Here is a 282,519-nt window from a genome sequence, read left to right as displayed (position 1 = left end):
AACATATAAAAATGAATTGAAAAAAAATGCACGTGCTCTACCACATAAAACATGGCTTGCAATAAGGGCCATTTTGAACACACCTTTGCTGGTTTGTGTACTATGAAGGAAAAATAATGTGCATTACTTGGGCTCCTGTTAGGGTTGCCACCACTAAGGTATAAAAAAGCGGGACCTCCTAATGGAAGGGGGGTGTTAAAAGTTTAAACCCTCTTTAGAAATCTTACATACATCCACAGGGTAACAGTCATAATATTACTACTATAGGTCTGACAACCAATTAATAGTGTGGGTCTAGTGCAGTAATATTGTATCTTTATCTAACCTGTGCTCAATGTACGGTGTTGTCATTGTGGTGTCGCTGTAGTAATCTACCTGGATGTGGAAGCATAAGATTAAAAACCATGATCTTTTAGTGTCCTGGGAAGGCATATTGAAATCCCTGGACATCTTTATCAAAACCGTGACGATCCAGGGAAAACAGGGACAAGTGGCAAGCCTAGTTCATTTGTGAGCCAGTCCAAGACGGTGGACGGGCCTAGCTGTGATAGTGGGATCACAACCGACAGACGTAAGTTTAGTAAAAGTAAATTTAAGCTTGTATTTATTCAACGTAAGCTACAGCACAAGCAAAACTGATAAGTTTTGTGACAAGCAACAATAATAGGGCACATGCATGCCCATAAAAAAAAACAAAAAACACACATGGGAAAATACAGCTGCAGACTACCATTGTAGCCAAGTAAACCATATACAGTAATGGACATGTCACACCCTCTTTTCTATTAACAGTCTTTGAGATGTCCACACCAATGTGAGAGAACATGCCTAGTATTATGCCACCCTGTTCACACAGCTCCTGGGTGCCATATTTGCACATTTGTAGTTTATTCTTTTGTGTGTGTTCGCATTGCAGCTCCAACTCAATTATATGCCCATATCTGTGGCTATGCGTGCTGCTCTAGTAGCACACTTTCTCAATGGAACCCCTTTGCCAACATTATGAAATGGAAATGCATGTGACGATGCTACCAGTCATTGGGTGATGTACAGGTTAATGGAGGACAGTTCCTGACCCAGCATATCTTATTTGAAATATAATGTTTCTTTGTTGTCCGTAATTCCATTTTATAAGGACATTGTACTTTACTTAGATTGCGCCAGTAAAAACCCAACTGTATGGGTTCTGTATGTAAAAATAATGTGTAAAAAAGAACTTGTAACAATTGTAAGTCGCCCTGGATAAGGGCGTCTGCTAATAAATAAATATTAATAATAACAATAATAGGGCACATGCATGCCCCCATAAAAAATACTGTTGCACCGTCCAAAACAACAAAAACAATTATATCACAACCTCTTTGTAAGCGATTTTTTTTTTAATTGCTCTGGTGAAACATATATGACTCACAGGTTTTAAATGTTTTCTTTTTTTCTCACACTGCCCAACGCTGGCAGCATTATAGAGCAATTTGATATGCTGTTTTCTATGGTACGTACTGTAAATCTATACTGCCACCTATAGGTTGTTCCTGTAAACAAGATCATATGATTTCTTCACTAACCTGCATATCTTTAAATAAAAATAAATAAGGCGATCATATGGCTCCGTGTTCAGCGGGACAGTTTGGGATAATTTAGGCTTTTCAACTCACAACCCAGTGCAAAATAATTCGGCTGCTCGAAAAAGACGGAAGTAAGGGCTCCTTTCAGGGTTGTCTCATCTCTTGTATTAACAAGCCCATCCCCACTACAGTCATATTTAGACAAAGAAAGTCTGTCTGTATTTGTAGCTTTTATTTTCACAAACGTTAACAACTTACCCACAATACATTGCGCGGACTACACACCCCTTCTTGTAGTAAATGCAGCCACTGGAATGAAAGTTTGCTTTCAAGTCTTCTGCATAAAGTCGTTTATAATAAGGACAAGGGCACAGCAGAGTGCAGTGAAGTAAATGAAATGTAATGTCAAGTTTTAAATGACGGTAAGCCTCTCCAAGTTACATTTTTTTTTGCCATATAGTGTTGATAGTCTTTTCGTTAGCTAATCACTGCCAGAATGTCAGATGACGGTCATAAAATGATACAGCCATGTGCCTCAGTGAAGTAGCATGATAATCAAATTAGCCATGTGCAAATTTCAGACTGTCCCAAGCGCACTCGGGCAAGGACAACAGCTGAGATATCGACGCTAATCACTGAGAAAAAGGTTGGAGAATTCAACGACGAGAAGACCATAGCAGAAGAAGGTGTAAGGGAACCTATTACATTTTGACCTTAGTTATCCCAGTTGCATAACAAACAAGAAAGATAGCACAAAGGTTCTTTACCTTTTGGTAAATGTTGCTGCCAGTACGAAGTGCAACAAGTAGAACTCTCTTCAAAAGTACTGTAAAATGGCAAGGTATCTGAGCAAGTGAGCCCATGTTGAAAATATTTATAGGTGTGTTATCAGTATATCCGCATTTAATCATCTGTCCCAAAAATTGTTTATCAAGATGATACTCAGAAATTAAACAACTGCAAAATAAACAAGTATATAAATAAAGGTTTTAAAATGGTAGTAAAGTTTCAAATGCTTCTACAAATATATATTCATATAACCTTTTGATGTCAGACAAACTTGTTTTAGACCAATAACTTGATTTCCCATAGTTTACCATAGTACATTTGCACAGTCATTTTGAAGTTTAAACCATCCCTATGTATTTTCCATGTTTAATCGTGGTTTTTACCATGTGTGTCTGTTCTCTTACACGTTGCTGTGTAAGGGTTAAAAGTTATTTAACCTGGCAAACCAGTTTTCTGAAACCAAGCCCCATTTAATGTAAACCAGGTCATGTGACCAATCCCAGCGAAGCAGAGCTAATCTCATATCAGGTTAATCTGTCAGTCTGGAGCTTTATCACGGAAGGCACAGTTTACAAGTGGAGTGAAGAAAGGGTACACGTCACTTTGACACTAATTTTACATTCGTTTTTAAAGTGGAAACTGTTTTCATGAGTGTGACCCGCCTGTGCCATATTAAGGACCATCTTCAGTCAGAAAAAAAGGTACACATTTTTAATTCAGTCCTGTGATGTTAAAAATGTCCATTGTGATTTAAAAAAAAAAAAAAAACTACAATACTGGTTTCCTGTAAATTAAGCTCTTTTAATTTGGTCTGATTATTTGGTTATGGTTGCAGTGCCAGTTGATATATTTTCATCAACCCATGTTTCTTATTAAAGATCTTTTTACCTTTATTAAGTCTCGTTTTTGTTATACCGTAGCTGGAAACTATGACACAAGTACACAGAAGTCCCTTGACGACCCATGTGTTAAACACGGCCCGGGGAGCCCCTGCAGCTAACCTTGCCCTGAGTCTATACAGACTAGAGGGGCCTCCCAATCTACAGGAGTGGAGACCGCTGACCTGTGGGTAGGTCATTCACCTGCTGAATAGTAATCTTCAAAACATTGCAGTTCAACAGCTATTTCCAACCTATTTTTACTTTGAATTTGGTGACTGTATTGATTGATTTGTCTTAAATGACAAATAATAATACAGGAAACAGAGAAAATGACCATAGATTATTAATTTTTTTTTTTTTTCCTCTGCTAATTCCTGATATGGCAATGGAGATATGGAATGTGGACTATATTTTTATTTTAAAGAAAATATCATATATGCCTGCATACTTGAATGTTTGAATTTGTGTATTATCTGAGTTTATTGTTGTGTGCAATAGACAGAACTTCAACCCAGCAGTGACGCACTAAAGCAGGACTTTCGCATTTCTAATTCAGGGTCACCAATTCTGATGGCAGATGTCCAGATCTTGTTAGTCCTGAAACTTTCACCGCTGGGATGTATAAGATGCGATTTGAAACTGGAGATTACTGGAATAAACTTGGAGAGACTAGCTTCTACCCGTATGTAGAGGTAAACTCATTTTATTTTTTATTTTAATAGGCAAAACTGTGATGTTGTGTTTTGATTAAACACTACCAATGTACACTACCTTCTGTCATGTACTGTGACAGTTGAAAAAGGCAGAACTATTGGAGGTTCTTATTGTGTGACTGAAAATACTGGTACCATATTTAATGCATGATCCCTGAACTTGATAGCTTTTAATTGAAGGTGAGGTTATTAGGTACTGTATTGAAGTATGACATGTTCATACACAATGTTTAAAACTAGGCTGATGGTTAGGAAGACACCTTTTATAACATTGTTGTGTCTGTTTGTTGCAGATTGCTTTTAATATAATAGACCCCTCTCAGAAGTACCACATCCCTCTGCTCCTCAGCCAGTTCTCCTACAGCACATACAGAGGCAGTTAGTGCTAAACCCTGGACCTTGGGGTAACACATATCACAGGTGCTGGAGCAGAACTCGACCAGGGCAGAGGCCCTCTGAATTCAGACAGTATGGAATCTGCTGACTGACTAAGCTTTGCAGTCCGATTGGAAGATCTACTATTGGAACAGTGCTGCATTTCTGGCATTCTACTACAGTACAGTACACATTCATTACCTGACAGATTTTAATTGTAATAAAAATGCATGTGTTTGGCCCTGATCATTTATGTGGTCATTCTGAGTGTGTTTGTGTTTATTCAACTATTTTCTTTTATTTTTTTTGTAATTCATATTCATATGGCCCGTGAGGTGCTTCAGTAGCTCCACCATTTATTGCTCCTGTGTATTGCCAACAGTAGAAACAAATGTTATTGACACTTATTACCAGCAGGTGTCACCGCTCATTAACCTATTTTGAAAGTGCAAAGTCACATTTAGAAAGGAATAACATGCACTACTCCGAAAAAAAAGAAATTCAACAATGTTTAATCCTTTGAGGTACAAGGGACATATGTGTCCCACAAATAATTTAGTCTGGTGATCCAAATTGTCAGTTTCTTGTGATATATGAGACACTCTCAAATGTATTTTAAGAAGAACCTGTTTGAACAACAAGCGCTCAATTCCTTGTGTACCTGAAGGGGTTGCTGTTAGGGTTTTTTTTTATATATATATCCATTGAAAGGAATGATAACTTTAATTTTTTGTAGCTTTTAGTCTTTATATTATATACATTTGCATAACTCATATATACATCCGAAGCAGTGATACATAAAGTTATTAAACTTGTGTTGACAAAAAGGGCTTGAGATCATATAGATTGGTTTCGATTGGTTTTCCCTTGACTCCCTGCTTCAAGTTACCAGTATATTTCGGAAATCAATTAACTACGCCTAGAGGTGGGCCCTTCTGCTTCAATCTCAGTGTATTTGACGTTTCGCGTTAAAGAACTTCAAGTTTGATTTGTCTGTTTGTTGAGATACAACAATGGCTGATGAAGAATTGGAGATACTCAGGCGGCAACGACTGTCCGAGCTACAAGCTAAACATGGGGTAAGAAAAATAAAATACGCACCCATTTTTCCTTATATGGACACATTGAATCAATTCATACAACACTGAGTGGTGTGCACGGGGGCCTAAGGCAGCTAAACCACGCGTCATCATACACAGAACAGATATGTTATATATAATAAAACATTTCTTAGGCGATATTCTCATATATGTAATTAGGGGCATTTTATAGCACTTAATAATCACCTACGTTCCCTATTTATACCAATTACCAGGGACCGAAGAACCATTACATTAGATTACATGGAGGAACATAGAATGAATTACACGCTTGTGTCGGCTCGTTTACTGTTTTCAGTATGAAAATACACGTGTATATTACCGCACATAAAGTACACATGCATTTTATGTTTTGACACTGGAAAACAACTCAGTTTTCACAGACGTGTGCAAATAACGAGTCGTAGAGATGATAGTAGGCGACTGATGTGTATCTATTTGCTTACGTTTATCCCTCGAAACAAATAGGTTTTGTTAAATTTGACAGACCTTGTCTGTTTCAACACTGACACTTTAAGGCTGAAACGTACAGGATAAAAACTAGAAAAAAAAACAACACTCGGGGGGGATAACAAGCTTAGCAAGCTAAGCAACCTCTTCGGGATGTTATTGTCTCTGTTACAGCATCGTACAGCTGGATAAAGTGGGTAGGGCGGTGGGACAGCCAGCAAACCTCAGAACCTGTGTATTCACCATAGACACATGATGCCAAATGCACTGATTTCCATGGACATCCCTATATGATAGCATTATGTAAATTATGTACATTGGCCATATTATATCTTCATTTAACATATGTATGGGATTCCGGATGTTGGAACATAAGAAAGTTTACAAACGAGAGGAGGCCATTTGGCCCATCTTGCTTGTTTGGTTGTTAGTAGCTTATTGATCACAGAATCTCATCAAGCAGCTTCTTGAAGGAGCCCAGGGTGTCGGCTTCTACAACATTATTGGGGAATTGGTTCCAGACCCTCACAATTATCTGTGTAAAAAAAAAAAAAAAAGTGCCTCCTGTTTTCTGTTCTGAATGCCCCATTTTCTAATCGCCGTTTGTGACCCCTGGTCTTTGTTTCTTTTTTCAGGTAGATAAAGTCCCTTGGGTCGACTTGGTCAATACCTTTTAGAATTCTGAATGCTTGAATCAGATCACCTCGTAGTCTTCTTTGTTCAAGACGGAATAGATTCAATTCTTTAAGCCTGTCTGCATATGACATGCCTATTAAACCCGGAATAATTCTGGTCACTCTTCTTTGCACTCTTTCTAGAGCAGCAATATCCTTTTTGTAGCGAGGTGACCAGAACTGAACACAGCATTCTAGATGAGGTCTTACTAATACATTGTAAACCTTTAACATTACTTCCCTTGATTTAAATTCAACACTTTTCACTATATATCCAAGCATCTTGTTGGCCTTTTTTATAGCTTCCCCACATTGTCTAGATTAAGACACTTCATCTAGTCAACATAAACTCCTAGGTCTTTCATAGATTCCTTCTTCACTAGCTCCCATATGATATTTATAATGCACATTTGTATTGCCTGCGTGCAGTACCTTACACTTTTCTCTTAAATGTAATTTGCCATGCGTCTGCCCAGTTCTGAATGCTGTCTAGATCATTATTTTGAATGACCTTTGCTGCTGCAACAGTGTTTGCCACTCCTCCTATTTTTGTGTCCTCTGCAAATTTAACAAGTTTGCTTACTATACCAGAATCTAAGTCATTAATGTCGATTAGGAATAGCAGAGGACCTAATACTGATCCCTGTGGTACACCACTGGTTACCTCGCTCCATTTTGAGGTTTCTCTTCTAATCTTTTTTCTACATGTTAACCACTCCCTAATCCATGTGCATGCATTTCCTTGAATCCCTACTGCGTTCAGTTTGAGAATTAATCTTTTATGCAGGACTTTGTCAAAAGCTTTCTGGAAATCTAAATAAACCATGTCATATGCTTTGCAGTTATCCATTGTCGATGTTGCATCCTCAGAAAAATCAAGCAGGTTAGTTAGACATGATGTCCCTTTCCTAAAACAGTTACCATATAGGGCATTTTCCATTTTGGATCTTATTATAGTTTCCATAAGTTTACATATAATAGAAGTCAGGCTTATTGGTCTGTAGTTACCTGGTTTGCTTTTGTCTCCCTGTTTGTGGATCGGTATTACATTTGCAATTCTCCATTCTGTTGGTACACCCCCTGTGTCAAGAGACTGTTGCATGATCTTGGTTAGCGGTTTATAAATAACTTCTTTAATTTCTTTGAGTACTATTGGGAGGATCTCATCCGCCCCAGGGAATTTGTTTATTTTAAGAGCTCCTAGTCCCTTTAACACTTCTGCCTCTGTCATGCTAAAGTTATTTAAAACTGGATAGAAACAGGTCGACATGTGGGGCATGTTGTCCATATCCTCCTTTGTAAAAACTTGTGAAAAGTAATCATTTAATATATTTGCTATTTTTTTTTCTTCATCTATGATTTTGCCATTTGTATCTCTTAGACATTTAACCTCCTCTTTGAATGTTCTTGCTGTTTATAATATTGGAAAAACATTTTGGAATTGGTTTTAGCCCCCTTAGCAATGTTCATTTCTATCGCTCTCTCTTGGCCTTTCTAACTTCCTTTCTGACTTGCGTTTGAAGTTCCAAGTACTCTTTCTGTGTACTTTGTTTTTGGTACCTTTTAAATGCTCTGTAAAGTGTCTTTTTTCTGTGAATATTTTTTTTTTATTGATCTATTAAACCATTTTGGCAATTTTGTTTTAGATTTTGATTTGTCTACTTTTGGGATGTAATTGTTTTGCACCTCTAGTAACATTTAAAAAAAAAAAAAAAAAAAAAACAGCCATCCTTTTTCCATGGGTGTTTTCTCTATTTTACTCCAATCTACTTCTGTTAGTCACTGTTTCATACCTTTAATAGTTTGCTTTTCTAAAATTTGTAAACCTTAGCTTTAGTCATTACTTTTTGGGTTTTAAAAAGCACTTCAAATGAGGCCATGTTGTGGTCTGAGTTTGCCAGAGATTTTTGAGAGATATGTTTATAGTGTTATTACTATGCAGGGGTGGACAAATCACTACTGTGTGGTAGACCGATGGGCTACCAAAAGGTAAACTATGGTAGCCCACCACAAATTTTGGTAGCCCACATTTTTCAGTAGATAAACATTTCCATTTAATGCAACACACCATTAAAAAAATACAATACAATTGTAAGATGGTAAGGTTCAGAAAAGAAATCTGACATCACTTCTGAGATCCACTAATAAAACATGTTTTTTTTTTTTACCTTATATAACCAGATACTGCCAGAGTTTGCTAACAACCTAGTTTCTGTTAATATTTCAGCCAAACAATAACAAGCTAATAATAGTTTCCTTTATATAAAATGTAGGGAATTATGTTTGACCGCATCATTTGCATTATGTTCCCAGACTGTATCAGTCCTGGAGACTCCCAGTCTGGGTTTTTGATCCAACCAATATCTCATCATTAGTTTTAAAATTATTATGCACTTGTAGTAGTAGTGTTGTTTTTATTTTTCCTCATCTGTGCCATTTATAGAACCTGGCCCCACCTTTCACCATTAGCTAAACAATTTCGTACCGTTTACTGTTTACGAAAAATATCTATAAAACACATAAATATAAAAAGGATTCATTTCTTTTCTTTACCCTGTGCACTCACACTCACAGTATCCACTGTGCATTATCAGTAACTAAACTCTGCAAGTGTTACATCTTGAAAACAAATGCATTATTATTATACAATCAATATACAGTAGTACCATACAAATAAACTTGGTGGCCTAAACGTGTACACAGAGTATAAACATGAGCACGGCTTTCTGCTGACTTAAAACAACAATAGCGTCAGGGTATACATTTAAAATAGACAAATGCATTGCACACTTTATTGAGACATTACCAGCTAATTGTTCAGTTGGAAATAAAAAAAATAAAATAACGCATTTATTAACTTTCTACCTTGCTCAAGCTGCAGTGTCCCTGCTCCTCGGTGATAGCCACTGATTGGTTTATCTGTCATGTCACTGATCTTGCAAGCAACTAATGCGATTTAAAAAAAAAAAAAAATGGAATGGCATGAACCAATCACGATTGGATTCGCTAGTTACTATAGCTACCGCTTCACCTGAGTAGGCGTGTACTAAACGGGAAGTAAACTGAGCTGGTTTATCAGTCTGTCTGTACAAAGTAACCAAAGATCTTCGGTATAGAAGACCTTTGAAGTAACTGCTTAAGAAAAAAAAAAAAAATTTAGAAGCCCCACAGGCTTTGGAACATTACAGTTCGGTAGTCCGGAACCAGTTTTTGGTAGTCCTGGGCTCCCGGACTATCAATTTGTCCGCCATTGCTATGCAGGGGTGGCCAATTTCTAAAAAATACTTGTTGTCCAAGGGACAAAATGCTAGAAAAATCTACTTGTCCTTCTTAAAAATCTACTTGTCTTTCTTAAAAATACTTGCCCCCCTCCCTGTTGCACAAAACACACACAAAAAAGTAGACTATAACTTGTAGGATTTTGGTTTAATTTAACAGTGAACACAATCAATCAATTAGTGATTAACAGGGGCAGTTTGGAACACATTTGCTAGCACAGTTAAGTAACACACTGAGAGTACAACTATGAGCAATACTTGGGAGTTATTCAAATGTAAAAATAGCTTGTGCCTGTTTTTTTCACTCCTTTCTTTCTGTCTTTCTTTCTAAGCTGAATTCAACTTCTGTACAGGTGTTTTACTTTGTTGCATCACACAAAATGCACGCAATGTTTACAGTAGGCTCCATCAAATACTACAGACATAAAATATGTTTTTTTCTTTTGTTTATTTCTGATATTTATTTTACTTATAATTATAAAACAGATTGTTAGAATGCTGCATGCTGATTGATCCAAGCCATTACTCTATCAAGCACAATGTCACGATTAGGAACTACTTAGGAACAAAGGCAAATCACTGCATCTGTGCTAACCACGTATCACTGCGCCACCAAAATCAAAGAAAACACCTGTCAAAATACCTGATGTCATGGAAGATACTGAAGACAGCAAGGTGTCTTGTCAGTTTATATTAATTTGCACTACAAACCAGTTTTGCTATTTTAATCAAGATGCTGTTTTGGCATTTTATTTGCAGTACATACCAGTCATTTTCTGTAACTTCGGTTGAATATTGCTACACGCGATGTCTTAACCACCTGACTCGGCTTTCTTCACTCTCTCTTCTTACTACCGTGCACTCATCTTTACAGGTACAAAAAAAAATTAAATTAATACCACACAAATTGGGCTGTTAAATGCTTAAATGACTGGCTTTAAAAAAAAAATACAATTTGACTTAATTACCTAATAATTAATAATCTTTATCCCAACAAGGCATCTTAAACTTGTGCTGTTAGAGCCAATGGGAGTGAATTACCTAGCAAGTGTTACGTAGAATATGCAGGAAAGCAGCACCTCACAGATACACAACTAAGCAAGTTTTATTGATAGTTATTTAAAGTCAGAAAAATTAATTGAAACAGATATAGCAAGGTTTTTATAGTTATTTAAAGTCTTTATTAAAAAAATTTTACTTGACAACAACGCACCAAGAAGTGACACTATCCAGCACAACCCATGCATGCCCTCTCATGCCTTATTTGCTTAAGCATTTCATTTCTATTATTAAACATATTTGTCAATCTTTTAATGTTTTAAGTTTCACAAATCGATGGATTGTGCGTGTCCAATAAATAACTAATAGAGTAATATATTTATTTAATATAGCTTTTAAATATAAAAAATATATACATGTAAATATGCCAATCAGAAGTAATAGGGGTGGGATGTAAACACTTTTTTAAAATCTTTGTGTACTTCCGCAATTCAGTTTTCGGAAACTTGCATGGCTCTCTATAAATATACCCGGAGTGCCTTTCTAGCAACAGAGTGAACATAGGAAAAATAAATAAATAAAAACTACTTGTCTGATGGGCAAAGTATAATGGCAAAACTTGTTGTCCCAGGCGTCGGGCGATAAGAATTGGCCACCCCTGCTGTGGCCTAAAACATGTGTACATACCATCCCGTACTATTACTCACTCTTATAGAAGGCCCTTCATGTTCTAGTTTTTGTTCACACCAGGGCACAGAATGGCTCAAACTGTCCTGTTTCAGCTAATGTTCCAAATGGACAAGGTTTGAAATAGTGGATTGGGTTTTTGAATGATCCTTGAAAAGCTTTAGCATGTACAGTGAAATTATAGGTGAACTGTCAGCTTGGCTGCTACATGTGGCTTTGAAGTATAACACAGTTAAGCTATGTCAAAAGTGTACTATAAGATTTCAGGTAACACACCTACAACTGGGGCTGCAACAAAGGGTACATTTTGACCTTCGAAGGTTCGGAACACATTACAGAAGGAAGGTTCGAACTAAATTCTACCATAGCACTTCTCTTACACTGTTGTGCAGTAGATATTCAGTACATATTTTACTGAAGCACTACAACCGCTATAGGTACCCCCCAGTGCTTTGGATAATATGCCCTGCTATAGAGTTGCTACGTATAACAATTTGGTTGGATTTTAATACAACAACTTTTGTAATATGCATTATACAAATAAAAACATTGGAATTGTGCATGTGAGTGACATTTAATGTGTGATTTATGGTATTCACACACTGTCAAACGATTTCTGTTAACAGAAAAAAAAAAACACACACTGACTTGCTTTCATAGGTTTTGGATCACACCTTTATCAGTTATAGCTTTACCCTGTAGGTGGATTCCTGAAGGTGTGTACGTAGTGGCTATTTAAGGTCCAGATATGCTTATGAAAGTGCTGATTTCTGCTCCCTTGCTCTGTATTGCTGTAATCATGTATTGCTGTAAGACTGCAGAGTTATTTTGGCTGTTGATTAAGCCTCTATGTAAATGATTAGAGGTATACTGCAGTGATGCCTGCACCAGCATCAGCTAAGTTAACCTAAGAAAGTCCTAACTCTCTTCTTTCTTTTATGTAGGATTCACCGCGGGATCAGCAGTCTCAACAAGAGGCAAAACAGAGGTAATAGTATTGTTTTTAGTGTTTTTTTTTCAATCTATTTTTCAATCTGCTAATTCAATACAATGCACATGGGAAGTTCGGTATAATATTTACTGACACCTAGTGACAGCTTCCAGGTGCGTAAATTCCATGCTTGCACCTATAGTCAGTCATATCAGTGCTGATGTCACTGTAAACATCTGGAAAACAACTGTGCCGGTCTAACTAAGACTCATTGTGAGGGAAGCAGCTGCACTTGCTGACAGGAGTCAATTGAAGGTGTGCTAATTTACTATAGCAAGCCTGCTATTCTTGCTTACATCAGCATGAGAATTAATTAATTACTATTCAATCAGTTGTACACAGTATTTAATTTATTCTGTGGGTAGAAAATAGAACATAGTTTGTAGCTGACACATTTTATTTACAGAGATGCTGACATGAGAAACAATATTCTGGCTCAAGTTCTTGATCAGTCTGCCCGTGGTAGATGTAAGTATACTGTTTAATTGTTGTCTTTCTAGACATTTACAGTGCAAGCTACAGTTTTTCATTCCTTACCTTCAATATTACCACTACCACTGTGTTTTAAAGCAAAAAGTATTATCCCAGAAGTTATGTTCTAAAGGAATATAGCATCAAAAGCAGTTTTAATACCCCCTTCCTTTTTGGATGTTTATTGAGTAGTTCTGAGTACTGTTTGTCTTTCATTCTGTGTAACTCACCGCCATGTTGCTTGCAGTTTTTGTTCTGCCATGTGATATTGGAACTCTTCAACTCTGCTGGCTCCACCTGCTCTGTGCTGTAGCCAGTAGAGCTGGTCGAGTTCAAAGGTCACAAGACAAGAAGACTCAAACACACGTTTGTAACCCAGAGAGATGTGACTTGTCTTCACTCTTTATTTCAAATGTTTGTTTTTTTTCGGATTCCCTTCTAGTGAGTAACTTGGCACTGGTGAAGCCAGATAAAGCCAAAGCTGTGGAGAATTACCTCATACAGATGGCAAGAAGCGGACAGCTTGGAGGAAAAGTAAGGACCTGTCTTGCTTTGAACTTTACTTGCCATTCCACCCATTTACACCACTTCAGGGTGTATTCAATAAAGAAGAAGAAAGACTGCACCACCTATTTCCTAGTTTTGTGCCACTATTCAGCCAAACTTAAACTTTCATGCAGGAAAGCTAGTTTTGGACACATAATAAATTACTTTATATGGGGAAATAATTGCATCTTCATATGAGGTCGTCATGCATTTGAGTCTTCCATACGTCCCTGTGGCAAAGTGGGTTATAGTGCGCAGGTGTAAAGGTGATGCAGTGCTCCAAACAATGACAAACACAGTTCTGGTGATATGATGTGTTTTTTTATTTTTAATTTTTATTTTAATGGTCGAAACTGACCAACAGAAACTATAAAGAAGTACAGGTAGTATCCAATGCTTGGTACTGCTCTGTATAAATAATGCACGGGGCAGTCCCAAATAATAACACACAAAAATAGACACACACAGACAAAACATACACAGTCACCAGTCCTATAGTGAGTGCAGTATTGCCTGTGATGAATATACAATACAGTGTGATTTAGTGCAGTGTTGTTCCAGGTGGGTGCTGGCCTCTGGAGACAGCTCCAGAACGTGTTTAGCTGTCTAACAAACAAACAAGCAACAGTTTAGACAAACAAAACAAAACATTCCCGATACGATAATACGGGTCCTTCCAGTCTCAATACACATACCCAAAACAAAGTAACAGATTACGATTCTACGTCCCCTTTTATGCTGTCACACATGACCCCTTGGTAAACGAGTGCAACCGCCTCTCCAATCTGTGGCAGCCACATCGTTTCCCTTCCGGGTCAATGTGTTATTGCAGTGGAGTCTTGCCCCCTTCCTGGCTGGCCGACTTCCCTTGAACCCTGGGAAAGAACCCTGTCAGACCAGTCCATCCAGAGAACTGTTCTCGCTGCTTAGCGCCTTCACAGGTTGGGAGGGAGATTTACAACCAAGAATCATTGTATTTCTGTCACAGTCCCCTTAAGACGAAGTTATTATTTTTATTTTTATTTTAATCCATCCCAATATGAGGTTGCCATGCACGAAAGGGTTAAACATGGAACACTCCTGGAATGGGGAAAAAATGTACTATTATTATTTTTTTTTTTAAGATTTCAGAATCAGGGTTGATAGAAATCCTTGAAAAGGTCAGCCAGCAGACAGAGAAGAAGATGACAGTCAAGGTAAGAGTGAATGAAGTGCTCACTCAACACTTCCAGTGTCATGGAGATATTAATGGGGTTGATTTGCCAAACAAAAAAAAACAAGTACAATCGGAAATGGGTTCAAACAATACTTCACTTCAAATTTTACCTATCTGGACAATCAGTTCTCCAATTGTCATGCATCTTGATATTTTAGTAATGGAATATCAGATTGTGGCGATTTATAGGGGATTCTGTCCATACATCTGGCCATTTGTGTGTCACACTTAGATTGTTCATATATATGGAGAACTGCTACATCATTTGTCATGAAACTTGGTGATAGCATTATTTAGTTTTTATGGTTGAGAGAGTACGATTCTGGCGATTTTTATATGCAGTGTCTGTCCTTGCATCCTTATTAATTCTAATTCTGTACATACTGTTATATGTCCTAGTCAACAATTTGTTCAGGCGGGGGATGTATGTTACTGTATGTTGTTGAAAAAAGCATCAGTTTCAAATCATATGCAAAAGTCTAATGCATTAGCACATTTTAAACTACACTATTAGTGTAAGCATTTTATATATTGCAGCTTGCAGATCTCAATCTGATTTCTTTTGAAGTGAATTCCCAAGGCTACAACTGGTGCTACAGTAATAAGTGTTTTGATTTCGTTTTTCTCTTTTCAGTTTAACAGACGAAGAGTTCTGGATTCTGACGAGGAGGGTGATGATTAAAGTTACGTTTGGTAACTGGTCAGGCAGACAGTTGAAAGATGTAAGAGAAGGCTGGTGGATGACTGAAGCGCTTGTATTCTGTTGACAATTCTGCATGCGGAGTGTACTCCAGGGGACAGTGGCCCTGTCCTTTTCCTCGGATTTGGAACTCTGTTAATTTTCCTTTTCATGATGATTGATCTTTTGCCATAAATAAAATGCAATATTTGTTGATGCTGCAGCTACGTTTTTAGAGACTGCTAAATAAATATTGCAGCCAATTTTATAAGTCCCTTTGTTGTTTTTATACTGAATTACAATGAAGGATGCACTGCACTGGATTCTTCAACCCAAGCTGACTGCAAGATATCAGGTGTGTGTGTTTATGAACAGTTATCTGAATATTCAGGTGATTTTTGCCTTAAACTGGGAAATACAAAAGGGGGTTATACAGTACTTCCTAGGGTGAGAAAACAGCATTACAGAATGTGTTCTTGGGCTACTGGACAGGTTGCAGAGGCTGTAGTGTACACATGACAATACTCACTTGACAACACTAAACAACCTGATAGAACTACAGCAACCGAACTTAGAACATATACCTAGAGGACTTCAAATCAATTGTGAATAAACTTTAGGACATTCCTTAATGTGAGTAGCAGAATCTGGGGATACGAAAAAGGTGCTTGTCAGTCTTTTCCCATGTAGACGTACATTTTTACTTGTATCTGCAGCTATACTTGCCACAAGCCATTGAGAGTCTAGGGATAAATGGGTGAGAAGAAAAATTAGGGCCGCCAGTGGATTTTCTTTTTTTAAACCTCTGCTCTAAATCGTTTGCTTCCCCCCCACCACCACTCTTAAAAACACTCCCAACACACTTTGAACGAGAGATGGAATAACATGGATGTTCTAGTCAGGATTGAGGGGTGGCTGTCCTGGCATTAAGTGCCATTGTCCCTCACCTATCATGAGCATCGGCTTTCAAACTGGGAGCATGTGCAGATATGTGGACACAAGATGGCGCTCAAGGGCTGATGTTGGGATATTAAATTGCTGTCGATATTCAAGTTCTGGGCAGGAGGCTTTGTGTCTTTATCCTTGTGACTAGCAATAGTTTTGTGTCACTAGCAGCTAATGAAACTGATCTGTCCTATTGCTGGTTTCATTAACAGCAGTAACAAACAGTTTCATAAATAGCAAAGTTTATTTTATTTATAAAACAGACTTTGAAACAACTAATGAGCTAATGCTTTGTGAATGGAGCCCAAAGTATTCAGGTGGTTGTTCTAATTGGTTAGTTTATCTGTTTGTTTATCAGTATTGAGTTTTTTTTTCCGAAGGGAGCTAGGGCATGTTAAATTTGTTGAAGCTGAAAAATGTTTCATCCTACAATTTTCAAAACAGATTAGTGCTTTGGTCAGCATGATACATATACTGTACAGATGCTGGTGCTGGAGTGTGCAAAACTATCAGGGTATCACATGGATGGTTTAAATAGCACATTAATCCAGGAGTTATGTACTGAAATAATACCAGGTGTTTCATATTGCTATTTGGTTACGTGGCCTTGCAGCATTCACTGATTTGCATTCTAAAGCACCAAATTAAGACCACAATTATATACAGTACAGTACAACTATGTAAAAAAGTGCTTCCTATAGTACCTTCTGTTCTAAACATACTCCTGCTTCAATATGGCCCCCTCATCCTACTCTACTTCTTCACAGCCATGGTTACAGTTTTAAACAATTGCAAAAGGATACAAAAGTGAAATGATCATTGTTACATTTTCATTTAATTTAATTATATCAATTTTAATACATTTGGTACAAATGAAATAAGGCACATTCACTGCATTAGAAGAATTTGTTTCCCCCAAAAGAAAAAAAAGACAAATAATAAAACGCAGAAGTGTAATAAAAAATAAGTGCGTTAATATAAATCTACTTTTTATTATTTCTTTTTTATAGAGAGAATCAAATTAAGCTGATGGTAAGTATTTTTCATAATGAATGGGTGGGGACACTAAAAACAAAATCAAACTGCAGCTTTTAATACAGTAATCCAAATCTATAATTTGCTGAATACTGAAATGCAGTATGATTTTTGTTTTTAACTATTTTATACTCCTGATTCTATGCGACATATGCATCCACAATGTTCTAGAATTCACATCCTAGCCTTGTATTTAATGTATTGTTTGCAGTTGAATGGTTTGTTATAGACCAGTTTGATTAATTACATTTGCAGGTCATAAAACTTGAGAGTAAGAGCTTTTTTTATTTTTAATTTTTTAAAAATAATTTCTCTTTATTTTTAATCTGTGCGATTCCACAGAGTAGCCTCTAAAACTGGAGATGCAACAAAATAGATTGGGTGATTATGTTAATGCTTATAGATGAACATTTTTTAATATGCCACATGAAAAGAAACAGGAATTTCTATAATGTGCTTTTGTTTAAGGATAAGATAGAATTGTAATAATTGGGAGGAAAAAAAGGAAAACTGCTTTGTATTTTCTACTTGAACCTACATTTTAGCTCAATAAATTCAACAAATGGCTTTCTTTTTTTTCTCTTTTACATAGTGGTACCAAATCCTATTGCTGGTACGGGAAGCAATGGCCAGAAGATGATCATGATCCCACACTAGGAATATGCACGTCCCATTTCTGAGGCTTCATATTCAGACGAAAAAGAGCTTGGAGTTGTACACAATTTATATTTCACCAGTTTCTATAAAAATGCTATTTAAATATATTTTTATTATTCCAGAACTTGTTTAGCCAAACAACTTCTTTATACACATACAGCCATACTGACTATATGAGTTGTTTTTGATAAATGAAATACAATGTAGCATTCATCCTAACCTTTTCAAGACTGTTTTTAAATTAATATCAAACTTTAGTAATGCTACACATCAGTCATTAGGGCAAGCACCTGGTTGGTTAATGACAGGAATAAAGTATTTAAAAGAGGTGGGGATACGCGCCAGGTGAAACGACCAAGGATGTGAAAGACTAGCTGAAAAGGCCTCCCTTTAACCTAGTATATATTGCCAGATATTTTTTTTAATGAAAATACATGCTTCCAGAACACAAGTTTCTTTCACAACTGATGCGACGTGGAGAACTGTATTGTACAACATTCATTTATGGAATTATTGTGTTGGCTACAGCCACTTTAAGCATTGTGATTAGGCCCATGAAATGGATACTAAATTACCTATTGAAAATGCACTCTCTAGACCTTGACTTTAAAAGGTAGTTTGCTTGCTGGGTCAAATGCAGTGGAGTTCCTGTTGTTTAGTGGCCTGTCCCTTGGAGATCTACTGCCTGCTCTGTATTACAGTCTTGCTGAGAGGCAAGGCTCGTAAGGGACGAGAAGGATTGCTCCTCACTAGAGTCTTCTTCAGAAAAGCTCCCTGGCTCGCTTTTCAGAGTTAGTTCTTTCATTTCCCGTGGCATTATTTCAGCACAGTTCATTCTCTGGTTTGTATTGTGTGTGCGGTCGCATGTGCTTGCGTGCCCGTTGACTTTATTTGGAGAGTCAAAGAAGTCTTCTGGCTCCACACAGTATGCCCCTGCGCTGTCAGGCATGTGCTCCTCGGTGGCTGTGTGGCTGCGACTCCGAGCGCTGACAACCTTAGTGTTTCGTGTCGCTTCCCCTTCGGTTTCAGTGGTTGCTGTAAAAAGTCGATCTATAGTCTCGGCATGTCTCAGCTTCGTTTTGTCAGACTTCTTTATTGCTAACTATAACAGAAAAAGTAGCCATGGTGAATGCAAAGACATACAATGAACATAAAATGAAACAATCATCATTTTTTACTTAGATTCCCATTGCATAGCAGCTTGACCATTCCTGGTTTTACTGTAAGCTGGATGACTCAGTCTGTGACTAAACTGATCATAAAGCCTAGTAGAACATGACACTATACTTGTCTAAAATAGGCGTCAAGGAGATTAATGAATTGTAAAAAGTACATTTGATGCAAAATAAGTATGGTCGGCAACATACATATTCACTGCATCTTTACATACAAAAATAAAATTCAAGCTATCAGTATGATGAAAAGGTATATTACTGTGATCTATGTCCACAGTATGTACATGTGGAAAACGTGCTGTATGTGTCTCCCTATAAAAGATTCTTATGCTGTGAATAACTAGTGCTAACAAGTTTCCCCACAATATAGTTGCAAATCAATATGTAAGTGTGACTTTGTGGTGCTTCCACTCAGTTCCACCTAGTCAACCTATATTGGTGGTAAACTGATAATATTTGGGGCAAAATTGCACTTGTTGGCTGGTTTGCTCATTACAATACTGTACTTTGAACATATTTTAATATGGGACGGTTTGAGTGTGTTCAGTTCAGTCAGGTGTCTACTGTTAAAAAGTACATTTGGAACATGTGGAATAGGTTAATAAAACATCTAAATACTGCTAGTGTTAATGGAGATAATTAAAATAGGACACCTCTATGTATCATTATATGGGTTATTAAAATTATATGGGTTATTAAAAAGGAATCTCAAATGTATTCTTGTCTCCAATAATCTGTAAAATACCAGGATGGCTACTATTGTAAGGATTCCCACAACACTGGTATTCAGATCTGCCACCGTATGTCAGTTGAACTAGATTTCTCCCAATTGGATGAGCGGTTCTCATTATCCAAAAGCATGACAAAATGTAAGCATGCCTCTATTGTTTTGAGGTAGTTATGAATCCCAGTGAGGAATATGAATTTGGAGGACAACCCCGAACTGGCTTAAATACAAGACAAATCCACCCTACCTGATGAAGCAGAGCGTTGTCAAAGCTGGGAACACGTTTGTCACGTGGTTTCCTTAAATGGTGTGTTCTGAAATGAAAGGAGGTAATATGATCAAAATCAGTAAGAAACACACACTCACAGCTGCAGGTAGCTGGTGTCAAACTGTAAATACGTTCTGTATACTAAGCCGTGTACATGACTATACATCCCATTTGGTTTTAAAACAAAGCACGCCACAACACACTTTGAAGCCATAATGTACTGTATAACCATCTACTGTGTAAGTAGCAGGTTTCAAGGGAGAAAGACAGCTAGAGTTAAAACTATTAAGAAATACTTAAAGCTACTCAATTGAAGACAATGAGAAAGACTTCTAATCGAAATGTTTGTCATTGAATTTAATGTGTTTCTTTGAGCACTACTGTGTCTTTAATTATGGGTGATAAAACTGTTAAGACAAATACTTCTAAACAGTTTAACCTCAATATATACTGATGCACAAAAGAAATGCTCAGGTCTAATGGATTTCATCAAATATCAAACAAAATCACAGAAAATGTGAACAAAAATACAGATTAAAGAATCATGACAGGTTTTCAGCATGAAACATGACACACTGTCAAAATGAAATCATTACAAAGTTAGTATCGGGTATGACCTCCCCGAGCATTAACACAATTCTGGCAGCGTTGACCTATAGACCAGATCAGCCTCTGGATAGACTGCTGTGGGATGTTCTGACACTGTTCCTGTGCAGCTGCTGCCAGCTGGTGAAGTTTGGTTGGTTGCGGTGCTCCTGTAGACGGCTCTGGTGATTTGGTCACACAGATGCCGATAGCAACCAGACGATCTTCATTACTCAAGCAGGACATGGTTGTATCTTTCGCTGTTCTTGCATTAATTAAAATCATGTCTCTTCGAACGGCTATTTATACAGATTCTTAAATAAACTAATTTTTACAATTTTAACTCAACTCAAAATACCAAACACTGGGCATGTGGCGTTTTTATGAAATCACATGACTTAAGCTCAGTATTTTGTTATCCCAAGGAACAATACTACTCAAACAATCAACAAACCGATCTGCTCACTATTTAAAATGTATATAACATTATATATGTGCCCAATGAGCTATTGGTACCTTTTGGGCATGTACACAAACTGAGGCAAAGACTGACTGGTTTCTAATACAGTAGAAAGCAAAGCAGACTGAGCTGTGGTAACCAAGGAGGCTGTGTGGTCCAATGGTTAAAGAAACAGGCTTTTAACTAGGAGGTCCCCACCTCAGCCACTGACTCATTGTGTGACCCTGAGCAAGTCACTTAACCTCCATGTGCTCCGTCTTTCGGGTGAGACGTAGTTGTAAGTGACTCTGCAGCTGATGCATAGTTCACACACCCTAGTCTCTGTAAATTGCCTTGGATAAAGGCGTCTGCTAAATAAACAAATAATAATTATAATAATAACCAAGAAACTGGACCGTAGTATTAAATTGAACTTCATTGTGGCATATGTTACCACTCTTTACAACGTCTTCTTTTTCCCTATATCTTGAATGTTGTGACCGCAGTTCCTCATTTTGGGTGGCACTACAGAATTTAAGAACTATAATCTACAAACTGTAGCAAGTCTATATGAAATGTCTGTTAAATGTATCACATACGCATTGATCTGTAAATACTGTAGATTACCCATTAATTGTCTGGACAAGTCTTCTGCTGGGGTCGTCAAGTGTTTTAAGTTGCTTCCCAGAAGCTGGAGCTGAAACATACAAAGGAACTTGAATACATGAGATTTGCACTGTGAAAAATATGTTCTAACCCAACAGTGTTCAGCTATTATATTGAGTCTACAGTTAAAGTAATTGTAGCAACAATTTGATTTCACGACCATTATTTAAATCGGTCTCAAATGTGCAGTTTTGAAAGAAACACGTGTTGTAGCAAATTTTCATTTTAAAAAGGATATTTGGTACTATTTTGCTTAAAGACACATCTCAGTTTCTAGCCTTATTCTTGGGTTATCTGTGTGCACATGTGCTTCCTGGGTCACTTCAGCTCAGTAGTGTCTTTTGGGTGAAAGCATGTTGCTGGCTGAAAGCATGCCAGTCAATATGGGAAGCAGATGATTGGCAAATGACAATAAAGAAGCTATGAAGAGCTGGGAACAATTTCACCCTCCAGGTGAAATGACAGAGCAAGTGCAATTTTGTTTACGACTGTAAGCCGCCCTGGATAAGGGAGTCTGCTAAGAAATAAATAATAATAATAATAATAATAATAATAATAATAATAATAATAATAATAATAACTGAAAGCATGGCTTGCAAACAGAGATAGTACCATATATCATAGTACAGTGGCTCTCAAAAGTATTCACCCCCCTTGGACTTTTCCACATTTTATTGGAATCAAAATGGATTTAATTAGGAGTTTTTGCCGCTGATCAACACAAAAAAGTCCATTATGTCAAAGTGAAAAATAAAATCTACAAATTGTTCTGAATTAATTACAAATATAAAACAGAAAATAATTGATTGCATAAGTATTCACCCCCTTTGCTATGACACACCTAAATAAGCTCTGGTGCAACCAATTGTCTTTAGAAGTCACATAATAAGTTGAATGGAGTCCACCTGTGTGCAATTAAGGTGTTTCACATGATTTCAGGTTAAATACACCAGTCTCTGGGAGGTCTGGGAGGTAGTTTGTAATAATATACTATAATGTACCTTGTTATTAATCCACTATATTATTGTTTGATGATGGTAGATGGAGTCATTATAATCTAGTTCTTTGATAGAAACTGCTGCCCATCATTGTGGGGGCCTCTTTTCTCATCAAGATTTAAGGGCTATGAAAGAAAGGAGGGGGCCTTCTTGCATTCCACTCTAGTACAGCTGCAAGTCTTATGGATTTGGAATTTAAGGTTTATGGAATTAATGGTTTAGCACAGATTAAAATATATATCTTGAAATAATGTGCAAAAATTATGGCATAACAGACATTGATAGGTCATATATCTGAAAAAAGTGTTAGTAATAATGTTTCACATTAATCACAGGCACTAGCCTTGGAAAGAAACAAGGGACTGTGGAAAAACTGCTTGCAGAATCAGACTTTCAGAGTCAGATACAGGTCAGAGCCTGGTATAGGGCGTCTGCTAAGAAATAAATAATTGTAATGAAAATTATTACCACTTAAACTTGATGAAACTAATTAACTTGAATATTGTATGAGGCAATCTTTTGCCAAATACTCTGTTAGACATTAGTATATAGAATCAAAACTGACTCATTAAAAACATCTTGAAACACAATATGAGGTTAAGAGAAACACATACTTTTAATTTAGCAAAATATAATCAATTAGAGATGATGTCACATATTAAAAACATCTCTCATATATAACACATATAAAAAATAGAGTTTGCATGCACATATAACAGTAGTGTTTTTTATATTACATTATAAACCAAGATCTTGTGAACCTTAATTCACCTAACTTTTCAGATAAAGGAGGGGCTCGGAGGAAGCAAGGGATGAGATCACAGGTTCGGAGTTGAACAAATATGAAGTCTTGAATTTATTGGTACATGACTCCACTTAATTCGGAAAAGTTGGCCAGATCTTTTGAAAACTATTATTTGTAAAAAAAAAAAAAAAAAGAACTGTCTAAACAGATTAATGATTGGATTTAATTGAGGCTTCACATGCATTTCAATGAGGAGAAAAACCTATATAACTCCTAAGTAATCATAATGGAGTACCGCACTCACACCTGGCAGGGTAAGGTGGTCCATCCTCTGCAGACACAATTAAGCTGATTGAACTTTGTTTCATTTGCTTGGTGAAGACAGTTCTTTTCTTTTACGCTTCACTTCTCTTGTATTGGAGGGTAAGCATTTTTTTTCAAATTATTTTGATCTCACATGTATTGAATGCATTTCTATAAGGGATTTACACTATGTTTTAGAATTAAGAGAGTATTCTGTTGAATGTGCTGAAATATAGCATTGGGTGCTTTAGGTGATGTGTTCTTGGCCTGCCTGCAGGCCTTGCAAATACATATAAATGTATTGATGTGTTAACGTTGATATCTGTTAAGACACTGAACTGCCCAGTGTCTATCAGCTGGGGATTTGATGTAGACTGTAACTATTCAATCCAATATTTAACCGTTAATAAACCGAATGAGTACTAATTATACTCTGATTCGTAAAACTTTAAATACATGAGTCTGTGTGAATTTCTTGATTACTAAAAGTCATCTGGATATATTGCGGGTCCAGTGCATGAACAAAAACCACTAGGAGTAATAACATCTCTGTCCTCCCAACGTCTCCCCTGAGTTAAGAGTGTGTGCTGAGCAAATAAAAAGAGTATGTATGAAATCAGAATTCTGACACCGGAATAAGGTTCTTCAAAAGCACCGATCAGGGGTAGGATATAAGAACATTTCCAAGGCATTGAATATCCCCCGAGGCACAGTAAAGTTCATTATTAAGAAATGGAGAGAATATGGCACAACTGTGAATCTGTCTAGAACAGGCCATCCTCAAAAACTGAGTATCCGGGCGAGAAGGGCACTAGTCAGGGAGGCCACCAAGAGGCCTATGGCAACTCTAAAGGAGTTACAGTCTTCCTCGGCTGAGCTGGGAGACACTGTGCATACGGCAACAATAGACCAGGTGCTTCACAAAACTGGCCTTTATGGGAGAGTGGCAAAAAGAAAACCATTGTTGAAAAAAACTTACATCAAATCTCGGCTAGAGTTTGCCAGAAGGCATGTGGGAGACTCTGAGACCAAGTGGAAGAAGATTCTATGGTCTGATGAGACCAAAACAGAGCTTTTTGGCCTCAACACTAAGCGCTATGTTTGGCGCAAGCCTAATACCGCACATCATCCTGAGAACACCATCCCTACCGTGAAGCATGGTGGTGGCAGCATCATGCTATGGGGATGCTTCTCTGCATCAGGGCATGGAAAGCTTGTGAAGATAGAGGGCAAAATGGATGCAGCAAAGTGCAGAGAAATCCTGGAGGAAAACCTGCTGAAGTCTGCAAGAGACCTGGGACTTGGGAGAAGATTTGAATTTGGATTGTGCAATGATGCAGGAAACACTGCATTGTTTGTAATCAAATGTGACTGCGCCACTGCATTGTGCAGGTATGTTTTTTTTGTGTTCTCGGTTAGTGAAAATGTGTTTCAATAAAGTAATGCACATTCATTAAATACATACTGAGTAGTACAGCAGTGTTATTGTGCGATATGCCTGTAGAGGGAGTGGGATTCCAGCACGGGGAGGAGGAGATGGAGGAGAGGAGGGGGGGGGGGGGGGGGGGTTGCAGAGCTTTGCATCTCCACTTAATGAAAAACTGTGAGATTTGCATTGCAACAGAAAATAAGTAAGCCACAAATGCTTAAATGCAGTAGTAGTCCTGACAGTAAAATACTGTACTGTAATGTCATTTTAATTCAAAGGCCATTACAAGTAACACTGCATGGCAGTTAAACTAGGCACCCTCACAAGACAATCGCTTCTCAAGTATACTGTAGTAAAATAGGATTCTGTAGCCTTGAGTAAACATAATCGTGATCATATAACAAGTTGCTTACCCACTAGTACTTGTTTTGATGTATTGTCTGCAGTGATTGAGCACTATTGACATTTGTATACTGTATTTAAACTGCTGACGCGCAGAGGCACTTTTGCTAACTGTAAAGTGACGGGCCGAGGGCCGTGTAAATGATCAGGCTGGAGTCTTGAGTTACAGTTTTCTTACAGTGCAGTGGGGAAACAACTGCTAATAAATCAAACAAACAAAATAAACCTAGTTTTCAGTTTGAGCACTAAACAATACTTTGTGTGGTCCCTGCATACATGCGGGAACTCATGACATCTAGTGGTCAACCCATTATACTGCAGGGAACAAAGCTTTCATTCTCAAACTGCAGCACTTCACAGTAATCGTATCGGTCTGCTTTTAAGAATCAACCGCTTATAAGAAGCAAATCATCCGGGACGGCTGTGATTCTTATAAACGGAGTGTACTGTATCATAGTACCATATATCATTGTGTGTATATATATATATATTTTTTTTTTTTAAATACATGTTTCGTTCAAAACTGGACATTTGAGAATGATGTAATGAATAGAAGTAAACAACATGTAAGTTATTAATTATTTTGTTATCAACAGTCACTTAAGGTTTGTCAAGCAGCTCCACAGAAGAGATTTAAAATCTGTGTTTTATGTCCATTTTTTAAACAAAACATGAAGAGTAATAATACCCCCTGTTAAATTATTTCAAAGTGTGTTGTTTTTGCATAATGTCATTCCCTGAATGCTACGGATTAACATGACTGAGAAATAAAAACATTACAGACATAGACACTGTAGGAGAGAACATTTCACAATACAGACTCCTTTTTAGATTCCTTACATTTTTTACTTGTGCACATTGTTTTGAAGTTGTAAACACAAAGAATGACACACAACCCTTGGAAAAAAACAGCCAGATTGTTCATGATCCAAAATAAACTGCACCCGTAAACACTACGCTACATTTTCTTATCCACAATTAACCCGATAAGTGCTGTAGTCAATAAAGTAAAAAGAAGCACCCCTTGAAAATTAGGCTTCTGTCTCAATGGTTTAAATACATCATAAAGAAATCATCATGAGGGAACAGCCATCACTTACATTTCCGTAGTTCTCCAGATATTTCTTTTGCAGGTGTTTTGAGTGTCGGTGTGCCAACAGCTCCTGTGCACCGCGGGGCTTTCTGCAGAATCCTCAGAATCTCAGTGTTCTACAGGGAATACAAAGCAACAATGAGAAAAGCAATAAAAAAACTGTCAAAATGTAGAGCTACATAAATTTTAACTGTATATTGTAAATGTAATACTATGGACGAAATAACAAAACAATGCAATTTTATTTTAAAAAGAAATACATTCATTTAATTAAAATTAGCTTCACAATTAATATATGGAATTATCAAGCAGTTTTCTGGTTCCTGAGGGAATATTTACACACAGCCAGCATTAGTAAACCCCAAGGTCATTATTCCTGAGGATACCAGGGGATGCTGCTTGTTTATTTAATGAATGCAACACTTTGGATATCCAGGTTTAAAGTTCCTTTTATCTGTGCGGTTGTAAAAGGACACATGTTGAAGGAGGTGGGTATGTGCTTGAACTGAATCATGGCACATAACTGGTGTCTAATTCAGCTGTGATGGAAGTTGCATCCAGGACAGTAGTTTCACCAGTTTCCAGTCAATTCTGCAGCCATCTTGGACCTCCAGTCGTTACCCACTGAACACAGGAGCCTCTTTACATGCAGTACAAAGTGCTGCTTCTCGTGTGAAGCCTGTCATTGTCACTTAAGGGCTGCCGCTAGACAGGTCATTTACAGTTCCTGTGTGCAGTTTTAGAAAGGACAGGCCCTGCTCAGTCATGTAAGCAAAACCCTGCCTAAAGCAGCCAGAAATGTTCAGTCCAATGCTATACATACAGTTTTATATACAAAAAAAAAACGATCTGTGATATAATTTATAGTGTCATGGAGAACCTTCACCTCAGAAAGCATGCAGCTCAACAGTTGCAATTCCCCTACAAGAACAATGTCATTACTTTATGGAAAGAATAAAGAAAGCCCCCTCATGTCACTTCATTTTGTCAGCTCCCCCACCCTCCCCACACACAATTCCTACCACATATTACAAAACAGTGGCCCTGGCAACCACCCACACACAAGCTCAAAGAAAAGTAAAGCAGCAAACTGAATATTAAGAGACCCACTCCTCTTGCAATCAAGCCCATGCTAAACATTCTTCATGCTGGTTCATTTAAATAAAAAACCTACAGACTTGTGTGAGACCAATTACTGGTTGATTAACTCCTGTAATAAAATCTGAGCACTTCTGAGAAGATATAGCACAGGGCTGATGACTCCTATTGTTACACCTTAACAAGTTAGTTCTATAAAGAAGTCACCAAACACACACACAGGGGTGAGTGCAGGCCAAGTGGATTAGCCCACCTCTGTATTAAGATGTTACAAAACGCTTTAATTAAACCACTGTTTTCTGTGTCCTCAAATAGGATTATCTAGCCTTCTAATACATTAGTCCTGCCTTTAATCTGGATAAAAGCTGTGAAGAACTTTATTCCTTTAATGGCTGAAGCAACAGTCGCCTGTTCTTCATATAGTATAGCATCTATACTTTATGGAATGTAAACAAACTGAACTGTCAACAAGATCTGCTTTCTAATAAAGTAACTGCTAAAGTACAGAAGAATCAGACACCAAATAATCATAAAACACAAAGGTGGGTCACTGCAGAAATACAGTTCAGTATTCCCCGCACAAGAACACATTGTGATTAACAACAGAAGGCTAGAATTTGGAGATTTCAAGCGAGTGATTATTCCTGCTAGGATCTGAAACAGCCTACATGCACAGGAATGTCTTTAAGAAGGATCTCACCATTTGATCAGGGGGAAGAGCCTCCAAAAACTTTACCTCGACTGCTCTCCTGCTAAACACTGTCGAGAAACCCTGGGAATGAGACTTGCTGGATGTTATTCATCAGAACCATGGGTGTGAAGAAACAGGACAGAGCCCACATGTTCAGCTGTGCTGAGTGAAATACCTTTTTAATAAAGTCTTGTAAAGTATTATGAGTAGAAGAAACTTTGTTTTTCCTTCCTGGTCTATAACAGTTTGAAATGGACAGATGTAGAGAGGCACACACTCCCCCGTATATATCTCCAGGATCTGATATTCTCACAGTAACTTAAACTAAATAATGTTACTACCAAGTTTCATGACAATTGGGTAAGTTGTTATCCAGATATATGCAACAATGTCTGAAGTGTGACACGCATACATATGACCGCCTCCACTATATCCCCTTCACAGGGGATTTCATCCCGGCCGGGGAGACTAAAATCAAGTTAGTAAAGAAAGGGGCATCTTTAAAAATGATATTATGGTGTTAGGAGGATGTGTTTGAGGATGTAGGCAAGTCCCATGCCAAAAAAGATTTTCTTATTTATACATAAATAAATAAATAAATAAATAAATAAATAAATAAATAAATACATACATAATAATAATAATAATAATACAAAGAATATTAAAACAAAGACTTTTTTTTTTTTTTTAACCTGGCTCTTGATGGCCAATGCACCAGCACACAACAAACCATTTCACCCCCAGTAGATTCAAGCTTGGTGTTAGGTGCTTCATACACACACACCTGGCTGAATGGCTTGTATAGTGTTAAAGGCTTACCCTGCCACACATCTCCTCGGCGCAGTCTAGTGGAGTGCGCAGCCGCTTGTTCCTCACCTGCAGCGACGCCCCGCACTGCAGCAGCAGCTCCACCAGGGGGCGGTGGCTTCCCTTCACTGCCTCGTGCAGAGCTGTGTTCCCCTGATTGTTGGCAACATTCAGCGATGCTCCACTCTGAGGAGAACATAGCCCAATCAAACAGAGAGGACGAGATCCAAAACGATTGGAGAATAATCTCAATGCAATACATTTAGATATTGCACAGCTCTCAGATCCCCTAAATAGACGTTTTCTAATGAGAGAGCATTCCTAATGTGGCGAAGGAGGGAGATGCACAGACTTGGGGCATACAGACTGAATTTTAGGGGATGTTCAGATATGAAGCTGTAAAGGTGAAGCTCTAATGGTGTCAAAAACACAAGAAGAACACTACCTCCAGCAACACCATGGCTGTCTCCAGATGTCCCCTCAGGCATGTATAAATCAAGGGTGTATTTCCAAAGTGATCCTTCTTGTTTAATTTAGCATTGCATTCAAGTAAGGATGTCACCACCTATTGAAAAACAAACCTGTGATTATTTATTGGAATAGTTGTATAAGAAATACCTTGTAATAGGATCAGCCCTGGCATGGGGCTAGTTCTGCACCAAGGTTGCAACAATACAAAATATACACAATATAGCTTAATGAAACAAGCATTTATCTAAATGGAGCACACCATATTGTTAAGATTGGATAGCCTACGTGAAACAAGGCAGTTAAAATGAAACAGCTTTGTTTAATAAGTAAATACTACAGACTGTTTTTATAATAGAGTACATGGGGTTTATTCTTTACCAAGCCTTTAGTACAGTAATAATAAAAATAAAAAATAAAGTGTATGCTTTTTTGTTTTTATGGAATTGTTGTTTCGGTGATTGGACACTAAATGAGTGTTTATTTTATTATTTTTATTAAGTATCAAACAAAATATACACAATATAGCTTAATGAAACAAGCATTTATCTAAATGGAGCACACCATATTGTTAAGATTGGATAGCCTACGTGAAACAAGGCAGTTAAAATGAAACAGCTTTGTTTAATAAGTAAATACTACAGACTGTTTTTATAATAGAGTACATGGGGTTTATTCTTTACCAAGCCTTTAAATATTGTTTAGAATATTATTAAAACTCTCACCACTAGGTAAAGTAGTACATTATCTGTTAGTTATGCTGCTTAAATTTACAAGATTAAAAAACATTTTTTAATGTGTATCAAACTTAGTGAGGCTATGAAACACCCAAAATAATTTGCAGGCCAGACACGAACCCCTAAATGGCTTTTTTTTTTTTTTTTTTTTTTTTTTTTTTACATTTTTAAAGTTTTTATTTCTATAACTCCATGAATTTGTGCCCTTTTTTTTATGACAGGCCAAAACAGAGATGTAAACATTTGCAGGCTTCTAAATCCATCCAAGCTGTTTCTTAAGGCTTGATAACTTTAAAAAAGGTTTATGCATCTTTCAGAATACAAACATTTTGCAAGGCCCTCATCAGCAGCTGTGTCAGTATGGAGGTATGGCGGTCTGTGTTTTCCAGGCTGTACTGCTGGGAATACACCCACCTGCAGGTGGCTGTTCTGGCAGGCCAGGTGCAGTGGCGTGGCGCTCTGAGTGTTCTGAGCGTTGATGTTGGCTCCGTTCCCAATGAGCAAGGAGACCAAGGAAGCGTGTCCATGAAGAGCAGCCACATGCAGGGGAGTGAAGCCGTCCTGGTTACTGATGTTCACACCCAGACCGCTCACCCGCACACTGGCCAGCTTCTGGACAAACACGGGAGGACAGGAACTTACACCACAGTGGCACCAACGATTATTAACATGACAAGTATCCTATGTTAATAGTCACAGTTTTATATGACCTAGATAATTGAAATTGTGTAAAAGTTTTAGCTAAGCTACTTTTGGGGTTCTCCAAGACAGTTGTCCAGTGTTATACCGCCCCCCTTCATAATGCCACCCTCGCATACGCCAGCTATTCTCTCTGAACAAATGTCACCAATATAAAAACAGTGCTATTTTACTGCTTAAAAAAGAATGCTGTTGAGCTTAAATTGCTTTGTGAAATAAATAGACGGCATCGTTCAATGGGGGATAGTATTCAGCAGGCTTACAGTCATGCCACAAACAGTGAAGTTCAAATGACCAGTACAGTAATAATAAAAATAAAAAATAAAGTGTATGCTTTTTTGTTTTTATGGAATTGTTGTTTCGGTGATTGGACACTAAATGAGTGTTTATTTTATTATTTTTATTAAGTATCAACAGCTCCTCAAAAGTAACCATGTATGTTTCATACAGATGGGAAAAGATGATAAAACGTGACTAGTAGACCTACTGTTGTGTTAAGAACTAGTACTGTAGTTTAAAAAAAAAGATGAATGTTTTATTAAAATGGCCTGGAGATTTGTATAACTAAAAAAATAAAACGTTTGAATGTATTGCAAACATAGAAGGTTGTGTGTGTGTGTTTTTTTTGGCCCTCACTATAACGCCACCCTCACTTATTGCCCTTTTTGCCAATGGCCTTTACCTGGCGGTATAAAGAGGGTTGACTGTACCATAAGAGACAGGGTCAACTGTACATATTAACTTATTATAAATCATGTTTTAACACAATACAGTCAATTCTGTTATCCATGTCTTTAGCTTTTTTTTTTGTCAGAGTCTACCCTGCAAGATTTATGGCAACATAAAGTTCTGAAATCTGGAATTTCAATTTGCTATGATAAGCTTTATGGTGGTTTATAATATGGGAAAGTAATACAGCATCTACTGTTATGCATGGTACTCTTGCACTATAGTTGAAAGAGAACCTAAAATAAACGCCCACCTTCTGTGCGGGTTCACACTCTGGGCACTGGCACAACGGGTGACAGAACTCGGTCTTCAGCCCCGGGCTGGCCTCCTCCGCCTCCTCTACCACCTCCGCAACCTCCTCAGGATAATGATCCAGCCATTCCAACAGGTAACGCACCTGCAGGTAAAACAAACATACAAATGTTACCCCTTTTTATACCCAGTCTGAAATTACCAAATTTGTCTCCTCACCACTGCGATATACATACAGACACACTTAGATGAGCCACTGGGGACCTCTAAAGGGATTGTAGCTAACAAAATAATTCCAGAACTCTTATAGGCTGTGTATGTCTCAAATGTCCAGTTTTGGAAGAAACACATACAGTCAAAATGTAATTGAAAATATAATATATGGTATTACACTTGGTACCATATATCACTTGCTTGGTCATTTCACCTAAAGGGTGAAATTGTCCTCATCCCTTCACCAGTTCTTTACATTTGTAATCAGCCAGCTGCTTCCCCTACTGACTGACAAGCTTTCAGCCAGTAGCATTCTTTGACCCAGAAGACACTTCTGAAGTGAAACGACCAGGAAGTGCAAGTGCAATCAGATAACCTGAGAATAAGGCATAGAAACCAAGATATTTCTTTGCCGTAGTACCAGATTTTATGTTTAAATGAAAATAAATGTTATAACGTGTTTCTTTCAAAACTACACATTTGAGACCTATTTAGCTAATAGCAGTGCGAATCAGGTAAAAGTTATGAAATGATTTTGTTAGCTACAATTATTTTAAACAGCACACAACTAAGAATCACAGCGTAATACTGATACTACCAAAATATAGTACTGAAGAGGATCAATGAGCAAATAAATAATTGCAGGTGCTACAATGGTGTTGTCTGTATAAGGTAATGGTAACTGCAAAAAATGCAGACTGGCAATTATTTATTTCTTAGCAGACGCCCTTATCCAGGGCGACTTACAATTGTTACAAGATATCACATTATTTTTACATACAATTACATTATTTTTTACCATTATTTTTACATACAATTACCCATTTATACAGTTTTTTTTTTTTTTACTGGAGCAATCTAGGTAAAGTACCTTGCTCAAGGGTACAGCAGCAGTGTCCCCCACCTGGGATTGAACCCACAACCCTCTGGTCAAGAGTCCACAACCCTAACCACTACTCCACACTGCTGCCCAATTGTGCTGTATCTATGGCACAGACATCAATGCAGTTTTTTTTTTAATATATGTATTTGTGCTGTAATCACTGAGCAAACAGGGCATGTTTTGGAGTTCAAGTCTTTTTTCTTGGTGCCCATTCCAAGTGAGAAAGTGAGAAACTGCAGCCCCCTCTGGAGATGGACCAAAGACTCAGCACCTGAACCGGTAGCCCCAGCTGAGCTGCCCCTCACCGCTCCCCATCCTCTCACTTCAAAACTTCCCGGATCTTCACCTTTAATGTTTGATAAAGCTCTTCCTACAGCAACACTGTCACCTAAAACACACAAGCAGCCACCCAGCTGCCAAGCTTCTTTCATTTAAGTCCAATTAAAAAGGAGGTCCTGCTGTCCAATGCCCAGCCAAGTCGCTACAATGAATGACAATACGGTAAATTATAAATGACTTCCCGCAGTCCAATTAGAGCACACTCCTCCCTCTCTCCTTCGCAAAACCCTCCACAATCCTTTTAGCAGGGATTGTCTGAGATTATGGAAAGCCTGGGGCTTTGCCAGCTACTGTTGAGGGGACAGGAGAGGGAAACCTTTTGGACTTTCCTGCAAAGCATTTATTTTAAAGACAAAGATTTAATCAAGGCCCCAGCATATTCTACAGTACATGAGCACATTTCCAGCCTGCACCCGATTGGACTACTGTACTTGACAGGGGTCTGTCTTAATGAGATCATGGTTGAAGCTCTTCTGCCCTGCAGATTCTTGTGGCTGGTTTACAAGAGTGCTGGCACCAAGAAGATGCACAGCCCCTTAGTGCCCCAATTTAATGGTTTCCACTTTAACCTCTGTCTACTTATCAATATTGTAAAATCAATGGTTCTTAACTCCAGTTCCTGGTACCAGTGACTTGTGGTTTTTCTTATTCATTTCAGTGTAATGGTTACACTGTGGTGTACCAGCTGTTTAGAGAGAGGATGTGCGTGAGAGAGCTAATCAAGAATGCTTAAAATTCTTAAGCTTCAAGAAGTCTGCAGGATACGTTGCTCTTTAAGAGCCCTGTTTTGAAGTAAAAAAAATAATAATAATGACGTTTGAAAAACCAGTTGATAAATCATTTATGTATTAATTTCAATCTCACTTGGATTGTATCAGCCTGTGAAGACCTGATCAGGTGGCCAGAGCCTTACAAACAAGAACCTGGATTACAGGTTCCTTCCAGTCCAGTCAGACTCTACACTGTCCTCAACTGCTCGTGGATCGAGGTGCCATAGGATTATTGCTAAACTCAGCAAAGCAGATGCCATGACTCTTTAGATTATCTCAGTTTAGCGTTGAGAGCACATAACTTCCCTATATGTGGCCTGGCAAAGAGTGATTGCCACTGTTCAATGTAAAAATAAGATCCTCTAATATAAAGGCTAACATAATATATTTTAGTATTGGAAATCACAATCGTCTGCTACACTGACAGGATATGATATGCCACCTCAACAGTCAACATAGAGAATTTGATTACACATAACAGGGTAAAAACAGAATTCCAGCAGGTAAAAAAAAGACTCTCATTAACAACTACAAAGATTAGAATAGAAACAACTAGCATAGGCATGATGCATGATTTGGAAACAAATCAATAACAACAAATACAACTATATATTTTTAGGAATAAACATTGTGTTAGCTTGAACAAAAAACAAGTGAGACTTGACTCATGTTAGCCTTGCATTTTTTAGTCTAATTTGCCTTGAATTGAAACAATAGAACCCTCTTTACCCAATCAAGAGAAATGTCCGTCAGCATCATAAACTCACTTTGTCTTAACGCTTGTTTCTACAAAGATTTTCTATGTCTTGGAGTCCCCAGTGTCTCCCTTAGAAAAAGCACTACTGTAGAGACTGGAGGGCGAGTCATACAAGCGCGGTTTGAATGCTGTTAACGTCAAGTTGCCGATATTGACTAACGGCGCTACATTGGCCCAGTGGAAGAAAGGTTCTGGAAGAAAACTCGCTGTACACAGTTCAACGCTGGGTTGCAAGGGAAATGAGACATTCAAATTTGGCATTTCAAATTGTGTAGAAAACTAAAAGTAAAAATGTGTCAAAAATACAACCCTCCCTGGAGCATTTTGTGCTCTTTCAATGTAGCAGGCAGTGATCACACTAAAACTACATCAGGAGACAACAACCCGAGTGAAGGGAATGGATTTTATTGGTAAGAATCTGCATTTGTTATTATACAGTTATTTTTTACCACAAACCACCTTAGCTGAGGGATGATTGCCTGACCATTTGGACCTCCCTCCCCACGTTAGAACAAAGGTAAGCCAAGTGGGGTGGCCACAAGGGGGGTGATGCTAAATCCAACAACAGAAGGGAGGAGGTCTGGATATTTTTATATCAAGCTGGTTAATTAGGTAAGTAAGTTTTATATCATTAACAAGGAGAATAATTTCGGTGGGCGATTCATATATAGGGTTTGATTTTATTTCATCTGCACAACTGAAAACGTGGGTTGGTGACTGATAACAGATTCAGTGCAATACCAGTCACCTTTGGAAGAAATGGAAGGAATCCATTTTAGGTAAAATGGAAAACTAATGTCCAACCTAGTTTTTTCTGCAATGGCAATAAAATGCTAATACTGGGTGTCTCACTTCACCTGTGGAACAGATGCATTTACCATACCTCTTGGCTTTAAACTGTTGACTTAGGCTTTGTTACACTTTGCTACGTTTTTACTATGGTAAACTTGGCTGTCCACCACTGTTTAGATTGGTAAAAATCGGGATCCTTGACTTTTGTTAATAAATGGGCAGGTCTTTCTTACCATCTCCACATCTCCGTCAGCGATAGCCCTCAGCAGCTTCTCTACCTGATAAAAACACAAAAGCTTCTGTAAAACTGGAATTAAAATCCAACACCACCCTCGTCCGGCACCCTTTATTGACCTGATAATCTCTTTCTCCAGGATTATAGACAACTGAATCATCCAAGTAGAGTCATTAAGGAATTACTGCTGTAGTGTGTTTTATAGCAGAACTCCACTGGATCAGCTGCTAAAGACCGAGCTTTACAAAACATGTGTCTGTGTGGCTGCTGACTTTTCAAGCATGTTTGTAAAACACAGCTCTTAAAGTGTTTATTTTCATAGTGTGGATCAGGGATGGAAATAACACTCCTATTGCACTGCAGTTTCACCCATTCCAGGTTTTACTACAAGCTTGATTAGCCACAGGGTATAGATTGAAAACCGGGGAGTCTTATTTCCGTCCCTGGATACAAATCATCACTGAATTTCTGTGGTGTAGTGTTAAACATATATCTTTAATGAGCACCTAAAACACAACAGAACAGCAAACTGTAGCGCTTATAAGCCACCCTTTAGTAAAGTAACTTTTTATAGGCACATCAAACCTATTATAGAGCATGCAATCACATTGGTTTTCCCTTTGTCATGTTTTTGACAAATTTCTTTTTTTCTGTCAATTAAAAAAAAAAAACTAGTTTATAAATGATTAAGTGCTTAGACGCTGCAGCTCATCAAACATTACAGGGGGAAAAACCACAGAGTGCTCTGAAACGGAGACTGTGCAGAAGGTAAAGGCCACAGTCTGACTCACAGGTTGTCAAAGCTTCAGTTCAATTGCTACACAGAAACCTCACAGAACTATTCGAAATGAGTAAAGGGATGAAACCGGAGTAGCTCGATTCCACTGGTTCACACGGAGCGGCTGACAGGTAACTCGTTACCTCCTTGTGTTTTCCTTTCTCGTTTTCGTGTATGTCTGTGGACAGTGAGGAGGACACACTTGATGTGGATGACCTCCGGCTGCATGTATCTGTGGAGGGCTGAGGAGATCTTCCAGGAGACTGCCAGGAAGCAAAAAATAACGATCATCAATTACTGCTGTATGTGGCACATCTATTATTATTATTACTATTATTATTCATTTTTAATCAATTGTGCCCATTATTTCATACCATTTTGAATGTCAACTCACTGCTGCAACCCACCTCAGATTAGGAAGACTCAAGCCAATCCTCTTTTCACTTGCTAAATTTAAATCCACAGATTATACCAAGCTACTGAACCTTGGAGACAAGGTCCATCCTGGGTAATCACCAGGACCTGTGGGCCAATCTAGACCCATTCTATTAGGCTAGCCACCGGCACTTTGGCAAGTGGGATTTGAACCACACTCGCGTGACTCGTCCTGCAATTAAAAAAAACCAGGGTTTCACTAGGTGCGCCACTGGGCCCCTGCCTGTAAGTGTCAAACTTTTATATCTTTTAAGGAGTCTTAATCAAGATTTAAAATCAATTTTATTAAATTGTATTAGCACTACATTAGTCGCTCCTGGTATAAACAATAACTATTTCTGTCCAATGATCTACTTGCAATCTGACCATGTAACCTACAGCACAGATATTATGAAAAGAACAAGAAGACCATGGCTGTTCACACCAATAACAAAAATGGGAAAATTGATCTGAATGCTCTTTTTAATGCAAGACAGCACATGCCAACAGAAATAAGGGATTTACCTCACTAGCATTCTGTCTAAATCCACTGTTGGTCAATTCCAGTAATGCTAAAATCTGCAAGGGACAAAAAAAAAATCTCAGAAAGATATTAAAAAAAAAACACCCACACACCATGTACAGTTCATTTATTTGGGCCAAGCAGAAGGTTTAACCATCAGAGGACAGGAGCAATAATTGAAGAGAAATGGCATCTCATCATAACTATTAAACACTCAATAGTGATGGATTTAGAAATACAGTGCTTAAAAGGAACCTACTGTATAGATAACAAACCGTTAAACTTTTTCACTGTCCTCAAATGTTGGAATGGTTTGAGATTCCCTTCATTTGCCATGTTGGGAGTGCGAACTCCACTCCCAGTTGATAAAGTTTGAATGGTCAAATTAAGAGGAATGGGTTTCCTTGAATGGAACAATAATCTTGCAGAGCTCTGAGAGGCTAGTTAGTCACATGGGCAACAATGGAAACAGGAGGAAAAGAAGAACAATAAAAAAAGGATGCGAGAATTAGAGAGTTGGTACAAGAGAGAAATAAATAAACAAATAATAAAAAGATGAGAAGATGGGGTCGTAGATAGTGTGAGGTCTTAAGTGGGAAATATTGTCTGGTGTGGTGCTATTATTTTGTTAATTCCGAATGGGCTATCAGTTATTGCTTGTTGCTCGGTCTTTTTTTATGGAGTGTTATGGTTGCATATAAAACTGATATGCATAAACGCAGGTTGAAATCGTGGTGGTGTTGGCTGAAGTGTGACAAGACTGGAGTGGGGAATGGTGTCTCTGATAGAATAGTTTGTAAACATGAAGTAAAATTGATTTGTGAAACTGAGCTGTGTCATTGACGTGGCCAGTGGTAAAAGAATCACAAAAAACAGCTGTGTACCAACAGTAAGGACACTGAGGTCTATCTATTTAATTGATCAAAACAGCAGAAGATCTAAAAAAAACACAATATTAAAGGTTAAACCAATGTGGTATTAAAACGGTTAATGTTTACTGGACAACAACAGTGACAGAATTGAGAAAAATCTGAATTCAGCAGTGTACCAAATATTAGAGAATAACTTTAACCGTTCTATCTTGTTGTAAGTCACATTACCTTAATATGGTGGCTTTATTAAGTCCCCACGATTGTAACCCAAAGACACGGTATCTTTCAAACAAAATATTTTGTTATGTGCAGTTCAGAATATAATTTAAAAATAGCTATTTACAGTAGGGACCCTGCAAAAGAAGCACATTCTAAAGAAGCGCTTTATGTCCAGACAGCAGTACCTTGGAGTTAAGCGCACACTGAAATGGAGTCTCCTTTGCCTTGTTGGGAATATCAGTACTGGCTCCATTCTCCAGCAGCACCTCAATGACTCCTTCATAGCCCCAGCGAGCTGCAATGTGGAGGGGAGTGTCTCCTTTATCATTCTGAATGTCCAGTCTGCAGGAGTGTGCATCATAGTACACCAGTGCCTTCACGCACTGCAGAACAACAGAAACACTGAAGTGATTGCAGCAAACAGAACAAATACTTCTGACTGCTGTGCACCTTCATTTGTTATATATAAACATGGATATTTATAAATCAGTCTTCTATAAAAGCAAAGGAAACACAGGTTTAAATTTCTCTTCTTGGCGTGAGCAACTTACATCTTCATGCCCGTACATGCAGGCCAAATGGAGCGGAGTGCTGCCATTGATATCCTGCACGTTGGTGCTGGCTTTGTAGTGTAACAGCAGCAACTGGGGAAACAAAAGTAACAAAGCAACAATGTGAGCTAAATATAACCAAAACCACATCTCAGAACAGAGTGCACTGAGCAGACCAATATCTCAAGACACTGCACCTCGCCTCTTCCACCAATTGATTTCTAATACACAATGAGACAGGTTGATTCAGATTGTACACTGCAGATGCCATTTAGATCTGGACCATATCTAAATCAACCCAAGCCCCCTAAACTCTACTCTGATAGCACCTGCTTTAACATTATATAAAACAAAGCATCTCTGTTTTGGTAGGATGGAGCCCATACAAATGGTTGCCATGGAGACTGTGCAGTTTTCCCATGCATAACCACAGTGCTCCCCTTTCATAAGGCAGCACTTTATAACCTAGAATCAGCTATAAGACAGAATAATCCTGGCTCCCATTTGCATCATAATAGAATTCCACTAGCATTTTAATTCTAAGGTGGAACACTAATGGCACTCGTAACTATGGCTATATACTAGGAATTAAGTATCCTTTACTGTGTTTGTACAACATGTCTCCATACCTTACTGTGTTTTTCCATGCTTGAGCAGGCTTAACGAAATTTCCACTATGCTATGCTTTCCTCATTGTAAACTCTTTGAAGGAAAACAATTAAACTTCAGGGCTGGGTCACTTACTGTCCCGCTTTGGTACCCTTTTTGGCAGGACAGGTGCAGTGGAGTTAAAGCATGATAGTCTGTTGCGTTCACAACAGCTCCCTTTGAAACCAGCAGATCTATTAATGATGACTGACCTTCAGAGAGAGAGAGAGAGAGAAAGAAAAAACATGTTCAAAAAAGGAAAACATTGTATTTTAAAGATCTTTAAGTAGAATCAGTTTAAAAAGGTTCCCACCACAGATAGCAGCAATATGGAGTGGCGTGTACCCTCGATCATCTCTAGAGAATGGAGTGACAATGGACGGGTCATTCAGTCTGCTACAAAAAAGGAAAAAAGCAAGCCGTTCAAAACAGCAAACAACATTATCAAGTAACAATGAAAAAGAGGTACTTTACACAGGACTGCACACAATCCAAACCTTCAAATCTTAAATTCTGTCCAATTTGGTTTTAAAAATAGTTTTTTACATCTGTACGGTAAACATTTTGTTGCCTCTGTAAAAGAACAATATTCCTCCTGCTGAGCCACATTGTTCTATTGAAATGTTTTAAAAAATGTAAAGCTGAATAACATTAAAATACAGCTATAAACCAAAAGAAAATCTCAAAAGATTACAAATATATAACATTATTATTCCAAAATATGTAGCATTTAAGTACCAGGATTATTTTTTCTTGATTGCACACTGCTGTAATCAAAATCACAGGTGTTTTAGTATTCTGAACTTGTATAACCTCCCACTGCTGAAAGTAATATCGGCAGCAGCCCTCTTTAGTGCACAGTGTGAAGCAGTGGCATGCAGGTTTCAAAGGAAGAAGCAGCTTGCGTCACTACAGCTAAAAATACCTTTGGGACATGTACAGTAAACAACATCACTTTTCTGATAAAGTGTTAACAGAAGGCTAAACTTTAGGATGATGCATCAAAGCAGACACATTCAATTTAGTGCACACATTTCAGATTTCTATGGGGCACTGCGAATTGCATTTCTGGAACTCAATTGGATAAAATAATTGCTAAAAGGTTAATACAATGTAACTTTCTTTTACAACACCAATGCTGTTTACATGATCAAATGTCTCTACAGTTTAGCATTTTTAAAAGGTTTTTACATAAACAAAATATATAGAAATAGACCATTAAATAAATTAAAAAAATTAAAAATAGAACCAACAATAAAAATGAAACCTTCTCTACTGCTTGTTAACAACCCATATTGTTTAATAGGGCAGATCACAAGGTTCAGTTTATATCTGCATTTCAAACAAATATTGTTGGATTTAGATACAAAGCCAACTTATTCATATTGAAAAAAAGAAAGAATTGGAAATAAAACGATTTACTACCAGCAAGCTCTTATGAAAATCTGGGCACTATACATCTGGGAAAAGGGTTTTACTGCAGCACAGATACACAAACAAAAAAGTAGAAAGAAATGTGAATAACATTATTATTTCACAGAAAAGACCACACACGCACGAGTCTATCCCTGGAGTTCACACTCCGAAGCAAGCATCTACTTGTGAGACACATCATTTACATCAGTCAATCAGAATGCGTGCCGGAACCAATTAGCATACTAGCGCAAACTATTGTGAAAATGCACCCTGCACAACTCAGGTACACTTTTGGTAGTGCTAATATCCAGCCTGTAACTGTGTAAGATCTGCCCTGTAAAAACGGTCCGCTTTCATTTCAGTGTTGGTTTACTCACAGATCCAGTTCAGTGCTGTAGTGTAGGTGTCGGATTAAAACAGCCTCACTGAAGGAGGATTAATACCAAGCACAGTTCCTTTCATAACACTTTAAGCTTCCGTAATCTGTTCATTAGCACAAAAGCTATTAAAATCCCCACCTACATTTTCCTACAAATGAACATTGTGCACAATTATTATCAGCTGCCTGTGTAGTAGCAATCTTTTAATCCGGTTCAATAAGCAGGTAAGACCAACAGGGCAGCAGTGTGGAGTAGTGGTTAGGGCTCTGGACTCTTGACCGGAGGGTCGTGGGTTCGATTCCAGGTGGGGGACACTGCTGCTGTACCCTTGAGCAAGGTACTTTACCTAGATTGCTCTAGTAAAAACCCAACTGTATAAATGGGTAATTGTATGTAAAAATAATGTGATATCTTGTAACAATTGTAAATCGCCCTGGATAAGGGCGTCTGCTAAGACAGGAGTCAAGCCTACTGGGAAGGGGCTTGACTCCAGTTAGGGGAATGTATCCACAACTTTAAACACTTAGATAGTACTCAAAAGAAAGTTAGACACAAATTTTAGACAATTGAAGTCTTTATCAATGGAGCGGATTTTAATTTTTTTTTTTTTTTAAAGGAGGAAAATACCTGTTAAAAAGTGTAAAATTGAAAATAAACACAGTAGTATTTAATGTATGTAAGTTTAAGTAAGTTAGATTGCATATGTCCTTTATATGTAACTTTAAACAGGCTTTTTTTTTACCTATTGAAATGGATTAACTAACACTATGGAATAAAAAGCTTAAAAAATTGTGTTAGGGGTTAGGGATAAGCAGTGGTTCTCAAAGTGCACTAACAGTCTGTATTTTTTTTGTTTCCAGTATGTATTACAGTCTAACATATGTATATACTTCCAGGCTATTTAAAGACCATATCAAGCAGTCTGTGAGGGTGGGTTTTTTGTGTCACCGTTACTGGTCTCAGAGGACTAGAGTTAAGAAACCACAGCACTAGAGCACCTGTTTTTCCTCTTAAGTCCCTCATTCTGGTCCTGAGAAGGCCCAAACTTTCCAGGACGGCTTACCCAGATAATTGGTTCTCGCAGCTGTCACAGGAGCACAGGGGATGGCACATTGGAATACTTTCCTCTTCGTTTTCTCCCTCACTCAACAGCTTTTCCACTTCGCTCTCATTACCACTGGCGATGTGCTGCACGAAACAGAAAAGACTTCAATTTGTTGGGTTTCAAATGCCTTTGGGGAGATTTTTAATGATACCTGAATGCTGGTTTCTTTGTATTCTCTCTCTCTCGATCTATGTAACACAGATACCGTGTTATAGACTGTTCTTTATAAAAGGAAAACATTGGGACTGTATTCATAAAGCGTGTAATTTTTCTTTGCCTCAGTTAAAACTTGTTGGGGGGGGGGGGGGGGGTAATTTACATGTGTCTAACCAAAATAAAATAGTTTGTTAAAACAAGAGTAGGGCTTGTATGATATGCCTTGATGTTTTCTTTTCAGGTCACATGTGTTTAGTAAACTGCATGCATACTTGTAAGGAAATGGTGCAACCTGCTACAAGGACAAAGGATGTCAACGCAGCCTTTTTCTAGCCCACGACTGGGTTGATAAATGAATAAGATGACAAAAAATTTATGGAGGACCAATCTCAGCTTATACAGTTGTGACATACAGAAACAAGGCTACATTTCAAATAGAAAACATCTATTGATAAGTAGCATTGTTTTTCAATGAAGGACAGAATTGTAAGCTGTCAATTGAAATACATGTTACTCAAGCCAGGAATGGGTGAAAACATGTCTTACTGTCACTACAGATTGTGAAATTCCTCTATTATGCTGGAAAAAAAAAAAAAAACGTAATAAAACGCTCTTCACAGAGAGCTGGTAGAGGGAGATGTTCAGCACTTGCTTTTGTCACAGCCCCTCACCAACTTACAGCAAAAGCAATTTCAGTAAAATAATGCATTGAATCCAGTTCCTAGCCCAGGGCATTGACAAGAATAGCTCTGTAATATTACTGTACAGATAAAGAATATTAAATTTACTCCAGCAGTTTCATTGAATTTAAAAAGCAATAAAATAAAGACACATTCATATACGCAGAGTTGCATACCTCAAACAGACAGTCAATCGCGGTTGCAGCATTCTGAGACAGCAGATTCATTTTCTGTCTGAAGAACAAGTTATTTACATTTCCTGACACCTGCCAGAGAAATTAAAAGAAGTGAAACAGTGAAGCGCTAGACTGTTACAACATTCTACAGACGGATTGTTACCATCTCCTGTGTACTAGTTTTTTTTGTTTTTTTCTTTAACCAGAGACTGACAATTGTGCCAATTAAAAAAAAAAAAAAATCAATTTCACTTGACCCAGATTTGAACCTGTCTGAAAGGCTATAAGGCTAGGTGGTAATTAGTCCACTACACCACTAGCCCTCCACTTTCCTTTCAAAGAGCAATTTGGTATTTGTATAAAATATCACATTTATATTGACTAATCTACAAAGGAGAATAAGGGATAACTTGATTGAAGTCTTTAAAATAAGATTTACTGGAATTATTTTGTAAGCAATATGTACTTTAAAAGGAGTTGACAGTTAACCCTAACACAATACACCAGCAGACACAATTGAAATACAACAGTGTTGCAGGGAGACAGGCTAATGATTTGACACTGGGGTACCAACTGTACTTAGAAGAGCTCTATAGACTGAAACAGAAAATGGTATACAAAGCAATTTCAAATTAACTATGATATCTCATACCCGTACCAAGTTGCTCTGGATTGTTTTGATATTTTTATTTGAACATAGTACAGATTTGTATTCATTACATTTAATAGTAACCATGTAAAAAAAAAAAAAAAAAACTGCAATCATCTCTTTTTAAGATGATTAATCCAATACTTTGTTGATGCCTAATACCAAACTTTATTTTTACAAGTCGCTAGAAACCAACGTGTTCATCCATTTATCAAAACAGTCTTTAATAACTCATGTATAAATGTTTTGTGAAATAAATGTATTTATTGCAGTTAAGGCCAAGAACCTGAACCTGCATTTTTTCAGGAACTTGTCAAGAATGCGGTACATACACTGATGGCTTCAATTATACAATACTTTTCCCTGTCGTTTTCCATTTTAGAATCTTGCAAACACATGCTGATGTGAAAACGGGCTGTAAATTATTCATGTGGTGAACAGATGGTTGCCTAGCATGGGCAGGGTATTACACTACTCTGAAATGAGCTCCAAGGATGTCAGAGGTGTATCACAATGTGATCGGGATTAAAAACAGCCTTCAGCAGGAAAGCAGTCTTATTTAAATGGGAATAAACATTAAATAGGAAAAGTTGTTTCCTGAATAACTGCATTTTTCCACGGATTAATTCCTGGGGAATGTGCCACATTTATTACATGCACTTGTGCTGATGTATTATTCATGAGCCCCCCTTTTCTTTTATAGATGTTCAGCTGTCATTAAGTTTGATGGAGAAGACGATTAACAAGCAAGGGTGGCATTATGCCAAATAATAAAAAGCCACTGCAGACGCTTGCCTTTGATTGTCTGGGAGTTTAGATGCAGGGTGAAAGGAACGGATACAGCCCAGTTAGCAGATAGGGAATATAGTGCACATTAGATCAGCCTTAATAATTCATAGCCGGAGATTTCAAAAAACATTGAATGGCAACAACACGCAGTTTGGCCTCGTGGTTAGAGGACTGAGGAGATCACGGAATAAAATTCCAACTCAGTTACTGACATTGTGTGACCGTGGAAAAGCAACCTGACCTTCTTAATCTATAGTCCTCCAAATGACATATAGTGAGGAAATGAGATACTGAATAGAAGCTGGGCTTTCCTGGTGAAAATCACTATGTGAGTGGCATTCATCCACTGCCATGACTGTAAATCAGAGCTCTTCAATTCGTTTTTTAAGGGGGCCAGATTGGAAGAAGTATTTTATTCTGCACATTTATAAGCAATATAATAGATTTATATAACAATGATAGTATGATGAACAAGACTTACAAATGTTACCATATGAATAGTACTTTAATAATAGAACAATGTGAACATTTAACAGAGTATCATTACAAACATTTTAAAATGTGACATATTAATAGTAAACTTATACTATAATATATACTAGAATTAGTGTTCCGCGTTTCTGGTTTATTCCAAATTTTAACAAAAAATTACAAGATTTTTTTTTAACTGGACTTTGGTTTTTACTGATTTGTACCCGATTTATGTCTATTATTCAATATTATCCTGGTACTATTTTCTAGGAAATACACAATAATTTGATTAAAATGCTGTTTTATTTTGACTCCGACATTGTAATAAGCAGCCCTACACTGTATCCTAGGATACAGCAGACGTTTAGAAGTCAGAGGATCAAATAACATTCAAACGTGGTTCTCTGTCACTTCACAAACACAAATAAAAGAACATACTGAAAAATAAGCGACACATTAAACTAAAACAAGAAAGTTAACAGAGACAAGCAATCCATTAATGCAACTTTTACACACGCTTTAATAAAAAGAGAGCGCAGAATGACTGTGTTAATGACTTTGTTAGAGCGCTGTGTTTTGCTGGACAGCCACTGTTTATTGCAGAGAGGTATGTATTGGTGACTTCATGTGACAGTACATCAGCTAAAACACTGCCTAATGCCGACAATCTTAATCGTAAATATTTGACAGAAAATGGTGATGATTTAGTTGGTAAACTTATGGAACGCATTGATGGAAATGTCCAGTGTGATTTTTGACGCATCTCGCAATGGCTTGCACCGTCCAGTTCTGTCAATTTTCTTTTCTTTGTATGATTTCAAGGCGAATAAACCTGGCTTGTTTTGTGCTGATGTCATGTTCATACCTTCTGTAGATCCTATTTCTGTCAGCACAGCGTTGAGTGACTAGTGACTGGAAAGCGGTGGTGTGATGCACACTTTGCTTTGCCACATACAAAAATATAACACACGACTTAATCCCAAATTGATTTACGATGTTACTGTTTATCTCATTTCTTTTCATTTTTTATTTTCCATATTTATTTCAGTCAATTTTTATATTTTTTGCTGACTGTCGGTGGGCTGGATGTGGCTGTAAATCATAAATGGAGCTGTTCATATTACAGTGCTGCCCCTTTATAACACGGTCAAGAACCATGTAAGTGCAACTTGTGTTCTGCCTTATAACAAGAACACAAGTGCTAGTGTAATGGCATTACGGAGCAAGTGGAAGCCCTGACCATAACCATACAGCAGTGTAAAGGTCTGCCTTATGATGAAGCACTGAAAAAAATGACATCCCATCCTATGCATATGTAACTAGGACACACTCAAACTTGACCTACATTTATCTATAAATTAAAAATATCTGTCTAAGCTATTTTATATGATTTTATCTAAATGCATACCAAAAGGTCTACAGACAAACAGGAGTTTAAGATAAAGGTTTGAAATAAATTTCTGAAAATTCAGGACACTTCTCGTGTTCTCCAGTGCGACAGAGAGGCATAACCAGTGCATATCAATCCACATTGTGAACCATAAAATATTGAGGTTTGACAGACAGACAGACAGACAGACAGACAGACAGACAGACAGATGCCTCCACATACACCAAATACTGGAAATTCTATCCAAGTTTCATAATAATTGGACAAGCACCTTATTAGATACTGTCTCTTCTGTAAAAATGAAAGATATACAGAGAGACAGGGCACCTCCATATACCCAATTCTGATTCTGGCAACAGAATCACTGCAGACCCAAACTGCTTTCCAATATACATTCACTGTAAACAGGTTCAGGGTGTTCTTACCATGTGTCCAATGGAGAGATTGCCTTGGCGGATGAACTCCACTGCAGCCTCAAATGAGGTGAGACAGTACCCAAGATCATCTTTTGAGGAGTTGCAAAATCGAAAGTTCTTGATGTAACTAAGATTGGCCATCCTAAAAGACAAACACAAGTTAAGATCTTAGATTTTAATATATACAAATGCTTACAAGGAGCTTTTTATTAAAAAAAAAAAAAAAAAATCAATCATTGACATGCTTTTCAACTTGACTATATACTGAGAAGCTGCACTATAAACAGCCCCACGCAGGGTACAGTGTACCTACCAGTTGGGTATTTCTGTCTTCACTAGCAGATACAAGAGGACAGACAGAAGGTCATCGGCACACATGCCCTCAATGTTAACTGAAAAAGACACACTAATGTTAATAATAAGAACTTAAAAGGCATCGCATTTGCCACTGTCATCCAGTATTCTAAACAGGTGGGATCTAGTAGAGCCAGGCTTAAGTGCAAGTCTGTATCACTGTATCAATCTCATCCATGGTGGTCATTACTTGTAGATAACTGTCCTTGCAATCTACTTTAACTGTTCCTGCAGTCACCAACATAGCGGGTCTGACATTAAATCGGACCAAGTGACCTATAACATTCATACCAAGAAGCAATTGTTTATTTGTCTTTATCAAAAGTGTTGTACAGCATATGAATATTTGCATATCCTGAATTAAACTTTCAAACATTTTCAAGGAGATCTTTTAACTACAAAATTGGGACCAGTGATAACTGACAAATAGGAAATCATTTATTTAAGCAGGATTCTGAAATCAGTCAACTAAATCAACAAACTGGTCTAAATCTCAGATACAGCATATATATATATATATATATATATATAGACAGGTCCTCTGTATTCTTTCCTACCCTGCGTTTTAAATCACCCCCACTAGGTCACAAGAGTGGGGTCTGTTTTACAGGATGGAAGCTGGGCCCCTGGGCTAAATTTAAGTCACCCAAGAACATCACCAACCATTTGCCACTCCCCCCCCGAGCCGCCCATCCCTGTGGAGTAGCCTGACCTCTTCGTCTTGGCGCCTGCATGATGGTGTTCACAACCTTCCGAAGGCAGGTGAGCTTGTGCTGTGGGGAAGTGCAGCGGTTCAGCTGACTCAGCTCACGCTTGGCACGAGGTATATTGATGCTGGAAGCATAAGGGACAGAGAAGAATCCCAATCAGTGTTGCTAAAGTACATGATGATAATCAGACCTACAAAAATGTTTAATATAATAAAAGCAGAGCAAAGTGTAATAAAGCAAAACATATGAAAGCATTGTAAAGCCCAGAGGCATGGTAAAGCATAATAAATACAACGGTAAATGCATAGTATAACTATGGGAAAACTGCAGAATTATTGTGGTAAACATTTAAAAGGGCACCCCAATAATGCTGTCCTGTTTTGTGCTGCACTTTCCAGTTTATACCCACTATTCATTTTTTTGCAGACCAATAAATATGTATGTTCATGATATGAGAGGTACCAGATGTTTTTATTACAAAATCTTGTCAAAAATGAAAAATAAAAAATGTTTGCAAGCATATTCACAGTCGAAGGCAAGACAAGGTGTTTACATTGGTCTGAAGGGATACATGACCAATCATCTGAGATTACTGCCTCTAATTCCTTCAGGGACATTGGGGGTGGTAAGCTTAGCAATGGAAGCACCTTCCAACCACAAGCCTACATCTATCTAAGTCTATCAGCACTACCATCATGTCCATTGTGACTGAAACAGATTTGAAACTGGGAGATAAAGCTTGTGTATATTACAGAATACATGTTAGGAATACCAGTGTCATAACAAATTAAATCAGTGAGGTGAGGGATAGCCTATTTGTCCTGTACATGTCCATATGGGTCTAAGTGGTTTGTAATAAAGTAAAAGATTACATGAACACACCCCACCTGAATTCTGACTTGACACCCAATTCTTTTTGTTGGAGGTCATGTAGACTTCTCGTAGTTTTGTTAAATGCAGCATCCTGAAAATACACAAGCAGACTAGAATTGAATACCAAAAATAAAAAATGCTGTCACATATTCAAACATAACTTTCAACACTCAATCATATACAGTGATACTGAAAGGAAACCACTAAAAATACCAATACATTGTTTGAGCTGCAGAGTATTTTTCAAGGTTCTGAAAACACTATGACCTTTGACCTGATATACGGATGTGTGGCTTTTTGTTCGGAATGATTCAGCTCAAGCATTCACGTTCAGTACACAGACCTATATATATATATTTTTTTTTATAAAACATTGCTTGATGCTAGATGATAAAAATGTTTGTGTCTAAGATAAAATATAGGATTACCTACCTGACTAGCTTCAATGGTTCCAATATACTTAAATATTAAATCATAGATGCCATGGTGTATGTACATCTATAATAAAAGAAAGTACAAGTTGGGACACTGAATTCTGTCTCAGGACACAGTAATATATCATAGCCGATTGTCTATGGTCAACACTTACTTCAACAGACTGCTTAATCAAGTTCATTTGAAGCTCCTGTTTAGCAAGGACTTTCTGAAAAAGGTATACATATTATACAGATTACAAACATACTGTTGGAACTTGATAAGTAGCCTCCAACTCCTTTCTTATTCTTTCGTCCTGTCCTCTTACCCTTCTGTGAGGTCTCCAATCATTCTGAGTGGCTCTTATTGCAATTAGCATGCTTTGTTTTGATTTTAGACGGCTTAAGTGCTTAGTCCTGAGTTCAGGAGCTGCTCTTTAGTTCTAGTGATCAGCCATTTTGCTGGCAATACACTACTGTACAAAAGATTGCTAGCATTTTGGCTGATCTAGCCTATATTAGCTATGTCTATGGCAGGCAAGTGGAACTGAAGAGCAGATATTGAACTCAAAGTCAAAGCACCTTAAAAACATAATAATAATAATAATAATAATAATAATAATAATAATAATAATAATAATAATAATAATAACATTTGAGAAATTGCAATAAAGCCAAGGAGAGGGTAAAAAAATAAACATGTAATTTTGAAATCTTTAATAAACATTAAACATGTCACTAAATATGTTATTCCATCAGATTTCATACTTACTAGCCGTGAGTCTCTCAGCAAACACTGAAGACATTTTGTGTAAAGTGCATTTACGAGATCCTAGGAAGAAAAAAAAAAAAGCTATACAATTATAAATCACAATCACAAACTCAAACTGACTTATTTTATTAAATCAAAGCAAACATTTCAAAAGGTTTGGAGTATAAATTTCTCATGAAATATCTTTGTATTTCTGAATAGATAATCGTCCACTCTTCAAGCAGGACTCAAACTAGGATATATAACTAAAATGAATGCGCTCTTTCAAAACAACTAAACAAGTAGAACATCCAGGAAAATATGTTGCTTTAAAGTACATTTCACACTTCTACTAACATAAAAGCTGAGAAGTGTGTGTTAATATTGTGCTTGTATGCATTTTGTTACTGAAAATAAAATTACCCTTTTCTGACTTTTCCTTTTAAAAACGCTACCTTCAGAAGGCTTTACCATATCAATGGGAACAAAGTCATTTTCACACGGCAGCACGCCTCTGTGTTCTGGGACCTGTGCCAGGCCTACGTTAGAAGCAATTATCCGTGTTAATTTCTATGCCCTTTGAAACACTATCTGAGCATTTGGAGTACAAAATCTGCCATACATTAGGAAGCTCAACAATTAGCTTAATGCAATTACTATGATGTGAGTTTAAAAGGAATCATTTTCCATAAATCATTTACAGAACAGATTTGCAAAGGCCCTTTGGCATCACCAGGCAAAACTTATTTTGGTGTAGTGTACAGATCAGAAATTGCCCAGGGTACCGTGTACAAAATAAAGAAAGACATAAACTAAAATATGCAGCCCACACTTTGTGTAAAGTGGCAGGTGCTTTTGAATTGTTTCACAATGATTCTGGCAAATATACTTCGCTCAGGTACAGCATCCATCACTAGAGGGGTTTACCACTGATGGATAGTCAGGTATCCCTCCAGATATATCGAAACAATTTAAAACAGATTTGGCTATTTTTATTTGAAAATTGAGAATTTTTTTTTATCGATCAGGAGGGCTGAAGGTCAACAGGCAAACCTCATTCTTGCTGTCAAAGACAATCGCCTCTCTTCATCTGCTGAGCTGAAGACCAAGTTTCCAAGCTACTGAACACTGGAGGGGAGGGCCATTCTGGTTTGCGTCTCCCTGGCCTCGTTTCACACCTGACCATTAGGGGATCCAGAAGCCTGATGAGCTGAACTCTTCCTGGACAATTTTATTCCGTAAGAATGCCAAGGAAATCCTCCGAGTGGGCCCTCAGCTAAGACTGGCAACTTGGAGCAAACAGGATTTGAACCACGCTTGTATGACTCACCCAGCACTTTATGAGGTAGTGTTTTAACAAAGTGAGCTAACAATTTAGCTTTTCATAAAGTGCAGAATGAATACACTGTGAGCAAAAAAGATTTCTCAATGTATTTTTTTCCTTTATCTTTTATTGTTATTTGTTTTTAATTTATTAGAAAAACATTATAAATATCCAGAAGGCAATGTAACAATAAATCAAATAATGTCTCTCAAAACACAGGAAACAAAGACAGATAAATAAAGGGTAATCACATCAGGGACTTAAATTTCCACAACAAATGAATCAGTCATGTGAGAGGTAGCCCTATTTACACAAAAGCCTCATCTTGTATATTTATTATATTATAAACCCTGAACACGAAGTGGTCTGAGGCTACAATCTTTGCACTTGTTACAATAAAACCGACCCTAGGTATGTAACTTACTATGTGATGTCGTAAGCCTTTTCTTTCATGCTCTTTGAATGTTCCACGGAAGGCTGTAATGAACTTGTCCAGTTTTTCTGTGTGTCTACCCAAGACCTCCTTGACATCTTCCACATTCTTTAAGCAATAAGATACTAATGGTGGGGCTGGTTCAACTGGGGGAAAAAAAAGACAGACAAGCAATTTTAACACCCTATATACTTTCTATAGTTGTTTTTTTCTTTATCAAATGACTAAAATACGCACTGCTGAAATGGTGTTTCTAACCTGGAATGACATATTTTGTAATCAGCATACACTGTCATAGTATCTGTGCCTTGGGAATTACCTACAGTACTTCCGTTTAAATGAGAAGATAAGTTTGTACCAAATAATTTATACAAAACTATATAGATGAGTGAATAGGCCAACATTTGACGACTGTTAGGACCTACTTCTGTTTTATACATTTAAAAGCAATAACTAAGCTGGTTCCAAAGTATAATTCATAGTGTATAAAAGTGGGCATAATGATGACGTACTAAATTTGTGAGATTAGGAGCATGAAAGACATACGGACCGACAGACGGACGAAATACATAATTTTAAGCCCCCGTAACACCAGATTACTGTTAGAGAAGTTGTCCATTTTGAATCAACATACGGGAAATTATCACTTAGTAGCTGAAATCAAAATTGTTTAGATGTTGTAGCTTGAACTACTCACATGATGAAAGTTGGTTAAAAATGTCACAACACATTGCTTTATAAAAGCTTCCAGAAAAGTTGTGCTGGTGCTTCATGAGCTTTTTGATACTGTGCCATGTATCATGTGGCTACATATAAATAACAGTTTCTTGGTGACTGTTTACTATATTTCTCCAATAGATTATCCTTCCCTAAAGGCAGAAAGGAAAGAAGCTGCCTCCTCTCTTACAAATCTGAGCTAAATTGACAAGAAAGCTCTCCAAGCTGCAGAGAATGTCACTAGTGAGCTAGCTGTAGATCAGGGAAACATAAATGTATGCTATTCTGTTTTACTGAACACATTTGACAGTAAACACCTATACAGGTTTACGGTGTACAAATACATATATAAGGAAAAGGTAGTGTAGTAATACAAAAATGTGAACAATTGATACAAAAATCTATTATAAAAACAGGAAGTCCTTCAGCTGGATGGAAAAAGCAGTGCTGTAAACAAGCCGTTATAAAAAAGTTGTCTTTTTTAAAAATAATACAATACATACACAAACATTTTTTGAACATCAAGTTAATAGGAATGCAGGGACCACAGAAAATTACAAACAGCAAAACGGTCCTGAAAATTTCCATCTCGTTTATACTGCCCATTTTCTGAAAGACAGAAAATGTAAAACTCTAAATGTCTTTTTATACCTGCACAGAACTCTGTTTCAATCGGCCGAGCTACACATAGCACGCTATAGCTCTGTTCCTTTTCATTGTAGAAGGTTTCTTCAAAAAGAATGGGAATTGTGCATGGAGTGGTAAAGCCTGCTCCCAGTTTTATCAAATTGTCTTGAATACAGACTTCCTGAAATACAAAAGAGGTGACAACATGAAATACGAACACTAAGCCAACCTTAACAAATATGACTTTCCTCTTGGTGGTAAATGTCTAATGATGTTATACCCATCTACACTGCTCACTATATAAAGCATGTAGCAAATTAAGTGCAGAGAGAAGTATTTTGGGGGGCAGGGGGGTCAATTAATGGTTGTAGCTAACAAAAATGATAACCCTTACCCCCCTGCCCCCAATATTCACTATATGTCTCAAATGCATACATGCTATATGTTTTGAATGAAACACATGTTATAGCAGTCATGTATTTTAATTGTAAAACAGGATTTATGGTACAATACCATATAGGTTATAGAAAGTTATCTGTTTGCTTGCCTTACTTTCAAGAAACGTGTTTATGTTTAACTTCCTAGGTCATTTCGACTCAGTAATGTTTTTGGGGTCAAAACATATTACTGGCTGCAAAGCATGTCAGGTCAATAGGGGAAGTGGCTAGGGGTTAGTGCACGGAAATAACACAACAAAGGAGTGAAGACAATTTCAGCTTCCATGTAACTAAGGAAGTGTATACATACCTAAAAATAAGGCTTGAAAAATAGAGCTTTCTTTAACTTGGTACAGTACCAAATAACATTTTTGAAAATGAAAATACATGTTTGCTATAACATGTGTTTCTTATAAAACTGCACACCGAGACCTATATAGTGAATGAAAGAGCAGGACAAGCAGGATTTATGGAAATATGTTGGCGCTTAATCCAGATTAAGCATTTGAAAGTTGCAAATCCTAAACTAAGTAAGCAAAGAAAACTACAACCTAAGCCTCTTGTTTAATGCAGTGCTTATGGTCCTATTCCTGGCATTGACAGATATATTTAGCAGTCCTTTGTAAAGGCTCTTTAATGAAAGCCATTAGCAATACCTTTCCATTTAGAGTCTGATAACCTCCATCCACAGGCTTCAGTACATAAGCTTCAAACTGGGCTGCTGGATAGTGGTTACTGGTCAGGCTATCTCTGCAAGGTACTAGGACCTACCATTGAAAACACAGAAACAGAAACAAGGACTAGACACTTTCTTATTTCTTTAGATTACCACTCGATCAGCTCATGAATTTCTCATTCTGCTCGTAAACATGAATGCTTATGTTTAGTTTATAATTTTCTATAATTGCAGATTGTTATGACAAAGCTTTACTCAAACATGTAATAGATCTACGGGCATAATAAATTGTGAGCATCTGTAAGGCAAACACTCTTATAAATAACTATGAACAAAAACATGGCCAGGAACTGTGATAGAATGTTTTGCATCATCAAAGAGAAACGGACAGGTGAAAACATTCTGTGTTATTGTTATGTGTCTGTGTAATATCGGATGAATTTAACTGACAGAATCATAGAAAACAGCTTTGTACCAACTGGAAAGACAGTAGCTTAGGGTGAAACGGTTATGGAGCATAAATAAGAAAATCATAGAATACAACTGTAGCAATTTGTTAGCAAGTTTTTATCTACCAGAAATCAAAAAGCCACCATAGGTCAAATGTCAGAGTACTGTCATCGTCTCCCCCAGAGAGGTTTAAATAGCACTAAAAATAAAATACATGAAATTGCCCATATGAAATGGTTTATGAGATCTTACCAGTTGAAGTAGCAGTGGCAGCAATGGAATCAGAATTACATATACTTGTAAGCTCCCCTCAGTGGGATGCTAAATTATATATGGCTTGGAGTTTATTCTAAGAGATTAACTTAAAAAAGTGTTTTCAGAGACTTCATGAACCACAAGCCCAATGCAAACGTTTAGGGCAAGCGAACATTACATTATTAACATAGTCAACAACACAACAATTACTTGCCACAACTGTAAGGGGAGCCTGTTATTAATGCAATTTCTACACCTTTTTCAACATATTCACAATGGATTTGATAGGCATTGTTCATGTACTCTAGGTCAATGAAACCAAACAGATACCCTTGCATAAGTTTGGAAAAACTAAAAAGTAGAGAACTTTTCAGCTGAACATCAGGTCCATGTGATAAATTCAAATTACAACCATGTGACTGCTGCTGAGTTTGTTCTAAACCCTTCACAATGTTTGGCATTGATATATACTGTTGAAAAAGTACCGGTTCAATGTGTAATGAGCGTAAAGAATATTAGTTTCCATACTAAAACAATGTAATTTCATACATTTATTAGGTCATTATTATTTAATGTACTGTACTTTCTATTAATTTAAAAGCCAAGATAGAAAACTTAATTAAATGGTAATTCACCCCAGTGTAACTTCAGTCTAGTAGCAATACATCAGTTTTTCAATAATGTACCATCAGGAGTCAAACTTTAAACTGGACCAGTTTAAGTATTAAAACAGCAGATCTAAATACCGCGAATCGAGCTCAGGTTTTCCCCCCAGTAGAGATTAGTTAAGGTCCATGTACTATTTAGCGGGATTGCAAGCTGAATCTTGTCATTGTCTTCAGATCGAGGTCTCATTATTCTATGGTCCTTCCAAATAAGGACACTGCGTTTAAACAGGAAAGTGTTTCTCTTTTAATGTATTGCTCATATATATATATATATTTTAAATCTATAAACTATAATCTAACAAAGAGCAGTTGATATGTCTGGATAATTTACTCGTGGTTCATTTTTGTATTGTGTGCAATCAAACTGTTAATAAACAGTCCAGCCTTGTTGCATACAAAGATCAGTCTGTGCAACTAACAATATATCAATATACGCAAGTCTGTGTGAAGAAGTCATAGTCACCACAATGCATAGAGCACCAGACACTTTCCTACCAAATGAATACAATGAGTCTTAAGAGTGGAATGTAAAATATGGAGATTCAAATCAGACATGTGCTTTTCCGAATGCAGAGTACTACATTAAAAAAATAAAAAAGCACATATGCAGACAACTTTTCCTAACTGGCCAAGTGTTTGTTCTACTTACTTGTGTTTTACTGGAAGGCGTGTATTATGTGCTGCTTACAACTTAATGTGAAGCACTGTTTTTTTTTTGTTTTTTTTGTTTTTAATTTAAAGCGCAAGCAGCTTCAAATGTTACTATTTTTTATAATGTTTGCATTCAATCTAAGTGGTTCTGGGTTCAGTTCCACCAATAGAGTTATTATCATTTTTCTCAAAATCTGGTTTTTAGTTTGCTTTGAACCTTCCTCATTTGATGCAAATCATGCGCCAATATGACCTGTTACCTCAGCCAGCCCCACCTACCTTATATGTACAGAACAAGCTAGGCAGCTAAAGAGAATAATCTCTCAACAGGTGGGGTCTTGCATTGATCTCATTAGAAAGCTGTAATCTTGTGAGAAGTCATAGCAAATACGCGCATTTTCAAATAGAGATGCGTAAAGGAAATCTATATTTTATCACTGCCACAGAATGATTTCTCTTAGATTATCAATGATTTCATGTTATGTTCTTGTAAAATGCTTTATTAAAGCTTTTAATAGAATGATCTTGCCAGTTTTACCGCGGCCCAGCAGGAGCAACAATGATCAACTGGCGCTGCTGTCAAAAGGTTAAGGGTGATGAATAAAAAAGGTTAAGGGTGATATAATTAGACCTCTAAGTAACTTGCTTAGCAGAATTAATCTCCTCACTGAAGATCCTTTTTTTCATTTAAAGTGTAATACCAACAATTACCTGGTTCAGCAAGACATTATATCAGTATAAGAGAGTCCAGAGTACTAAAAATAACACACATACACGCACAGAATTGTATAGAATTTCCGCTTTGTTTGTCCGTGGCCAAGATTTTTATTTATTTATTTATTTTTTTAAATGTCCGTCAAACTCGACATGGTGCCGACCCCTGGGTATAGTAACCCTGGATTGAATCTGGCTGGAGATATACAAAACAACATTACCACAGAGGACAGAGGACAAAAGCAAATCTAATTCAAGCTACGATTAAAGCCAATGCAAACTGGAATAAACAGATTTAGTATTATAGAGACTGGCTAACACAAATCTGGACACAAACAAACCATGACTGATCATGTAGCATGGTAATTAATTAAGTAGTTATCCAGTAGAGTGTTTTTTGTTGATGGCTGTCCCTTCACCATCTTCAGTCCTGCAGACAGATTGCAAAGTTGTTAATTAATTATACTATCATGGAAATATTCTAGGTGAATGATGGAATTTAAGAACAGTGATTATCAAAAAAACAATCCATAGGATGAACTTTTAATATGGATTGGAGACTGCAGAACAAGAGGGTGAGTGAGGGGGGATGAGAGAGAGAGAGAGAGAGGGATGAGAGAGAGGGATGAGAGTGAGGGGGGATGAGAGTGAGGGGGAGAGAGAGAGAGAGAGCGAGCACAGCAAATACAGGTAAAAATGTATTGCTAAATTCTTGTACAGGACACTCAATTACAATGCAACTGGACATGTCAAAATTAAAGAGGGTGTACAGTTTTCCTTTTGCCCTTTACGGGTTGTAATTTTCTTTTTTTTTTTTTAATGTATTTTTTTATTTAAAAAAAAACAAACAAATGAGTTTAGAAACCTCACATAAATGATTTACTTGCTTCACTGTGAGATACAGATTCTGTTAGCACTTTCATAACAGGGGTACTGAGAATTACAGTTTAAGCTCTGGAAAACTTCCCCAATCCCAGTCTAGAATGTCTTCCCTTCCCTTACTGTTATTGGTTTCTTACAGGTGTAGTGTTCTAAACAGCTTTACAAATCACACAGATGGTTACTGTCTTGTCAAAATATCATTAACAACATATCATTTTTGTAGGAGTTTCTGCAAGACAAATCTATTGTGCTTCCTGAGCTATTACAAGTAATGTACCATTTAAACTCCCTTCTGCTGGAGGTTAGCAGTAGTAGTGTCTCGCAGAGGGGCAAACTGGTCTAGCCACAAGACTTGTGATCTAACTGCTTAACCCACATTGGAGGTTCAATATTTGAGGAATGTAGCGTACAGACATACTTAGTAGGAGGTTTGGTGGTCCAGTGGTTAAGGAAAGGGGCTTTATACCAGAAGGTTCCACGTTAAAATCGCAGCTCAGCCACTGACTCACCTTGTGCGACCCTGAGCAAGTCAATTAACCTCCGTGTTCGGCCGAGATGTAAAACTGAGGTCCTATTGTAAGTGACTGCAGCAGCAGTTGTGATGCATAGTTCACCCCCAAGTCTGTAAATCGCTTTGGATAAAAGTGTCTGCTATATGACTAAATATTAACTTAGTGTAAAACCATATTTAAAAAAAAGACAAGGCTGGCAGAGTTGAAAGGTCAAATTGTCAAATGATTTGAATGGAAGGAGGAAGGCTGTTCAATCCCGGCATTTAAGATTGAGACAAGCACACAGCAACTCGCAAGATTAGATTTAGAGAAAAATGCCAAAAGAACCCAGGAGGTGTATAAAAATGCATTTCAAGGACTTAAAAACACTTGTGTTAAGCAATACATATTTATTTGTTCACTTTTTTTGGGGGGGGGGGATTCCTGCATCTGTTTTTCTCATAAAATAAGCCCTTAACTAGAATAATACATCACATTATCGATTTAAATATCAAATCACATTAGCTTTTTGCAAAACTACTGTGGGAGATCATAGAGTACTCTAATGCAAGCAGACATGTTTCTATTTGTGTGAGCATAAACAAAGCATTAATACACTCTGCCACCCGGCACTCAACACATGTACCAGTTCCTATTATTTACAGTTTGATGTAGATCACGGGATTACTTTTATCAAATGCCCATGGAAAATGTCATCAAATGGGCAAGTGGCTCCTAATATATAGACTTGAATTGCTCAGTCAATTAGCTTTTAGTAGAGTGAAAAACATTTGCGTATTTTGTTTGATGTTAATATCTTAATCCTGAAACAAAGAAGAGATGAGCATTGGCAAATTGTCAATTTTTAATGGATGGGAGCCAAGATTATTATTGATTACAGCTCTGTAACAAATTTGAAACTAATATTTACAATATGTCCACCACATTAGGTATACATACTACTGCTGTAGTGGGCAAAATTAGAAAATCATCTAGTCTACAATGTAGGCATTTACGTGATCATGTTATGTATTATACCTATAGAGGCTGTATGAGAGTTGTGAGCAACTATTCAGCAACAATGACGGGAACGCATAAGGATCTCTGTGATGTATTGTGCAATCAAACAACGTGCTACGAGCTGCATAGTCTGACTTTTGACACTACACAATTATATTGCTCTAGATAAATTAACATATGAAGTAATTTATTAGCAGGTTATGCTGCATTTAAATGAATAAGCACAAAACGGATATGCATATGCATATATACTGTATACACACACACACACACACACACACACACACACACACACACACACACACACACACACATCACACATGTACTATTGTAATGTTTCAGACTTCATCAGGTATAGTTTCAGCCACCTTACAGATATTTGCTTTTGTAATCACCTACAGTAACGTAAGCATCTTTTAGACCTGAATTCACTCAGTGTTGTAGGCATTGTCGTATCTATACTTTGATTGTTATGGATGTGCCATCCTTTTGATTTACTGTAATCCATGCCAGTGTCAAAGCCTCCCACAAAAAGTCAAAAACAAAGATGGTGGATGTCAGCAAGAAAACGAAAGTGACAAACACAAACACTACAAAACTGGATGAACAATGTCTAGGTCTAGGTATCAACAAGCGTATTTAAAAAAGCCTAGTTTTCTAAAACTTCCAAGGCAGCGACAACACGTTGCTTACATTGTCAGAATATCTGTAGAGAAGTATTTTTTGCCCCCCACAGCATGTAATGATTTTCATGCCAGATTTGAATGATCTGCTTATTAAACATTTATAAGGGCTATTTCGCAGGGCAGTAATGTTGCTGGTACTGTGCAAGTGGTTTTTTGTTTATATATTGGTTATTACTAAAGAGCCTAAGAGCCTCACTTAAAAGATGTATTAGACCTATTAGAAACATAAAAAGGTAGATTATCGTGACCTACATCCGCATTATGTTAGTTTGATATACAGGCAGGTTCCATGTATCCCCAGATTCTGATAATGCCAATAACCTGTGCTACTGTAGTTATCAAATTCATCCCGATTGGATACACTGTTCTACAATAACTTGAGATAAAGAAGGTTCTTTTTTATGCTTTTCATTTTGGATATACTGTATGCTGATTATTATTATTATTGTTATTATTATTTATTTCTTAGCAGGCTGACTTACAATTGTTACAAGATAACACATTATTTTTACATACAATTACATTATTTTTTACATACAATTACTCATTTATACAGTTGGGTTTTTACAGGAGCAATCTAGGTAAAGTACCTTGCTCAAGGGTACAGCAGCAGTGTCCCCCACCTGGGATTGAACCCACAACCCTCCGGTCAAGAGTCCAGAGCCCTAACCACTACTCCACACTGCTGCCTTACAAAGAAGGCTTTGACCTTGATGTGATTTGAACCTGCAACCTTTTGATCTGGAGTCAGACGCGCTACCGTTGCGCCAAGTCCTGCTGATATTTGATATAAAGCTCCTGTGCTGTATGTCAATTACACTCCAGTGGTACAGCTGCTGTCAGGGTACCTTTTATTTGTAACATTGCTGACGGTCACCCCTTTAAGAGTCATGCATTGTACAGAGGGAATGGGAAGCCAGCCATACAGAACAGCTTGAACATATGGCAATGCAGGTGGCAACCACTCACTGAGACCTGTAATTGGTTTTCCTCTATCTGTCACTAACACATCAAATGACACTGGCTCGATAATAACGACCTAGAATAGTGTAAATGAGCTGTCGGATTCCAAACCCTGCCGCCACCTAGGGTTCTTCTTCCTTACCTCAACAGCACAGTAGCAGATTAACCTGCCACCACCTGCACAATGCTCATTCCTACAGATTAGAAGCCCCCTTTGAAAACGAAGAATGTATTAGTGGACATCAGGTGTCATTGCTGGGTTATTCCACGCCAACTCAACCAGAAAAGGGGCATTTTATTGCCCGACGTCTCAGATTTTACTAGAAAAATTCACCTAGCGGGCCTGCTGAGTTTAGGTCAACTTTTTCACTTTAGGTTGGCCCGAAAACCCCCAGGTGAATTTTTCTAGCTAAATCTGAGACGGTCAGGCAATAAAATGCCCCTTTTCTGGTTGAGTTGGTGTGAAGTGACCCAGCAGTGTTCTGCCTCTCAGTTATTGCTTAAATAATATAGATTAAGAGAGACATTGGACATTGCTATGTTGCCACAATTGATCTGGAGAGAAAAAGAAAGCCTATTTACTTAAAAAGGAAATAGGGCACATCAAAATGAGTGCTATTTATCACATTAGAGTAGAGTGCAGTGGCTGGTTATCCAATAGCCCATTTAATGACTCCATCACACAGGGAATAATATTGTTTATTATCACCAGCGACACAATGTATCTTCTGTTTTATTACTTTCCAGTTAAAGACGTCGACAGTCAGTAATTTATTAAATAAAATTCAAAACCTAGTCTTCACATTCAAAAACGAAAATGAAGCAAAAACTAAAGAGTACACACCACGTACGTTTAAAGAACACACTGTTATTACAGGAATGAAGATAGTCGAATAATTTACAAGTCCCAGTATATTATACACTGTTGAGGATTTCTCAACCGCATGTCACAACTCATCATAAACACTCCCTTTCAAGAGTTTCTACCATTTTTCAATATTGGTGCAGCTGACCTGTTTGGAAAATTGGCCATGTATCTCAGCCACTTCACAATATTCTCTTCGCCGACCTTCTTTTCCATGAAACGCCAATAAACTAAACAATATTTTTTAGGAATGGAAACAATTATGGTTGGATTTTGTAAAGCAGTATATCATACAGTTATAGGACAGGGTGTGTCTGTGTACGGGATATATTGACACCTGCAGAGTGGTAACAATTCACATCTACTTGTGTGGATATTCCTTCATACACAAATGCTTGACATCCAAGAATGTTCACCAGTGTAGAAGACAGAAGGACAGGTTTGCCACTTGAGCTGACTGCAAACACAAATAGTTACTTACAATGCCATGGAATTCTGATACTTTACTGCATAGATCTGGGCACTGTTTTTGAAATGCAAGATAGAAAGAGTTTTTCAGAATGTCCTCATCATACGTAGCCATATGGAACTAGGACCGTCGTACCTGTGAAAGAAAGAAAACAAGGATCAGCAAATCGAAAACTCGTTCACGTAGGTCACCTGGTCAAAGTGAAGGGTGCTGTATGAAATATTAGCAGTTGAGGTAGTGCAAGTGGAGCCAGCAGATTTGCAAATTCATAGAGGGATGGTTGATTAGTTGAGCACATTTAGTATATGAAGCAAATTTAATTTATTTAACCTCTGATTCTTTTTATATTAGATAATTCTGTTATTTTGAGATTAAACTGCTGAACATTGAAGCTGCCCAAGGCAAATCACCCAAATATATACTGTGGCAATGTGGCCACGCCCTTGTGCGTAGTTTGTTTATATGTTGCGTGTTGTGTGTAAATGTTGGTGTATAGTCATTGGTACACGGGATATAAACGGGTCTGTGTTTCACGTGTATTTAAAAATGTAGATTTGTATTTAGGCACGAGGATGGCACAGATCACTTCACGTGCTGGTTAAAATGTAATGTGTGGTCACGGGAGTACACCATATTAATTCACGTGCAGTTGTACCGAGACTCCAATTGATTGATTAGCAATCGAGTCTCAGTACAGCTGCATAAAAGCAGCACGTTTTCACTCACTCGGGGTTGGGTGTTCATGAGTGGAGAACGGGTGAGAGAGCGAGGAGATCAATTATTAGAAATAACAATTGCTACAGCGTGCTGGAAGTGCCAGCACGGTACTTGTTTAACGTTCGTCCACTTGTTTTGTGTGTTAGTACGTTTTGTTTGTCTGTTTATTTTGGCTCAAGTGCCATGTCCTGTTTTGTGTTCAAACCTTTTTATTTTCTGTTCTGTTTAAAATGCTGAGTGCGAAAACCCTAAGTCTCTGTGTGTTACTTCCTGTTTCTGGTCTGACGTCACCCACTGCAGCCGTCTTTGTGACAATACACTAAACTATATGAACTCTATATTTAATCGCTCAACTTGTTTTTATTTAAGAAGAACATTGATCTGATTTCATGGGTTACAGATATTTCTATTTGAAAACAGAGGCAGTTTAATTTCAAGCACATATTTTAAAGATACAGGTAGCTATGGAAATTCACTACCCGTTCAACATGAGCATTTAAACTACTCATAACAATCGCAAATATCAGGTACAAAAAGAGAAATGGAAAAATAATGTTCAAATAAAACTTGAAGCTACTTGCTTTTTAAACAAAGTCTAAAAAGATATTTTTGGGGGGTGGGGTGGAGTGGGTCCTGTAAATATTCAAATCAAACCTACATGTAGTATCAGGGAATATTTTAACACCTACTGTAATACCACTGCCCAAAAATGGGGGTCAATAAATCAGGCCTTTGGTAAAACACAATTACTAGAGTCAAAGGATGATGGTTAAATTAGTCACTGCTTACCGCTTTAAAATAGACCTCTAAGTGCCTGCTAAATAGAACTAGATTTTCTAGAATAAGTTTGTTTATGCTTCAAAGGCTGACATGGACCAGATATATTTTTCTAATTTAAAAAATAGCTAACATTGTGTGGCAAGGTATTAACAGTCACGCTACATTTCCTTACGCAACATACATCAAAAACAAAGGCCGTGGTGTTCATGTTTTAACTCTACTTTTTTTTTTTCAGACTGCTGCCTCTCAGCTGAGCCAGTTAACATGAGTCTGTGGAAAATTACTTTCTCTACCCTTTCACATTATTCTTTAGTGGCTGTTGCTGTATATACAGTACAGTATAAATCTGTCCGAAAATATTTCACATGTACAAAAATGGCAAACGTAAAAAGGGATCAGTCATATAATGATTTGATATATATACAAAAAGGGGTCAGGCTTTAAAAGTGGCTATTAAATATAAAGTTCATATTATTCCCCACATGTATGACGAGTTTCATAAAGATTCGTCTTCATTTACTATAGGTTTTGCCTCTTCAAAAAGGAGAAGATTTTCTCAAATTTGTACTGCCTATCACTCCAAATATATCCACAAATATTTTAATATTGTGATTAATCTGGTTGTTCTTTGGACTCTCCAGGGCCACGAGGCCTGTTTGGTGCTATGGTGACCAGAATTAGACACAATTCTCTAAGTATTACAATAACACACTTTTAGATTATTTAACTTGTGTTTACCTTACTTCAACACATGTCAGTTCTGCACCATTTAACTGTATCTAATTAGGAGTTATCAGCCAAGACATGCCTTCTGTTAGTAATCGACTGTATACAATTAATTTTACCCATGCTGTGAAGTTGAAAACATCAGATACTATTACAGTAGAACTGAAGAGTATCAATTATTAAAAATACTGTGTTTCTGATTTTGTTCATAAGGTGTTTTGGTCAGAGTTACAGTAGCTGTTCTTTAGTTCTAGTTGTAAGCACATCACAGAGCACTGACCAAGACTAGCTGTTCTAGTCAATGTTAAACACACAGTATCTACAGTTGACAACTAGAGCCAAGGAGCCGGTGATCTCAGGTCAAACCACCTCAAAATCACAGACTTAAAAAGTAGTTTGTAAAAAGACTGCAACATTCAGATAAACAAGTTTCTTAATGGCCGAATTCAAAGACTGAGTTGAACGCATCATAAGAAGAAAGGCTTTTTAGGAGCTCATGCCTCAAAAGCTATTAGCAAAGTACTTCACATCTAGGTTCATTAATTTTAATGCAACTCAAAAGCAATTAAACATATAAAAAAGCTACAAGGCTTTTTTGAGTATGAGAACAAGCAAAAATATTAATGAAATACATGAAAAAAATAATGAAATATTAATGAGGCCCTGCAATACAATTGTAATTGCTTCCAGGAAACACTACCACGGAGTGACAAAACAATTTAGGCTTCAGTTGGTTTTGTTACCAAAGTGAATGGTATGAGAGATTTGATAGTTTTTTCACACATCACAGGTAAATAAACTAGGGAATGACTTTTAGTCTAGGTTTTACGCTCTTGTAGTTTATACAAAGCCTTGTTAAACATATCGACAGAAGGTGAATCTGACTGACTTCTTTGTGCAGTAAAACGCAACTTGGTGGCCCACCACAAATAACAGTTTCATCTTGTTAAATATATTTGCAATACAATACCTGCCTTATACAAAGCAAAAAAAAAAACAACTTTGTACTTCACATTGTAAATGATCTGAATGACGATACAACTGCTGTGCTGAATCCCTACAAATCAGAGTGATGCATCAGCTGTTCATATACCCTGTGGAATGTGCCTTGTGACTGTGTCTGCTTAGCTTCATCATGCCAGCCAATCCGGAATGGTCACATTTCTTCTCATATGTAGTCATCTGAAGTTAGCAAATTATTGACCACTTTTGGGGAATGCTTTCAAGGAATTTGTGCAGAAGAGTGAAACACAGGGCAGTTAAATAAATGTAATGTCCCTGTACACCACCCATTATCAATAATGCATTTCGGAATATGTGTAAAAAAAATGAAATAAATAAATAAATAAATAAAAACGAAACAAACAATGCTTTCACGTCAAGCTTTACTGCTCTTAAAATGTTTCTGTAACTGGGTCACTTTCCAAACTAACAAGTTGTACGTATGTATGTATGTATGTATGTATGTATGTATGGGGGGTGCAGTAAAAAAAAAGTTTGGGAACCCCTAGCCTTGGGGATAATGGAGTGGCAACACAAATAAGTCACACAGACCAAGTTTAAATAAAATAAAATAGGTAACAGGGCAGTCAGCATAGGCTAGATGACTAACCATTGTGTTTCTCCTTGAGGCACTGTTTCAGTGTAATATTTGTCTAAACTAAATTCTGTACAAAAACAGCCACGTTAAAAAAAATGGATCATGCACCCTTCCCCACTCTTTATTATTATTGCTATTAGTTCCTGTTCCAATGAGAAACAGGGGAGTGAATTAGCTTGGATTATAAGTGGATGAGTGCTTCTTAAGGGTTATTTCCACTTCTTCACCATCCTCAGAGATATGCTTCCTTTCAGGAAATAATACATTCTCATATATGTATCCATGACACACCGAAGTTCGCATGATTCCAGAAAACTACTTGACCAATTGTGACAAAACTTGCCAAGGGGCTTCTTTAGCGCCAAGTGTAACACAATCTTGCCGTACAGCGAGTACGGCGGTCTATCCATCCTAATGTCTTCACACTTACATGTTAACAGACCTCTACAGAACAACTTGTCCAGTTATAATGAAAGTTGCTTAGGACTATCTTCAGCAAAAATTCTATCACAATCATGCATTGTATTGTGTATGGTTGTCTGTCACACCTACATTTCAACATGTAATCAGATAACCACTAATCTAGTTGTGATGAAACTTGGCAAGAACCTTCTTTAGCTTAAGTTACTGAATGTATCAATCTTGGGGTACATGGAGGGACTCTTGTCTGTCTATCTTGTTTTGAATGACACACGTGTTATAGGACAAATCTACGTGTGTGTATGACAGGTTTTGCAGTCGGTAAAAGGAACTTTCAGGTAGTCTTGTACTTCCATGTACACATCCCTCCTTTCTTTCTTTCCTGTCACTAACCAATAAGCTGCTCTCCCTATCAACTGACATGCCCCTGAAGATACTACAGAAATGACCTAGGAAGATAAACAGTAACAGACTTCCTTAAGATAAGGAAAGCACACCAATGCATTTCTTTAACCTTGTATAGTACCAGACATCACATTTTAAATATAGAAAAATGTTGTTCTATACTAGTATTACTGTAGGTAGGGCTTGGCATTATTTTGTAGCTTGGCATTATTTTGGCATTATTTTATTGGCTTAAAGTAGCAAACAAGGACAAGCAGATGCCATGGGAACTCAAGTGAGTAGACAGGTTAGGATGCACTGTACAGGAAGAGAGAGGAACAAAACATCTTGGTAGCAGATTTTCTTGAGAGGCTTCCCTATCACGCCCAGCCTTGCTTAGCTTCTGCGAGCTGACAAGATCAGACTCCAAGCTACAGTACGGCTGAGGGCTAATTATCCACGCAGGGAATGCATAGGGATATAGGAGGAGCTGGGCAAAACTAGTAGTGTATCATAATCTCAGTACTAATGGCGGTGGTCTGACTGTCTTTCTGTATGACAATTTAGAGTTTTGCACACATTCAGAGAACCGCTTATCCAATTCTAATTAAATTTGCTGTATAACTACAACTTAATGAATCACAATCTTACAGTACATGTAAAATTCACACACATCAGCTTATGTTGTTCGTGGTCCTGGCTGCTCTAATTTTAATTTACAGCTGTGGTGGTGGAGGAATGTCAGACATGTTTGTTTTTAAGGATAAAAAAATCGTGTCCCAAATTTCTCTGGCACCCTTCTCTGCACACATCCCTATTTAAATTAATTATATTAATCCCAGTCTGTCCAAGCTGCTACTTTTTCAGATGTTTCTAAAATGATTAACTGCATTAGAGGACTTCTGTGGTTGTTGAGAGATTAGATGCAAAATTAGTGATTAAGAAGCTGCATTAGCCAAACTAGAGCAGCAAAGAAAGACAAACCAATTTAATTCTCAGTTGAAATTAAAAGGAATAAATATAGCATGCTTAAGGTAAAGCCTGTCCTGTTAAGAACAGATTCACACACTGCCTGTGTCAATCATTATTTAATAGTATAAAGTACAAAGTCTCTGTGGCCTTTTATAGCACACAGAAAATCAGTAGTTAGGTTTTGTAAAACCAGCCCAATGACATACATATGTGCATAAATATGGCTGGACAAGTCCCTTTATACTGTAACCTATGCTAAAGAATGTCCTTACCAAGTTACAGCATTACTGTTAGCAGTTCTCTCTGTAAAAATGTATGACATAAGTATGTATGCCTGAGTTGTGTCATTATGTGGAACAAAGGACTGCAATGGTTACTTTAATCAATCCAAAACAAATGGCCTTACTGTGAAACTAAAATGCACTGGGAGGTTCAATTATTCAGGACAAAAAGAAAGAGGAACCTGATTAAATCTGAACCCGGTGTGTTGAAACAATTACAGAAGGGATTTTAAAATAGTCTTTGCCATCTCTCTGGGATCTCAATCCTAATGGTTTTCTCTCCTTGAGCCCCACAGTGCTGAATGTCAAACCGCATGTGCCGGAAACCCAGCGCTTTGCTTTCTTTAATTGGAGATACAGTGGTTCACAATGTCTAACAAATTGCCATTTAAGCAATTTTGGCCCAGCATTTATCTAAATGCCATCCATGTCTGTCTGTTTGTTTTTTCACCATGATGAGGACAGGGCTTGTTGTTGTAAGCTATGGTAACTGCAGATCTCTATCTATAATTAGACCATCCACAATGCAAGAATTCCTCACCAGCATGCTACTGACCTGGAGAGGATGATCAGTGCCTTTGATTAAATTAGCGGTTGTCAAGTACAGTTCCTATTAGTTAAATGGCCTGGCGTACACGTACAGCAGTGTTCACAGTACAAAGGGGAGTCCTCTTTTAACAGATACAGTACAATTGCTATCCAGGGGGGGTGAAATACATTTTTATTATTGATATGGTAGGAAAAAAGTAAACTATGGTAATGGATAGTGAAAATGTGCAAAGGGTTAAAACATGGGTTTTCATGTTCTAATTATTTCACAATTTAAATAAATATTTCATTATTCTTTGATTTTGAATTAGCTGGAAACAAAAGCGCAATTCTTTCCTATGAAGAGTAAAAGCAAACAATCTCCAATAAGTAAAATAAACCTGGTGGCTGCCCATCAAATCACCTATTAAAGAAAGAAGAGAAACACAAGAGAAACACAAGATTACGTATAGATTACGTGTTAATTATTTCAAACGTAATTAATACGTTTTATGAACGAATACTCAAATACTTGTCCCAGCATCTAAATGTGGCATGGCAAACCTTTTATATGAGTGGACCTGGTTCGCCAAAAGGGTCAGAATGCAGTAGCCTACAGGCTATTGACAGACTGCCAATCACATCAACAAAAACATTCTTATATTATATAAGTAAAATGTATGACTGATTATAATTTTCCTAGAATGCCACCCACACAGGCCTGCATCTCAAGCCCCTGGTTTTCTAATCAGCACAGTACTCTGTGCCCTGGTGCTCAAGTCACAGCAGGCCTGATACTCCACTGGCTGCCAGCAGGCAGCAATGTTATCTGAGGCTATGAAGCTGTGAGCTGGAATGCAAAATTAACAGAAATTGTTTTAAAATCTGTACACATTTGAATCAACTGTGGATAGAATTCCTGCTATTTTGAATGTTATTCTATCCTGTTTATTTTCTTAATAGTGAACAACTTATTAAAATATTGTATCATTTAAAAAGATAACTGCTTGAGGGTAAACACTGTCCCACGTTGCATGGGAAAGAGAATTTAAAAGATTATATGACATGTTCACAGGCTCTGATTTATTACATGACAACATATCAAATCCACATGTTTGTTGTGTTGTATACAGTCATAACTTCTCATTAAAGCCTCTGTGGGATTTGTGGGTTTTTTTTTTGTTTTTTTACTGTAGAGCTTTTTTTAAAAGTTAATGCTATAAGTCTTAGGAGTGTGCAGTGTTTTATTGTGTTATTTCCTTCATTGCACTAGTTCCAATCTTTTTAAAACCAAGAGAAAAAAAGCTTGCTGGCTCAGTGTGCGATGGACCAGCCACATACTGGTCCACTCTCTGTACCGGACTTCCTTAAGGTGTACCAGACCTGTACCGGACTTCCTCAGATTTGGATTGGACCGCTCACGGAACCTGGTCCGGTCCGCATCCCTAGTTGGCAGTGTGTCTTTCCTGCAGATGTATGCATGCACCCAAGAAGTTTGTTTTTCAATCCACAAATATTTTGATTAATGCTGCAGTTTCTGTCTGTCTACTCCTGGTCTTCGGGACGCTGCTGTGGCGATAGCCTAAAAACTACAAACAGTGACGCAATAAGCTTTAGCGTTCACAATCTGTACTACAGCTCAGAGGTGCATTTTAGTGGGAAAAAAATAGCTCATGGACTCCCAATGCGAGGTCAACTTTCATTTTCTGGAGAGTGGAATGGGTCGTTATGAACTTTGAAAATCTCAGATTGGATGTGTGGGAGTCCTAGCTGTCTTCCACGTGCATTTGAAATGCAGATTGAAAACAAATATTAAAAAATGACAGTGCCAAACACTGCTTGAAATGCACTTGGCATGCATATGTTGTGTTTGTCAAAGTATCAAATATTACATGGCAGGGTTACAAATAATAGAACAATTTTGAGAAATGCCTTCACACTGACCAAGTAAAAGTATAGACCGATGGAGAATAATCAGCCAGGTATTAGAACACTGTACAATTCCAATGTATGAATCCCAGAGATTATAGCAAATACATTGTCATTTTTTGTTTTTTTAAACAATTTATTTTAAAACATCTGTTACTTAACAGAGTGATACATATTGGTTCCATACTAGCATCAATGTAAATTGCATACTGTAATAGAAAAATAAAATGATTCATTTTGGTAAAGTTGATATTCAGTATAGGCCTATATTACAAAAAGACAATGATACCATCACATAGTGAAACTGAACACAGAACCTAATGAAGGGTTAGAAAACCAGTATAGTAAAATCATTTGCTTACTCACTGAATACTGTCTTTGATTTGATCTGCGCAGGACGACAAATACCAGAACCCAAGCAGAACGAATCACGTGTTCACAGAGGTACATTTTGTTCACCGAAATCATTTCTGGAATGGTATTGGATTGCAACTCAAGCCACCAACAGCAAAAATTGTGGTATGATAGTAAATCAGCGCAATGTGCAGCCTAATCTGCAAATTGATTTATTCTATCGTGACACAAGACAGCATAGGTAATAGTGTTTTTGCAGATATTACAACTATAGTATAGAGAGCAGTTGCTTAACTGTAAGACTCCTGTTTACATATCGTAGGTCACCCTTTAAAATGAGTTAGTTGGCTGTAAATCACATCTAGGTTTCTAAAGTTGTGTACACAATCATATTGGTTTGGGTCCATAAGCCCGTGGGGACATTGTGTGTTCAGTATCATGAGAGTTTGTTCATGCAAAATTTTCACACACAGCCATGCCTCTAGTTAACAAGATTTAATTGTGGAGCGTTCTAATGACATTATATGAATAACGATATTCAAATTATTATAGCCGGTCCTAGTGGCGCTACTTGCTGATAAAGCAACACAGAAATACTAAAGCGGTGGTACTTATTTTGCATGAATTCTACAGAAGACCTCCCTGGCTATCCGTACAGAAGCATTCATACGGCTACTGACAGTCTAAATCACTCAAATCCTCAAAATCACTCCAAAATGAGGCGCGTTTCAAGTATCACTACCCCCCATCCCCTCTTTACAATAGGGGGTGCAGCTCAACAAATCATCATTGAGCTTAAATGTTTGACCTGGTTTCATACCTGACCTGTATCTTCCATCACACAAAATATACGCAAAATCTCGAGGCGGGGATTTTCCTGGATTTTGGTTGATTTGACACGGAATGACCCTACAGCTGCTTCTCAGCTACAGAAACTTGACAAACTACTCAAAGTTTGGTGCGGGATGGAGATACCCAGACACAGAACTGTACTAGACATCACTGTATTTCCTATTGCAATAATACATGCAGAATCTTGCAACCGCGCTGTTTTTTTAGTCCAACGTTTCAATCAAAAAGTTAAGCTAGTATTATTAATATTTAGACTACAACAACGAACAGTGACGTTAGCAGAAATAAAAATAGATATATTTAAGGGACCTTTTTTTCAATTCGAAGAGAAAAAACATGAACATTGACTCCCAAAACAGACATGCAAAAGCAGAACTATGAATATTGAAAAATCATATTACTTTAGTAAACAGTTTACCATCCTGGCAGTACAGCGCCATACAGTTCACCTCTACGTCTGATTAATTAAAGTGACAGTTTAACTGCAAATGAAAAATAATACTGACCTTCAGTCAGAGTTTCCCTCAGATGTTTATAACGTAACAAATCCATACATACCAGTTTAAGAACCTCAGGAAAACACTGCCATTTCCAATTTAGCAAAACTCGCCCAGTGTGTATATATTCGATCAGTTTTACAGTCAGCACTGTCTGCCTAGCCTGGTTTGGAGAAGGCGGGGATTATGTTTTGAGTGAAAGATGAGTCTAACCAAACACCTCCAGAATGGCGCGGAAAGGTCTCCAGTTAGCCAATCGTGTTGAAGATTAGGCTGGACCTGACGCCACCAAGCTAATTTACCGTCTGCGTCTGAATGGTTCCTTCCTGTTCTTTACCCATGTGACTAACCCAGGCGCTCGGCGCTATTTAAACCCAGAGCAGCCCTTTCTTGGGATGGACAGCTCCCTGGCTGATGGTTGGAGTTGGGAGTGAGCTGTTGTGTTGTGCTGTGTATACAGTGTAATATATCCTTTGTAGGGATTTTAAATGACTCGTGCTTCATTCGCATCTCAGGAACGCAGTTTTGCACCCAGACGTGGGATTTTGTTATTTGCGAAAATGTTTATTTTATGAAATCAGATTTTAAATGCCGTGGGTTCTCAAAAAGAACAACAGTATTTGGCTACCTAGTATTGGTCAGATCAAATGCACTTTACCTCTCCGGGCTTGTACCACAGCTAATATTAAACCCCCTGCAAATCACAACCTTTGGGACTGTTGTCGCTTTGCTATTACTTCCAGGAATGAATCCCATGCATCAGGTGTTAAACCTGAACTGATTTTCAAAGAGCTGGAATACATACTGCCTTGAACTTGATGTTGACGTTGGGGGAGCCATTTGAGCATGCACAGCCTTTTCACATGGATGACATGGTCATGGAACTTGCAGCGTTGAGACGGTTGGATTTATGTAAGGTGTTTGAACAGCGGTGAAAAAAACAACAAACTGTAATCATCTTTAAATCCCATTCGCCAATCCTGATTGTAAGACGCACCTGTCAGAAAAAACAAGGATACAATAATACAGCACAGCCATGGGAAAGGAGGAGTGCAAGACTCTACTGGATGCACTGAACAAAGTGACCGCCTGTTACAGGCACCTGGTCGTCACAGTCGGAGGAACCTCCGATTCACAGAATTTAAGAGAAGAACTGAAGAAAACGAGAAAAAAGGCTCAGGAACTCGCAGTAGCCAACAGAAACAAGTTGACTACCTTATTGCGAGACAAAACGATCAGCAAAGAAGATAGAGCCGAGTACGAGAGGCTATGGGTCATCTTTTCCACATGCATGGAATTTCTAGAGGTCGATATGAAAAAAGCTTTGGAAATTGGCCAGGAGTTCCCGTTAAATGTTCCCAAAAGGTACCTGATCCATTCTGGGATGAGCGGCGGGACCTCTGCGGTGGCGGCCCGGGCTATGAGTGCCCAAAATATGAAGTACGAGGCGGACAGTAATATCGATGTGGCCGATTTAAAAGAGTTGGAAAACGAGATTAACCAGGTCGGAGAAATGATGGTGGAAATGGAAATGAAGGTAAACGTTGCAAACTGGACAGTGGAGGCTAAACAAGACCCCGGTGCAGAGTTGAAGTCGACCATAAGTGTGGGTGCTTCCTCTGTCGGTATGATTTCTGTCAACGAAGAAACCAAATCGGCTTGTGACCCGACCAAAGTTTTGGCTGGGGTGATATTCTGTGCTTTTTTGTTTATTGCCGTTATTTTAGCTGTATTAGTTATAAAACTCTCTTGAAATCTTTTTTTTTTTTAATGAAGCACATCAGTCATGTTTAAAATGCGTCCAGTGCTTTTATCTCCAAGCCTTGATTCCAGTAGCTACACATATAACTCCACAATCCCTTCTATTTGATACATTTTTAGGTGGATGACTGATGGTCGTATTGAGATATGACCAGGTAACTGTAGCCTAAGTGAAATTGTAAGCAGATGTAATGTGCTGTCGATCTGTCTGAATAGTTGTGTTCCTTTTTTAGTATAGGTTAGCAAACTGATACAGGATGGGTAGTCAATAAAATCGTGCAATATGTAAGTGAAATATATTGAAGACAATTGATAACACCGCGGAAACTCCTCAGGTGTTTTCTGATTATCTATTATTTATTTTATTTGGCAGACGCCTTTATCCAAGGCGACTTACAGGTGACATACATATTATAAGTGATGTTATTGTTGCTAACTGTTCACGAGACCTCATTCAAGAAAATAGCTGATATGCACTAAAATTATTATTATTATTATTTATAACCATACTGTACAACAGGCTTGAACCGGCGTCCTAAGGGTTAATTTTGAATTAAAAAAAAAAAATAAAGAAAAAAGAAAAACACCGTTGTATCGCTAGGGTTTAGACCCAGGATTATCTACTATACATATATGACATTTCTCTCTACTAAATAATTCTTATTCTCATAAATAGCCAGTGGAAACTTCAAGTTTATGTTTACATAAATGTGTACGGTTTATAAACTACAATACTTGTCCTTAAAATATTTATCAAAATCCCATAGGTGTTTTCTAATGTTATCAGTATTGGACATTACACGGCGATGCACTTTTCCAGTAAGCTTTTCTTCTTAGTAACAGGCTTAGCATGAAAATGCCATTTAAAACATCCTACTGTTTCGATAAGTAGCAGGGGCATGTGACTCACACTCGAGAAAGACATATTAATGAATATATAATACGAACGGTCCGGTTCAAGTCTAATTGCAGGGAGTGCTGCAGACTCGGAGGGTGTACTAATCTACAGGGACGTGATCGAAAAAGGGTCCATCTTTAAAGGAACCCAACGAGTTAGGATCAACATCGTATTTTGTCCGCTGTCCTTTATGTCTTAAAATAACAAAAACTATGGTATCTGTGTGCAGTTGTTTAATACTTCACAAATGCCCCCCCAAAAAACATTTGTATTAATTACACTTGTTCGTTTTTGTTATTTGCTACTTTTCAAAAGCTACTATAAGGATAGCAGAGCCATAATCCTAGGAACAGTGTTACTTTAGTAAACCATCTGCTTGCTGCTTTTGTACAGCTCGCAAAAGGGAAACTGAAATTCGGTAGGATACAGATAGTATGTGATTCTCAAACCAAACACGTCAACAACACGGAAGCCACTCTCTTTAGCTTCAGAATTGCACGGACTATGTCTCCCGTTAAGCAATTACTGGCAGAACTTAATATTCCTCCTACATTATGAACGAATGAATAAAAATTATGTATTGATATGGAAATATTACATTGAATGTGGTCATTAATGAAAAGAGGTGCATGTACAATTTTTTTTATATATTCCTGTTTTTAAATCGTGTATCTACAATGCAGTATATTTATGATAATAAACGATGTTTTAAATGATAACATACTGGGGTTTAGTTCATTTCTATTTTATTTCATACATAAGTGCACGAGAACTGTATTAAGAAGTGTTACTTTTGACAAATTATTGCAAGATGACAGTAAATCGTGTAAATAGCGACAGATCTACACCGCAGCATTAATGTATTAAGATTCTGAAAATCATTATTTCTAATAGCGCAAGTGTGTCTCTTTAATGTGTTTTAGTCTGTAAATACTGTATGAAGCACATCTAATAATATTTACATGTTATGAATAAAAAAACAAGACAAAGAAACACAGATATGTATTTATTTGTCAAGCCAACCAACTGTAAAATATCTTCAAATTTGCTCCAAATTGGAAATATAAAAAGTTGCTTAAATGAAGGAACTAAGATAACCAATAAAGTTTTTAATCGTTGATAGTACAGTATTAGAATCACCTGCTGTTTATTTCACTAGAATAGGACAGAGTAAGCGCCTCCTGGAAATGCATTTAGGCAAAAACTTTTGAGGAACAAACATTATTTCAGTTTTTGAGAGTATTGTACTCCTGGGTATATGGAAGTGTGTTGTCTTTTACTAAATATCACTGGTAAAAGTTTTTTTTATAAAATCGAAATTTTTCTGAATGCAGTGACTCTTTGAAACATAATTGTTCACTTTTTTTCGCAATGCTGTGCATCTCATTTGTTGACCAAAGCTCTTGACATTTTAATTATTTACTAATAATATAATTTACAACAAGGATTGCAATTTTTTCCATTGTTTCTGGTTGGCAATGTTAAATGAGGTTTAGTAGAGGGAAGGGGTTGAGCTCAATTGTAACAACTTACATTAAATTCACTCTTGCTGCACCTATGCTGTATGTTAGCTAGTAGAGGACAGCTGGAAATTGTATTGGTTATAGTGAAGAAAAAAAATTAGACAGACTGTCTATATCGTCATACGGCTCTGGTACGATTATGACCCTTAACCCAGAAGCCATTACATAAAAAGCAAGCTTAAAGTTGGGCTACGGCCCTTTATATGCTTTGCTACCTAATGCGATTACGTGTTAGTCTTTTAATTAATATAACTGAGATAGTAGTTCGTAATTTTGTTGCATTTTAATTGTATCTTTCTACCAACAGGTTGTCCTTGCAGTCTTTTTAACCCCTTAACAGCTTTGAATGGGATAATTCACCTCTAAATCAAGAAAGACATATTGTGGAGCTCAATGAGTCATATGTGTCTCAAGAATCATGCAATGGACATAAGCCAGTTTATTCAATTTCTTGCAAAACTAGCAGCAGCTTAAATTCTAACATTAGGATCAGAGTCAGTGAATTAATCTGCTGTTTTGAGTGCTGTATGCATTCTTTTAGCATAGATTCAGGTCGTCTATGTGGTTAATGACGCTTAAAACATTTTTAATACCGCTTAACATGACAGCTAATCCCTTTACTGAAAGTAAGTTTGAATCATAATGGCACCCAGCCTTAAAAAATGTCATGGTCTCTGTCTACACCATGAGAGATTCCCCTCACACCTCTTCGTGTGTGCACACCTCATGTTTTTTGTGCTTAATTAGTGAGGTATTTCCTTTCACTTTCTGATGCAAAATGGTTCTTTTGTATAATGCAATGAACCTCCGTCTAATGCATAGCATATCCCTTAAAGAGTTAATATTTGATATGAAACATGTTTGCTATCTCCATCCAAGTAGCGGATAGAGTACAAGACTTGGTATTGGGTTGTGGGTAGCTGATGAGAAGGAAAGCTATTGAGCAGTCCAGGACGCTGTCATCATGCAGAGTATGTATTAGTCTCTTTATATTCTCTCTGACTATTGCCATATTTGTGCTGCTGATGCACAGAGGTGAACTATTCCCAACTAATTTTCCTCCCTGACCCACAGGCGAGCAAAGGCCAATGCAGCACTCCCTCTCTGCCTCCAGCCAAAAGCAACCACTCAGACTCTAACCACGTGAACAGGATTTGAACCATGCACACAACAACAAGATGGGCTCTTCTGCAATTGTGGTTTTAGAGCTTTTAACCTCATCTCACCAACAGTGGACAGGACAGAATCCATAATGACAACGCATCACAGAACACTACCTGTTACACAAAGTTTGTTCCAATATGGGTGAAAGCATAATCAACTACAAACCAGAAATGAGCCATATATACAATTACACGTGTTGTCTACTGTATAGCGTAGATAGTATCCACCATGATGGAGGGAATGTTTTGACTTCTTTTACCACAGATTGTACTGTTACTCATTACACCACATTACCAGATGCAGAGCTTTATCTAAGGAACATAATTCTCAGAATTCAGATGTTTAATTTAGGTATTTTCAGAACATTGTACAGTGTTTATAAACAGAAAACTCCATGAACATGCTATGGTTATTTCACTTATGAGGAGGATAAACAACCCACCTCCAGCCATCCTCATTCATGGAATAACTTTAGTTCTCCATGAGCGTCCATGGTGTATCCTTTAGAGATTTATGGCACTTCCACTATATCCCTATGTGACAGGCTGACCGGGGTAAGGAGACTCAGAGTCAGGATGTGCAGGGAAAATAAAAGACTTTTAATTAAACAAAATACACAAAACAAAAGGCACAATGGCCAACCAAAAAGACAAACACAAAAACAGGCTCTAAACAAACTATACCAAAACTAACCACTCACTCTCTCATACAAGTCTTCTCACTCTCACAAACACTCACCAACTAACATACCCAACCACTCCCTTTTATACAGGTGCCTGGGCTAATTGGGCAATTCGCACCTCATTAGCCCAGGCACATTCCACACATTCCTCACACAAACTCACTGAACCACACCCCAAACTCACTCTAAACAATACAAAAAACACCAAACCACCACAAAATAGGCTGCACCCCATCACACCCTATCATCGGAGATAATCCTACTGTACTATATTAGACCAGGGGAAAGGGAATTCCAAGACTGAAGATGGAAAGACAAAAGCCCAGGTGTTGTTTGCATAGTAACCTTGGGAGCACATCCTGTAGATGAATCATTTCATGATAGTTACAGCTTGCAGTGTATTCTATTTGTCGTAGCTGTTAGGTGCACGTATGGACTAATTGCCAGCTGCAGGTTTAAAATACAGCAATTCAAATAAAGCTATTCTAAAGTGACTCAGGTGCATTCACGTGTTAATTAAATGGTGTTGTAAATCTCACACAATAAATTTTCCTTCATTGGGTTCACGACATTAGGTTTTATCAACACAGCCCCTTTTAAACAGAATTAAGCTTGTTCTGTTTTAAGACTCTTTAATCTACTGCACATCCTTGTGAAGCTTCAGTATAAATGTGTTTGGGTTCATAAATATGCAAAGGGTTTGATGGGCAGGAGCAACAACAGCATTGTATTTATTTCCAGCTCTCTCTGTTTATTTGTTTCTCTCTTTCCCTGTCTACTTGTGCTTGCTCTGATTCAATTCAGCTCATTGAAAACTGCCTTTTGCAGTGCAGCATTTTAAAAGTTCCCTCTGAAAACTAAAAGACAGTGATGTCCACTGTTTATTAAGTAAATCTCAAACGTGCAGAATTGAATGAAACACATGATACTGTAAACATGTATTTTTATTTATAAACATGGTACTACGCTGGATTAAATAAATCTCTGTTTGCAAACCATGCTTTCAGATTGTCTTACACTTCCTTGGTCATCCACCCCCGCCCCCCCCTTCCTGTCATTAATCAACCAGTTGCTTCCCCTATTGCCTGCATGCTTTCAACTGGTATCATGCTTTGACTCAGAAGACACTGCTGGAGTGAAATGACCAAGGAAGTGTAGGTGTATCACATTTCCTAAGAGCAAGGTGTGTAAACTCAGAACTTTCTGTATCTGTAGTACCAGACATCATGTTTTAAAATGGAAATGCATGTGTGCAATGACATGTGTTTCTTTCAGAACTGCACATTTGAGACCTAGGAAGTGAATGGAAGGGCAAGATGGGTAAGTATGTATGGAATTGTTTTGTCAGCTGCAATCTCTTTAAACAAGTGAGAAATTAAATCTTAGGTGTAAATGATAAATCCCTTTAACGCTCACAGATGACCTTTCACTTCTATTTCAGAAACCTTCACGCAGGACAGAAGCAGTAAACTTGACCTCCTGGCTGACATTTCCACTGGAGTATGCTCTTCAGGGAGAAGTGATTACGGTTCTGTCAGATGTGTGCTAGCATTTTAACATAACCATTTCACACACACACACACACTTTTATTTTGCAATCATTCAGAGTGCTCTGTTTGAAGTATTTCACCTTGCGCTTCTATTTCTGGACATTAATCAATTGGAAATGCTGAAACACTGGATTCTGCAGAGCTGTGTAATCCATGTATGATTATTTTTCCTTATTAAATATACTGCAGCATTGAATACTATGCTCTCAAAAGGAGAAAGGGATCAGCAGCACTTGCAACTGCAGCTTCTTGTTTCTCCACAGATACAGCCACATGCATAAACTCTACTGGTTTCAAGGGAAGTGCACCTATGCATGAAAGATCATAACCCATTGTTCCAATCTCGGTTTCTATTACTGTTGTGAGAACGTTGATTTTACAGCAGTCCCCTTAACAGTAGATGATCAGTAACTGATTACCTCTTAAGAAAGGGCTAAGAAAGTCACATGTACATGACGGATCAATGGCATTGACTAGTTTCTGTTTATGGCCTCGGTACAGCAGTACAAATGTGTCCCAGATCAAAAGAAAATTCAGTTTCAAGTGGCTTTCATGGAATTCAATTGTCATTGATTAGTATTCAATTGTATACTATAGATAGGAGGCAAATGAGAGAGGCAGCTTTTCTTTGTGTGAAATGTGCTTTTTTTTTTTTTGTATAAGCTTGTTTGGGTTTCATTTGATATCTGCAAACAAAAACATGTTAAAGGGAATAACTCATTAAATTGGAGTACTTGCACAGTCCTACCTGAATTGTGAATTGCTGCTGTTATGAGAATCAGCTGTCTGAATACACCTGTTTTGTTTCCCCCCTCAGAGCACTTGTGTTACTCTAGACTTTGATCACTTTGATGACTTGGAAGAGGAGGAGGAAGTTATGCTTTGTAATGGTAAGATATATTATACAGTACATAAACTCAACTGGTATAGAATAGAGAGGAATAGATTCAGTTGCATAGGTTTTACTGCCAGTTTATTAAATAAGATCAGAGTATTTTTGGGCAGCAGCTTTAGTGGCAAATGTACGTAGACTAGACATGTGCAGGTTATTGTTTTGTATTTATTTGTTTTTGTATTAATGGATACATGACGGCAAAGTGCCGCGGGTTTAGTTATTGTTTTGTTATTTATAAATGTGACGGCGTAGCCGTGTGCTTTTGTTATTGTATTGTTTAGTAGCGTGGATGGGTAGCCCCATCCACAGTAATTTAAAAAACTTGTGCAGATTGTGGCCGAGGGGTAATAGAATAATTGCCAGCTAGTTAAACCTGCAGCTCGCCATGTTCGGGGTGGGTGTTAGGAGCGAGAGTGGAGAGAGAAAAGCGAGAGACAAAACGAAACACAAAACGAAACACAAAACGAAACTTAAAAGAAATACCGGATCAGTGAAGGCTACTGCCCAGCCTGACCGGTATTGTTTATTTTGTGTTCGAGATTTGTTTTGTTTAAATATTTTATTTCGCTCTGTGAGCAAGTGTTTTCTGTTTAAACCTTTTCATTTTATTTTTGTTATTTAAATAAACTGCGCCCCGCGTCTTTTTGAACTGCAGTATTTCCCCCTTCCCCGGTGTCAGTGTTTCCCTTCCTGCTTCGGGCCTGACGTCACCACACAGCCACCCTGTCACAGTCACTTTTTGTGAAAATAACATTTTGTTTTATTTGTTTGGGGATACTACAGTCAAATATGCCTTACCATTGCAAGATGAAGACGACTGCTACGTCTACTCTGATGGTGAGAGTGACAGTGATTGAGGGATGGTCTGTGGTGTTTTTGTAGCTGGCGCTTTGGAATAGAATCCAGGCTAATGGCTGTTGACAGTGGATTAATTTTCCTCCAGTGTTGTTGTTTGTCATCACAGAAGTTGATAATTAAGCTTTCCTAAAGTTATTAGTTTTGAATTTTAAAAAATTTATATACTGGGTAGTTTAAAATCCAGCAAGTGCGTTGATTTAAAGATTATCTTTGCAATTGTAGTAACTGATATCTAAGTTTTGGATTAGGTTATAGTGATTTATGTCATTTTAACCATGGAACACATTTTATATTGATTCATTATTCAACTTTAAGCTTCCAAACCCAGAGTTCAGATGAAAGTTTTTAGCTTATGTGCATTTCAGTTAATTTAGTTTTCCCCTACAGACCACATAATGCATTTCTTGTGCTTGTAGGAGTTTGCAAACCATTGCAAATAATATTTTTAAACTGCCAGCTTCAGATTTTCAGACCTATTTGACCTGTGGCCTAAAAAGCATTTTATGACAGTTTTTACCAAACTGTCTTTTAAAGTGCTATAAAATCCTATTTGAGTAAGTAGAGTGAAAAACTTGGCAGAACACACTACTACATTTCCATCCTAACAATGTTCTGTCTAGTGCAAACCCACATCATGAAAAACCACATTTTGTAGGTAAAAAATGCTAAAATAAAAAATCGCTACATTTAAAAAATATATAAACACGTGAAATTTTCAGTCCACTAAAAAAGGGGCTTTTCATAATCTCTGCAAGTAAGAAATTGCTGTGTCCAGTGTGAATACTCAGCACAAAATAATCCATTAACATTACGGCTGTCAATTAATTGCAGTTAAATTGCGTTAATTTTTTGGGAGATACATTTTTATAATGCACATTAATCGCACTGCTGTTTTGTCCCTCTTGACATACCGTATTTCATTTCCTGTGGCGCCATTTTAGTGTCACAGAACCGCATTATGTAGCAAAGCACTCAAACTGAAGGACTTGTGAATGGGACATTTACTATAACCAGTGCTGGATAGCTACTGACAAACAGTATCAACTGATCATTTTTGCTGTATTCTACACTAATAACATTAATGAAATAATCTGAACAGTGCAAATACTGTAACCTAGCCAAAACAATAGAAAATACATTCCAACATCACAATAACATCTGTAATAAAGCAAACTTAAATGAGATGGATGCAGTAATTGTCAATTAAATATGCGATTAAAACCAAGATTATTATTTTTTTATCAAGATTAATCTCATTTTTTTTTAATCGCTTGACAGCCTTAATTAACTTACAAAATAGCACTACAGCATTAAAATGTTCAATACAAAAACATGGTGCCTAAGTTACAAGCTCTTGCAGTGTCTAAGAAAATATTGATGCATTTACAAAGATGCATCTACTCATATGTATGGAAGCAGTTTGGAGCCGTCTGCTGTCACACAGAGCATTACAGTTATGTGCTGCTTCTCATTTTCAGATGTGATTTACTCGCACATATTTTCTCCCTTTTTTGTGAACTGGTATTTCTTGGCAAGTAGAAAAATACAGGGGAGCGATTAGAGCTGAGCCTAATAACGAAATGCTGCTACTGTGGTAAACAGGATGGCTTGCCCGGAGCTGAGCTGATCGTGAGGACCTGATTGGCTGAGGGGCGTGCCCGGGAGCCTACACCGGCTTAACGCAGCACCGCCAGTTTGAGGCTACTGCATAGCTACACAGGGGGGTGCTGAGAGAAAGTTTGCTTTGTTTATATTGAGGAGGAGAGCATCCACTCTGTGGGATAACTATTTGGGAACCCTTCAACTGCCAGTCAGTCACGCTGCTGTTTGTGTACTCGGGCAGTCACATCTTTTGTTGGCAGTAATGCACACATCACTATACTGTACTCGAATTTAAGACGCAGGCCATTTTTAGAAGAAAAATGTGGTTTAAAGTTTGTCTTAAATGTGAAGGAATGCAGTTGTTCTAGGCAGTTTTTTCTTTTATTAAAATGCGGAAATGAATGGTGAAAATTTGATTTTCAGCTAAAAATTGGGGTGCAGCGGTCGTTCAACCCGAGGCGGCAGAATTCGGTATTTTCTACCTTTTTATTTATTTATTTTCTACCTTTTTATTTATTTATTTATTTATTTATTTATTTATTTATTTATTTGTTTGTTTGTTTGTTTGTTTGTTTGTTTGTTTGTTTTTATAAATAAAATATGTTACCTTAGGTAAACTAAAGGGATTTCTTTTTTGTTTTTTTCTTACAATTTAACATCACACTATGTAACACAGTTTTTGTTCCTGGGTAGTAAGTGTTATTTCCTAATTGCTTATGCCTCAAAAGTATAGAAAATGGCTATTATTCCACACAAACTTTGCTTTTGTGACCAGGACAGTGATATTTTGAAATGTACCTATTTCCAATGAGAAAACGGGCGAATTTGTGTCTTTTCGTCAGAAAAAACAACATATGAATCCAAATTAACATGTATTTATACTAAAGTAATACAAAAATGACTACAGAAGATTTAGAAGTGAGTAGTTTTTCGAGATTTACGATTATACTGTAAATCACTTTCACGAATCAGCCCCCAAATGTAGTCTCCCATCATGTTCTCGTTATACTGTCCTTGGTAGCGGCGTTCAAAGTCCAGTATATCCTGGTGGAAGCGCTCGCCTTGCTCCTCCGAGTACGCTCCCATGTTCTCCTTGAATTTATCAAGATGAGCATCAAGGATATGGACTTTGAGGGACATCCTACAGCCCATTGTGCCGTAGTTCTTCACCAGTCTCTCAACCAGCTCCACATAGTTTTTGGCCTTGTGATTGCCCAGGAAGCCCCGAACCACTGCGACAAAGCTGTTCCAAGCCGCTTTCTCCTTACTAGTGAGCTTCTTGGGGAATTCATTGCACTCCAGGATCTTCTTTATCTGTGGTCCAACGAAGACACCGGCTTTGACCTTTGCCTCAGACAGCTTAGGGAAGAAGTCTTGAAGGTACTTGAAGGCTGCCGACTCCTTATCTAGAGCTCTGACAAATTGTTTCATAAGGCCCAATTTGATGTGCAGTGGTGGCATCAGCACCTTCCGGGGGTCCACCAGTGGCTCCCAATTGACGTTGTTCCTCCCCACAGAGAACTCGGTCCGCTGTGGCCAGTCCCGCCTGTGGCAGTGCGCCTTGGTGTCCCTGCTGTCCCAAAGGCAAAGATAGCAGGGAAACTTGGTAAAACCGCCTTGGAGACCCATCAGGAACGCCACCATTTTGAAGTCTCCTATGACCTTGATGCCATCTCAGAAAAATGCAGATATGTATCCACTTAGGCAGCTGGAACTAAACTGAACTGGTGGGCTTAAGGCCCCTGTATTTATACTACTATTTATATTACTGGAAAGTTCTAGAAAGTTCTAGAAGTTACTCCAAGTTTACTCAGCACTGAATCTATCTGGAATGTTCTGGAAAATAGGTACATTTCAAAATATCACTGTCCTGGTCACAAAAGCAAAGTTTGTGGGGAATAATAGCCATTTTCTTTACTTTTGAGGCATAAGCAATTAGGAAATAACACTTACTACCCAGGAACAAAAAAAAAAAAAAGATTTGTTACACAGTGTTATTATTGAACCTATAGTCAGGGCTCCAGATAAGGTTTTGGGTCATTGAGTAATTTACTCTCCAAGTTTGTTTGGAGGCAAACTAAAGTTGTGTTTTTTTTGGTCCTTTTACATTTTTTTTTTCAGGACAAACAGTTTGCAGTTTTCAAGCAAACTCGTGTCGTTTTGTATGGTGTGTGAACCGAATGGTTACAATATCCTACAATGGCAGCTATTGATGTATTGCTTTGGTATAGCATGTTTTAGATTATTACAGATTGCTGTGGAAGAAAGCACTGGGGGAGCACTCGCTAATTTAACATGTATTAAATGCCTACAGTAGGAGAGTAATGCAGTTTACGGAATTCTGCATGTCTGTATTGAAGTAATTTAAGAAAAGACTGAATATATTTTACTATTTGTTAGCTTTGTCCAGTTCGGCTTGGATTTTGGTGTCTGACCAAATTTCTGTCAGACCTTCAGTTTCTCCCACTGTCCATATTTCCACTGTGAAAAACTGGACCTTTTTTCAATTCACTGACACTATAGCAACTCTGAAGCCGTTAAAATAACAGTATATAATAACACAATAATAGTTTAGAAATTAAACATTGGGTGAATTTATTGCAGATCAAAATTCATTATTACTTTTATTGTCATCTAGTCAACACATGTTAAATGTACAAAAAGCCAGATTAAAAAAAATAGGTCAGCTGTTACCATTTAAACATGCACATAATCGAATGATTAAACAAATAATCTGTTTAATTAATTTTATTTTTGAATAGCGCTAACACAACCTATTACATTACTCTGCTATTAACACTGATGCAGTTTTGTATTTAATAATAATAATAATAATAATAATAATAATAATAATAATAATAATAATAATAAACTTGTTTGACTTGTTGTTCACACTTCACACCAACTGTACCGAGGGCGGACCAAACGCTCTAAATGGACCCAGTGTGAATACAGCCTTCTTTTACCTCAGATTATACAGTGCTTGCCAAAACCAGCTATAAAAATCGAAATTTGGCAGTAAAACTGTAGTCAATGCGATAGCAAGTTTTGTTAACCTGCACTATATCTTCTGCACGCTAGAGGGCGTTCTGACTAAAACTGGTTTGTTACAGATTACAGCTGAAATAGTGTTTCACCAACAGATGTCACACACTGAAGCGTGTGAATACCAAAAGCACAAAGCTTACATTAAGTTAGTCATTTTTATACTAGGATTGCGCTAACAGCTTGAATATGCCGAAGACTGCAATATATCAAGAAGTTAAGCAATGCTTTTGCTGAAGAGATGCCTAATAATAAAAAAGAAATGTTGTTAAAATGGGTATGAACACCAAAGGCAGAGCAAATAAATAAATGATGATTTCATTTTTTGTGTGTATTTATGCAACCTACAGTAGTTGTAAATGCACAATCATCATTTATTTTCACTTACCGTACAGCTGTGTGGACATTTAAGACAGAAGTAATGAATGGGTTTCTTGTCAACACATTGCCCAAGGGTGACAAAAGTCAACAATGTACAGTAAGAATTTAAATGTAGGAAGACTAGTGAGTACAGTAATTCATTATTTGTTATGTATTATTTTGTTTATCTAGTTCAGGGGTGGGAAATTCAGGTCCTGGAGGACCGGTGTCCCTCCTGGTTTTTGTTCCAACTGTACCCTAAATTAATTGGACCAATTCATTGGTACAGTTGGAAGAAAACCAGAAGGGACACCAGCCCTCAAGGATTGGAGACCCCTGATCTAGTTTAACTATTGTATGTCATTTGTCTTGCCTTTTTGACGCACTGCCTGTTACAATGCATTGGGAAGCCGGTTTAGTCTGACGAAAAAGACACCAGCTGCAAAGATAGGAAATATTGCTGCTAAACATACCAGTACAAGAAGGGGACGTTTCACTCGTTTTTGCTTCAATTTGTTTTTGTTTTGTTTTGTTTTGATAATTCACAAATGGTGAACATTAATTTTATTCACAGTACATGCTTTTTATATGTGTGTTTGTTCAATTTGTCAAATCTAGAAGTTTTGAGTTAAAAAAAAAGAGAAATACGTATAATTTAAAAACTGAAATTGAAATGTACTTGTCTAATAGTATCTATTACAATTAATATGTATTCTAAATGTCCCTTTTTTGTGTCCTCTTAATTTTGAAGAAACACTGACCACTGTACTTGTGTTCTTTTATGGAGGTTTGTTTTCTTGTAAGTCAGTGTCAGAAGAGAGAGAATGGGATGAGGGGTGGGAGATTTAGGTAATTTACCAGCTATTTATGTGTTTTGTATTAGGCATCAAGGAATATTGTAAGCCAAAGCAGAATGTATTACGCAGTACCAGTAGGTGGCAGCCAAGACATTGACAAAATACTGTATACTTGGCTAGTAGATGACATGGCAGTACTAACCACTTTCATTTGACTTTTAAATATTAATACACTTTTTATATAGCAGCTTCTTGGCTGTTTTATTTTAATTTTATTACTGTCAACCTGATATGTTTACTCTGGGTGTTTTTTTTAATTGTTTTTTTATTAAACCATTTGTCAGTTCATAGTGTCACATGTATAAACTAGCATTGATTCTTGGGAGCTAAATTTCTGCCAGTTCTGTTAAAAATCACTAAGAGGATTAAATGTAAGGAAATAAAATGTATTCCATTGCTATTGGGGTTACACAAAACCAGCAGAATCCAACTTGCCGTGTACAGTCATATATATTGCACCTAAATCTTTTCACACGAAACCTAGGAGTCTGTTCAGATGATTTTAATTAAGGCTGATAAACAAAATGACAATGACTACTTTGGGTGTCTAGGGCCGACTGAATAAAAATGAGGGCAGTGCCATAGCCAGTATAATGTATAGCTATTATAATGTATAGCTATGCGCCACCATAAACTGCAGTTCAGTTTACGACCTCGGCAGTATGGATGTAAAAATGTCTGCGCCTGAGATGAGAGGAAAAATCGCTTCTAAATCGGCTTTTTAAAAATAATCAATGCGAAAGTTAATTGCCACTGATTGGTAATCAATGAATCAATTCATTCAATACCTGCCAATAAATACTTATTAAAGGCACTGTATGAGTACAACTATCAGCACACCACTAGTAAAAAGAATGTATGTCTGGTTAAGAACATGAATGACATTACCACGGCTGATTTAACGTTTTTATATTCAGACTTGACATGCTCATATTACAAAATCATTTTTCTTATGGGTAACTTTAAACAGTGTTTTGCTTTACAGAGACTGGGAATGGAGCTCAATAAGAATGTGTCAATATTTGTACATGTACAACAGAGCGCTAGCTACATAAACATTGCAATTTGTTATACTAAGAATTACATTTCGGGGTCAGCTTATCTATGGAAAGTATAAGCACACAATAACAATTAACACTAGGCAGTAAACCTCTTCCGGTTCTGGAAAAGCCCCTACTGTGTGTGGTAAACCTTTGTGGCATGCAGTACAAACTAAGCAAAAAACCCTTAACACCTACAAAACCAATACTGTTTATGTATTCTCAGGACCTGTCAAACACAAGTTGGTTCAATAATGACAGCAATGTGGTTCACTATATTTTCTATACCTCAGAATTGCATTTTTGAAAGTGCTTTGACTATGAGTGAGTTCAGGACCTGCTTTTCAGTATGTAGAAAGAACGCTTGATTGTAGATTAAACAAGATTTACCTGAGCCGATGTTCGGGATTCTGCAGCGTCATCTATTCACTGAGGGATCACATGAGATTGCGCTGGGCATGCGCAGCTTCAGTCTTTAACACCTTTGTGTGCAACAAGTTTGAACAAACCTTTATGAAAAACCATCAGTAATTAGAGTACATACACATAACCCAAACATTTTTAAGGGTGGTATGAGGGTGGGCATGTGATCCCTCAATGAATAGATGACTCCGCAGAATCCCGATCAAACATTGGCTCAGGTAAGTCTTGTTTAATTTACGATTCTGCGTCATCATCTCAAATTAAACCAAAAAAAAACCTTTATTTAAAGTCTAATAAGATTCAGTATCTCACATTTAAAGCCACAACTTCTTATTTTCTTGCCATTGCAACATCTGCATATGAACAACCCTCCTTCGACAATACATGTAGGTTGTAATGCTTTGCAAAAGTTCTAGCAGAAGACCACCCTGCTGATTTTAAGTATTTGTTGAACTGACATAAATGCCTTTCTAGCCGCTGATACAGATGCAGCTCTTGTGCTGTGTACTTTAAACACAGAAATGTCTATTCCAGCCTTTTCCATAACCTGTCTAATCCATCTGTTTACTGTACTGCTACTTACAGAATGAAATGGTTTTAAATAGCTAATCAATCACTTAGACTTGTCACCTCTAAGATCTGCTGTTCTAGAGATGTAATCATCTAGTCTTTATAACACAAATGTTACTATCTTCTTTGAATGTCTCAAGTTCAATAAAGAAACTCTTTGAGGGTCTACTCTGTTTTAACCTACCTAACTGGAAAACAACGTTTCCTTTTAACCTAGTCATCATATTCAAATCTAACATCTGTAAAGACTGCACTCTTTGGGCTCTATCTAGTGCCAATAACGTAACCAACTTAAAAGTTAACTCTTTTAGTGACAGTCTACTATTATCTAGATTTCTGAAGTATGTCATAACAATGCTTACATCCCAAGCATATCTAGACATTATTGGTCTGTTTTGAAAACACCTTTCATAAATCTGACAATCAAAGGATGTGTCTTCCAAGATGATTGATTGAGCTGCTTCTGGAACTCTTTGCACTGGGAGGCCTCTCCTGACAAGCAACAGACCATTAAAGCTATTTTGTGTCTCAAAGGATGTAAAGCCTGTGAATGTGGCAATGTCAATAGGCTCCTTGATCTGGGAAGGAGACTGGGATAGTCTGTTATCATGACCAGAAGTCTGGAGTACCATGGCTGTGTTGGCCACACTGGAACTATTGTCCAGTTGAATGGTCACAACATCGACATACATTGTAACTCCTGAATGTGTCGAAGACTTTTGCACAGCAGTGATATATAGGGAAGTTGGCTCTTTTGAGCAAATTATTATTGTGTGCTTCTTTTTATGTATTTGCAAGAAGCAATAGCAAATAACTTCATACTTTGATATATGAGAGAGGGATGTGTACACATCTGTAGTGAAATTAGAGCGGTCCAATGGAAGGTTTTTGTACTACTGTAGGTGCAAATCTGCATAAGTGGCATATAATGACTATAGGGCTGATATTGGGCTTACTGTAAATAAAAAAAGCTACAGTAAAATTCTATCATAATTTGATATATGAGAGAAGAACATGTGTACAACACATCTGCAGTAAGCAGCAAAAATGTCTGTTCAATAATTTAAACAACATAGAATTGTCCTTTGACTGTGTTGCAATAAGCTATTGGTGAGATTTCTTTCATACTTATTAAATAAGAACATAAGAACATCTTAAAATGTAGTGGATGAGCTGGAAAGTGTTTCATATCAGTATAGAGCACCAGGCATGATCAAATACATGATTTACATGACTCAATGCAAAGGCAAGCTTGTGGAAAGTTACTGATAAGGACACATTCCTTATTTGACCATGATATATGGAGGTTGTTGGTGTCTGGTACGCTTCTGTTGTAATCTTCTTATTAGCAGGGTAATACATCTTATTAGCAGGGTGTGTGTGAATAATGCATGAATTGTGAGTATGTTTATGAGAAGGACGAAGAGGACACCTAAGCTGTAATGGAGAAAAGTTACAAGAAAGGAATTATTGAAGAACGATGGAACCACAGGTTAAGTGACTTGCTCAGGGTCACAGGGTCACACAATGAGTCAGTGGCTGAGGTGGGATTTGAACCGGGGACCTCCTGGGTACAAGCCCTTTTCTTTAACCACTGAACCACACAGCCTCCTAAGTTAACAAATGTAAAGACCTACCAATACTGTATAACACACTTTCAATTACCATTGACTTACCGTTGCATGAAAAATGCACAGTAAAGGCATAGAGCACCATCTGAACTACATGCATATCACTCAAGCTTGTCTGGCAAAGGTAAGGTTTCACAGGGTCCACATTTCAGACTGTACATTTAGAACCAATGTGAAGATTTACTGAGCAAACAAATGGCACTTTCCACAAAGAGCAAACATATATATGTTTATTGACAATAAAGCTTATTGGATACAGACCAAGTTCTCAGCTGGCTCTCTTTCTATGTGTATACAGTTTAAAATGAGAGAAACATCAAACATCAATTAACACAGGAAGCTACCTTCTAAATACATGCTCTACAAAGCATTTAGAACAGTTTAGCATCATGTTAGCAATGGGAAATCAACCTTTCCTGGACTATTGTATTTCTACAACAAGGAAACAGGATTTATAATCATGCACGTGAGGCTGTTGATCCAGTGAAGAGCTGCATCCAATGATCCCATGAATAACATGAACTTGCTGTCTGCCTGTAACTTTCATCTTGGGGCGTCAGGGTCTTGCTGTTCTGTTATGCGTCACAACTTTCTTAACAGAACAAGAAGGCTCTTACTTGGGTGTTTTAAAACAGCATGTTTTACTTTCAGACTAATAGGCTCCAGTCACAAACTGTTTTAAAAAGCCTGTTTGGATGTACCAACCCCTATTCAATATTGTGACATTATGGGAACAACCTAGGGCTTAGCCAGTGCTTGGCATGTCAAGGGGTTAGGTAAAGCTTAGTATTCCCAAAAAGGAGATTTGGGGGATATTCTGATATTAAAAAATAAATCAATAAATAAATACATACATAAAAAAAATACAATTCTTAGAGAACATGTTTAATATTAAATCTTAATTTAAGAAGGAGAAACTAAAGTTTCACTTGACTTTTCTTCTTTCAAGCAAATTACTGCAATACATTCAAACAAAATACTTAAACAATAATTCAAAATATTTGAATAGACAAAGTCTGTCACCAGAGGGGAAATATAAGGCATTTGAAAAATATTACAAATTATTTTATATACAAAACAAAAAAGCAAAGAGATATTCAACACAAGAAATAGCGACTAGAAAATGTTTGCTAGGGATAATAGGAGCTATAAAATGTTGTCACTCTTTTTAAGTGCAGACGTCTTCTCCAACTCCTGCAAGGCTAAATTGTAGAATACCAATTAATTAATTAAATCCTGCATTCTGCTCCCACCTAGTGGTAGACTGATAGAGCAGCAGTTAACCTTCCATGTTTGGTTCTACAATGAACAGCAACAAATACTATTGGTCTGAATTAGAAAAATGCAGGGTAAATTAGCAGTGTTTAGCACATAATATGAAAGGTGAGACAGGTAAAACGTGCTGTGTGAATTAGTGGTTAGGGCTCTGGACTCTTGACCGGAGGGTTGTGGGTTCAATCCCCAGTGGGGGACACTGCTGTTGTACCCTTGAGCAAGGTACTTTACCTAGATTGCTCCAGTAAAAACCCAACTGTATAAATGGGGAATTGTATGTAAAATAATGTGATTTCTGTATAATGTGAAATAATGTATAATGTGATACCTTGTAACAATTGTAAGTCGCCCTGGATAAGGGCGTCTGCTAAGAAATAAATAATAATAATTATTATTATTTTTTAATTATTCTGTAATATTTAAAAACTGCAGTTCCCTGTTGACACAATAAACCTTATTGAACATAGATGACAAGCTCAGCTGGCTCCCTTTCTATGTATATAGAGGGAAAAGGCCATTTAACACAGGAAAACTACCTTCTGAACAAGGGCTGCATGTGGTCTTGCTGCTCTTAACAAGACAGAGAGTCGGTTATTGAAATTGCTAACAAGACATCAGAAGATGGATTTTAAACCCTTGGTTTGCATTCCTTTATTGTTTTCATACAGGAAAACGTTGTCATGGTTCCAACTGTGTCAAATTAGTGAATTTAGTGTTCATGAAAGGTGGCTACAGGCAGGCGCTGGCTAAGACTTCAAATTGTACCAAAATATATGGGGTCCACTGGAGTTTAGCCAGACAATCTTGTTTCCCTAGTGACCTGAGCCAGATTTGAACCCTAAGAAGCTAGCGAATTAGCCCACTGCACCATAAGTTCCCTCATAGTAGGGTTACCATATGACTCCATATGTTCACGCTTTTCAACTCACATTGCAATGCATTCTGGTACATTTTACCTGACTACACATACCAGAATGCATTGATGTGTGAGTTAAAAAGTCTGAACTAACCCAAACGCTTCAGGTGTACATGGAGTCATATGGTAACTACCTCATAATTAATTAAATACGTCTATAAATGTAACCTGTAGTGGATTCAAAATGCGGGGCTCCCTTGTGTCAGTTTTGAAAAACACACACATTATAGCAAATATGTATTTTCATCTGGTCTTGTCCATAGACATTTACATTTACATAATTTGCAGAATAACGACTTTTCTAATTTTACTTACATTCTCCAATTGCTTGGTCAGTCAGTGTATAACCCCTTTAATAAAGTCCACTTACCTGAATAAAGTGAAAGCATGCATTGATATTCTTTAACATGGCTCACACTAGCCCTGCATCCAGTCCTGAGTTTCAGAACTTCAATTAACTACATTATTTAAAAGATCAGGAGTCAGTAGATGGTACATGATATATTCCTCCCTTATTGCTGCAGGAACAACTCCTATGAGTAAACCTACAGACTCACGTGGGACTTACTCATGCTGTGATAAGTGCAATCAAATCAGAGTTCATGTATCAGGACCTGGTCACTTCAAAAATAGACCTAAACCAAGGAAGTTGTGAAACCTAGGACTGGGTGCAGTGCATCAATACTTTGAGATGAAAAGACCTTGCAGTGAAAAGCTGCCATTTATACTGATGTCCCCACAAAGTCATCACTGCATAAAATACTATGTTTCACCCAACTATTCCCAGCCTCATCAATCACAGGCAGCAGAGAGGGATTTAATTTTTATAATTGTTTTTTTGTTTTTGCTACTCAACACATCGCCTAAGGCAATGACATTGATCAATCACTAGAGCGCAGTGCTATTTTAGAAGGACTCTGCCAAGGTGTCCTGCATCAAAACTCTCATGCAGTGCTGTACCTTTCTACATTAAAATGTCATTAGATTGTTTGTCATTAATGTCTGAATTTACTGGTTCCTTAGATTGATGAGTGTAGACAACAACCAATAGACTTTATTGTCCAGCTCTCCAACCAGAATCACAGTCTCTAAACCAACATGACTGGTCAACTCTGACCAGGAAAAAAACAGTACTGGTGAACTTCCCTTCGATTAGGCTTCTCATTTCTACATGTTTTTTGGCAGCATGACCTTTTGCATAAAGGTGTCCCAGAGGTCCAGTGCAAGTGGCTGCTGTGATGATGTATGTTAGGAAACTATGGACACTTGCCATGGTCCTTAAAACAAGGGACAAAAGTCAAACAAATAAATCCAATAAATAAAACAGTACAATGCAATAATGATTGCTTATTGGGAGACCATTAGTACTGCACTTCATCACCAAAGAAGACAATAGACCACCATGGAAAAAGAATAAAGAAAATATTCTGTGTTTCTATTTTCAAGTATGTTGATTCACTCAGTCTTTAATAAAAAATAAAATAATAATCTGAACCCATTCTTGCCCCTGAAACAATAAGGTACTCTTTGTTAAAATACAATTTACACTATGTCTAGCCAATAATGAGTGTTTTCCCTATTTTGTAGAATAATCACCACTATAATCACTACAGATATTCAATCATTCAATTTGTCAAGAGAGTGCCTGTGTTCTGCTAGCTCTGCACTAGATGTCAGTATTGGACATCTTCTCAATTGAGCCTGCATGCCTGCCACACCATACTGATTTCATTCAAAGACAAATTCAAAGAAACATCTGATTTGATACAATCTGATGACTTTCTAATTCTGAAAGGCAACGAAGAATATGAAATACTATTTCAAATGTATTTAAGATACTTGAGCTGCCAGAGTGTAAAGGTCACACTGTCATGTGATTTGAATGGAATGAAGAAGGCTGTTCAGTGCCCAGCACTTAGTAGACAAGCTCACAGCAGCTCAAATCCTGCAAAAGGCAGATGTACAGAAACAGAACCCAAAACCACTCAGAATTATTCTACGCACAATACAGTACTAGTAAGGGCAAAGTCAAAAGCCATTACTTTAATGCTGGTTCAACTTAAATATTTAGTACAACTGCCACCAAGGGGTGGGGATAAAGTCAGATAAGTCGGCTCTAAACAAACCCCCACCACTCCAAACCTACCCAGAGTGACGGTCGCCATATTGAAACGCTTTGAAAATCTAGCTTTGGAGCAGGTGCAGTCAGAGTGCACTCCGAAGACTCAGAGACAGAGCTCAGAGGACGTGGGTCTCTAGCCAAACCCCAAGCCAGGTAAAGGTAGATCACTCAGAATGATTGCAAACACAATAAAATAGTAAGAGAAATGTAAAAGAAAAAAATATATGAAATGACTTTTGAAGTTACAGAGGTAGACTGAGGTTCATATCACAGACTCCAGGTTCAGAAACCAGCCTGCTTATCCAGACCCACTGCAGACATGACAGAGTCTCTCTCTTCATCATCATAATAACAGTTTCAGCTGCTAACCCCTAAAGAAATGTTATTCTCTGATTACAGCATAATTAGGGCTGTATTAACACAAACTGTATGTCACAACACAGGGATTCAAACGATGACTCACCAGGATGGTAGACATTTGGCAGCAGTTTTCCGAGCCCCTAGCTGCAGATAGACTGTAACTGGCATAGTGGTAGAAAGTAAATGCAAGGAATTTCAAAAGTGAATCCCATCAAGTTGTCAGGAGGCTTAGTCTGGTCGTAATAATTGCAGGCAGTATTTCCAGCGGTATGACATCTGTCACTGTGTCTGCTTAACTGTTGGGGCTTGTTTATCCCGAAAATCCCTGAACGTAGCTCTGGGTTAAAAAGGCTCTGAGGTGAACCAAACTAGCTTAACTGTGTCTGCACTTGATGCTTTCACAACCATACATACAGGGTCGTATTCACCGTTAAAGACTCCTTTAAGGAATGTTTTTTTAAATATTTTTTAAAAGCCAGTCTTGATTAATTCCTCCAAGCTTACAGTTCATTAACCATTTTAGAGAGGATTTATTAGTGTAATCTCATTTTTAAAGCACTGTTCTTAAAGGAATATTTATAAAAACAGTCCTTAGTTACAGTATGTGAATAGGGACATAGCCTTTAGAATTACAGTATATTCACGTATAGCCTCTGAACACACAAGCATACAGTATATACCCAGGAGGAGAAAAAAATATCAGCAATGTACGTAGCCATAGAAACCGTTGCACTTGAAAGTAAAGATTAACCTATATGTGAAGAAACATTTCCCAGCTGTCTCATTCAAGCTGTATGCATGCATTCAGAAGCCTCATTTAACAGATGCAGCTGCAGATCTTTTTAGTTTTTATACCTTGTTGACATTTTTGGACAAAGGGAAATCGGAAGTTTTATTAGGAATAACACAACAATTACTGACCTGTCCGACAATTAAAGGGGTAATAATGAAGGCATTCAAAAAAACATTGTGCTTACCTCTTTAGCATAGCTGCAAGTCCCTTTTTTGTGCAGACATTTTAGTGTGTCAGACTCATTTTTACTTTTCACTGTATATTCACTTGCTGTGCAGCAGGTGTTGGGATCACACTGACAGCACTATTGTATGTAAAGAGAGTTTCAGGTTTTAAATGGAGTTCAAATTCCGGTTGCACGGGGTTAAATCTACAGTGTAGCAGCAGGTTAGATGAACTTCCTCATGGTCAAAGTGCTTTCAATAAAGTTGTTAAGGTAATGAGAAGTACTACAGTGTTTAAAGCATATTTCCCTTTTAAGGAACCCACTTAAAAATACAAATACATCCTATTCAGCGCAAAATCCTGTGGCTGAAAAAAATCAGCAAATTGTTTATTGAAATAAAATGGTTTGATTTACATTGTAATGACCCGTGCCCTTGAAGAATAAAGCAGCAGCCGGAGATGTCACCAGGTGCTATGAATAACCAATTTATTGGTTGAATTAACATGGTCCCTGTTTGGGCCAAGACCACACCACAAAAATAATAAAATACCCTTTTTTTAACTACTCACTGACTCCCACTTTCCCTTACTCAGCTCCCCCTCTCTCAGGCTCTCGTTCTACACCCCTCCCAGGCTTCGTTCTCATGCACTCTCTCGCAGGCCCTTTTTCACTCTAACTGTCACGTCTCAGTGCATTCATCGGCTCACCACTCGAACCTGCAGCTCTCTCCTTCATTTTATAACTCCCCCCTCAGCTGCTCCCGCCCACTCCACTCAGACTGACCAACCGGGTCTATCCCCGCTCCTTACCCCATTCTATGTGGCGTGGTTACACCCTTACACTACAAGCAACACATACACAGGACAAGACAGACAAGACACAGAAATGGGACACATAAAAGTCCAGCAGACAAAGAGCCGGCAGGTAGACGGAACACAGGTCGTGGTCAGTCCACAAACCAGCATCACAGGAGGCGTTTTCAGGGCCAGTGCCCTAAACACTCACCCCAAACTGCCCAGCCACAGCCTCAGCAGTCCTGGGAAAACCTCAAATAAATCAAGCTTGTTATATCTAATGCCATGCATCTCTGCCGCATACACCTTTCACTCAAAAAAGGTGCTCGCACCTTGTACAAGGAAAGACGGGTTTTAGGGTCACTGTCACAGGTTGATGGTGTGCAGTAATTGGTCGCTAGAGGCAGGGTAGTGTTTCAAAGAATATATTTTATTTTCCTTTTAACTAAATATAAAAAAAATAAAAAATAAATTCAAACTGAGCTCACTCTCTTCCACCAATGGTATTGAGTGGGCAAAAACAAGGGAACCAAACCGGGGTGATAGTCCCAAAATAAAGCACAGAAGATTACTTTACGAAAATAAATCAGCAAACCAAAACAAACAGGTTCTCTTTCCTTGATGTTTCCTTAAATGATAGGCTTCCGGGAAACAGCGCCCCCTCAAGGTTCCTCTCCGGCTTGTCCTGGGGCTTTTGAGTCTATCTCCCAGTCTACAACAAGAGTTCTATATAGATAATTAATCTTCTGGTAATCTTTTAAAAGTGTAAATTCTCTCCCACGCATGTTCTCTTTTGCTTCCTTCTCTTTCCTAACATCCTCCCCGTTCTGACAACCAAGGCCCTTTTATACTCCCTTGAACACACCCTCATTTCCGTACACCAATCAGAAACTAGTGTTAAACGACCTGTCAATCAGAGCGTGTTCTGGAATATTCCTGAGTTGTTGCCCCCAACAAAGACGGCGACCGCTCGACCAAAACTTCCGTTTTGGTTTCACAATACCCGCGTCACGTGATCTCTGTTGGGAGCACCGGGGTTGATTCACAGTCCCCTGGTGGCTGGGAGGTTGAATTGCAGCCCAGGATCGCTTTACCCCATCACAGTCACTCATGACAGTTCTACATTCGTTACCATTTTGACGGTGTTTGTATTTCAGGAATCTGTCATACATAGCGCCAAGGCTACAGGATTTCAATTACATGCCTGTGTGTGATGTTCTTTCTCCTTCTTTCAATAGTAAATAGAGGGGGGTCTCTTCAATGGATCTAAACAGCACGGGTGATCCCACTCATTTAAATAATTAAAACACTGACTGGAATACAATAAGAGACTAGCTTGCACTGATAGAGGTTTGATTGGCAAAATGATCTAACAGTGATGTTATTTAAGTTAACCAAGATATTTAATTAGCCTCTGTCTCCACTTCATTTTGAACTTTCTCCCCTGGTCCTAATTTCTGTGCTGCTCTTGGTTGATTTTGATTTTAAAGACTTCAGATCAAGCCCCTGCTAATTCTTCTTTCTTCTAAGCTAAATAAATGCAGTTCCCTCCCCTATCTTCGTAGCTCATTCCTTACAGCCCAGGAATTAGTCTGGTTGCTCTTCCTTGGAGGCGTCTCCATATCCACAATGCTCTTTTGATAACGTGGTGACCTTCACTAACATGGTATTACCTTGTCTTTCTTTCCAGTCTCCACAAAAGTATAGCATTGATTCCCTACAAAGAGTAGAAATGAAGGTCCCATGTTCAACAGCATTCGTTTCTGACTTTCATCAAAATCTATTCATAAAAATGACCTTTATAAAGATGAACTGGTTTTATAAAATACAGCTGGGGATCAATGTGACAGCAGAGTAGCATTTGGCGGTGCCTCTCTCTGTCTCATCAATACAGCGCTGTGGGAAGGAGCTGCAGTTCACTCAGGTCAATGCAGGTCTTCTGTTATTGGGATGTTTGAATTCTCTCAGCAGTTATCTTCCCAAATTAAACCACACGCACAAGCACGTGCACGCGCACACACACGCACACACACACACACACACACACACACACACACGAGATAATGCCAAGGTTCCTTAAAATAATAATAATCATAAATTATAATAATAATAATAATAATAATAATAATAATAATAATAATAATAATAATAATAAGAAGAAGAAGAAGAAGAAAACAATAATCAGGAACAATAATGAACTTATTCCTACAGAAAATAAGGTAACAGCAAACATATTTCCATAATAATAATAATAATAATAATAAGCTCTATTCCAGGGCACCATCACATGGCAGATACATTTTGAAAATCAAGGTAGAATTGTCTATCTTTAAAACAAAACAGAACAAAAGGAACATTAGTGAAGACATTGATTTCAGTGTGCCCAAGTTGTACTTACCTTTTCAACTACAAGACACAAGACAGTGGTGCCCTAAAGGGTTCTATTGCTCAGTATGAGTAGATCATATATTGGTCAGTATTTTAGCACTCGGCTTGTATTCTTCAGAACACGTTGCTAGAGTGTCCTTTATTTTAAAACCCTGAAAATCTCAAATGTTGAGGAGGTGGTTGTGCTTTTACTAAAATATAAAACCACCAGCCTACTGTATTGTTAGTTTATTATTGCAATATTATTTTTTAAGGAAGAAATTCAGCTTAAAGGGGAAAACATTTTGTACAAAGGCATTGTGTTTTTCATATATTGGCATCAAAAAGTCGCATGAATAATATCAATATGAAGAGCATTGTTATTGGATAAGAAGTTGCTTTAGGCTTATTTATTTATTTATTTGTTGCTTTTTTGACCCATGTTCCTATGATGAGAGCTGTAACACGGCTTCTATTTAAGGATCCATAATATATTCAAGCTTTGTGATTTGTATTTATTTTCTTTTTCTCCACCTTACATCTCAGCTAAAGGATTCTGTTTCTTGTAGCAAGGTCGTATTCCCAAAGCACTGGAGACCTCTGCGTCTGTGGCATGCTAATAGACAACTCATGCTTATATTAACATTTAAAATGGTTTGATATCAGATGTGCGTTTTGTTATCAAGATACACTAAAAAAAAAATAATATGAGAAATGCATGGATATACAAGTTAACAGTATCCGTGCTGTCTCTTATCTTTAACACTCCACATACATGTACAGCTATGGCCAAAAGTGTTGCATCTCTATAGAATTAACTAATTTTGCTTCATAAACTCGAATGAAAAATGAAATTGTTTTTTTAATAAGTAAAGCCATTTCAAAAGAGTTAAGAAGTATTTCTCGGCATGTATTAAATAAATACAAACACACCTGTTCATTAATGTGTGGATCTGAAAACAACAAAAGCTGCCCTTCCACCCCTTTAAAAATGGAGTAACCATAATTGGCAATTAACTTCTGCATTGTGTTTTAAAGCTGATTGGATGCAGATTTTCCTCTCATCCTGGGCACTGACATTTCATATCAATCGAATAGAGCGAATTATCTTAACCTCAGTATTATCATTATTGCCAAAGGTTGAAACAACATGGGAATGAAAAGAACACTGGACAGCACTGATAATGGAACTCTGAGAGAAAAGCACCCAAAGAGTTTCCATTGAAGTTTCCAAGCTCCCTTTACAAGGGTGCTTAAAATATAGCATTTTTGTTTTTTGGCACTTTGAATCTGGTAGGTGACCCACTGATGTCATGTGAAATTGAGCGAATGTAGAAAGTCAGATAGTACAGTCTTGACACTCCTTGTGTGTCTTCTATTTCATTCTTATTTCATGGATTCCCTTGAGTATAATTTGTTCCTCTTCCGGGACAAGGAGACCTGTCTGAATTTTTATAGTGGTGCAAGGGCAAGAATTTTAAAGGATCTGCACTGATGCCTGAAACAGAAAATATATACAAAGAGAATCTAAACAGCAAGAAGAAATTAGTGAAGAGAACTGTGATTCATTGCCCTACAACGATTCTCTTTCAGTGAAGGCTAATGTGGATGTGTCTGTATGCCTCTAAACCATATGTTTAAGTTGTACTTAGTTATGTGCTGAAAGACTCATTTTGATAATTTCTGAAAGTCCAGACCTGCTGCAATAATTGTGGTATTCAGTACCCTACAATCAATGACTTACCATGAGGAACTTACAACGCGTCTCAGTGGTAATTAATTGCAAACCAGGCTTATTATCAAGACATGTAAGCATTTCTGGTAGGGATGGTAAGGATGCAGCATAAACGTATGTATCAAAACAGAAAAGCTGTTCGTCTAGTTTTGACCATAATTTTCACGCAATAAATATACAACTCAAAGATTGCAGAACCATTAGCTTTAGCCACAAACACCTGTATTAAAATAGTGAAAGAAAGCAGGAAAATAATAATAAATGTATTGTAACATCCACATACAGGAAAAAAGTAATGCAATATATTTAAGTGATAACTACCAGCTGAGTCAATTATTTGGTCTCATCAAGGTCTTGATAGGAACAAATCTGGAAATGGGTTATAAAATATTTTATAGTTAGACAAGAGATAATAAAACTATGCAACACATAAACACGGTTTTAAATAATGTTTTTGTACGAAGGTAATGTATATGTAGAAATGTGTGGAGCACTTGGAAAAAGAAAATGTTGATTCATGTTACCAATATGACCATATGACCATAATACCAATGCCATGTTCATGGAGGCTGTGTGGTCCAGTGGTTAAAGAAAAGGGCTTGTAACCAGGAGGTCCCCGGTTCAAATCCCACCTCAGCCAATGACTCATTGTGTGACCCTGAGCAAGTCACTTAACCTCCTTGTGCTCCGTCTTTCGGGTGAGACGTAATTGTAAGTGACTCTGCAGCTGATGCATAGCTCACACACCCTAGTCTCTGTAAGTCGCCTTGGATAAAGGCATCTGCTAAATAAACAAATAATAAATGGAATACATTGTTTATATGGACATCTTGAAATGCCACAGCTCCATTTCCACCATGAAACCAGTGTGTAAAACTCAATCTCATCTTGGAATCCAATCTGCATCCAGACATTTCACAAAAGTCTAAGATAACCTGTAGGGTTCACATTTCTTTAGTTGCTATTTATTATTTAATTCACCAACTTCCAGTTCTGCACATAGGCTAGGTTTCAGGGCACAGCAAAGTTGAATACATAAAGTATATCCTATAATTAAAGAACTCATTTAAATGGTATTTTCTCAATTATGTAAACAAGGCTTGCACTGAACCATACACATGGGATATGTGTAAATGTATGCAACATACTTGATATTAAATTTGGACCAAACTATGATTGTTTACATATGATAACTTCCTGATAATGTTTATCTGAACCCCTGGTAATAGACACTCTAGGAACATGTAATTATGCTATTATGCAGCTACAGATTATTATTAGAAATAACAACACTAAATAGTAATACATTTTTTTGCTCAAGCACGCTATAAGATAGAGTCCTAAACTAAAGTGCTACCAATATACTGTATCTTGCAGCACAGTCTGAAGGTTTGAATGATTGCATTAGCACACGGGTTGGACACAAATCGAAGCAGCTGCCCTAACACTGTTAACAGGGTGTGGGGTCAATTCATCATGGGAAGAGTAACCCTTTTTCACAAACGTGTGTGCTACATAACACAATTGTTTGTTCAAACTCCATCAGACAGGCTGTTTATAAGATGCCTAAGAAAATCAGAATACTCACCGAAAAAAAAAAAAAACACGAATTGCTTGCGACACTGTCAAAAAAAATAAAACATGCATTCAAAATTGCAGAAACTTCTTTGTGTTGTCATTCAAGCATTTGTGAATATCCCAGCAGAGCCTTGTACTGGGACCAACACTGACTGAGCTGCCCCTGGCCAGTAAGACACTGCCAGAACACTTGATTAATTTTACAAAACCAGTGATATTAGAAATCATAATACACAAATTCACAGAGGTCTGTCAAGTACCATTGTAGTATATATTTTTTTCATTTTTAGTAAAGGGATAAACAGTTAATGACAGTATAATTGCTGTGCACAGTGAAACCTCGATATTAAGGCCAGTGAAGCTGCCAGGCCTTAATAAGCAGATAGCCTTCTGGTTTTAGTTCTTAAAATTTTCAGTGATATCATGATGCATCCATGTTTTCAGTTCTTTGTAAATACAGTTGGTAGTTTACAGCAAGTTAGTCTTATTAGGGAGGTTATTTAACAGAAGAAAAATACTGAATACAGGGGTGGCCTTCATATTTTAGGTAACTTTACATTGCTGTCAATGAGAGTAAATTGGGACAGTTAAAATATCCTTAAAGTGGCCTTTTTACTCAGGTGGCCTTAAAGTTTACATTATTTAAAAAAGTGTTAATAATAAAAAGTTACAATGCATACTGTTCTCTCTATTAGCACAACACAATTCTCACAAATCCCTTATTGTATTGGTGTCAAACTTAATATTGCTTTCCAGATTTTAATACTATAAGCATGATGGATGCATGTGGTTTGTTCTCCCCATTCACTTCCTTCCTTCCACCTGACCTTGACCCTGAATAGTGCAGCACAGGTAAGACTCAGGGTTGAAATTCTAAGTCCTTAATTTAAAACACACAAATACCGCTAGGTTTAACTGAATAACGTCAGAGAAAAGGGACAGAACGTGGGTGCTGAATTATTTTTTATTGTTTCTCTGATAGACAGATACTTTGGCTGGTGACTGAATCAGTGTGTCTTACAGTTTCATCTCAGGCTGAGATATTCCAACACTGCATGGTGTCATTTGTGTCTGGGAGTCAGGCTCTAGGCTTCCCACAGTTGCATTACCGCATGGTTATGATGTCTCCTTGAACAGTTAATGACAGGGTTTATGGGACAAACAGTGGCCAAGCCTCCTAAAATGTTCTGTTGCAGACTGTGAAAATGTCCATAATATAAGGTTTGTGTAGCCACAGCGACGTGATACAACCTGTTCACTGAATGTAATTGAACGTATGATGTCAGTGTGTTTCCTGGTAAAAAAAATTAAAATCATATGCACTTTTAAAAATGTCATAGCACATACAATACTTAATTTAAAGTGGTAGAATCACATTTAGTTTAACAGAGTTGTACCTAGCTTTATAGGAGTTAAACTATCTTCTATAAAAAACACAATTTGGGAATAAAAGGTCACCTTTTTATATCTGTTATAATTCCTGAGCTATAAACATGCTTTAAGATAGATTTATTTAACATCTTACTGCTGCAAGTACCATGCCTATTTTGGTCTCACAGTGATATAGTGTCAAGTATGTTTCAAGGAGGGCAGAAGCTTGCGTTCCCACAGCCACCTTGGGAATGTAGACTAATTGGATAGTCAACAAGGTTTGCTTGTTTGCTTATAAGACACCAATTAATTATATTTTAGTAAATGTAACACGACTGCAGCTTTAACATTACCTCAGTCTAAGTAAATTTATAATACATTACCTAAAGCACGATCATTAATCTATACTGCACTATTGAAGAAAGTCAGATCGTTCTATTAAATATAGACCTACAATACTGTCATTTTCTCAAGACATAAAAAAATCACAGAACATTTAAAGTGTGTGTGTATGTGTGTGTATATATATATAAGTATTTTAGATATATTTTTGGTTTATTTTTTGTGCTTTAGAATATGAATCATACTGACAATCTTTTCAGAAAAAGGATTCCTGTTTCATGAATAAAACTCCAGCCCATTCTTCTCGCTTTCATCTGATGATGGGATTTGTTGCTGGTCGGAATCTGACTCAAACATGGGGCTTTTCTGCATTCCTTGCTTGGGCTTGCTGTGTATTGGAGTCGAGACAGTGAAGTCGCTGTTCACTACCAGCAGCTCCATGGGATAGGCAGCGCCCATGTTCTGCTTCCCGTGGGCTGAGCTCCTTGCTCTAAAGGCTGCTCGACTGCACGGCTCTCCTGAGGCTTCCTCTAGATTGAGAGCATCGCTCTGGCAAAAAGTATCAAAAAGGGTGTCTTTCATTCTTTTGTTTTCTCTGGAAGCTGACTGCCAAACAATCTCCAGTTCACCTTCCATTTCCCTGAAAAACAGAATACAAATCAATTAACCCTGTCTCAATCTTCTGTTACAATATCTGACACCTTTGAGGACAACTAAGACTGCGATTAAGTAATGTTGAAAGCATTACAGTATAAAGCTCTGTGTTGCCTTTTTACTTTACTTTAAAAGGGTAATGCAATCTTACGTGTCACATACTTGTATCCACTGTGTAGGTCTCACAAATCTAGTTTTTTCACTGTGTGACCCTGGGCAAGTCACTTAACCTCCTTGTGCTCCACCTTTCGGATGAGACGTAATTGTAAGTGACTCATTGTGTGACCCTGAGCAAGTCACTTAACCTCCTTGTGCTCCGTCTTTCCGGTGAGACGTAATTGTAAGTGACTTTGCAGCTGATGCATAGTTCACACACCCTAGTCTCTGTAAGTCGCCTTGGATAAAGGCGTCTGCTAAATAAACAAATAAAAATGATATAACAACACACCGTTTGAGTGTGTGTGCTTTTCCGTGAATGTAGTGCGCATGAAAAATGAGAACAATGACTACTGTCAGACAGAAGAGGTTGAGGACCTACGGGTCCCTGGAGGATAGGCCTGCCCTTTAGGTGTCTGCTTGAGCTCTGAGCCCCATCCTGCCGGATGAGCGGATGAGGTGACCTCTACTGTATGTGAAGATTTTGAGATGTGTATATCTTTTGAGCTGATGCATAGTTCACACACCCTATTCTCTGTAAGTCGTCTTGGATAAAGGCATCTGCTAAATAAACAAATAATAATAATAAAAAGCAAACATGTATTTCCTTTTAAAATAATGGTGCTATACCATGTTTAGGAGAGCTCTCAGTTCGCAAGCAATGTGAAGAGGAGGAAAGAAGTATAACTGACTACATGACAGCATGGCATTCATATTGAAAATTTCCATTACACGAGAGTAGATGTTAAAACTTCATGCTGATTTGAACTCGGCTCTCGCCAAGATAAGCACCAACTAAGACGTAGCTTTACAGTAAACTAATGTGATCCATATGTGTCTCCATCCATTTGCGCTTCCTTCCATATGATGATGTAGATATCCTTCTGTCTGGTGTTAATGGCTGAAGTGTAATGCTGGCTCCAGGGATCAGCTTATTTTGCCTCCCTGGCGCATCAGCACACACAACGGCTGCAATGCTGGCTCCGGGGATCGACCACAGTGTGGCCTCCCCAGCGCATCAGCATGACAAGTAGGGTACATCTCTGGGGTCTTCAAGTGGGCACCTTCCATCCTCAGTGTTTCGTCGACTAGCCCACAACACCTCAAGAGGGCTCGACGGTGATTCTGGTGTCCCAGCATACTTACCTGTACATCAGCGTTTCTTTCTTTCTATTGTGCTTGAGATCCCCAGCCAGAATCTTTCCGTCTCAACCACAGCCAGTTGCTGCTCCTCTCTGCTGCTTCTGATAAGTTCTTCACTGTGCGACGCAACTTTTGGCCACTGAATCCGACGTCTCTGAGAAACCGGGTTGTAGAGTGTGCCACAAATCCTCGACAACCCACCTCCACTGGGTAAACCCGGACTCTCCATCCACATGGCAAAACATCAGCACAGACCTCTTCTCATTTCAGGGGCAAACACTTGCATTGTCAATGAGAACATCACCCCTCCCAGACTTACGCCATCATAATTAATGAACTACAAATGAAGATATTTATTAATCAAATCAGACACTGTCAGTTAGCTAATGCGTAATCTTTCAAAGCACATTGCTAGTCTTTAAATTATTTGAACACTCCAATCAAACTGCATTTGATGTAGAGCTACACAGGGCATGACTATGTAGGCAGTGCTTTTCATCTTGTTAAGTTGGTCCAACTGTAATATTCAGTCCAACAGGTACTGAAGAATTTACTGTTGTTTAGTAAGGTGAACCTTAGATAGCAGTCAATTAAAGATCTGGGGTTCATTCAATGGGTCTAAATACCATCACTTAACCAGGACCTGGTGTTAAATACTAAAGAGACTCTCATACATTGATAGAAGCTTTACTCTCATTATCATAGTACTCACAGATCTACATTTTAAGCATCTAAACAGTAGTATTTTGATCTGCCCCTGATTAGTTCAATTGACTAGACCCTGTGATATCTACAGATATGCTAGTTTCCAATAAGTCAAAGAAGGCACAAGCTAGCAAACTCGGAAATGCATGCACTTTGATTCAACAAGTTCTGTAGACCTAGAAAATAGACACTTGAAAAGGAGACACAGTAATCAAGGGGCATCTATATATGTAATAAGTCAGAATACTTATAGAGGGAAGTGCATATCTGATATGTCCTTGTGAACAACCTCAATTCATTTTTTCCTGCTATAACAAATAAAGTCGAAATGGACAGTGTATTCTCGTCACAGCTTTATTCACTGAAGGCCTAGAGTGCACTAGTGCTGTCACAATTCTGAACAAAAGGCAATCTGCACATCTGGACTGTGGCTATTATTCATATTCTTGCACCTTCAATGATGATTCATGTGCCCCCTCCTTCGCTGAATCATTGTAAGGACACGTTGCAGAATGTAATAACATTTCTGTTCCCTTGTTAGTGTAACTCCTTTGAGCCATGCCAACACTCCATGTCATTTATCTTGACTCCTATGCAGACCCTAGGTATATGTCACCAGTGTGAAAATACACTGAACCTTTTTTTTTTTTTTTAAATCAGTTGACTCAAATTTTCCAAGCATCATGTCAGACAAAAAAAAAAACAAAATAAAACTGTATCCCATTTTAAGCCCAGATTTTTTTATCATGTTAAATCAGAATGTTCTGCCTTGTATGCAGCATGTTTACATCACTGAATTAAATGCAAATTCATAGCTAGATAAGGCAGTTTATTTTAAAAAGTGTCACATTTTTTTCTTTTCTTTTTCTTTTTTTTTTTAATCGAGTTCAGGAGCTGCTCTTCAGTTTTGAGTTGCTTGCCACAGACATAAGTAACATGGGTTACATCGACCAAAGTGTCTATAAAATTAAGAGCATGTACCTTCGAGTGATCAGCTTTCTTTGGATCATTCTGTACAGCTGGCAATACATAGCTGTTCACTAGATGGTGCTTGTACTTAGAAATAGACACCTTGGTTAATCTAGATCTACTCCAGGAAAAAAACATACTAACAAACAGCCCCTGAACTCAGGTAAAAGCACCTTATAACAGACATTAAGTCAATGATATTTAATTTTAAATTGAGATGATTTACTCCCTTCATCAGCTCTACATTTGCAGAATTGCTCTTAGCGAAATACTTTGAATTAACAATTGATTTTTTATTATCATTATTTAACTATCCTACATCATTATGTACCAGCAAATACAATCAGCAGCACACATCTAGCTGCATAATAAAGAGACTTGTTTACCTCTGTAGCATACACATTTACAGTTTTTAAATTGACTGTCTGTCATTTGACTGATGAATTTGCAACAACTGTTGAGAGATCTAGCACTGAATACAATTTTGAATTACCGGATCTCATTTTGCATTGTTAAGCAGATGCGGAACATGATCTGAGTAAACCTATTCTCAGAATGGAGCTGTTTAATTTAGGTTTAAACACACTGTCCATGTAAACAGAATACTCCATGAACATTTATAGTGCATTGGAAATTTCACTTATTTAGGATGGCTGAAAACAACCCAGGCCATTTTCATTTGTTTAATAACTACTACATATATATACTGTATATATGGAGGTAACAATAGTGTTCCAGAGGGGCATTTAATTTTTCACTATGAGCTGAGTCTGCAGCACATATTTAATATATGAACCAGACCAAGAAAATAAGTGAGGCAAGTTTGGATAGTAAATATGACTTTATATATTTTGATTAAATATAGCAGATACAGCATAAGTAAATAAATAAATAACAGAAAATGTTTTTGAAGTTCACACCGCATAGTTATCAAAGTCTTTTTGGCATACAGCTCTCCGTCTGGCTTGCTGACTGCTGCATAATACAGTTTAGATCCCTGTCGTCATATTTGTTTACATCGACGAGTCGAATTTGTGTGAATTTCAGAAAGTCCGAAAACAGTGTCAGTGACGTTTTAATCATCATTTTACTGTTTGGAGCATCTTTCTTTTGTAGTTTTGTAATTCATTTTCTGTTAAGTCACAGTATCGCCGTTCAGCAGTTTTTTTTCACATTCAGCCATTTTCTATTGTTGTGAGGAGTGGAAATGAAGGGCGTTCTTTTGAAAAGGGGCGGGACTGACAATGATGTGAACCAATCACATGTCAGAGGGAGACTTTTGACAAAGTCCCACATAAAAGATTAATTCTCAAACTGAACGCAGTAGGGATTCAAGGAAATGCATGCACATGGATTAGGGAGTGGTTAACATGTAGAAAACAGAAAGTACTGATTAGAGGAGAAACCTCAAAATGGAGTACCACAGGGATCAGTATTAGGTCCTCTGCTATTCCTAATCTACATTAATGACTCTGGTATAGTAAGCAAACTTGTTACATTTGCAGATGAAACAAAAATAGGAGTGGCAAACACTGTTGCAGAAGCAAAGGTCATTCAAAATTATCTAGACAGCATTCAGAACTGGGCAGACACATGGCAAATTACATTTAACAGAGAAAAGTGTAAGGTACTGCATGCAGGCCATAAAAATGTGCATTATAAATATCATATGGGAGATACTGAAATTGAAGAAGGAATCTATGAAAAAGACCTAGGAGTTTATGTTGACTCAGAAATGTGGGGAAGCTATAAAAAAAAGGCCAACAAGATATAGATATATAGTGAAAAGTGTTGAATTTAAATCAAGGGAAGTAATGTTAAAACTTTACAATGCATTAGTAAGACCTCATATAGAATATTGTGTTCAGTTCTGGTCACTCTGCTACAAAAAGAATATTGCTGCTCTAGAAAGAGTGCAAAGAAGAGTGACCAGAATTATTCCGGGTTGAAAAGTCATGTCATATGCAGAGAGGCTAAAAATTGAATCTATTCAGTCTTGAACAAAGAATACGCGGCGATCTGATTCAAGCATTCAAAATTCTAAAAGATATTGACAATGTCGACCCAAAGGACTTTTTCGACCTGAAAAAAGAAACAAGGACCAGGGGTTACAAATGGAGATTAGATAAAGGGGCATTCAGAACAGAAAACACTTTTTTTTTTTTTTACAGAGAATTGTGGGATTCTGGAACCAACTCCCCAGTAATGTTGTTGAAGCTGACACCCTGGGATCCTTCAAGAAGCTGCTTGATGAGATTCTGGGATCATTAAGCTACTAACAACCAAACAGGCAAAATGGGCCAAATGGCCTCCTCTCATTTGTAAATTTGTTATGTTTTTATATTGCCTGGTGTAAGGATGTTAGGACAATAGTTCAATCGATTTTAACCATTCACAGGCCAGAATTTCCAAGTACTGATTCATATATATATATATATCACACACACACACACACACACACACAAACATACATACATACATACATACATACATACATACATATAGAAGATACTCCCTCCTGTACAATTTAAACACATTTCAAATAGTCAGCAAAGCCCAATATATTCAATTTAACCCTATAACTGGCATGGGCTTTTAGAATCCCCCCCGCCGCTCTGATCTGCAGAGAAATGTGTTTAAATTGTACAGGAGGGAGTATCTTCTATATGTATGTATGTATGTATGTATGTATGTTTGTGTCAGTCAATCAGTACTTGGAAATTCTGGCCTGTGAATGGTTAAAATCGATTGAACTATTGTCCTAACATCCTTACACCAGGCAATATACGAACATAACAAATTTACAAATGAGAGGAGTACTTTCTGGACTGGCTGTGTGGTCCAGTGATTAAAGAAAGGGGCTTGTAACCAGGAGGTCCCCAGTTCAAATCCCACCTCAGCCACTGACTCATTGTGTGACCCTGAGCAAGTCACTTAACCTCCTTGTGCTCTGTCTTTCAGGTGAGACGTAATTTTAAGTGACTTTGCAGCTGATGCATAGTTCACACACCCTAGTCTCTGTAAGTCACCTTGGATAAAGGCGTCTGCTAAATAAACAAATAAAAATGATATAACAACACACCGTATGAGTGTGTTTGTGTTTTTCCGTGAATGTAGTGCGCATGAAAAATGAGAACAATGACTACTGTCAGACAGAAGAGGTTGAGGACCTATGGGTCCCTGGAGGATAGGCCTGCCCTTTAGGTGTCTGCTTGAGCTCTGAGCCCCATCCTGCAGGATGAGCGTATGATGGGACCTCTACTGTATGTGAAGATTTTGAGATGTGTATTATTATCAAAGTCTTTTTGAGACCACAGATATTACTTGACTGAGCTGGATTCAAACACAGGTCTCCAGGGGTGAAAGGAATGAAAAGTCAACCATAGTGCCCTATAATCTATTTAAATGATTGACATCCAAATATCTTTACTCAATGGAAACTGGAATTGATATTCCTTATACACATACAAAAGAAAAAAGGAATACGGTTTGGAAATGTAAACAACAACTAACAAACTCTTAGTCTGTCACACTTCCTCTATGTAAATTCTCATGACAGTGTAGTGAGTCGTTAATTAAGAGTCTGAAATTGAATGGCTTCTGCTTCATTGCTTCTGCTTACTAAAGCTCTCCATTACAATTGTGTCAGGGAGTTCAAAATGCATGGCCACCTGCTGCCAGATCAGATCTTCTACAGTCCAGACTAGTCTTCCACACAGCAATCAAATCAATGCACCAACAGTTTAACAGTAAAAATGTATTTATTTTTTCATGTTTGTGTTTCGGAGCAAATGCTAAAGAAAAAGCCTACAACCAATAAACACTGAAAACCTCCTGAAACAAGAAAAAAATTAAACCTCTACTTATCCCATGAATGAGCCTTGCTGATTGGCACTCAGATTTTCATGAGCCATGGACCATGTGGTATATGCAAGCTGCTTGGGCTTTTAGTGGTTACACTGCTTAACTCTGAGACTGTTCCCATTTTTAAATCTCGTTTTTTAAACTGACTTCACTTATCAATGAAATTGATAAAATGAATATCTATAAAGCGCTTTGGGAGGGGCTTGGTCTTAAGTGAAATGTTGTTTTACGTAACAACACTTCCAGACAGTGCATAGTGCTATGCAAATATTACAGTGCAACACATGTCTTGATAACAGACCACTGGGGAAATAATAAACACAGAAAAAGTAATAAAAAATAGAAGCCTATTTTTTAAATTAAAGAACTGTTAGATGTGTACTGTGCAATAATTCCTAGGCTTTTAAAAAAAAATGAACACATCAGTGGGTGGGAGACCACCCCCTACACTGCAGCAAAACAGAGACACATTTATTATAGTCTAAATAATCCAGACAGTTGGAAAAAAAATCATGAACTAGATGGCAAGACTCTGCCTGCCTGCCAAAAAAAAAAAAGCAAGGGGTTTGTGCATTTGGCCTCAGAAAACCGTGAAAGTCACATTAATTTAGATCTGATTCAAATCTCTACTGAGAGGAGCTGGTATTGACGTTTCTTATTTTAGCTTCCAGACACACTCAGTCAAAGGTGCTGTTAATAACCAAACTGGAACATTACTGTAGATGGTTTCCTCTCCCTATATTCTGCGTTTTTCAAAATTGTTACACACACTATAATCATTCCAGGTTTGCAGGACTTTAAAATCTCACCCCAATTTAGTCTCCTCCTTCAGCTAGCAGGCCACTGTGCTTTACACTTGAACACTCTTCCGCTTGGACGGCTAATGAATGGTGCTGAAACACTGAAAGCAACCATTCTTCCTGGTTGCTCTCCAAGGTTCTGAACCAGCTAAGGATCCTTACTTGATCTCCTGGGACTTGAACTGAATGGACAATCCTCTGGAGCACAGAAGCCAAACTCCAGCATTTCTATTTTGTTAGACCTGTGTTTGATTTTTGGAAATATGTTTGAACTAGCTAGAAATTGCTTTGCTGATGTAGTTATTAGAATTAAGGACAACGCTTGTTGATTACGTTAATAGCAGGAATATAAAATGTGTGCTGAGGCAGATTTACAAGTCAGCAAAATAAATTGCATTTACAAGGATGTACAGATTTCTGTATCTGATGATCACAGACTGGATTTTGTACCCCCGTACTACAGCATTCTCTTAAAAACTAGTTCATGGAAAGTCACAATTTAGCTTAATAAATTCACAATGAAAAATAACTGACAGAGATCGACAAAAACGGTTTTGTTTTTTTTGTATCTACCTTCATGATCTACCTTCACTAGCATGAGTAAACCAGAGGAAGAGGCAACAGTATTGGAAAAAACAACAGCAAACCCAATACACCACATACCAAGCTACTCCATACAGTAACCTAGCCAGGAAGGGGTATATTATTTTGTAAACTAAAGAAAACTCAGTAAATCAATGTTGACTTGGATTAGCACCACAGTCGGATGATGTTTTGAGAAGATGTGAAGTCTGAATTAAAAGAGACATATGTGAATATGGGTGAGAAGAGCTGGACATGTACTAAGGTGTAATCTGAGTCTAATGGAGGCTGTGTGGTCCAGTGGTTAAAGAAAAGGGCTTGTAACCAGGAGGTCCCCGGTTCAAATCCCACTTCAGCCACTGACTCATTGTGTGACCCTGAGCAAGTCACTTAACTTCCTTGTGCTCCGTCTTTCGGGTGAGACGTAGTTGTAAGTGACTCTGCAGCTGATGCATAGTTCACACACCCTAGTTTCTGTAAGTCGCCTTGGATAAAGGCGTCTGCTCAATAAACAAATAATAAAATAATAATAATGGGACCTGGCTATACACTTTATAAACAGACGTTTATTCAGGATGTCCCTGAATTGTCCTAATGAGACTTTGGGGATAATTAGGTTTAGGAACATTACTGCCTCATTTTGTAATGGTTTTGTCAGTTTATCTGACAGTACATGGAGGTGTTTTGACGACATTCGGTTTGTCTCTATCCACAGCAAACCTATTTGAATTGGGAACCGGGTCAAACCTATTAGGATTGCAGGCTGGATGGAACTGGCCTCTCCAAATTGATGTATGGAAGACGTGACAAAAAGTGGCATTATAAATGGAAACTATGTTGTGTTTCTGAATGGTGGATCTGCCCATTATCACATACGCAATCTGTAAAGTGCCCTTTGCCCACACCTCCTTGTCGTTTCATTGTTTGGTCCGCCTCTCCTGCCTCCACCTTGCAGCGTGCATTGTCCAGGGTGTCTCTTGCTGCCACCTGACTATAAGGTGTAATAAATCAGTACGTCACAGTTCATGGTGGTACAATTAAGAGAGGTAAGGTTGCAGATTTAATTGCAGACAGTGGACAGGAATGGTAGTGTCCCCTAAACTTGTTAGTTTAAAGAAAATTGTTTTAGATTTATAGTAAGATAATGAAAGTAAATGCATTTCACATTGTAATTTGCTGTTTTTATTAGAATTTAAAAGCAATGATACCACAGTATGTACACAGGACTGTCTTATACTTGAAAAGAAACCGAGTGAAGACGTAACTTCTGCTATGTTCAATGTAGTTCAAACGATAAAATAGGATAAGTTCATGTTATTAGTATTTTTAACACAAAAGCGGCAATCTTTATTTGTAGTAAAGAAGTCAGCTTGTAACATGTTACATGTAGTGTTGTTTTAATAGTGATATTTAATCTATCAGTCAGAGTATGTGCACAATTAATTAATTATGTATCTCAAGTCCCAAGTGGTATACATCTGTAGAAATACTCCAAAAACTGAACCGCCTCCTTCGAGAGTTTCACACCAACATCTGGAGACTGAATAGAGTTTACAGATGTTTCTTAAAACATATATGGACTAGCCTTTGGTTTAATGCAATACAATCCCATGTAGGACACTATATCCTATATGTTTTTCTGTTTTCCCCTGCTACAAACACTATTGGTACTGACACAGATGCTTGCAACCTTCAGGGTAGATAGTAAATGACTTTCTTGTAAGTGGCTTGATCTACTTTGAAATAAGCATCACTATAGGATAAATCAATGGTTTTATTGCATTAGGATTTCTTTTTTTTCAGATTCTGCTAAGATTTCTACAGGGTATGCCTGATTAATCTGTTGCTGATGTACTAATCCCAAACAACAATTTCTATCACACTGATCGCTTAAGCCTTAAGGTAATTCATTTAAAGTCACAGAGTTTGTATGCTGTGTTGTGCACTACAAAACGCATTCAAATCAATCAATATACAAGGTTGGTATCCTGGTTTTAGCAGGTTGTCTTATTTCAATATTTATAGGACGGTAACACATGAGTTAAAATAGTGGTCAATAATTTAGTGTATAAAATTAAATAATTTAATAAAGCTTTTAATTTAAGAGATTCCATTTGAATACAAGATTTTCAGACTTGGTTTGAGCTTTGAAAGCCACCACTGCTGTCTTGCCCCTGACAAAGATTGCACACTTATTTCAATGGCACTTCAGTCTATGCAAGCTACTGTACTGTGCCACAATACCAAGAAGGCACTTGACTGATGCATATATAAACAGTACTTTTTAATATTGCTTGCTGTTTTGGAATACATCCTCATTGACATGAAATCGATCTAACTAATATCATAAACAATTGAACAATTTGTATATCCTGATGGATAATTTACAATTTAATGCCTGTTGTATGTTTTTACTAACCATTTACTTATTTATGTATTTTTGTACTTGCAAAATGTAGAAACAAAATGACCATTCCTAACCTGAAAAGCTGACTAATCTACTGTGGCTTAGTAGTTTTCAGTAGGCTTACATGGAATAAGATGCAAGCTGTTGCAGCAAAATACAACATTTTCTCAGTCTGACATAAATCTGGTATAATTCGCTTTAGCTTTGGTTTTGCCATTCATTGATAAATCTCTGGAAAACAGGCCATCCACAACTTACAGAATTGGATTGCTGGATGGCTTTTAGGAGAAAATATTAAAAATAAAATGATTGTTTCTAACTTTAACAATATATATGAAATAAATAAATAAAACTGAGATCTCCTACATGGTTATACTATAGAAACTTGACTGATATTAATAACATGCACATGTATACAACATTGAAAGTAATACCAACCATGGCACTCACCAATGCAGAAAGCCCCTGCAATGGTAGGAAAAATAGTACTGCGATTTACCACTTGATTATTTTATAAAGCAAACTGAAATTCTCTTTCATGATTCTGAACCGAGTATACCTTCTCAACAGAAAGATAAAACAATCATCACCTACAATTAATGACAAGGCACAGCAATGGTAATTTTCTACATAAATTGCAATGATTTGTAATCCAATAACTGATGAATGTCTGATGCCTTCCAGATGTCACGTTTATTTACATACAGCTAACAGAGTTGCTGAAAGCGAACCAAATGTACACAAGTGTTCATACATCCTCTCTACAGCAAAGCTCCAATTACTGCTCCAAGGCAGTCTATTTATTTATTTTTTAATAGCCCGCTACACTAAAACGTCCTTTTCATCTCTCAATCAGACATGTGGGTGAAAAGCAATTAGTGACCTTAGGGAACTAGCATGTTATTGTCGTATGCAGGAATGAGTTTTAAAGGCTCATCTGTTAATGCCAGCAAAACAACGAAGGTGTTCCATGTGATACAGCGTGTTCTGTGAGGTGACAAAAATTAGGAAAAGATTGCAAAACCTTAATAAGGCTTTAATAAGACTGACACTTAATTACAGTCTATTCTTGAGCCTTGACTTCAGAATATATTCTATACACACACAAAGCATACATACAGTACATACACCTGCACTATATAAATGTTCTTCATTCAGCTGTAGCATGGCAACCAGCATCTCCAGTCATGCATAAAAAAGTACATAGATTTATTTCAATCCACAGTCAGACTCAGTGGAAAGGAAATCAAGTCACAAAGGCAGGAATGTCATCCCATGAGTAATTCTTCCAGCATCTTATTTCTTTTGAAAGTTAACGCCCAGGATAACTGCTTACGACATGGAGACACCCAGGCTCTCACAACCAACTGGAGGCAGGCCCTTAATTATGTCATAATTGTCATCTGCAGTGTCAGTAATCTCAAGGGGCGTTCGTATAGTAACCCTCAGAAAAGGTTTACTGTGGTAAATTTGCACAGTACCTCTGCAGTTTCCCATTCTTTTACTATGAATGTACTTTTCTTTACCATGGTTTTTACAATGCTTAACATACTTTTATCCTGCAGAGCATATTTATTGTCCATGTTTAAATGCCCAGCTCCAGGCATCACAAACACTAGCCCAGGCCTTCCCAAACTTTTTTTTTACCCGAGGCCCACCTGCTCAGCTGCATTAGGCACTGCGGCCCACTATTAGCACTCCTTGGGAAAATGTCCAATTAAAAACATTTTATATGTTTAAACCTGTAACATTATAAATAAACCTAATCTAAACTGTCCTGTATTCATTTGAACAAATATTGTGAAAGATAGAAATCACACAGAATATGCATTGAGTGAAAATCATTTTTGAAACACTTTAAAATTTTAGATGTTTTTATCAAACCTTTAAACTAGGTATCTTTGTATAATTGAAAATGTTAGAAATGCATTTATTTTTCTTGGTCATCAAACAAGAAAGAAGTGCATGTCTCTTATTATTCCAATTCATAAATACCTGAACAGGAATCAGTTGAGTAAAACCAGTACAACGTGCACAAAAACACAACTCTTAAATCCAAATTTCTGAACACTGTGTAACTAAAACGTCCAGCCGTTCCCTCTCATGCTGAACTGTCATGCACAAAAAAGACGAATGTGCACAATACAGAAGGAAACGAGAGAAAAATACATTATACAGAAGGAAACGAGAGAAAAACACAGAATACAGAAGGAAACGAGAGCTTTGCATAAGTTACTTTTTTCGCCACTCCTCTTTACAACCAAATCCAACTTGCAAAATCACATTCAGTTGGCTTGCAACCCCCCCCCCCCCCCCCCCCTGCATTTCTAGGTACACCCCCTACTGCGCCACTCAACCAAAAGAAAACTTCTGAAAATAAATCCACCTGCAGCGGAATTTGAATCAGTCAAAAAATGTTATTATTATTATTATTATTATTATTATTATTATTATTATTATTATTATTATTATTATTACTGATAGGAAATGGAAAACAAGTAAGGCCACTGTTTTAATCTCAGAGGATAAATTAGTCTGGTTACATTAACAAGACAGCTAGGTGGTCTGACAAATGTATCCTTCTGGAAACTAGGATTTCACTTTAATTTACGAGGGGGCAATGTTAGATAAATGCTGTTATAAATATAATAGAAGGTACAAATTAGCAGTAAATATGATACATGTTAGTCATAATGATTGAGGCAGTTGCATAACTAATATCCAGTGCTTTTAAAAACTTTTAATATTATGTACACTGTCAATATTTTAATCTGATACAAATAGTAGTCCTTCAGGAGCCTTACATTACTGAATATTACTTTCACAATTCTCTATAGTAATTGCCATAAAACAGGCCTGCAAACTGGAACACAACCTTTTATCAGTTTTAACAGTATTTAGATCTACTACCACAGTAACATTGTGAAATATTTCCAATTGGTTTGATCAGCTACATAAGAGACACACACACAGGTGATGAATCTAGAACTACTACAAGCAACGTAAATTGGCAAACATTTCAAGTAGAAGTCTTTTTCAATGTACTCAAATCTGAAAGTCTGAAAAAGAGTCGAAAATGTATGTCATTGAATTAAGTTTTTTTTTTGTTTTAGTATTACTAAAATCAGCACTATTTAGTGTTTAATAATGTTTGATGAATTTTGTATCCATAATGAATAATAGTCAGTGTAAGTAGGTGCAATTTATTTTTTCGTTTGTTAAGTGTTAGAACCCCTCATTTACAAAGTTGTCTTCAGTTTATCAAAAAAAAAAAAAAAGTTTAAGCTTCAGCACACAAAAAAAGTAAGTATTGACAGCTTTTAGCCTATAAATGGAAAGTAGCGTCTATTGGGACCCAGACAAGCCTCATTGTACACTGTTTAACATGTTCAAGGTATTGACACGCAGACAACCTGGCAGAGTACTGAAAGCTCACTCAGATTTTAATAATGACACATACAGTACTAAAGGAAGGGAATTAATGGAATGTGTCAGTGTCTTCCATCAGGAAAGCCAAAGACACAATTCCAGCTTGAACACCCACAACGGATATATTTAGAAGAAGCCTTTTGCAAAGTATCATCTGTGTCTGCCCTATTGTGTTCCTCCCTTCCCCCGTCTCTGTACAACACTAACCCACTAGTTACTAACTGTGTTCAAACCTGGACTCAATTTCATTGGCCCTTCGGCCTGCCATCACTTTTAATCTCTTCGCCAACCAAAGCCGATCACTTATTTTCACCCTTTCTGATGGCCTATAACATCTGGTATCGAAATGAGGTCCGTTGTGTCAAAGACCTGTATATTGAAGGTACCTTTTCTGTAGATCAAATGTTTGAAAGAGTTGTTCAAATGAAACAAAGTCATTTCTTTCATTGTATTCAAATTTGTGATTTTGCATTGCCCGTCCCTATCATCAATAAAAACTGCATGGGAGCAGGATATAGGCCTTGAGTTTCCGGATGATGTGTGGGACTCCATTCTCAGTAGAATACACTCCTCGTCAATTTGCGCCCGACATGGGTTGATACAATTCTAAATTGTCAGGATTGGATAAAATGGTGACATGCTTCCCAGAGTTTCAGAAACGCACCTCACCTGTGACGGGTGCAAACAAGAACCTTCCTCACTCGTACATATGTACTGGACCTGTCCCAGGCTGGTCATGTGTTTTTGAGACACTTTTTAAAAGTACCCATCGATCTTTTCCACTTACAGCTCTGTTTGGTGTTGTGCCCAGCGATACTTTCTTAAAGTTAAAATCACCCTGGCCTTTGCCACCTTGTTGGCAAGATGCCTGGTGATTTTATTTTATTCTGTTTTTCTGAAAACTGGAAAAGCAATAAACAGACTTGAATTTTCTTCCATAACCTTTAGACTATAAGTTTTTAGAAGTTGTTAAAGGTGCATAACAACATTCTCTCTCTTATTTTTCTTTTGTTTCCCAGAGTTTGCTGGACAGGAATATTTAACTTATACAATATTGAATTGTATCTGTTTACTCACTCATGAAATGCTGTGCCCACCCCTAGTATTACTATTTACTGTATATGTAAATTAAGAACAGACTTTGTGTGAGAATAAACAGATATCAAATATTATACAAAGGAGTATAAAGCATTTCCTTAATGAAAAACAGCATATACAAGGAAGATGTTTCTTCATTTTTTTCATACTGAAAACAGAAAAAAGGCATAGACATTGCATTTATTGGCACCCCTTGAAAATATGTTAGACACATTGTGACTCTGAATACATACTGGTGTTTAACAGCTGTCAAAACCATGTGGAAGCTACCAACATGGCAAAAGGCTAAATGTTTCTGTAAACATTATTCACAAAGCATAAGCCCGGTCAACTCTAAAAACAATGAACTGCCCACCATTCACATTCTGACTACCAAGGAAATGCCTTCTAATTGTGGTTCAATTCCATTTTTTAAATTTTTCATAACATACTGAATATAGTTGTACCACATTACCTTGACAGTGACCGTGACCACAGGGACAACAGTACTCATGTACATAAAAAAAAAAAAAAAAAAAAAAAAAAAAAAAAATTATATATATATATATATATATATATATATATATATATATATATATATATATATATATATATATATATATATATATATAGATCCTATTTCCATTCGGTTTGAACCAGTGCAACGTTTGCATGTTTCAGCAGTTTGCTAGTTTTATTCCATAACATTGTTTTAGGCCTTCACCATCGTACTGGTGAAAACTGAGCAGAAACTGGCCGCCCAATGCTTCATTATTTTGGGATCTGCCTCAGGAAGGTTTAAGCTGTAAGGCCCCTTTGAGCAACACCCACTATGAACAGCAGTCTTGTTTTTAGATCCCCGAGAGACTAATCTTCACCCTACCAGAAAAGAGCCCCCTCCCACTAAGGATAAAGATCTGCAAAAATCACCATGGGCCATATGAAGAGAGTGCAAACAACTGTAACAGCAGAACACTGTTTTTTCTGAATAGTTTATTTATTTTACTGTTAGTTACTTATTTGTACTGTAATTCTTGATATGTATTTTTTGTATACAACTGTAAGTCACCCTGGGTAAGGGTGTCTGCTAATAAATAAATAAATAAATAAATAAATAAATAAATAAATAATAAAGCAAACTTAGTGCTACTATCAGTATGATGAAAAAGCGGATGACCATGATGTATATGAACAGTATAGAATAGGTAATGGCAATGGATAGTTTAATGAAAAATTGGATCAGTGCTATAGAAGACCTAGATTTTATTAGGTAAGCAAAGGAGTACATGGTAAGGTTTTAAAATGACTGATTTACAGTAAGTGGAATCTTTTTTTTTTTTTTTTTGTCCTTCAGATACATGTAAATATACAAGAGCAACATGCCACTGAATGATGTATTGAAATTGAACCCTCCATATGTCTTCCCAATCTCATACTTGTAATAGCTGAATAATGTTAATACCAAATTCTAGATGAATGCAAAAATAAGAACATAAGAACATAAGAAAGTTTACAAATGAGAGGAGGCCATTCAACCCATCTTGCTCGTTTGGTTGTTAGTAGCTTATTGATCCCAGAATCTCATCAAGCAGCTTCTTGAAGGATCCCAGGGTGTCAGCTTCAACAACATTACTGGGGAGTTGGTTCCAGACCCTCACAATTCTCTGTGTAAAAAAGTGCATCCTATTTTCTGTTCTGAATGCCCCTTTATCTAATCTCCATTTATGACCCCTGGTCCTTTTTTCAAGTCAAAGAAGTCCCCCGGGTTGACATTGTCTATACCTTTTAGGATTTTGAATGTTTGAATCAGATCGCCGCGTAGTCTTGTGTGACATACAAATGTACAGGACAGACCCACGTATCCCCAGAATCTAATATTCCCAATAACTTATGTTAATTTAGTCACCTAGTTTCATCATAATTGCAAGAATATTTTAGATATATGGAAAATGTAGTGTGACATACAGTACATATGCTCAGACGGCTGCCTCCACTATATTCCCAACACCTGGGATTCTACCCCCTGCGGGTGATAAGGCAGCTCCATATCTTTAGGCTGACCTGTGCTTCTAAATTCTAAAGTCTGTTTCCAAGATTCAATACTGGCTCAGCTCGATTTAGTGCCACACCATGCCATAATCAAGACAAGCACAGGCACTTTTCATAAAATATAACACCAAAATATAATATAAATATGTATTGCATAACAAATATCCATAATGCCATAAATATTGAAACAGGTTCAACATGCTTTGAAACAAAGTCATCTAAAAAGGTATACATATTTTAACATTATGAAAACTAACAAGAAGTTGTTTCTCGTTTGTTTGTATCAGTGTTTTGCACTTGGCCTACAGTCAGACACATGCAACACATACACAATCCCTATATATTTGGTGAAAAGTGTCAATTAAGTTGACATTTTCTGCTTGTCATTCATTGTGTCATAATGAACAAAGTTAATCCTGCATTCTCCAAATACTGCAAGAACTGTGCTCTATTTTGTGACTGTAGATGACACACTGTTTGAGTTCCAGTCTATTTTTTATACATTTTCTTAGTAAAGCAAGAATCATTAAGTGAATGCTTGAACAGGCCAATCCTTCTGGTTCCATTCACATTGACAATAGAGCTGACCTGAGCAGGCTATCACAGAAACACAAAACTGTTAGTCAGTGTCAAAGACAAATCTCCTGTACCCAACGCTGAAACAAAATATTAAAAAAAACAACCAAAAAAACCCTGTTTGTTTTCCTTCTAGCAAAAGAACATTCCTAAAACATATCCCAGGCACAGTGTACATTCTAATTTTTTTACCCCTTCTGTAAGCCATTTGCACATTTTTAACAGTTAATATTTTTACTTTCTTCAAGTTTATTTCGAAAATGAAGTTAGGAATACAGCTATTTTGGTGACATGCTTCCAGGAGTTTCACTACAGGGATCATCTTTTGACAATGAAAAAATATACTTTCCTAAACATATATATATATATATATATATATATATATATATATATATATATATATATATATATAAGATAAAACATAAAACTGAAACATAGGGCCTGAATATTGTTTTCTGCCACTTTTTAAGATCAACAATTAATTGTACCAGCATAGCAACAGCAGCAGCAGATGGAGTCTGCTGGAGAGCACCAGCCTTACAGCTGTGCAGCAGCCCCTCCCTTCCACCAGTCTCTTCTCATCTCTAATTGGTTTATTTGGGCTGTGACTGGCTTTACCTTTTCTGCTGCAGCACTTCGTCGAGCGATTCCTGCTTGTCTCGCAACACCCTCTGGAGGTGCTTGATTTCTCTCTGGTAGGAGTCTGTCTTCCCAGCAAAGCCCTCCTCCTGCTCCAGCAGTCTGTGCCCCATGTCTCCCAGCTTGGCTGCGGCTTTCTTTTTGTACACCTGTGAGAGTTGAGAGTGGCAGAACATGCTGTGGTTACTGGAAAGAATGACGGCTGCTGCTAACTGGCTTTAAAACAGGCTGCAGGGCTGACTAGCCACACACACACACACTGGAATACAGGTGGAAGCAGATGACCAGACTCGGGCATGAATAGGTAAGCAATCACTGCTAACTTTTTTTAATGTATTTTTCTGTAATCTGTAATGATTTTTACAATACCTTATAATACTTTGTTTTTTTGGTTAACAGGATTTTTCTTAGATATAGTATTGGCATTCTTTGCAATACTCTACTTTGCAAAGCATATAAAGGGCAATATCAACACAAGTGAATTGTTATAGCAGTATTGGCGTGTTTTCTGCCCAACATTTGCGTTGAAACTTTAACTTTTTTTTGTTATTTCTGTTTGAATTCCCTCAAAAACATAAGTTTAGCTGCTTCCTTACCAATAGAAACCGGCTTACCTCTTAAAATAGCAAGACAGGTTTGTTCTTTTTTCGAACCGCAGCAACAGGAGGTTGCAAATCTTAAAATCTTCAATAGCTCAAGAATCAAGTTAAAAAGGAAGCACTACATTTTTAAACAAGAAATTATATACACACCTGTATATTACTGGTATAGATTGCCTACATTTGTACAGAACATATCTTAGCAAACTAATATGGGCTGGAATCTAAAAGCTGTCCCAAGATGATTTCACAGATGACAACCTGAGGTAATTAAACACCTTTTAACGATGTTAATAATGACATGGGGTTTGGTTTCATGTGTTTGTTCTTGTTTTAGTGCTAGTGCCTTCATTTTTATATTCAGATTTGGTAATTCACCAGGTACTTGTCTTGTACTGCAATTGGTAGCAATTCAAACTACTGATACCCTGTTTTAGAGTCATGGGGCTTCACCTCATTCACGTCATATTCACAACAGCTTAATCCATTAAGCAATTTAAAAGTGTTGTTGTGAAGACAGGGCTACTGAACTCTGTCTCCCTTGCCCTTTTTACCTTGTCAAGTCATTTATCAACAATATAAGGATTGCAATCATTTAAAATAAAAATAAAATTGTTTACCAGGGGTGCGATAGTTTTCATTTTCAGAAAGAGAAATGTTTGATATGTTGGTAATAAAGCCAATTACCGTATAAGTATACCAACATTAGAATTATATGTACTGTTTAATTGATATATATATATGATTGGATCTGGTGTCTGCCTTCAAAATCAGGAGTGCCAACCTACTCCATTGAAGCAGTAAATATTTAGTTACAGTACTTAAATCATACGCTTGGGTGATGAAGATATTTAGTGCTTTTTAAAACTTGCATACTATACTGTTTGTTGGCTATGTTTTTTGTTTTTTGTATTAAAACCTAGCATATTTTGTAAATATGTCAATAAATAACAAATACTTGTTGGAGGGTTCTATACAGGACTGCCTTAAATCGTGTCTGTTGTGATGTAAATGCCGATGATCAGTCTGCAATCAGACTGTCTCATCACAATACAATGCTGGCAATACAAATACTTGTGTTTTATCAATTGTAAAACATACCGTTTGAAGGATTAAACAATGCAATACTTGAGGGAGTCATATTCTCAATTGGCTGAGCAATTCCTTGGGACAAATTGCATTTAGTTTTTTATACATAATTCTGTGGGGTTTTGATTTCATTTGTTTGTTTAAATGGATACACTGGAATAAATGGGCTGTTGATAAACGTATGGTGGTCAGGAGAGGCTATGGGGAGACAATGAAGAAAGAAAGAAAGAAAGAAAGAAAGAAAATCTCTCTTCTAGCACCATTTTTTTGCTTGGGGTTCCTGGTAGATTTTGATTTATATTACATATCTTGATCTGTTGAATATCAAGAGACCCTGCAGACAGAAACAATAGCAATCTGTGTTTATACTCAACATGATTATCATTATCACTTCAGATATGCAATCAGGTCATTGCTTTCACACATTCTTGCATAAAAACAAACCCATTCATTTAGAGGTCGTTATTCTCAGAATTCCCACTTTCCAGAGGTTTCCATTTGAGTCCTCTGCTTTGGCAGTGCAGAGATGAGTCTATCCTGTCTGGACAGACTTCAAACCACATAAACACAAGTCCTAGAGAGAAAAGCAATTGGCTCCGGCAGTTCTTAGCAAGACAATACTGCCAGAGTGAACACTGCAGTCTTTACAGGAAATTGCAAGGCTGTGTTTGTAGATGTAATAAGAAAAAAACGGCATTAACAAAGGAACAATTAATTTCAAGCAATGCTGTAAGGGAATAACCCTACATCATAGGAAACTGATCGGTGGTTTGACACCAATTCATTATCCACAACAGTCCCAGGATCGGAGCTTCATGTTCAACATATTAGAAATATTTATGATTCCTACAGTCACAGTATTCCTATGGTAAGAACCGTCAGTCAAGATTTCCAAAGACATTTTGTGTCAAAAAAAAGTAGGACTTATTAACTACTTTCACTGATGGCTTCAAGTGTCACAAATCCTTGGACAGGGTCATTGTGGAAGGGTGTGGGTATTCACTGACACAGGAGACAGAAGTTGTAACTGAAACACCGCACAGGTGCTCGGTTTTATTTAGTTTAATCGTATGATTTGTACTGATTTCTTTTAGCCCGCAGAGGGCGCTGTTGTCCGTGGTCTAGCTACCAACTATGGTATCCAGAACCTACGGGAATACCACGGCAGGGTACTCAGTACAGTTCAGGTGCACTCGCAGGTGCTCAAAACTAATGAAAATGAAAAGGCAAAAAGAAACAGGGAAAATAAAACACAGTAATGAAAACTACAAAATAAATGTGCTGCACTTCGCAGCGTGATTTTTCCCCAGTCGCCGCTACGCTGTTTCCTCAGCTCACTCTAAAGCAATATCGGGGTCTGCCCAAGGATTCCCCACTCTCTCTCTACTTCTTTAGTTTCTTCTCTTTGAGTTTCTTTAGGGTCTTTTCTCCTGTCCGTCCGTGGTCTTGCCGAGCAACAAGACCGCTTGCTCGTTGTTCAGGTCTAAAGGGGCAGATCTGAGGAAACAGCACAGTATTCATTTATAGGAAATCCCACTAAAACCCGCCTCCCAGCCACTCAGAGAGGGGGAAAGCCCACACACCCCCTTCCCCACCTCTCTGTGTCACTGCCATGACTGGCAGGCAGATCCCACGGGACTGCCGCCCTCTTCCTGCAGCATCGTGCATACGTCAGACGGCCAGTCCAGATCCCTGTTACATATCCTCCCCCTCAGAATGGCACCACCGGTCCGTTCGAAATCCTACACCCCCATGCCTTCCCGAGACAAAAAATCAGCATTTTGATGCAGCTTTCCTGCTCGGTGGACAACCCTGAAGGCATAGAGCTGCAGGGCCAAGTACCACCGGGTGATTCTGGCATTGTTATTTTTCATCCGGTGAAGCCATGCTAAGGGGGCATGATCTGTCACCAGGGTGAAGTGTCACCCCAGGAGGTAGTACCGGGGTGACTCAACTGCCCATTTTACTGCGAGACACTCCTTCTTGATGGTACTATAGTTCTTTTCACAGGACCGGGTGCTCGCTTCCCCGCACCTCCTGAGACAACACTGCCCCGAGACCTGTCTCTGACGCATCCGTCTGCAGGGTGAACCTCTTGCTGAAATCAGGACTGATTTCAGCAAGAAATTGAAAACTGAAATCTGGCACAGCTCTGTCCACTGAACCGTATTTGGGGAAGCCTTCCGGGTGAGGTCTGTCAAAGGCGTAGTGAGCGTGGCGAAGCTCGGAATGAACTTCCTATAATAGCCCGCTAGACCCAAGAAAGAGCGCACCTGGGTTTTGGTTGTAGGGACCGGCCAGTCAGCCAAGGCTTTCACCTTAGCAATCAGCGGTCTGATCTGGCTGCTGCCTACTCGATACCCCAAAAACTCCGACTCACTCTTCCCAATGGCACATTTCTTTGGGTTAGCAGTGAGCCCAGCCTCCCGCAAGGATTGCAGTACCGCCGCTACCTTACGCAGATGACTCGGCCAATCCTCACTGTGGATAACCACGTCATCTATGTAAGCAGCGGCGTACTGCTGATAGGGCCGCAAAATGTGATCCATCATCCGCTGGAATGTGGCTGGTGCTCCATGCAACCCAAAGGGCATGGTCCTAAATTGGTATAATCCGAAGGGAGTCGAAAACTCCGTCCTCTCTCTGGAGTCTGTGGTCAGGGGTATCTGCCAGTACCCCTTCGTTAAATCCAGTGTCGTCATAAAATGAGCCTTGCCTAGACGCTCCAGCAAATCATCTACCTGGGGCATGGGATAAGCATCGAACTTCAATTTTTCATTAACTCGCCTGAAGTCAATGCAAAACCGAGCTGACCCGTCTGGCTTATCCACTAAAACAATAGGACTGTTCCAGTCACTTTGGGACTCTTCTATTACCCCCAGTCTCAGCATCTCATCAATCTCTGTTTTTATACCTGTCTTACGTTCAGGTATACGATATGGCCTCTGGCGAACTAGGGCCCCCGGCTCAATTTCAATGTGATGATGGGCTACTCGAGTCTGCCCCGGGATGGGAGAAAACACATCAGGAAATTCCGTCACCAGCACCCGAGCCTGACATTTCTGTGTTGGTGTCAGATTGTGTGCAATCTGTACCGGCCCTGTTTTCGCCAACACAGAAAGATCCGGTCCCCGGTCTGTGATGTCATCTGCCTGCGCCACTACCAACGCCTCCTGTTGCAACCAGGGCTTCAAGAGATTTACATGATAAATCTGTTTCTCTCTTCGTCGCTCTGGCTGGCAGATCTCATAATCCACCGTCCCAATCCGGCGTGTAACCTCAAAAGGTCCTTGCCACTTAGCCGAAGTTTTGACTCAGAACAGGGTAATAATAGAAGTACTTTATCCCCCGGCTGAAATGTGCGTAACCGGGCTCCTCGGTTGTACTGTGTCTCTTGTCTGTGCTGAGCCTGCTGCAAATTGTCATGCGCCCATTTTCCCACAGACTCGAGACATTTGCGCAGGTCCAACACATACCGGACTGTATTGGTCGAATTATCCTGCTGTTCCTCCCACATCTCTCTGACCAGATCGAGCACCACCCGGGGTCTTCGCCCATACAGCAGCTCGAATGGCAAAAAGCCTGGGGTACCTCTCTGATCGCAAAGAGAAGGGGAGGAATCAGCTGGTCCCAGTAACGCACATCACTACTAATAAATCTGCGCAACACGTTCTTAAGGGTCTTATTAAAGCGCTCCACAAGACCATCGGTCTGAGGATGAAACACCGAGGTCCTAATGGTCTTAATCCCCAAAAGTTTACATGTTCCGCGGATTAGTCGGGACAAAATTGGTGCCTTGGTCGGTTAGTATTTCTTTGGGGATCCCGACTCGGGAAAAGACCTTCACAAGCTCGTTGGCAACAGATTTGGCTGAGGCAGAGCGAAGGGGAATGGCCTCGGGATAACGTGTAGCGTGACCAATAGGTGTGTGCATCCCGCCGCACTCTTCTCCAGCGGCCCAACCAAATCCATTCCAATACGCTCAAACGGAGCTTCCACTAGGGGCAACGGCACCAGTGGGGCTCGTGGGACGGCTCTAGGACTGGCTTTCTGACACTCCCCACAACGTTCGCAAAACGTCTGACGTCACCATCCAGCCCCATCCAGTAGAACCGTGACACAAGCCTTGCTTTAGTCTTATCCCTTCCCAAATGACCAGACAAAGGAATAGCGTGAGCCAGCCGCAGCAAATCCTCCTTAAAAGGTTGAGGAATTAGCAACTGGTGACACACTTCCCCGGTCTGGGGCAATTTGTCAACACGGTACAGGAGGTCTCGAGCGATTTTAAAATGAGGATACGTAGCGGCGCGTCTGGGCTCGACCACCCGACCAATCAGCTCCCATGGCTTCCAGCTCGGGATCAGGTCGGTCCTGAGCGGAGGCAGCTGAACCAGACCCCTGCCCTGGCTCTGTGGCCTCTCCCCCAGACTCTTCACCAATCGCCCCCACATTTAATATGCACCCGTCCCAATATTTGCTTAGGGACTGACCACACCCTGAGTCCAAGAGAGTCTGGGTTTTTGTACCATCCACTGTCACAGGAATAACAAAACTTGTCTGCTGAAGTGACTGAGGTAATTGAACATGCTTACCTGGTCGGCTGAGGTCACAATCCATCACGGGGCAATCCCGAGCGATGTGGCCCACCTCCCGGCACGTCCAACACCTTAGTGGGCTGGTTTCTCGCCCGACGCTTCAACAAGAGGTGGAAACACTGGAGCCATCAAAGGGGCTCGACGGTGAGGTGGCCGCGCGAGACCCCGATCTGACACGGCAGCAGCCCATGGGTAACCCCACCCTGCCCCAGTTCCCGGGCCGGGAGCTCCCGCCAACACCACCTGTCCAAATACCTGTCTACCCTTTCCCCCCAGTCCGCACCTACTGATACAGTAGGTGCGCTCTTTCCAGGCAGTCTTGCTGGCGTTGGCTCCGCTGCCTGATACTGCTCCGCCAACTCGACTGCTCGATACAAAGTGGCAGGTGCCTGCCGTTGCACCCATAGCCGAGGTGCCAGGGCCAAGCACTCCAAAAAGCGCTCCACCACGATCACCTCCACCAACCTGGCTTTGGTGCTCGCGTCCGGGTTCAGCCAGCCCATGGCGTAATCTTTTAGGCGGTGGGCGATGGTTCTGGGATGCTCCTCCACCGAGACCGCTCATCCCGGAACTTTCGCCGATATCCCTCTGGTGTGGCCCCCACGCGATTAAGGATAGCTGCTTTCAGCGTGGGGTAATCCATCATCCTCTCAGGGGATAGTGTTCTCGCTGTGCCTCCCCCGTTAGCTGGGGCAAGAGGTAGCTAGCCCACTGTGCCTGAGCCCACTCGGCAGAGGTCGCCATGGCCTCAAACACCTCCAGGTAGGCTTTGGGTAAATCCTCAGCCGTCATCTTTGTGGGTCTCTGTAACCGGGGATCAGGACCTGCCGGTCTAGCAGCCCCCTGCACCGCAGCAGTTAGTGTCTGGCGCAGGAGGTCCATCATGGCCGCAAACTGGACGGCATCCATTTTTGCTCCGTTTGTGGGTGCACTGCTTTGTATGTGCAATGCCAGTGAATCCCATTACTAACACCACGTGTGGAAGGGTGTGGGTATTCACTGACACAAGAGACGGAAGTTGTAACTGAAATACCGCACAGGTGCTCGGTTTTATTTAGTTTAATCGTATGATTTGTACCGATTTCTTTTAGCCCGCAGAGGGCGCTGTTGTCCGTGGTCTGGCTACCAACTATGGTATCCAGAACCTACGGGAATACCACGGCAGGGTACTCAGTACAGTTCAGGTGCACTCGCAGGTGCTCAAAACTAATGAAAATGAAAAGGCAAAAAGAAACAGGGAAAATAAAACACAGTAATGAAAACTACAAAATAAATGTGCTGCACTTCGCAGCGTGATTTTTCCCCAGTCGCCGCTACGCTGTTTCCTCAGCTCACTCTAAAGCAATATCGGGGTCTGCCCAAGGATTCCCCACTCTCTCTCTACTTCTTTAGTTTCTTCTCTTTGAGTTTCTTTAGGGTCTTTTCTCCTGTCCGTCCGTGGTCTTGCCGAGCAACAAGACCGCTTGCTCGTTGTTCAGGTCTAAAGGGGCAGATCTGAGGAAACAGCACAGTATTCATTTATAGGAAATCCCACTAAAACCCGCCTCCCAGCCACTCAGAGAGGGGGAAAGCCCACACACCCTCTTCCCCACCTCTCTGTGTCACTGCCATGACTGGCAGGCAGATCCCACGGGACTGCCGCCCTCTTCCTGCAGCATCGTGCATACGTCAGACGGCCAGTCCAGATCTCTCCCTGTTACAGTCATACATTATAATGTTTTTTTTTTTTTTTTCCCCAGAGGTAAGACAGTAACAGAATAGAAAGGGTTAAATGTATTATGTGCACTTTGGCCTTTTTGATACTGATATATTACATATAGTACACTTCTATTTATTCTGCAAAAATAATTATATATATATATATATATATATATGAGGTTTTAAAGTATCATGGTAGCCTGAGAAATACTCAGGGGGCTTATTTTATTGTACTTTTTTGTTTTTGTTTACTTTAACATGCAAATATTTCAAATACAACGTTACAGATAAACATGGTCCGCTACAGACTGGACATTGGAGTAAGCTTGAATTACAACTCATTAGGAGATTACTGTATGTACTACAAAAAAAATCTGAAACGATACATCTATGTAATATACAAGCACACACAGTGAGCTGAGACTGAACTGGGAACCTCCTGGTAACAAGCCTCTTTCTTTTGACCACTGGATCACCAAGCCTACCTATAACAATGCAATGCAAATCAAGCATTATTTTAAAGAAGAAAATTAAGCATACATTTTCTAATCTAATTTTTACTGGTGTTTTTGCTTTCGGTAAATGCCCTATGCCAGGGCTAGATAAACACATGGGGCTCCATTTAAAATGTGGAGCGCAGTACCACAGGTATACAATAACAGATTTCTAATGCCAGGTGGCAAACTGCTATTCAATGACCTGTGTGTGTTTATTTTGAATTCATGAAACTTGAAAAGCTGTCATGTCACAGTTGGGGTGGTTTATCTATTCGTAAGGGAAGCCAACATAAAGCACAGAGCTTTTACAGTCACGTCTAGTCCTGTGGAATTACAGCATCTGTTTACTTAAGGGAAAGCAACATCAGACAGCCAAATGCTAAACCAAAGAGTCTTGGGTCTGTTTTAATTAGTTTTTATTACAGAGTAAAGTTGGCACTTTTCTTTTCCAGATGGCGAAAGTTAAACGATACTAAATCTAGCACAACAGGACCTCCTATCTAAACTGCCCTCTTATTTGAGCTGTGAATTTCCTGTTTAAACAAACTACACGTTCTACTGAAATGTACAGAACACAATGTAGAAAACTGAAAGCTAAACATTCTGTCCCGATAGTTCAGAACAGATAATTTTGAATGCACAATATCTTTATTCAAACTTCAACAAGAGAATCATAGAATACTTCTGCATAATAAATTACAAACCAGTATCTCTATTTTACAGAAACCAAAAAGCAATTTAGGCAGTGCCACCTTTACTAAAGCATACAGTAACCCTGTTAGGGGAATGATTTACAAAGCAAAATTGACTATGGACAGGCATAGTGACATAGCTAATACCAAGTACTGGATTTGCTTTGTTTTCAGTCAACAAATCCAATGTGTAACCGTGCAGCCTTCTCAGAAAAATGAGAACAGATAGACAGTGTTAATTTGAATCTGCTGCAGTTCCCTTAAATACTGCTTTTTTTTTTTTCAAATAAAACTACAGGTTCCGTAATCACTGGGAGCGGTTTTATCTACAGCTAGAATGTTATTGTTACATACGGTAACCTGAAGATCTAGTAAGTTAAAAAAACAAAAAAAAAACAGCTCTGTAAATGGCAGGGCAATGCCAGGGAATGTATGACAGGAGTTATGGAATGATTTCATTAGCTGCTTCCATTGAAATTGCTTCCAATTTCAATTTGATTTGCCTCTCAGGAGTTTTTTTTTTTTTTTTAGTTTTCATTTTGCTTTTTTTTTATGGTAGTAAAGCAGAGCATCATGAGTGTTTCGTTGTGTTGAGAATGTCATATTTCTTATAAGTAACCTTTTACAGTGCCTATACGAGTGCAGCTTTGTGCTAATTATCCTTTTAAATACTTTTTTTTTTTTTTTTTTTTTTTTAATCAAAAGATCTTATTTAATTTACAATTTATTCCCAGTGCATTATATGTTCATTATTTTTAATGGACAAGCACTGTATTAAAACAGATGGGTATTTTAATTATGCAAAACTAGTGAGAAAGCAGAAATTTGAAAAACATTCATAGCCACATCTGTTGCAGTTTGAACAGCAATAGCAGAAACTGCCCATTGTTATGTAAATAAAGCATTAACCTTCATACGAGCATCAGTGAACAAGCAGAGATATGTTCCTATTTACCTACTGATGATTTGCCTGACCTGCATTTAGCATCCAGACTTCAGAAAGAGGTGGTGGGCTGGCAGGCTGCAAGAAGCTAGATTAATGTGTTCTGTAAATAGGACAGACGCACGTGAATCAGTCACTTCGGTTTTTACATTTTATCTGATGGCGTTGAGGCCTGATGAGCAGTGACTTTGAAAGAGATCCACTTTTGACATTTTGGTTTGATGGAAAAGGTCATGCATCACAAAAATAATAACATCTTCGCCTGAAGGAACAGCTTCCTATAGTATGTTGTCTTAAAAAGGGGCATTATCCAGTTGCATACAGGTATATACTTATAGTACAAAAGGAGAAATAAGACAGGGGATGCAGTGGGTCTATTTTAATGATCTAAACCGTGGTAGATTTTAATACCACTGCGCTACAATTTACAAACACTACTTTTTGCAAACCTCAGTTCTTTGTATTTATATCGTCTTATAAAGCATGTATAAACATTATTGAATAATCATTAAAGATTTGTCAAAATCCCAGTACAGATCATCTCCTGTGCATAGATCTATACTTCAAAATTCCAAAGTAAAGCAAAAATGTTTTTAATGTTAAAAAGTAGTTCTCAGTACAATCTTCATTTTTCTGATTTCAATTTAATAGGTTGTGTGTGCAGTGTCTGTTATTATCCCTGCTGGGAATTAAATCCATACCTACATATCACACTTTACATTTTTTGCACATATCTGGAAAACCACTTATGCAATTGTGATGAAACCTGGAATTAACATTATTTAGCATACATTACTGAGAGTATTAGATCATTTATATATATGTATATGAAAATGGCTGTATGGTCATTACCTTTGTGTTACACTGATAGCTCTAATTCTGAATTTACAGCTGTGGCGGGGGATGTGCAGTATGTTACTTGTTTTAAGAGACATTATTTGAAACAAAAAGTCTCAGCAGCTCAGCTTTGCGGTGTTCTCTCCCAAACCGCAAGTACACCCTACACAAAACGTAGGTACTCTTAATAAGTGAGAAATACCCCAGATGGTATTTAAATCTGCCACTGCACAATTTGTATTTTTCCAGGCAGTGTGGTCCAGTGGTTATGAGGCAGTGTGGTCCAGTGGTTACAGTTCAGGGTTTGTAACCAGAAGGTCACTGGTTCAAATCCCACCTCTGCCCCTGACTGACTCACTGTGTGACCCTGAGCAAGTCACTTAACCTCCTTCTGCTCCATCCTGCGGATGAGATGTTAAATCAATGTCCTATTGTAAGTGACTCTGCATATAATGCACAGTTCACAGCCTACCTCTGTAAAGCGCTTTATGATGGTGGTCCACTATGAAAGGCGCTATATAAAAATAAAGATTATTATTATTATTATTATTATTATTATTATTATTATTATTATTATTATTATTATTATTATTATTATTATTATTATAAGCTTCAGCCAATTACATTATTGCTTATGTCACTGTAAAACGACACCAGCAGAAAGATCCAAAACTGGCGGAACAGGACACCGACACCCGCTTTAAAATAAAAAATAAAAATCTCAAGCCATGCAAATTTAGAGCTGGAATGTTTAGCAGACGGTTGTTACAGCATTGCGCCCAATGCCCTCAAGCAAGAGCCCCAAAGAAAATTTGAGACCTAGTGTTCCTGGTGACACATTTTACAAATTATTTGCAATTGAAAAAGATAACACAATCAGGACCACCAGCAATCTAAACCTAATGCCCATGGAGCACGTCAAGATAAATAAGATACATCTCAAATTAATGTACTCTTACAAATGATAGAACAAACTGGGAGGAAAAAAAAAAAAAACTATACCTGAGATACCATTAGCACATGTGGTATAATCTGCCCTGGTCACCTAGAAACTGATCCTTCATCTCCCTCTCTAAATATACAGTAAAACCAGATAAACATACATAATGCAGAATTGTCCTTTGGGTTTGCAGTTGCTTAACAGTGAAAACAGGGCATTAGATATTAAATTATGTTAAAATGCATTGAACAGGTGGTGTCCTCTAGTCATACCAACCACTTATGACCATCCTAATGCTTCATGTACCACAAGCAACAATTTTATAGCCTTTAAAAAACAGGTACCTTAAAGCAGCTACAAACTGAGAAAAAAAAAATCAAGCATATTCTCTGTAGTCTGTTATTCAGATTGTAGCATGTTTCACCAGAGCCATATAACCCCCCTCCCCAGCAACAGGGAAGGCTAAGTGCGGTATGTTTTATTGAAACACAAGTTATTTTAAATTACTGGGTTAAGCTTAGAGAATGAGAAACTCAAGTGTTTTATAATAAACGTGTTTTGTATTTTCAGCAGACAGTTGTGTTCGATCACATTCAAATGACTTTAAAGGAGTTTCTATTTTTATGAAATGATAACAAAACAACAACAACAGGGCATAACATAACCTCTATTTTTATGATAGAAAACAATTATTATTATTATTTTTAATAATAGGTTTTCTAAATATGTCTAACCTTCATTTTTTGACAAATGTCTAACTCTTTTCAATGAAATAAATATTGTTGATAGGTTTGTCAAAGAAATGTCATTAAGTATTACAATTGGCTGGTTTCACAGACGCTCATTAGCTCTAATCTGGAACTACTGGAATTAAAGTAGCACTAGATAATCTAAGATTGGTGCTAATCAGGCTCTGTGAAACTAGCAGTGTTTTATAGATATGGACATAACAATCTGCAAGCAAGTTTAGTTTACTAAAACAAAAGCTGACTAAACAGTGGCATAGATAAAAAAAAGGAGAGAAGGTTAAGACTAAGACTATTTATATAATCCTTAAAAATGTTGCTTGTTTAAACACATCAGATTTGTTGCAAGAATCAGCGATTTACACTTAAATAGTATAGTACTTGCAAACTCAAACACCAATAATAAGGAAGCAGCGTTAATCTTACTAATGCTAAAAATATTCAATAATACGTATTTGAAAGCCTTGGTTGTCAGTCTTTTAACCAAGTTCCAACCAAAATCATACATTCACATTAAACAAATATGTATCAATTTTAAACAATAAGCCCTATTATCATGGGATGACAGTTTTATTTCACAAACAGTAGCACATACAGACGTGCTCAAATTTGTTGGTACCCTTACAGCTCATTGAAATAATGCTTCATTCCTCCTGAAAAGTGATGAAATTAAAAGCTATTTTATCATGTATACTTGCATGCCTTTGGTATGTCATAGAATAAAGCAAAGAAGCTGTGAAGAGAGATGAATTATTGCTTATTCTACAAAGATATTCTAAAATGGCCTGGACACATTTGTTGGTACCCCTTAGAAAAGATAATAAATAATTGGATTATAGTGATATTTCAAACTAATTAGTTTCTTTAATTAGTATCACACATGTCTCCAATCTTGTAATCAGTCATTCAGCCTATTTAAATGGAGAAAAGTAGTCACTGTGCTGTTTGGTATCATTGTGTGCACCACACTGAACATGGACCAGAGAAAGCAAAGGAGAGAGTTGTCTGAGGAGATCAGAAAGAAAATAATAGACAAGCATGGTAAAGGTAAAGGCTACAAGACCATCTCCAAGCAGCTTGATGTTCCTGTGACAACAGTTGCAAATATTATTAAGAAGTTTAAGGTCCATGGAACTGTAGCCAACCTCCCTGGGCGCGGCCGCAAGAGGAAAATCGACCCCAGATTGAACAGAAGGATAGTGCGAATGGTAGAAAAAGAACCAAGGATAACTGCCAAAGAGATACAAGCTGAACTCCAAGGTGAAGGTACGTCAATTTCTGATCGCACCATCCGTCGCTTTTTGAGCGAAAGTGGGCTCCATGGAAGAAGACCCAGGAGGACTCCACTTTTGAAAGAAAAACATAAAAAAGCCAGACTGGAATTTGCTCAAATGCATATTGACAAGCCACAATCATTCTTGGAGAATGTCCTTTGGACAGATGAGTCAAAACTGGAGCTTTTTGGCAAGTCACATCAGCTCTATGTTCACAGATGAAAAATTGACGCTTTCAAAGAAAAGAACACCATACCTACAGTGAAACATGGAGGAGGTTCGGTTATGTTTTGGGGCTGCTTTGCTGCGCCTGGCACAGGGTGCCTTGAATCTGTGCAGGGCACAATGAAATCTCAACACTATCAAGGCATTCTGGAGCGAAACGTACTGCCCAGTGTCAGAAAGCTCTGTCTCAGTCGCAGGTCATGGGTCCTCCAACAGGATAATGACCCAAAACACACAGCTAAAAGCACCCAAGAATGGATAAGAACAAAACATTGGACTATTCTGAAGTGGCCTTCTATGAGTTCTGATCTGAATCCTATCAAACATCTATGGAAAGAGCTGAAACTTGCAGTCTGGAGAAGGCACCCATCAAACCTGAGACAGCTGGAGCAGTTTGCTCAGGAAGAGTGGGCCAAACTACCTGTTAACAGGTGCAGAAGTCTCATTGAGAGCTACAGAAAACGTTTGATTGCAGTGATTGCCTCAAAAGGTTGTGCAACAAAATATTAGGTTAGCGGTCCCATCATTTTTGTCCATGCCATTTTCATTTGTTTTATTATTTACAATATTATGTTGAATAAAAAATCAAAAGCAAAGTCTGATTTCTATTAAATATGGAATAAACAATGGTGGATGCCAATTACTTTTGTCAGTTTCAAGTTATTTCAGAGAAAATTGTGCATTCTTCACGTCTGTATATATATATTTGTATATGATTACTCCTCCACAGGACATCCGGGATTGGGGACCGATACAAGGACATGACGTGTTTGGATTTTTTTTTTAATGTATATTTTGTACAGATTTGTTTTTTTAAATAAAGAGTTTAACTTTATATTGTTGTCCTTGCTTCTCTACCCTGTCATTTCCATACTGAACCCACTGTTTTTATCCAGTGCGAGTTCGCTTTTGTTGTTTGAAATTAAGATGTTGTATTCAGATAATTCCCCTTTATGTACTTGCTTGGCACATAGTTTTATTATTATTATTATTATTATTATTATTATTATTATTATTATTATTTATTTGTGCATTCATATCTTTATTTGAGCGATTCTTCCACCCTCAAAGTCTCAGCGTATATTGCAATTGGCCAATATCTACAGTTGTTTGTCAAAGGTATCCCAATGTATGCTTCTGTTGCACACATTAAATGGTGATTTCTTGTTTCTTTGAAAATATATTTATACAGGGCTACAAGAGCACAACACAAACAAAGCAGTATGTAACTGTAACAAGCTGAACTTTTGTTTTGGAACTTTTTTTAATATTAGAAAAGAGAATTATAGGGGGATTTTAAGAATGTACCATCTACATACATTTACCATAAATAAATAGGGGTGTTTAAATGTACTATATACGTGTGTTCAACATTATTTTCAGGGTGTTACACTTCCATAAATTAGGGTTTGTAAACTTTGGACGACCACTGTATAAATCTATTCTCTAGCAGCTTACAGGATTACATTTTTAGGTGCTCTGCCAAACAGACAAACAAACGTTTCTTTGTATTGTGGTGGCGGCAGACAAAAGAAACACACCAAAGGCAGTTTTGGGGCCAAAATAGCAGTAATGCTCTGAGAAATGGGATGGGGGGCTGCTAGTAAACAAAGAGAAAACATACGCACATCCAAAGTCTTTCAAGGTAGAAAGATTTTAAAGTTAAACAAACATAGTACCCGCACACTTATATATTATGCTCCAAAGTGTTTATATTTTTTATTATACCCGAGATCAACGTTTCGATCTGCAAGAGATCTTCATCAAACCTGGTATGCAACTGCTTTGCAATTGTGCAATATGAGTCTCGCTGACACTGCTAGGTCATATTAAAACCTGTATACTGAAGTGGGCGGGGGGAGTTCCTGGTAAGTGATGCGTTTGTGAACTTCGCAGAGTCTTCTGGGAATTGAATTGTAGTTCAGCGCGGTGATGTCGTATCGCTGTTATGGGCAGTCACTGTCATGATCGGTGCTGTAATGTCCGTCGCGCTGTCATGGGCAGTCGATGTATAGTCGGCATGGTAATGTCCCTCGCGGTGATGTCTGCGCGGTCTTAGACTCGCGGTGATGTTGTGATACGCGAGAATCTCTTTTTCTTCTCTATTGCAGTTCCATTTCAGCAGAACCAGTTTTTCCACCTAAAAAAGCTCTTCAGCAGCGCCCAGCCGTTCAGCGTCTCCAATCAGACAGAGCAGGTCATGGGTCCTCCAACAGGATAATGACCCAAAACACACAGCTAAAAGCACCCAAGAATGGATAAGAACAAAACATTGGACTATTCTGAAGTGGCCTTCTATGAGTCCTGATCTGAATCCTATCGAACATCTATGGAACGAGCTGAAACTTGCAGTCTGGAGAAGGCACCCATCAAACCTGAGACAGCTGGAGCAGTTTGCTCAGGAAGAGTGGGCCAAACTACCTGTTAACAGGTGCACAAGTCTCATTGAGAGCTACAGAAAACATCTGATAGCAGTGATTGCCTCTAAAGGTTGTGCAACAAAATATTAAGTTAGTGGTCCCATCATTTTTGTCCATGCCATTTTCATTTGTTTTATTATTTACAATATTATGTTAAATAAAAAATCAAAAGCAAAGTCTGATTTCTATTAAATATGGAATAAACAATGGTGGATGCCAATTACTTTTGTCAGTTTCAAGTTATTTCAGAGAAAATTGTGCATTATTCGTTTTTTGTGGAGGAGTACCAACAAATTTGAGCACGTCTGTATTGCCTGTTAAATCTATAAAATGACAAATTAAGCATCAGAAAAGCTTTTCAATACAGGTTCTAAAACCAATACTCTATCAAAAGTGCAAAGTTCATCTCAAACCTTAATGAAAATCTGACAATACAGTAATTGAAATAATTACTGTATTGTAACCAGAACATGGCTCAGGGCTGTTGCAGACCTTTTCTCTGTGAGGAATAAAAAAAAAAAAGCAAAAGTATAAAAAAAAAGCAAAAGTATAAAAAAAAAAGAAACTTAATGTATGTCTTTTATATGTCAAGCAGAAAATGTACAGGTGCAAATGGTCTTAGACGTAGCTGACAATTAGTAATTCATTTTACATTCCCTGCTAAAAAGCACTGGGACAGATACATGCAGAATGACGACTGGAGATGGGGCATGTACTGCCTCTGAATGAACAGATTATTAGAGCAGAATGGTTACTTAAAAAACAAATAAAAAAAACTCTGAAAAGTCTTGATGGTACTGGATTTGTAGCTACATCAGCAATGTAAAAGTTAGTTGTGACCTAACCCACAGTTTAGCAAAGCAGAAAGGCTAAACACATGTTAAAAAGGGTTCAGCCAAGCTCAGAGAGTAAAAGGCGGTCCTTATATGCCCAAATTCTCTCAGAAAGTTGTTGTAACAAATACAATATGTATTTGTATGCTGTAGTAGGAAGCACTGATTTTTCGTTTTACACTTATTGATGTTTGTACGCATCTGTTTTAAGTCAAATTAATTTAGTTTGTATTTGTTATAGAATGAAATTTAAATGTAATAAAGATGTTTCAGTTGAAGTATTCATGGTTTTTGTTCTCTCATTACAGAGACACGTTGCTGGGCACATGTCGTAATGCAAATGGCTTTAAGGACTGTAAATATTGATGAATAGTCACACATCCCTTGTCATGTCAAATCAGTGCTGTGGCCCTTCATGCTATTGACAGTTTTAGAAGGCATTGCTAATTATTTTGTTTTTCTCTGGCATATTGTATTTCACAGCAGTCTTTAGATCATGCAAATTCAAAATGACAACGAAAAAACAAGCCACATGTTCCAGGAATACATCATTTAGCTGTTCTGATACCCATTTTAATCATCTGAAGTGTTGCATCGCAACAGGCATTTTTAATGTAATGAGTGTTAAAATATGTATTGAACTGCAAGCACACTGTTGATTACATTGATCAAGAGGTTAGCAAAGTTACCAGTTTTCCACGTCCAGTTCACACACTATATATATTTTTTGGTTCAAGAAAACTGGTCGACTTGTTTAAAAACTAGTTTGTTCCAGTTGAAACAGTACATCAACGACAGCTCTATTTATACAATCCATCCCATTTATATCCATTGATTTTTGCTTAGCTATATTTGGCAGCTAAAAACAGTTATTACATTATTGTATCATCTATGGGGTACTTCTAGTAAGATGGGAATTACAAGGCCCATTAAACACAATGCAACATCAATTTAAGAAATAGTCAGCACAGAGTGTGACAAATGTAGGTTGTTGCATGTTCTGACATTTTTTAAATTGTCTTTTCCACAAAAGATAAAACAATGCATCTATTATGTTTGTTACATATTGGTCTGCACCCATTTTCCACAGCTTTCTTTCCTTGACTGCCTCTTTTCAACTCTGTTTAATACAAGATAGGTCATCCTTTTTTTTATTACAAACTATGAGACAAGTGAATGAATGTCAGACCTCATTATTTCTGATGGGGTCCAATATGTACAGAGCATCTTGGCAGACAGAGCTGCTCTATAGCATAGTACTGTACCTTCAGAGAAGTTTCAAAATACAGTCAATGCACAGAAAAGGTTATTAAGCTATTAAAAATAGGAAATTCATTTTAAAATCTTGCACCATTAATGCCAATATGATTGCAAATCTTTTGACCCAAAATAACAAATATTGTTTTTACTGGAAATGGAATAGTGATTCCTCTAGGATTTACAGTTTTCTTGTTAACTTTGGAACGGTACTCAATCCAATAATTAATACGAATTGGAATTGGAATTTTACCCTAGTATTTGAAATCCCACCCCATCCAACCCAGTGTTTTCAAGGGAAGTATCTTGATACTGAACACCACTACAAGGGGCAGCAGTGTGGAGTAGTGGTTAGGGCTCTGGACTCTTGACCGGAGGGTTGTGGGTTCAATCCCAGGTCGGGACACTACTGCTGTACCCTTGAGCAAGGTACTTTACCTAGATTGCTCCAGTAAAAGCCCAACTGTATGAATGGGTAATTGTATGTAAAATTAATGTGATAGCTTGTAACAATTGTAACAATTGTAAGTCACCCTGGATAAGGGCGTCTGCTAAGAAATAAATAATAATAAATAATACAAAGTAGGAGTTTAAGCCCCATTGTAAGCCCTGCATTGGGAAATCTACAACACACATTTATCATGGGAAACATTTCTGAGGGCATTTTCTTTTAATCTTATTTCAGCTGCATGAAATACTGTAGAAGACCATATACTTTAGGCATGTTCTTGCAGGAAACATTATCATTTAAACAATAACACACAAGATGCATATGCTTTCAATGTACCAATGATGATAAATCACATCCCGTGCTGCACAGTAAAATCGGGAGTGAAAAGTAATTTGTTTTGTCAGCATCATTTGTTTTTGAGACTCATGCATCCATTTTCTGTAAGGCATTGGGAAAGCTTTGGAAAATAATGATAACCCAACAGCACTGATTTAGTACAGCCTACAGAACTGAAGATTTTAAACGAGTCCCAAAGTAATGCTGCCAGACACAGGCACCGCTTTCAAGCTTCTGTAAAATACAAACTTTTATTTATAAAAGCCTTGGTAATCACACATTTAAGGACATATTTTGATCTTTATACAATATATGCTGGCACAATTCTTTAACAGGTATGTTTTATCAATTTACAGTACATGCCATAACTGCCTTATTTTAATTTCAATGTAACCAATTCAGTAACCTAGAGTGTTATTTATTTAATGAATACAGTACTAGAATTGAACTGAAATTAGGAATATGGTAGCAATGGATAATTGTAATATATTCTCACCAGTAGAAATAGAAAACAGAGTACAGCTTGTTGCTTAATGGATCAATTACATTTGTAACATGTCAGCCATATAAAAGACGCTAACAACTGTTTTATTACAAAACTTGAAACGGGAAGCTCGGAATGTTAATTTAAGGATGCAAAAGAGTGTTATAACTAGATCTTTAAAAATAACACACTGAATTTCCTTTCACAAAAACTATATTGCATGTGACCCATAGGGTTAAATAGCCCATATTGCATTGAAAACATTCAATTTGTGGCATGACTTAATGAGAAGGGAACTAAATAAGTTGTTTTGATAATGGTTCAACCCCCACATAGATTTTATGTGGCTTTTCAAGAGAATTTCTATCAGGGACTACCAGGTTTCTATCACACATCGCACAGCATGCCGGGTACCTGCAGCACAGCTGTCAGAACATGCGAATGGCTTCATCAAGTAAAACAGGAACACATTTCACACATTTTATTTGCCATTGCCAATGGATATGTTGTATAAATAATGTTAAAAATGAATTGTAACTCACCATTTAAACGTATTGCTTATCATGGGGTCTTTAAACTAAAGCCAGCTACAGCAGTAGGAGAGATTTTGCTTCCTACACAGCTTTGCTACTGGGTGACAAACAACTATTACTAAAGACTTTTAAATCAGGCATTTGTGCTAGGTTTTACAGGGGTTGAACAAAAATGAGAATCACCTGCCATAACACTGTCAATAGGGTGCAGTGTAAGCAACTGGCATGACACTGATTGGACATAAGTCTGCAAAGTGACCATTTCTTAATGATCAACATCTCTAATTCCTCAAATAAGGAGGTAAACGTATACAATGTTAATCACTTTTGAGTCTAGTACTTTGAGCAGCATGAGAGACACTTCAGACATCTTCCATGGCCACCATAATCCTTGAATCTCAATCCGATTGAGCATGTTTGGGATCATGATCCTCTGCCTACCTCACTGCACAAATTGGAGAAAATACTATTAACATTGCTTGAGACCGTACACCTTCCAGCATCTTATGAGGTCTATATCATGTTGTGTCAAGGTGATTAGTGCAAACCTTAAAGGCTGTGTGGTCCAGTGGTTAAAGAAAAGGGCTTGTAACCAGAAAGCCCCCGGTTCAAATCCCACATCAGCCACTGACTCATTGTGTGACCCTGAGCAAGTCACTTAACCTCCTTGTGCTCTGTCTTTCAGGTGAGACGTAGTTGTAAGTGCAGCTGATGCATAGTTCACACACCCTTGTCTCTGTAAGTCGCCTTGGATAAAGGCGTCTGCTAAATAAACAAATGATAAAAAACCGTGTAACAAACCAATATTAGGTACTCGTCCTAAAAAAGTTACATGGCAAAAAGCCAACAAAATATGTGCTTCAACAACACTAGACTGGATACCTAATTTGTTAAATGTTTTTAGAAGTTTGACTTGAAAGACAGTATGAAACACAAAGTGTGATGAGGTGACTGTGTAATGACTCCTTACCCCTGTTCTGTTTTTCTTTATTTAAAATCACTTTGTAATAGGATTCTAAATTAATTCACTTTTTTTCTAACCTTCCATTCAACCCAGAGGTCCTTCTCTGTATGCTGTGGAACCCTGAAGGAGACTAGACAGTACTTCATTGAAGCAGAGTCCCCAGAAGGCTTTAGCAAGGTCAGGCAAGCACTTTCAATTCACTTAAGTTAGCACTGGCATAGCCTCTTAGCATATACACCTGGAATGGGAATTTGCATCTTAAGTTGTTCAATAAATTATTGCATATCCAGTATTCAGCCTACAGACACTGAAAATAGTACAACCCCACAGCAAATGTGAAATGGTTTCCAATGTCTGCTAAAGTTTGTTTTGGAAGGGATTAACTATACAGTAACATTAATCCTCAAAGAATATCATACTACTGCATTACCACATGCCCAAAAATGTACCAGGATAAATGTTTTTGCATGCTTTTCCCATGGTTATACAATTTACCATATTTTATCATGGTTTGTTGTGCTTTTTAAAATGTGCTTTACCTTACATCTAATTTTATTATTACCCTGTTTTACCATCCTTTCACTGTGCTTAATTACACTTTGCTATGCCTTTACTAAGGGGAAACTTTTATAAGGGTTACATCATCTAGTTGTAATAAATCTGTGTCTTTAAGAAACGTCACTTTAAGGCAGCATGTTTGAAGGCTCCTGATTAGCATAATTACAGCTCCCCTCTTAGGATTGTGGTAGGGGTTTGTACCATCTAATGAAGAAGCCTGCGTTTTCCTTTTGCTTATATCTAACAATATTTGTCAATCATCTGTTAATCACTGCTGGATGTTTCCTGAGTTCTATGCACTGCTGGATGTTGGCATGTGGACCAGGTGATACTATGATTATTATTTTGTATTCAACTACTGGGCGTACTCAGTATAGTGAAGGGATAAACAAGGGATTCAACTTTACTGCCTGGTTTGGAGATATTTGGACCAATTATGAATGAAAGAGAAGACCTGAACCAATACAAGTGATCTTCACATGACTTGACTTTCTGTTACACTGTATAAGTGTTGGTCTATAGGACCTTGGCCTTGAAACAGGCCTTAAAAGGACCCTGGCCTCAGCCTCAACACCTGTGCATAAAACATTTTTTTTTATATAGAATGCATAACAACATTCTTTAAAATGTGAAAGTCGTGTTTCACTGGTGGTATCAAACTAGCTTTCACATTCTGGTAATCCTATGGGATAGACTACTGTAAAATTGACTTTGACTTATTAATCAATCCATCAATGAATAGGATTGTTTCATCACCACTCCCCTGAGGAACTTCTAGGTCCCTTTGCACTTCCAATGAAGAATATGCTGTCCAAATCAGCTAGTCAAATACAAGCTATTTTTTCACAGCACTCCTGTGTAATTGAACTTCAAAGGCAATTCTAATCCTGGAATCTTCTGCCACATTTAGTGTAATTGATCAGTTGATGATTTATAGTTTTGGCCCTGAGTATGTTAACAATCACTCAACCACAAACATTTCTAATGAATAACAGAAATGACAGTTCATTAACTGTGTTAAGAAAGCTCAATTAATTGAGCAAGGTTAGACACATTAATAGAACTGCCACTTTTGAATGGATTTACTTTTAAAATCACTTTTGTGGTGGTACATGCATATATGTATATATATACAGTACTGTGCAAAGGTTTTAGGCAGGTGTGAAAAAATGCTGTAAAGTAAGAATGCTTTCAAAAATAGACATGTTAATAGATTATATTTATCAATTAACTAAATGCAAAGTGAGTGAACAGAAGAAAAATCTAAATCAAATCCATATTTGGCGTGACCACCCTTTGCCTTCAAAACAGCATCAATTCTTCTAGGTACACTTGCACAAAGTCAGGGATTTTGTAGGCATATAGTCAGGTGTATGATTAAACAATTATACCAAACAGGTGCTAATGATCATCAATTCAATATGTAGGTTGAAACACAATCATTAACTGAAACAGAAACAGCTGTGTAGGAGGAATAAAACTGGGTGAGGAACAGCCAAACTCAGCTAACAAGGTGAGGTTGCTGAAGACAGTTTACTGTCAAAAGTCATACACCATGGCAAGACTGAGCACAGCAACAAGACACAAGGTAGTTATACTGCATCAGCAAGGTCTCTCCCAGGCAGAAATTTCAAGGCAGACAGGGGTTTCCAGATGTGCTGTCCAAGCTCTTTTGAAGAAGCACAAAGAAACGGGCAACGTTGAGGACCATAGACGCAGTGGTTGGCCAAGGAAACTTACTGCAGCAGATGAAAGACACATCATGCTTACTTCCCTTCGCAATCGGAAGATGTCCAGCACTGCCATCAGCTCAGAATTGGCAGAAAACAGTGGGACCCTGGTACACCCATCTACTGTCCGGAGAAGTCTGGTCAGAAGTGGCCTTCATGGAAGACTTGCGGCCAAAAAGCCATACCTCCGACGTGGAAACAAGGCCAAGCGACTCAACTATGCATGAAAACACAGGAACTGGGGTGCAGAAAAATGGCAGCATGTGCTCTGGACTGATGAGTCAAAATTTGAAATATTTGGCTGTAGCAGAAGGCAGTTTGTTCGCCGAAGGGCTGGAGAGCGGTACACGAATGAGTGTCTGCAGGCAACAGTGAAGCATGGTGGAGGTTCCTTGCAAGTTTTGGGCTGCATTTCTGCAAATGGAGTTGGGGATTTGGTCAGAATTAATGGTCTCCTCAATGCTGAGAAGTACAGGCAGATACTTATCCATCATGCAATACCATCAGGGAGGCATCTGATTGGCCCCAAATTTATTCTGCAGCATGACAACGACCCCAAACATACAGAGAAAGTCATTAAGAACTATCTTCAGCATAAAGAAGAACAAGGAGTCCTGTAAGTGATGGTATGGCGCCCACAGAGCCCTGATCTCAACATCATCGAGTCTGTCTGGGACTACATGAAGAGAGAGAAGCAACTGAGGCTGCCTAAATCCACAGAACAACTGTGGTTAGTTCTCCAAGATGTTTGGGCCAACCTACCTGTCGAGTTCCTTCAAAAACTGTGTGCAAGTGTACCTAGAAGAATTGATGCTGTTTTGAAGGCAAAGGGTGGTCACACCAAATATTGATTTGATGTAGATTTTTCTTCTGTTCACTCACTTTGCATTTTGTTAATTGATAAATATAAACTATTAACATGTCTATTTTTGAAAGCATTCTTACTTTACAGCATTTTTTCACACCTGCCTAAAACTTTTGCACAGTACTGTGTATATATATATATATATATATATATATATATATATATATATATATATATATATATATATATATATATAGACACACACACACAGTAGTAAACATACAGGTTCATTTGGATGGGGTTATTTTACTCCAATATTGGGTTCTGTCTTTATCTGGCTTTTAACTTACTTGAAGAATCTGTTCAATGCCCATCACTCTAAACAGATACTTTACTCACATCATATTAGCAAGTTGCAAAATAACCAAAAGGTATTTAAAATTTATTTTGGGGTTGTGAATCCACATTTTGGTGCCGATATTCTATTACTTTGCAAGTTATAGAGTTTTTCTATGCTTCTTTTTCCTATCAGGTAATTGACTTGAATATTTTCATTTTACAGTGTCAAAATACAAGATGAGCTGTGAAACTGAAGAAAGGTTACCAAGTGATGAGCTGGAGTGCAAAATTTGTTACCAACGGTATAACGTGCACAACCGGAAACCCAAAATCCTGGACTGCCTTCATAGGGTATGCGCAAGATGTCTGAACAAGATACTGGACATAGGCGATGGCTGCCACTGCATCAGCTGTCCCTTTTGTCGCCATGAAACAGAGGTGACGGAATACGAGGTGGCCGGACTTCCGGATGACATGAACATCATGTCCAAACTGGCCACCAGAGACAAATCATGGAGCTCGGACAGCAAAGAGGTGGTCCTAACACCCAAAAGCCTGGCTTCATCCAGCCCTTCTCATGGATCCTCCAACTGCTTAGTTATCACAATCATGGAAGTACAGAGGGACTCCCCTAGGACTCCCAGCAGAAACTCAAGCTCTGATTACTATGCAGATCACAGTTTGGATTCTATATCAGTGACTTCTCATAATCAAATAGACCAAGACCTTTTCTCAAAGCTGTGTAACCATGTGCCCAGAATACTGGTTTGGCTGCTAGGTTTCTTCTACTTTGGCTCTCTGCCACTTGGGATTTACCTGCTGGTGATTCAGAAAGTGACCTTGGGGATTGTGTGTGTCAGTCTTGTTCCTTCCAGTCTGACGGTTTGTTTGGTTTATGGGTTTTGCCAGTGCCTGTGCCAAGGGATGTGTGACTGTTCATCAAGAAGCTGACATGTGCTATCTAACGTGGAGGTGATTTTGTCAGCTCTGTCAGACCCCAGACTCCCAGCAAGGGAATAATTACAGTTAAAACTGATCTATCCAGGCAGCAAGGGAACAGAACATTTGTGGCGAGATGCTTCTGTCATTCACTTGTTTTAAAACAAACAATTAAAAACGTTCTTTTTTTTTACTGGCTGGTAAGAGCAGTTTTACTGGAATTCTATTAACAAAATGCAACCATTATTAGGCATAATTTGAATTCCATTCAAATTCTAATCCAATGCCTTCTGCAAAGTATATTTTATAATGAAATACATTTTTAACATTCAACAGCTTCATTTGATGAACAGTTTCCAGCTTGTCCCATGGTAGTATCTGATTTCTGGGTTGCTGTAATAATCTCATAACCATGTGACTTACAGGATGCACATCAACATGGCCGCTGGGAGTTCTTGTCCAATCACTGTCTGTTGCTATACCACCTTGGAGCCTAGGGGGCACTGTTCTGCAGGAGGTGCAGTTCTTCAAATGAGATGCTAAACTGCCTTGCTGTCTACTTTAGACACTGAAGACCCCTTTCACTTATTTCAAAGAAGGGCAGTGATGTTCAAACGGTGGGATGGATCCATTTCGATACAGGTCCATACAAAGTTAATTCTGAAAACAATGTTAGACCTAAATGTCATTCGATAAGCAAATGAGGTATATTTAAATACCTGCAAAAATGTGTGACGACATACAGGCAGACTTTTGTACAGACAGAGAAAAACCTCCACATATACTCAAAATCTTGAGCTTAATAATGTTAATACAAAATGTCATCACCCTTGGATAAGCAGATTTCAAGATATGGACAGATGGACATACGGACCATCTCTATTTCTTCTTACCAGGGATTTCTAGTCCTGCAGAGGACAATAAATGCTTTAGTGTCCTATTAAACATTATTTTGCCTATCAGTGGATCATGATTAATTGACTCTCTTGATTATAGCAACCAAGAAATCACGTATGCCTCAAACTAAACACTGTTAGTGCTTTCATATACTTTCATGAAATTAGGTTTGGTAAAATATCCCTATATATATATATATATATATATATATATATATATATATATATATATTGGGATAAGTCATTATTGGAACTCAAAAGGTATGGTTTACTAAATTCATTTATAACAGAGTCCTTGATGATATATAATCCAGGATTTTAGTGCTAAGGAAATAGTTTATTAGGGGTTGTCAGTTTTTATTAGTATTATAATTTTTCCATTTCATTTTGTAATAAAACTCTTCTCATTGTAGGGTAATTACATTTTTGCTTAAAAAAAAACAACACTGTAAAATCGTTGTTTTATAATACACTAACAAGAAAATCGCTTTTTACATACAGAACTGTAACGAACCCGGAGGTAAAAATGCTACAGGATTCAAATTAACAGATGAACAGGTTTTTAGCAGAAGGTCTTGTGAAAATACTGATGGATAACATTTCCTTTTAATTTACAGCCATCCTCCGTAACTGTTACTGCTGTAAAAAAAATAAAAAAAAATGGTAATAAGCAGCAGCTGTATTCAAACTAGCTAAATGTTTGTAAAACGATTCAACATATGTATACCTCCCAATGACTAGTTCTCCAAATTTAGCAGCTGAAGGTCATTAAATCATTATAGTATATTTCCAAGGTATAAGCTGTACTTGTAACTTTATAGTTTGATATTTTATACTAAGAGTATGGGAGTTACAAAACCAGCTTGTAACAGTGATGTCATAATAATGGGTTCTCCATGCTTGGAATTCAGAGCGCCCCACACCAAACAGCAATGTTTAATAAAACAAAAATAAACTACTTAATTAAATCTATCCTCACATGTAAATGGATAAGTAGAAAAACAATGTTTGTTCACGGGTATCTGAAAAAATATAGTTGTGAGTAAAAGAAATAAACAACTCAATAATCTCAGTTTGCTCTCTAAATTCTCAACATTAAAAACAGCTTCTGAATAGATGCTGTCAGTAAGGTTTTTTTAGGCCGACGGTCGGTTTGATAAATGAAAACTCTAAATATGTATGTCAATTGGTTGCTGACAACATACCCTTGATAGAAAATAATAATGTGATGCTTGTCTACTGCTATTTTCTGTCGCATTATGTATGAAACATGGCATTCTGGATTTAACATTGGCTTGATGGTAAGCATGACAGACCTTTGAACTGACATTTTGTAGATGTTCTCCATGGATAACAGTTCATTTTTTGTACAGACGTGTCTGTAAAAACTGGACAAGCCAACACAAATAGATCTTACTGACAATCCTTTTCATTGATTTTAAGATACTTCTCAAAGTTCTTTACTCCAAAAAGGAACAATGCACCCAATAAAATAACCAAACCATAAAATAAAAAAATCACATTTAATTTATGGGATTGCAAATAAGTCTTAAATAGTTTTTTTTTATTTTATTTTATCCAGTAAAGGCGCTCCATGTGGAGTGCAAGATGCACCCTGTAGCCTGGAGCTTGCAGGTTCGAATCTAGGCGATGTCATTGCCGACCGTGACCGGGGGTTTCTAGGGGGCGGCGCACAATTGGCCGAGCGCCACCTGGGTAGGGAGGGATTAGGTCGGCAGGGAAATCCACGGTTCACTGCGCACCAGCGACCCCTGTGGCCGATAGGGCACCTGCGGGTCTGCAGTGGAGCCATTCAGATCTGTGTTGTCCTCCGGCACTATAGGTCTGGTGGATCTGCAGTGTGAAAAATGACGGATTGGCAGGAACACGTTTTGGAGGAAGCGTGTTTCAGTCTCCGTTTCCCGAGCTGACGGGGGGGTTGCAGTGGTGAACCGGGATAAAAACAATAATTGGGCATTCAAAATTGGGGAGAAAACTGGGGGTAAAAACCAATGGCGATGACTAAATAAAAAAATTAAAAAATAAATTAAAAAAATTTGCAGTAAAAGCATTTGAGAATGCGTCTGTTTGCCACATATTATTATTATTATTATTATTTTGGCAGATGCCTTCATCCAAGATGACTTACAGGTGTTTGTTACAGGGCAGTACAGGGTCACAGTGGAAGATTAATATTAAATACAGTATAGTTTACAATAAGTGCAAATACTACTACTACTACAACAATACAATAAGAGTTGCAATACAACATTTCAATTTCAGCATGAATGAACACTCAATGCTGAACACATTTTTTTAAAAGCACCTATTTAATTAAAAATAAAAGCACTGTGAATGCTAATTACAGATATTCCCCTATGAGTTTCACTGCACACTGTGTATGATGGTAGGTTTGATTCAATACAGATCTTTGCTTTATGTCAAAAGCCCTCTTCCAACTGTGATGGTTGATTTGGCAGCAGAACATGCTTTCTCATTGGCTCGGGCCCTGAAAAATAGTTTGATTCACAGTATACACATTACAAGTGAGTTTAAAGGGCACTTTTCAGGATGACACAAAAAGTGAAATACGTGCTTCTAAATAAGAATACATTTGTTAACTGTGATACTTGAGCCATACCCAAGCGCTCTTTAATAGCGAGAGCTGATCTTTGTATGAAGCTGGTCACAATGATGGTGCCTACTGTGTTTTTACTTCACAAGGTTTTAGAGATAGTAAGCAAAACATACACGCTTCTACTGTCAGTGGTAATTCCAATGTAGCATTAGTATTGATGTGGCTTACCATCAGTGCAGTATTTGCTGTTATTTCAATACCTGTTTACAACAACTGTTTTAATTGTATAACTTTGACGATGACAAGGATATATCTAGAACAATATGTAATAAATTGTGTTTTTTTAATTATTTTAAATATTATTCAAATCCCACAAAAGGCATTTAAAATACTGCATAAATCAAACTGTGAGGTATAAAGCAATTTGCAATTATTTTATACAATTATTCGCATATGTTATGTTTGCAAATTTCTTATTGCTACTCGGTGAGACTATTCTGTATTGTTCGAATGTACGGCTTTTTTTTAAATTATTTTTTTTATGTTTAACACAAAAAGCAGTAGCAATAAAATATCTGTCCTGGTCTGGATGCCTGTTGTAATGATTGCTTTTATCTGTATTTCTATGTTTTTTAATATACAGAAGTTGGCTCTTTTTTATATTTGTATTTCATTTTAGTTAAAAGCTAAAATCATTAAATATTTAACTACATTTTTCAGACGTTCTACAGCATAAATATGTATGATTCATTTTAATAATTGATCTGTAATCCGCCTGCAAAGGACTGTAGTAACGTATCCTCACTGAGCAGATTTGATTTTTTTCAAGCTCCCCTTTTTAGTTTTCAATGAATTTTGATCGACTTAGGAATTTATGGGAGTAAGAAAGAAACATGTATCTCTGGAAAGCACACCTTAATACAAAACTAAACCTTCAAAATAGAAATATAAAATTGCCATTACATTGAGTCTATAGTTGTAAACTCTTTCAGCTTGAAGCTAGTCATATACAAGACCAACTGGGTACAATGTTCTCCCTGCTGTATTTCCTATTAGTAAGTGCATCAAGCTCTGGGAAGCTTTCCCAGTGAATCTCATTTACCCTTTCAAGTGGAACAGTTGCTAAAAAAGTACATCTTGCCTCCAGTACCTCCTGAGCATTGCATTATTAGGCAAACCCTAGGGCACTCTATCTTCAACCAATCAGGCTTTTTATCAAACACAGACAGAACTAATTCTACAAAAAGCATTCTTCCCTCAGCTGTATCATTGATATGCCCAGAAGTTAAAACAATGCAGAAGTTAAAGGGTTAATTTTTAACTGGCGTACCAAACATTAAGACAATAACTCAAAGTGTACTGTCTCATAGCAAAAACAAAGTTAGCTTTAGAAAAGAACTGTCACGAAAGGGCCAACAACAACAGCCAGTTCAGAAAATCAAAAAAATACAGTTATGTATCAAGTACAAAGTCTTAATCATCCATAAAGCAAAAAGTCAAATGATCCCTACATGGCGGCCATCTTATAGTTTCCATAAGACAGAACATTTAAAAATACTGTAAGTTGTTACCTGAAATGGTTCATACAAGCTATCCCCTCGCATAAAAAAAAGGTTTGTAATTACAAAGCACTGGTTCCCAAACTGGAGGCCGCAAGACGTTTTTCAGCAGATACAAAAATATCTTTGACCCCGAAACCTCTACAAAGCAATGGGGGTCCATTTATTTAGATAAACGCTGCTGTTAAATGCTTTTCTTTTCCCAACCTTTACATCTATTCATTTCCAAAGCCCATGCTACAGTATGTTCCTTTATGCAATAAAAGAGGTGATTGCACAGCTTTCACCACAAGCAATGTTCTTTATGAGGCATGAGCTTTAATTGAATTTAATGTCCAACTATCTTTTTAATGCATCTAAAACATAAATCACATAATTTCCATGAACCTACTTTTTATGGTTGCAGCTGAGTACATTGATTGCACTTGAAAGGTGATACAGTATTTCATTTTAAAAAGTACAGCAATAATGAATTTAGATGTTAGGCAATCACTTTCTGCTGAAGTTATTGAAAGCACTTCATAACGCATACAGTTATTCAAGCAGAGTTAGATATTTTGAGTCCGCTTTTTTTTTTTTTTTTTACAACTGGACTCATTTTACATACATTCTCAAAACTTTTACTCCAGGTGTGTGTGTATTTAAAGAGAACAGCCAGTCCAGTTGGGGTTGCTGTGTGTGAAGAAGCCTGCTTGATTGTGTGCTCAAGCGTACGAAAATTCAAAAGGTACTGTATATTGTGTTATTTGTAAAAACGGTTTTGTTTTTGTTTGGTTTTGTTTTAACAGGTAAACAGCTTAGCTGTCCTGCTGGTTAGTTAGGTTCCTGTTCTTGTGTTAGCAAGTGCTCCAAAATGGAGTTAGGTTTTTGTTTTATTTTCATTTATTTTGTATTATTAAAAATAGCGCGTCAGCGCTTTTAAAACTCAAGTCTACTTTTAAAGCGGCAACGAACCAGAGTGAGTGGCCTCTTTGTTACTATATATTTCTTGCTCAAACGCACTAACCTCCCAATGTTTCTGTATGTTTAACATACCTTTGTGAAGGGAAAGTGTGTTTGAAAACAAACAGTGGAGGTACTTGCTGCCTTTTGATGACATGGTAACCACACTCACTTATTTTTATTTAAATCTATTAATGTGTTTGTGATGCTATTTACTACATAGATAGTTACATAATTAACTACTTTTAATTTCTATTTGAACCTTTATTTTTATTTTTTATAAATATATACACACACATATATCTATATATATATATATATATCTATATATATATATATATATATATATCTATATATATATATATATATATATATATATATATATATATATATATATATACACACACACACACAGGGGCGTGGCTTCCCAACACGCAAACCACGCAATTGCGTGGGGCCCCGCGGGGCTAGGGGGCCCCCTGCTGCCTAGTAGCAGTGTTACATTACTGCCTGAATTGCAACAAAATCCTTATTTTCTCAGATGAAGTAAAATAATATACACGTTTGATTTCATAGACCACACACACCCTGTCTGCACTTCTATATATTTACAAAAGGTAATTTCATTCAGCGCACGTCATGACACATTTGAGCTACCGTAACTAGGCCAGCTTCAGTCAGTGAAATCAAGCAAAATGAAGCGCACGTATCCTAGCGGAGCTCACTAGTTTAAGAGTAACACTGCAAAGGAATCATCCGACGAGGAGGAGGTGGGAAATGTTTGTCCTCCTCGTGATGCCACCACCTCAGCTTGTTGCAGCAGCACCGTTAGCACAGACCTACCGGATAACGTTACAGCGACTAGCTCAGAGGAAGCAGCTCCATCTGCCGCAGAACTTGCGGAGGCCTCGCCCGAATCCTCGCAACAACATGACCCGGTGGTGAGTGAAACTGTCATTCTCTCGGACGACCCAGCGCTTTGGCCAGACAAGCTTACCGACCAAAATAAATGTCAGTTGATCATAAGGGGGCCAGTTCAAATTAAGGATTTTGACTTCCCACAAAACGATGACAACGTCCCACGTCGTTTTACTGAAGAGAATTACCAAAAGAAAATGAAAAACGGAGAGAAAATACATGGTAAGTGGTTAGTTTACTCAGTGAGCAGCGATTCTGTATTTTGTTTCTGCTGCAAGCTGTTTGAAAGAGGGACCAGATATGCTCTTAGCAGCAGTGGATTTCGATTGTGGATAAATCTTCATAGCCACTTGAAAGAGCATGAAAAGGGCAAATCGCACCGTGCCAATATGCAGAGCTGGCGTGAATTAGATGAACGGCTGAAATCTGGCAAAACCATTGATAGTGCCAGTCAGGAATTACAAGCCCTGGAAGTACAGCACTGGAGGGCTGTGTTAAGCAGAATAATTGCCATTGTTTGCCATTTAGCAGAACGCAACCAGGCATTAAGAGGACACTCAGAGAAACTTTTTGAGCCCCATAATGGCAACTTCCTTGGACAGATAGAGCTGATGGCACAGTTTGATCCCATAATGAGCAAACATCTTAGAAGGATTGACAAAAAGTAAATCAAGGATCATTACTTGAGTAACACCATCCAAAATGAGTTAATTGCATTAGTTGGACAGAAAACATGTGATGCAATTGTGCAGAAAGTGAAAGAGGCCAAATACTTTTCAGTCATAATGGACTGCACCCCAGACATCAGCCACACAGAACAGTTGTCCCTGGTGCTACGCATTGTAAACTGTGAGTCAGCTGTGGGGGCCTTCATCTCAGAGCACTTTGTTGGGTTTATCAGTGTTGATGACACCACAGGAAAAGGCTTGTGCAATACCCTCCTTGAGCAGCTGAACCACTTGAAATTGAACATTGCAGACTGTCGTGGGCAATCCTATGATAATGGAAGTAATATGATGGGACACAAGCAGGGGGTCCAGAAAAGAGTGCTGGAACTGAACAATAAGGCAATGTGTGTTCCCTGCAGCAGTCACACACTAAACCTTGTTGTGGCTGATGCAGCCAAGTCATCTGTACTCTCTGTGAGTTTTTTCGGCAATCTTCAGCGCCTTTACAACCTCTTCAGCTCCCCAGTACAGCGCTGGTCAATACTACAAAATCATGTGAAGCTCACAGTGAAAAGTCTGTCAACAAGAAGATGGGAGTGCCGCATTGACAGTGTGAAAGCACTTCGCTACCAAATGCCTGAAGTGGTGGAGGCTTTAACTGCACTCAGTGAACAAGCAACAGAGAAGAAGGATGGGGAGACATGGTCTTTATCACAGAGCCTGTGTAAGGAGCTGACAACATGGTGCTTCATTCTCTGTGTTGTGATCTGGTACAATGTGTTGTATCAGGTAAACCGCGTCAGCAAACTCCTGCAAAAGCCCCAGTGTGTCATTTGAGACAGTGAAGAGGGAGACATGATGTTAAACAGTTTCTCCAGGAATACAGGGATGGTGGACTTGCCTCAACCCAGATAGATGCAAGAGAAATAGCTGAGAAAATGCAGATAGACATGACATTCCCAGTGGAGAGACAGAGAAGAACAACTCGCCAATTCCTCTATGAGGGCACAGAGGAAACTCAATTCACACCAGAACACCGCTTTAAGCAAGATTTTTTCCTTCCCCTGGTTGACATAGCACTGAATAGTGTCAGTGAGAGGTTCACACAGGTGGACCAAAATTTCTTTGTTTGGATTTTTATATTCAGCAGATAACATGAAGAAAGCCGTTCAAGAAGACACACTGGAGGAGTCATGCAGGAACCTGGAGCAGACACTAGGGGATATTGACAGCCAGGACTTGGTCCTTGAAGTGAGGGCAGCTGTCATTGCTTTTCCAGGTCACATTTCTTCTCCAGCAGAAATGCTGGATTACATCTACAAGGAGAATCGGTTGGAGCTGTATGGCAATTTGAGCATTGCCCTGCGTTTACTCTTGACTTTGCCCGTCACTGTCGTCTCAGGTGAGAGGAGTTTCTCCTCCTTGAAGCTGATTAAAACGTACTTGTGGTCAACCATGTCCCAGGAAAGACTGAAAGGTTTAGCAATGATCTCTGTTGAGCAGAGAGTCCGGAGATCATTGAATATGGAGGACATAATCAAAGCTTTTACTGAAGTCAAAGCCAGGATGGTTAGATTCGGATTGCAGCAAGAGCTACTAGAAGGTAAGAAAATGTATTTCACTCTCCTATTTAACTTACATGAGAACACCTTAGTTCAAGTGCACTGTCGGTTCTGTAGCCCACCCGTATAATGACATAGGACTGTGGTAGACACTGATGTGTGTGGTAACGCTAAAATGGTCATGACAGGTAGAGAAGGAGGGGCCCCTAAACTGAGCTTTGATTGGGGCCACAAAATTGACAAACCCGCCTCTGTACACACACATGTATAAATACACATACATACATACATATACACACACACACACACACACACACACACACACACATATATATATATATACATACACACATGAAAATATGTGTTTTCTAAAGCATAAGCTTCTTTCATAACTACACATTTGAGATCCATATTGTGAATGGTTGTGCACGGCATAGAAAATGTATAGCTACAAACACTTAGATAACTTTCAGATGAGATCTGAAGATGTCCTTCATGAATAACACAAATGCTTTTTTGTGTTGAAGAGTCTGTTAACAAACAACAAGATGACAAGAAAAAAAATACTCTATGGGTTAAACTTCCAATATTCCAATGCTCAGGATGTCAAAGAGGTTCAATTGAACTTCGTATCCATGAAGAGTAGCTGAGAACATCCCTCAGACAGTAGAGATATCCCTCAGAAGAACCACCCATATGTGGGTGGACGTTTGGTCACTCATTTAAATAAAATCAGTAAGCGTGCTCTGCTCTCCCAGGAAAGGTACAAAAAGGCATAATGTATAATTCACCATTTGATAAGGGGAGAACAATTCCCAGGAGAGAATCATCAGAACATGATGGCAGCTCCAGCTTGGTTTATAAATGCAAAGTCAATGTTTAATAAATGCAAAGAACATTTTTATATGTATATATTTTTTTAATGAAAATAACTCCCCCTCCCAAAAAAACTACTTGACAGACGATAACACACTATCTCCAGGAGAAGTGACTGATTTCACTTAAACTCAATGCATTCCAACTGGGATAATGAAATAATTTGTGTAAGATGTTGCAATACCACACGTTTACAAAGTACATGTGAACACATTTTTAGCATCTGTGCCTTGTTTTTTGGTCTGTACAATATGTGTAGGTTAAAGGATGCGGGATAGATTTCAACCTCAAGTGATCTAATAGCATGTATAATAATAATAATAATAATAATAATAATAATAATAATAATAATAATAATAATAATAATAATAATAATAATAATAAACAACAACAACAACAACAAAAACTCAAAAGATAAAGGGGTCTACTCAATTGATCTAAAGAGTAGACCTGTTTAAATCATTAAGGGGACTTGTTTATTAGAGTCTGTTTTGAAGTTTATTTTTGTCTTTAAAAAGTGTTTGTAGTTAACAAAGTGATTCCACATGTATTTATTATTTTACAGCACATATTTGTTCTATCTACTGTAGTGCCAGATGTCTTAAAATAAAAGTACATTGATGTGTTTGCGATCTTTCAAAACTTTGAGACAATGGGACTGCATGACAGGTAACAATGTTTTTAAGCAAGTAAAAGGACAGATTTGGTTCACATTTAATATTCAAACAGTGGCGGTATTAAAACTTATATCTTCATGGTGAAATGGTTTGTCTAAATTTTAATTCTACTACATATCAGGCAGAAAAAAAATTGGGACAACACCATGACCCACATTCACTGTTAAATGTCTTCTTATAAATGCTATGCATAGTTATCAAAGACCCTAAGCAATTATACAGTTTGCCACCCAATCTATCTTCACAGAACATTTCCATTATGCCGGTGGCGTCTGCCGTTTTTATTAAGCAAAAACAAAAATAAATAAAAGGTTTAAACAAAAACAAATCTCAAACACAAAAGTAAATAATAATACAGGTCAGGCTGGGCAGATTGCCTTCACTGTTCCTATGTTTAATTTTTAAATAAATTTCTCTCTCTCAGTTCTCTCCACTCTCGCTCTCTCCGCTCCTAAAACACCCACCCGGAGCTGGAGACCTGCAGCCTTTTTATAACAGGTGACCATCTCCCGATTAGCAACAAATTAAATCACCTAATTAATTCGGGAGATGGCCACCTTCTGCACGAGTTTTTTTAAAATACCATGTGGATGGGGCTTCCCATCCACGTTACTAAATAATAACAAACTGCTACGCCGTCATTTAAACAAAACAATAACAAAACATACAGCGCTTCGCCGACATAAAAATAAACAAACACAAAACAATCTGCACAGGGGCGGAGGGGGAGACCCCGATCTAAAAATAAATAAACAAAACAATGTACAGGGCACCTCGCCCTGTTACAGTGACACACACAGACAGACACACAGACAGGTGAACATACAAAGACAGCTTCCAAATACCCACTTATTAGCACATACCATTAATAAGAAAGCTGCAAAATCCAAAGAATATTCTTTACCTATCAAACAGACAAGCAGCTCTCTAGATATATGAAAAACATACAGGCGGACAGACAAATAGCCTTAACACACCTGGAGATGACACATTCAATAACTTGAGCTTAAGGTTAGGGGTGTGCCAATACCACTGAGTAAATACTGTTAAGAAATTAAGTTGTTAGGTATTAATTAAATGGAATAAAATGTGTCAATTAGTCAACACAAAACAATGCATTTCATTGGTTTTTCTTGTTTCAATCAAAAACACAATCTGACAGTGTTTTTAATATAGAACTGTGACAGAAATAGAATTATCCTTGGTGGTAAATCTCCCTTCCGACCTGTGAGGGCGCTAAGTAACGGGAACAGAGTACCCTGGACTGCTTGGCCTGACGATTCATTCCCAGGGTTAAAAGTAAGTCAGTCATCTAGAAAGAGGATGGAGCTTCGGTGCACTAACTCATCGACCCAGAAGGGAAACGATGTGGCAGCTGCGGATTGGAGGAGCGGCTACAATCGTTTACAAAGGGGTCATGCATGACGGTACAAATAGGGGATGGAGCGACGTGATCTGTTCCTTTGTTTATGGTTAAGGAATGACCCGGAAGGGCCCGTATTGTGTTTATTGTACCGTGAGTGTTTTGTTTGTTTGTCAGTAATTGTTATTATTAGTAGACAGCTAACATGTTCCGGAGCTGTCGCCAGATGCCAGTACTAACCCGGACATCACTGCACTTGTATCACGATAAACTGTATTTACACCATGAGCACAAGAGCACTCATCCAGGACTGGTGACCATGTTTGTATAGTGTGTGAGTACTTTGACTGTTTATTATCTGGGACTACAAACCCTTTATTTACAACAATGCAATACACATTGCTGTTATTGCCTGGGATTTATTGTTTGGTTACCAGACCTGGATTACAAAATTAAATCACTTTCTGATTGACTTATCACTGTCTGTCTTTTCATTGTGCACGCATCACTCCTACACCTGTACCCTGCTCACCACTGTGCCACAAGAACCTGTTGTGATTAAACAAACTAAAACTCATTTATATTTATAAACTATCATTTGTCTTGCCGGAATTGTGGGATTGTATTTCTGGGCAAGATCAGAGATTTGATTAAACTCAACAAAGAAATAAAAATCCCAGTTTCCACAGCGGTAGCTCTTGAGTTCGGTTTAAGGAACGGTCACATTTACGTGACTAATCAGTTGCATTTGTTAGTTTTTAAACATATTTTTATTGTGAGATCACTGCCTCTGTACTGAGAGAAAAAAACTGCTTCCAAAATCTGCATTTTATTATTTTTTTTTGGTCATTGATTAGTACTCAATTGTAAAGGAGATGGAACGTCAGCTTTTCTGATTTTGAAATCAACACATTATTGAATGAATTTATTTAATGCCTGCCGACAAATACCTCTTAATGGCAATAACTCGGAAAATAAGAGTATTGGCACACCCCTACTAAGATAACTAACACATTTTGTTGCAACTGGACAAGGGATTCGCTAGACATATGGAAAACTTTAAAGTGTCCCGTTGTGGGATAACATGGTGTCTTCACCTGCAGACTCCATGAGAACTTCCCTCATAGCTCTGCAAGTGAACACACCTCAGTCCAGACCAGGACACCACTGTTGTTCAATCCTGGATCTCTCTCAAGCAGATATTTTCAATTGGGCTGCATTGTGTGTTGGTTTAGTGATGGGAGAATACCAAAGCACATTTCTCTTGCCCTTTGCCGTGGATTCAAACCCAGCCCTCCAGACATGAAAGAAAAAAGGCTAGTGAATTAGCACAGCAACAGTAAGTACTGTACAGTAGGCTTTCAATAGAAACAATACATACAGTAGTCCCCCCTGCACACGATTAGTTTTCAGCATTCAGTTTAATGAACACGGATGTAGCTTCTGTTATTGCTAATTAACCACCCTGAGACTTTGTGTTTAGAAATAATCCCTACAGCGGGGTTCAGCCAGGCTCCTGAACAGGCAATTGGTGCAATTAAAAATCAACAAAACACCTCTGAGCAAACCATTCAGCATTAACTTTCCTTTTTCAAATAAATTGCAACAAACAGCACAAAAAACTTACCACAGTTTATTTTTATCATTTATAATTTAAATAAGGAAATGGCCATTCAAGCTTAGTTCCCAAGGTTATTCTTGTTAGAATAATATTTGCTAATCAGGGGTTGTAAAACCAGCTGTTAGAGCAATGGCTTTTGAGACTGTCCTTCATGAGACATTAGCAATTTTCCAAGATACAGAAATATCTGACATCCAAGTGCCTACTATCAACCCTCTAGGACTAGGAGATCTGTTATATTGCCCATCCTAACAAAGACAAAAAACGCACCCTTACTTGCAGCAGGGATATCATGTCCGAATTTAGCATAATAAAACAGGTATGTCAGTAACATACATCCCCCACCACAGCTATACATTCAAAATCACAGCTATCAGACTGTGACATATCAACAGTATGTATTGAATAATAGAGAATAGCAATTACTAGTTTAATGATAAGTGTATCTAAATTATATTGACTTGTTTACAGAGTGTGGTTTGCAGAGATACAGACACTCCCATATATCCCCAGAATCTAATACTCTAAGTAACTTATGCAAAATGCTTATGTTAATATAAAGATAATGGCTTTCCAGATATATAGAACAATGTAAAATGTAATGGATGTTTATACGACCGGCTCCATAATGTATCTGTCACTGGGGATATCTTCAACAAATTAGTCAAATGAGGGACAGTGCAGTTATAGTGAAGGGCTTTCCCACTGTTCCAATGGACAATAAAAACTGACACAACAATAGACAACATCTGACCTGGCCAATGTAGCAAAAGGGTTAATGCTAGTCTTTCACCTCTGGGGGTCAGGCTTAACCTCCATCTGAATTCACAAGTGGAACACACATCAACATCAGTATTTAGAACAATTGACACCCTACAGACATTCTATTTTATCAAATCCAGCAGAGTCCCAGACAATAGCGTCACAATTTATTAAAGCCTGAGTATATCAAATATCTATAACACAAGGGAGAAACAAATGCAAATTCTGATAAAACTTTTCAGAGCTTCAACTTGAAATTAGGTTTTTTCCTGTTTTAAAAAAAGTCACAATTTACTGCAGAGCGGTTTCAATACACTGCTTGTACCCTGTCTATTGTGTTGTTTATTGTGATGGAAGCAAACACCAAGGGGGCGTAGGGCATGGATGCTATCCAACATCCTTCCTAAATTCCTACATTTGAGAAACAGCAGTTGGCATTAGACAGTTAGAAGATTTGATGAGCCAGAAAAAAAAAAAATCCAAGAGGCCAGATTAAAAGTAACGGAGAAATCGGCAACTGCTTGAGATTAGCGAGTCCAAACTTTTTACCAACTGTGTTAAGAGCTACTACTGTACTTCAAATGTTCTAAAATAAAAAAATTAGTAATTAAACACTCATCGCATGCCCACTATAGACCAGGACTTCCTGAAGCTAGATTTTAATTAATTTACTAGACATCTCTCTTGCAATCACTTTAACTAATATGTCAGTGTCCCCCCCCCCCCCCCCCAATACTTCAAACCCTTCTAATCACCAGCTAGCTAAAACTTTCATAAGAAAAATTGAAATTAAAATGGTTCACAATCCAGCCAGACAATGACTCCTAAGACTGGTGTCCGATGCCCGATGACAGAGACTAAATACAGTTATCATAATGATTTCCATTACATGAGGAGTAGATGTTAAAACTTCATGCTGATTTGAACTTGGCTCTCGCCAAGATAAGACGTAGCTTCACAGTAAACTAATATGATCCATATGTGTCTCCATCCATTTGCGCTTCCTTCCATACGATGATGTAGATATCCTTCTGTCTGGTGTTGATGGCTGAAGTGTAATGCTGGCTCCAGGGATTAGCTTATTGCCTCCCTAGCGCATCAGCACACACTACGGCTGCGATGCAGGCTCCGGGGATCAACCATAGTGCGGTCTCCTCAGCGCATCAGCATGACAACCGTCTGGATTGAGCTAAGTAGGGTACATCTCTGGGGTCTTCAAGTGGGCACCTTCCATCCTCTGTGTTTCGTCGACTAGCCCACGACACCTCAAGAGGGCTCGACGGTGATTCTGGCGTCCCAGCATCACCCCCCTCTGTCCCCCACTCAACTCAGCCCAGCTTACTTACCTGTACATCAGCGTTTCTTTTTTTCTATTGTGCTTGAGATCCCCAGCCAGAATCTTTCCGTCTCAACCACAGCCAGTTGCTGCTCCTCTCTGCTGCTTCTGATAAGTTCTTCACTGTGCGACGCAACTCTTGGCCACTGAATCTGACGTCTCTGAGAAACTGGGTTGTAGAGTGTGCCACAAATCCTCGACAACCCACTTCCACTGGGTAAACCCGGACTCTCCATCCTCGCTGTTCCGCTTCAGTGGCTAGTTGAGCATACGAAGCAATGGCTTTCCTTCGATAACTAAGCCAGATATCTTTCTGGCAGTGCTATCAAATCGAATATTTCTTCCATCAGGCCGGAGATAACCTGGTTTAGAAGCATTCACTTGTCTGACCGTGTTTGCAAGGTCATTCACAACCATTTTCATTTCAAAATTCACAATATAGGCCGACTTGCCTGTACCTTGTTAGAATGATACCTGCAGAGAAGTATGATAAATACTACCTCACTGGACACCATTTCTCATGTTATTCATCAAGGACCTAATGTCATCAACTACATTAGCCGTGGAAAATATTACTCCTCCACTGTCAATGATACCAGTACTGAATCAGACTAAGTGCACATGCTTATATAAAGCAAGGGTAAGAAGCTGGGCTAATAAAACCAGAAATTTGAATATCAAATTTTAATGTGTTTGACTGTATTGTTTTCCCTTAAAAAAAAAATGGTATAATGCTGTACACAAGTCGTCTTTTCAAACTCTTGAATAGACAAAAGTATCAAGTACATAGATTTGACACATCAGCCAAAACAATTGTAAACTTGATGGCTGTTTTGCATATTTCCACCCTAACTTCCTTGAGTCAACCTTTAGGAATTCTCATACATTCCTCCAGAATAGTTGTCCTGTCTGCCCATGGTGTCCCTTTATCCTATTGCTAGTGTTAGAACAGATGTTTTTTTGTTTTTTGGCATTTTGCTACCTGATTTAAAAACATCTTCTGCAACCCCCTTACCAATCTGGAAGGCTGAAGATCAATGGGCAACTTTTGTTCTGCTGTCTAGCTAATTGTCTCTCTTCATCTAAACAAATAACATTTCCAGAAAGGATTGCTGAACTATCAATGAGGTGAACTACCCAGACAATATTTCTCCCTGTGGGCACCAGCCAAGAGATCTGAAAAACTCAGCGTGAATGATATTAAAGAAACTCATACGTAACCCTGTGCTGATTGTTATAAGTCTGTCTTAAGCAATTAGATTTGACCCCACTCAAACTCCTTGCTAGGTGTTACTAAACTGCTTGAGCAGTCCATCCATCGAGGTCTGTAAAATCAGACTTATAATCTATTTAAAAACAGCAGTAGTGTCTGCCAAGACTGATGTCATAATCAATGGTGTATCATGTACTGTATTGTGAACCTGAAAAAGTGCTATTGAGACCTACATAAAGACTCTATTTTGAATATAGACTAGGCTGTCCTCATTTTACCGTGTACTGATAGTCTTCCTTCCATTCATGCTACAGTATCATTTCTATCCTACTGTGTATATAAAAAAGCATGATTCATGAATTGCTCATTAAACTCAAAAGTTAACCTTTAGCTTCAAAATTATTTTCATGATATCTGAGTTCAAGAAATATTTCCTATATTGTCACCTTAAGATACAACTATATCAAACCAAGAGGTTGATTTTATCAACCTACAACCCACCAGGTTAGGACACTAAATTTTATCCGAGCATTTTAAAGCACTGTTGAATCCCCTTGGATTGCATCTAGCAATTGTTTTTAGGGGTAATCACAGAATAACCACATATCAGTGCCATCCAGGCAGAATGACCAGTGTTGTAAAAAAAATCCAGCTGTGGCATATCCCCACTGGGTAAAGGTTTATCAAACCCACCACAATGTCAAGTTGACAAATGCTAGCTTATGCCTTCAAAAATGGCATATGTTTGCATGCTTGACTTGGTTTCTAAAAGTTTTAACCCTTTTTACCTTAGGATCCATGACAGCATTTTAGAAGTGCTGCATGATGCTCACCTTTACCTACTGATACACTTGTTAATAATACATTTTGTACATTCCAGCTAACCAGCTTGACGCTACCCAGTAAGTAACCTAAGAAAAACATCCAGCTTTTAAAACATGTCATGTCTCAACTCAAAACTCAGAAGTGGGACGCTGAGAAATGTACTTTTCAGAAAATGTGTTTCATAAAATTGACCTTTTCTGAATCAATCCCTTATTGTGCTGAGCAGAGATCATAAAATTAACTCCTAATCCCTTTGGAGAGTGTCCTTGGAAGAAGTTGATATTGCTGTTTATACTTAATCTGTGATTGATGGAGTTCACAAGATAAACAGACAGCAAGAGGATTTTAACAATGTTATGGATTTACTGTACCTGTACATGCCGAGACCAAAGCTGCAGAACCTGAAGTGCTTTGTTTGGGTATGGAAAAAGAGGCTTTCTACTGTTGACAGAACCAGACCAACAGCACAACATTAAGATGTACGGTTTTTAAACCAGTTTTATGTAACACAATACTAAAAAGAAACAGTTAGAAAATTAGACAATAGGTGTCTCGCAAAGCATTTTTTAATTTATTGTAAATCATAACTTTGAACACTCAATCATGAGCTATAATGTAGAGCTAAACAGAAAATACACAAAACCCATTACAAAAATATTTTCTATTTTAGTGATTTTCTTGCAACAGAATTATATGGATCGATCCCCCCCCCCCCCCCCACACACATGGCGTGTCAACTGTACGAAAATAAAACATGTTTCAGAGCGAATAAACTTTATAGTAGCGAAGAAGACTGTTGTCCAGCTTGTCATAAAATAGTTATAGCTATTATATGAAAAACATTTTCGTCTTTATTTATTTTTAAAGGTCCCAGTTTGTAATACAAAAGGTTAAGTGCTACACACTCAGAGTCTGATTTCTACTGACTCATTCATTCAGCTTAGCGACAGGCTGCTGTTGCTATGCTGTCAACAGACTCTTTATGACACTTGTTTATCCAAGCTGTACCATATTTTCTATCCATACTAACCTGTGTTATTCTGTTTATTGCAGGTTAACAGGATTCACAATCCCAATGAAAGTGAATGGCAGAGAGATTCCACCTGTTAGACTGAACTATAGTAAATGTGGTTTAGAAGGCAAATGTATTTAACTGAACCACTGTGAATTACAGCTGGAATATTAGTCTTCTGATGTACAGCAATACGAATAGAGACCTCTTTAACCCAGCTTGTCCGAAACATAGATTGGAAGGCCACTGATTTGTGAAAAAAACAGGCTACAGAATTCCAGGCTACAGAAAACAGGCTACAGAAATACATTCAGTGACAAACGTTTTGACTAGAAATCTTTCTCAATGTCTTTCTCAATGTCTTCAATGCTGTCAATGCTGTTTAGAAATATAGCAGCCACTGTGCTAACTTCATTTACAGTGTTAATTGCTCCAACACCTTAAAGCCAAAGTCACCTGTTAAAGATTTAGTGCTTATTGGGGTGACCAATTTACAAGATCAATGGTACGTGTACTTGAATCAATAAAGCTTTTAACAAACTATAGCCCTTAAAAGGGATTTAAGGAGCAACTAATAATTGATTAAAAAGCCCATGAGTAAAACAGACAGCAAGACGACAAGTAGTATTTACCCATTGTTTTACAATCATGCAGAATATAGGGTGGTTGTTCACTTTGCAATGTTGTTGTGGAAAAATAATTCACTGCAGGGCAATGGAAATGGAATTGGCAGAGGCACCAAATTATGAGAAACAAGATTCTTTCACTACTAGTCACTTTGTTATCAGACAAACATTTTATCAAATATTCACCAGTGTGTGCACATAGGGATTAATCTGTAGATTTAAATGTGTACAAAATCAATCTGATTATACCCGAACGAAATCTGAAAGGAGGCTAAGCTTTTACCTATGAGAAGTTTGGAGAAAATCCATGGAAATTCAAGGCAGTATGTTCATTAAGCACAGATTGACAGACAGACAGACAGACAGACAGACAGACTGCTACAATCAGTGGCAAAGTGACATTTTGAATGAGCCACTTAAAACCTGAATGCAGTCATTTCACTGGGTCATGCAACACTACCTGATAGATAGGTATCCTTCGGGTCAGTTTGGAATGGTATTTTCACAGTAGCACTGAAAAGTGGACCAAGAAACTACCCTACAGGCAAGAAAATAAATCGAACCTCATTAGTACTCAATCTGATTGCTTTCCTTATCTTCATTATAGAAGTTCATCTGGCCCTTCAATTGTTCTTGCGATAACATTCTTGATGGCTGGAGCCCTGCTCTGTTTAATTATTAACAATGCCCAACTAAAAAAAAACAAAAAAAAAAAAAAACACACATTACACTTAATACACTGTCTGAGCAAATGCTACAAGGGTGACTTTCTGTAGAATATTGTTCAACAGCTACCTTACAGTAATGCACAACTATTAAAGTAATACAATAACGATGTGTACATTTTCAGGCTTTAAATGACACTGCAGTAATAATTAGTCCACAAAATCACTACACGATCTGAGAGACTTCTTTACTACAATATGTTCATTCTTTTTTTATGTTAGTTTGATTATTTATTTATTTTTATTTTTTTAAAGCTACACAGCTTGTGCAGTTCTGAAAGAAATGCATGTTATAGCAAACATGTATTTATTTTAACACATATCTGGTACTACATTATGTTAAGGAAAGTTCTCAGCTGAAATAGCAAAACGAAATGACCAAGCAAATGCAACACTATCTAAATAACAAATGGAACTGCACAACTTGCAAGATTAATGGAATTATTATTGTGTTAGTTATCATCACTTTAACTATAGGTGTTGGACTGCAAGAAAACAAAATGTCAGCCATAACTCCGAGTTCCATTGGGACCACAATGTTCTTGAATCTGCAAGATGTTTTATGCTTCTAGAGGCAAACATGACAGAAAGATCGTTTTTTCCTCACTGCAATTAAAGCTGAAACATGGTGTTATTTATATATATATATATATATATATATATATATATATATATATAATATTGTAAATAATAAAACAAATGAAAACGGCATGGCATGGACAAAAATGATGGGACCGCTAACCTAATATTTTGTTGCACAACCTTAGAGGCAATCACTGCAATCAAACGTTTTCTATAGCTCTCAATGAGACTTCTGCACCTGTTAACAGGTAGTTTGGCCCACTCTTCCTGAGCAAACTGCTCCAGCTGTCTCAGATTTGATGGGTGCCTTCTCCAGACTGCAAGTTTCAGCTCTATCCATAGATGTTCGATAGGATTCAGATCAGGACTCATAGAAGGCCACGTCAGAATAGTCCAAAGTTTTGTTCTTATCCATTCTTGGGTGCTTTTAGGTGCGTTTTGGGTCATTATCCTGTTGGAGGACCCATGACCTGCGACTGAGACAGAGCTTTCTGACACTGGGCAGTACGTTTCGCTCCAGAATGCCTTGATAGTCTTGAGATTTCATTGTGCCCTGCACAGATTCAAGGCACCCTGTGCCAGGCGCAGCAAAGCAGCCCCAAAATATAACCGAGCCTCCTCCATGTTTCACTGTAGGTATGGTGTTCTTTTCTTTGAAAGCTTCATTTTTTCGTCTGTGAACATAGAGCTGATGTGACTTGCCAAAAAGCTCCAGTTTTGACTCATCTGTCCAAAGGACATTCTCCCAGAAGGATTGTGGCTTGTCAATATGCATTTTAGCAAATTCCAGTCTGGCTTTTTTATGTTATTCTTTCAAAAGTTGAGTCATCCTGGGTCTTCTTCCATGGAGCCCACTTTCACTCAAAAAGCGACGGATGGTGCGATCAGAAACTGACGTACCTTCACCTTGGAGTTCAACTTGTATCTCTTTGGCAGTTATCCTTGGTTCTTTTTCTACCATTCGCACTATCCTTCTGTTCAATCTGAGGTCGATTTTCCTCTTGCGGCCGCACCCAGGGAGGTTGGCTACAGTTCCATGGACCTTAAACTTCTTAATAATATTTGCAACTTTTGTCACAGGAACATCAAGCTGCTTGGAGATGGTCTTGTACCCTTTACCTTTACCATGCTTGTCTTTTATTTTCTTTCTGATCTCCTCAGACAACTCTCTCCTTTGCTTTCTCTGGTCCATGTTCAGTGTGGTGCACACAATGATACCAAACAGCACAGTGACTACTTTTCTCCATTTAAATAGGCTGAATGACTGATTACAAGATTGGAGACATGTGTGATACTAATTAAAGAAACTAATTAGTCTGAAATATCACTATAATCCAATTATTTATTATCTTTTCTAAGGGGTACCAACAAATGTGTCCAGGCCATTTTAGAATATCTTTGTAGAATAAGCAATAATTCACTTTTCAGGAGGAATGAAGAATTATTTCAATGAGCTGTAAGGGTACCAACAAATTTGAGCATGTATATGTATATATATATATATATATATATATATATATATATATATACACACACACATATATACACATACATACATACATATATACATATATATATACACTACCGGTCAAAAGTTTTAGAACACCTCCATTTTTCCAGTTTTTATTGAAATTTACGCAGTTTAATGTCTCAATGTAAAGCATAGAACAAATAAACAATTGGAGATAAAAAAAAGAAATCATGGAATCGTTTTGATTAACAAAATTTAATCTAAATTTTTGACTCATCAAAGTAGCCACCTTTTCCAGATATAACAGCCAAACACACTTGTGGCATTCTTTCTACAATGGAAATCAAATATTGTTCGGAAAGTTCTTCCCAACACTGTTGCAGAAGTTCCCACAAATGTGTTGCACTTGTAGGTTGCTTTGCTTTCACCCTTCTGTCCAGTTCATCCCAAACCAGCTCGATGGGGTTTAAGTCTGGAGACTGTGCTGGCCATTCCATGATTTGAAGTCTACCGTCTTGTTCTTTTCTTCTAAGGTAGTTCTGACATAGCCTGGAGGTATGTTTTGGGTCAGAGGGTATTGCATGGCGCTGCAAAATGCTGTGGTAGCAGTTTTGGCTCAGGGTGCCACTCTCTATGTGCAAGTCGACGACTCTAGATCCAGCAAAAGAGCCCCAGACCATCACGCTTCCTCCTCCATGTTTGACAGTTGGTGTCACACACCGAGGAACCATCCTTTCGCCTACTCGACGGCGTACAAAAACCCTGCGTGATGAACCGAAGATTTCAAATTTTGATTCATCGGTCCATAAGACCTTCTTCCAGTCTTCATAGTCCACTGGCGGTGCTTCATGGCCCAGGCAAGCCTCTTTTTCTTATTTTGCCATCTTAGCAATGGCTTTCTTACTGCCACTCGACCTGTCAAACCTGCAGCTCGAAGTCTTCTCTTCACAGTTGAAACTGAGACTTGCTTACTTCGACCAGTGTTAAGCTGTGCTTGAAGCTGTTGTCCTGTGAGCTGCCTATCACGCAAGCTGTTGACTCTCAGAAACTTGTCTTCTGATTCTGTTGTGGTTTTGGGTCTGCCAGACCTCTTCCTGTCAGTTTCCTCCAGTTTCCAAGTGCCTTTTGATGGTGTAGGAAACTGTACTCACTGACACCTTGGCTTTCTTTGCAATTTCTCTAAAGGAAAGACCTACACTTTTAAGGGTTATGATGGTCTGTCTGTCTTCCTTTGTTAATTGCCTTTTTCTCGCCATTATGAGAGCAATATACTACTTCCTGCAGTACAATACTGTCCAAATAATGCTTAAGAGGGTGTAGTAACACAGTCTGTTCCAACACTGCTTTTATACAGACAGGGGGTTTGTAAGTAATCAACAAAAGTTGGGACACCTGTAGGAATTGTTAGCATCAACTTTCAAGGCTTAATTTACTTCCATTGCTGCAGAACAGCTGTAAGTTGTTAACCCATTACTTGTTCCCTGAAAAAGGCCTTTTTGTATAACTCTGAAATGTAAATTATTTTTCAGTTTTTGGTAACCTAAACTTTTTTTAACCTCTGGCAGTTTACCGCTTACCTTTGTACCATTTCAGGTTATTCACTGGACTTGATAATGTCCTTAAGGAACAGAAAGAAGACAAGCATTGAATTGACAAGAGAACTGGCAGAAGGCACAGGTGTCGTTGTCCATCCATCAGCAGTCCGAAGCACCTTTCACCATTGTTCCATAGTCCAATGTCTGTGTGTCTTAGTCTAGTTCCCCTTTCTTAACAGAGGTATTCTTACTGCAACACATCCTTTAAGTCCTGATTTCAAGTGTGACCTTCGTACTGTTGATTTGATGGGCAACGACACCTGTGACAGTTCTGTTGTCAATTCAACATCTTCTTTCTATTCCTTAAGGATATTATCTTCAAGTATTGCTCATCCTTGTTAGACAGCTTTTTGGGTCTTCTAGTCCTGGGTTTGTCAATTACAGATGATGTTTCTCTGTACTTGTTGATTATGCTTCGGATACCACACCTTGAAAATCGAGTGATGCAAGCTATTTCACTCAATGTTTTTCCTTCTTTATGCAAGTCAAGGTTGTTATAACAGTAGAAAACACTAGTAGAGGCTTTGAGTAAATTGTTGATGCTCATAATGCATCAGAGTAGAAAAATGCAACATGTCTAAAACTTTTGCACAGCAATATATACACATACATATGTGTGTATATATATATATATTATATATATATATATATATATATATATATATATATATATATATACACACACACACCACCATGTTTCAGCTTCAATTGCCACTATAGGAGTGGTCTGTCCAACTCATCTACAGTATCACAGTTTACGTTCAAATAGAGGTCACTCTAATCACAGGTGGTGGTTTTTCTTTAGGATTTCAGCATGTTTAATTCCTAATGCCAATCACTGTACACATTGCTGCTAATTAGAAAAAGAGTATTGGCAAGCATAATCTACAACGCTGTCTAGCAAACTTGCTCTTCAACAAATTGCTGCAATTTAAATCAAGAATACATCAATTGTGACAGGCGGCTCTACAGCACTTCAATGAATAATCTTGTTTCTATAGGTACTATTAACATCTTGATTTACACAAAGAGACCTTTCTGCAGAATAGCGGATACTAATTTCCAACAATGCCATTGTCTGCCAACAGGCATTTGTATGTTGTTCATCAAAGCAGTCAGTCACATGGCGCATTATACATTATTAAATAATATCTGGGTCCTCCGTTGCTCATCTAGTAAAGGCTCTAGCATGTTGAAGACAGGGTGAGCTCCCTGATTCGAATCCTGGCTCCTGGTGTAGCACCATGCTGAGGTCTCAGAGGTGGGGGCTGCAGCAAGTTCAAACAGGCTCCTGAGCAAGTGCAATCGGGATCATTGAGCCCATAAGCAGCGCAGAAGGAATAGCTACAATATTAAAATGATCTTGAGTATTTTATCCAGGAAGCCATGTTCAGTGCCTCATTTCCCTCAGTTTTGAAACCCTTAATTTTAAAGGAGATTTTAGGGTGCCTAATCAATCATTTAGTTTTCTGGATGTACTGTTACTAGCTCAGTAAATACTTAATTAACTTTCAATGGTCAAACAGATCTAGAGGATATGTCACAGAAACCGTATCTCTGTCATGGCACCCAGCAGGTGAGCTACATGTCCAAAACTGCTTTCTTCAGACCTGGTGCTTTGTAAAGTATTTTTGAAATTCCTCTATTAAACTAAAACTTATCTAAGGGAAAACATGTAACGTATTGTAATACTTGTAAGTCACCTTGGCTAAAGGGGTCTGATAAATTAATATATAATAATAATAATAATAATAATAATAATAATAATAATAATAATAATAATAATAAAACACAAATGCCTTCTCAGTTCATAAAAATTAGTTTTGCATCACCTATAATTTTAGGATTGAGAAAAAAAAATAAAAAACTATATTAACCTAATTGATTACATTATGTTAAATAAAATATCTAAACAAAACTACAAAATGATATTGCATAAGTCTACCGGAAGCCATACTCGTAGTACAGTATTTCATGTTCGATTTCAAAATGTCAAATTTTAAATTCTCAGTTTTTCGTTAAGTATACGTATCATTATTCAGCAGGTTTCATTCGCCTTTCATTCTATAGGGTAATGGAAAACTTTTGGCCATAGTTGTAGGTTATCAATACTTATTGAGACCGCTTTATAAAGACATTGTTTCCTATCATTATAACTCAGATTGTTTTTACAGGAAAACCTGCATTTACCAGCCTGTAAGCCTCAATGACTGATGGATTAAATTGACAAGGATTGATAATAGTTTCGTGCAGCTTTAAGGAGAACTTCAACTTCAATAAAACAAATCCACATTAGGATCACAATCTACACTACTGTTAACATATATCACAACTAGAAAACTGAAAAAGAATGCCATACAAATCATCAGTCCATGCAAGTCTATGTCTCTTATAGTTTAACAAATAACAAATGTACTGTAGCTGGGTAATGAACTTGCACAAGAACCATTACTGATGGCACAGTTTAGATTTTGAAGTAGAAACTTAAAATAACAATACTTCAGCATAGCACTCTGTATTGCTTTTGACAGTAACTGGGGACAATATCCCTACAGAAGTCATTTTCATTACAAGTTCTTATTCACACATCAGCATACAACCTGCAAAGCCTCAGCACATCACAACCACTCTTGAAATGAGCGATAGGTTATCAGACGTTTCAAATCCCTCGAAAAACATTTCTTCTTTAGTGTTTCCACTACACTGAGAATAAGCCATTTTCCTGTCGATTTGCATTATTCTTCCAGACTATAGCAGGTGCAGCATTACTGTCAATCAAAGTGCCAACCTATTGTTGTCACTCATATATAATATGGTAATTACTTTCAAAGTGGCAAATAATGCATCCATTAATACTCATTACCGGCCACCAAAATAGACTACATGAAGATTCTTTTTCCATTTCATGTATGTTTGGTAGCCATACATAAAACAAGTAAACTATTGTGTTTTTTTAACTACTTGTCTGTTCCAAATGAAAGTGATAACAAAATAAAATGAAATGCAAGGCACTCGGGTGATCAAGAACATCATTTTTAGAACGCGATTAACACAGAGATACATGCTTATTCCGCAGTGTGCCATGCATTTCCATTTAGTTTATTTATTCAATATGAATTTACAATTGTGTGTAAAATGGTAATTTCGTAGCTGTTCAGTTATGGTGGGATTTAGCCCAGACAGTAGACAGAGCAGCGAGAGTTTGCAAGCACATCAGCAACGTCAATAAATAGAGCCTGGAACAGTGAGTAAAAAAAGAAAGATAAATAAAGAGAAAGAGAGAAAGAGAGAAAGAAAGAAAGAAAGAAAGAAATGCCAAAACATCATAATAATAATAATAATAATAATTCAATATAAAAGTAGCAATACGTATATAACACCATATGGCAAGTTAAACTAATTAGCCACAAATTACACACCCGGGAGTGTATTGAAATGAGCTTGCTGGCTGCTTAAAAAAAAAAAAAAAAAAAAATACTAAGAGTAAGAGGATGGCTATTTAAATAACCATTAAAATATTTCTGCACCAATATCTGAAACCGAACGATTAACTGCATTTTCACAGAAATCATTGTGTGATTTTACAAAACTTTAAAGATGCTGTCGAGCTTAAATAAAAATAGGTTTTCAAAGTCTCATAAATAACAAAGATCACATTGCACAATATAACTAACATTAAATCACTGGATTGATTTTGAGACTGAAACAAGACGACAAGCTGTCAGTATATTTATCTCATTTATAGATGTTTATCACATGTATATCTTCTTGTATCCATTCCCAATGCAATAGATATTGATTTTTTTTTTTTTTTAAATAGTTAACCTTTTTAATATTATTTAGAAATCGTTCTACTGGATCTTTAAACTTCTTTGGATTAAAAATGAATGACTAACATTTTGTGTTTTGAAAAATTCATGTGCATTAAAAATTAAATGATAATTGTCCAAAAAAGAAACAAATGTATGGGGATCCTGTTTCCTGGGTCCTTAACTAGAGAGGAGTGCAAAACTCCACTGGTAAGAAAGGGAAACATATTTGATTTTTCAAGAATCCACTTTAACAAACAAAATGCTATGGTAGCACTATTGCACAATTACAGTACCCTGCTTATTGCTATGAAGGCCACCGGTTTCCATAAATAAGTCTTTAAAAGTTTTTGAAAATACAAAATAACTGAAAGAAAATCCGACAGTTTAACAAAAGGCTTGCACTGATTTTTTACAATTTAGTAAAAAGCCAGCACTTTCATAATGTTTTATATAATGTCCACCACTGTTGTTTAAAGCTGTATGTTCAGTAAACATGAATACTACATTTTAAAATACACACACAATGAAAAAGTGCTCCCTTTGTTTTACCATTTAACTTGCACACTAAAAAACAAGTGAAATATTGTAAATAGTAAATTAGTGAAAGGCACTAACATATGGAAGTTTTACAATTTACTGTCACCATTGGTTATCGCAGATTAGTGAATTAGTGACTGGTGAAATATTGAGGGAGCACTATATGTATAAATATTGATAAAAAACATGTTTCACACTAGCTTGCCGATTTAAAATGTGTTCATTCTCCTGACCAATATATTTTAACATTGTAGTACAGAAGCAGACTCCAGCAATCTCACAGTCGATATAAAGGAAGTTCAGAAAGAACATGTCGGGTCTCTAGAGATTTTAAATGAGTTGATTAGTCAAAGGCAGACAGAAATAATCACCAGATCTATTTAGTCACGACTAGACATTACATTGCCTGCAAGGTCACCCTCTGTCTTGATAATGCCGGATTGCCTCTCTCTTCTCACTCTTACCTTGACTTTCTCTTCCAGCTTGCCCATTCGGACGGTCCCTTCTATAATCTTGTTGAACACATCTTGCTTGTCGGTTTCCAGGTTTTTGGCCTGTGGCATAAAAGGCAGAGGAAGGGTTATGGGACTGTGAATGAAGGATTGAGTGGAAGAGAAATGAAACCAAAATTAAACTGATGAGAAAAACACTGCAACTGTAATGACGTTCCCTATCCAAGGTATTACATTCATGCATGCAGCACAATGTTAAATGTTCTTATACCCTATGAGACAGAGCCAACTGCTTTAATTACCTTGTAATAACTAGCCTGTGGGTAAAACATCTGGTACACATTTTGTTACTATTTCAATTTTATTCCACAAAAATTGATACTGTCACTAGTGGGAGGAAAAAGTATTTGGTATTTGGAAATTTGATTAGATGAAAGCGACCACAAGGGTACTTTATACCATCCACATTTTCAGAATATATACTTTCCTACCTGTGTAATATCTTATTATCCTTATCTGTATGGTTTTCTATCGTTCTATCAATACTCTTTATGTAATTAATACTGTTATGATGACACACACATAATAAAATGCAACACCTGTAATTGACTGCATTTTGGGAAGAAAACAAAATTGATATACTGTAGTTACTAAGAGGACAATTTTGAATAAAAAACAAAAAGCCTTGTTAATATGTTTTGCAATGTCATTTTAAAAAGTGCCATCTGCATGTCTCTAGAGATTAACTGTACTAATCAGAAAAGAAACAACTGGATACCTTTTAACCTTTTCACTTATACAAAAAATGCATCCCAGGCTTCTCAATTGAATGAACAGCTGCTGTAACTAAAAATAAACAGCGGAACCGAGATGTGCAGATGGAGGGATTCAGAAAACATCCACATACTCGTGGCCCATGGGACACTGGCAGCATCGACTGACAACCAATGAGAACACCAGTAAAAACTGGCACAAACTATGAACTATACAAAAAGTAAATCAAATGAGTTCTAACTCTACTGAAGAAGGCAGTACTGAGAAATGAATCCCTCCAGAAACATTCACCCTACGATTGGTCTTCCTAATTTTTCGTTTGTTTTTTTTAAGACATGTTATTCGTACCCTGCACAGAGGACAGCATTCTCTAAACAATACAGATATGTGACTTGTGTAAATAATATAATGTTATAAACAGTTTGTTTGTATTTATATCCAGCAGATATAGGGTTATAGTGTTCTGTATCACCAGTTGTTCATAGTCTCTCTAAGATTAGAATGTGAAAAATCAATGGGGTGAATAGGCACTGATTAGGCAGTGTTTTTTTTTTTTTATTTTTTTTTTTTAATTTAGTCGTGGCCCGGTTTTCACCCCAATTTAGCATGCCCAATTATTATCTGTATCCCCGGCTCACCGCTCGCAACCCCCCCGCCGACTCGGGAAACGGAGGCTGGAACACGCGTCCTCCAAAACGTGCTCCTTCCAAGCCGTCATTTTTCGCACTGCAGATCCACAGCAATGCCACCAGACCTATAGTGCCGGAGGACAACACAGATCTGGCAGCTCCGCTGCAGAACCACAGGCGCCCTATCGGCCACAGGGGTCGCTGATGCGCGGTGAGCCGTGGATTCCCCTGCCGACCTAAGCCCTCCCTACCCGGGCAGCGCTCTGCCAATTGTGCGCCGCCCCCTAGGAACTCTCGGTCACGGTCAGCTGTGACATAGCCTGGATTCGAACCTGCGATCTCCAGGCTATAGGGCACATCCTGCGAGGAGCGCCTTTACTGGATGCGCCACTCGGGAGCCCGATTAGGCAGTGTTTTAATTAATTCTCTCTTTGAACTAGCCTGACTGTATATAAAAGGGGGGACCAGCTCTCATTAGAAAAGGGGAGAGCAAGGTGGTGCATGGAGCCATGTGAATGCTTTGTGTAAATGTACCAAGACATCCTGCTAAGAGGTATATCATTTGGTGACTCAGTTGAGCATCTTTTTGTTTTGTGTTTTATTTGAGTCTGCATGTTTTGTTTTTTTTTATGCTAAAACTGTTGCAGATAGATATTCTATCTAATGGAATGACTCCAGCGTGTCTGCTCTAGTCCTAGTCTTTGTTAGTAAAATGAATCTGCTTTGAACTTAATATGTTTCAGCTTCAAAAACGTTATGCTCCCTTTTGAAATTTCCTGGAAAACTGAGTTCTTTAATTGGGTATAGAGTCTATTCCTAGAGACATCACACACTGAAGTAGTGGAGCTGAATCCAAACCATCCCATTACACTAACCTGACATCAATTAATACAAATGACCAGCTGGCTTTCAGATAACAGAATGGATCCATGGCTGGTGGATGGAGCCCATGGGGCTAAAGCAAATCTACTAACATTTTAGCTGACATATATAGGTTTTCAAAGGTAAATCTTAATATATAATTCTAAGATGTCAAGGGCAGGTGCGAGTGTTGATAATCATAAGTGGCATGAAAATGAAGGTACAATGAGACATTCCTGACCAAGCAAGGAATAATGGTTTGGTTTACACGCAAAAATAAAAATAAGTCTCACTATTTAAGTGGGAAGGAAATCAGTTGTAATGTAGGTCTGTTAAATGTGAATGATATAAAAAGTGGACTGTGGTAATAACTAAAGTGATATTATCTGGAGCTTGTCCCCATTGACTTCCATTACAATATGGTGAGAATAAGTGGCATTAATATATGAGTGATATTAAGGAGGTTTCACTGTAATTAATTACATGTAGAAATGTGAACGGTTAGCAACGTTGTACGTTACGCTTGTTCTTATTTTTTTATTTTATTTTGAAGATACGCAGGTTTTTCTGTGGTAGAGTATTTTTTTTCCTGATAGTATATCACTGCTGGGGTCGATTTTAATGATCTTAACAGCGGTGGATCTAACAGCTTCGCTCCTTAACTGCTAGTTTTTCTACTACATATAATAATAATACACTGAAAATTAGGTTTATACATTTTACATCTGCTGTATTGAGATTTACCACAAGGGGCGCTCTATCTGAATCCTCTGAACCGTGGCAAAGCCAATAAAAAACAAAAATAAACTCTCAGACATAATGATCCTAATGTGGAAAAATGATCTGAAAGTCTTGCTCATCACTTCTTTAAGGTTGCATAGTAATACGAACCTAAAAATATACTGACAGGACATTAACGGTTTTAGATACTACTTAGAGGAGTTATACAACAACAATATGTCCACAGTTATTGGCTGCCCTCCAGTGCTGCCTCAGCAATTTATTCATCAGTGAACAAGTGACCGAAACAAACTTGGATGCGATGTGGAATGAAAATCCTAACCTGGTTATTTTACTCTGCAAGGTTCCAGGACCATTTGTCACCAAGCTAAAAGCAACACAATATGAGATGATTCATCCGAAAATATAAGATTTTACATACAGTAGAGTTTAAAACGAGCCTCCAAGCTATGAACCACCTGAAACATTGGACAGATGGATCTTTTGAGCAAAATACCTCAACATAAACTAAACAGCTGACAGAGATAAGGTTTAACCAGACTGAATAAGACACAGCTTCAATATGTTTGTGCTCAGTAAATATGTGTCATGTTTAAAAACAACATCTATTTATTTGCATTTCGACTACTTGCTTCTACCAAAGACTACCGATTTCCCTTGTAGTGTTTTCCAACCCACTAAGAGCCCTGAATGGGACACTCCACTTCTAAACCAAAAGAGTCATACTGGGGCTCGTTGAGGCCTATAAGGCTCAAAAGCCAGCCGTTGGACACCCTTGGTTTAGAGTTTAAATCAATTAAACATGAACCAAAATGTTTAGAATTGTGTAAATATTCAAACTGAAATGTCTTATCAATATATACCACACAATTCTATTATATTTATTGCCTTCTGATAGAATGTCCAACTTCTGTTCTTCATAATGCTCGCTTGGACTGGAGGGACCAACCTTTGTCTTAGTGGGCGAGGGAGGGAGCAGTTCAGTCCCCAGGCCCTTCTAGTCCTAAGCCTCTTTTAGGATTGCCTGCACAGGCCGCCAGTGCCAACTGTGCCAAATTCTGAGGTGCTTTCATATACTGGGACCATCAAAGTGAATGTGATCACTGGCCTCCAACAGTGAAAAGCTAATGCACAAACTCTAGCAATATTATCATGTCCTATAGATGTGGTCAGTTTATGTTTTTTTTGAGGACCGTAGACGCAGTGGTTGGCCAAGGAAACTTACTGCAGCAGATGAAAGACACATCATGCTTACTTCCCTTCGCAATCGGAAGATGTCCAGCAGTGCCATCAGCTCAGAATTGGCAGAAAACAGTGGGACCCTGGTACACCCATCTACTGTCCGGAGAAGTCTGGTCAGAAGTGGCCTTCATGGAAGACTTGCGGCCAAAAAGCCATACCTCTGACGTGGAAACAAGGCCAAGCGACTCAACTATGCACGAAAACACAGGAACTGGGGTGCAGAAAAATGGCAGCAGGTGCTCTGGACTGATGAGTCAAAATTTGAAATATTTGGCTGTAGCAGAAGGCAGTTTGTTCAGCGAAGGGTTGGAGAGCGGTACACGAATGAGTGTCTGCAGGCAACAGTGAAGCATGGTGGAGGTTCCTTGCAAGTTTGGGGCTGCATTTCTGCAAATGGAGTTGGGGATTTGGTCAGAATTAATGGTCTCCTCAATGCTGAGAAGTACAGGCAGATACTTATCCATCATGCAATACCATCAGGGAGGCATCTGATTGGCCCCAAATTTATTCTGCAGCATGACAACGACCCCAAACATACAGCGAAAGTCATTAAGAACTATCTTCAGCGTAAAGACGAACAAGGAGTCCTGGAAGTGATGGTATGGCCCCCACAGAGCCCTGATCTCAACATCATCGAGTCTGTCTGGGATTACATGAAGAAAGAGAAGCAACTGAGGCTGCCTAAATCCACAGAACTGTGGTTCGTTCTCCAAGATGTTTGGGCCAACCTACCTGCCGAGTTCCTTCAAAAACTGTGTGCAAGTGTACGTAGAAGAATTGATGCTGTTTTGAAGGCAAAGGGTGGTCACACCAAATATTGATTTGATGTAGATTTTTCTTCTGTTCACTCACTTTGCATTTTGTTAATTGATAAATATAAACTATTAACATGTCTATTTTTGAAAGAATTCTTACTTTACAGCATTTTTTCACACCTGCCTAAAACTTTTGCACAATACTGTATATATTAATTAAATTAATTAATTTTAAAAAACCACTAATTCAAGCAATACTTTGTATCTTGCAGTATTATATATTAATTTCTACCTCAAACATGTTAGGAGCATACTGTATTAAAGTCTCAGTATGTGACTGATAGTGAGGTAAAATGTATTAAATACAACTGTAATCAGACAGACAGTCCTTTCCCGTGATCTCATACAGCAAGGTCATTCCTGTTATCAAAGAAGGCAGATCCGCAAAAACAAACAGTATCACTTGAATGGTAAAAGATAGTGGTGTAGTGAAATTGACAAATGCAATTCTGGGGTTTTGACAGATTAACTCCAAAACTAACATTTCTTTCTAGTGGCTTAATTTTGGGATAATTCTAGCAATACTGCACTTTAAAATGACCTTTAACAAAAGTCATTTTATCAAAACTGTGATATGGTCTCTTCAGAAAGGGAATGTTTAATGTACTGAATATAAAGGTGGAACGCCCAAACGGCTGAAGATTGTTGTTTTCCTGTTGAAAATATCAGCTCTGTCGGTGTCAAATGTTATCAGCCTAACAAACGCCAGTGGGGGAAAAAAGACATTACACTTTAAATGGCAGGAAATGTGAGGATCTTTGAACTTTTTTTGTTGCTTTCAAGTCCAGGCATTTTTTTTGTGCCTAATTATTTCCCCACCACAGCAATCACAACAGATCAGGAGAACTACTGAAGGTCAGTGTGCGTGTCCTCCAATCTCACCACCAAGCCAGTAGCACCTTTACACTAAGGAGCTTGACAGCAGCTGTTGGCGAGGTACTTGTCCCTGGAGGACAAAGGCTAGCCCTGCAGGTGTCTCTGAGCTCACCAGGCTTCTGTCCAGTGGGGGCTTGAGAGGACTCTTTCCCCGACGATTTTACCTCCCTAACCTATGGCGCCACTAGAGTACATAATGCTCCCTGTGAAGATCTGCAACTTCGTACAACAGAACGCAAATGTGCATTCCCCAGAACAAAGGGGTTAAAAACTGGCCAAAATAATTAGGCTGTGCTTTTACCAGATGAGCCACTCTGGGACCCATGCCAATTTGGATCACAGAGCACGTCGAGGCAAGCTGGTTTCAATGGTGGGAGTAGCTTATGTGTCTAAGCTGGTCAAACAAGTCTTCTTTGTGATAAATTAAAGACTATATCAAGCAGGCAACAAGGAATTCTACATTAGTGTGGGACACTGCAGCTTTAATCCCAACTCCAGACTAGTTTTAGCTTTCATCTACAGTATCTTTAAGAATGATAAAAAAAGAAAGAAAAACAAAAAGGGCTGGACCATAATACAACTTTCAAAAGCAACAGATCAAAGCGTATTCACTTTAGTTCAGTGTATTTTAACAGGAACACCTGCTGCTTCAGTCAAGCAAACAGCTGTTCTTCAATATCACCTTTAACCAGGTCTGCCCACGCACTGTGAAAAGGACACACCTTGTGATCCGTTTGAACATTCCCTATTATCTCCCAGCCAGTCAGCCCCAGCACTACTGCATGTCATTTTAGCAGCAGGCAGTTTCATTTTATACAGAACATGCTGTAAACCCTTTCTGTTTTAAACTGAGTTCATTTAACAAAAATCAAATTTTGTCGTATAAACTTGCTTTATTAAAGAACCACTTACAGTACATAGTGAAATAGTAAGCAAACTGAATTGGGTTAAGTTGCATGGCTTGAATGAATAACTTTGGCCAAGTCCAAGCTAGGCACATTAACTTACTTGTTATTTGATTCCTCGTTTTAAAAAAAGTAAACTCTACCTGCTTTACAGTGGAGTTCCTAAATGACTTTAAACCCCCATTGCTTATCGTTATATAAGCAAGGGCAGCAATAATAAGCAAATGCGTTTGGCCTTTAGAGACTTGAAAAATAGTACATTTATACACAAGACAATGACTTGAAGCATGTATATTAAGATGGTTTTCAAAGACCTAAAGCCACATTTTCAATGTTTTCTTAATAAGCGGTATCTGACTCATAGAAATTGGATTTTAAGACTCGGAGCCAGGCGGCCTGCAGAGGATACAAAACATTAACTGTTTTTATTGTTCCCTAGTAAGCAATTAATAAAAAAAAACAAAAAAAACACAGTATGAAAAAATTGATTGATGGAAGGAATATATTTCATTAAACCTACTATCAACTGTTGTTTTTTGTTTTTAACTACAGGAACCCTTTTCCCCTTGTTGCAGTTGCTCATAATGACCTCTGCGTGGCAGGGTTTGAAGCAGCTGTGGATTAATTACAGAAGTAGCCCTGTCTGAGGGGTCAACAATCAAAACCAAGTAGAGATCCTTGTTTTGTTCCCTGTTGTAATAACAAAATGAACTACAGCGGGAGAGAAAATTGTGTGGTTTGCGGTTTTTAAACATTAGCCTGGTGTCATCTGCAATTACAAGATTCTCTCCTGGGCTTATTGTTAAATTAATGTCCTAACAATATTTCAATCATCTCGCCCTACTTTCTTCAGTGCTAACATATAAAAATCAGCTATTCTATGCAACTCAAACCGCTTTTTGAGTAAGATTCCTCCTTGTTTCAAATGGAGCAGTACAGTAGTTGCTGTGATCGTTTCTTTTTTTCTTTTTTACACTGGAACCCCGCTGCGTGCAAGGTATTATGGGAATCCTGAAATATGTTTATGGAGCTGAGAAATGTTCAACTTGGGATAAATGAGTGGAAAATGAACTTCGTAGATGTAAAAAACAAGCCCTTGCAAATTATGCAGTGCTTTAAAATGAAGCCCAACTACTATGATTGCTTCTGAAAACAGAAGAGAAATTACCAGGGCATTGACTAGTAATTTTGTACTTTTGAATGCATGGCGGATGCATCTGAAAGCCAATATTATAAATTTCACATGCACAAAAGAAAGATGAATGCATTTTAAATGTAATTGATAGCAATGGGGAAAAGTAATTTACTCGGTAAGGGAGGCTGTTTATGGGTTGGAAGCAAATTTATCAGCAAAACTGATGAAATGCCACAGAACACTGCTAACAGGGCGAAATTAGGCACCATCTCACTCATCAATCCAGACTTTCCCAGCAATATATTAGATTATCTCAACGGCTAGAAGCAGCTAATTTATTTTCAAACTGTTTGCAATTGCATTTGATTGCATCAACTTTCAAACACAATTCACTATCTACTACCTCAAAACTTGAAAATCAAACCTTAAAGGTAAACAAACGTAAAGGCATGAGAAACTAATATCTGTTGTGTGCTGCCTGTGTGTTTCTTTTCTTTTCTTAATTGGACTTAAACTGTCCTTTTGTATGGCTTTGTGACAGACTGGCATCAAAGGAATTGATCAGAGAATTGCCTGTGTCAATAAGGATGGCTGATTAGTTTAGAAGGGCTACGTTGAAAAGGATAATACAAAAACATCGAGATGCACCAAAAACAACTGGGGATGGGGAATTCGTGGCCCCTTTATCTCCCTGCTTATTAAATATCTTGGTATCACTCAATAGATAAATCATACCTTATTCAAAGTCAAGAAATTTAATTAAGACATACACACACACACACACACACACACACACACACACACACACACACAAGGGATTAAAAAACACATTATATATATTATAATTATATATATATATTTGAAACTCCTTAAATAGTAAGGAGTTTCAAATGTTATTTAATTTTTTTATATATTTCCCTTACTACAGTATTTTATGATGTTTGCAATCATTCTGAGCAGTTCTGGGTTCTGTTACTCCAATACCAACAGCCTTCCTCATTCCATTGGAAGTATGTGATAATGTGACTTCAACTGCCAGCCCCACCTACTCTACAGTTATATAGACAGAGAGTATGTGGGGCTGGCAGTTGAAAACCCACACTGTAATAACTCAATATTGGAGTAACAGAACTTTAAGAAACACAACAGGATGACTGCAAACACAGTTAATTAGTATGGGACAGTTAAAGCTATTTATTTTAAAGCACAATTTCGTCCTCTATAGACATTTAGCATGATTAACAAGCCACCAGAACGTTTAACCTTTTGTGGCAGTTTCGGAACAAGCCTGAGCAAGGTGGAATTTCTGTAATGAGCTCGGTTTAAAAAAATGACTACTTGGGATTAGTTTGTGCTTGTACAGTGTTGCTCTCTCCCCCCGAAACAGTGAGTTTGTAAAAAGATTCCAAATGGAAATGGACCTGCTCTCTGAATTCAACAGAGTGTGAAAGAGTTACTGCCAATCCACTGAGCTCTTAATCATTCCAGGTCAGTAGGTATCTATGCGCTAAGCAAGCCTGCGTAACTTGAAACATATGTCAGATTACTTTGATTGATGAGTCAACTAATCAGTTACCAGTGCGTAGTTACATATGAACACCACATAAACATACAGTACACTGACATTTATTTTTATGGAGGGTGATTATAGAACCACCACCACCATGGGTCATTGTATTAATACTTGTACTGTGATTCTTGAAATGTATTTCTGTTTACGACTATAAGGTCGCCCTGGATAAGAGCGTCTGCTAAGAAATAAATAAAAATAATAATAATAATAATAATAATAATAATAATAATAATAATAATAATAACAGGCTTGTAGCCATTTGATTTCATTAACTGCTTGAAAGTACATAAAGCTAACAAACGGATTTCAGTAAACCACAGATCTCAGATTTTTCTGTATGTTACTGTTCATGTGAAAAAAAACAAAAAAACAAAACGTAAATCTATAAATTAACCAGTAAATGTACAGATTTACCAGCTCATCAGTTAATCTATACATTAACCAGTAAATGTAAAGATTTACCAGCTCACAGTTCAATTTATAAAATAACCAAGGTATTTGTTGCTGCATACAGCAGCTATTGCTTTAGGTCAGAGGTCGCAAACTGGCGGCCCGCAGGCCGGATCCGGCCCGCTACCGTTTTTTGTTTGGCCCTGTGACAGGGTCTTCCTCGTGTCACGCGTGTGGGTAGCCGCTGTTCAAGCATACAGAGAGACAGACGTGGTGTTGTTGAAAACGCCGGCACAGGCGCGCAGGTTTTATTCACAAACAAACAGAAAACGAAAGTAAAATAAAGGTGGTCATGTGACTTTACCAGCGATGGTAACGCACAGAGGACTAGTACATCAAGCTGTACAAAAAGTGCAAAATAAAACACAATACCACAAATTATAAAATCACAGGTGCCGTGAAAACGGCAGGCCTTGCAGCAGCCCTGAGCTATCTCCCGCAGATGTTTTTAACCTGACGGACACTCTGTCGAGACCCGCCCACCTGCTGATTGAGGACCAGCACAGCCAATCACTTGCTGCCCTTCCCCTCAACCAAGCATAGCAGGCAGTAAGTCTCAATCGAGTGCCCGTCTGTAAAACAATAATTCAATTAAACAAATTAACCCCAAAACGACACACAATAAACCCATTTCCCCATACAAATGATACCAACACTAAATACACACGTGCAGGGCACTCGCCCTGCTACAGGCCCGCACAGTGTTTTTAAAAAAAATGTAATTAGTTGCCAACATTTAAAAATCGCAAGATTTCACATAAAAATCCAGATTTCCGGCTTCTCTTGAAAAATCGGAAGATCTGGCAACACTGGGCCCGCATTCTCGCATGGCAACAATCGGCTGGAACTGAGTAGCGTCTGCCGCCTTTAGACGGGGAATGCGCTCTCCAGTTCGCCACAGTCTCCACCACTCCCTATTGTCTCCCCGACACGGAGGCCAAGTGTCAGTTGCCATTTATCATCGCGCTTGCACTGTTGTTTTTATTATAGTAATGATGAAAGTTAAATATTTCTTGTAACCATGTCTCTATCAAAAGTGGGAAAATGCAAGATAGACCGAGAGGGACGCGTCTTTCAAGAAAAGTGGGAGACAGCATATTTCTTTGTAGAAGTGAAGAATATTCCTACGTGTTTAATATGCAAACAAAGTGTGTCTGTGTCGAAAGAATACAACTTAAGACGCCATTATGAAACAAACCATAGTAAGAACTATGACCAGTATACGGAAAAGATGCGTGATGAAAAACTTAATGAACTGAAAAAAGGACTGAAATTTCACAGGGTTTGTTTTTGAATGCGAATAAAATAAGTGATGCTGCTGTGAAATGCAGTTATGTATTAAGTGAAAAAATTGCCCAGGCATCAAAACCTTTTACAGATGGCGAGTTTATAAAAGAGTGTCTATTGAGTGCAGCAGAAATTATATGTCCCGAACAGAAACAAGCATTTGCAAATGTAAGTCTAACCGGGAATACTGTTGCTCAGCGTGTTGAAGATATGGCTGAGAACTTACAGGACAAGTTGCGTGAAAAAATTAAATCATTTGTGGCATTTTCTATTGCAGCTGATGAGAACACAGATATAAATAATACCGCCCAGTTAGCTATATTTATTCGTGGTGTCGATGAGAATTTTGATGTGACCGAAGAACTTTTGGACATGGTGCCCATGAAAGGCACAACATCAGGAAATGACTTATTTTTATGTGTTGAGAAAAGTCTTGAAAAGTTTAATGTAGACTGGTCAAAATTAGTATGTGTAACTACAGACGGTGCTCCTACGATGGTCGGTGTTTACGTCAGACTTAAATCCAAGGTGGCAATGTTTTGCAAGGACACGGAACTTAAGACCGTTAATTGCATCATTCACCAGGAATCGCTTTGTGCTAAAAAGTTAAAAATGGAACACGTCATGGACGTAGTAATTAACACTGTGAACTGGATACGCTCTCGTGGCTTGAACCACAGACAGTTCAATGCTTTGCTTGAGGAATTGGATGCACAATACGGTAGTCTGCTGTACTACACGGAGGTTAGGTGGCTTAGTCGTGGCATGGTGCTGAAGAGATTTTTTGAATTGTTGAAAGAAATCGACTTGTTCATGTCATCCAAAGGAAAATCCCCGCCTCAGCTCACCAGCGAAGATTGGATCAAAGACTTAGCCTTTTTAGTTTACATTACAAGCCAGCTAAACACTTTGAATATTTCTCTGCAAGGGCGTTCACAAGTAGTTACACAAATGTATGATTCGATTCGCTCATTTATAGCGAAATTGTGTCTTTGGGAAACTCATTTGGCAAGGAATAATCTGGCCCACTTTCCTACACTGAAATCGGTTTCCAGAAATGAAAGTGATGGCTTGAACTACATTCCCGAAATTGTGGAGTTGTAGACTGAATTCCAAGAAAGGTTCTCTGATTTCAAACTTTATGAAAATGAGCTAACATTGTTCAGTTCGCCTTTCTCAATTAATATTGATAGTGTGAATGAAGAGCTACAAATGGAAGTTATTGAACTGCAGTGCAATACGGTAATGAAAACTAAATATGACGACGTTGGAATACCAGAATTATACAAATATCTCGGGAGTAGTTATCCTAAATATAAAAACCATTGTGCAAAGATTCTATCCATGTTCGGAAGTACCTACGTTTGTGAACAGCTGTTTTCCGTTATGAAACTGAATAAAACTAAACATCGCTCCCAGTTAAAAGATTCAAGGCTGAATTCTGTACTGCACATCGCAACGCGAAATACAAGACCTGACATTGACATGTTGGTGCAGAAGAGGTTTCTGGTTCCAAATCAAAGGAGTAATGAATTAAGAAAGAAAAAAATAATAATTAAATATTTCTGTTTTTCAATTTGTATTTTTCAATTTCGAATTTAAAATACAATCTCCAATATCATACATGGTTGTATTATGTTACGTGCGTACACCATAGTTCAGTAAAAATAAAGAAAGTTTGATTGCATTTTTGGCAGTTGATTTTTGTTACACCCGGCCTGCTTCACTCATTTACGTTACCTGCCTGGCCCCTGTAGGCATTTGAGTTTGCGACCCCTGCTTTAGGTGATTCAATCAAGACTTCAGACCATTTCAATGGTGTTTGGTCCCACATAAGCCTAATTACTAAGCTGGTAAATCTATACATTTACCAATTTTTACAAATGAACCATAACACGCACATATACATTTCTGCCATTTCCTTTACAAAATCTCAAACTCACAAAAGTTTCACGCTTTGGCTTGTCTTCCCAGTATCAATCACTACTTTTCCTTTGCCAGTATGTTTGTAATGTTGACTGCATTTACCATACCTTTACCATAATGTGTGCAGAATTATTTTGTTAGCTCTATGTACTTTAATAAGGGCAACAGTTATCTCAGAAGGGTCCAGTTGTTGAAATAGCAGACTCCAGCATTTTCAAAAGGATACCTCTTGAAAGACAGCAACCTTCAAAACAAACCATTCCAACCCCTTGCTTACCAAATATCTTAAACTACCAGTCACCAATGCAGAAACACATGATCAGGGTAAAAAGAAGAATACATATCCCACCATTCTGCATCAGTAGTAAAATCATAAGATTTGCACTTATAGGCAACCTTCAAAATTCTGAATACAATTGGTTACATATATTTGAATAGGAGATGATTATCAGTTGATTGATTAACAAAACAGTTAGTAAGCTAAAGGGTATGAGTAGGGTAGAAGGGGCAGCAAATGTCCTAACCTCAGCCTTTCTGTATTGTGTACATTAACAACTAAATGCTTGTATATTGAGAGTCTGCAGTGGCTTACCATGTACATGAGCTGATCTCTCTCCTGTGTTGCTTTCTCAGCCAGGCTGATCAGGTTTGCAAGGTACTGATGAGCAGCAACTTCTTTATCCAGCGCATCCTCGAGCTGCTGTTTCAGGAGGCCGATCTTCCGCTGAGACTTTCTACAACAAAACCTTGACTAAATATCACTTTAAAATTGTTTGTCGATACTACCCTAGAGTCAAACGTCTTTTTTTCTTTTACAATTACAATTCATTTTACAAAGGGCAGTTAAAAAGAGGCCTAAATATTACAAATCAATGGTATATGTTTGATAAACATATGAAAGTGGTTCTAACTTCTAGCATATAGATTATTTTCAGTTAAACAACTATATTGGATATTATTGTATACTAGGTTGAAAATAGTTTGCATGACTTTCAGATAGACTATTAAGCACACACTTTCAAGGTAATTTCACCTAAGCAATTAATTCTAGGTTGCCACTGACCACAATCCATGACAGTCAAAGGGGAAGCAGCTGGTTGCTTAATGACAGGAAAGAAAGAAGGGGTAGGAACGATTCCACTCTCCAGGTGAAGAAACCTAGGAAGTCAACTATTACATGCTGTATAGTGCTATGGATATTAAGATTGACTAAGGGCTGGGTTAAATAAAATAAATAAAAACAGTTTTCCCTTTTCTATGGGGTGGTGTATTTGGGGCACTTCATCTTAAACCTAGCAGTGTGACTGAACAACGTCATACAACTAGTATATAAAGATCGAATTCCTCCTATAAGCTAACATTTATATTTGATTTAAAACATGTAACGCGTCTAGTTGAATTTGAATAAATTGCCTATTGAATGGGGAGTTGTTGTACCTGTTGGCATTTCGTGATATTTCCAGCTCAGTCTCAATGCTCTTGTTGTCTGCGATGAGGTTTGTTTTCTCTAAGAGCAGTGTTTTCTTCTCAGTTTGAAGGGATGCTATCCTCCCCATTAGATCCTCTACTTCTGCATGTCTCTTCTCCTCTTCCTGCTGCAGCTGCCTAAAATACAAAAAGGTTGCATCTTCTATTAATGTTATGGTTATAATGCGGTTCAAATAGACAAATAATGACTTCAGAGATTTGATAGTTTTACCTTATAAACCGCAATTTAGTAGGTGTATTAAATCAGTTTCAAGTAATGTATTGTTGTTGAGAATAACTAACATTTTCTGATGCATTACATTCATGGTGACTTTTTAAATCATGTGTAAACTCAAAGTAGATCTGGTACATCAGAGTGTAACGAATAACTGGTCCCCAGCAACACTGCCCACAGAAGATAGAAGAAATGTCACATTTTCCCTACAAGTTTGGCAATAGTATGAGTTCTGTGGCTTTTTTTTTTTTAAACATCTACTAAGGGTGTTGTAGGAGGACAGGTTAATGGTTACACGCTGGTGTTCCAGATGTACTTGGTAGTCCAGACATGATTCTGAGAGATCTATTGAGGCCACAGGGGTGTAGATATTTAAAAAACAAACAAACAAAAAAAAAAAACACACCACACACACACCAGGATGTGATGTCAGAAAGACAAAGTGAATCTAAAACACCAAAAATACATTAGGTTAAAATAACTCTGATTTTTCATACTGTGGCAATGTGCCCCGCCCCTGTGTGCATATTATGTGTTGTATGTTGCGTGCGTGTGTTAATGTTGGTGTATAATCATTGGTACACGGGATATAAACGGGTCTGTGTTTCACGTGTGATTTAAAAATGTAGATTTGTATTTAGGCACGAGGAGGGCACAAATCACTTCACGTGCTGGTTAAATGTAATATGTGAGCACGGGGTTGCACAGAATTAATTCACGTGCTGGGATTCAAGTGAATAATTAATTAGTAATTGAATCCCAGCACAACAGTATATATAGACACATTTTCTTTCACTCTGGGTTGGGTGTTCGGTGAGTGGAGAACGGGAGAGAGAGAAGGAGAAAATAAAACAAAGTAAGAACGTAAATTAGAAGTGTTTTTCACTCACTGTGTTTGTTCGTCTGTCTGTTTTTAAGTGTAGTACGTTTTGTTTGTCTTTTTGTTTTGGCTCGAGTGCCGTGTCCTGTTTTGTGTTAAAACCTTTTATTTTCTGTTCTGTTTATTAAATGCTGAGCGAAAGCATTCGCTCAGCTTCACCAAACCACACCTCTCTGTCTGTTTATTTCCTGCTTCTGGTCTGACGCCACCCACTCCGGCCGTCTTTGTGACACATACATATACAAAGTACTCCTTTAAAGGAATCAAGACACTGCAATTAAATACACACTGAAAATATGGTATAATCCGGGCATAATCCCTCTACTATTAAATTGTCTGCAACAATATTACATTTTACACTTCCATCTATCTGTGCGGTTTAAGAAAGGTCAGCTCAGACCGAGGTACTGTATTTGGGTTGAAGGTGGCAGCAGGTATTCATGGTATTAAATAATGTAATGGTTGGCCAGCAGTACTGACACTAGTAACGGCATTGAACTTTGCTACGTTTGAACTCAACCTGAAGTTTGCTGCAGAGGACAGATAGTAGTTACAGCATGGCAATACCTTTTCAGCTCATTCACAGTGGAGACGTGTTCATCCAGCTCCACTTTGTTCTCAAGGTTGACTTTGGCGTGCTTGTATTTGGAGCGCAAATCCTCCAGCTGCTTACTGCATTCTACCAGCTCTTCCTGTTGGTTTTCTTTCTCAGCTTCCAGGAGCATCAGTTGTTTGGTCAACTTAGACACTGAAATGGAGGAGGCATGGGTAGAAACTAGAGCCTCAAGCCATTCTGAAAACTGCCGACATAAATCTAATGATTTTTCTCACTCTATCAAAATATCTCCGGCACTACATGCATCTCTGTAATTGCATCTACGAAAGCGTTAATCTTCTGTAGCTGTAATGCCTTCTATTTGCAATCTGCATAATTCAAGGCCATTGTAACATGGTCTAAATTTGGAATGAGGACTGCAAACCTCTATTAAAATGTTTTGAAGGTGAAGGTTACATGGATTATGAAATATTTTAATGGTACAATACATATCATTGAACAGTTGTTGAGATGTCACAAATAGTTTGTTTTTAAAGCCCGATATAACTTAACAGCTTAAGAGTTTGGAACATACAATGAAGGCATTGCATGACATGAAATTTTGTTTTTCCAAAGAGTAGGTAGCCTTTTTTTTATTTATTTATTTTTTTTAAATATAGCTATAAAAACAAGTCTTCACGTTTTATCACGTAAATATGCAGCTGTAAATAGTTCAGCACTGGGAAATGCCAGTAGTGGGCTACTTGTCATGTTCTCACTAACACTCAGCATTTCAATTACTTCTATGGCATTAACACACAAATGCATTGACAAAGTGAAAACATTTTTAGTAGTACTGTGTTTGCAATGTATTCAACAAGGGTTGAGTCTACTTACAATTCAGGAGGCTGATCTTACAATTGTGTGTTTAAAAGTTAATTATATCCAAATACAAGGGAATAAAACAATTGAACTATAGTTGCCTATAAAACAGGTTGCTCCACATTATAAATTCTCATAAGATTAGGGGGCAATATTTGCAAAAAGCTCAGGTGCATAGAACTATTATTTTCTTAAACGTTTTTTGATGGGTTGTGAATACATCCTTTAGGGGCAAGTATTAAATTGTTTAAAATCTGTATTGCAAATTTAAAAGCTGAATATGCCTATGGAATTGCAGCAATGAAAACAGAATGAACTATAGTGCAGTTTAAGAATATAAATCCATGATAAAATCCCTACACAATTCAGCAAAAAACTAGCAAATCGGCCCAGGATTGAATGGCAGGGGGTGTTCGGCTCAGGATTGAGGTGCGCTCGCTCATTAGCAGAACTGTGAAGGCAAGCTCTCATGAGACCTGCTGGTACCCTGCCCCTCACCTCATCAGCATTAAAGAAAAAAAAATAAGAAAAAAAAGTTCTAAGGCAATATCTTTTTCTAGAAAAAATAAAAAAATAGGAATGTTAAAGGCCCTGCAGTGTACAGTTGTGGCGGTAAAACTATCCCAGCGAGAGCTTAAAACAGAAATTGTCACCTTCGTGAAGATGCCGATTGTGACTGTCCTTGGCCTTGGCCTGCTGTACCTCCAGCTGTTCCATCAGCACTTGGTTTTCTTCCAGGACAAGCCTGGCCTGGTCTCTTAACTGACGCCTGCAACAGAAATCACTGATCACAACTAGAAAAGGTGCAGCAGTTACTAAATAGCATTACAAGCAGTAGTGCTGCAAGGACCAAGGATATGTTGGTACTGTATATTCCAAAATTCTGATGCATGCTCAAATACCGTATTACTTCGAATTAACGCCACCCTCGAATTAATGCTGCCCTCGAATTACGCCTCACTCAGATATCAGCTTTTTAATAGACGCCCCCCTCGAATAAACGCCGCTCTCAATAAAGAAACGGAAAGGTATTTTTTTTCTACCCCTGCTCAAAAAATAAATAAAGAAACGCGCAACTCTGCCTATGTACATGACACCCCCGAAGAGACTGCAACCTCCCTTTTTTCCCCAGCAGAGTTCAGTGCCAACACAGCTGGGGATAAAACAAGGGCTGTCTGTTTACCTCTTCGTCAGCTTGGATGGTGAAAACTTTAAGTGCTATCCGAAAGCTCTGAAGATATCTTCTTGTAGGGGGTTTAGTAGGTAATATTTTTCATTAAAAAAACAACGGCATCACACTCAACTACCGTTCTCGCTGGTACAGTACTCCCCTGACCTCCCAACTCCCACCTAATAGGCTCTCGTTAACGGTCAGTAAATTTACTGTATTTAAGCCCCAAAAACACACAAGAGTATAGTGCTGCAGATCGGAGCCTCTCATGGCGCCATTTCTAAAATGCCTTAAATCATTTAATAAAATATTGCAGCGTTTGTAAAGCATAGTATTATTAATAAAGGCCACCCTCGTATAATCGCAGTCATTTTCAACAATTTAAAATAAACGCTGCGGAATTGAAGTAATACGGTATTAGTTTAGTTTGAAATACCTGAAAAACCATCAGCATCGCATTGCAGTACTTAAATATCTCACGAGTAAAATGAAACCCGGTATAGTTTTCTACCCAATGACCCAACACACACATTATAATATGTTCCCCGGGAACAACTGTAAATGCAACATTGGAGCTCCCAAATGTATGTATAAACAATTATCCCTACAGTAGTTTCTGAAGTTCTCAATAATGTGCTAAAATGTCCCTAGCATTTTTCATAACAATTGGATAATGGTTCTCTACTGCATATAGTATATTAGATATTTTATGGTTCTGTTAATCAATAATTGTTAAGAAAAAATGTGTTTCCACTATATTCCTGTTGCCTCGTTACCAGGGATATGCATCTATGTGGGGGATTCAAAAAGGTGATAAACGCTATCATACTGTACATTGGCTATGAATACAAGCATTGTCAGTTTTGCCAAGATGGCTTTGTGAGTGTGATACATTGTGTCAAAGGGGCATAAATGTATGGAATTGCGATCGATGTATGGAAATGGCAAGAGCTTGCATTTTTAAATACAAAAATCATACAGTCCTAAAAGCACAGTACCGCCCATGTCTAATAGTTTTACAGAACACCCTGTTATTTTTATGTTGATACACAGTGGAGCAGTTGTAGGGTGATTCAGCTACCTATGTACATGACAAATAAGATGCTTAAATAAGAGCTTACTGGAAAGTATTTCAATAATAGATCATGTAAGCAATTATTTTAATTTGAATTAAACAGTAAGAAGCTAACATGCTTTTTGATGGTGTTTGCAATTATTCCGCGCGGTTCTGGGTACTGTTGCTCCAATGCTGTGTTTTTATCATTTTGTTTTTATAAATCGTCCATGAGCTGGATTTTAACTTACTTTAAGCCTGTCTGGAGAAGTACAGAGACTGAACAGACCTGCTCATTACATTCCAATCAAGGGACCATGTGACATTTCACCTCTGCCAGTCCTACCTATTCTTGCTGTCTATATCCCCCCCAGTCACTGTGTGCATAATTGCACCATGTAAAGTTTCCTATCTGTGTATCTATTTTCTAATGTTTCTCAAAATTAATGCTGATGAGTTTATCAACTTCTCAAACTCCATTTTGCAATTTCAAAACCGTGACATAAGGGGATATAAAAGTGAAGTGCTTGGCACAGTTTAAAAGGTCATATTGTCACATGATTTGAATGGAATGAAAGTTGTTCAGTGCTGGATTCTCTAGAGAAGCTCAAGGCAGTTCAATGTCAGACAAAGGGAGATTTAGAAAAAAATACAATGCATCAATTTTGGAGAAACATAACCCAGAACCACTGCAAACACAATTAAAATGACATTCCAGCTATTATTCCACTATTTATTAGAAGCTTACTTTGTCTGTAAAGATAGATACTGCACTGCACATGTCCAAACTATTTTGACAAAGAGATATCTCTTCTCTGGAGGTGGGGGAGGATGGCAAAAGCGTTCTCGGGGTTTAAAAATCAGACAGGGATTAAAAACTGAAATCACTGACTGACTCAGAAGAGCAACGAAGCTCAAAAGGTCAGCCAACAAAAAACATTTTGTGCAAGAATCAAATTATAGGCTTGTGGAAGACAGAACTAAATTGCACCGTCTCCTTTGTAACAATGAACTGCAATAAAGCTTAAGGGCACTTTTGATTCCAAGTCGCACAAATATTAACAATCTTCAGTTGATTGCTCTAGGTAAGCTGTCAGGGAAGAAGATTGGCAATCAAGACAAATGATGTGCACCAACCTTTCAGCAAGGAATCAGTGTCCTGATCAGCATACTTGAGGATCTCAAGATCTTTTGCAATCATCTGTTTTGCAAAACTATCTCTTTCATAAAACAATGGAGTTAGCTTTTATCCACATTTAAAAAAAAAATCCCCTCCTACTATCTGAACTTAAGGTAACTTTTTAAAAAGTAATATATTTATATACATTACATATCTTTAGCAGAATCCATGATATCTGCAATAAGCAATACAGTATGTAGCCCAACTCATACAACTGTATGGCTTTTGCTGATGCATAAAGAAAAGTTTTGTGGACTGTATCAAGCTGCAATGGACATAACATGTGTTAGCTCAGCAAGGAAAAGATATCCCAGCGCCAGTAATATTTCTATACAGGTAAATTATTGTATGTTTCAATGTGCATTTTAATCATAATCTTAACCAATACCAAATTTTTTACTTAAATCTAAAATGTCCTCATAGTGTGAAAGACCTCAAATAGAGATGCAACAGTTAATCAGTTATTCCAAAATTGATCACCTTAGCTTTTATCAACCTGGTTCCCTATATAATATATTAGTAGCACATGCATGCTTTCAGTTGTATGCGAGAGTTTACACATATTGCTTTGCTTCTTTTGAATAAGTATTTTCAAGCCTCTATTATTGTTAATTATTACCTGCCCAATATTCAGTTAAGAAAGTGGATGCTGATTGCATACAGTATTTAAGATTAGAGATCCCAACAGCTCGTGACTGTCAATTGTCGGTCCAATCAAAGGAAGAGCATTATTTATCTCATCTGTGCATTCAGCTCACAGCCTATGGGACTCACCACTCTTTGTTGCTGACAGCACCAGTCTTCTCAAGCTGTAGGTGGAGCTCCTCATTCTCCCTCACCACCGCCTTCACTCGAGAAGCAAAACGCTTCATCTCGTCCTGTGGAATCAACACAAAGTTCACCCTGCAGAATCCTGAAGAGTCCCCAACTTCACAAGTATTGAAGCAGGTGAAGCCAACACAGGTTCACAGGTTCACTGGATTTGTTCTGGAATCCGGAGAAACATTCAAGGATTCAAAGACAGAAACTAAGAAAAAAATATTATAGGTCATTGGTCGAAATTTGAAAGCTGTTGCTTTACAAAGAGAAGTACCAAAAATATCTATATATTAGTAGAATTGTTGAAGTCTTCATCAATTTAACTATTTTATTTTACTTGGTCTCTACATACATTTTATTATTTTCCATAAAAGAAACTAAGACAAGTAGACAAAAGTTTTGGCTAGTTCCTTTATCAGCGTATTTCGTATTTTGTCTATTTGACCAGACATAACAGACCAATTCAGAAATGTGAACATTTAAATCATGGGTAACCATCTCTACTTCCTTTTTGAATGCTCTTTTGTGTAAAAGTAAATATTGACATCTCACCCATTACAGGTTCTTTATTTAACTTTGGAACAATTAATACCAAAAGCACCCTACAATAAATACAAAGCCTTGACAGCTGAGTTCACTGAAAAAAACAAAAAAGCCCTATGTTATAAGATTTTAGTTTTCTTCTTAATTAGAAGAACTGGATCATATTCATTAAGCCTGTGAATACTGGCCAACAAAAATCTGGTTTAAACAGCAATATAGGCTTCCTATTCCAGCAGTAAATCAGTCACAGATGCAGTACTACTGATCACAGGAAAAACAGTCACATGCTGTAATAAATGCTGCATTACAAATATAGGCTATCAATGATAACCAAGGCAGAGACTCGAGAACAATCTGGCGACACTGAACACATGTTAAACATAAACCGAGACTCATTGAAATGCAAAGCAGCAAGACAAGTTCAACAGGAAAGGCACATCTGTTAAGCAATCAAAATACGCATAAAACAAAACCTAAAAAATGTCTTGGAATATAATACAGAATAAAGAAGCCAATTAAGGCAAAATTGTTATTGAATAATGTGCAAGTAAAACAAAAGCTTCTGAGCTCCACAGGCTGGGACAAAAACGCACAAGATAAGACACTAATCCTTGCACTGCATCACCCCCACAGTGCAACACTGTTCAAAAAGAATTGAATTACTTAGAAGAAGCTCATTTTAACAGAATTTTCTGTACAGACAGGCGATTTCCCTTCTTAATCCTCCGGTTTTAGTAACGATACTCATTTACTAGAGAATGTAGTAAATGCAAAGATGTAATGGTTACACATGGATGGACGGACACCTTAATACAACCCCAGATTCTGATACTCTCAATACAGTACCTTAAAAAAAGAAAAAAGACCTACACATAGACCTGACCTAAATTTAATCTCAGCTGAATATGCGGTACATATATGTAACAAAACTGAACAGAGACATATGCATTCCCCCACAAGGAATACAGTAATTTGCTAAAATGTGTAACACAAATATCTCAGTATGTGTTGCATTCCTTCACCACTTATGAATGGTAAGCTACTGATTCTTAGTACAAATTAGTTTGATTTCCAATATATTTTCAATAACCATAAATGTAATTTTTGAGCAATTTATTACATATGTCTTTTTACAATATCAGCTTTGGATATAGATTATAGTTTTGTTGGGACTTATTTTTTAGACAAGTAATATATGTTATCTATGTGTTGTATATACTGTAAGATGCACCACTAAAAAATGCTGTTAGTTCTATTGGATGTCTAGGACTAGCAAGCAGGTGGGTTTTGGGGGTTCCCCTTGCATTCAAGAATTATAAGTCACAAGCTTTCATTAAAAACAAACATCCAAACAAGAAAACATATGAAGATGGTATGTGTGCTCCATCTTGCGCACATAATATTGAGATAATCCTGTCGAATTTCTGCTGCACTTACACATAGATGCTATCTGAGCTCATAGCCTTGGATTCCTGCTGAAGGACCATTAAGGCAGGGCTCACTGAGCTTGCTTTTTTGTATATTTTTGGCTGGCTTTCCAGAATAGCCTGTAGGTTTGAGAAATGATCGAATGTAGTTGAAATGGAAATAAACTACATATTCACAGTACTTGTCTTATCCTCATTCACTTTTATTACTGGTATGCACAGGTATTATCAGTTTGGAGATGGAGTTACAAAAAAGTACCACAATTGCTTCAAAACGATGACAGCATCTCCATGATTTTGGTCAATAGCTATATTTTACATTCTGGTAACAGGGTGTTGATTCGGGTTTCAAGAGGATGCAATAAAAAAAAAGCATCAAACTGGTAACAATCTTTGTAGGCTAGAGTATATAAAACATCACCACGAACTAGCTGAAATCATTACACTGAAAGGCATTAGCCAGAAAAGACGACTTCATTTACAATACAGTAGTTTAATCTTTATATAACTTGAAGGGCTCTTGTGTTTGGAAAATACTGCATTGTCTTTCCTTTTTTCTAGCTTCTTCCTAAGCTGTAGAGAAATATATTTAGCACCATACAAATCAGACCTGTCGTGTTGAGCGACCTTTCAACAATTGCTGGTTCATAATTTCATGGGCTTGGCTGTCCCATGTAGATAACAGCAGGAGCAGGGGTTTGTATTTCATGGAGGAAATATTTCATTTTTGGAATTTGTTCTGCAGCAGTTGCTTACACGTCAAAAAAAAAAAAAAAAACAGCTCCTAGGTTCAGAATTCTAAAGACACAATTCTGAAATCTTACAATTGTCTTAAAACAAGATTTAAATGAGTTTCAATTCAGTATTCACTACAGGAGTGTCCAGTGTCTCACCTAGTAAAAGTACATGTAATGACAAGCACAATTCAAGGGCAAGGAAGCTTGAGAGAAGGCATCAACTGTACCATGTCAATTTTAAAAATAAATAAAAAGAAAGAACTGCTAAGCCAACAATGTCTTCATTCTGATGCAACTCAGTCCACAGATGCCTAAACTATATAATAAACTGGCACAATGGAAATATAGCCTACATTTTTCGATTATACTGTAAACTCAGCATGAAAACGATTTGCTCGCTCTCTCAGCACAGCAGCACTCAGTGAGCTGTCCAAGGTGCTGAAAATTCACAGCTGTTTCATTGAACCAAGATACACACTGCAAGAGTGTTACATTGCAGATGATACCAAACATGGGTTAGTAGCGGACTTACAAACCGCTGCCCAGAAAATTCACTTTGCAAAAATCTTAGTAAAATCACTCATTTAAAGTTATAAATAAATAAATAAAAAGACACATAGTTGAATTCATATGACTGTAAAACATGTATCATCTAAAAAGCAACAACTAATGCAAATGAACATAAAAAAAGTTTTGCGTTTCATGTTGTCTGTTATATGTGGATATAGTGGTGCACGGAATATAAATTTGGCTATGTAGCACAAATGTGGTAATATGTATTTAGGCACAGGGTGTGAACACGGGGGAGTACACAAATTAGTTCACGTGCTGGGATTCAAGTGAATAATTAATTAGTAATTGCATCGTTTCACTCACTCAGGGTTAGTGTGTTCGTGAGTCAAGAACGGGAGAGAGAGAGAAGGAGAAAGTAAAAATAAAAATTGCTACACGTGCTGGCTTACAACCAGCACGATACGTGTTTGTTCTATGTCCGTTTGTTTTGTTTGTCTGTTCTGGCTACTGTGCCGTTTTATTTTACAAAGTGTTTTGTTAAATCTTTTTATTTGTTAAATCTATGCCGCAGCGCTTTGTTACCCCAGTCTGTTGTGGTCTCCAGTCACTTCCTGGCCTGACGTCACCACTACAGCCAGGTTGTCACACCAGTTCATCAATATTTTCTTCAACAATATTTCAAACCTCAGCGATCAAAGACTTGTTTCATCAGGGAATGCAATCCCCTTTGAAGGAAAAATCGTAGAAAGGGTTTCCATGTTGTAAGGAAATCTACATAGTCATTTACTCACATAGCACAGATTCTAAAAAAAGAATTAAAGGTACTTTGAGGTTACCATTAAAATACATAAAGCTTATTTTCAATGAATTACCAGAAAAACAAAATAATATGTTCGTATAAAGGCATTTTGTGATCTGTACTACAAATCACAAAAGTTTTCATGCACTGAATATGAAGATCAAAGCCAAAATAGGGCCCATGTAAATCCTAGCCTCGAGTATTTCGATGCTGTGCTATTAAAATGCTGTGTAGTGCACTCTAAAATAAATTATATATATATATATATATATATATATATATATATATATATATATATATATATATATATATATATATATATATATATATATATATATATATATATCCCTAGTCTTAACTTAAAAACAGCAATTCCAAGTTCAATGTCAGGAACTCAAGTGGTTCATGCAGTACAGGCACTCATGCATTAAAGTGCAGTGTGATAAGATCAGGAGCTTGGGGGTTCGAAACCTGGTAGTGCAGAGTTGCGTAAGTTGGTTGCATTGGTCTTTGTGCTCCTGTGTGTGGGGGAGATAAATAGTCTTGAACTCATTCCCTTCATCAAGCGTCCCACCTCTAATGTTGAATTTACAGCTGTGGCAGGGATTGTATGTTACTGACATACTTGATATACCTGAATAGATAATTGTCTCTTAAAAATCAGAACATATTTTATTGATGAAGCAATCTCATAAATGCAGTGGTACACCAAACATTTTAAAGCAAACTAAAGCAGTAGGACTAACTGGACAGAATGATTACATCATGTTTCTGCAAAGCTGACTGCCAAGACTGGTACAATATTGAATGTGTGAAGGGCATTCTGTGATTGTATTACAAGGCTCTTGCTCTGACTAGGTACCACGAATACTGCCCGAGTCTTCAGTTCATTCGCCACCTCTTACTACTTCTTTAAGATACAGTGGGTCTATTTGAATGATATAATACCACTGCTGTTTAACTCTATTAATGCAGCTGGTGTTTCACCCCAGTTTTCATTCATTGACCAACTTATTAACATAAATACATTTAATGACAATAGTCATTACAGAGCTGTGTCTGGAGAAAGCACGATCTGCTAGGGGTTTAATTAACATTACCACAGTGCCAGAAAGAAACAGCTGCACTGCTGTGGACACGACAGAATAGGAGTGGAAATACTGTACTAACTCTTCTCTTCCAATTAGTTTTTTTTAGATCTGAACTGAAGTGTCTGGAGTGATCCATTGAAAAAAAAAAAATGGAAGTGGCGATTTCAAGACCATCTCCAAAAATGCATCTAATATTGAATTTACACTGTCAAACGATTGCTTAGGCAAATTGCCATACGTTTGGCAAGTATGATTATCAAAGCCCAAATATGTTTAATTCCATAACCAGTCAGAATATCAATTTCAGAAGTAGCAGTGTTGTTACATGGTGTCACATATTATTACCATATGATTCTTGGTTGTAAATCTCCCTCCCAACCTGTGAGGGCGCTAAGCAGCAAGAACAGAGTTCCTTGGACGGGCTGGTTTGACAGTTCTTTTCCAGGGATCAAGGGAAGTCGGCCAGCCTGGAAGGGGGCGAGATTCTGTTGCAATAATGCATTGACCCGGAAGGGAAATGACGTGGCAGCCACAGGTTGGAGAGGCAGTTGCACTCGTTTACCAAGGGGTCATGTGTGACAGCATAAAAGGGGATGGAGAAATCGCAATCTGTTCCTTCGCTTTGTGTAAATAAACTAGCAAGGACTGTGAGAGACCCCGTTGCACGTAAAAAGTACCGTGAGTGTTTTGTTTGTCTTGTAATTGTCTTGTCTTGTGCATTACTATACGCTAACATAGATCCGGAGCTGTCGCCAAGGGCCAGCACTAAACTGGACAGTACTTCACCATTGTCACAAATATAAATGTGTATCACCCATCACAAGCACTACTGCACACACCCAGGACTGATAACCGTGTTTGTATTACTGTGGGGCGGATATTGTTTATTATTTGGGACTTTTCCTGTGTTATTAACCCTGTGCTGTACACATTGGTGTGTATTGCCGGGGAATTATTGTTTGGTCGCCAGACCTGAAAAAAATACAATAAAAACATTTCCAATATGGAACAAGTGTGTGCTTGATTCAGTATGGATTTGTTAATTCGGGAATTAACTCCCTGTCTTACCTTTGGTGTTAAATTTATGTAGGTAGCTATACATCAGGTGCCTTGGTGCAGGGTGCAGGGCTACCTAGGTCAGTCAATGTATCCACATACATTTTTTAGTCAAATAACCTACCTCATAAGCATGCAGCGCAGAATCCTTTTCTCCAAGTCTGTCTTCATATGCCAGGAGCAAAGGAGATAAATATTTCATGTCCAGCTAAAAATAAAAATATACACCATTATATATGTACAAAAATTCTAGGAAAATTGTTAAAATATGATTCACTTATACAAAAATAAAAAATAATGTTACAGTATTCATACATATTTTACTACCGAGTGCTTTATAATTAGGGATGAGCACTTACCATAGCATGTACAGCATGAGGACTTGTCATAGTATGTGCAAATGTGGGGGATATCTTTTACCACTTGACTGCTCAGCACACAAGGGTTTTTACCAACCATTTCAGTTCAATCCAACCATGCATAATAGAATTCAGACCTGGACATCCATCCAGTGTTAAAACATTGCCTGCTACTCAGGGGCTAACATAATAATGGAGGGTGTCAAAACATATGGGCACTGTATATACAGTAAAACCTGTCTAATCCAGCATAGTTTGGGATTAGAAATGTGTGGCGGATTTTACAATGCACAGATTTACAGGGGTACTGTAAGATCCAATACTGTTCCTAAACCAACAAAGATATAAATGACTATTTGAATGCTTTAGAAAATGATATTACTGTACTGTCCAGGTATACCCTGCAATTAAAAGACTGTATTAATTTTAATTGTACTTTCAAAATCACATGACTTGGTGCTGGTAACTCATGTAAGATCCCAGAATTACCATCTTATTGATTGGAGAGGGTATCCCACCATTAGTTTAGTCTGGACCCAAAAGACAGTAGTTTAGTCTGGACCCAAAAGTTATGCTGAATTATACAGAAGTATAAGAAACCTATTTTAAAAGCAATCAAATTTACCAGCCATGGTGGAGATGGTCCTTTCAACGGAAGGCCACTGATCTGTGAACACTAAATGAAAACAAATACAGCAACAATTCAAATAAATGTTCAAAGTATACAGCAACACATTTTTGTACAGACAAACAATAAGATTAAATTGCTTCTCAGTACAGTAGCCATTATCCTAAAACTGGGGTGCCTACATATAATCTAGCACTAAACTAATTGTTCCAGACTTTTTTTTAAACCGCCTTTTCTTTGATGCCGTCAAAGTCTGACACTTTAAAAAAAAATTTGTGTTTGAAAGGGCATTGGATAAGCGTATCAAAATCTTCAGAGGCACAGCAGGCGGTCAAGTTGATTAAAAAGAAATACATCTTGATAAGAAACCAAGAACATATTCATGCTTTGTTCTCTTTCTCTTCCCCCTCTTCTCAGCTATGACACGCCGTTCTCAATGGACTACAGCACACGTAGCTGTCATCAAGAAAAGTAAAAGGAAAGTTCACATACAATACTGTAAAACAACAGCAGATGAATATTGAATATAAAAAAATCAAGGTGTCGAAGAAGACCAAATAGAATATTGGTCATCATGGAACTAATCATTTTCTCCAATAAATAACATTTTAGATCAACACCATAATTAACTTGAAGAAGCTACAAGCTCATTTTTGAAAATCCAGTAAAACACCCCAGTCCAAAAATTTTAGGAATTCGGGCAGGTACTGTATGTAGCAGTTGGATTTTTAATATTTCTATTCTTCGCTGGTATTATTACAAATTAGATTGTTATTTTTAATACGTAAAAATTGGATTTTGATACAGTATATCTTAGGACCGAGTGTATAAAGATATGGACCATACAGTGTGCTTGCAAGCTTACAAAAAGGTATTTTGTTTTACAGATGATTGTTAGCTGAATAAAAAACTTTACAGAAATTCAAAATACTATTGTGCATTTCTTCTACAGGCAGTGCCACCCACAGGTGGTGGAGGCAGGGTAACCAGGAATTCTGTCCTGGAGGGCTGACTTAAACTTGCCCCAGGCCTGAACATTTCTGTGGGCATCTAGACAGAAAGCCAGTCAGGATACTTGAATGGACAAAGAGATGAAGTAACAGGCCTGGTTCGTTAAGATGTTAACTATACAAAGAAGAAGGAAAAAGACTTGGGGCAGCTACCATTGGGATTTTGCTGTCAAGAGGAATTTGACAGTGGATGGCTGGATCTGCAAAAGAACAACCTCCAGTAAAAAGCTTGGAGTGGAGTCGCAATCACAGTTCATCAAGCTCTACAGTATTTGCAGAGGATGGACAGCTTGACAAAGGAAAATCAAACCTCAAAACACAGCACTTAAACAGATACTAGTTTTTCTTTGTTACTTCTGCCTGCAGTTACTATACTCCAATTTCTTTATAATTCCGTCTTTGATGCCATTTTATCCTTCTTTGACCCACATTTGGCAAATTAAACTAAAAGCTCAAGCTCAAAGCCAGGTAAAAGCCAGATTTTGAAAATATTTATAAGAACTGAACAGATCCGAACCCTGAACCACCAAACAATAGTAAAGGGAAAACAAAAAATATTCATGACATTTGAAGTTACTTACTCTTTAAAATACATCAAAACTGATTTTTTTCTATGCCTGCAAACAAAGAAAACTGTACATTTCTACACATATAAGCAGACTGATAGGCACCTTATCTCGACTTTATGATTCTCAGTTACTAGTGCTAAATTTCATAACTAAGCACTTCTCTACAGATATGATGGAGCGATGCCCAAATAATCCCCCAGATTTTGATACTCTCAATACCTAAAGGATATTCTACACAGGTTCATGACATCTGAAAAGGCGTTTTCTAGATATGCAAGTGTGATAAACACATTTGGTGCTCTGGTTAATTGCACTTTGATTCTGAAGCAAAAATGATCAGTGGTTTTTCTCTGATGTTAATGCTGTTTTGTTATTGTAATGTTAGCTGAGCTCCCATCTATTATGCATTAAACACAGACCGAAGAGCTTCAGATGAATTTCATTACATTCTGTTAGTTAATTTCTTGATGACAGCCGGGGCAAAAAGCTTGGTTATTTTACTCTCTAGCAACAAGATAGCAAGAATCACAGTTACTGAAAACCCCTGCATCCCCCATTGCACGGAGTCCTCCACCTCTTCCCTCTAATTGCACTTTGCTATCTTTCCACTTAAATCCTGCAGTCATTAGAACATTGCGAGTCTCCCAGAAATACAGAGACAGATAACGAAGCAGACACACATTCTTCATTTCAATACAAATTTTAAACTGGGACTCTGTGCCAAAAGGTCTTGGTTACAAATGCCTGGTTTCCCTAAAGCAACATTTCGGGGTGATCATCTGGCAGGCATTCTGACAAACAATTTTTGTCAAGTTAAGTACATGTCAGGCCAACTAGTTTTGCTACAACTTATTCAATATTTATTACACTTTTTATTTTTTACTTTTACTGTACTGGCTGGGTAGTACAGCAGTTACGGTAAGTGATCAGTGTTTATATTACCAGTTTATCATCCTAGAGAGGAATGCAAAACTTTATGGAATACAACTATCAACTTACTTGGAACAATACTTGGACTGCTCCATTCTGACTAAATACGCACTGTATCTTTCTCAATCATTTCCGCCTTTAAACTTCCTTCACAATAAATCAGTTAATGAAACTTAATGTAAGCAGAAACAGAAGATTTATTAAAATATTAAACAGGTTTGCTTAATTAAATGTATGTCTTTACCTCCTCTTTAGACAGTGGTCTGAATTGTGTCTGGTAGTGACTCAGTTCCACGTTCAGGCGATGGATAGTCATTTTCATGGCATCATTTTCATCAACCAACTCCTGGGCCTGCTGTCTGATGGAGTGCAGTTCTGCCTGGTGATCTGAAGGAGAGTTAAGAAGAAGGCCAACAGGCAGCAACAATCAGGGCATCTACTCAAGTCAGGCAATATATATTTAAGCATTTTCCCAACGGTCAATAGTATGCTTACACTTTAAATTGACAAAGTAAAATCTTGATTATCCAAACTTAAATCTTGACAAACACAAAACAGCCTCCTGGTAACATATTGTGTGTAAAGCTCTTCATCATAGAGAATATGAGCTAGAGAGCCCCCTATCACTAGGATATACACTACAATACTGTAAAAAGTATATTTTAAAAAGGTACAGGGGTTGTACTATAGTTATTTATGGTGGTTTGATTATCAGAACAAATCAATTTTATAAACATCCTAGGTCCTGGTAAGTTAGGATATTATAGGCTTTTTTTGGACCATAGTGAAGACACATGATGGGTAATGCACAGATAATCAATGAGTGAGGTAAGGCATAAACAGTCGTGAATGGTTTATGTCTTTAATCACAAATTGATCCTTTGAGTTACCCACAAAGAACCATCATGTTTTCTGTTTATCCCACATGTAATTACCCATTTGATAGATTTAATTAATCCATTTATTTTTGTTTTCAGGACAGACGGACAGACAATCAGTACACAAAGGTCCACATTTTTTAATATGGACCCTAAAAACTATGGGGGGGGGGAGGGGGAATAATCCAAGTAAAAATATCTTTTGCAAGGGAGCAATGCTCCTGATCCAAAAAAAAAATAAAATTAAAACCTAGGTTATCATTCCTTTAATGGCACAGCTAGGGTAAGGAACTCTGGCATCTCCCACCTTCCCTGGAGAGTCTCTCCTCTGCTTCCTTCAGCCTTCTGTTTTCCTGTTGCGATTGGTCTAGCCTGAGCTGTGTCTTCTGCAGTCGATGGCCCTGCTCCTGAAGCTTCTGGACTAAGGCCTGATTTTCAGAGCCCAGAGCGTGGTTTCTTTCTTTCATCTCTTGTAATATCTCCTTATTCATTTCCAGAAGTTCTTTGTATGTATCATCTGTCAAATCTACAGGCCACAGAGCACACATAGACACACAGCAAAAACAAAACAGTCAGGAAAAACATGATAAAGTTTAGTATTTAGTGTATATTGTAGAGATTGTTGGATAGTAATAAAGAAAACCAATACCTTAGGCTTTACTGTTTGCCTTTTATTTGTTTATTTTTTATTCTCCAATTTTTTTTTTTTGTATATCCACTTAACAGCTGGATTACCAAAACGCACCTGCAGACCAGATTTGACTTTTGCATCTACTTCAAATTTGACTTTAATTTTCATAGCCCAGTTATTTTTACGTCCAGTTTACTCTCTTTCAATTCAAAATGTCCAATTACATTACCTCAACACAGCAATTCCCTACAACAGCACAGTATAAATGAAAGCCAGTGGGCGTCCTCCTCTTTACACCCAAAAACTCAAAGAGCGGATGTCAGCAAGTTACCGGACGCTGTAGGACAAAGGCCAGCCCTGCAAGCGTCTTCTTGACAGCACCAGGTGTCTGACTAGTAGTGCCACTGTAGTCCCTGATGGTTTTGCCTCCATAACCCGCAGTGTAGCCAGAGCCAATGCAACACTACTTCTGGAATCTCCAATGAAGACCAGCGACTTTGCACAGCCAAAACGCTAACCTGCTCTCCCCTCACCGTGTGACTCACCCTGCACACCCTGCGGCCATGCTTTTACTATGTGAGCCACTCGGTGACCCACCACACAGGTATTTTTTTTTTTTTTTTTTAACTTTACATGTTCCTCTAATTACTCAGTGATCGTTTCATTTTGTAGTATACATGAGAGCTTACCAGCAGTATCATGATGCAGCACAGGTCCCCATTTTTTTATTTTTTTTTATTTTTTTATTTAGTAGTCTGCAATTAGTTTTTTTTGTGTTTTCCCCCCAATTTAATAGTGTCCAATTATTTTTGTTTAGCTCAGCTCACCGCTACCACCCCTGCGCTGACTCAGGGCGACGAAGACGAGCACCGAAGCGTGTGCCGTCAGCCGACAGTTTTTTTTTCACACTGCAGACTCGCCATGCAGCCACCCAGAGCTACAGCGTCGGAGGACAATGCAGTTCTGGGCAGCTTACGGGCAAGCCCGCAGGCGCCTGGCCAGACCACTGGGGTTGCTGGTGCGCAGTGAGCCGAGAACACCCTGGCCGACCTAACTCTCCCTCACCCCGGGCGGCGCTCGGCCAATTGTGCGCTGCCCCCCTGGGAGCTCCCGTCCTCGGTCGGCAAAGGAATAGCCTGGACTCGAACCGATGACGTCCAGACTATAGGGCGCATCCTGCACTCTACGCGAGTGCTTTTATTGGATGCACCACTCGGGAGCCCCTCCCCTTATTTTTATGTATTTGTTCTTGTCCAACATTTTAATGCAAGAGGTTATAAATGAAAAGACGGGGCATGTTTAACTATTGATATTTAGATCATTAAAATGTACAAAACAAACATTAGATGTTGGGTAGAATCAATATTCAGATAATTTCTTAATTAGAAATAAATCGGAATACAACTCTATTCCTCCTTGAATTTATGTACAAAATATATACAATATAAAAGTGCCTAACTTTTGTTTGAATAAAGAGTATGGATATATTTGTATAAGTTTTATTGAAGATGTGAAAAATCTTCTTCAAGACTAATTTGCCTGCGAAAGAAGAATGGGTTCTGTGCAAAACCTCAAACTAAGCTTTCAGGGATCAAAAGATATTTTATGCAAATCACAGAATATATTCACGATACCCTTACAGCTGCAAGAAAATTAGCTAAGCTCAGCCATTAAATAAATGAATAGAAATGATAACATCAGTGCACACAGAAGCAGACACTATAATAAACATCAAACCTGATTTGCTGTCCTTTATTAAGATCTTCTTCTTTGATAACGCCCTCTTAGACAAGTTTGAATTCGTTCTTGGAGTTTCAAGGCTCAAGTCATCAGTCAGGTCTGCAAGAAGACATCTTTTTTTTTTAAACACAGCATACAACTGACATTTTGTTAAAACAGAGAAGGGTAAAAAAATTAATTAAGTTCTTGCCTTTTATTACCGTTAGCAGCATTATTTATTTATTTATTTACTTATTTATACAGGAAATTGACCCAAGGCCTCATTTACAAGGGGGTCCTGTCATACACAATCATACATAAAACAATAATTAATATTTGCGTGGTCCAGCCTTAGCCAATTCTCCTAATCGTGTCCGTAACCTTTGGCCTACCAAACTACCAGAATCATGAGATCATGAGGGAGCATTGCCTCTCTGCCTCCTGTTTCTTTGTTTTTTATACTTAAATTCATATACTAATCTAGTTTTGTGCTGGAAATAAAATCAGCTTATCACATCAAAAAAAAAAAACTTCAGGGAAGCAAATCATTCTTATAAGGAGGTAAGAAATGTCAAAAATGAAGAAAGAGTTTTTTTTTTTGTTTTTTTTTTATAAATGTCAGTACCTGGTGATGGAGATGACCTTTGGGCTATTTCTTCCACCTTTGGAATTTCAGCCTTTAAGAAAAAGATCACGCAATTATGTAGTCAACTGCAGATACAGAATTCATTTACAAAACTCAAAGATACGACAGCATTAGTCATTCAGTTTGTAAAAAAATCACTTAACAGGAATGTATTTCACATATCTCTAAGGTTAAAGCACTTACTGTAAGATGATCTCACCTCCCAAAGTATCAATGGAGAGCAGGATTGGCTGACACAGTATATCTAATTATCAAATAATAAACTAATAATACATGTAATATAGATTGTGCATTGGTTTTGTTATTTCACAACAGGTGTACTGATACAGTCTAAAACAGACTACAGTAATAAGGACTATGCTGTTCTAAGAAGAAACAGGTATGCCAAAGATTGTAAAAACAAAATTAGGTATATGATCATGATGACCACAGCCAACATATTTATATTTACCTCCCCAGATTCTGATACTCTTAATAAAAGAACACATTTTCATCATGGATAAGCCTAGATATAGGTACAAATTTAAGTGACACACACACACACACACAGGCAGATACCATATTACCCCAGATTATGATACACCCAATAACTTGTCCTTAGCAAGTTTCATTACAATTGGGAAAGTGTGACATGCGTTAGTAAAGATGTTCGCCTCCACTATATCCTTATATGTTAGAACTGTAGTATATAAATGGCACAATAACAGCAGAAAACAAGAAATCAGTTATTTACAATCCATACCTTTTGAAGTAAATTCTCTTGAACTATGTTCTTTTCTAAAATATAAAAAGGTTAGATTTCATTATGCAGATTCAAGATTTCAGCAAGCATTTTTAAAATTCGACAAAAACAAGGAAAAAAAATGTTGAAACATTGGTGGGTTATCTGATGGACACAACTAACCACTAAAAACCAATACAACTGCCAATAACACTCCATAATTGACTTTATACATTTTCAAACCAGAAAAAGCCAATCGCTTATTTCAGTCACTGACATTACCCTCTACGGTATCTATGAATGAATGATCTAACTTATTTCCAAGAACTAAAGATTTTGACAGATTGTTCTGGAAGGAAATAAATTCATTCCTCAATCATTACAGCCTCCAATTCCTTCAGGCAAGCTGGGGGTGGAAATCTGCAACAAAGTCTATTCTCTGGAAAAGTCTACAGAGCCATCATGTAAGGGACTTTAACCTAAGAGTAATTAGTGCAGTCTTCAATACAGAAGCAATTACTTATCAAGCACCTACTATCAGCCCTCTTGCCCTGTTGTGACATGCAGAATCACGGTAATTTGAATGGCCTTTGTCATCTAAGCAGCAACAGCAAATGAGGTTCAAGCAAAGCACACAAAATATGATATCAGAGGAAGGAAAAAAAAATAGTAGGAAAATGTAGAATATAAAAGTAGCCCTTTAAGGCTAAAGAGCAAATTGATGTGTAAGCAATATGCGTAATGTTGTGATCAATACTACAAAATGATGACTGGATTAGTGTGGATGTAACACTATTCTTAGACTATTATAGTGACTTAGTATAAAAAGATATAAATACACCCATAAAGAATATAGATTAGAATGTTATTGAGGATGGAGTGTGTTTGAGAGTTTTCCACTAAGTGCCATAAAATCAATGGTGTGTATCTTATGTTAAAAGCCTGCCTGCTTGTTTTTGGTCTTACCTTGCATTTGCTCAGTTCGTAGTTGGTGTGGTAAAGTCGGAGAAGCCACACGATATGCAGAGTTGTCAGTCTCATCAGTGCCTTCCAACATGGGCATTCTTACCTAGATACCAAGAACAAGCACATGAAGTTAAATACAGCCACACCACATTAGCCATTTATCCTTTGGGATATTTTTAAAATGACCTAAAGAGCAGTGGATCTTTAATAGTAACCTTTTCCAAACAGGTATTTTCATTGTTATTGTATTTACAGCAGTGTGGTAACACATGGGTCAGTAAATAACCCCTGGGGGAAAAAAACAGAAGAACTACCCAAGAGTTAAAGGGCAACTGTATTTAGATCTGCCACCATAGATGGATAGATACTTCTTCAAACAGTCCTACAATGTTATCGAATAGGACCCAGTATCTCATTTATATTGACAGTACTGACACAGTACCATCTCTAAAGATGATGAATCCTCCTGGAAGCACTGACCTCATATTACTAGGCTGCAGAGTACCGACACACCAAAACAGAGCTCATTATTAAAACACTGCACTGTCCCATTTGCTTTTAAGGAGGCTATGACAGATGCTGAACAACCTTTTACAAGACATGGCAGTTCAATAGGACATGCTGAAACTTGCAAGACTATTACTATCCGATGCAAACAGCGTCACATTAAGATTAGCTATATGTATTAAACGAAATGTTATTAAAATATATACACAGTAGTGCAGGGTGCTGCAAGATACAATCTGACTTTCATTCTGCTCAGTATCAGAGCAGTAAACCACTCTGATGGAATAGCAGCTTGTAACATACAACATCCCTTAAGATATACAAATATCATATAGGTAGGATGGAGAAAGAATTGATTGGATGGCTCAATCAATCATTTAGCCATCCGAATACTGTCTATTTAATTGTTTTAATTTTATGGCCTCTAGATGTATCACAGGTTCTAGAAGACTTGACACAACATGCACAAACTTTTTCTAGAAGTCTAGGGTATTTATTTTGCTATTTGCAACTGCTCAATACTTGAAGGCAGTCTGTTCTTTTCACTAACCTAGTCTGGACTATGGACCAAGAACATTTATGTTTCTGCTCGCAACATATTTTGCATCCTACTTTATCTAAGATATCATATAGATGCCCTGTATAAATAATCTATTTACCTAGAAATGATGATGGGCAGTGTGTGACAGGATAATACCCCATGACTCTAAGGATATGAAATGCATGCTAAGATGTTATTAAATGGTGTCGTGGATAACAGTGGTGCTTATGCAATGTGACTGCTCAGCAAGTGCTCAGCTGCATCTAATTTATTTAGACACCCTGCCCGTAAAATGTAAATGAAAAATCCAGAAGTCATGAAAAATAAAAGATGACTTTTGACACATGGATTTAAGGACATAATAATAAAGACGTGTGAATGCTTCTGAAGTTAAAGCTGAAGTGTACCACTATCATGTTGAGGTTTACTGCATTCTTTTATAGTTAAGCCTTCTGAGCACTCTGCTTCATCAGACATTGCTGGCTTACATAGTCCCTGGTACAATCAAGTCATTTTAATGTAAATTCAAAGGGATTGAGGAAAACGGTGACATTATCAGGAGTTCACCAAAAAACATGTAAGAGAAAAATCATGCTACAAACCATGTATATGTAATCAAACAAGTGCTATTAAGCTATAGCAGATGTCATCCGGTGCATAGAACACAAGGCACAAATGTAAGTTTGAAAAAACACTTTTGCATGTCATGTGAGTTCAGTACTGTACAACAACTTACTTACATGTAAAGATAATCTGTATTTGTTATTCCCAAAGTGATAGTAACTGGAGCGGAAATCAGTTGTATGTATGATCATTATCTTTACTTTATGTAAGTAAGTTGCTGTAGAGTACTGAAATCACATGACATGCAAAAGTGTTTTTCAAACTTACATTTGTGCCGTGTGTGCTATGCACCGGATTATTGCCAGATATTATCAGGAAACAATCCCCATTGACTCCCATTATATTGTGGCTGGGTGGTGATAAGTGGAGGGTGGCAGCTAAAACTACCATTGAGGAATAGAAACAGACTTTGTGATTATGTAGAGTGCACAGGGTTGGAAGACTGTCCTGTGCCAGACATGAAGGAGTTAAATAAAACAGAACAAAAACATGATTATGGGACACTGTGCTTAGTACTTTTAAATTAAGCTAATTGCTGCATGGAGTGAAAGCAGTTCCTAGTTTATTTTTTTATTCTACAAACAGCTTTGCAGCTCCAGTGAAAGAGGATTTAGCTTTTAGGTTAAACATGACTGACAGCATCATTACACCATTAGTGGATGTGGGCTTTGTCTAATCGATTTTATATTAAAATGGCCTAAACCATTCCTCAATTGCCATGGTTACATGCTGTACACACTATGAACATGGCAGCCTAATGCGTTGTTGATTAATGATTATGGCTTGAAGGCAAATGAGGTTCAGGTTTTGTAAAAAAAATAATTAAAAAACTGTGTCGTAGACAAACTTTAGCATGTATTCCACGAATTGATGAATCCCAAATCTTATTTTGTAGTTGCTTGACCAAGCTAGAGCAATTAGATTTTGTCATCAGTACAAATGTTGCCCCATTGTTTCTGAAACAAACTTAAAAGAACACATTGTATTTGGTACTTTTTGAAAGCTGCTATACAGAACACCTGCACCATTATTAAAATATTCTCCTGGGGTTGGTTGCAAGTACAGTAGGAGCTGTTCAATATTTGTTTGAAGTTGTTTCTTGCTGGTTTTATCACGTTAAAATCAATTTTCCTGGGCAATGATATGGTTTCCACTTGCTGACAGTTTCATAATACAACACCAGCAACAGTATGCAGATCTGGTCTCTTTCACTCTACTTTATATTCATACTTCAGCACTATTCAATTTTCCTGGAAAGATTCTGTGTAATAAATGAAAAATCCTATTCCACTACAAATCTATTTTCTATGATAGAAGCCCCAATTAGCAGTGGGGATGCAACTGTCTGTTTCAATGTGTGAATAGTTCCACCTTGACACCCCGTGCACAGTTTAATAACCTTCTATATTGTCATGCATGTCGAAAGTCTACTACACATTAATTCAGGCTGCTTTCCTAACCTGCAGGCTGAACTTGCTGACAGTATGCAATTTGCAAACAAAGGCATATTTACAATTTATATTTCAGTTATGTAGAAGTTATGTCTTCACTAAGCCATGCCTTGTTCCACAAGCTGCACCTGTGATATGCCTTCTGTCTGTTCTGTGTCAATCTGTTCACTGCAAATCCATTGTGAATACCAAATACTACTGCCAAGGCTCCACTTCAACAGGGGGGTTGGAACAAAAACTAAGTAAGGAGAATGGCAACTTTGATCGAATTGTTAGTAAACATGAAGTACGTGAGAAAGTGTGTGATTTGAATCATTGGCAGGGTCATGGGTTAAAACAATGCTGTCTTGTAAAAAGAAATAACGGCTACACTACGACAACTGTAATGTAACTTTATTGAGAGAATCATAGAATACAGCTGTGCAGTCTCTATCATAGAGACCTAAAATATAAGGCTTAGAGTGACAGCAGCAGTGAAGAGTTAGTGCCACAAACCACAAACTATAACTAGAAATGATTAAATACAGATGTGTACCAAATATGAAGCCAATATCTCAAAAGCTCTATATCATCCTGAAAAAAACACACATATGATCACTGCAGTATATGGCAGCCATACTAGGTAAGATGTCAAAGTGAATGGGGACCGTTTAACTGAGGATTTTCTATAACATTTCAACTGGTCTAAAAACACATATCATCTCCTCTCACAGGGTGCAAGAGTCATTGATGTTAATGTTAGTCACAGGTTACCACAGCAACCCCAACCCTTACAAATACACTGGACTCGCTAACTCATGTGATTAACAATTAAAACTCAGGGTTTCAGAAATCACCCCTTAGACTCATCATGTGATGAAGCTCTTTGTTAATCCAGCACTTTCGGGATGTTCCTAATAAAGTGACCTAATTCTGTAGATACCAAAATAATGTAACTATATGCAAAAAGTATTTAATTTGTTTCTAAAGACAACCTGAATTGTTTTCTTTTAGCTTACATTACATAACTAGCTGAATAAACAGTAAACCAATAGAGCTGCCTAAGAGCCATATTCATAAAACATTAAGGACTGTTTTAAGAACATTTTCGATTAATATTTGAATTAATATAAATCAAGCTTTCAGTTCATGATAGCTTTTTTAGAGAGGCAGAGAAGTTTTTTTCTCATTTATCAAAGCAACATTGTCTAAGGGAATTCTCATAAAATAAAATAATCTTTAAAATAGGATTAATTGTATTTGTATCACATTTTAACAAACCAGGCCATTTTTGTTTCTGTGTGTCTTTAACCATTTTTTAGACCAAAGACAAAAATAAGTATTAATTATTAAAAACGGCTTAACATAGGAAGCTATCCCTTTCCTGGCAAAAATATAATTTGATGCTAACTTATAATAGAAGCAAATGGATGGATCATAAATGTAATACTCAGAATGTAGTTATAATTCGGTAAAATTCTGATTAAACTACTTTCAAAAGGCTTTTCTGTATTAAATCATAAACTGCCCTTGGCAAACATAAATAAGCAATTGAAGAAGATGCAAGTACAGTACGGCACCAACTTTTGGTTGTTGCAATCAACTAGCTTAAAGAGTTTGAAATCCAATTCCTTGCCAAAAGGTCAATTTAACTCTCACTACCAGTTAACATTTTTACCACTATCCACATACATTCACCTCCAGCTGACATTACCAATATCACACAAGTAAAACACAGATATAAGAACTTAAAAATTAACAAATAAGCACAACTGTAAAAGCGGTGGGTGTCAAGGTTGCCCCAATTGTTTCTACTAACTTGGCTTGTGTTTTTCAGGCACAATAAACGCGGATAAAAACACAAGCCAAGTTAGTAGAAACAATTGGGGCAACCTTGACCCCCACCGCTTTTACAGTTGTGCCTATTTGCTTGGTGCTGGTCAAGGTTGCCCCAATTGTTTCTTGAAACTGGACTTGTGTTTTTGATATCTCCACTTTACATGGTATAGCACTTTTGATAACTTTGCGTTTTTTCACATTTCCAAAGTGTTTTTGTTTCAGATGGTAAAGCGCATTAAAACACAGTAATATTAATGTCTTATAAAATCACAAAAACTTAAATTGTACTCAGGAACTACTACTGTACAAACATGTCAACTGTCATGTTCTACGCATGGGAGGATATCTATACACAGAAGATATAGTGGAATTTTATTTGGACAAATCTTTAACAATGATTGGTTGGTTCCTAACTACTAATAAATGAACGAATTACAGAATGGAAACATTATTTTACATGTAATTCTGTTAAGTTGTTCAAGGAGTTTCAAAGCCCTTGTTCCTTACAGCAACTTGTAGGTGCCATCCACAAACTTCTGGACATCCATAAAGCGAAAAGCAGAAGGTTTATGGATATAGCCATCATACTCATGTCAATTTAAAATGACTGGATTGAAAAGCATGCCTTCCCTTTTCAACATATACAGCTGTATTTCTGTTATCTGAACTCTGGATTATTCAAACAATGTTTATGGCTGTCCTATGCCATAGCAAAAGCACGTTCAATAAAACACTCACTGTTCCCAAAGGAGTTGAAATAACTGAGCGTCTATAGCTTCAAATATGGTTACCTTTTTGTTTGGTTTGGCATAAACAGGCTCAATCTGATTCTCATCCTCCTTTGCAAGACTGTGATAGATATGGCCTTCTGGCTCCGATAGCACGTCCTTCTCTACATCTTCATCTTCATAGTCATCACACTCATCACCAGAGAACCTTGGGGAAGGCATGCGGGGCCTGCCATTGACTGTGTTATTCCAACTCTCCCTGTAACCAGATCAAATGTCATTTGGCGACTAAACAGCAACACTGTAGAAAAATTATGAGAGCACTAACATTTGGTCCGCAGTTGCCTCATGTGCTCCACATTGTGAAAGCTTCCACTGTGGCCCATACAGAGCGTCGTTTTCCATTAACAGGTTTTGATTCATATTTCATTGTGATTTCCATTTGCTTCAACTACAGCATCCACCCTTGGCTGGATGTTATAAAGACCTGACGGCTCTCAACTGCAGAAACATTGCTCGTTAGCATAATAAGGGCATACAAGGCTTATTTGCTATTCCAAGGCAGGGTGCTGTCTTTGCTGGACACAACTAACTTATTAGTGCACTAAGAGTACAGCTTTTTGCAACTTGATTTAAATGATTTATTAACTACACTAATTTTATGTTAAAGATTTAGATTTTACCTGTATACTAGTAGCACCATCTGCTGGCAACAGAAGATACACATGACTGTTTAAAAGAAGCTACTGAACAAAGTGCACAGTTTTCTTATTATTGTTTAGATCAGAAAATTAAATATGGTACATACCCATATTTAAGACATAAATTCCATATAGCAATAAAGAATAATAAAAAAAGGTCCTGATAAAATATTTTGCACAATATGCAGGTAACAATACAATTCACAGGAGTTGTAGGGTACAATTATTAAATAGACAATTTTGTTAAATGATATGGAGCATGTATTCATCATTTCAACTATAAATCCCATTTAACCATTTAGTGGACTACAAGAAGGTATAGTGTGCAGTGCTTTTTGTCATGTATCACAATACACCACCTCATTATAAAAATACCCCAACAGACTATAAATTGGTACTTTCATTTTTCATGGTCTCCCCTAAAAGTTAATTCAAGGTCTAAAACACACCGATATAAATAACTAATGATCAGTACCCAACATTACCTTTCAATCTCAGCAGTACTGGCGTATGGCTCTATGCTGCTCCTGTTCTCTGAATAAGAGAAGTCTGTCTCCAAGAGGGACCTCTGTCGAGGTTGTGGGATTGCCACTGTACGACCAGTTAGTGTTGAGGCTAAAATGGCAGCTGCTAAGGCAGACCTAAAAGTATTTTTAAAGAATTGAGAAATGAGAGATGACAGTCTCTAAAAATATAATTAAAAATCAAAGTGTCAATAAGGCCTTGAACAAATTTAATTTATGGTAAATTCTAAATATTTATGTCAACTGACCATTGACAATATGCCATTTGTAGAAAACTAGAAATGGAGTTTTCGTGAACAAAAAGTATTCCCTTTGGCATGACGTTAATATATTGTGGGACAATTTTCAAAAATATACATGTCAGCTATAGTGGTAATACAGTAGGATAGGTGTAGTGTAAGGTTATATATTCAATGCACATATAAATAATGGTGCACACAGTCTCATCAATTTCAATGACATAGTGCATCATAAAAAATCTAATGGAGAGCTCTTCATTATGCTTTTTTTGATTGGTTACAAAAATTTGAAAAACATTTAAACAAGTTTAATCCTTAAGTTTAAACCCTAAAGAAATTAAATGGAACCTAACATCCTAGTTTGACAGAAATTAAGTAAGGGAAGCAAAAGATGCATACAAGGTGGAACAAAGATAATATTGAAAACGTATAAAAGATTAAGTAAAACATGTATGAAAGCAACCATTTATTGTTATGGACAAATATTGCAATGCTATACATGTTGTTGAAATATACATTTTTTTGATTTTTGGTCTTAGGTCTAAGAGCGTTAGTCTAAGCATCTAAGGTTGCTGGTTCAATCATGGGTTTCAGGTAAAAAGCAATGTTTCTCCATCTAATTTACTGGAAAGCTGCTGAGAACATTCTGAATAAAAACGAAAACAGCAGCTCGAGAGACTTCAACCACTTCAGGTTGTACAAATTTGTAAATAATGTATAAGCACTTGAAAAAGTGGGTTCCATAATGTTGTGGTTATCACATCTGTTTTACACACAGGCCCTGGGTTTGATCCCCAATGAACCAGTCAATTTTGTTTTTAAATCCTATTCATTTGTGATCAAGACAAGTCTCTGCATTTGGGAACTGTGACAGGGTACCCCCACCTAGGGTTGCCTTTCGTCTGGTTTTTCCATGACCTGTCCTTTTTTTGGGCTTCCAATCTCTGTTCGGGCGGATTTTCAAAAAATGAACGAATGTCCGGAATTTCGCCTGCTCGCCCCTTTGCAGCTGCTGATGCTTGTAGAACTGCAATTCCCGGCGTGTCCTAATAGCGCCGCGCCTGCACAGACGCCGTGCGACTGTATTGTTCACTGGGGCCGGTTGTACTGGATCCTGGATTTGATCTTGCTCCTGTGACGTATTTGGTTGTACTAAAGGCATCAAGGTTGATCCTGAGCTCAGTTTGAGCCCCAAATCTGATCCTAACTCGATCTTGCTTCAGAGCAGGATCACAATCGGATCAGAGCTTGATTGAACGTTTTTAAATGGATGAACTTAAAACTACAGCGGCTCATTCATAGACTGAAAGACGAGAGAGCATATTTCATGATCAGCAAAAGCCTCTTTGGGTTTATTGTGTGCTCTGCAATCCTTTAGTTTTGCTTCAAATAAATGCACTGTGTCATATAACAGCCCTTGTTTTTTTGTATGCACTGAATACATTTGCATCACGTCCACCAAAAAACAACAAAAATAAAACACTTGTTTGGTACAACTATAAACAACACACGTTGTTAAACAAGCCAAATATGTGTGTCAAAACATATGACCAATTTAAAAAAAGATCTCACTAATAAACAAATCCCCTGGGCCAGATGAGATCTTCCCAATAGTACTCAAATAAATGAAAGAAGTTATTTACAAACCACTAACCAAGATCATGCAACAGTCTCTTGACACAGGGATTGTACGGACAGACTAGAGAACTGCAAATGGAATACCGATCCACAAAAAGGGAGACAAAACCGAACCTGGTAACGACAGACCATTAAGCCTGACTTCTAGTATATCTAAACTTAAGGAAACTATAATAAGATCCAAAATGGAAAATTACCTATATGGTAACAGTACCCTGGGAGACAGCCAGCATGGTTTTAGGAAAGGGAGATTGTGTCTAACTAACCTGCTTGACTTTTTTGAAGATGCAACATCAACAATGGATAATTACAAAGCCTACGACATGGTTTATTTAGATTTCCAGAAAGCTTTTGACAAAGTCCTGCATAAAAGATTAATTCTCAAACTGAATGCAGTAGGGATTCAAGGAAATGCATGCACATGGATTAGGGAGTGGTTAACATGTAGAAAACAGAAAGTACTGATTAGAGGAGAAACCTCAACATGGAGCGAGGTAACCAGTGGACTACCACAGGGATCAGTATTATGTCCTCTGCTATTCCTAATCTACATTAATGACTTAGATTCTGGTATAGTAAGCAAACTCATTAAATTTGCAGACGACACAAAAATAGGAGGAGTGGCAAACACTGTTGCAGCAGCAAAGGTCATTCAAAATGATCAAGACAGCATTCAGAACTGGGCAGACACATGGCAAATGACATTTAAAAGAGAAAAGTGTAAGGTAGTGCACGCAGGCAATAAAAATGTGCATTATAAATATCATATGGGAGATACTGGGGGTAGCAGTGTAGAGTAGTGGTTAGGGCTCTGGACTCGTGACCGGCGGGTTGTGAGTTCAATCCCAGGTGGGGGACACTGCTGCTGTACCCTTGAGCAAGGTACTTTACCTAGATTGCTCCAGTAAAAACCCAACTGTATAAATGGGTAATTGTATGTAAAAATAATGTGTAAAAAATAATGTAATTGTATGTAAAATAATGGGACACTGCTGCTGTACCCTTGAGCAAGGTACTTTACCTAGATTGCTCCAGTAAAACCTCCAAAGTATAAATGGGTAATTGTATGTAGAAATAATGTGATATCTTGTAATAATTGTAAGTCACCCTGGATAAGGGTGTCTGCTAAGAAATAAATAAATAAATAAATAAATAAATAAATAATAATAATAATAATAATAATAATAATAATAGTGAAAAGTGTTGAATTTAAATCAAAGGGAAATAATGTTAACTTTACAATGCATTAGTAAGACCTCATCTAGAATATTGTGTTCGTTTCTGGTCACCTCGCTACAAAAAGGCTGCTCTAGAAAGAGTACAAAGGCTTAAAGAATTGAATCTATTCAGTCTTGAACAAAGAAGACTACGTGGTGATCTGATCAAGCATTCAAAATTCTAAAAGGTATTGACCCGTTTTCGACCTGAAAAGAAACAAGGACCAGGGGTTACAAATGAAGATTAGCTAAAGGGGCATTCAGAACAGAAAATAGGAGGCACTTTTTTACACAGAGAATTGTGAGGGTCTGGAACCAACTCCCCAGTAATGTTGTTGAAGCTGACACCCTGGGATCCTTCAAGAAGCTGCTTGATGAGATTCTGGGATTAATAAGCTACTAACAACCAAACAAGCAAGCAAGATGGGCTGAATGGCCTCCTCTCGTTTGTAAACTTTATATTCTTCTCATAGAACTGCCCTAAGTTGTTTGATAGATAGGAAAAGAAGGTGGTGTCTGGAGTATGTGATTTTGAAATACCGTAGATGTTTTGTGCTGGAGCTGATAGAAGTGATTAAATATGCTTACTAGTTTTACTGATGAAAAGGTTTTTGAAGTTTGTTAACAGTAAATGGACAACACCTGTACTAGAACATAAGAGATTTATTATTATTTTTTTTGTCAGAAACAGAAAGTTTCTTGTAAACTTCCAGCACGCTGATCTCCTGGTTACAGTCACAGATCCACCATTTCTGTGGTTATGACAACTAAATAAAAAACAGGCAAACAGAATGAAAGAAAAACACACACCAACATGCATGAATATGTACCTGGGTCTTTCTGGAGAGGGGTTTGGGCTGCGGGGGGGAGGGGTGCGGGGGACAGCAGACCTGGGAGCAATGGTGGCAGCAGGGACCAAGCCATGAGCTATGTGCTTCTAAACAAACGACGGGAAACCAGGTTAGTTATGATGAGATGGGGAACAAAACATTACAGAAACCAAACTAAGCAAAACAGACAAGCATGTAGAAGCCATAATGAATTTGCTTTGGAGAACAGAATACAGGATCATTTCAATCCCAGCAGTATAGTTTGTCTCTGAAGTTGATAACTGTCCCACCACATCTTTGCTTGGCTCACCAATGCAGACAATGTTTAATTTAGTAAGCAGATTAGTATAAATCTCAATATAGGAGTGTCCAGTGTCTCACCTTGTAAAAGTACATGTAATGACAAACACAATTCAAGGGCAAGGAAGCTTGAGAGAAGGTATCAACTGTACCATGTAAAAAAATTTAAAAAAGAAATAAAAAGAAAGAACTGCTAAGCCAACAATGTCTTCATTCTGATGAAACTCAGTCCACAGATGCCTAAACTATATAATAAACTGGCACAATGGAAATATAGCCTCTCTCTCATGATGGTCTTGCCGTTTACAATCACATTTGGCAACATGAATGGATTCTGTTTTTGCCGAAATTTGACATTACAGAATGGTATGTCAGATTTTAAAAGTTATAAATCTTTCGCCAAAAACAACACAGTATTTAGGTAGTATCAATTTGATACACGTTTCGAAATTACCATGAGCTTCAGGAAATAATTAAAAATAAATCTGGATAAGTTACTACTTACAAATTCCATTGTACCCTTCCTTCTAAAGCTGAATGCCATCTTTGGAAATTATGTAATATTTTGTGATCCGCTTCAAATCAACAATGCAAAAAAGTCTTTTGATTCCTCTGTTTACTGGAAAATGCAAAAAGATAATTCCGTGCATCACATCAATTACACTTCTCTTCCGTTTAACCACCCGGTAACTAGACGCTTTCTCTCACCCGCACTCCTGCAACGCTCGATACGATTGGATATAGACAATGTGTCTGTCCAACCACAGTCTATCTTTAATCCTCTTAGCAACGTAGTCCGTTTAAAAATTTCAAGCCGCTTCCTGGCTTTCATAGACTCCGCTTGTACAATTCAGTTAATTTGATTGGATAATACGGTTCAAAAGGCTTTTGTAATAGGCGAATCTTGCAGTCAGTCATTTTCTGTTGAAAAACGTAACTGCAGACACACACACAAAAAAAACACAAGGTATGGCATGACCTGAAGGGATTCAGCTAGGTGAGAGCAGAACCGGGAGTGTTAATGTTATTGTTAAGAAAGTTGTATGTTATTTAAGTTACAGCATTGATTAGCCTTCTCAACAGACTGTTCCAGAAAGTAAAAAGTGATTTTTTTTTGTTTTCAATGCAGCGCAAGTTAGCATCGACGAGTGCAAAAATCGACTTTATTTTACTTTAAATGTCTCTTATATAAAGTGATACGAGCATATGTAAAGTGACTTCCGCTCAGTTGAGTTTGTTACAGTTAATGAAAGAAAGTTTCAATAAAGAAAATTGAAAGTAAAGGACTAATAATCCAGTGTACCTGTAAAGTCATTGGTTTGGTTTACTAAACACAACAACAATAATAATAATAATAATAATAATAATAATAATAATAATAATAATAATAATAATAACCATTTCTTCTCGACCTCTCTACTGCCTTTGACACTGTTGATCACTCTATTCTACTATCATCTCTCGCTGACCTGGGGATCTCTGGCACTGCTCTGGCCTGGTTCTCCTCCTACCTCTCCAACCGCACCTACCAGGTAACCTGGCGTGGAGCAACCTCCACACCTCGCCCCCTCTTAACAGGAGTCCCCCAAGGGTCAGTCTTGGGTCCTCTCCTGTTCTCTCTCTACACCCGCTCCCTGGGACCCCTCATGGCATCCTATGGTTTCTCATACCATTTCTATGCTGATGATGCTCAGATTTTCCTCTCCTTCCCCACCTCTGACTCCACCATCCCCTCCCGTATCTCTACCTGTCTGTCTGCTATTTCCTCCTGGATGCACTCGCATCACCTCAAACTCAACCTCTCTAAATCTGACCTCCTTTTCTTTCCCTCCTCCTCCCCCTCCTCTGATCTCTCTATCTCTGTTCCTCTGGAATCTACCACACTCTCTCCCTCTTCCTCCGCTAAGAACCTCAGAGTCACCCTGGACTCCTGCCTCTCTTATTCCCAGCACATCTCCACTCTGGCACGCACTTGCCGATTCTTCCTGAGCAACATCCGAAGAATCCGACCCTTCCTCACCAACTATGCCACCCAGCTCCGGGTCCAGGCCTTGGTACTCTCCCGCCTAGACTACTGCAACTCCCTCCTGGCTGGCCTCCCTGCGTCCGGCACCCGTCCGCTCCAGCTCATCCAGAACTCCGCTGCCCACCTGGTGTTCTCTCTGCCTCGCTTCTCCCACGCAACTCCACTACTCCGCTCACTCCATTGGCTCCCGATCACCGCTCGTATCCAGTTCAAGACTCTTGTACTAGCCTACAGATGCCTTGACCAGACTGCACCCAGCTACCTGCAGACCCTCATCTCTCCCTACACCCCCACTCGACCTCTCCGCTCCGCCTGCACTAGAAGACTGGCTCTACCTCCTCTACGCTCCCCTGCCTCCAGAGCCCGCTCCTTCTCCACCCTCGCTCCGCAGTGGTGGAATGACCTTCCTACAGATGTCAGGACTGCCCAGTCCCTGACCACATTCCGGCGCCTCCCTAAGACTCACCTCTTCAGACAGCACCTGTAGAACTCCTCTGTTTTTCCCCTGGGACACTTATCACCCTTCCTTAAATGCGCTTTACTTGCTCTTATCTGCCCCCTATTTTACTGCATTTAATCCTATACTTCAGAGTACTGTAATCTGCCAAGTGTTTAATCTGTAGTATTTTGTATTTAATCATATCCTGATGTAACTATCACTGACACTGTTATCTCTGTATTATTGAATTGTATTTTGTCACACTTGTACTTGCTTGAACCAAAGTCATTGTATTTATCTTGCTCTTAATTGTTTTATTACTTGTACTGTGATACTTGAAATGTATTTGCTTACAATTGTAAGTCGCCCTGGATAAGGGCGTCTGCTAAGAAATAAATAATAATAATAATAATAATTACAACAACACAAATACAGTACTAACAACAACCACCAAAGTTATATTTGATTTGACAAGCTGTGTTACAAAAGGTGTGTTGGTTTGGTTTACAGTTAACATTTTCAACAGGAACATAAGAAGTACAATCAGGGACACCTGTATCTCTCCCGTATCTCTACCTGTCTGTCTGCTATTTCCTCCTGGATGCACTCGCATCACCTCAAACTCAACCTCTCTAAATCTGACCTCCTTTTCTTTCCCTCCTCCTCCCCCTCCTCTGATCTCTCTATCTCTGTTCCTCTGGAATCTACCACACTGACCACATTCCGGCGCCTCCTTAAGACTCACCTCTTCAAACAGCACCTGTAGAACTCCTCTGTTTGTATCCTGGGACACTATCACCCTTCATTTAGATGTGCTTTATTTTGCTCTTATCTGCCCCCTATTTTACTGCACTTAATCCTGTACTTCAGAATACTGTAATCTGCCAAGTGTTTAACCTGTAGTACTTTGTATTTAATCACATCCTGATGTAACTATCACTATTTAATCATATCCTGATGTAACTATCACTATTATCTGCTGTATTATTGAATTGTGGTTTGTCACACTTGTACTTTGCTTGAACAAAAGTTATTGTATTTCTTGCTCTTATTGTATTACTTGTATTGTAACACTTGAAATGTATTTGCTTACGATTGTAAGTCGCCCTGGATAAGGGCGTCTGCTAAGAAATAAATAATAATAATAATAAAGTACACTATGGGATTCCAATACTGCTGACAAGACTGAGACTAATCTATACAGCCTGTTTTTATTTCTTTTTCAGTACAAGACACAAATGAAAGATACATATTAATAGTTGGTCAGTGGCCTTAATCTTTTGTGTTTCATTTTCAGATTCAATGATGTGGTGCCGATGGACGACATTGGGACACCAGTGAGAGAAAGAGCAGCAGCGTCTTATGGACACGTGCTTGTCAATGAGAAATGGAGGGGGTCTGCAATAGCTCAGGGGTTTCAGGGTAAGATATGTCTGCAAAGAGCAACCACATCTTCAGCTGAAGAAAAGTGGGACAACAGAGATGGAAATCAGACTCCCATTGCATAGCAGTTTGATCCATTCCCGGTTTTACTATGAGTTTAATAAGACACACATCTGAGCTTGTTACCTATACACTGTTGCTAATCACGCTCATAGTAAAACCTGGAATGGGTGAAACTGCTATGCAATAGGAGACTTATTTCCATCCCTGGACTAGTAGTGATAATATTACTATTACTAATAAAAGGTGCAACTATGACTCCACATGAAAAACTATGATGCTTCAAAATACACAAGGTTCTTTTATTTTCAGTTTTTACCAAAAAAAAAAAAAAAAATTCTAAAGTTCCATGCAAATACTTAATTACTTGTCTGTTTAACATACAAGAAAAAACATTCAGATGTTCAACTTCACAATACACTGATTTGCATTGAGCTGCTTTTTTTTATCCATTTCCCAATAGAACAGTTTAGCCAGAAAATTGGGAAATTCATTATCTATATAATTTTCACCCCGTTTTTATTTTTGTAAAAAAAAACCAGATCAGTTCTCCTGAAATGTTATATGAAATATAAACCAAAAATGAGCCTTGAAAATCCAATAGTCTGTCGTGTATCCTCCCGTCACATATCCGCCCTACTGTTTATCTGCCATGATCAAGCTCTACAGCGACGTTAGACCCACGTGTACAGCGCTAATGCAGAATGGCTGCAGGAAAGCGAAAGAGAGTTGTGCTTACAATTGAAAGTTTTATTTTTTATTTTTTGTAAGCCTATGCATTTTGCTACTTTGTAAAGCACTGTGGCAGGGCAGGAGCCCTGCGCATGAAAAGGTTTTTTGTGTAAATGTATATTCTAAATCAGTTGTTCTAACCATACCCTAAATTAGTTAATCGGACCAATTAAGCTTCTAATAAGATCCAATAAAGTATTTTAGGGTGCAGTTGGAATAAAAACCTGCAGGGACACCATCCCTCCAGGACCGAGTTGTGCACCACTGTTCTAAATAGTGTGTTGTAGCAGGGCAGGGGCCCTGCAAGTGTATATACCAGTATGTGTGTTTGGTGGCAGGGACAGGGTTAAAAGCCTCCCTGCCAACCTAAATTGTATTATTGTTTAATTGTATTAGTTAATGGTTTAATTATTTGGTAATTGTTTAATTGCATTATTGTTTTGGCAGTTGGCCTCATTATTGTAAATTAGAGTCAGCTGCCTATACCTGTTTCTCTGGGGCATGTCAACCCCAGAGTTAGTTCATTTACGGTTGCTGCTGAGTGAAGAGCCTGACTGTGTCGTATTCTTGAAAAAAAGGTACTATATAAAAGCAAAACCTATGCTTGGTTTATGTGTGTTTGTTTAAAACTGTTTGTATGTTTTGTATTTCAGGTTAACAGCGTAGCTGTCTTGCACATTAGTCGGACCTGCATCCTAAATGTTTAGTAAGTGCTTACTCTGGTCCCACTGCAGTCAGATACGCAACAAACTTCTACTGTATTTATAGCATATTCTAGTAGGTCTCACCATTAGAGGGCACCAAAGTGTTGCAAACTAAATGTTACTTCTATTTCCAATTCCTTAGTGTTGCCACTTGCCAGGAGAGACTATGCAACTTTGAGTAGAATGTAATCATTTTAAATAATTAGCATGCAACCTTAATCTATTAACATTAGGTAAAATATGCTATAATCTTAAGAAAAGAACTACCTGAATTCAACTAAATACAAGAAATAGATTTTTAGATATTTCTTTAAGATTACCAATAAAATAGAGGTATCTGCTTGTTGGCCTCTGTGCCTTTGATGGTATCCAAATGCCGTTTACATAGTAATCCAATATTCACCTTATTTCAGGAAAGATCAAATTTATATTTGAAGATGGGCTGGGATTAGTGGACTTCCATCTATCTAATCAAATCTGTGTGCTGTTTATTTCTCAAACAGACATGGTGATTGGAAACAACTACAAGAGAAAACTTGCTCGAATTGGAAATGTAAGTACAAATTACACATGAGAAGTTATGTTGTTGTATTTGTAGAACAAATGTACTGAAATATGATGTGTCCAGTTTTGTTTACTTTTTTTTTTAACTTTTATTTATTTAATAATTCTAATGAAACCCTATTTTGTTGGTCTCCAAACTTTTGTTAAAAAAAAAAAAAATTGACACTTGTGTAAAAGGGCTACCCCTCGCATGACTGGCTGTTATGATAGGGTGCAGATCTGCGACTAATGGTAAGATCTAGGTTATCGAGTGCTTCTTCAGGATGACTAATTAATGGCAGTAATAAAGGAAATGTTTCCTTCTATAACTGGTGTCCTAACACTCTATTGACAGTGTTTTGGCTGGTGTTTATAATGTTTACACCAACCCCTGTTGGCAAATACCAATGGTCAATGTACTTTACATTTTTTGCCAGTGATGTAATTCTAAGCTCCCTTCGAAATACTAGTGTAGTGGGTATCGCAGAACAGAATTTAAACTAAAAAAACAAAACTAGAAACCACAAAAGGTTTCAGATACAATGGTCCCTTTACAACCATAGCCTAAGAAATGCATTATCAGATTATCCTTCAGGCTGCTTTTCTTTCACAAGAGCTAGAACACTCTTGGTTATGTTTTTGCTGGAGCCGAGATTATATCTGTTCTGGTAGGATGTGTGTCAGACCATTAGTTGGGATAATATTCCGGTAGAACAGTGTTTATCAATGGACCATTAGGCACCTAACAGGAGATTGCTTGTTCCACTTACCCACACCCTTCTTAAAATACCTTCTGCTTCTTTTGTTATCGATACAGTGCAAAGACTTCTGCATATTGTGCCTAATTTAAGGTAGATTTACTGTATGTTGGTCAGGACCTTCAGATCAAAAAGATCAGATCACTAGCTCATTGAAAAAATGATCAGTCATTGATCACCAACAAAGTTGATAGTCAAATGTATTATAATAATTGTTTGTAGTATAACTGCTCTCTTTACCTGCTAACTATAATTATAACTCTTAAACTGTATGTCTTCCAAAACATGTTTTTATATTCCAAATTGCATACAGCCTATGTGGAATCAAAGCTTTTGTTGCTGTTTTTCTCATTGTTTGGAGTCTGCTCACGAGTTTTCTTTTTTGAGGGTTAACCTTTATTAATGTTTTTTATATGTCTTTTTTTTTTTTGCTTTAAAGGCTACCAGCCTTCGTGGGATCGTACTCGTGGAAAAGACCAGGATCAGCGAACAGTATTTTCAGTCTGTCCAGAAATTTGTGGTGTTGGAATTAGGAATGACGTTACTCCCTGTTGCCGGCCAGACTGAAGCCAGCTAGTAAGTCATATGCCCTGTTAAAATTAATGCTAACCAGAGCTTTAAAATCATGTTTGACCTATGTATAGTATTGTATTGGGAATATTTGCATATCCAAAAGATTTGCATCACAATGAAAGGAAGTCTGGGGGAAAAAAATAATAATGCTAATAATCCTCAGATATGACTTAATTTTCTTTCTACTTTTAATCACTTGTACTCTGGTGTTTTTGGATTCATTTAAATATGTTTTACCCTTGAAATTGCATGAACAAGTAACTCAAACAAACATGCCTGCAAGTATTTGTGTGATGTAGTTTTTGTCATGACAGTCAATGATTCACTCTGTGCCAGTCATTGAAATTTTCAATAAGGCAGAATCCAGGATTGCTTTCAACCCTTACTGCAAAGCAAGCATCCCACAGTACCAGCGTTGCCTCAAGGCATACACACCGACAGCCCAGGTTGAAAGAAACTCAATAGACTAGACAAAAAACAGTAATCTACACAGGTGCGACATGCTACTCCGTGGCGCAAGGTTTTGAAGTGGTTTAAAATACCCAATAGTTGCTGTAATAATGTACTACTGGAACAAAACGATTGTTGGAATGTTTTTCAATTAGACCTAAGCACACTGTATAATTTTTATTTTTATTAATATTTAAGACAATGGACAATGGTATTCTTGCTACAGGCAGTATAATACACAAGCCATGGAGTTTTGCAGGTGTGTGTAATGGATGGTTTTCATTATTATTATTATTATTATTATTATTATTTATTTCTTAGCAGACACCCTTATCCAGGGCGACTTACAATTATTACATATGACATTATTTTTTACATACAATTACATTATTTTTCACACATTATTTTTACATACATAAATATTTTTCATTGTAGGTTCATGAAGAGAGTAAAGAACATGGTCATAACCCCTTCGCTCTAATTTGGCCGAGCCGGCTGTCTTTGCCATGGTTCAGCAGATCCCTGGGGTTGGGAAAGTAAAAGCCTTGGCCCTGCTACAGCAGTTTCCCAGCATTCACCAGCTGAGCAACGCCACTACTGAAGAACTTGAGGTTGCCGTGGGACGGACAATAGCACAACAAATTAGAACTTTCTTCATACAGACTTAACCAGCCTGCAAGAATAATATGAGATTTGCATTTTCCAGAACACAGTTTCACCTCACCGAACTGACGTATGATACTACTCTACAAAGAAATAGTTATAAAATAAGTAAAACATTTTGATGAGAAGTGGCTTTGGCTGTGTCTTTTTGATTAAAATTAAGCTTGCCCTCACAATTGAAGTAGCTTATTATCTTACTACTAATCCTGAAAGCTTGATTATTGCTGACATTGAAAGGAATTTGGTTGTAGTATTTGCTGAACTGGTTTAAAAGTATTGTGTGGGCCTTTCATAGATCCTTTTTAAATATCAGCTTGTATGAACTTCAAAGACTGCATTGCCCGTCTCTCCACTGCTTTGCTGGATAATGAGTTGTGCAGATTGGCGATGACATCATTATGTCTGTTTCTAAAACCTTTTGTAAGCTGACCACAAGACTGAATTTAACATAAATGGGATCTGAAAGTAATTTAATATGAAGGACTGTAACTATGTATTTTATTTTTCTGCACACACTTATGCAGATTATGGATTTATGAAACAGGTGAACCTGTTTTTTATCTTTTCTTACATTTTTTTTTATCTTCCAGTTCATTTAATTGTTCTTCATCCAAATCGGCATATTATTATTATTATTATTTATTTCTTAGCAGACGCCCTTATCCAGAGCGACTTACAATTGTTACAAGATATCACATTATTTTTACGTACAATTACCCATTTATACAGTTGGGTTTTTACTGGAGCAATCGAGGTAAAGTACCTTGCTCAAGGGTACAGCAGCAGTGTCCCCCACCAGGGATTGAACCCACAACCCTCCGGTCAAGAGTCCAGAGCCCTAACCACTACGCCACACTGCTGGTCACTCAGTTTCATACTTACAGCTGTACATCTGTAACTGTAAAAGCAAGATGGCTACTGTCCGATACTTTAAATACTGTTAAGCAGCGCAGTGATTTAGAATATGTGACATGCATAAATACCGTCTTTTTCCCTTAACATTCTAATCTGATACCATAAAAAGCTACTTAAACATTGATACTTTCTGATGCTGGTCTAGAGACAAGGGAAATCATGTCTGTGACAGGACACCGTAATAAAGGCTCTATTCGCAGCTACTGGACAGCAAATCAAGAGGAAAGACACGATTGGTCAACAATTCTGTCATCAGCTGGATCCAAACAACACCCTGCCTCAAAACCAGCCAGTCAAAATGCCAACCCTGCTTCAGTTCTTTCCGCACCAGCCAATCCACTCCCTGCGAGCTTGAATGATGCCCCGCCTCCAACAACAAGTTTCGAGTCCGACTCTATACTACACAGACTATTCAACAATTGTACAGTTAATTTATCTGGCAATGTCCAGTTAAATTATAATAAGAAAGAGTAAGACCCCAATAAATAAATATGTTAGCCAAATAATAATAATAAAAACTGTTTTCTCTACGTGCATGTCGTTTTTCTATTCTAATTATGTTAGGGACTGTTTTCCTCAGCGGAAGGTTACCAGGCGAAATATCAGAAGTTCAAGGTAAATACAGGTTTGAAATTTTCTTTTAGAGAGAAAATTAAGAAATAAGTCCTTTTCTAATAGCGATAGAGCCCTCTCGATGTGTGCATAACTCCAGTAATTCTCTACCACACTGTAGAGCCCGCATCGACGGGCTGTATCGCTTATATATATAGATTCAGTGAGTTACAGGAAAATAATTCCATCTAGGGTTTCTGTGACATCATAAATTACGAGACCAAAGGTCTCGTAATTTATAAATTGTCACAGAAACCAGAGCTGGAATTGTTTTCCTGTAACTCACTGAAGAGGCCCAGCTATTATTTTTTTATAATACATGGATACCCTTGTGATGCTAATATAGAAGACGAGGTTCGGGAGTACAGCTGTTTTTTTTTTCAAACGTAGTATTTCAGTGCTGTACAGATGTTCTATGTCATTATCCGTTAGTGCTTCAGCTTTATTTGAATGATTGCCTTTACCTTGTTTTAATTTCTTTCCTCTCCAGTTTCTCTGAGATGCGAATGTACCAGCTTAACATCATTTTTTTTATTTAAATATATTCTCATTCTGTTGATCATTAATGAACATTTCTGTTCTGTGGGTGTTGTTGAGTGATTGAAAATGAGACATTTTATGTTTGAATTAGAAGTGATGGTCTTGAGGAGTTGAATGGGTCAAAGTTCAAGTATATTTTCCTGTAGAGGAATTATCACTTTTTGATGTCACTACTGTGGTATTATGCCTTTTTTTTCGAATGGCTCAGGAAGCGAATATAGCCGTGTGACAGGCTGGCTGCAGGGAGGAACTCAGACCAGAGAGAGAAACACACAGACAGACGGTGATGATGAGGAGCTGAGTGCAAATGGTAGCACTCAGCGTTTATTAACAAAGTAAAAGGTTTAAACAGAACACAAAAAACACAGGACACGGCACACGTCGCCAAAACAAAAAGACAAACAAAAACGGACTAGACAGACAAACACGGTGAGCAGATATTTTATCTATTCTTTTTAACTTTAACTTTACCTCCGTCTCCAATCCCGTTCTCCACTCACCAAACACCCACCCCGAGTGAAAGAAATGTGCATCTATATATACTGTTGTGCTGGGATTCAATTACTAATTAATTATTCACTTGAATCCCAGCACGTGAATTAATTCTGTGCAACCCCGTGCTCACATACTATACTTTAAATGCACGTGAAGTGCAATCCCGTGCCTAAATATAATTATACAATTTAAATACTCGTGCTGCACACACCCATTTATATCCCGTGTACCAACTACAATACACGCACCATACAACACACATGCACACAGGGGCGGGGCACATTGCCACATATACCCCCCCTTGTTCACAGCACACATGGCCTCAACGGCCACCTCCCCCCTTAAAAACCCAGCAGTCCAGGACAAAGTCTCGGGCTGGGAAGGGAGGCTTCAGTGGGCCCATGGCTGGCAATGCTGTCAGCACCCCTGCCGGTAGTGGCACGGCTGACAGCATGCTGGTCCACTCCTGCAGCGAAATTGCTGCGGGGGATGCTGGTCTCCTGACCTCTCCCCCTTTCTTCGTAGCCGGTAGCTCCCCTTGGTGGGGCTCTGACCACAGTACTTCCGGCAGCGAAGAAGCTGCAGTGGGAGCAGGTCTCCGGACCTCCCCTACGATCTCCGGCAGCGAAACTGCTGCAGTGGGAGCAGGTCTCCTGACCTCCCCCACGATCTCCGGCAGCGAAACTGCTGCAGTGGGAGCAGGTCTCCTGTCCTCCCCCACGATATCCGGCAGCAAAACTACTGCAGTTGGAGCAGGTCTCCTGACCTCCCCCACCTTCTTCGTGGCCGGCAGCTCCCCTTGGTGGGGTTCCGGCCACAGTACTTCCTGCTGCGATGCGGAGCAACAGGCAGCCCCAGGCGATGCGGAGCGGCTGGCAACCCCGGGCGATGCGGAGCGGCTGGCAACCCCGGGCGATGCGGAGCGGCTGGCAACCCCGGGCGATGCCAGACAGGCATCCTTGGGCGAAGCGTGGCAGGCATCCTTGGGCGAAGCGCGGCAGGGAGTCAGGACAAGCTGGGGTGTGGGTGTTGGCCATCTTCTCGGCCTCTGCGGCCGGGCGGTTCTTCCCCGTGCTTCTCTCAGCAGCCTATGCAAGGGCTGCTGAGGACCGCCAGCATCTAGTCCTGCTCCTCTCCCCCTGATGGTGATGGAGGCAGAGGCAGCTCCTGCTGCTCTGCTCCTGGCGGCGGAGGTAGAGGCAGCTCCTGCTGCTCTGCTCCTGCCGGTGAAGGTGGCGGAGGTAGAGTCAGCTCCTGCTGCTCTGCTCCTGCCGGTGAAGGTGGGAGCAGCGTGTAGTCTCCTGGCGATGGAGGTGGGAGCAGCGAGTAGTCTCCTGGTGACTGAGGTAAGAGCAGCGTGTAGTCTCCCCCTTTTGCAGGGGACTGGTGCTGCTTTGCCTCTCTTGCAGGGGACTGGTGCAGCTCTGCCTCTCTTGCAGGGGACTGGTTTGGCTCTGCCTTTCTTGCAGGGGACTGGTGCGGCTCTGCCTCTGAAGGGGAAACCAGCAGGCATTCTTCCTCTGCTGGTGGAGATGGGGACAGCAGGCATTTTCCCTCTGCTGGTGGAGATGGGGACAGCAGGCATTCTCCCTCTGCTGGTGGACATGGGGACAGCAGGCATTCTTCCTCTGCTGGTGGAGGTGGAACCAGCAGGCATTCTCCCTCTGCTGGCAGCTTGGGTCCTAGGGCTGTGGAAGCCCCAACTTCCCTCTCTTTGGGCTGTGGACGCACCGACTCCTCCCTTTTGGGCTGTGGACGCACCGACTCCTCCCTTTTGGGCTGTGGACGCATCGACTCCCCCCTCTTGGGCTGTGGACGTTCGGGCTCCCCCCACTCAGGCGTAGGACATTCGGGCTCCCCCCACTCAGGCGTAGGACGTTCGGGCTCCTCCCACTCAGGTGTAGGACGTTCGGACTCCTCCCACTCAGGCGTAGGACATTCGGACTCCTCCCGCTTGGGCTGTGGACACTCAGGCTCCTCCCACTTGGGCTGTGGACACTGGGACAGCAGGCATTCTTCCTCTGCTGGTGGTGATGGGGACAGCAGGTACTCCACTGCTGGTGGACCTGCTACCTGGGCTGCTGTTGTGGTTATAGCTGCCTCCAGGTAGCTGAGGACCAACTCCAAACCTTCCTCCAAGGTGTTTGGGGTGTGTTCCCTCTCATAGGCCTCCAATCGCCCCCTGTCCATCAACCACAGGATCCGGATGGCTACTGGCATAGACTGGGCCTCCAAAAGGAGGAAGGCAGCAGCAGGGCTGGTAGGTGACGTAATCACAATCTGAAAAGACATAAGCCCAATACACGATATACGCTCCTTGCAAAGGAGCCGGCTCTTTTGTACAGCAGTATCGGCGCTGTACTTTAGTGTGTGGATTGCCTCGCCCTGTGTGATGCGCCTGCTTCCGTTAACCGAGATCACTACAATATATATAATAAACCCTGAATTAGGGCTGGTCCACCATTTATGTTCGATCCATGTGTGGTACATTTGGCTTCATTAGAGTACTAACCAAAGGTGCTCCGTGTGGAGTGCAGGGTGCACCCTATAGCCTTGAGATCACAGTTTCGAATCCAGGTCATGTCATTGCCGACCATGACCAGGAGTTACCAGGGGGTGGCGCACAATTGGCCGAGCACCGTCCGGGTAGGGAGGGCTTAGGTCGGTAGGGCAATCCACGGTTCACCAGGCACCAGCGACTCCTGTGGCTGATAGGGCACCTGTTGGTCTGCAGTGGAGCCATTCAGATCTGTGCTGTCCTCCGGCACTACAGGTCTGATGGCTTCGCTGTGCGAAAAAAGTCGGCTTGGCAGGGACACGTTTCGGAGGACGCGTGCGTCAGCCGCTGTTTCCCGAGTCGCCAGGGGGCTGCAGCGGTGAACCAGGATTAGTAACACATTTGGCGATTCCAAATTGGGGAGAAAAATTGGGTAAAATCATTGGCAATGACTAAATTTATAACAAAAAAGTAGAGAGTACTAACCAAGTTTTAACAGCATGAGAATCACTAGTTCCATTGTGAAGATATTGTATTATATGGATTAAGTGCTATAGAAGTTAAAGATGCTGTTACTCCTACATTGCACTCCAGTGGTCTATTTGCAATCCGGACTTGTAACCTACCACACTGAGAGTACCAGGAAGAAACTGTTTTATTGTATTATTATTGTTAGATTTTTAATCTACAGGGTTGTACTTGGAAATTATGTATAGGCCTACTTAAAGTATAAAGCATAGAACCAAATTATCTTTGGTGGTCAGTGGTAATGCTGCTAATGCTAACTGTACTGTTACCCAACTAGAAGCAAACAACTTTGGCATACTTCTGAGTCATTAAATTAACATGCAGGTTTACTGTTTACTAGTTTAAAGTACAATTTTAACTTTGAACTCTAAAACAGTAATTATGCTAGTGTAATACAAGTTCTAAATGTCAAGTTAGCCTACATACAGATAATCAAGATAGATTGTCTTGATTACCATTTGTTTAAGAACAGTTGTGAGCTCTCCCGTGTAAAAATAATCTCCTTCCAGTGTAGTGTGCCTGATTGTAACCTGACACGGTCAGCTGCAAACTGTCAAAATGAGTGCTGGTTTCACCAGCATTTAAAAATTCTGCAGTGTCTGAGCAATTTACAGCTGAATGTGCAAGACTGATAGCAGATTTGGAGGAAAAACCTGTTGACTGATAATCGCGATAATGAAAACGCCATCTGTGTCTCTCAGCAAGGTTAACAATACTGTAGTACACAGACACAAGTGGGATCTTCTACAGAGTTACTAGATCTGTTGTATTCAGAGCATAGTTTACTTAGCTTTTATAGGGCATCCCAGTTTGTGTACTTAACATTATGAGCAGGATTTTTAATCAAGAAGTTTAAAGTTATAGGATACATTGCCATATGACATATCTAGAATTTTAAACTTTGGAGTTGCTTGCCGCAAACAGAACCTTATGCATGTTGCTAAAAGTGTCTCTGACAAGCCCAGTGATTAATTATAGTGGAATACAGTAAAGCTACATTCTTACTGAAACAATATGAACCAAATTAAAAGGCTTGCTATATGAAGAAGCACTGCATGCCAATTGTGGTTATGTTTGGCTTGTCTTATAATTTTATAACCCAGTCTTCTTGTAATATAATGTTTCAAACTTAAAATATAAATTTATCTTTAAAACAACTCTTTATTTTCTAGTGGATGGCTGTTCATTTTATGGGATGCAGCATTTTAGAAAAGGAGCCTTATTTTTGTAGTTCCTGTGCTAGAAACTTCAAGAAATGCCTTCTTTGTCTCACACAGAGAGAACTTGGTTTATGTACCGTAGGCACTACACCTGTTATTTGTGCTTGTGGTTTATTTACACAACAGAGTAACTACCTACTGCCTAGTTACTTCATACTATAGTATTACAACCGCAATAAAGACAGGGTCATGGCCTAACCTGCCTCTCTATGTGGCAATGCCTGCCTCTCAATGTGGAGAAAAAGAGGGATTCACTCCATCATAAACAGCCTTAGAATCGAATTTAATTGCAATAATTATGGTTATAAAATCCAAATGCACTGAAGGCCAAAATTATTATGCCTTAAATACAATCTTGGGATGTTAAGCCACCCTTCCATCAGGGTGTATGCATGCACGTATTAAATACAAACCAAACCAAACGAAAAATTATGAAAAAATAAAACTGATGGGGCTAAAATCCTCAAAGCTGTTTCATTTAGGGGACTGTGAGTATTCCATTGTAGATTTGCAAATGTTTTTTTTTTTTTCCTTTCAGACAAAAACTACACATTTTTGTGAGCATGTAAGCATCAAATGGTTTGTAAACATGAAGTAAAATGGAAATGTGTCTGGATTATACAGTAGGTTAAAATTATTTGGCATATTTCTACTGGTCACCACTTGCAATGGAACTGTATTGAGACAATACAGCTTTTAAAGACACTGTTGAGGGGTCTGTATCAATCGGTCACAATTTTTTATCAGTTTGTGTGAACTCTATGGAGTTCCAGAAGTTGCCCTGCTAAAACTTTGAAAAAACATATATAGTATGCATTATAAAATTAGATATAGATAGGAAACGTAATGAGGTACAATTATGCACGCAATAACTGAAAGGGATATGGTCCAAGGTAAAAAGAATGTGGCTCTGAACCGGTTAATGTTCACCATAGATTTTTAAAGGAATATTTGAATGTTAAACATCAACACAAAATAAAACTGTTTAATACTGTACATTAAGATTATAAAATATGTAATCTGCAAAAATGTACAGGTCACCTAGACCTGCATTCAAAATAGTTTAACAAGCAACAATACCAGTGCAGTGGTATCCCAAATGTTATCTTAGTTATGTGCTAATAATGCTACCATATGACTGATTCTAGGCATAAGCATCCCCACTAGTGCTAAAGAAAGATTCTGTATTCCACTCAAAAAGAAACGCAAAGTCATACAGGTTTTCAGATTTATTTAGAGATGAAGTTGTGCAGTCACAGTTTAGATTTTTTAATAGATGAAAATCTTTATAAAAGCATTAACACACCTGAAAAAAAGTAACATTTATTTTCATTAATACAGAAAATCATACAGGTACCAGGAAAACCGACCCCACAGATCAACACAGTTTAATTAACAAGCAAAATCCTCCAGGACACAGGTGAAGAATATATAAATAGATATGTAACATTTGCATTAGTCTGTACAATCTTTGTATAGCAGAGATACACAAATTATAATGTATATATCATTTATATGCTGTATCAGCAAAATGTTTTTCATTAATACTTAATTTTTTTTATTTCAACTATTATAAGATTGGATTATGATAACCATCCCTTGTAAGCTGTTGGCACTTTTTCAAAGAAGCAAATCTACGTATATAAACAAATAAATATTCCTGGTGCGGTGTTACTACATGTACATATTGTGTACATTTTAATATTATTTTTTTCCTATCAATTAACCCCATAATGTGACACACTTGATATTTGTTGGCATCAAATGTAGTTCCTTTGGTTCTCACCAGGTGGCAGAATCAAGCATCATATCTCCCTCCAGTCTAGTGCTCGAATCATACAAGTTTCTGACCCTCATTAACAGTCAAAGCTACCTTTTGATCACAATGGGTAACATTTAGGAACTGTGTACCTAATCCCCAAATGATATATCAATAAATTGATAAAACAAAATTGTTGTTACATTTAAATAATATATATACACAAACACACACACACAATTATTTAAATCTAATTTTTTATGTTGGGCTCTGGTTTTCAAATCATATTAGCTAGCCAAGAAAAAAAAAAAAGCATCAAAAGGATTATTTTTATTCAAAAGTCAAACCATTTTGACTTGATAAAATGGTCCCTTTAACATTACTTCCTATTGTCCTTTAAAACTGGTCCTAAATACAAAACACCTATACATAACTCGCAACAGAAAAGTCCCTATTCACAAAGCTTTAACTCACTAGTTATTTCGTGAATAAAAATGTTGTTCAACAAGCATACAGCAGTCTATAAAAGTTTCATGAAATGTAAACTGTACTTTGTTAATAAAACCATTCTTTAAAGAATTAATGAGTTAAAGTGATTTGTGAATCAAGGACACTTAATTGGCAAAAAAAAAAAAAATACTAAATGGTAACAGTTACCATGACAACCTTTTAAAATAAAACATCCTTCTAGAGCAGGAACTCAAAATATGGCAACCAATTCTAGACCACGCACTTTGAACTTCCTTCTTAAATACCATAGTAAACAGAAAGTGGTATGTATTCATCATATGTACCATATACCACAGCAAACCACATATTACAAATATAAAACTACATTTTATTATTTACACATTGCAGTATGCTATATATTTTTTTTTTTTTTTTTTCTTTTTTTAAGTACAATTGTATCTATAATGATGTATTTGAGTATCAAACATGGTGTAAACTGGAATCTACCCTGTAGACAGCATAAGACTCTAACTCTGTGTTAAAGTGTGAGTTTTTGGTCATCTAAAGCAATTTGGGCCCTGTTACAAAACTTTAACTTGCTTTACCATTTTTTCTAAACCTTGTTTATGAATAGGATTTCTGGAAGGTACTATTGCACTGCTAATTTTCCTTATCAGTATTGGTTATTTGACCACAAACCGCTCTAAATAGTGTCCTTTTCAGAGACAGATTAAACAGCGGTTTAAAAACACAAGAATCAACTTGTGCCTTATTCACAACTACGATAATGCATCATATCCTCAGCACATGCTTGTCTCACAATATTTAGTTTGTGTGAACAGCGATTTGATTAAAGGATGGAGCCGTTGTTCTATTAGACTATTTCGATAATTGAAAAATCTTTTATTCCTCTGAAAATGTGCTTGTGAAATTATTTTTTTAACCCTTGACACTCTTAAAGAAAGTGTGGGTTAACAGTATTGTCGATTGGGCCTCTAACCCTTTACCATTCTGTGCATATTCTAAACCTGTTCGACCATTTCTCTGATATTGTTACTGAGGCTACTATTGACTAACAAGAGACCTATTGTATTACTAAAATATATACCATCCATTTGTGTCTAACAAGCAAATAGAAAAAGTTACCACTATACAAATCCTTCAAAATCAGCAGCAGGATAGGTTTCGAGGAGTAGTTAGGTCTTTACCAAGACTTGTCATAAACTTCCTATTTTTACATTCTCTTATATTTTTGATTAATTTCTATTCTAAACTAAGAATGCCGATTTATTCTGAAGTAAACTGTACAAGTTAAACACAGCCCTTCTTTTCCCAGTTTACCATTTGTAATACAAGAAGATTCATTATAAAACTAACAAGCAGCACTTTTAAAACAAAACAAAATAAAACAACAAACAAATCTTAATACCAGTACTGACACTGCTACAGCTCTAAAAATGTGCAATGTTTTTTTTGTTGTTGTTGTTTTGTAAAATGCTTAAAAAAGTAACATTATGTTATTCAATATAATTCAAATACAATACAATGCAATCTGAAACTCTGCAAGCCGCTAATACAGAGAGCTGTCCGTGTTGCTGAAGGCTGTGGACAGTCTGTTTTTGGAAGGTAAGGTTTTTGCGACGGCTGAGGGGAGGCTGAGAGTGCTGGCAGTCTTCTGCTTGTTCTTGTTGCCCCAGCTCAGGAAGGCCAGCTTCTTGGTGACTTTCTGTGTTTTGCCAATCTTGTCATCGTCCATGGCGAGGCAGATCATGGAGTAGGTCTTTGGTAGTCCTCCACAGTAGGTGGCGCTCTTGTTAGGCTGTGTAAACAAAACAATTTAAACATTTTCTCTACTGCATAATCATGTCGAGAGGATGAGAGAGAATGTAAATTCAATTGGAAATTGATTCTGCAAGGATTAAAACATGAAAACATAAATACAAATCACAAATGCCTTCTTTAATAGGGATCTAAAAGTTTAAGCCAACAATGTTTTGTTTTAATATCATCACCCCATGTCATCTCCTACTGTATATCTAGATAGAGTCCCAATTTTTAAAACTTCAGAAGAACAAAATGTACTGTATGTAAAGTATCTATTCAAAAGATGAGTTTCTTTAAAAAAAAAAAAAATTAAAAATTAAAAAAGTAATTCAGTTTTTGGTAGAAAGCTGTTCAAGTTCAGATACTTCATTATTTTTTTTAATGGAGCCTTACTGCAGTGTCCCATAATCATGTTCAATTTAAACTATGGTTAATTCCTTGATATCTCTTTCCTCCATTCCTCCATAGCTTTGCCTACTGTGCATTCTAATTATCAGCTGCAAAATGTCATAAATGCCTCCCTCAAGCTCTGGTATAGCTCAGCAAGCAAAACAGGAATTGCATAAAAAAGTTTTTCAAATTGTGTTTTGGTTACACTTATATTGTACAGGAAATGCAGATAGGCTTAAACTATTAGCAATGTAAAATATAGCACTAGCAAGCAGCAAGTAAATACTTCATTGTTTTTACTTATAGTTACATACAAAATTGCTTTATAACTGCCAAGAAACAAAAGTAGTATTACCGGTCATACAGTAAGAAGAAAAAAAAAAAAATCCTTTAAGATGATAAAAGTCAATGGGATGCTGGAAGAGTCAAGTGATCTAATCTCTCACTATGTGGGATGAACAAACAGTGTTCCACACCCCAGAGGAATTTCCATCCATATCACGCCCACCTGACTTTTATATAAAGTTGTTCCAGTCTCTCCAACATATTTTATTTCATCACATTTTTCACAGGCTATTACATAAACAACATTGCTATTTTTACAGTAGGTATTAGTTTTTAGTGGGTATGTGGTGTTCTTATGTTTAATTATATTTTTACTTTTGTCTATGTATTTACACACTTTACATGTACTAGTGCACGTGTTCATAGAACCTATTTTGTCAATTATTCTTTTATATTTACTGTGAACTAAAATATCACCTAAATTAGCTTCTCTTTTGAATGCTACAACTGGGGCTTTAAGAAATACTTTTTTCAATTTTTCTGAATTATGTAGAATCCGCAAGTGTTTCCAAACTATCTTAGAAATATTGGGCAAAAGTTTAGAGTAAGTCATTACTAATGGGACTCTTTTGACCTTTTTATTTCTATTTTTAATAATAATCTTGTAGATCATCTCTTTTTAGTTTATCCACTTTTCTTAATTCCGTCTTTATAATTCTTTCTTTGTATCCTATTTTTTTAAGATTTGTTTTTAATACATTTCTTTGTTTTACATAGTCACTTTCTTTTGAACATATTCGTATTCTTATTCCAAGACCCTTTGGGATTGCCCGTTTAGTGTGTATCGGATGTGCAGAGGACATGTGCAAATACTGGTGCATGTCAGTGGGTTTAAATATATATATATATATATATATTAGAGGTCGGCACGGGTAGAAAATCCGGAACCAGGTACCCGCGGTGAAAAATACCCGGGTACCCGGATCTTTTTCGGTTAATGATTAAAAAAAAACAAAAAAAAAACGTATATATTATTTATTTCTTAGCAGACGCCCTTTCATATATTAATGTTTAAAATGCACATATTTAAATACTATATAGTACACATGTACACATACGATCTCTAGACTTGTGTAACCTTTTTCAGTACTGGAAACACTGAAATAATAATAATAATAATAATAACAAAATCTCAGTTTAAATACAGTTATTAATGTTAAATGCGCTTTGTGCTGCGGGATTCTTTGCGACATATTTTTATTTTTAAATAAAGGCTACTTATTTTATCTTTTTGGTAAGAAGCTATATCTGTGCAATAACTCTAGATAAAGCATTCCGTATTGGAAGCCACATGGTTATTATTAATGGAACACAGAATTATCACTGACATAAACCAACGGGATGTTTTGTTTCCGATTTAGTTCCAGAGAAGAACAGTCAGGGGAGTTATTATTATTATTATTATTGAGGTGTACTTGCCGCTCGCTGTGTTATTGTTTTCTGTAAAACATTGATATGCTGTCAGTTAAGAAAAGGCTTAATGTAAAAGCTTGTTTTAATATAGTCTTTATTACGCCGGCCAGAGACCCGCACTTACAACAGTATTGTAATATTTTCTACATTTTCTTTAAATTCTCAAATTAATAAATTGAAACCCGGGTAGCGTCGGGTAATTTAAAACCCGACGAGTACCCTTGCCGACCTCTAATATATTAGATAGATAGATAGATAGAATACCTATAGCGATGTAAAGTTAGTATATGCCAGGTAATACATAATAAATATCAGTCACTGGTTTGGACACTAAAAACCTTATCTGCAAAACACTATGTATTGCTTGCTAAGTGGAGTTCTCTCTTCTCTTACCATAGAGGAGACTGTGTTTTCCATGAGGCTGATGACTTGAATATCCACGCCCTCATCTCCACCACTCTTTAACATCTTCATGACTTCGCTCACCCCCAGCCACTTGCAGTCTGTATCCTGGATTGAAACAATGTAGTCTCCTTCCTTCACTCCTTCTATCTGTGATCACAAGCAGTACAAGAATGTGTTTTCAGTCAATCACACAGCATGTGCTAAAGCTGAAGAAAGATGAAGTCATCCACTCAAGGCTTCAGACTTTCCCATCTTACAGTCAATAGCATGCTGCACAACTCGCTTTGCCAAAACAAGAGGTAAAGTAAGAATGCATTAAAAGTTCCTGTGATATAATGTCATTTGAATTGACTTTTTTTTACATTTCTTTAGAATTTTACGACGTTTTAAGTCATTCTGGGTGGTTTTCGGCTCAGTTGCTCTAATTTAATTTCTTATAAATCTGCCTTTACCTGGCTCTGAGCTTGTCTGAAAAAGTGCTTACACTGAACAGCTTTCTTCATTCCATTCAAATCATGTGAGAATATGATCTTTCATCTCCCCTCTCCCCCTCCTCTCTCCTCCTCAACCTTTGTTGTGTGAACAGAGGATGGCTGCTCAGAGTGATAACGTAATTTGAGGGAGTTTGTAAAAAAAAAAAAAAAACTATCGACCATAAGCAACGTCACAGGGGCAATAGCTGGATCTATTTTTGGTCATGTGATGAGGTTTTAACTAAATCACATGCCAGAATTTCTAAGGACTGATTCATAAATACCAGTATATATATTGTGACGCACCATTTGGCCACCAGAGAGTTGTTAAGGTGTAAAGGCCTCTCCTACAAGAATTATGAATCACCCTGTGTGTGTGGTGCTGGCAGTGTGGTAAAGTCAAATGATTTGAATGGAATGCGAAAGGCTATTCAGTATCGGCAGATAAGCTCAGAGCCACGTAAAGACAGATACAGAGAAAACTATAAGAATTTAATATTGGAGCAACAGAAACCCAGTGCCACTCAGAATGATTGCAAACTTCTTTTATATAAAATCCAGTGCACAGAAAGCTAACACTATAAAAACAAGTATTTCTTAGTGTAAAATGAAACATGATTGTTGGGGAGCTTTCTATAAAACTGTGAGAAAAAAAATCCCATGTGTGTCGTGGTAAAAGACGGTGAAGCAGAAACAAAGCAGTTACTTGTAATTAACCCACAGGGTAAGCCTGGGAATGGCTATTATATAATCTTGGTAATCCCTCCTTATTTGCAGCCTGTTGGTTTTAATTTGGGACCTGCCATTGTTGCCAACAATATAATGAGCCCTCTATAACAGCCTCATGTGGTTCTCAGGCGTTTCACTGCATTGGGAGGCTTTGTTTGCTTGTAACCCTTCCATACAGTTAAAGGCGCAGTTTGAAAGGGTCACCTTTATTCTTAAATAACAGTGCACAGTCATTATAAAGTATGACAATTTCAAGTAAATAAACAACAGAAGGAATATACATATTGTGGTCCCTTTGCAAAGCTTTAACTTGTGAGTAATACAGTTTGATATTCATGAAACTGTTCTAAACAAGTATTTCATAGAAAAACAAAACCTGCATTTTATTCATTAGGCTTTGTAACTAGGTCCCTTGTGTCCCAATACTTGTTGGACAATATATTTGACAGTATTAATATATTGTGTTATCTTATATGTTGGACCTGTCTTCAGATTGATCTCTCGTCCGCTACTGTCAATTAAACAAACAGCATCAGTCATCTCCCTCAAGATAAGATAAGGGAGAGTTATGGCAACGATTGCCACAACAGAGTACATGATGTAAAATATGTTGCTATTTATAAAAATCAATAAGTCCCTCCCAGTTAATTAAACAACCCCATCTCCCTGACATTTGTTCCGCAGGTGTGGTCTCTCTCATGGAAAACTGTTTTAAAGTGAGGGGTGACATTAAAATTACTATGGCAAACATAAAACTGTTTGTTGGAAAGCCTATGAATCAAGCTTTGAATTTTTACTAATGTCACTGCTGTATTGATACATTGAGTCACTTAAAGCTTTGCAAACAATCAATTACTCCTATAAAAAAACATTTTGATAATGACTCAGATTGAGATTTTGAACATTGTCCTGCTGTCCTGTAACAATAAACATGAGATCACCTTCTGAGGCACAGTTACACAACAATAAACTATTTGCACAATATATAACATATACAACCCTAAGGAAGTTTCGGTGGAGTTTTCTATGATGATACATCAATACATGGGGAATGAGTAACACATGTGGAATGTATATATTCAGTCATTACACTTTTGTAGCCATCCAGCAACTTGCCAGCCACTGAGATAGTGCACACACAGACTAACAGCCTATAAATACGCAAACACAAATGGGCTTGGCCCTTGGGATGCAATTTGATATGCTGTTATCTTGTAAATGTTCAGTTTCATTATCCATCTCTGTCTAGATCTCTACTTACAGCAGCAGGACTCAGCGGGTCCAGGGACTGGATCTGCACTGGCGCATCTCCCTTCAGTGTGAAGCCGAGGTCCCCCTCCTCCAGGGTGATGTGCACCCCTCGAGGGGCCGTCCACCTCTGCTTAGCTGAGAACAGTGCCAGGGGGCCCTGGGAAGGAAAGCGGGACTTCTCATTTCTGCATCTCCATGACTCAAATAAACCCTAATCCTATCATTACAGTAACTGGACATATTGTTAACCTGCTGTCTCCATGATTCAAATAAACCCTAACCCTATCATTACAGTAACTGGACATATTGTTAACCTGCAGGTATTCTTCACAGGTTTTAGAACTACATATCTTTTTTTGTTGTTGAGTGTTTCTTATTGCAATTTCTGAAATGCTATATATTTTTTATTCTTTAATAAGCCTGTGTTAAAGAGTAAGTAGCGGGATTCCTAAAAATATAGCGTTTTACATCAAAATGGCCGCTGTAGTGCACTGGGGTTTGAGATCTGCCCTCTAAATCACTGCAGAAGGGTGATTAAAATAAAACTATATATATATATATATATATATATATATATATATATATATATATATATATATATATATATATATAACAAGTGCTGTGGCTTTTCTTTTCCGTACCACATCATGGATCGTTATTGCTGTGCTACCTGTTTGACAATGTGGGCAGTAATCCTTACAAAGTGCCCTAGAGCGGCCATTTTAAAAAGAGCTTTGAAACAGACTTTTAAGTTTAAGGTAAAAGGTTTTCAGGATGTAAACCATGAAAAGAAATGACAGGCACGTTATTTAAACAGTTGTAGCAACACGTGGGGACGTGTAATGCTATATTGTTCGGAACTCCGCTCCTTCAGTTCTAGTTGCCTGTCTTTATGTTAGTGCCACAGCAATCTCCCAGGGATGGGATTGTCACAACAATGGGCTAAATCCGCAAACCTTTTCACTCCAAAACTATTAAGGAATTTTTTTTAAGAAAGGAAAAACACCCAATAAAGTAAAAAAAAAACAGAAATAAGCAACTTAATTCAGGTGTTCACAGTCTTGAGTTGCTTTATTATTTGTTTCAGATTAATTGGTGCTAAATGCGATTTGGAGTAATTAGCTTTGACAATCTAGAACAGTGTTTTTTTTTAAATAATGATATGAAAACAAAACCAAAAAATCCCTGTATTTCAATATTCCACTTAAAGAAGTCCAATCTGTTTTATTTTCTGCATGCCACTATTGTTAATATTGTTACTGCCCTGTTAATATTGTTAGTTCCCACTGAAACACCTGGACATACATTACGATTAGCAGGAATTAGTGGCCCACATACCAGCTTTTGGAAAAAGTCTGTGACTTTCACCTTTGATGAGGAAGGTTCTGCCATTTCAGCTTTTTGCTCTGTTTTGGCTAATGAAAGAAAAAAACAGAAAATGGGTTTTAGGAGCAGGTTATCAAACAGCACACCTGTGCATCTAATGTCAATTTGTAATGTTAAAATATTCCACAAGGTACATGAAATAGTATGTATTGGTATTCATAGCATAGGTCTGCTCTTCAAGCACTTACCAATGATTTGAGGTGCTTCAATGAAATCTACGAAGTCATTTTCCGAATTGAATTCAGAATACTTGTTTAATGATCGCTTATGCCCAGCCTGTAGAATCTCCTGCAGGATATCTAGCTTTTTCACGTGTCTACACAAGTTGTGTATCCTCAGAGCCTCTTCGTGGTCCAGGATGGCTTTCCGTAAGTGTGCCTTGCCTGTGGGGAAATGGCAACGTTTAAGCAATGTATCTCAATACAATAGCACACTGCAAATTCTTTCAACGATTATATTAACATTCAGTAAATCATTCATAGCTTTAAAATCTAAACCATATACTTACAACATAAAGGAAAGTAATACTAGATTTTATTTTTAATAAGCCTTGGGTAAGTTTGGTTATTTTTCTATGCTTATACTACACTTGTACTTTTTCCTCATTATATTGCAGTAATATTACACATTACCTAAGTGTTTGCGATCATCCTTGCTCTTGAGTATTTTCAGTGATGACATCCCATCAGGCATGCTGTCATAGAGCTGGGACAAGGCTTTTTCCTGCTTGTCCTCATCGTCATTGGGACACACTGTGGGTACAAACACACAATATAAATAGGGTGACTGGTAGAGTGATGTCATAGAGCTAGTTTTATGGCGCTGCAATTGTTTTATTTCTCTCAGACAAATTGACTTTGCTCATACTTAGAAATAGGGTCAAGATAGAACTCGGTGCTGCATATCACAGGCTTACCCAGTTTCTCAAACTGAGGAGCTGTTGTATGACGTGCAGGTTTCTGTCAGACTGTTAGAAACAGATGAGCCACATTTATCCATCTATTTATGTCATGCGACTTTGTAATTGTTTATGCTTGCTCTTAGACCATTTACACACTGACAAAAGTATGGGTATTAAAGGCCATTTTCATCAGTATATCACAAAATAACTGTGAACCTACAATTATTAAAGACAGTTAACCCCTTAGGAACCAACACCAGTCGTACCTCTGACCTTTCGTTTTGGTGTCTCTAGGCAGCTATACAGTTTCTGTGGAATCCAGCTTTGTTCCTGGGGTAGTGCTGGAGGGTTTACTTTTCACAACTTTTTTTTCAGCAAATGAACAAAGGTTGAATGACTCTAGTCTGCTGTTTGTTTCTTTAACAGGCTCAATGATATTACTCACACTCATGATCCAGCAGTGCAGTGGCCACAAAGTAATGTGCCAGAGCTCTGTAGTGGTTCATCTTCACCTGTGCCATGGCTGACCAGAAGAAGGGGACGTGGTCCTTAACTGGAGTCTGGATCATCGACTGGTATACCAGACTATACACATCACACACCTTACAAAATACAGATCCAGTTTAAACACATTTTCCAATTACATTTGTGTTCTAATGTACATTACAAATCCAGTTTTTATTGTCACATGAATGTTGTTTCCACAAAATAATGATATGAGATTAATCAATAGCTGTAATAATGTATTTTAAATAACATCTCTACAGTATCATAACTTTATTTATGTAAAGTTATAGTTCCTCATATGGGTTTAAAACATGTTTGTACAAGGTTATGAGTTTAAAAAATCATTTCTGTGGGTTTCTCCTGTAAAGTGTTATCAGTATAGAAAAGGTGTTCCTCTATAAATGAATGTTTTGTTTGTGCTATAACATGGCTTGAAGTCAATTATATAGCCAAACTTCTGAGATTAGCAGAAATTAATTGTCTCACACTGTGACGCAGTGGAAAACAGGCCTGAACAAAGGAGGAAGCTTGTGTCCCTTCAACTGTAAAACGCCCTTTGGCGAATGCAAACACACTGTAGGTTTCAGAAGGTTAAATTATGAAGTAATGTAGTAGTAATTCAATTTTCAATTAACAATGATTGACTAAAATTGATCACAATTAAGAAACAGGTTGTAACTCCCTAGTTAGTAGTACTTAGGGTCGCGTTCACGACACGCAGACTTTCGTCATTCTGCGCAGAATCTGCACAGAATCGGAGCAAGTAGCCAATGAATTTTCAGAATCTTTGTAGAATCTGCGCAGACTTAGCAAAGTCTGCCTCTCGTGAACGCATCCTTACTCTTTCAGTCTACTTTTCGCTCCCATAACACAGGGGAACTGAATTAAGGTATTTTTTCCGAGACCCAGTTTAATTACATGGCACTTAACAGCCCACCCCCCAGAATCTCTTTATGGACAAATCAGTTGTGTATAAGAAGACAAGCAGTGGTGCTGATTATTGATAATAATAAGATTATAGATAATGATATATATATATTTTTTAAAAGTATAACATATCATCAAGACTAAACAAAGTTACAAATATATCACAATAGCTTGATTATTGTTCCACCCAAGTAGTAACAAAGAGAGGGACCACACCTTTAGCACAGACCTAAACCCACTCAATCCTCAATCATACCTTGGCTGCTTCCTGTGCCATTCTGCAGAGACAGAAGTACTCGTTCTTGATGCCAGGCAGTGCGATCTTATCGAACACACACTCCTGTGTCTGTGCCAGCATCATCCTGGTGAGCACGCTCAGCATGGCGGGGCTCATGTCATAGCTGGGGGTGTGCGTGAAGGTCTCCTTCAGGTGGTTCAGTGTGCCTGCAAGCACCCAAACAGAGACAGGCAGCCGTGTCACCTCACTGTACACTGCGGTCCAGTTTATCACATGCTGTGCATTACATGTGAAGACTTCATGATGTTTATTAGCTATACGAACACAAGCTTTCAAGATCTCAGAAGTCTCAAAAGTGGAAATTCCCACTTATACCACTTAGTAAAAGCATGGCAAAGTGTAATAAAGCACAGTGAAAGCAGGGTAAAGCACAGTGATATGGTCAAGCATATTAAAAACATGGCAAACCGTGGTAAGCTATGGTAAATGCACATAGTATAATTATTGGAAAACCACAGAGAAACTGCAAAATGACATTGCAAATCTACTGTGGCAAACTTCTATAGTGGACCTGAAGAAGACATTTATGAGGTCTTGAAAGCTGGTGTTTGTACATGGTAGTCAATATAATAAACAATATCAACTCTTCAAATCTATTATCACTATAACATTGGCAAAAACTATTTTGATAGTGCTGTAAATTGTGGAAGCAAAACCACATGCACATTTCAAAACCCAACTTATTAATCTGAAGACCTTTTTTTTTCGAATGTATCTTGTACTCTTCGAGCGATGTGTTAGTGTCCTACATAGATCAAAGCGTGCATTATGTATTTACAAATGTTTTTAATTGTAGCCAGTTGATCTGTTTTGGGATTGATAAATATTCAAGTAGTACTTCAGCCCAGCGTTGTTTATATTTGAGACTCTCGATCAAAACATGTTGATCTTGATCAAAACATAAGAACATCATTACTGTTGCCTATTTGTGATTCGTTCTTAAATTCGTTGAAATTGGCTTCCCTGAGGTTGCCTTGTAAGAAACAATAGGGAATAGGTTCTGCTAATGTAATCAGTTCCCAGCAGACAGTACCTGCAGCTTTCTGAAAGGCATCAATAGCGCTCTCCAGTCCGGACCGGTTTTGCCGATTGCAGCGCGTAGCTATTTGTGTGTAGAGAGCTCCGGTGTTGAAAAGTATGCTTGCTTTCTCCAAGGCGATGTTCTGCTGACATACTGGCACTCCTGTGAAGGAGTCATACCTGAGGGTATTTACAACAATCTGGTTAACAACTGCCTTTCAGATATGTGACAATCTATGAGAAGATAATCAAATGCAAATGAGTTACATCATGGTGCATCCAAGTTTTATTAATGGCTGGTAGTTTACAACACTTTGATATTAATAGAGAGGGAATTCAACAGGTTTGATACACTTGGGTGTGCAGTGTGACCTAACACTAAATATAGGGGTGGTGTTAATATAGAAGATGATTTATATTGCTTTAAATAGGAGCAAATCTATCATTTTTACAGAGGTGCCCTTTAAGCAATGTTTTATTGTATATGCAATAACTTCTCCTGACTGTAGCATTATAACTATAAGCCACTGTAATATAATAAGTATTCAAATGCATTATTGTATACACCACCTTATTAGTAAAGTGCTCCCAGGGTATAAGGCAGAGCTAAGACAGTATGGTGTCATTGTCCTCATAATGCCATTCCACCTGCCTTCTGTTTATAAGGTGAGACGCAAATAGCACAGTTTCTTATGACTTCCGACTACAGTAATGTATTATTATTTAAACCCTTGTATGCTTTGTATGGTTACACAGCTAGTGGGTGCTTGTGTTAGCCATAAATCCAGCACAGCTGGGAGCCACCTATGCTTGATCTGTGTACTGTTCGTTTTCTAATCTGTGTAAAGGCAGGAAAGTAAACAGAAACTTGAACGTCACAACACTGAATAAATCAAACAGTTGCAAAGAAATCAAGATAAGATTACCATGTGAAGAAAATCCCCATCTGCCTGCTGGGTGGGAAGAATCTGTTTTCCACAAAATTGAGCTGACTGAAATAGCTGCTCAGCAGATCGATGCCAGCTTCGCTTCTGCTCGGAGTTCGACAAGCCTGTAACACCAACAAGTTAAACTTTACTTGGGAGCCACACAAGATTTTCTCATTCTAATTCTCATATATATATATATATATATATATATATAAAAGAAAAACATCTTGCATGGCTCCAAATTTTTTTCCCTTAACTTTTCTTAAACAATATGCTGTCTGTGTATATTTATTGACATGCATGTACAGTAATGTGCTTCACTCGTTCATTCTGGATCTTGTTTTTATGAAACAAACGGTGCCAATGAAAGTGGGCGTGAACAGAAAGCATCAGGCTTGATGGCACGCTGTGATGTCCTGCGATTAGCATACTCCATTTAGTCTTGAGACGTTTGTTATTGAATTTCCAAAGTTTCTTTTAGCCCAATTTTGATCCTTAATCCTTACCACACATTTTAAACTAGCAAACTCAACAAGAATTCAAGAGGAGGTGCAACTTCATGGCCCTCAGACGATTGCTGGGGAGCTTTTAAAAGTGCAGCCCCAATGGTTATATACATAGCTAAGTATCTATGATATCTAAGTTCTTACCTGTCGTAGATCCATAAGATCTGCAATTGTATCTTCATAATTTGAGCCGTCTTCACTGTAGTGCTCCAATATAAAGTCCTGTACAACAAATATAACATAGTAAGTTACCCCTCATACAAGTAATTTTCCCTATTGTTTTGAGATTTTTTAAATCAACTTTTACTGCAGGATTCTGTGTATATACAGTACAGATAGCTTCAGAAATTAGCAAGAGCCTTGGAAAAGTCATATGATGTTCTGAACAGTATACATGTAATTGTCTTTTATAGATTCTATAAATCCAAAAGTGACTTCAAAAGTGAAGTCCTATCCTGGGAAGAAGAGAGTGTGTCATTCTATAAAGAAGAATTGAGTATCGACAACAATAAGTTGTCATTGTACTGTACCTTAAAAGGGACTGAAAAATCTGCTTCTTTTGTCTCTTTTAGACCCAGTGGAATTAGAGGAAGGCTGGAAGTCTCTCTGTGCACAAAAGGAAAAAGAAAACAGAGAGCCATGTTAGAATTGTACTCCGAGAGTTGGGTAATGCTTTTACAAGGTAGTCTAATTTGATTGGATCAACAAAAGCTTTCTCACCCCTTTCCCCCAGCCTGTTTTGTCAACATCAGCCAGAGTTTACCATGTTTATCTAGGTAAATATTACACAAGTTCACATGGTACATATTTATTGCTTTCAAAAGAAAATTCAATTTGACGCCCCCCCCCCCCCCCCCCCCATTATAAGCATGGGTTATAATCGGTTAAACGTAACCTTAACACCTTAACAACACTGCAAGAAGGCAGTCAGCACACCAAATGGGCTTTGAGACCTGTGCAGTGGCACGAAACCCATCATCTAGAATCACAGAACCGTGTATGAAATGTGAAACCGAATCTCAAAGCCTTTTGCATTTTTCATATGGCAGCCATATTATGTCAGAGGCGTTTCTATAACACTGGAAATACGATGTCTGTATCTCAGAGATATAGTCTATGGCAGTGGCTGCAGATGTATTAACACAAAGATAAAGTTAGGAAATATTCTTGGAGCATAGCATGCAACCCCAAGGTAATCCTGGGCAAGTGGATAAAACAATTGCATTTGTGCTTAGAAACAAATGTAGCACAGATAGCTTCAGTAATTGATGAGAACCTTGGAAATGTCACATGGTGTCGTGAAATGCTTTAACATGTAATTGACTTTTACAGATACAATAAATCCAGGCTTTAAAAGTAAAGTCCTATCCTGGGAAGAAACAAAGAAACTAGTGTCCTTCTCCAAAACAGATTAGTTTACCAAAAGCTTGTCAATATGCTGAATTTTCACTTAGTTGCTTCTACCTAAGACTATAATTCCATATCACATAGGACTTATAAGATAAATGATAAGCTGATCATTCCTTGATCAAGATAACTCTCCATAACAGTTGCTATGATTTTGTGTTGTTATACAGATATTTGTTGCCTCATAATTCTAATGTCATTCTGGGGTGAATGGGAGAAGAGAAACAAGTATTCCATAGCAGAATTCACTTGCGTCAAAGTGAAATTCAAATCGGGAAAACTAAAAGATCAACAGCAAAGAAAAAGAGTGAACTTGCTGAGAATGTTGACGTTAGTTCACTGTATTGCATATACATGTATACTGTGCCTTGACAATGCTTATAAACGAGGCTGTGAGTGAAGGAGGGGCACTAAATCTACACTGTGAATCCCCAGGGTGAGGAAGTGAGGAATGACCAGCAATTAAAACAACCATCCTATACTCTCTGCATGTAAATCAGGCAGGAAATACACAGATTCTTGGATAAAAGTTTTTAACCTTGCAGCTTTGTACTGTACACTCTATGTGATTGTCAGTTAGACTGAGGATGATTCATGTTGAGAGGAAAATAGATGCAGCAACAGCCTTTCTCCTTCTTTCAACATCAATGCATTTCTGACACACAAAAGGCACCTAACCTACAGCTCATCATTCTAAAATAAACTTTTAAACTATGAGATCTACACCACCAGGTTTTGCACCCACAATGGAAGGAAGGACCTTACAACCTTGGCAGCGCAAATTATAGTTTTGATTTATATGGAAGCTGCTTCTAAAGTAATATAATGTATCAAAAGTTGACACAAAATACAGCTGTATACCTTATTGTTTTTAATGCAAAGGGATACTTGAACTATTCTGTAATATTGCCACAATGCAAGTAAGTTTAAATCGTGATGGTCAAAGAAGACTTTTATAGGCAAGTAAGTGCTTGGTCGACAGGAGCCAACCCCAACTTCCTTATTCAGTAATCATTGAGAATGGTCACATATTAGAAATAATAGAAGGACTAATGGAAACACACAATATGCCAGCTCAAGACCCAGTTACACTTTTGTATTTTTCCCCCCTCAAACAAAATGTTCCAGCTTCACTTCATTGAGCCCAATTATCCTTCTGTTGAAAAAGCAAGTTGAAGCGTCTTAAGCATTGTAACCTTTTTCACACCACACTCACTTGAGAAGACAGTAGGTTATTGTTGGGCCATTACAAGAGCTGTGAAGTCAAATGCTGCCACGAAAGGGGCTTATCTGCAATACAATGCAACCATGGAAGTTTGTACTACTTTATCTGTCACCTTTTGAGGGTGCTCGTTAAGACTGAACGTACCTGCAACAAAACAAAAAGTCCCTGGAAGTCATCCAATATGAAACACTGCTGTGTCTGAACCATGACTCAGACAGCACTGATAGTTCAAAGCATGAATCCCAGGACATGTATTTTCATTATCCCAAATACAGCTTTTAACTCTCCATAGTGGCTTAAATTCACTCAAATCAAAGTCCAGGTAGAATCTAAAGGCTGAAAATCCTCCCTGTGAGGAGTACATATGTTTATGTTCATTGCATTTTCACATACAATGTTGCTACTAGTCCTGGAACCTTTGGTGCTAATCTTTTATTCATGCTTAAAACTGAAGCACTTGTGCAGTATCTGAAAAGTACTTTTGCATCAAGCAAGACTTTTAGGGTTGTCACATATTGTATTGCAGACGGGTGGGTATACAGACAGAATAACAGCTCTAAAATAACTTAAGCTAAATAATGGTGATATCAAGTCCCATCACAAGTGGACAGGTGGTTTTCCAGATATACTGTATAGAAGAAATGGTCTTGAAGTGTCCCACACTCATGTTTAAGAGTCACTCTAAAGTAGGATTCTTCAGTGGTTTAGCCTTTTGTCACCCTGCTTCATCAGAAATCAAACAACGTTGGCACACTAACAGGGGTGTAGTGCTGGTGGGTCGCAGGGGGGCACCGCCCCCCCCCCCCCCCACTTCTCTTGGGCAGGGAGATCACCGCTTCCGTACTTCACGTGTAGAATATTGAACTGTTTTGCTCCTATTACTATATGGAGATATACATGTGTATAACCCATACAAATAAGCAAAGAATACAATAACCGTAAGAAACCCTTGAGAGATAAAAGCTGAAAAACGTTTGAATAGCGTGCCTGGTTTGGAACAACAGGTGTGAATAAGGGAACCTGTATTAACGCTTTACAATTAGATGTCATAATTGGGACAGTTCTTATTTTAGACCCATATATCAAAAATAATGTAGATAAAATAAGCTAAACATTTATTTAAAAGATAAAACTCAATCCCAACAAACAAATAAAGGGTACCTGTGGCCTTACACATCTTATTTTGCAAACGGATGCACTTCTGTTTCAAAACCTCAGTCTCATTCGCTCTTAAGCGCCTGCAATAGGACAGTGAGACGAGTTGATTCTGGACCAAACCATTCAATATATGAGAAGGGGGAGTGAGGGAGTGTTGCACATAGGATTAATAATAATAATGACGGCATTTTAATCTTGTGTGTATGTACAGTGTTTGTTTATTTTTGTATCTTTAATATAAATAGCTGTAAGTCTAGTTGCTTTACAATAATACCTCAACACCTGATTGTCTGAATTTGTAATCAATTGGTACACTTGTTAGCCCTTTACCTACTAGTGATAAACTGCGGTTCTATTGAGTTTATGGGGAAACAGGGGCTGCAGGACTACACCACTGCACACTAACAATGGACACTTTCAATCTATCCCCTATCAGGTAGTAGACACATGCAAACTCTGGTTTCAGCATGAGGAAGCAAAAGATGTTTGGTGTTTTGTATATACTGATAGCATTTTACAAGGAACACCTACTATATAAATGGTATGTGAGCAAACACAGAGCACTGTTCTCATAGAGGGAGATTCCATGCTCACATTCAAGGCTTAACACCTGTTTCTGTAAACTAAATCAGAAGCAGGTGTTGTGATATCAGTAATATAATTTAGTAATAGATAACATCCAGTAATAGTATTGTGGTATTGATTACAAGAAAGAAAGAAAGAAAGAAAGAAAGAAAGAAAGAAAGAGTTCGCTACCCTTACAGAGCTGAAATGTATGCCTGCCTTGTCTAAATGTACAGCTAGGGCCAAAAGTTTTGCATCACCTAGAATTTTAGGATTGAGACATAATTAAAAAACAAACAAAAAAACACTATATTAACATAATTTAGATATTTTATTTAACATCATGTAATCAAATAAACTACAAAATGATATCGCAAAAGTCTACCAGAAGCCATAATAGTACAGTATTTCATGTTAGATTTCGAGATGTCACATTTTTCAATTTTTGGCAGTTTTTGTTAAGTATATGGAAAACTACAAAGCGGTAACTTAATATGTTAACGTGACATTATTCAGCAGGCTTCATTCTACTTTATCAAGCAAAATGTGTTAATTCTATAGGGTGATAGTAACTAAGAATGCTGTTCCCCACAATCATGTGCAACTTTACACAAAAAATTTAGTATTTTGGTATTTGTTTCTATATACTTCTATAGTCCATTCTTTATGAATAAGCTTGTTCACATTCCACTAAACTAGTTTTAGCCGTAGGGACACAAGTTCCTGCCTCTACAAACTGTACATTGGGTGTATATTTGACTGCCTTTGTACTGGTCTCTGCAATAGATTTCTGTCCATCAAAGTAAAAGGGAGTTTAGTTCTTTTGGCTGTGTGTTAGCCTCTGAGCTTGAAAAGTGGGGGTTTGTTCCTCAGTCATTGCCTCTAATATTATGTAAGGGGTGCTGATGTACCGCTCTGAAGTTCCTTACAAAGTGCTTGTTAATTAAAAAATGACTGTACAGATAAACCTTGGCATTTGGCATTCTGAGAAGTCACGACTCTAGCTGAATCACCGGAGAGTATTGTATTGCAGTACTGGTGTTCTTATTACCAAATGCCAAATTTTAATGCATTCTCATTTACTGGACTAATCACTCTTTTGATTGTGGTTGCCACTGGAGACATGGTAGATTTTCAAGATCTATGACATGGAATACTGATTACTTTCCCTACCTTTCAGTCCAATCTGTTTTTCCGGACGTACTGCCATTTAGAGGCCACTTAGTTAAAGCTTATCTGATAAATAATACTGTGATAACAGGTCACCTAGATACTGAAATCTGCCTATTACAGTTGCAAAATCCATTTGTGAAAAGGAAACAACCCCATTTAATATGTTAATACTATTAGTTTAAGGCATTATAGCTCTTATCAATCTCTCGATTATATTTTTGTTTAAGATCCTCTCTTGGACCGTTTCACATTTAATTTCACAAAGAACACAGATTAGTTCACTTGGAAATGCTCAGTGTCAAAAATGCCGAAATGACACACATAAGCCTATTATTGTATTTTGAAAACTATGGACTAGATTCTATTTACTCCAAATTGTTATAAATGCACAATTCTGTCAAAGAAACTCAACCAAAAAAGTTACCAAACCTGAAATAAATAACTCGAATGTTTTATGTAGGGACTTGCAAATCGTTTCAGTAAAGCAAGGTAATATCCACAAACAAGGAGATTAGAAGGATGACAAATCACAGCAAAGTGTGGTATAAGTGGAGGAAAAGCATTGCAAATGTACTGTGGTGAACCTTTACAAAGAATGGGGATTAAATTCCATTTATACAGGAACAAGCTACTTCATGACTTACTCTACGCTCTGATAGACTTCTACAGAGCTGTTGAGGCCTTCCAGATGCTCCATTAAAAGCTGCAGGTTGGAGTTGACATAGCTCAGCTCCAGCACCGCCATCTCCCGGACCTTGTTGTTTGTGGTTGCCCTGGAAACAAGCAGAAGGACATTAGTCAGTCTTTGAATCCTCAAGAATGAAAAGCCTTTTCACCGCACATGAGGGAGAAAGACATTAGTCAGCTTTCTGTCAAAAGCCTTGTATTTAAATATGAAGTCCCATATTGTATAGCAAGGGAAAATATAAGGGGCTCCCGAGTGGCGCATCCAGAAAAAGCTCTCGCGTAGAGTGCAGGATGCGCCCTATAGTCTGGACGTCGTCGGTTCGAGTCCAGGCTATTCCTTTGCCGACTGAGGACAGGAGCTCCGAGGGGGTGGCGCACAATTGGCCAAGCGCCGCCCGGAGAGAGGGAGGGTTAGGTCGGCCAGGGTGTTCTCGGCTCACCGCTCACCAGCGACCCCTGTAGTCTGGCCGGGCGCCTGTGGGCTTGCCTGTAAGCTGCCCAGAGCTGTGTTGTCCTCTGACACTGTAGCTCTGGGTGGCTGCATGGTGTGTCTGCAGTGTTAAAAAAAGCGGTCGGAGGACAGTGTGTGCTCGCCTTCGCCACTCCCGAGTCAGTGCGGGGGTGGTAGTGGTGAGCTGAGCTAAACAAAAATAATTGGACACTATTAAATTGGGGAGAAAACAACAAAAAAAAACTAATTGGCGACTACTAAATTAAAAAAAAGAAAGGGAAAATATAAAAATACAGTGTTTTATTCCTCACCTAAGATGTAGTTTAAAAGTGTTACAAAATTAAAAATGGTGGCAGCCTTTTTACAGCTCTTTTGAAATGTCTATACTGTGATTAAAGTTGTTTGTACTCATATATTACACTGTTACTGTATTGTAGTATATCTCATATGAATTATATTTTTATCAATTGATAATAATAATATTTTTAATTACAAAGTGCTACCCGGGCTTTCAAATCCATTTAGTTTTTATAAGCATTAGCAGCATTATCTCTGGTACCCCTTTTTTTCAAGTACAATTTGAAGAAAACCTTTTTCTTCATCACGACCTGTGCGGTAGGTCATATGACCAGATTGCAGCAAGACCATGTGACCTACCTGGAGTGAAATTGAACTACAGCACAGGAAGTGATATTGTACCAGGAAGTAGCAGCAACTATTCATTCTACAGAGTTGTCTTTGAAGAACAGAAAACAGGGACCAGTTATTATATAATAAAAATATATATTTTAAAACCTTGGTCAGCACTTACTCTAAACAAGTCTCATGCAATCTGCAGTTACACCAATTTCAAACTCTAATGCCAAGCAGTTTCGTTAAGGCAACATTAGGTAATGTGAGAAAACAGTGCCTGTTTGTTTTTTGACAGCGTATTGAAAGCTATGCACACACTTCTGAAGCTTCTGCTTGTTGCAAAACCAGTTTGGGCAAACTTGTTTTGATTACTAATGCTGTCATTTTAAAGAAAGAAAAACACAGTCAATTTTGATACACTCTGGTCAAGTGTGCAGTGTCACATATTCATCATCAAACCAATCTGTACCAAGCGGAAATGTAAGAGAAACCTATGAGAACTTCCTGGTTCCTCAATCTCAGCTTCCTATTACCTGTTTTAATCAAACACGCACACACCAAAGTAGTAAAACAAAAACATTCCCGCCCACCTGCTTGTACCAGACAGCTGTAAAAGCTCTCATTGGCACCCAGCTGCTAGAAAAGCAATTAAAAGACTCCAGCTGATTGGAAGAGGAACTCTGCACTCCCACACGAAAGACACAATTATCCCATATAGCAGTAATACCTTCTGTAATGCCAATCAGGCACTCCTCTGTAAAGTTGATCCTGCATTTTTTCCTACGAAAACTATGCCATGGTTCATTATAGTTTTTTACACAAGTACACTGAATGCCTGAGTAAATGTCTTCAGTGCATACAAACTTAAACAGACAGAACAGTTTCTGAATGTCAAAAACTTTATTTACAGCCCTTTATAGGCCAGTTGATGGATTAACACAGTTTCTGTGACTAAACGGATTTACAAAAATCTGTAGCCCAGTTCTCCATTTCTTCAGTTTGTAGTGCTTTCTTCATTTTTACAGTTCTCTCGGGGAACTCCATTAGTCTGATTCAACAATCCTAGAAATCATTTCCTCATTTCATAATGAAACATTTAAAATGGTTAATTTTTCTACAGCTATCCAGACAAAGGGAGATCAATTGATCTGGGTGGAACGGTTTCAGTCAGCCTTTGTGGATAATGTTAACTACTTTTAAAAAAGGTTTTTGCATGTTGCCCCTTCTGAAGCACACACGCTGTTATAGAAACAGTTTAAACAAAACCACATACTGCAGGAAGAAATTAGTACAACGGAAACATACATTTTCACAAAACCATCATTGTAGAACATTTTTTCAAGAAATAGGTGATCTAGCACCATGTTTGCCTGTGTTGTAGAAAGAAAAAAAAAATGTGTTTCCCTTTGTGACTGCAGTAGGCAACAATGCAAAACTAATAACACCTGAGGAAAAGCTAGTCATATTTTTGCCTAACTCGCACCTAGTTTCCCTACCTGTCTTTTCCACAGAAAGAAATGTATTGCCTGAAATCAATGTACACAATGAGGAAATCAATTTCTTATTTGGGTTGAAGTTTTTGATGAAACAGGCGGCACCTCACTGACTAAGCTTTTAGCATTGCAAAACCACAATAAACGTCTATGTAATAGAGAACCTGTACTTTGAACAGATATTAACGTAAGGAAAGTACACAAATTGTATCTTGTTAGTGATTTTTTAAATACTGATAAAAGGTACAGCTTACATTTTTCTATTGTAATAAAACCCTAATTATGGTTTGCAGCCCTTGCACAGTGTGTACTTCAATCAATCAATCTGTACTTATTTATATACCGTACAGAGTCAATTATCAGAGCTAACTGAGACCGATACTAGTTTGTATAATCGATTTGTATGGATAATCAAACAGGTATTAATAACAATTACTGTACCTTTAATAATGTATAGCATCAAGTTAACATACACAAGTACTTAGTACACAAGTACCGACTGATGATATGCAGCTAGTAACCTATTCTATCACATTAAACATACAAAATGACAAAACTTTACAAATCACTAAATTAATGCAATTCTGTAAAACTTTACACCTACAGTTAAAGTAATGAAATACTGTAATTAAACATACCATATACCAAACTTTGAAAGTCATCAAAGAATACAATTCAGTATACCTTTGACACATTACAGAACTTTAGGAATCGTTTAAATTCAGTAAAATGTTTCTATACTTTGATACTGGCTGTTAAGGCATTGTAGTAACGTGCAATTGAAATGAATAAAATAAGTTCTTAGCTGCTCAATAACATAGACAGGATCTCCAGCCCTTACTGATGAAATAGAAGAAAAATGAACGAGGTGTTTTAATTTGCTTAACTGCAGCAATTTGAAGCACACAATGCTCCAGCTAAGGTTTTGGTGATCTGAATAATTCTTTAATTTGCCTCAGTCTGCTGGTCCTTTTTTTGGCAGCTAAATCTCATAGCCGTTTTAGCAGCAGAAGCTCTGTGCGTAATACACCACACGTAATTCATCACAAGATTACAGGTGCGTTCGGTTGATTAGACAGTACGGTTGATCAAAGATCGGATAATCCGCTTTTGTAATCCACACAGTAAACCGTCGCGTATCCTGCCATCACACATATCCGTCCGAACCTTTATCCACCATGATTAATCTCTTCATCAACGTTAGTTTATTATTGAACAGAGAAGATTAGTTCAGAGATTGTACATCCTACCAACGTTTTTGTACACAGTGTTGTATGTGAATGCGCTGCCATTGCTGATAGTGTCATGTGAGCTGTTCAGTGTGTAAATAAATTCTGTCTGCTTGTGGGGTGTATCAACTTCAACCTCTTTCTCAATCTCCTGCCTGTCACTCAGCAGCGAATGCACGCACCCATACGGCAGATGGCTACTCTGTCACAAGCATTAATACCCTGTATCATTCTAAACCAGGGATTTAGGGGAGCTCCCTAATAAAAGCTGAATCTCAAAACAATAATTGTACGACGATAGTAATTGTTACAGCTGTGTATAATGGTATTTAAAACAGGATTAATTCATCCGACTTTTTACACCTTTAATCTGGTCCCACCGCAGTTGGATGTGCGACGGATTACTGTATATGTATTTAAACATACAGATTGCTACAGAGGATTAAAATGTATATGCTTTTAAGCATGTTTTGAGAGCTGATACAAATGTGAAATCCCTAACACCTATATGAACTGGGTTCAAGAATTGTACAGAAGTTGTACACATAACATTACCACTTAAACTGCATTTTTATACATGTTTGTGTTTCAAAATGAATGTGCTAAAAGGATTGTCAGCATTCTAGAGGATGGGGTTTGTCTATTTAAGTACTGCTAGGAATGCACAGTGCTTAGAAGTTTGACAGCAAACTACCTGAGAGATACCGTAGAGAGGTTAATCAAAAAGGAGGAAATGTTTTGCCACAAACAGGAAGCAAGGTCCCCGCCCCCGCCCCCGTCCATTTCATTTTTTTCATGAACATTGAACACAAACAGTTTTAAAAAGCAGATTCTGTAGGTTTCTATGTTTCTTTAAACTATTATCTATGTATAGAAGAACATTAAGGGGAAAAAAGCAATCATTTTTTTAACATTTTTAAAAGGTTTAATATATATTATTGCTGCAAGTGTGTAAAAGGACAGAGACTGGGTGTGAACCGGTGAGCTCTTAACCTCATCTCACCAACTGGGATCAGAAGCCATAATATAGTCATAATTTCATTTGCAGAACAGAATTGTGTTCAAATATTAACTTTATTAACTTAGACTAGAACACAAGTGCTTTAGTTTAATTAATGTACTATTTCAAATTACTGTATACAGGTAGTTTACAGTAAGTTAACAGCTTAGAAACAAAGCCATTGTATTGGACTACTGCATTCATGTGGGTGTATTTGGTCCTTCGAAGAACAGATATTTATCAGACTTGTATTACAGGTTCTGCCAGCCTGTGAATGCATTATCTGATAAGTGGATCACGGATTTGAATGAAAGAGAAAAAAAAACTGGTATCAATCCACTTTTGGCAGGAATTTAACATAAAAAGGTAAGAGTTAGCTATAAACCACTTTGTGGTTCATAGCTCCCTTAACTTGAGCTCACTGGTCTGAAAACCAGCAATTACTGGTCACGGGCTAGGGTGTGGCACTGAGTTTTAAACCAGAAAACAACCAGAACAAGAGGAAGAAACTAAAGGTCATTGATACAGAGTTTCTCTATACCAAAAATACATGTATCTTCTATACTGTATATCTGACATCTACTAGTGGCAATAAAGTATGAAATGACGCCTGTGGTGGGTGGCAGTGAAGAATGTGGGTGCAATAATGTCAAACAGTTTATATTGTACATTAAATCCTGAAATATCTTGGTATCTTGCATAAAACAAGAAATAAACAGGTATACAAGAAATAAATGAACTGGTTTGGTGACAATGACCTCATGGGTTTTATTTGTGTACACTGACAGCCCTTATACAAGTTTACCCCAATACATTTACACAGTAATTTTGCACTTTTCCCCATGTCTTTGCCATGGTTATACTATGTATTTACAATAGTTTAACCTGCTTCGCTATGTTTCTTTTTTTTTTAAATGCTTTACAATGCTTACTTATTACACTTTGCTGTGCTTTTATTATGATGAACATTTATTATTATGATTTATTTCTTAGCAGATGCCCTTATCCAGGACAACTTACAATTGTTACAAGATATCACATTATTTTTACATACAATTACATTATTTTTTACACATTATTTTTTATATACAATTACCCATTTATACAGTTGGGTTTTTACTGGAGCAATCTAGGTAAAGTACCTTGCTCAAGGGTACAGCAGCAGTGTCCCCCCCCCCACCTGGGAATGAACCCACAACCCTCCGGTCAAGAGTCCAGAGCCCTAACCACTACTCCACACTGCTGCCCATTTACAAAGGAGTGACTAGTATTTTTTTTTATGGATCATCTTCCTTTGATCCTCCTTGTCTTACCATATCATCTTAGTTGGTGCTTTGCCTTCTCAGACAGAAAACACCAACTAGTAACGTCTTTAAAACAGAAGGCTTGTATTCTAGAGTTACAAATGCTGGTTTTATTTTCTGTTACCATCCCTGTCATTTGACAGAGCAGATTTTTTTCATCACGCTTACCTTTATCCTCTAAACTATAATTAGTCTGCATGGTTCATTCTGATAACAATATTTGTTTTACTTTGGAGATTAGACACAAAAAGATGCAATACTGAATATTTTAAAACACTGACAAAGACCATGTATTGAAACTTTTGGGGTGTTTTCTATTATCGGAATGGTTTTCTTTTAAAAGTAGTACTGTATCATATCTCGGTCAAATACAAATTATTGGATAACAGTCGCATTTTGTTTAATTCCAAAGTAGTTCTGATCCACCACATAATCCACATCAGCCGACTTCCCATTGCATCTGTGCAGTGTGCTGATTTCCCATTGCATCTGTGCTGTGTGGAATTTGCGTCAGGGGAGTCAGGCACCCAGGTTGCAATGCTAAGATTTAACAACAACAAATGTGCAATCCACAATCCAGTCCAAAAAAGGAGTGGCTGTAGCCCTACCGTACACTTCAACACGTCTCGCCATTCTTTGCATTACATAATTGCAATTATTGATGAAAGGAAAGGCTTTCGCTGTTCTGCTTCTATGTTTGTTTCTTTGTCCTAGAATTATTTTAAATGTAATCTGCTTGCCCACAAGGCAAAAGCTTGGATAGACTCTCTTTCTTTCTTCTACAGCTATGGACAAAAGCTTTGCATCACCCTATAGAATTAACACATTTTGCTTCATGAAGTTGAATAAAACCTGCTGAATAATGTTACCATAACATACTGAATTACATACCGATTTGTAGTTTTCCATATACTTAACGTAAAATGTGACATTTCGAAATCTAACAGAAAATACTGTACTACTATTATGGCTTCCGGTAGACTTTTGTGATATAATGTAGTTTCTTTGTTTGCATGATGTTAAACAAAAGATCTAAATTATGTTCTTACAGTTTGTTTTTTTTATTATTATATTTAAATCCTAAAATTCTGTGATGCAAAACCTTTGGCCATAGCTGTACTGTTTGGTACTTAAGAAAATGTATTTTGTTAACCCTAGATTGTGTGAGCCAGTGTATTCTAGAGTAGCCTGTTTACTTTCTTCAAGGGTTTGATGCCTCAGCGTGTCTTAAATTCCTATTCAGACTGTACTGTAGATGCGACGGATACAGTAATGTGTGTATTGGGTGGGCACATACCCATAAGAGAACAAAAAAAAAGCTGTCATGCTAATCTTCATGTACAACATGGCTTTCCAACATGTGAACAATACACTGGTATTAGTTTTCTCCAACAAAATGGAGAGAAAATGAATCGTTTTGCATCAGGGTTGAATATTATCCAGGCTTGCCCGAGGCAGGCTGTGGAAGTGAACAAAGTGTATATTTTTCAATGTGGAGCCGACATGTCTAAGGTGGGAGTCAGAACCAGTCAGTTGGAAAGTGTTCTACATGTTCCTGCTTTCCTGCTTCAGGGAATGAGAACGTCAATTTGTTTAAAAAAAAAAAAAAAAAACCTGTTATGTTTGTAGCTGTATAGAGGAGGCAGGGAGTTACATTCAAACATAAATCCTGACGTAAAGCATTTCAGCTAAAACTTTCACCAAAGTGTGCGTCTACGGGAGTCATTTTTATCCTAAAACAGGATTAAACTGCTATGCAACTTTAAAACTGCTTCCTACTCATTCCATGTGGTAAAAGTTCTAGAATGTTCAATATCACTGTCACTCCTGTTTGAGCTATCCCACTCCATCTCAATCCCAGCTGTCAAAAGATACTCTTCCCTGTCCTCAATAGGAATTTCCTCTGACACCTCTTAATGTCTTTATTAATAAAACCACATGGAGATCAGGATCCACCACTATTAATTAAGAACAAAACACAAAAAAAGTAACTTTTAAATCATTAAAAAAAAAATCTCTTCAAGATTTCAATGGCTGCAGAAGGTTACCTTAACTTATCCTAATCCAAAAACATGTCTGAAAAAAAATAAAGACAGTAATGCTTTGTTCAGTTCAGATCGTGCTGGCCTACTAGGCCTAGCCTGTCTAGAACAAACACGCAGGCAATCCTGTTCCAGCTCAGACTGCTTATGCACAAAAAATGTGTTTTCCTGAATCAAACACAATATTTCGTTCATTGTACCACCTTTAGGGTTTGCAAAACATTTACATAAAACTACCTGTGGTCCCAAAACAGCAAGATACGGGGAATGGTTTGTATGAATTGAAAGAATACTTTAATAAAACATGATAGGTACTGAAGGCCCTTACTTTCAGGCTTTACAAAACCTTCTGGTTGTTTTTTTTACATATATCCACATAATTTGGACCCCTAAAAAACTAATTTTATACCCCGAAAAATCATGACTGTAAAAAAATTTTTTTTTGTGTAAGACAAGGCTGTCAATATACTGTGGTCCTTCACCAGTTTTACACAGTCACTCAGACAGCTGTTAGCATTCCCAGTCAATAGAAGGGAGCAGTATTCTATCCCCCACTATTACCCCCACATTTACTAGGAAAACTGAATATAAGATTTTTTTTCATATTTGTTTTAACATTAATACATTTCCTGGAAATATGAAATAAAATAAAGGGTCTTGCTAATGCTGTTCAGTGTCATGAGACATTGTGTGCAGCTTGCCTGCCTGCTGTCAGCCAGTACAGTACGATACAGCAGGCAGAACAAAGAGTGTATTTTGCTACCCTGCGTACAATGGTGGGAACATACCTCAGAAGGTTTTCAGCACCGGCCCTCATTCGCATCTCCTTAATGATCTGCTGGTTCAGAGAGGCACGCTCGTTCTGCAGCTTGCTTCGCCCCGTCTGTGCAAAGGGGTTACAGCCCTGCAAAAACAAAACAACAGGTTTCAAGAGCGCTGAAGAAACTATGGGAGAAATGCACTAAGCACTTACAAAATGTTCATCAGTCTGTTCATTTAGGAGCATATATTGTATGGGACAGTTAATTAAAAAATAATTTAGGACCGCCTACTTGTTCTTGCTAGTTTTGTAAAATTACCAGTCAATGTTAAGCTAATCTATGTAATTTATTTTATGCAGATATGTTTAATCATGTGACTACTTAACTGCCAACCAACTTTACTTCACAAAAATACACACAGTTGTTTTGCAACTGTGTTATACTCTTCATTCTCCAGGTACCCTTAATGCCAGGGTATTAATGTCAAAAAAGGGAACACCCTCTGTTTGCACACCGGTTTGTGTCATACAACGGAACATTGGAAATGTAAATAAAATTTGCCAAAGGTGACTTTTGTCAGATTGTTAGGAAGTGTTTTTTTTTTTTTTTTTTTTTTTTTTTTTTACAGTAGTTTTTTTTTAAGCAAAAAGAAGAGTTTACAAAGAAACAAACAACTACAATATAGTTCAAGCTCTCTTAATCACTCTTGAGTTGTTTGTTTCTCTTTATGTAACTTATTTGCTCTCCATTAAAAAAGAGAGTACATTGAAAGAAATGCTTTTTAAAAAAAGTCCAATTGTTCCCTAGTTTCCAGGGAAATGTGTGAATCCCTGTGCGAGAGTTTGGACATGGGGGGGACCCAGACAGATCTTTATCTACAATAATGTTTTTAAACTGTGTTTTGTACTTGATCGCATTACACTGATTGAAACTCAGCTTACCTTATAGTGAGTATCAATTAAAGCCCTCTTAAGCCCTAATTAGTAATAATCACTGATCAAAAGAAACAGGTGTTTTTTTTGTTTTGTTTTGTTTTTACTTTTTTTGTACAGAATAATAGATTAAGGCCATTGAAGTGGTTTCATAGACTCTGTAATCCTGAAGACCACAAAAGAGTGTTATAGTCTAACGTTTTATTCTCTTAACATTGGAAAATATACATCTCCCAGGAGGAATGCATTGCCATATAGAGAGGCAAGCCAGGCCATTCCCCATCCATGACCCTGTCTTTATTACTGTTATAATACTGTGTGGTTTTCAGCTGTGTGATGTAACCAGGGAGTAGGTAGCTACTGTGTTGTGTAAATAACCCACAAGCACAAATAACAGGTGTGGTGCCTACTGTACATAAACCAAGTCGTGTCTGTGTCAAACACAAGAAAGACTATAGCAGGAGAAACAGGCTGTTTTTCTAAAATGCTGAATCCCTTAAAATGTCAAATGTTTTAGATTTCATGGTAAAAAATACAAAAAAAGTTTTGGATAATGTACCTTAAAGTTGTATAAGCAGTCTGTAAAACACGTTTATTTTTGGTGGTGCCAGTTGCAAGTTTAGTTATATAGTTCATTTGGATTTAAAGAACGCAGCTAAAACACTACATTACTAAAATATATTATCATTTTTCTATTCCTACTCGTGCAATAATGCACAATCAACACTCCTTGAAACAGTGTCACTGACATTCACTTCATTCACAATAATGTTCAAGATAAAATTGATCAATTCGAGTAAATGCAACTAAATCTGCTGACTTTCTTATAGTCTTACTTTATAATTCTGATTGAGCGTTTTGAAGTAATGGGTGGTTTATCACATGTTTCGAATAGTCTGGATCAGCAGCTTTCACTTCCAAAAAATATCTGTTATCAGCAACATTTTTGAAGACCCCCTTGCTTTAATAAGACCCTGATTTAACAAGTGTGCCCCCACCCCCAACCTTTTTTTGGAGATAAGGTTTTGACAATGGAAGCTATTATTGGAAATGCAGCATACAATCAGCCGACACAGAAATACCAAACTAATGAATGTATCCCTTCATTATCTATACGGGTATCTGACACATCCAAGTGTTTTTGAAGTCTGAGACCACACTGCAACATATAGTCAATTCTGTATTGTTTTTAACTCTATAGTGTACTCAGTGGTGGTACAAAAATGCTGTCAATAAGATTTATGGCTAAAATAGGCAGCCACATGAGTACTGTTCAATAGGAAATGTTTCTTCAAGTCTTTATCAGCCATACAACTATTTTTACCCCCCCCCCCCCCCCCCCCTAAATAAAATCATAAGATTAGAAAGTTTACATTCAAGTATATTGCTGTATACAGTATTGAATGTTCCAAGTATAAAGTACAGCAACATAATATTGCATATAGAATGTCACAATTGCTCATCATGACCTAAAATGACTTGAAACAGGGACATTTTTCAGAGATTCAAATATGCCAAAAACCATGCCAGCGAGAGTCAGTCCATTTAAACAAAATGATGTGCCCAACATGGCAGGTCCAAAACCAATTCTTCATGAAGTTAACACACATTTAAAAAAAAAACCACAACAAATAAAAGAAAAAAACCACTTTCCCATGCATGCAATCCATGAAACCTTGCGTGCTGTTTGCAACAATAAAATAGGACAATAAAAATGTAAAGAAATGGGCACAACAATAAAGAAAACTAATTTCCAGCACAAACCCTGTACAGTGCATGGCTTTTAAATTCACATTACACAGAGCTGTCTCCTGTGTTGCCTGGAAACAAAAGAACAGGCTATTTATATCAGCCAAGGGGCTGGCTTTTATTTACGTTCTAATTGACACAGGAAGTGGTGGACAATGCCTAATGACAGTTAAAGCTTGCATGAAGAGCACAGGCACGGAACAAAGGGTCCTTTTTTAGCTACGCTGACACATTTAAATATAAAACCACAGACTGTATATCTGACAACTCCCCTGTCATTGGAGAAAACAGTGCAGAAGTCAAGAGGTTATTCAAAAAGAGCTGCCCTAAACATTGTTTTCAAGAGAAACATGTATTCTGTGTAATTTATTAGAATTGTCACATATTTTCTTTTTTCTTTTCATTTAATTCAGCAAAGATTTTCTTAAAGCTTGATTGATTGTTCTAATCTTTCTGGACTTTAAAATATCTTGAATGTTGAATTAAAATATGTACACAGTTAAAAAAAATATATAAGAATATAACCAACCCTGGTGAAAATATTGGTTACTGTACATGTACGGACTATACACCAACTGGACCATCAACAATTTTAAGTAACAGTTAAGCAAAAGTCGTAAACAGTAACCAAGGTGTCATACAGTATACGCTGGCATGCTTGTGGAACAATGCAATCTGTGGACGTCAATTGTTTCTACGTCACCCTTCTCTCTGCCGTTCAGTAATCATTAATTAAACACTCAATGGCTATTTGCTATTATTACCAACCCACAGCTAAACTGGGGCTGCTTCCCTCAATGGAGAATACTATGTAACTGTCCGATATGGACCCTATTAAGCTGCCTTTAAACAAACAGACATGAACATGTACTGTATATATACAGTTAATAATGTACACAGTCTACTGTTGTCGGAGTTACTTAAGGGAGGAGGGCACAATGCAATCTAAAACCACAAGTAAATAAAAGGACAGAAACTGCAGTCTGATGTTCCGATGTGCCAGTGTAACTGACTACTCCTCTGCAAACTGTTACACGCCTCTGTTGCATGACAGATAACCAACATTTCCAGCCTGTTTGGTTATTTGTTTATTTAGCAGATGCTTTTATCCATGGCGACTTACAGAGACTAGCGTGTGTGAACTATGCATCAGCTGCAGAGTCACTTACAACTACTTTTCACCTGAAAGACGGAGCACAAGGAGGTTAAGTGACTTGCTCAAGGTCACACAATGAGTCAGTGGCTGAGGTGGGATTTGAACCCTATGGCTTCTGTTTTAAAGCAGTTCAGCAGTGGATGTCCAGTGGACCTTGATCCCCAAGTTACTGCAAAATGCTCTTTCATTAAACAGTAATACATTGAATTTTGGATTTAGGTTACTAAAAATCTAACACATAGTGATAGAAAAAAAAATCCTGATATTTTCTGATTTTGGGGACTGAATGCCATGGATTTATCAAGATTAATTGTTTAAAAACACATTTATGAATGCATTTCCTACATAAATAAATACATTCAATTACTATAGTATAGTTGTATCTATTTATTGGTAACAATAACAGGTTTATTGCATTATATATGTTTTTAAAAAAGAATAGGTAACTGCAGCAAATGAGCCATGACATGGTGCTGCAGGTGCACGCTCTGAAAGAAAAGGGCGCTCCAATGTATTACCTAGCCTGGAGACTGGTCTGTGAACCACACCCGTCAAAAAATATTATGCCTCATATCACTTTATATTAACGCCGATAACTCTATAGACTTTTTAACATGACGTTATATCGTGTCAACCCAGCCATGCTAGTTGTATATGTTTCAGAACCAACAACATGATTTTACTAGTTTGTACTGCATGTTTTATAAGTGTGCCAATAGATTAATGACAAAACCAGGTAGCAGAATGGCTTTTTTTGCGCAGATATTAAAACAGTCGTCCATACACACACTCCACAAACATAATCTATGTATTCATGTATTATCAATGTTTACTTGTTTGCTTAGCCTTATGTCCTGGCTCACACTTGAGTAACCTACCGAAAGCAAATTCACATTGATGTAATCGGGAACAGGTTCAGCAAACTGTTGCTTAATATTAATATGGCCGCCTCAACAGTATGTAAATTTAAGTAACACCTGTCAAGTTCCACTTTTCGTTTAGGCAAAACTTAAACACCTTAAACCCAACACCAACATTTACTCCGTAGTGCTTTCGAATTCTAAAGTATGCTGCTTACATATACTCAATACTTAATATAACGTTTTGTAAATATCCCTTATTAAAACATATGACTTCTAAGAAAGTTATGACAGTACTTACAGTAGTTTACTAACATTATTGCTTGTATACATTTTTTTTAACTCTGTTTATTAACATTCCACATGAAAAACAATAACAACAGAAAATCAAGTCAACCAAAAACAGTTCCCGTTCCCGTATCTGTTCAAAAATAATACATTTGCTATAGACATCCAACGCGTGGAAACAAAGAAAAGGGTTAAACAATGTATACAATCACAAAACTACGTCAGAAGAAAAAACAAGAGCTCTTGAACTAAAGAGGTAAAGCTGAAAAGAGTCAAACAAGATGCTGCTGAACTCCAGCCTAGTTGTACCCCTGACATACTGAACAGTATCAGTAATAAACCAAAATGAACACAAGTTACTCAATGCTCATCCTACCTTTTTGAAATAGCCACTATCAACCACATTGTTCTCTGTGTGTCCGTTGGACAGTATTGTATCCGTCATTCCGGTTTATTGCCGTATAAATCGTGCACCAAAAAGTTATTTTTCCCCTTGAGTACCAGGTGCTGCTTCTCAGAAGGTAACAATATTTCTCTGACAACACGTTTCACAGCGCTTGAGATTCGGACCACTTACAGTATCCAAAACTCCGCCCTGAAGATGTGACGTGCTCCGTTCCACACACACAAAAAAAATGCCTGGGTGTGTCATCATGAGTTGCGTTTGTTTACAAAAAACACCCTTAGCAACGCCCTTTTCTTCAATAAAATATATCTCAATGCATCAGAGAATAGTGGCTATAGAACTGACGAAGTGGAATACATTCTATAACATCAGAAACCATGTATATATTTATTCAAAATGTAGCTTGATTATGTTTTACCTTACTTTCAATGTATCTCTCATTCGCTTTGCTGTGATTTGACTAGGGTTTGCCACAGGAAGCCTGAAAGAAAGTATTTAAATATCCTAATAATTATTTAAAATGTATTTCCAGTATTATTTGCAAGGTTTTTTGCACTTGCACATTAAATTGATGCCTATCTACAAGTCTTTCTCAATGTCATTAGTGTTTCCCATTATGTATAGTTTTATAGTTAGTTTACAGTTAGAGTTTTATAGTTAGTTTACAAAGTAAAAATATATCCACCACAATATTTAATGTAATTGTTCACATCACAGCAAATTTAGGGCCCTGTTTTGATGTTTTTGAAGTGGAAAGACAGCTCTGACAATAAAGTATAAACCTAGCAAGCAAAAATGTTGTAGGGGAGGTGGCACAATTATTGTTTTGGGTAGTTTTGTTCCAAGTTAAAATTGTTTTTGTTTCTATCTGATAATTTTGTTTCTATCTGATAATGTATAACTCTTTCTAAACCAAGTAACATGATTTGATTGCGCTGCAGATGTACATAATGATTGTATAATGACAAACCAATTTCTAGATTTAAAACACATTAATTGAAGATTATATTTTGCATTGAAACTGGATTCCAAAAAGATGACAAAATAATTCTATTGACACTCAGAATGTATGATAGTCAGGGAGGCAGGCAAGGAATGCATTTTAAGAATATCTTATAAAGCTTACTGAAATAATCTGTGTGCTTTGAATCAGATCTTATTTTGATTAAATCAATGCTTCTTGTTTTGCATATTGATTTCAAATAACAAAGAACTTGCAAAGAATGCATTATAAATGCCGGAAGGTATTCATATTTATTGTAGGGTGTTCAAAGGAATTACTCAAGAATGGAAGGAACAAGATGGACCTCCCTGCTACATTTACACTAGATATTGACTTTTGGCCAAAGTGGCTAGTAATTCTAGAAGACTGAAGAACTGCGACAGCTATTAGAACTGCATCAGTCAGCACCTCCCAGCATCCACAAAGATCAGACAAGCATGTCAGTGACATTCACCACCAGCCACGGCTGTAAATTCAAAATGATCCCTCAGTAACCTGAAAAAGTTTATCACCATGGCCTATATCAACCATGGCCTAAAGCCTCCATTTACCCCCAGATTCTGATCCTCAAAATAGTTTATAATAAAGAATTTCATTTTCAAATGTTCTCACAATTAGATAAGCAGTTCTCTTGATATGATAAAACCGTAAGTGTGACACACACCAGACAGACAGGACCGACAGACATACCCACAGATTATGATGCACAAGGTAACTTCTGCTAAAGAGGTTCTGAGCAAGTTTCAGTTCAATTGGACAAGTGGTTCTGTAGCTATATGCAAAACTCTAGAATGACATACAGAAAAACAGACAAGAAGCCACCAAGCACCCTAAGGTAATGATACATTATATACTAACTTCTTTTAAAGAGGATCTTTAGCAAGTTTTATGGCAAACTATACTATATTTGCTCACCAGTGCTTTACCATGTTTTCACTATGCTTTATAACACTTTGCTATGGTTTTACTATAGGAAACTTTTATAAGTTTTTTTTTTTTCCCCCAGCTAAAAAGAATGAACCACACATTATCAGACTTTAGTTCTCTATAATAACATCTAACAGTATATTAGTTCCTCCATTATAACATTTTACTTTATAATAATATGATCCCTCTTTCTAAAGCTAGTGCCCAGAGCAACACATTAACACCTTCTTCATGACCATTTCATACATGTTGTTTTCTGAAACCATGAATAACTATTCATTGACACCCATTGTAAAACAATGACCATGGCGGTACATGACAATGTGTATAGGCTGAATGTGATTTCACCGGGGTGGCAGGAATGTGGTCTTGCAATGGTTAACCGATGTCATTGATAGTTAAATCAGGGTTGATCATCTCAGCCATCATCATGAGTGAAATAACCACAGCACTCCATGTATATACTGTAACAAGTACAATGTATGGATAAGAAAGTATGTTTAAACCTAAATTAAACACTTGAATTCAGGGAATTACCTTCCTAAGTAACCCAGCATATCTTGTAACAGTACAATTTAAGCAGTATTTCTGTCCGTGGGTTTAAATGAAGATTCTAAAATCATTCAGCAGTGTTATCTGATAGATATCGCCTCACAATGCCATACATATTCACAACTGTAAACTGTAGGTATTCCTCACATGTTGCAATATTGAAAATATATCCAGTTTATCCTGTAATTCAATTGTTTTTTTCTTACAGTATTAATAGTTTTGCACAGGAAATAGGAACAATAATAAAAAATAAAAAAATGCACAGTATATAGTTTTAAAAATAATTTCTGACCATGTTTTGGCTTAACAACCTTTATTTTGCTGTAAATGGCTGTAGATAGTTTGGTTTAAGGATGGTGAATTACATTTTTATTATATTTTAAATATTTAACTTGAAAATAAAAACATTTAGAATCTGTACCAAGGTGTCCTGTCACCATACCTCTCTGCCATTCACTTGCAATGCAATTCCTGTTATCCTGCCTAACATGACACAATACAGTTTGGATAAAAAAAATAAAAAAGAAAACTCTTAAAGGATCCTATTGTTGAGCAGATTCAGTTAAAATTGTATTTTTAAACAAAATCCAGGACCTTACAAAAATGAAAGAACATAAGGAAATTCACCAACAAGAGGCGGTCATTCGACCCATCAGTGCGTGTCCGGTTCCTAGCTGCTAGTTAACCTTGTGAAGTTAAAGGATCTCAATGATTCAGCATCCATAATATGGCTAGATAACCCATTCCATACCCTCACCACTCTCTGTGTAAAGAAGTGTCTCCTACTCTCTATCCTAAATCTGTTTCCCTTCCCATTGCACCCTGTGGTCCTGGTTCTGTGCTGCCCTTAAAGTATTGGGTAGGGTTAACTTTGTCAAATCCTTTTAAGGTTTTAAAGACTTCAGTCAAGTCCCCCCTAACTCTGCTTAAATATATTCAGTTCCCATTCCTTTAAAGCTTGGGATTAGGCTGGTTGGTCTCACCAGTATGCAGTATACAACAGATATTACAAGACTGTTATGTCCTTGTGCACTTGACGCACCCTGTAATTATTACTCAATAACCCTCCTGTGCAGCAGGTATTATGACTCCCTGGATCTTATATACTCACTATGCTGCACTGCAGGTAGGACTAGGATGGGGGGTCCCTCCTATTATCTGCTGGAAATGATCTATAGTCTATAGTGTGGTGGCAGGGAAAATAATACATCTGCAAAAGAAACCTTTGTGTAAAGTACAATATCCTGCAAGCATATGTCAAAGCATTCTCGTGCCACTCCACATATTTCAGCCTCGGTTTGTGAGACTGCTTAAAGCTACAACAGCCTCAAATGTGTTTACTTATTCTCTTGTCAGACTGTCGCACACAGTATGTATTCAAAAGACCTGACGATCAGCACTTTTGTCATGCGATACCTATCAATACATTTGAAGTGCAATCGGTGTGTCATTCGTCTGGAGTGATGCAACACAGGTTCTCCAGATTCTTTATTGTGTGTTTGAGGATAGCCATGGAT

General features: G+C 37.8%; 7 protein-coding genes and 1 long non-coding RNA gene across 22 annotated transcripts; 5 read left to right on the top strand and 3 right to left on the bottom strand.

Moving 5' to 3' along the window:
• The first annotated feature begins 1,833 nt into the window (after window positions 1-1,833).
• On the top strand, window positions 1,834-4,569 carry LOC117424764 (5-hydroxyisourate hydrolase-like). Of its 5 annotated transcripts, none has more exons than XM_034041458.3 (6): window positions 1,834-1,987; window positions 2,147-2,253; window positions 2,988-3,055; window positions 3,275-3,423; window positions 3,792-3,927; window positions 4,242-4,569. In XM_034041458.3, the coding sequence occupies exons 3-6, from the start codon at window positions 3,002-3,004 to the stop codon at window positions 4,329-4,331; spliced, it is 429 nt and encodes a 142-aa protein (XP_033897349.1). In that variant the 5' UTR covers window positions 1,834-1,987; window positions 2,147-2,253; window positions 2,988-3,001; the 3' UTR covers window positions 4,332-4,569. The 5 variants fall into 5 exon arrangements, with proteins under 5 accessions (XP_033897349.1, XP_033897352.1, XP_033897351.1 ...); XM_058992590.1 differs by having other exon boundaries at window positions 1,840-1,987; window positions 2,130-2,253; XM_034041461.3 differs by lacking the exon at window positions 2,988-3,055.
• A 659-nt stretch (window positions 4,570-5,228) lies between these two features.
• LOC117424333 (programmed cell death protein 5-like) lies at window positions 5,229-15,677 on the top strand. The gene is made up of 6 exons (XM_034040570.3): window positions 5,229-5,402; window positions 12,456-12,499; window positions 12,909-12,970; window positions 13,416-13,507; window positions 14,644-14,715; window positions 15,370-15,677. Exons 1-6 carry the CDS (start codon window positions 5,337-5,339, stop codon window positions 15,415-15,417), a joined length of 384 nt encoding a protein of 127 aa, XP_033896461.1. The 5' UTR covers window positions 5,229-5,336; the 3' UTR covers window positions 15,418-15,677.
• A 2,779-nt stretch (window positions 15,678-18,456) lies between these two features.
• Window positions 18,457-73,662, bottom strand: LOC117424332 (ankyrin repeat domain-containing protein 27-like). 4 transcript variants are annotated; one of them, XM_058992586.1, is made up of 29 exons: window positions 73,515-73,662; window positions 63,426-63,548; window positions 55,280-55,390; window positions 54,211-54,367; window positions 52,834-52,988; window positions 51,107-51,166; window positions 50,511-50,564; window positions 50,354-50,419; window positions 49,936-50,012; window positions 49,051-49,172; window positions 48,298-48,376; window positions 47,994-48,126; window positions 44,270-44,359; window positions 43,216-43,340; window positions 40,670-40,752; window positions 40,453-40,568; window positions 39,709-39,801; window positions 39,343-39,540; window positions 38,069-38,122; window positions 37,273-37,392; window positions 36,350-36,394; window positions 32,364-32,507; window positions 31,097-31,294; window positions 29,923-30,042; window positions 29,547-29,663; window positions 26,889-26,997; window positions 21,873-21,942; window positions 20,201-20,267; window positions 18,457-19,153 (listed from the first exon to the last, which is right to left on the bottom strand). In XM_058992586.1, exons 2-29 carry the CDS (start codon window positions 63,525-63,527, stop codon window positions 18,707-18,709), a joined length of 3,312 nt encoding a protein of 1,103 aa, XP_058848569.1. In that variant the 5' UTR covers window positions 63,528-63,548; window positions 73,515-73,662; the 3' UTR covers window positions 18,457-18,706. The 4 variants fall into 4 exon arrangements, with proteins under 4 accessions (XP_058848569.1, XP_058848568.1, XP_034784198.2 ...); XM_058992585.1 differs by having other exon boundaries at window positions 29,490-29,663; window positions 31,097-31,291; XM_034928307.2 differs by having other exon boundaries at window positions 29,490-29,663; window positions 73,515-73,661.
• A 175-nt stretch (window positions 73,663-73,837) lies between these two features.
• Window positions 73,838-77,319, top strand: LOC117424430 (regulator of G-protein signaling 9-binding protein). The gene has a single exon (XM_034040753.3). The coding sequence runs from the start codon at window positions 74,490-74,492 to the stop codon at window positions 75,204-75,206; it is 717 nt and encodes a 238-aa protein (XP_033896644.1). The 5' UTR covers window positions 73,838-74,489; the 3' UTR covers window positions 75,207-77,319.
• Window positions 77,320-104,448: 27,129 nt separating this feature from the next.
• Window positions 104,449-228,161, bottom strand: LOC117424307 (centrosomal protein of 89 kDa-like). Of its 4 annotated transcripts, XM_034040531.3 has the most exons (20): window positions 227,857-228,161; window positions 227,052-227,158; window positions 223,089-223,244; window positions 221,966-222,161; window positions 216,234-216,336; window positions 215,289-215,323; window positions 214,526-214,577; window positions 213,919-214,020; window positions 211,858-212,076; window positions 210,917-211,059; window positions 208,161-208,211; window positions 207,301-207,384; window positions 200,966-201,069; window positions 197,440-197,555; window positions 195,937-196,117; window positions 194,225-194,392; window positions 193,380-193,521; window positions 179,586-179,675; window positions 125,161-125,330; window positions 104,449-106,771 (listed from the first exon to the last, which is right to left on the bottom strand). In XM_034040531.3, the coding sequence occupies exons 1-20, from the start codon at window positions 227,893-227,895 to the stop codon at window positions 106,408-106,410; spliced, it is 2,622 nt and encodes an 873-aa protein (XP_033896422.3). In that variant the 5' UTR covers window positions 227,896-228,161; the 3' UTR covers window positions 104,449-106,407. The 4 variants fall into 4 exon arrangements, with proteins under 4 accessions (XP_033896422.3, XP_058848566.1, XP_058848565.1 ...); XM_058992583.1 differs by lacking the exons at window positions 104,449-106,771; window positions 125,161-125,330 and adding an exon at window positions 151,605-151,625; XM_058992582.1 differs by lacking the exons at window positions 104,449-106,771; window positions 125,161-125,330 and adding an exon at window positions 152,311-152,500.
• Window positions 125,326-152,019, top strand: LOC117424308 (E3 ubiquitin-protein ligase RNF182-like). Its single transcript, XM_034040533.3, has 3 exons — window positions 125,326-125,485; window positions 146,688-146,771; window positions 150,250-152,019. The coding sequence occupies exon 3, from the start codon at window positions 150,264-150,266 to the stop codon at window positions 150,975-150,977; it is 714 nt and encodes a 237-aa protein (XP_033896424.1). The 5' UTR covers window positions 125,326-125,485; window positions 146,688-146,771; window positions 150,250-150,263; the 3' UTR covers window positions 150,978-152,019.
• Window positions 228,162-228,284: 123 nt separating the features above from the next.
• LOC117424467 (uncharacterized) lies at window positions 228,285-236,156 on the top strand. Of its 4 annotated transcripts, none has more exons than XR_009307779.1 (6): window positions 228,285-228,348; window positions 231,114-231,238; window positions 232,645-232,697; window positions 233,199-233,248; window positions 234,436-234,572; window positions 235,455-236,156. It is a non-coding gene; the product is annotated as an uncharacterized LOC117424467 (long non-coding RNA). The 4 variants fall into 4 exon arrangements; XR_009307778.1 differs by having other exon boundaries at window positions 228,304-228,318; XR_009307777.1 differs by lacking the exons at window positions 228,285-228,348; window positions 231,114-231,238 and adding an exon at window positions 232,488-232,569.
• A 7,640-nt stretch (window positions 236,157-243,796) lies between these two features.
• Window positions 243,797-278,680, bottom strand: LOC117424170 (rhophilin-2-like). 2 transcript variants are annotated; one of them, XM_034040292.3, is made up of 15 exons: window positions 278,491-278,680; window positions 273,157-273,272; window positions 264,174-264,302; window positions 258,533-258,608; window positions 258,147-258,224; window positions 257,494-257,618; window positions 256,581-256,747; window positions 255,506-255,693; window positions 254,261-254,417; window positions 253,547-253,666; window positions 253,103-253,297; window positions 252,867-252,943; window positions 251,539-251,685; window positions 249,064-249,222; window positions 243,797-246,517 (listed from the first exon to the last, which is right to left on the bottom strand). In XM_034040292.3, the coding sequence occupies exons 1-15, from the start codon at window positions 278,557-278,559 to the stop codon at window positions 246,269-246,271; spliced, it is 2,052 nt and encodes a 683-aa protein (XP_033896183.1). In that variant the 5' UTR covers window positions 278,560-278,680; the 3' UTR covers window positions 243,797-246,268. The 2 variants fall into 2 exon arrangements, with proteins under 2 accessions (XP_033896183.1, XP_033896184.1); XM_034040293.3 differs by having other exon boundaries at window positions 252,897-252,943.
• Between the last annotated feature and the right edge of the window lie 3,839 nt (window positions 278,681-282,519).

This window comes from Acipenser ruthenus, chromosome 19 (assembly GCF_902713425.1).
Source record: "Acipenser ruthenus chromosome 19, fAciRut3.2 maternal haplotype, whole genome shotgun sequence".
Taxonomy (NCBI): domain Eukaryota; kingdom Metazoa; phylum Chordata; class Actinopteri; order Acipenseriformes; family Acipenseridae; genus Acipenser; species Acipenser ruthenus.
Note: the sequence above shows the minus strand (reverse complement) of the source record. Positions and strands in the feature narration are given on the sequence as shown.

Coding starts and splice junctions, on each gene's coding strand:
- LOC117424333 (XM_034040570.3), top strand. CDS start 5,337: ATGGCTGATGAAGAATTGGAGATACTCAGGCGGCAACGACTGTCCGAG. Junction 5,403..12,455: donor AGCTACAAGCTAAACATGGG/GTAAGAAAAATA, acceptor TCTTTTATGTAG/GATTCACCGCGGGATCAGCA. Junction 13,508..14,643: donor GCGGACAGCTTGGAGGAAAA/GTAAGGACCTGT, acceptor TTTTTTTTTAAG/ATTTCAGAATCAGGGTTGAT.
- LOC117424332 (XM_034928307.2), bottom strand. CDS start 63,527: ATGGCTACGTATGATGAGGACATTCTGAAAAACTCTTTCTATCTTGCA. Junction 49,173..49,935: donor GGTGTCAAGTCAGAATTCAG/GTGGGGTGTGTT, acceptor TTATGCTTCCAG/CATCAATATACCTCGTGCCA. Junction 31,295..32,363: donor AGTGTGAACCCGCACAGAAG/GTGGGCGTTTAT, acceptor GTGTTTGTCCAG/AAGCTGGCCAGTGTGCGGGT.
- LOC117424170 (XM_034040292.3), bottom strand. CDS start 278,559: ATGACGGATACAATACTGTCCAACGGACACACAGAGAACAATGTGGTT. Junction 258,609..264,173: donor GAAGTCTATCAGAGCGTAGA/GTAAGTCATGAA, acceptor TTTTGTGCACAG/AGAGACTTCCAGCCTTCCTC. Junction 246,518..249,063: donor AAAACACAGTCTCCTCTATG/GTAAGAGAAGAG, acceptor TTGTTTACACAG/CCTAACAAGAGCGCCACCTA.
- LOC117424764 (XM_034041458.3), top strand. CDS start 3,002: ATGAGTGTGACCCGCCTGTGCCATATTAAGGACCATCTTCAGTCAGAA. Junction 3,056..3,274: donor ATCTTCAGTCAGAAAAAAAG/GTACACATTTTT, acceptor GTTATACCGTAG/CTGGAAACTATGACACAAGT. Junction 3,424..3,791: donor TGGAGACCGCTGACCTGTGG/GTAGGTCATTCA, acceptor TTTCTAATTCAG/GGTCACCAATTCTGATGGCA.
- LOC117424308 (XM_034040533.3), top strand. CDS start 150,264: ATGAGCTGTGAAACTGAAGAAAGGTTACCAAGTGATGAGCTGGAGTGC.
- LOC117424430 (XM_034040753.3), top strand. CDS start 74,490: ATGGGAAAGGAGGAGTGCAAGACTCTACTGGATGCACTGAACAAAGTG.
- LOC117424307 (XM_034040531.3), bottom strand. CDS start 227,895: ATGGCATTCAGCTTTAGAAGGAAGGGTACAATGGAATTT. Junction 222,162..223,088: donor AGTACTGCTGAGATTGAAAG/GTAATGTTGGGT, acceptor ATCTGGTTACAG/GGAGAGTTGGAATAACACAG. Junction 106,772..125,160: donor GAAGTGCTGCAGCAGAAAAG/GTAAAGCCAGTC, acceptor TCTGTTTTTCAG/GGAAATGGAAGGTGAACTGG.